At 45.9% G+C, this 277,306-nt stretch overlaps 5 protein-coding genes, 3 long non-coding RNA genes and 1 pseudogene across 30 annotated transcripts; 6 read left to right on the top strand and 3 right to left on the bottom strand.

The window, feature by feature from the left end:
* The first annotated feature begins 53,798 nt into the window (after window positions 1–53,798).
* On the top strand, window positions 53,799–58,913 carry LOC105468576 (uncharacterized). Its single transcript, XR_979530.2, has 3 exons — window positions 53,799–54,076; window positions 57,082–57,182; window positions 58,714–58,913. It is a non-coding gene; the product is annotated as an uncharacterized lncRNA (long non-coding RNA).
* Window positions 58,914–63,764: 4,851 nt separating this feature from the next.
* LOC105468579 (HEAT repeat containing 6) lies at window positions 63,765–102,163 on the top strand. 13 transcript variants are annotated; one of them, XR_011615648.1, is made up of 21 exons: window positions 63,765–64,003; window positions 66,488–66,595; window positions 68,778–68,918; window positions 69,513–69,628; window positions 70,792–70,906; window positions 72,600–72,701; window positions 73,550–73,687; window positions 75,664–75,962; window positions 76,709–76,886; window positions 83,318–83,524; window positions 83,904–84,003; window positions 86,028–86,383; window positions 87,192–87,314; window positions 87,688–87,774; window positions 92,431–92,565; window positions 93,708–93,830; window positions 95,274–95,398; window positions 96,251–96,347; window positions 97,437–97,641; window positions 98,061–98,188; window positions 98,340–99,740. XR_011615648.1 is itself a non-coding variant. In XM_071082771.1 (20 exons), the coding sequence occupies exons 1-20, from the start codon at window positions 63,785–63,787 to the stop codon at window positions 98,390–98,392; spliced, it is 3,024 nt and encodes a 1,007-aa protein (XP_070938872.1). In that variant the 5' UTR covers window positions 63,765–63,784; the 3' UTR covers window positions 98,393–99,740. The 13 variants fall into 13 exon arrangements, 8 of the variants coding, with proteins under 8 accessions (XP_070938872.1, XP_070938871.1, XP_070938873.1 ...); XR_011615649.1 differs by having other exon boundaries at window positions 99,602–99,731; XR_011615647.1 differs by lacking the exon at window positions 98,061–98,188 and having other exon boundaries at window positions 98,340–98,907; window positions 99,602–99,670.
* LOC139359572 (uncharacterized) lies at window positions 101,799–109,784 on the bottom strand. The gene is made up of 3 exons (XR_011615651.1): window positions 109,634–109,784; window positions 107,628–107,708; window positions 101,799–101,913 (listed from the first exon to the last, which is right to left on the bottom strand). It is a non-coding gene; the product is annotated as an uncharacterized lncRNA (long non-coding RNA).
* Window positions 109,785–133,526: 23,742 nt separating this feature from the next.
* LOC139359571 (uncharacterized) lies at window positions 133,527–135,447 on the top strand. The gene is made up of 3 exons (XR_011615645.1): window positions 133,527–133,715; window positions 135,136–135,208; window positions 135,371–135,447. It is a non-coding gene; the product is annotated as an uncharacterized lncRNA (long non-coding RNA).
* A 1,598-nt stretch (window positions 135,448–137,045) lies between these two features.
* LOC139359570 (TBC1 domain family member 3G-like) lies at window positions 137,046–144,690 on the top strand. Its single transcript, XM_071082765.1, has 11 exons — window positions 137,046–137,351; window positions 137,804–137,911; window positions 138,241–138,350; window positions 139,591–139,639; window positions 140,164–140,284; window positions 140,996–141,090; window positions 141,440–141,505; window positions 141,976–142,075; window positions 142,439–142,591; window positions 143,571–143,932; window positions 144,113–144,690. Exons 1-11 carry the CDS (start codon window positions 137,274–137,276, stop codon window positions 144,365–144,367), a joined length of 1,497 nt encoding a protein of 498 aa, XP_070938866.1. The 5' UTR covers window positions 137,046–137,273; the 3' UTR covers window positions 144,368–144,690.
* A 13,460-nt stretch (window positions 144,691–158,150) lies between these two features.
* LOC139359569 (14-3-3 protein epsilon-like) lies at window positions 158,151–249,649 on the top strand. 11 transcript variants are annotated; one of them, XR_011615639.1, is made up of 11 exons: window positions 158,151–158,254; window positions 158,535–158,609; window positions 189,484–189,538; window positions 214,354–214,553; window positions 218,846–218,924; window positions 224,834–224,941; window positions 226,070–226,148; window positions 231,334–231,441; window positions 231,844–231,965; window positions 247,688–247,797; window positions 249,029–249,649. XR_011615639.1 is itself a non-coding variant. In XM_071082761.1 (9 exons), exons 4-6 carry the CDS (start codon window positions 214,356–214,358, stop codon window positions 226,136–226,138), a joined length of 375 nt encoding a protein of 124 aa, XP_070938862.1. In that variant the 5' UTR covers window positions 158,153–158,254; window positions 158,535–158,609; window positions 189,484–189,538; window positions 214,354–214,355; the 3' UTR covers window positions 226,139–226,148; window positions 231,334–231,441; window positions 247,688–247,797; window positions 249,029–249,649. The 11 variants fall into 11 exon arrangements, 3 of the variants coding, with proteins under 3 accessions (XP_070938862.1, XP_070938864.1, XP_070938863.1); XR_011615638.1 differs by lacking the exon at window positions 231,844–231,965 and having other exon boundaries at window positions 158,152–158,254; window positions 158,535–158,625; XR_011615637.1 differs by lacking the exon at window positions 231,844–231,965 and having other exon boundaries at window positions 158,153–158,254.
* Window positions 197,527–203,502, bottom strand: LOC139359567 (TBC1 domain family member 3B-like). The gene is made up of 7 exons (XM_071082759.1): window positions 203,428–203,502; window positions 201,741–202,191; window positions 200,933–201,027; window positions 200,518–200,583; window positions 199,948–200,047; window positions 199,425–199,577; window positions 197,527–198,448 (listed from the first exon to the last, which is right to left on the bottom strand). Exons 3-7 carry the CDS (start codon window positions 200,942–200,944, stop codon window positions 198,033–198,035), a joined length of 747 nt encoding a protein of 248 aa, XP_070938860.1. The 5' UTR covers window positions 200,945–201,027; window positions 201,741–202,191; window positions 203,428–203,502; the 3' UTR covers window positions 197,527–198,032.
* Window positions 203,988–209,109, bottom strand: LOC139359568 (TBC1 domain family member 3B-like). Its single transcript, XM_071082760.1, has 5 exons — window positions 208,080–209,109; window positions 206,570–206,642; window positions 206,325–206,407; window positions 204,992–205,031; window positions 203,988–204,507 (listed from the first exon to the last, which is right to left on the bottom strand). The coding sequence occupies exons 2-5, from the start codon at window positions 206,639–206,641 to the stop codon at window positions 204,199–204,201; spliced, it is 504 nt and encodes a 167-aa protein (XP_070938861.1). The 5' UTR covers window position 206,642; window positions 208,080–209,109; the 3' UTR covers window positions 203,988–204,198.
* Window positions 249,650–253,325: 3,676 nt separating the features above from the next.
* LOC139359566 (TBC1 domain family member 3G-like) lies at window positions 253,326–263,988 on the top strand (annotated as a pseudogene).
* The last annotated feature ends 13,318 nt before the right edge of the window (window positions 263,989–277,306 follow it).

Here is a 277,306-nt window from a genome sequence, read left to right as displayed (position 1 = left end):
GAAAAGGAAAAATGGGCCTAGCCTCCCAGCCTACATCTTTCTCCTCTGTTGAATATTTCCTTGTGATTGTGTAAGTTAACACTTAATAAATCCCACATATATGTATATATATACATATATATGGGATATATATATATGGGATTTATATATATGTGGGATTTATATACTATATGTGGGATTTATTTATTTTTATTTATATCATATTTTTTATATATATCCTATTTTTTATATATATATATATCTCCTATTAGTTCTGTCCCTCTAAGAGAACCCTGACTAACACAGATTTTGGTACTGGGGTGGTTCTAGAGAAACAGAATATTAAGGATGGAGTTATTTCGATGGTTTTGGGGTTTCTAGAGTTGGCTGCTTAATATGGTTAGACCCCAAAATGCTAAGGACTCTACATCTCATAGTATGGAGAACACTGATAGTCCTTGGTGTGAACTGTTTAGAGAGTTAAGCAAGGTAAATGCATTTAACATGCTTGATTCACTTCTTGTGAGTGGCAGGGAGTTTAATGACTCTATACATAATACATTTGACCATATGTGGAGAACCAAGGAACACAATGAAGCTGGTTGGTTGCTCCTGAGTTCAATAGACAAAGTGATGAAAGAAAATGATGAACTCAGGGATTCTGTCTCCTGGCTTCAGAAGCGGATACTGAGCCTCAAATCTGCTAAGATTGCCCTGAGTGAGACCCTTATCTCCCATACAGAAAGAGCTGAGATTGTGAAAAAACAGGCACAAACTCTTATCGTGCAACTGGCTGACCTGCAACAAAAGGTGCATGTATAGCCTCACCAGGTGTCTACTGTTAAAGTGAGGGCATTGATTGGAAAATAATAGGACCCTGCAACTTGGAATGGGGAAATGTGGGAGGACCCAGATGAAGCTGGGGTCACTGAGTTTGTAAACTCTGATGAACCTCTTTTGCCAGAAGGAACAGCTTCCCCATCTCCAGTAGTGGCAACATCCCCTCCTCAACCCATGCTGCCATCAGCCTTTCCTCCTTTGTCTGAGGAGATAAACCCCGTGCTGCCTAAGGCAACAGGGATGGCCTCCCCTGAGGCAGTTGCCAGGCAAAATAATGTTGATTTTCCTCAGAAGCCACCCCAACACCCCTGTTTCCTGGTCCACTACATTGATGACAGTCTAGACCTATAACTAGACTAAAGTCTGGTCCGTTACATTGATGACAGTGCAGACCTGTAGCTAAAGTACTGGTGGGCCCCTGGAGGTAAGGTTGAGAGTGTGACCCATGAGGAGGTGCACGGCACTTCAAAAGAACTATTTGAGTTCTCTAATTTATAAAAACAGCAATCTGGAGAACAGGCATGGGAATTGATGTTACAGGTATGGGATAATGATGGAAGGAACATAGAGTTGGATCAGGCCGAATTTATTGATGTGGGCCCACTAAGTAGGGACTCTGCATTTAATGTTGCAGCTTGGGGAGTTACAAAAGATTCTGATAGTTTATTTGCTTGGTTAGCTGAAATATGGATTAAAAGATGGCCCACTGTGAGCGAGCTGGAAATGCCTGATCTCCCTTGGTTTAATGTACAGGAAGGGATCCAATGGCTTAAGGAGATTGGGATGGTGGAGTGGATTAGTCACTTTAGACCTACTCATCCCGATGGGGAGGGTCCAGAAGATATACCCTTGACCAATGCCTTGAGAAATAGATTTGTGAGTGCAGCACCAGCATCTTTGAAGAGCCCTGTGATTGCTCTTCTCTGTATGTCATATTTAGTGGTAGGAACTGCAGTCACTCAACTACAAAATTTAAAAACAATGGAAATAATTGGATCCCAAGGTAGCAGGGTCTAAGTGGCAGCAGTCAACCATCAAAGGCAAGGAGGGCAAAGCTACTGTAATGGACAGCAGAGGCAAAGTGGCAATCAGAATAATCTGGAATAATCTGACTCGTGTAGAGCTCTGGCATTGGCTAATTAATCACAGTGTTCCTAGAAGTGAAGTTGATAGGAAGCCTACTGCATTCCTACTGAAATTATACAGAGAACTTCCAGATCGAATGGACAAAAGACTAATTTGAATCGTAAAAACAGAGAATCACGACCCCTCAATTTCCAGGATTGAGCCTGTTTAGAGACCCAGAACCCCTTGAATGAAGGGGAGGCCAGGTCCCCTTGAGGAAGGACCCCACTACATTATTGACAATTTAGGCAGTGAATCTTTCTCCCACCCTTCCCCAAGGAGACCTCCAGCCTTTTACTAGGGTAACCATGCATTGGGGAAGGAGAAATGATCATAAATTTCAAGGACTTCTGGACACTGGCTCTGATTTGGCGTTGATTCCAGGGGACCCAAAATGTCACTGTGGCCCTCCAGTTAAAGTAGGGGCTTATGGAGGTCAGGTAATTAATGGAGTTTTAGCTCAGGTCCAACTTACAGTGGGCCCAGTGGGTCTCTGGACTCATGCTGTGGTCATTTTCCCAGTGACAGAATGCATAATTGGCATAGACATACTCAGCACCTGGCAGAACCTCTGCGTTGGCTCCCTGACTGGTAGGGTGAGGGCTAATATGGTGGGAAAGGCCAAATGGAAGCCATTAAAGCTGTCTCTACCTTGAAAAACAGTAAATCAAAACCAATATCACATCTCTGGAGGAATTGCAATTAGTGCCACCATCAAGGACTTGAAGGATGCAGGGATGGTGATTCCCACCACATCTCCATTTAAGCCTCCCATTTGGCCTGTGCAGATGACGGATCTTGGAGAATGACAGTGGATTATCGTAAGCTTAACCAAATGGTGACTCCAATTGTAGCTGGTTTCCAATGAAACCAGATGTGATTTCATTGCTTGAGCAAATTAACATGTCTCCTGGTGCCTGGTGTGCAGCTATTGACTTAGCAAATGCCTTTCTCTCCATTCCTGTCCACAAGGCCCACCAGAAGCAATTTGCCTTCAGCTGGCAAGGCCAGCAATATACCTTTACTGTCCCACCTCAGGGGTATATCAACTCTCTGGCTTTGTGTCATAATATTATTCAGAAAGACCTTGATCACTTTTGGCTTCTGAAAGATATCACACTGGTCCATTACAATGATGACATTATGATGATTGGATCCAGTGAGCAGAAGTAGCAAACACACTGGACTTATTGGTGAGACATTCGCATGCCAGAGGATGGGAAATAAATCTGACTAAAATTCAGGGTCATTCTACCTCAGAAAAATTTCTAGGGGTTCAGTGGTGTGGGGCCTGTCAAGATATTCTTTCTAAGGCAAAGGATAAGTTGCTGCATTTGGCTCCTCCTACAACCAAGAAAGAGGTACAATGCCTAGTGGGCCTATTTGGATTTTGGAGACAACACATTCCTCATTTCGGTGTGTTACTCTGGCCCATTTATTGACTGACCGGAAAGGCTGCCAGTTCTGAGTGGGATCCAGAACAGGAGAAGGCTCTGCAACAGGTACAGACTGCTGTGCAAGCTGCTATGCCACTTTGGCCATATGACACAGCAGATCCAATGGTGTCTGAGGTGTCAGTGGCAAATAGGGATGCTGTTTGGAGCCTTTAGCTGGCTTCCATAGGTGAATCACCGCAGAGGCCTCTAGGATTTTGGAGCAAGGCCCTGCCATCTTCTTCACATAACTACTCTCCTTTTGAGAGGCAGCTCTTGGCCTGTTACTGGGCTTTGATGGAAACTGAACGTTTGACTATGGGTCATCAAGTCACCATGCGACCTGAAGTGCCTATCATGAGCTGGGTGTTTTCTGACCCATCTAGCCATAAAGTTGGCCATGCACAGCAGCATTCCATCCTCAAATGGAAGTGGTATATATGTGATTGGACTTGAGCAGGTCCTGAAGGCCAAGTAAGTTACTCAAATGCTCATGGTCTCTACTCCTGCCACCCTGCCTTCTCTCCCCCAGCCTGCACCAATGGCCTCATGGGGAGTACCCTATAATCAATTGACAGAGGAAGAGAAGACTAAGGCCAGGTTCACAGATGGTTCTCCATGATACACAGGCACCACCCAAAAGCGGACAGCTGCAGCACTACAGCCTCTTTCTAGGGCATCCCTGAAGGACAGCAGTGAAGGGAAATGTTCCCAGTGAGCAGAATTTCGAGCAGTGCACCTGGTTGTGCACTTTGCATGAAAAGAGAAATGCACAAATGTGCAATTATATACTGATTCCTGGGTTGTAGCCAATGGCTTGGCTGGATGGTCAGGGACTTGGAAGAAGCATGATTGGGAAATTGGTGACAAATAAATTTGGGGAAGAAGTATGTAGATGAAACTTTTTGAGTGGTCAAAAACTGTGAAGATATTTGTATCCCATGTGAGTGCTCACCAACGGGTGACCTCAATGGAGGAGGAGTTTAATAATCAAGTGAGTAGGATGAGCCGTAATGTGGACACCCTCAGCCTCTTTCCCCAGCCTCCCCTGTCACTGCCCAATGGACCCATGAACAAAGTGGCCATGGTGGCAGGGATGGAGGTTATGCATGGGTTCAGCAAGATGGACTTCCACTCACCAAGACTGACCTGGCTATGGCCACTGCTGAGTGTCCAACTTGCCAGCAACAGAGACCAACACTGAGCCCTCGATATGGCACCATTCCTCGGGGTGATCAGCCAGCCACCTGGTGGCAGGTTGATTATATTGGACCTCTTCCATCATGGAAAGGGCAGAGGTTTGTCCTCACTGGAATAGACACTTACTCCTGATACAGGTTTGCCTATCCTGTATGCAATGCTTCTGCCAAGACTACCATCCATGGACTCATGGAACTGCCTTATCCACCAGCATGGCATTCTACACAGCATTGCCTCTGACCAGGGCACTCACTTTACAGCTAACAAAGTGTGGCAGTGGGCTCATGCTCATGGAATTCACTGGTCTTACCTTGTACCCCATCATCCTGAAGCAGCTGGACTGATAGAATGGTGGAATGGCATTTCGGAGTCACAATGCCAATGCCAACTAGTTCACAATACTTTGCAGGGTTGGGGCAAAGTTCTCCAGAAGGCCGTGTATGCTCTGAATCAGCCTCCAATATATGGTACTGTTTCTCCTATAGCCAGGATTCAAGGGTCCAGGAATCAAGGGGTGGAAGTGGAAGTGGCACCACTCACCATCAACCCTACTGATCCACTAGCAAAATTTTTGCTTCCTATTCCCACAACATTGTGTTCTGCTCGCCTAGAGGTCTTAGTTCCAGAGAGAGGAACGCTGCCGCCATGAGACACAATGACGATTCCATTAAACTGGAAGTTAAGATTGCCACAGGGACACTTTGGGCTCCTCCTACCTTTCAGTCAACAGGCTAAGAATGGAGTTACAGTGTTGGCTGGGGTGATTGACCCAGACTATCATAATGAAATCAGACTACTACTCCACAACAGAGGTAAGAAGGAGTATTCATGGAATACAGGAGATCCATTAGGGAGTCTCTTAGTATTACCATGCCCTGTGATTAACGTCAATGGGAAACTACAACAGCCCAATCCAGGCAGGACTGCAAATGATCCAGACCCTTCAGGAATGAAGGTTTGGGTCACTCCACCAGGAAAACAAACAAACAAACAAAACAACAACAGCAAAAACAAGACTTACTGAGGTGCTTGCTGAAAGCAAAGGGAATACAGAGTGGGGAGTAGAAGGCAGTCATCAATACCAGCTACGACCACATGACTAGCTGCAGAAACGAGGACTGTAACTGTCATGAGTATTTTCTCCTTCTTTTGTTAAAAACATGTTTGTGCATGTCTAGACTTGTACTAAGAAAATATCTTCATTTTCTTTTCTTTTTCTTTTCCTTTATTATGTGACATAAGATTTATTGGCTTCACATCAGCATTTAAGTATTGTTCACTTTATGTAATAGTATTTGGGTTGGGGATTGGTGTGTTTCTGGTTGTGCAAAGGATAATTGTATTATGTTACACGTAATTATGACCTCATTATTGTCTCTATTTGAAGATTATCTATGATCTTAGGAGATGTGTATGGGTTCAAGTTGACAAGGAGTGGACTTGTGATGGTTAATACTGAGTGTCAAATTGATTGGATTGAGGGATACAAAGTATTAATCCTGGGTGTGTCTGTGGGTATTGCCAAAAGAAATTAACATTTGGGTCAGCAGGCTGGGGAAGGCAGATCCACCCTTAATCTGGTGGGTACAATCTAATCAGCTTCCAGTGAATATAAAGCAGCCTGAAAAACGTGAAAAGGAGAGATGGGCCTAGCCTCCCAGCCTACATCTTTCTCCAGTGCTGGATGCTTCCTGCCTTCGAACATCAGACTCCAAGTTCTTCAGTTTGGGAACTCGGACTGGCCCTCCTTGCTCCTCAGCTTGCAGATGGCCTATTGTGGGACCCTGTGATCATGTAAGTTAATACTTAATAAATCCCCTTTACATCTGTCTATCTATGTATCTGTCTGTCTGTCTATCTGTCAATTATCTATCTATCCAATTAGTTCTGTCCCTCTAAGAGAACCCTGACTAATACAGTGGCCATGGAATAATGTCTGCACTACTTGACACTCACTTTTGGTTTTGTATATTGACTTCACAGCACTAAACAGGGAAAGACTCCATTTGTATGGGGACCAACTTTGTTGTATCATATCCAGTTCCCTTTCCTAGACGCAATGAATAATTGCTACTACTCTTTTATGAATGCATCTGGAGATTCCCCAGCCTTTTAGAAGTGTCAGAGAAGGGAACAGCAAATGCGATAATGGGGACTGCCCAAATGATCAGGGCCTTAGGCTTCCAGCCTTTATCCTGAAAGTACTTTAGTCCTCTCCTCCTACAGGCCTAGATTTACAAAGCTTTTGACAGCTGTGCTCTGGGACAAATTGAATTCTGACATAAAACACTTTCTTGAGATTTGAAAATGCTACCTTTTCTCCCCTTTATTCTGTTCCCTAAATAAGGGGTTGCTGGAAACATCCTTGATAAGTTTCGTAAAACTGCCTGCTTCATATGATGCTTATAAATTTCACAGTCAATGACTTTCTTGTGGAAAAAAAAAAAAAGTAACTATTTTCCTCCATAATTAAATTTAGCTTTTCAATCTCAATTTCTTTTGGTGGCAGAAATTTAATCTGACCAACAAGGTAAACAAAGTTTCTTGCTGGTTTTTTTTTCCAATTGAGAATCTTCCATTTCCCATCCTTCTTCCTCTTCTCTCCTTCAGTTCTTCCCAGGGCCCCTCTGCATTCTGGAGGGCTGGAGTGTGATTGAGCTGTCAGAGGATGCAGGATTCTCACTCATGATTGACCCTGACCCCTGATAGCCACTGATGAGGTGCATTTCAACCTTTCTGGTCACTGCCGGGTCACTTGTCCTGCCATGTCCTCCTGGGTCAGGGCTGTGACTCTGTGCTGTTTGTCCCACCCTAAGCTTCTCTGAGCTTACCAGGCCATGTCCTCCTGGGTCAGGGCTGTGACTGTGTCCCCTTTGTCTCACCCTAAGCTTCTCTGAGCCTACCAGGCCAGGGGCTTCCTGGAAAAACTGGTGGTGTTCGCGGGCACATCTCCCTCCTGCTCCCCTGCACCTACAGTCCTCCCTCTTCCTAGGCAGGATGGACGCCCTATTGGGGTCATTCTCAGATGTCCATCTTTCTGGCTCACATTTTTCACTTCGTTCTCTCACGAATGTCTATCTGATTTTCTCTCAATACACGGGAAACTAGCTTTTAAAAATTATCATTAATTTAAAAATGCATATATTACTAATGGTATCATCCCTATCCCCATTGTCTTTGGAGGTTTGACCTTAGGAGCACCTTCTCCCTCCCACACTCAAATCCTTTTCTCTCACAAAGTCCAGATCCTGAAATGCACTTTCAGAACTATTTTGTCTGAGTTTAAAAAAAAAAAAAAAGTACTGAGGAACTCAACTGACTTGTTTGTTTAAACTCTATCCACCCATCCCCCCACCCCCGTCGGCGATGATGATGATGATGATGATTGCTGGCAAAACAGGGGAGTGGGAGTGAAGGTTAGAAAGTCAGGGACAGGGGACACTTGTGCTGCCGGGGTGTTGTCTGGGCAATGATGCTGCCTGTGGTGAATTCACATTCACCTCTAGAATGGGTTTCTGGCTTTGCTGGAGAAAGGCTTTTATTGGGTGTTATTAGTAATAACGTTAAAGGTGGCTGGGAGGCGGGGGAACCTTCCCTTGTTAGGGAAGGTTTCATGATTTATGGCGTCTCCTTTCTGATCTTTCAAATCAAGAAACCCTCTCTGGAGAATAATAAGAGCTATGTTCTTTCTAATGTGATATGAAAGCCCTGAATATTTGCTATTGCTTTTACAGAAATTATTAATTTTCAATCTATGTCAGGGAGATTCTCAGTCCTGATTTTGAGATGATGGCATTGGGAAATAGGCATCACTGCATGAAGTTGCCACTCCTTATGCAGGCCTCCTTGGTGGCCTGTGTCATTGTCATGGGTTTCAACTATTTCAACTACTAGATTTCGACCAGCTCCCCCCCGCCCGCCCCCTGCCAGGTGTGGATCAGGAGCCAGAAAGCAGGGTCTGCAGGGTGGCCATGGACAGGGGCTCTGTGCAGCTGAAAAAGAATGAGCTTCAGGGAGGGCTGGAAAAGCAACGAGATCAGCTCAGCCAAATCCAGTCCAGCCACAGCTTTTAGCTGGAGAGCACTGACAAGCTGTCCCAGGATGAAAAGGGGGTTTTAGTGAAGAGCATCACTTGGGTGAGAGGCTCATAGGAGTCCTGCAAGACCAGCTAAAGGATACACAGGAATTACAGCAAGCTGCAGCAGGATGGCCTCCAGTTTCAGAAGGGCCGGACCAACTTGGAGAGCAATGCATCTGACCCAGTGCGTTGACTGAACGAAGGAGGCGAAGGAGCCATGTGAGGAGCCCACAGAAGAGGTCACCAAAAAGGGAAATGAAGCTGTAGCTTCCAGACACCTGAGTGGAAAAAAAGACCAGAGTCAGCAGCCCCAAGCCCTCAGAGAGCCTCAGCCTGGATGGCAGGATGCCACCTGAGGTGCCACCGGGGAAGGGAAACAGGCCCAGCAATAGTGAGTCCCAGACACCAGCCCCCATTTCTGAGGTGGCTTTAGATTTGAAGGGACAAAGTGAGAAAGAGAAAACCAATGAGATTCAGGTGGTCACTGAGGAGGAGCCTTGGAGGGGCAGCCTGGCCAGGAGCAGGTGATGGAAAACACACCGGTGGTGGGAGAGGCTTTGGGGAAGCTGCCGCACTGGGCCACACCCCACAGGTGCCGGCTGCCCTGCTGGTAAGCCAGGAAGCTCAGGAGACTGGAGGTGCTGAGCAGGACCAGCCTGTCCCCAATGGCAGGAGGAGGAAGCTGCTGGGGAAGGGAGAAAGCTGCAACCACTGGGAGGAGATGCTGCCTACAGCATGGATGGAAATGAGGCAGAATCGGAAGCAGAGGATCAGGCAGCCCTTACAGAGGATGATGAACACTTGCAGTTGTTAATGCCAGAGATCAGCAAAGAGACACCAAAAATCATGACCAGCTTTTCATGATCAGCCTTTCATACGGAATCACACACTCTGAATCTAAATAGAGTCACGTATTTCACATCAGGACTGAACACAGATCACTAGCAAATATTCAAGAGGGACTGAATACGCAAAACCAGGGATGGTACTAGGTAACATGTATGTACAGTGGAGTTGTAGTTTGTACTTTATTAGAAAAAATGGAACTGTCTTTAAGACAGTTTGTGGGGGGTGCTTTTGAAATGTCTAATAAGATGTCAAAATTGGTCAAAGTCTTTTGGCCGATAGGTATTTTGTGAGAAGATCAACACCAAAAATAGAACCCAAGCTCTCTTTCAAGTAAGGTGACAGTGGTGCTTGTTTATCCTGGAGTATAATTTTATGTGGAAAAACACAGCCTGTAGGAAGAGTCCCTCTTCCACTGTGAAGGAGAGGCTGGTTGCAGGTAGACAATGCTGTCTGGGTTCCCTCTGGACTTCTCCTCTTCTCCACACATGGGGCAGAGCGCTGTTCCCAGCCTGTTATTCCTGTTCTCACTGAATGACTGGCATGTGCACTGTGCACTCCCGACTCTGACAACCAATGGCCTAGAGCAGCAGTCCCCAGCTCCCGGGCCACAGACTGGTACTGGTTCGTGACCGGTTAGGAACAGAGCCACACAGCAGGAGGTGAATGGCGGGCCAGCGAGAAGCTTCATCTGTGTTTACAGCCTCTCCCCATCGCTGACATTACTGCCTGAGCTCCGCCTCCTGTCAGGTCAGCCGCAGCATTAGATTCCCATACAAGTGCAAACCCTATTGTGAACTGGGCATGTGAAGGATCTAAGTTGTGTGCTTCTTAAGAGAATCTAATGCCTGATGATCTGTGACTGTCTCCCATCACCCACAGATGGGACCATGTAGTTGCAGGAAAACAAGCTCAAGGCTCCCACTGATTCTACATTATGGTGAGTTGTGTGATTATTTCATTATATATTACAGTGTAACAATAATAGAAATAAAGTGCCCAATAAATTTAATGCACTTGAATCATCCTGACCCAATCCTCCACCCCTTAGTCTGTAGACAAATTGTCTTCCATGAACCCAGTCCCTAGTGCCAAAAAGGTTGGGACCACTGGCCTAGAGCACTGACTGTTTTTTTATTTTTATTTCAATAGCTTTTGGGATACCAGTGGTTTTCTGTTACATGGATGAATCACAGAGTGGCGAAATCTGAGATTTTAGTGCACCTGTCACCTGAGTAGTGTATCTTTTACCTGATGTGTAGCATTTTATCCCTAGCCCCCCTCTCAGCCTCGCTCTTCTGAATTTCTAAAGTCCATTATATCACTCTGTTTGCCTTTGCATACTCATAGCTTAGCTCCCACTTACAAGTGAGAACATACGGTTTTTGGCTTTCCTCTCCTGTGTTACTTCATTTAGAATAATGGCCTTCAGCTACACCCAACTTGCTACAAAAGACATTGTTTTGTTCTTTTTTATGGCTGAGTAGTATTCCATGGTGTATATATACCACATTTTGTTTACTCACTCATTAGTCAGCGGGCACTTATGTTGGTTCTACATGTTAGCAATTGTGAATTACAGAGCACTGTTAACACAGACATTATTAGCAACAGTTTTAAATAAGTCTAAATACAAAGCTGTTTGTGCAGAACTTTTTTAAAAGGCTACTTATATAATAACCCTTGTCATTTTTAGTGTACAAAACACTTAAGTGATTTGTAATTTGAACATTTCTGGTCTATACGTACTTTGCTTCCTATGTGGGTGCAAAGCAAAATCTTCTCTATTAAGTACATATTGCCAAGAGAAGCCATGAGTGGATTAGGCTTTTGACAAAAATGGGCCAAAAATGGGCACACCTGCCACAGAGCACAGTGAGGGAGGCACAGCATCCTGAAATGGATTTGTTGTGGAGCGATCTGTGCCTACTTTACTAATAGAGTAAAAGAAGGAAAGTTAATTGATGCTGATGATTTATACGGTATTACAAATCAGGAATATTTAGAAAGGCAAGAGCTATACAATAATTGTTTTTGTCATGGTTTACACATTTAGCTTGTGGTAAATGACTCACAAAACTGATTTAAAAGTCAAAGGTTGATGTTAAAGCATGGGCCAAGACTTCCTGACTAAAACACCAGAAGCAATTGCAACAGAAGCCAAAATTGACAAATGGGATCTAATTAAACTAATGAGCTTCTGAACAGCAAAAGAAGCTATCATCAGAGTGAACGAGCAACATGCAGAATGGGCGAAAGTTTTTGCAATCTATCTATCTGACAGTGGTCTAATATTCAGAATCTACAAAGAACTTAAACAAATTTACAAGAAAAAAAAAAAACAATCCCATCAAAATGCGGGCAAATATATGAACAGACACTTCTCAAAAGAAGACATTTATGTGGCCAACAAACATGAAAAAATGCTCATCATCACTGGTCATTACAGAAATGCAAATCAAAACCACAATGAGATACTATCTCATGCCAGTTAGAATGGCGATCATTAAAAAGTCAGGAAACAACAGATGCTGCCTCGGCTGTGGAGAAATAGGAATGCTTTTACACTGTTGGTGGGAGTGTCAATTAGTTCAACCGTTTGTGGAAAACAGTGTGGCAATTCCTCAAGAATCTGGTACCAGAAATACCATTTGACCCAGCAAGCCCATTACTGGGTATATACCCAAAGGATTATAAATCATTCTACTATAAAGACACATGCACATGTATGTTTATTGCAGCATTATTTACAATAACAAAGACTTGGAACCAACCCAAATGTCCATCAATGATAGACTGGATAAAGAAAATGTGGCACATATGCACCATGGAATACTACATACACAGTCCTGAAAAAGGATGAGTTCATGTCCTTTGCAGGGACATGGATGAAGCTGGAAATCATCATCTGCAGTAAACTAACACAGGAACAGAAAACCAAACACCGCATGTTCTCACTCATATGTGGGAGTTGAACAATGAGAACACATGGACACAGGGAGGGGAGTGTCACACACCGGGGCTTGTCAGAGGGTGGGAGGCAAGGGGAGGGAGAGCATTAGGACAAATACCTAATGCATGAAGGGCTTAAAACCTAGATGAGAGGTTGATAGGTGTAGCAAACCACCATGGAACGTGTATACCTGTGTAACAAACCTGCACATGTATCCCAGAACTTAAAGTAAAATTAAAAAAAAAAAAAGAAAATGACTATTTAATCATAGTTTCCAATGATAACAATGGCATTCGGTTTGACTTAGTTGGTTCATAAGATTTGCAGTAAACAGGCTCTTACTTGTGAGTGACTGGCGAGGTTGCAGTAATGACGTTCTTCCAGTGAGGCTCTCTACAGGAAAAGTGGAAGGATCCACACAGTTCGAGATGCAGGGGCCTCTCTGGGCTTCAGAGAGGAAATGAAGCCCAGAGAAGTTATGGAGCATCCAGCTGGTGAGCCGCGGCACCGGGACTCACAGCAGGCTGTGCCACCTCCCTGTGCCCTGCGACCACTGAGGGCAGGCCCTGTTTGCATGCATGCCAATTTCAGTGTTCTCTGTGTGTGATATCTTTTTACCCAGTCACTAAGATTTAATGTTTCCACTCAGAAAAGGCAACTGAAGAAGAGTGTATTAGTCAGGATTCTCTAGAGAGACAGAACTAACGGAATGGCTATATATATAAAGGGTAGTTTATTAAATATTAACTCACACGATCACGTGGTTCCACAATAGGCCATCTGCAGATTGAGGAGCAAGGAGAGCCAGTCTGAGTTCTGAAACTGAAGAACCTGGAGTCTGATGTTCGAGGGCAGGAAGCATCCAGCATGGGAGAAAGATGTAGGCTGGGAGGCTAGGCCAGTCTCTTTTTTCACATTTTCTGCCTGCTTATATTCTAGCCATGCTGGCAGCTGATTAGATTGCACTCACCCAGGTTAAGGGTGGGTCTGCCTTTCCCAGCCCACTGACTCAAATCTTAATCTCCTTTGGCAACACCCTCCCAGACACACCCAGGATCAATACTTTGTATCCTTCAATCCAATCAAGTTGACACTCAGTATTAACCATCACAGAGAGTGTGAATGCAGCTCTATAAAATTTTCTCTAAATCCTTTTCCAACCTCCCTTTGTGTCCCATTCTTGGGGATGACATGAATTCTGTCTTGTTTTCCAATTAATAATGTTTCTATTCATCTCATATTTAATTAGTGTACATGGAGTTACTGAGAAATAAAATACGCTGTTAATTCAACTTTAGAAAAAAAGGAAAGTGGGAGAGTAAGAGAAGGACCTTGTAGAAGCCTCAAAATATTACCTGCCACATGCTTTAAGTAACACAGAAATGCAAACAGCCCCTCTTGTGTTGAGGAGACTTCCTTGGACAGATCTTTGCCATCTGACTTTTTAAATGTCACTGTCTCTGACCCATCTAAGTCTCATGCTGGGTGACACTACATCTTGGTGCTCATCCTCAGTTTCTCATGAAACAGGACAAAGATGTAATCTGATCAAGGTCTGGGGCTGGTGCACGGTTAGGCGTTGGAAGGATTTGACAGGAATAGGAAGTGATTCTCTGCAACATAAAATTCCAGGAAAAATAGAATTCCAGCATATTCAGGAGTCTAAACACAGAAGCCATTTCATGCCTAAGGTCTCACAAGCCAGCCTGAAAAAAAGGAATAAAACTTTGATGGCTCCAGATATGAAGGACGAGGTGTGTGGACTGAGGACATCCAGGGATTCCCAATGTCCGCTCAGTCTTCTCTTAATTTTTATACCTGTGAGATGGCTGCTGTGGATACCTAGTCCGTACAAATGATAATCTGTTACGAGACCTTGCCAAATGCCCAAATTTGTGATTGTCACCAGAGCTCTAGAAATCTTTTAATGGGAACATTGTTTTGTTTTTCACAAAGAAATAGAGCTTTTATGAAGTCGATAGAGCGTCTGCTCATTCCCACATGCATGCACAGCATCTGGGAGCTTTACTCGAACCCCACCCTTGGAGATTCCACATCAGTGGGTCTGAGGTGGGCTTGAAGCATTTGCAAGCTGTGGACTTCCTTTGACCTTCACTTTCCTCATTTGTGACATGGGGATTGCAACAGAAAGGACCCCACAGGCTGGCGGGGCTTCAGGGAGATGATGGGTATAAAGGGCAAGCTGGGGACCTGACCTACAAGCACATGCCTAACAAACGTCAACTGTTGTCCTTATCATTCCCTCCTCAGCAATCCTGCAGCTGAGGGATTGAAATGCGCACGTCAGCAAAACTACTACTAAAAAAGCCTGGCCAACATAGTGAAACTCTGTCTCCACTAAAAATGGAAAAAAAAAAAAATTTAGCCAGGCGTGGTGGTACACACCTGTAATCCCAGCTACCCAGGAGGCTGAGGCAGGAGTATTGCTTGAACCTGGGAGGCAGAGGTTAGATGAGATCGTGCCACTGCACTCCATAGTGGGTGACAGAATGAGACTCTGTCTCAGAAAAAAAAAAAAAAAATGGATTTTTAGGAGCTAGACATTCGCCAACCTTATTCTTGGGTCCCACCCTAACCATATCCACCTCCACCAGGGAACATATGGTAGCCCCATATCTTATAGCCTGAATGGGGCCCTGTCACAGGGGAAAGAGAATGTTTGAATTTTTATGCCTCCACACCCGGCCCCATAGTATTTGTGTCCCTGCAAAACACGTTATCTCTGTTCTGGGGTTCTAACATCCCCCTTCATGGTCAGAGAGATACATGTTTGTCTCGAATCTGTGTCTTCAGAAGATCTCCTTCCCAGTACATTGCTGTGTGAGGGTTGTGTCTGCAGCCCCAACTGCCTGCCCAAGGAAAAGGTGAGTACAATTCAGTACCCATTCACTAGGGGCTCCTATTTAATCTCACAGCCCCTATATCCCAGGAAGCTGAATTAACCTGGAGGGAAGATCCTCCACCCACCTGGAATAGGTTGCAGGTGGATTTTACACAATGGGAATTGGGGCAGGTGGGGTTGGAACATGGCCCAAAGTGTTGGGGGATCATTCTCCTGTGACCTGACACAGGTTCTATGCTCCGTCTCACAGCCTGAGAGAGAGAAAACAAATTTTAGTCCACTTTAGCCCAGCTGCATTGTCATCAAAGGAGACTTCACTCAGCAACTTGATATTGGGAGGTGGGTGTCCTCTTCTTTTCCACCCTCCCCACCCCCAGCACAGAGCTACAGGCTGCCAGGCTATCCTCTCACAACTCTCAGGGTGATTGGCAAGTTTAGGCAGCAACTGCCAGTTAATAGCAGAAAGAGAAATTGGGAGGAGGGAAGTCAGGGGCCCAGTGTATGTAGGTGTGTGGGTGGGAGAAGGGTGCAAACGTGATAGGAGAAGGAGAAGAGAAGACTGGCATAAGGACTCAGGTCTGGCATTATTAAGACCTAGTGAGAACCTCGTATGCAGAGATGGAGGGTCTCAAGAGGGTCTTTCTCTTGGTGAGATGGTTCTCTGATCACTTGTCCACTCCATCAGTGAAGGACGGGTCCCCCACTCTAAATAGTATGAGATGGCTGATCACATGACACCTGACACTGAACAGATGAGATGAATAGCACATAGAATTAGTGTCACCTATACTCACAGCCTGAGGGAGGAGGATACTGCATGCCACGCAGTGACCCACAGGGGTTCCACCTGGGAGCAGGGTGAACCAGCAGAGGCTGTGGAAGGCAGGCTTTGTATTAGGATGGTGCAAGAGTAATTGTGGTTTTCGCCATTAAAAGTACTGTCAAAAATCGCAATTACTTTTGCACCAAGCTAATAGTAACAAGAGGGTGAGATGCCCCCTGACTCCCACAGGAAGATGTGATTAGCTTTTTTTGTGGGCTGGCAGGGACTTGAGACTCATAGGTTAAGAACTGGGTGGTGCAGCTGATCTGATAATAGAGGAAGTAGCCAGGTGGGGAGCCTCTCCTACTGGGTGGGGGGCACATCCAAAGAGCAGAACTCAGGGTCAGACCTTTGGACCCTGTGAGCACTTGAAAGCACTTCAAGGCATTTCTTGAAATTTTAGGCCTTAAATGCAAATGGACCAAATGCCTTTGCCCAGCCTTTTTCTGTGGGAATCATCTTTCCCTCGTTGTCAGGATCCCTTGGTTCATAGAAATCATAGGGCAACCAGCAGATTTTCATGCCTATATCTGCCCGTGGTACACACCGAAGGCTGATTTGCTTCTAAACAATACTCCATTCAACCAACGCTCGTGTGGCAGGGCATTCATGAGTGCAGGGAGAGTTCACACGTGAGGATCTGGTAGGTGGGTAGTAGTGGATGAGGTCACAATCTGGATGGAACTTGAACAGTATCCAATTTCATTCCTAAAACAACCTTTTGAAATAGGTGCCTTCCTGGACCTGCCAAAAGGAGCCTATGGTATTTGTGTTAACATGTGCCCAGGAGAGAAATCCTGTCCAGGGGAAAGAGATGCCAAAGCAATGGCTGTGGCCATGTGTGCACAGTTTGTTCCTGAAACAAGTCAAAGTCAACCCCTGAGATGCTCCCAGGGGAAAATGATGCTTTGGTCTTCCTTAGGATAACCACAGGGAAGCAGGAACTGTTTTGACTATTCCAGGACTTCTGGCCACCTTCTCTGAGCTCTTCTGTTTTCCTGGCTTCCCTGAACCATGCTTAGAAGCATGCTAAGAAGTTAAGAAGAGATAGCTTGATCCTGGACACAGCCCAGTTGTCAATACAGCTGTCCAACTTCCGTGGACTTTTGGGCTTATTTCAGCCTGACAACAGGGCGAGTGGTTGGGGAGGAGAGAAAGAAAAGGGACCAGCAATCACGGGGCAGCTGCTATGTGTTACGTGCCTAAAAAACAAGAAGAATATGAAAAGGTCACCATCCTCAAGTGCTTTCAGTCTAGTTAGGGAGACAGAGCCATGAAACAAATTAAAAATCATGTAACAAGGGAACAGAGATCTAAGGAAGCAGTGCAGAGCCAGCAACTTTACCAGGAAAAGTCTTCAGAGAGGAAATAATAATCTGAGCTAGGTCTTGACAAAGAGCAGGAGTTAACAGAGCGAAGAGGACAAGCCAAGCAGAGGAAGCAGCAGTCACATCGCCCTGGATGAGCCAAAGCCATAGAGATTTAGAGCAGGGGAGGATATGGCAAGAGACTCCCCACAGGGTAGTGGCAGGGAGAAATCTGCAAAAGAGGATCAAGACAGAGTCTAAAGCACCTTAAACACCCTACTTGGGTTCAAATGGGGCACTGTGGTAGATGTTTAAGCAGGGAATGGCTCATGATAAATTCTGTATTTTATGTCAACAGCAGTGATGACCGTGCAGGTGGAGGCACAGACCTTTATAAGAGCTGCCAGGTCACTTCTTCAGAAGATTCTTCACCCATTCCCAAGCCCTGGTTGTCCTTCATCCTCGGAACTACAAACCTGGAAGAAATAGCCTTATTTTAATTATTCAATTTCAGAAATGTCCACAGGAAAACTTTTATCCAGAAAATCTTGATCCTAAAAACTCTTATCGGCCGGGCGCGGTGGCTCACGCCTGTAATCCCAGCACTTTGGGAGGCCGAGGCGGGCGGATCACAAGGTCAGGAGATCCAGACCACGGTGAAACCCCGTCTCTACTAAAAATACAAAAAATTAGCTGGGCGCGGTGGCGGGCGCCTGTAGTCCCAGCTACTCGGGAGGCTGAGGCAGGAGAATGGCGTGAACCCAGGAGGCGGAGCTTGCAGTGAGCCGAGATCGTGCCACTGCACTCCATCCTGGGCGATAGAGCGAGACTCCGTCTCAAAACAAACAAACAAACAAACAAAAAAAAAAAAAAAAAAAAACTCTTATCCAGAATAAGCTGTTCTGGCATTATCCAATCTGAATCTTCATACTATGTAAGGGCTCTAAGGGGCCCTTTCTGGACTAGTGGCATTATAAATAGCATAAAAGTAGCATAAAAATAATAAGGCCCATGTATGTGGAGGCCTGAAAGCAATTCTGGGAATTCTAAGAACAGAGTCCCTCAAGTATCTTCCTACATCTTTAGTGGCATCTGGATATAACTGCTGTCTGTCTAAGGGTGAGTGGGGCTTACCCCCTGCTTAGCCTCCATGGGAGGCGGAAGATCGTATTAGTTTGTTTTCATGCTGCTAATAAAGACATATCTGAGACTGGGTAAATTATTTTAAAAAGGATTAATGGACTCAGTTTCACATGGCTGGGGAGGCCTCACAATTATGGTTTAAGGTGAAGGAGGAGCAAAGGCACATCTTACATGGTGGGAGGCAAGAGAGAATGAGAGCCGAGCAAAAGGGGTTTCCCCTTATAAACCCATCAGATCTCATGAGATGTATTCACTAACAGTATGGGGGAAACCCCCCACCATGACTCAGTTATCTCCACCGGATCCCTCCTACAACACGTGGGAATTATGGAAACTATAATTCAAGATGAGATTTGGGAGGGGACACAGCTAAACCATATCAAAGATGTAGGGTAGACTGAGGTAGATGTAGGTAGACTGAGAGAGCACCAAATGTGGGGATCAGAGCCGGGTCATAGGGAATGAATGAAGAAGTTGGCTGGGTGTGGTGGCTCATGTCTGTAATCCCAGCACTTTGGGAACCTGAAGCAGGCAGATCACTTGAGGTCAGGAGTTTGAGACAAGCCTGGCCAACATGGCAAAACCCAGTCTCTACTAAAAATACAAAAATTAGCCAGGCATGATGGTGTCTGCCTGTAGTCCCAGCTACTCAGCAGGAAGCTGAGGCAGGAGAATTGCTTGAACTCTGGGAGGTGTAGGTTGCAGCGAGCTGAGATCGTGCCACCGCACTTGAGCCTGGGTAACAGGCTGCCACCAGACCCAGCCTGAATACTGATTTTTATTAGTTTTCAGATAGTCGGGGAATCAGCAAACTACAGCCCACAGGCCAAATCCAGCCACCTCCTGGTTCGGCACATCCCATGAGCTAAACTGATCTTTGCATTTTAAAATGTTTAAAATACAAACAGACACATAGGCTAATAATATTTAGTGATATGTAAAACAATAATGGAATTCAAATTTTAGTGCTCATCAAGTTTCATTTGAACATAACTACACTCAGTAGTTTCCGTATTGTCCACGACTGCTTTCTAGATAAAATGTCAGAGTTAGGGAGTCACAACGATGACTGAATGGCCTGCAAAGCCTAAAGTGTCTACTCCTGCCCTTCACAGAAAAAGTTTACTGACCCCTAGTGTAGATCCAGAAAATGAAAAAAAGATATAATTTCAGAAAACTACAGTGTGTGATATCACACAAATGGATAAACAGATTTTCCATCTCCAGTAGCATTTTTAAATTTTCCCTTCCTCCCACAAAGAGATTTATAATTTAAAAATATAAAAAGTTACTCCAAAAACAAACAAAAAGTCAGCCAGAGATCAGAGATCAGAGATCAGAAGATCAGAGCCAGAGATCAGAAAACAGCCCAAATATGTATCCTGACTTTTTTTTTTTTTTTTTTTTTTTTTTAAGACAGAGTCTCGTTCTGTCACCATTCTGGAGTGCACTGGCATGATCTCAGCTCACTGAACCTCCACTTCCCAGGTTCAAGCAATTCTCCTGCCTCAGCCTCCCAAGTAGCTGGGACTACAGGCATGCACCACCACACCCGGCTAATTTTTGTATTTTTAGTAGAGATGGGGTTTCACCATGTTGACCAGGATGGTCTTGATCTCCTGATCTCGTGATCCGCACGCCTCGGCCTTCCAAAGTACTGGGATTACAGGCCCGGCCATATCATGACTTCAATTCAAATATGTATCATCCTAAATATACATTCCAAATGATCTTGACATTAACCCAAGCATTACATTGAAATATTATCAGAATATTCTCAGGACAAACACACATACAGAAAAATGTATATAATTATTGATCAGATGATAGAGAGAGAGAGAGAGAGAGAGAGAACTACAATATCTCTAGAAGAGAACCCAAGAAATTATAATAGCGGTTCTTCCTGGAGAGATAATCGGGTGGGAGGTATTGGAAGTCAGAATCAGGAGGAAAATTTCTTTTCTTTTTCTTTTTTTGTTTTTGAGACCAGGTGTCACTCTGGTTGCCCAGGCTGGAGTGTAGCGGCACAATCTCGGCTCACTGCTGCCTCCATCTCCCAGGCTCAGGTGATTCTCACGGCTTAGCCTCCTGGGTAGCTGGGACAATAGGTGCACACCCCCAAGCCCAGCTAATTTTTTGTATTTTTAGTAGAGATGGGGTTTCGCCATGTTGCCCAGGCTGGTCTTGAACTCCTGGACTCAAGCAATCTGCCCACATTGGCCTCCCAAAGTGCTGGGATTACAGGTGTGAGCCAATGCACCCAGTCAGAAAATTATTACTTTTCACTGTAAACTTTTATTTATGTTTAAATTCATATATTTTCATTTTCTAAAATCACAAATAGAATCTATAGAGGCCCAAATCCATTTACATCAGGAAGGACATTATCAGACAGATTGTGCATGCTACTTTTAAACCAGAGAGAATCGTTGCTGTATTCGTATTCCATGTTGTGCACAGATACAAAATGGCATGTAAAAATCAATTAAATCACAGAGATAACAATGTGCAACAGCCCCTTCTATACTGAGGATCAAGAGAAATCACAGGACCTTCAAAAATTAGACATCTCACAGAAATGGCCCCTTTGCTCTTGGAATGTAAGGCATGAGGGGTGGAAAGCAAGAGGGTGGTCTGAAGGTGGAGAGATCACATTCGTTTTATAAAACCCACATGGCTTATGCAACAATGGCTAGGAGGTCACCCCACATCCAGCCTCCCATCTCCCAGCCGTGGTCAAGGTTGAGGTGATACATTCCGCAAAGTCAACCCGCAAGATATGAACGCTCCCAACAGTTGTGCAAAAGGAAACAAAAGCCCTTACGTAAGAGGTGGCTGAACAAGACTGCAAATAACCAAAACTAATTATGGAATATGAATTTTGAAGTTTAAAGATGTCCTCCTATGAGTTAGTAACATGAATTGGGTGGGGAGAACCTTCCAGGAAGTCTGGGGTACTCATGTCAGAGACAGAGCCAGGAGAAATGGAGGAAGCGGCTTTCTACCTGTCTTCTCCAGCCAATATCTCACAGGACTTCTGAGCCCTGTGAGGAGAGAAGCAGTCTCCCCACTGTTGTCCAGAACATGATGTGACCGATGGGGTGAAGACTAATGCGAACCCAGCACCATCCTGTCACTTAGACTGTCAGCTTTGGGGCCACCTGGAGAGATTGTCCTGCTGCACAGGGCGGCATTCCCATGAGGACACTGGCAACGGTGAAGCGGGGGCAGTGATGGGTCTCTGGGCTCAAGTGGCTGTGCAGAGAGGCCATATGAGAAGGACTTGAGTGGGCTTGTTTGTGAGCACATAAATAAAACCTAAATAAATGGAGATTCATACCACAATGACAGACAGAAAGATTCAACAGTATTAAATATTCATTTTCCCCAAATTAATCTATAGATTCAATTTATCTCTATCAAAATTATAGCAATCTTCTTTTAAAGACTGAGACTTATTCTAAAATGTATATGGAAATGAAAATGTTCTAGACTAGCTAAAACAATCTTAAAAAGGAAGAACAGAGTTAGAGGATTCACATTATCTAATTTCAAGATCTACTGTAAAGCTACACTACTCAAGATACTGTGGTATTTTCATAAAGAGTGTAATGTTACTTCCCTTGTCCAGTGCCAAGTTCAAGGATGGATCTCTAATATCCTGATAAGGCAAGGCTTTCCAGTCTTTCCTGCTGTTTTCTGCAGCCTGGAACTATAACACTAGAATAAAAAGATCCACAACGGGTCTAGGTTACAGTTTGATTTCTGAAGATTTCAAGGGGAATGCTAGAGTGGCTGATTTCTAGAATATTTTTCCTGAATGAACTCTTGATGTATCTTTACACAGTCTGGGTCCTTCTTACTATTAAATGTGTGAGCTGTTCTTAAACATCAGCATCCTCCCAACCAGCACCCACTCATTGACAATACAGACACCACAGACACCTGGCTCTGGACTAGTGCAGGTGCTGTAGAGGGAAAACAATATTGCAGGAAACCACACCTTAAAGATGGAAATCTGGGAGAGGTTGTCTCTGCTGGTTGTGTTTAAAGGCAGTAACGACCACATTGCCAGTGGAAAGTAGGATCCCGGGAGTCCAGGTCACAGATTGGCAAGATAGATACTGCAATTATCACCTAGAGTTGCTTTGGATGAAATGCCTTTGGATGAAATATGAGTGGGTTTCTCATATTTAAACTAAGACATGAAGAGAGGAAAGTAGGGTCTTATAGATTGCAATGATTCTGACAAATATGAGTGCCTTGACTTCCCAGAGCTCCACTGACTCTCCCTACCAGCAGTCACAGCCCCAGCTCCCCTGAGGAAGTTGCCACCCCCTTGCCTGAAGTTTCTATAATAATTTCTACTGAATGTCTTAGAGAGTTATAGTCCATTGCCTCTCATTGCCTCCAGAATACTGGGAGTCCAAGAGTCATATTCCAGCTGCATTCCAAAGGTCAAGTCCAAAATTTGACCTGGGAGGAGATAAAATACATGTGAAAATACTGAAATATTTTTGCCAATTTATATCAGCACTAATCTAGGGAATATGTGTATGTTTTTGGCAATGGCTAACTAGGCATGGTGTTCTTAGGATGGAAGATATGGGCAACCTACTGAGGACTTTGTGGATGTATGTGAGAGAAGGAAAGACAGAGAGGAAGATGGAGATGAGGGGGAGGAGGGAGGGGTGACACAGAAAGAGAGAGAGAAAGTGAGAGAGCAAGAGAGTGCACACAACTTCTTGGTCTAGGGAACAGATACATGTTATGAACCACCATACTGGAAAGTAATGACTTCTCATCCCAAAACCCAAACTAACCAGTTTACAGACCAGAACCCCTTGAGTTAGGAGGAAGTCAGCTCCCCCTAAGAGAGGACCATGGGACACTGCCACAAGTGAGTGCTGTAAAGTTTCTTTTATAAAGGCCCTAATCCTGTTCATGAGGTCTCTGCCCTTAATTCCTAATCACCTCCCAAGGGGCCCAGCTCCCAACACCACTATCCTGGGGGTTAGGATTTCATCTTATGGATTTGGGAAGGACACAAACATTCAGCTCATAGTAACTTCAATCCTGGGAAATCACCGAGATTTCTGTTACCATCAAGTTCGTGCTTGCATCTGTTTAGCTGTGCAGAAAAGATAACATAGCTGGCCTGAGATTGCAGTCCTTAGAAAGGCCTGCTTGCAAAGTTGGTCCTTGGCTGACATCTGGGAACTGGAATGTTAAACAGCTCACTACACCGATACAAAATTTTCCCTAATTGACAAGAGTGCCTCACTGTGCCTAAACTTTTTGTGCAAATAGTATGCTTTATGCTGAATACATGTTTTATTTCTGGAAGTCTGGAATTTTGGCACATGCTAGGTAGAAGGAGTGCCTATATGACAGGCCTCCGGTAAAAATCTTCAACTCCTAGGCTCAGGCAAACTTTCCTGGTGAACAACATTTCACATGGGCTGTCACAACTCGATGCTGAAGAAATTAAGTTACTCCTGTGTGACTGTACTGGGAGAGGACTTTTGGAAACTTACACCTAGTTTCCTCCAGATTTTGCCCATACACCTTTCCCCTTTGTTGATTTTGTTTTGTATCCTTTCACTGTAACAAACCAGAACCATGAGTATGACTCTATACTGAGTCCTGTGAGTCCTCCTAGCAAAACTTTGAGCCGAAAAATGTCTTGGGAAGGGAACCTTTAACACAGTAGGTATTTCATCCTGCTGCCTGTCTGCAGACATTTGAGAGCAACAGTTTTCTAATGATTTTGCCTTAGTCCCTTGTAGTCTGAGTGGTAGTGCTTTTAACAATACAATTATTTTAAAAACCTCAAAGGTTTCCTATTAAACTGGTTCAGATCTCAGTGACCCAAAAGTCTACCATGATTCTTTTGTGAACAGGTCTCTCTCTTCTTTGAGAGTTGCAAGCATCTGTTGGACAAGAACCCTAAAATTTTTAGAAGCTATTTTGTCTAGCTCAAAGTATCTACTAAGCACCACCTTAAATCTTACAGAGCTCTTAATAGAGTGTCCCACAGCCATACCTTTTATTAAACCTACACTGCTGATATTATATACTACTTTGAGTTTCCTTTAATGGCTTGAGGGACTGCAGGTGAGAAATAATTTTGTTTTCCCACTTAGAAATCCCTAGCTTTTCTATAATCTATTTTCTGCTTGAAAATGGAGCCATCTTTCTCCAACTCATCTCTTTCTGTCTTAGTTCATTCTGGCTTTTATAACAAAATACCATAGCTTATAAATAACACGAATTTATTTTTCACTATTCTGGAGACTGGAAAGTCCAAAATCAGGGTGTCAGCGTGGCCAGGTTCTGGTGAGGGTCCTCCTCTGGGTTGCAGAATGCTGACTTGTTGCTGCGTCCTCACATGGTGGAATGAGTGAACTAGCTCCCTTGGGCCTATTTTATAAGGACACTAATTCCAATAGGGCTGCACTATTGTGATCTACTCACCTCCACGACCCCTCCATCATCTCCCAATACAATCATGTTGATGATTTGGTTTCAACATATGAATTTGGGGGGACACAAACATTCAATGGACATAGCATGTGGAATGACAGACAGTAGAGACTTGGAACAGTGGTGGAGGGTAGGAGAGGGTAGATGATGAGAAATTACTTAATGGGTACAATGTACGTTATTCAGGTACCCTAACTTCACCACGACACAACCTATGCATGTAACTAAATTCCACTTGTACCCCATACGTTCATACGAAAAAAGAATAAGGCCAACCCATGTCCTTCCATAGACTTCCTGGTGTTGTCTGCTCACTGCCAAGCCATCTGTGGCTGGAGTCCAGTGCATTTTCTCCAGATGCTCTCAAATATACAAGACCCTCCAAGGGTGACAATGGCATTGATTCTCATTCCTCCTCAGTCTACTTGTCACACTGTGTTCTGGGAAGAAATGGTGTGAGAGAAAATGACTACTGCTCTCTAATGGGGTTCAAAAGTACTGTGAGTCATTGCGCTAGAGAACACAGGCAGGTAACCATCAATTCGATCTCCCTTCTATCTGTCTCTAGCTTGGACACTCCATGGCAGACATTAGCTTTACTCAATTTATACAAATAACCGGGGGCTATCACACCAGTCCATCAGGTGGCTCTGCCAGGTACCTGTTCAGACCTGCGGAACTCAGAAGCAATTGGGAACAGACTCACCTTGAAGGAAAGAAGAACGTCTAAGCCCAGTAATGAGGCCTTGTTTGCTGGAGCAAAGGGACGGATCAGGCTTGGAAACTGTGGCCTGGATTCGTCCCCAGCTTCTTGGATTATGCTGAAATCACTGGGGCCAAGAGAAAAAGGGAGAAGCAAGCCAAAAATAAGTTTTCCCTAAAAATTGTGAGAATATGGAAGGCTCTGGAACTGAAACCACAATCTCAAGCTAAATCTCAGTCCAGCACCCAACAAGTTCCTGGCCACTGCTGCTTTCTGGCATGTGTTCCAAGATATACACAATTTGGGACCAGTGGTTGCCTATCTGAGACTCTAATTTATTCTAAATCAAGTTTATATCTGTATACATACATACAAATTTACCCGAGTTGCCCTGTAGACTTTGTCAAAAATACGTGTGCAAGATGTGGGGTATATGAGAACTCTCTGTACTATCTTTGTAACTTTTTGTAAATCTAAAACTATTCTGAATCAAACACTTATCAAATATGTGAGGGAGCAGGTATTTCCCACGGCCCCTCCTCAACTGTAATAACAAAGCCGTGCCATATGGGCCATGAGCATGGGCTTTGAAGTCACACATGAGTTCACATCTTGGCTCTGACATTTTTTGTCTTGGGTAGCATGGTCAAATTGAATATATATCCTAAGTTCAAATGTCTCACTTAGCAAATGGAAATAATAGTTTCTGCCTCTGGGGTTGTCTGTTAAATGGAGAAATACAAAGAAAGTTAAAGCTTATTAAGAGCCTATCAAGGCCGGGCACGGTGGCTCACGCCTGTAATCCCAGCACTTTGGGAGGCTGAGGCAGGTGGGTTACCTGAGGTCAGGCGTTCAAGACCAGCCTGGCCAACCCGGTGAAACCCCGTCTCTACTAAAAATACAAAAAATTAGCCAGGTGTGGTGGCAGGTGCCTGTAATCCCAGCAACTCAGAAGGCTAAGGCAGGAGAATCATTTGAATGCAGGAGGTGGAAGTTGCAGTGAGCTGAGATTGCACCATCACACTCCAGCCTAGGCAACAAGAGCAAAACTCCATAACAAGAAAGAAAGAAAGGGGGGGGGGGGGGGAGGGAGGGAGGGAGGGAGGGAGGAAGGAAGGAAAAGAAAAAAACAGAGTCTGACCAGCCTGTCAAAAGGTTAGTGCTCAAAAATTGGCATTAATAGTATCTGCACGCTACCTAGTCCATGAGCCTTTGTCCCCTCTAGCAGGAGGGCATGCCTCCTCTCATCCAAACGTGGCAAAGGAAGACGTGCAAAAGAACGCTCAGAACCAGAGACAAAATGGAGTTAATGATTGTCCTTATTACATATGTGGTCTTTCACTGAGTAATCTATTTTATTTGTGTAATCTCTCTCGCTCTCTTTCTCTCTCTCTCCCTACTCACTGTGTATTTTAAAAGGGTTTTAGGCCGGGTGCAGTGGCTCATTCCTGTAATCCCCCCACTTTGGGAAGCCCAGGTCAGGAGTTGGAGACCAGCCTAGCCAACATGGTGAAACTCTGTCTCTACTAAACTTACAAAAAATTAGCTGGAAATGGTGGTCGGCACCTGTAATCCCAGCTACTAGGGAGGCTGAGGCAGGAGAATCACTTGAACCCGGGAGGTGGAGGTTGCAGTGAGCCAAGATGGCGCCGCTGAACTCCAGCTCGGCAGAGAGTACAAGACTCTGTCTCACAGGAAAAAAAAAAGTGTTTTAATTTTGCTCTAATGGTTACCTGACACTAAGACCTTTAAGTACAACCCTTGCTCTCTCTTTTTTTGTATTATCATCTAAAGGTGTCTTGATATGAGTAATATTAATAACAAAACTAGCTAAGGCTAATTCTTTTCCTTCCACCATTCCCTGTCCCCTGCCAAGGCAGCTGATCTGAAGTAATATCCTTTCTTCCCCTTCTAATCATTCCAAGGTACTCATCAGATTTGCTCTGCTTTTCATATACTCTTTCCAGACCACCCCCACTTCTGCTTATTTTATTTTTAGAATGTAATGTTCTTTTTTAGGTTCCTTACAATTCATTTCCTACATTATCCATTATAAATCTAAAGACCTAGATTTTATATTTAATTAGTATGAGGGTAATTTTATATGAAACCTGTTATGGAAATCCCCTCTCGGTGCAAGATAATCTAGAAAATATCCATGTTTAAAAAGATCTCAACTCTGACGTGGAGCCATATTTGGAACATGGCTTTTTTATGCTTCACGTGATTCTGTTGAGTTTTGGTAGAATGTTCCAAGGTTTTTGAAATTTTAGTAATTCTTCTGTTGTTGCAATTTCCAATATTCTGAATCAGTTTAGTGAAATAACTTTAAGAGGCGAGATAATTATTGAAAAAAATCCTACAGTATGTGCAATTGCTTATTTACATTAACCTGTGCTATGAAAATTGTTCACGTCTTATTTTTTTTACATTTACATCCCTAAATAATTTGGCAATAAAAAATTAGGTTTCCCTGCCTCAACTTTCAATACATTATGTTTACATTTGTCAGAGGCCTTTTGTGATCAGATTGTCAAAGCATAGAGCTGTTGCATACACTCTCTTCTTAAACTATTATTTGGTCTTACTTCTACAGTAAATATATATGTAATGGCCTACCTGGTCCCCATTTTGATGTCTCGCCAGTTGCTTGGCTGACTGAAGCTCGATCTCTAGTGGATTCCTCAGGGAGTTCTCATGGGAACACTATTCCCTGTCATCTCCATCATACCTCATCACCTTCCTCAGATTTCCCCAGCACAGATGCAGAGAGCTTGTGGGTCTGGTGGGTGATGATGATGGACTTTGTCCCAGCCCATCCACTTGTATTTTGGAGTTTGAGGGGATATCTTCCTTCTAGTCTTACTGTCTTTGTGCTTTGTTTGACTTTTGCTAGTTTAATTGTTCTGTGTGTTTTGAATGGGGAGGTTTGGAAGATTCAAAAACTATATCAACACTACATAATTAAAAACACCTTCCCATAATTTGACTTTTTTTTTCTTCCTTTTTTTTTTTTTTTTTTTTTGAGATGGAGTCTTGCTCTGTCACCCAGGCTGGGGTGCAATGGCGTGATCTCAGCTCACTGCAACCTCCACCTCCCAGGTTCAAGTGATTCTCCTGCCTCAGCCTCCTGAGTAGCTAGGACTACGGGCACCTGTCACCACGCCCTGCTAATTTTTTGTATTTTTGGTAGAAACGGGGTTTCACTGTGGTAGCCCGGATAGTCTCGATCTCCTGACCTCATGATCTGTCTGCCTTGGCCTCTCAAAGTGCTGGGTTTACAGGCGTGATCCACTGCGCCTGGCCTATTTTTAACAACTTCTAACTCCCACCTTTGTGAATTGTTTATTCAATCCTTTTGCCCATTTTTCCATTAGGTTGTCTCTGTTGTCTTTATGGACTTGTCACAGATTCTGGATACAAGCAGTTTGTTGTACGTATGTGCTATAAACATTTTCATCCAATGGGGCTTCCCTTTTCACTCTCTTAATCATGTCATTCAGTGAAGAAAACTCCCCATTTGTAATGAGATCCAGTTTATTTACCTATCTTTATAATCAATGATGTTTCTGTAACATTTAAGAAATCAGACAGGCACAGTGGCTCACACCTGTAATCCCAGCACTTTGGGAGGCCGAGGTAGGTGGATCACCTGAGGTCAGGAGTTTGAGACCAGCTTGGCCAACATGATGAAACCCCATCTACTAAAAATACAAACATTAGCTGGCATGGTGGTGGGCACCTGTAATCCCAGCTACTTGGGAGGCTGAGGCAGGAGAATCACTTGAACCCAGGAGGCGGAGGTTGCAGTGAGCCGAGATCGTGCCATTGCACTCCAGCCTAGGTGTCGAGGGTGAAACTCTGTCTCAAAAGAAAAAAAAAAAAAAAAAAGAAGAAAAGAAATGCCTATCCTGAGATCATGAAACTATTTCTACACTATCTTCTAGAGGCTTTATTGTTTCTTCTTTCACGTTTAGGTCCATGATCCATTTGGAAGAGATTTCTGTGTGTGGTATCAGGTAGGAGTCAAGATCCCTCTTTGTTTATATGAATAAGCCAATTAAGCCAGCTACCTTTACTGACAAAAGCATTCTTTCCCTCTTTGAACTACAGGGCTCCTTTGTCATAAATTGTGAGATGGTGTGTTTTTGTTACATTGGTCTATTTGGTATCTTGCACTGCTTTTCCATGTACTGCCACATTATAATAAATCCTAATAAGTGGTAGCTTAAGTCCGTCAACTTTATTTAAGACTGTCTTGATTATTCTTGCCTTTTGGAATTTTCATATAAGTTTTAGAATCAGTTTATCAATTTTCATGAAAAATCCTTCTAAGATTTTGACTGAGATTGTATTAAATTTATTGTTGAATTTGGGGAAAACTGACAGCTTTATAATAATGAATCTTCTAATCCACAAACATGGTATATCTCTCCATTTATTAAGGCACCTACAAAATTTTCTTAGTAATATCAGTTTTCTGCACAAGATTTGTTAGAGTTATCTCTAGGTAATTGATGGTTTTGATGATACATTAAAAGGCATTTCTGGCCGGGCGCGGTGGCTCACTCCTGTAATCCCAGCACTTTGGGAGGCCGAGGTGGGCGGATCACAAGGTCAGGAGATCGAGACCACCGTGAAACCCCGTCCCTACTAAAAATACAAAAAATTTGGTGGGCGCAGTGGCTGGTGCCTGTAGTCCCAGCTACTTGGGAGGCTGAGGCAGGAGAATGGCGTGAACCCGGGAGGCAGAGCTCGCAGTGAGTGGAGATTGCTGTGCCACTGCACTCCAGCCTGGGCGACAGAGCGAGACTCTGTCTTAAAAAAAAAAAAAAAAAAAAAAAGCATTTGAAAATATTATTTTGATTTTGAATATGTAAGACTTAAAAGCTTTTAAATGAGTCTGTCCTCTGGTCAGGCATCTGTGTGCACCAATGCAGAAAAGACGGGGACTATAAGGAAGGAAAATGTTGCATCAGGAAGGGCTGCGGCCACATCTGTGTCCCTCAGCCACATCTGCGTCCCTCCGCCCCCTTTGTCCCCAAGTAGGTAAGTCCTGACTTTCCCCACCTGGCCTCTCCAGGACTGATTAAGGATTTGGTGTTATCTGGATTTTCACAGTAGTGTGGTCACCCAGAAATGCCCCCAACGGCCTGAGGGCTCCTTCTGCCCTCACCCTTCCTGAGGGAAGGGCTGATCCTAAGACCTGTTACCCCCACATTTTCAAGTATGAGAACCCTGAAAAGAAAAATCATTTCATATTTCCCAAGGAATAGATACTTATTGTAGCGAAGTCAGATGTATAGAACAAAGAGATGGTAAAACTTGCTCATAATCTCATCACCAGCAGATAAACATACTTACATGTTTTGTCATGTCCTTTCCTACTTTGATCCAAGGGGTGTGTGTGCAAAATAATCGAGACATCACACTCTACATAATTTTGAACCTCTTCTTTTTTTTTTTTCACTCAACAATATGCAGTAAACAGCTTTCCCTGTCAGTGGATGTATTTCTACAATTTCATTTCCCCCCCAAGGCTTCACATCATTCTCACCATGTGCATATACCACATTTTATTTACTAATTCTTGACCAATGGATATTTAGGCTGCAAAAGATTCCCTTAGAATGAAATCTTTCCATTCGGTTGGTTGTTTCCTCAGGAAATATTCTTTGAAGTGTTTCTGGTTGAAAAAGCAAGCATTTCTTTACATTTTAATTTTATTTAATTTTTAGGGATCCCCAAAAAATTAGGCATTCTTGTTCCCTAGGCTGGTCTCAAACTCCTGGGCTCAAGCTATCCTCCCACCTCAGCCTCCTAAGTAGCTGGGATTGCAGACACGTGCCACTGTGCCTGGCCAGCATGCATGCTTTTGAAACTCCAAAAATACATTGCCAAATTGCTGTTATGAGGTTACATTTTTGTATGCCAAAGAGTTTTGATCAACCTCCAAATACTGGATATGGCTTAATTTTTCACTATTTGACGGTAGGTATAATTTCATATGAGTTTCACTCATGTCACTCGTGTCCATGTGAAGAGACCACCAAACAGGCTTTGTGTGAACAACAAGGCTGTTTATTTCCTGAGTGAAGGCGGGCTAAGTCTGAAAAGAGAGTCAGCGAAGGGAGATAGGGGTGGGGCCGTTTTATAGGATTTGGGTAGGTAAAGGAAAATTACAGTCAAAGGGTGTTGTTCTCTGGAGGGCAGGGGTGGGGGTCACAAGATGCTCAGTTGGGGAGCTTTTGAGCCAGGATGAGCCAAGAAAAGGAATTTCACAAAGTAATGTCATTAGTTAAGGCAGAAACAGGCCATTTTCACTTCTTTTTTTTTTTAAATTTTATTATTATTATTATTATACTTTAAGTTCTTTTGTCATTCTTCAGTTACTTCAGGCCATGGATGTATATGTGCAGGTCACAGGGATATGATGGCTTAGCTTGGGCTCAGAGGCCTGACAATGAGTTTACAATTTTAAGTCATATACATTAAAAAAAAAAAAAACACCTCAGTTATGTTTGTGAAATATTTGCTTGTTTGGAGGAATGTTTCAACAATCTTTTGTAGTAAGTTGGAATCCCCCAGAGTAAGAAAAGGATGAATGAAACATGTAGTTGGCACCCTTTTTGTGTCAGACCTTTTCAAGTACATTATTTTTTTAATCTTGAGAGCTTTTTATGATCTGTGGATTTATAGCACCCATATTTTACAGAAAAGGAAACTGAGGAATCAACAAAATGTTTTTTTCTTTTGGTCACCTTACCATGATTCCTTTCTACTCTCTCCTTTAAGTCACTGGGATTATATCGCAATGGTGACCCCAGGAAGTCACTGTAGCTAAAGGTGTCCCCTCTCCTGCTGGGTACAGAAACAAAGCCTGGGATGGCGGCAGGCCCCTTGCCCCGTCTACTGGCAATCACTGTGCAGTGCATGACCTTCCCACCACTCTGCAGTACTGGCTAGAGCAAATGAGGTGGAAATACCTGTAAATTTCACATCTGCATTTGCTCTTCTTAACACCTTTCTGAAGTAAATATTATTATCCTTATTTCAAATGCATGGAAACTGGGTCTCTGAGAGATGAAATGTATCCCACATCAAGCAGTTGGTAAATGGCAAAGCTGATCTGTTTGCCGCCAAAGCCAGAACACTTCAGCACAGCGTGCTGCCTCCCGGAATGAAGTAATCATGAGGAGCTGCCGTCCACATCCTTCTGCATTTTCTTCCAAACCACTCAAACTATAAGATAACAGCAAAAGAAACACCCAGCACCTTTGCACAGAGCAGCCACAAATGCTTTCTGCTGTGGCAGCTGCTGACTCATGCACAGGACCGTTTCTTCCAGCTCAGACCCATGCGTTCCTGCTCTCTGCCGAGTCCAAACTGGAGCAAACAAATTCTGTCCCAATGGTGTTTTCCCATCTCTGGCTGGCTGGCTGGCATCCTCCACAACCACTCTCTGGCCTTCGAAGCAGCAGCCGGGTGAGACATGAGATCATGGGGGCTTCCGACTGGGCCAGCCATTCCTGGGGCCGCCATCACAGTCCCAGCCCCACCGAGACGGGCAGCAGCATTGTGAGGGGAGCTGAAGTCACATAGACTCGATTCAAACCCTGCACCCTCCTTTTCCTAGTTCTGTGGCTTTGTGCAAGTGAATCAAAGTCCCAGAGCCTCTTTCATCCTAAAATGGAGATAATAGCTTCTACTTGTAGGTTTGTTCTGAGATTTGAATGAGATTGTGCGATCACCCAGCTCTTAGTGCTTATTTAGTGAGTACACAGCAAGTGCTCAATAAATGGTCGTGTGAAGCTGGCACTAGGTATGGACCTTCTCCGAACCTCCCTCGGTCAGTAAGGAACATGAGCATTGTGTGGGGGTTAAGATCCTGAGGTCTGGAGTCAGACAGACATCCTTTGGATCTGGACTCTGCCACTTGCTAGCCTTGGGACCATCTTGTGACTTTGTGTCTCCTCTCTGTGGACCTCAAAACAAGTCTCTATTCAAAGCCCAGGGCCCTGCCTAATATTAAGGCTTTAGATACATACTTTCAAATTGTCTCATGAGGGCCCTTTTAAAACATCAGAAACATTAAATTACTCATAGGATAGCTAAATTTATAGTATGTCTACCTGCCTAATGGGTTCAGTAATGCCACTAAATAGGAGTTTGTGTCATTTACAGCAGTCTCTACTTATATTTGAAAAGAGTAACACATCACTTATTAATTTTACAGACAGTGTGTGGGTTACACATGGACTTGTGAATCTCATGCATTACCCCTGTTGTCCCCCAAATACCTATAGTCACTGTGGGAACAAACACCACCCTGAGGACCTGCTGCTTGCTAGGGATTTTCATGGAGATGATGGCATTTAAACCTACAACAGGGCCGGGCGCGGTGGCTCATGCCTGTAATCCCAGCATTTTGGGAGGCTAAGGTGAGCAAACCATTTGAGGCCAGGAGTTCGAGACCAGCCTGGCCAACACGATGAAACTCCATCTCTACCAAAAATACAAAAATTAGCTGGGTGTGGTGGTGTATGCCTGTAATCCCAGCTACCTGGGAGGCTGAGGAATGATAATCGCTTCAACTCAGGAGGCAGAGGTTGCAGTGAGCTGAGATCACACCACTGCACTCCAGCCTGGGCAAAAGAGTGAGACTCCATCTCAAAAAAAAAAAAAGAAAGAAGAAAAAGAGAAGAAAAGAAAACCTAAAACAACTCTGCAGAATAATTGATGTTGTCACCACTTTATATGCGTGGAAACAGGCTCCGAGAGGCTCAGTGATTTTCCCAGAGTTCTACAGATATTAAGGGTCAGAGCCAAGATCATGACGCTGATCTGTCTGTATAGCATGAGAGAAATATCCACTGCGGACTATATTTGAAAATATTCACAGATACTATGTTAATGCTATATAAAGTGTATTATAGCTAACCTTTTATAACATATTTTTTCATTTTAACAATAATTGTGAATAGATACTTCTATCAACCTATAAATCTACCTACTTTATCCTTATAAAGGACTATGTCATACTCCATTTAATGAATTTACTATAATCCATTTAATCAACATTCCTTTAGTGAACATTTTAATTGTTTGCAATTTTTTGCTCTTGCATATAATGCTGAAATGAACAGGATCATATGCAAGTGTTTTTGTACACTTCTAGAAGTGATTTGTTTACATTCCTAAGAGTGAGATGATAAAATTAATCATAAACATTTACTAACTGTTGCGGAAAGTCAGGGACCCCAAACGGAGGGACCGGCTGAAGCTACGGCAGAATAACATAAATTGTGACAATTTCATGGACATTTGCTAGTTCCCCAAATTAATACTTTTATAATTTCTTTTTTCTTTTTTTTTTTTTTTTTTGAGACGGCTCTGTTGCTCAGGCTGGAGTGCAGTGGCCAGATCTCACCTCACTGAAAGCTCTGCCTCCCGGGTTTACGCCATTCTCCTGCCTCAGCCTCCTGAGTAGCTGGGAGTACAGATGCCCGCCACCTCGCCCAGTTAGTTTTTTGTATTTTTTAGTAGAGACGGGGTTTCACCGTGTTAGCCAGGATCTCCTGACCTCGTGATCCACCTGTCTCGGCCTCCCAAAGTGCTGGGATTACAGGCTTGAGCCACCGCACCCAGCCACTTTTATAATTTCTTACACCTGTTTTTACTCTGAACATAAATTGTGAAGATTTCATGGACATTTACCACTTCCCCAATCAATACTCATATAATTTCCTATGCCAGTCTTTACTTTAATCTCTTAATCCCATCATCTTCGTAAGCTCAGGATGTATGTTGCCTCAGGATCATGTGATGATTGCATTATCTGTACAAATTGTTTGTAAAACATGTCTGTTTGAACAATATGAAATCTGGGCATCCCAAAAAAACAGTGATTTTCAGGGAACAAGGGAGATAATCATAAGGCCTGACTGCCTACGGGGCTGGGCAGAACAGAGTCATATTTCTCTTCTTGCAAAAGCAAGTAGGAGAAATATCACTGAATTATTTTTCTCAGCAAGGAACAGCCCTGGGAAAAGAATGCATTCCCAGGGGGAGGGTCTAAAATAGCCGCTCTGAGAGTATCTGTCTTCTGCAGTTGTAGATAAGGGATGAAATACGCCCTGGTCTCCTGCAGTGCCCCCAGGCTTGCTAGGATTAGGAAATTCCAGCCTGGCGAATTCTAGTCAGACCAGTTGTCTGCTCTTGAACCCTGTTTCCTGTTAAGATGTTCATCAATGACAATGCATGCACAGTGGGACATGAAACCTCATCAGCAATTCTAATTTTGCCCTGGCCTTGTGAACATGCTCTGCCCCCATTTGCCTTGTGATATTTTATTGTCTTTGAAGCATGTGATCTCTGTGACCCACACCCTATTCGTACACTCCCTCCCCTTTGAAAATTGCTAATAAAATTTGCTGATTTTGTGACTCGTGGGCATGATGGAACCTGCCGACATGTGATGTCACCCCCGGAGACCCAGCTGTAAAATGTCTTTCTTTTGTACTCTTTCTCTTTATTTCTCAGACTGGCCTACACTTAGGGAAAATAGAAAAGAACCTACGTTGAAATATTGGGGGCTGGTTCCCCTGATATTAACATATACTATCAAATCAGGCAGCATAATAAAAGATCATCAAATTTTTATTCATTCACTTAGCAAATACTTACATCATGCTTGTGCTGTGCTAGGTACTGTTCCTGGACCTTGAATCTTCATGACATCCTGAGGTGAGAACTTTAATGACTCTGTTTTATACATGAGAAGACTGTGGCTCAGAGAGGCAAAGTAACTTGGCAGAAGTTAGACAGTAAGGAGCTGGTTTGGAAACCAGCATCTGCAGCACCCAGACACTTGAGGACCACATTGTCCTTCCTGATTTATTAAGGCTTTATTCCCAGAATTACTCAAATCCTAAAAAATAAATCTTATTTGATGAGAGTATCAGATGAGATTTTAAGGGAGAAAATATCTCATTAACATTAACATTCTCCATTTTTAAACAAGGTTTTATTATTTTTCCAGCAAAAAGTTTATAATCATTTGTTTTATTTTTTTTAAAAAGGAAACAATAAGCCCAATATTTTAAGAAATGATTTCATTCACTTAACACTTTTGAGCTGAGTCTCTCCTCTTATCAGTTCTCTGTGAGCAGAAAAGAGGGAGGTTTAGGGGCTTAGGGGATTAGGAGTCATGTTGCTGGGAAGTGCAACAGAAACCTGTCAGGGTTCCTAGAACCTAGAAGAATTAGCCATAGTAAATCAGTCGGTGCATATCCTTACATAACTTTTATTTGAGTGTATGCAAACTAGTTACTATCTTACATTTTACATACATTTATAATCTCCCTTTTTTTACCTAATTATATTTTTTCCATGACCATGAATGTATTTTTATCACTTTTTTTTTTAGGTTTTAAGGCATTTCATTGCTAAGTTGCATCTCCTAGATTTGGGAAAGGGTCTAAAAAACACATATGTGGTGCCTTCTGTGTGCTCTGCCCAGTCACACATGTTATTCTATTTAACCTTCTGTTGAAGTAGGTATCTTCACCACTCTCTTTTGGAGAGTTGCTCCCAGCAGTCATGTGACTTGTCTAAGGCCATGTTGCTCCAGGTGGCTTGCAATCCAGGTTGGCTGAACTACATTTTGCTGTGCACTGTCCAAAAATAGGTTGAGTTTCCTGCCTCTGGAATTCTCTACATACAAGTGCCACCAGTTGTTTTCTTTGTGCACAGAAGAAAGTAAAACCCAGGAGCCACCATTAGTGATGGAAATGCATTGTCAGGAGAGGACAGAAGATGGGTAGAAGTTGACAGAGCTCTCATTTATCCCACATGGGCTTGTACCATATGCAAATGGTTTGACAAGTATCTGGTAACAGTGCGTTCAGCCACAAGAGGGAGAACAAATTGGAGCTGGAGATCCTTCTTCTCATGCCTCACTGTACTTTTGACTTCCTGAAAGAGGATTCAAGTGGCTTGTTTTGGCATCTTGCAGTACAGTGTATTTCCACTGGGCAGGGAGTCTCAGTCTCTCTTATGCTCAGGCTGGCCACAGCGGCTTTCCTGGATACAGCTTGGTCCTGGTTCAATCCTGGGGCGGGGGAGTAGGGTTGCCCACACCTTCCTAACAGAGCCAGCCTCCCAAGTAGTGCAGCTGAAGAGGGAAAATAGTCACTGGGGGCTGCAAGACTCATTGTCTGGAGCAATATCTGGGGGCTGGGGCACGTCCTCGGCCCACCATGGTGATGAAAAGTGCTCAAATCATCAATGAGTACAAATTCTACACCAAAATCCACACTTTCTACAATAGTCATGTGGGTTTCTCCTCCTAGCCTGGGGGCATTTCTCAGGGGCTCCTTCCTGTGTATGATTCTTCACCTCCAGGCAGCCCAGTTCCAGCACACTCAGGACAGGCATTGTCTGATTCTGCCTGATATGCACCAGGCTTAGGAAACTGACTCCTGTGAGCCACCCCTCCCTCTGGCTCTGGGTTCCAACCCTGGCTTCCTGGGGTGCTTGTGGCACGGGCTGGAGTTAATGGTCAGCCTGGGAGTTGGGACTTCCAAATTGTGTTAGCCTTTAACACATCAGTGTCAGTCAGGAACTCAGAAAAGATAAAGACCCCAGATTGCCAAAAGCCCCTTCTCTTGAAGGGATGAGTCAAAGGCTTTCTTCCTTTCCCACATCCCAGGCAGGATTCATCTCTACCCTATTCCCAGAATAAACAGAGTCCCATTAGGTTCTCATGCCTACAATTGTCTCCAGTTTGTACTAAAGAGTAGTTGGTTCCAGAGAGGGAAAACCATAGCCTCAGCTCTATAGAGGGTGAGAAATGTGTGTGTAAACAGTCTGCATTTGAATGCAGAAAGTCATGGCAGACTGGATGAAGACCACCATTATCTTAAATGAGACTTCTGTGAGAATTAGAAAAAGGCCCCCTTCCAGTAGACAGAGTCCCACAGGTAATCAGACAGCACCTTTATCCTATTTAGGAAAAGTGCCCCTTCCTCTAGGTGCAGGCATTGCCAGGGTGTGGCACTTCAGAAATGACACTGGAGATGGACGAGGGTCCCACTCATCCTGGCCATCAGACATAGTTGTTCAGTGCACAACCTGTAAAATCATCCATGTCAGCCCTGGTTAGAGTGGATGAGGTGAAAGTATGGGGCGATCTTACACTTGTGCTTTCATTTCCTGTTACATCTTAGTTATAATGTTATACTCATTGTGCAGACATGAAAATTAGGGCCCAGAAGGTGAAGTGATCTGTTAAAAAATAAATGGCAAGGCTGGTCTCTTCAACTGAAAAACCAGACCACTTTCCACCGTGCCATAATGCCTCCTTGCCTGAAGCACTTTTAAAGAGTCACCTTCTGCCCATGTCTGCATCCTTTAGTTTTCTCAAGGCACAAAATCTTTAAGAACCAAACACCCAGCATCTTTGCATATCTTGTGTTCTGGTGTGGCAGCTACTGACCACACCCTGAGTCAAGCTCTTGGCCAGGCTCCCACTTGGGCCCATTTCTGTCTGTCCAGACTCATCTTTTCCTGTTCTTTGCAAAGTCCAGCTAGAGCAAGCAAATTCTTCCCAATGGGTTTTTCCCATCTCTGGTTGGCTGGCTGGGCTTCCTCTACAAACCCCCTTCCTTTCCCCTAAGCAGGGCCTAGTGGCCCCGTCCTGTGAAGCTGGGCTCATGAGGGCATATGACCGGGGGCAGCTATTCCTGGTTGTCATTGTTGTGTTTCATGTGTGAACATGGCCAGCAATTTCACAGGAAACGTGAAATTGCAATTACTTTGGTCTTCATCCTGGAGGTCCACTGACAGGCCTCATGCAAACCTATGGTCCTGTTCATCTTAAAGTGTTTTGATTCATACTTTCGAATGGCCTCATGAGGACCTTTTATAATGTAAAAATGGTAGGCAGCCACAGGATATCCATTGACCCAGTGAGGCTGTTTTACTGGATATAAGAGGTTTGACCCAGCACTTTGGGAGGCTGAGACAGGTGGATCACTTGAGGCCAGGAGCTGGAGACCAGCTTGGCCAACATGGCGAAACCCCATCTCTATTAAAAATACAAAAAAAAAAAAAAAAATAGCTGGGCGTGGTGGCACATGGCTGTAATCCCAGCTACTTGGGAAGCTGAGGCACAGGAATCACTTGAACTGGGAGTCGGAGGGTGCAGTGAGCTGAGCAGAAATTGTGCCACTGCACTCCAGCCTGGGCAACAGAGTGAGACTCTGTCTCAGAAAAAGAAAAAAAAAAAACAACAAAGAGGTTTGAAAGAATAGTAGCATGTACTTATGTTTCAACAATATTTGATGTATATAAGGATTTACCAACCTCATGCATTAAGGGCTGTCCCCAAAAGACATGCACTTACTGTAGGAAAAAACATCAAGTTCTGAGCTCCTATTGTTTGCCAGGCATATTCTGAGATTATCATGTTTAAATCTCAGAGTTACCCTGCAGGTAGTCAGGGTATCACTGCCTGACAGATGAAGAAGCTGAGGCTTACAGCAGTTAAATGACTTACCCTAGGCCACATGGATAATGAGTGGGAGAGCCCAGGTCTGCCTGTGAGGTATAGTGAAATTAGCACAAATCCTCTACATAGGCACACTTGCACAAATTAACACATATTCTCTCACAGAAAGTATTTTATTGGGCATAACATTTTATATCTTTTACCATTTAACATTAGTTGTGGATCTTCCCATATCACATAAATATGCCTCATTTTTTTGGATTATATGATTACTAATGAGCGGACTTACTATAATTCATTGAACCAATACCACTTTTGTTGGTCATTTTATTTGCCTAATGTTTTTTCCTTTTGCACAGATAGATGTAATAAATATGATTTTATAGTAATATTTTTGTCTCCCTGTGAAAATGTTTACTATACAATAAACTCCTATTTATTGTAAAATAAGTAAAATAAGGTCAAAGATTATAAATACACTATTTTCATAAATAGTACCTAGTCAGCCACAAGTGTTTAAATCACTAATGGTTTCAGATTATTGTATGTAATGAGTAAACACTTTTATAGGGTGTACTTTTATAAACACATTTATTTGCCAGGTATTATTCTAAGTGCTTTACAAAATTAACTTTTTCAATTTTTAATATAACCCTGAGATATATATTATGATTATCCCCCTTCTACAGATAAGAACACTGAGAAGTTAATTAACTTGCCCCATATCTAGGAAATGACAAGGCGGTTGCACAGCCAGGCAGTCTGGCTCCTGAGTCCACGTTTTAGACAACATTGTACCTCCTGGTTCTTTTGAGGCGTTACTACTAGAACTACCCTAATACTCATAAGCAAACATTTCTTTTTTGGGGGGGATCAAATAAAATTTTAAACAGAAAAGTGTTTAACCAACTGTCAGGCTCATAAAGTTGTATATTATAAACTTTTTGCATGATGACCACATATAATTTATTAATGACATCATCTATTTTAAAAGACATATATAAAACCCAACCCTTAAGAAAGGACTTCTGTCACTGTTCTCCACAGGTCCCCTCCTCAGTCTTACACCTTCCCACCCCCCAAAACAAATCAGTCAACATATTTCTTTCATACTGTAATATAGGAAATAGCTACTTTTTAGACTTTTTATATTATTAACATTGATCATACAAATATGGAATAGAAGTTCCTTATGTTTTATCTGGATTTAAGGTGCTACATAACGGAATATATTTCTATCAAGTCATACACATTGGAGATAATGAAATGAATTGTGTTCTAGTTTAAACATTATGGGAATTTCAGAACCGCAGCATAAGAGATAATCCTGGGATGAAAACGAAGTCTCTCCTCTGGTCAGGCATCTATGTGCATCAGTGAAGAGAAGACGGGGGCTGTGGAAGGGAAAACAGTGAGTCAGGAAGGCCTGTGGCCACATCTGTTCCCCGATCCCTCAAGTAGTTAAGTCCTGACCTCCTCTACCCCAGTCTGTCCTGGGGAATGGCCAACACTGGCCTTTCACAACTGTGTGTTACTAGAAATGCAACAGAAACCCAGCTGAATCCCCTCCTCTGCCCTTCTCAATGGAAAGATCTGTCCCAGGACATTTGTTCCAACATTTTCAATTATGAGAAATCTGGGAAGACAAAGTCATTTTTACATTTTGAAAGAAATATGTATTTATTCACACTCATTATAGAAAGTCAGAATCTTCACAAAACCAAGATTTGTAAAACTCCATAACACCACCGTCAAAAGAGCCGCACTTAGCATGTGGGTCCACAGGCTTCCCTGCACCCTTTTCTGTTGGTGGATGCACAAAATGCACAATCACATTCTGTCTACATTTTATAATTTGCCTGTTTGTTGATTAACACTATATATTGAACAATTTTTAAGACCTGCAGCAGATGTTGACATTACTTCCAAACAATATATTTACAAATAAATGCACACACACACTGTCTGTTTTATATAACACGTCTTACTTTCTAATTCTCCACTCTTAAAGATTTAGGTTTTTCTAACTTTTTCTTAATATACTCACCAGGAGTCAGCAACTTTTTTCCATAAAAGCCCAAAGACTAGGCCGGGTGCAGTAACTCATACCTGTAATCCCAGCATTTTGGGAGGCCAAGGCAGGCAGATCAGGAGGTCAGGAGATTCAGACCATCCTGGCTAACATGGTGAAACCTTCTCTACTAAAAATACAAAAAATTAGCCGGGTGTAGTGATAGATGCCTGTAGTCCCACCTACTCGGGAGGCTGAGGCAGGAGAATGGCATGAGCCCAGGAAGCAGAGGTTGCAGTGAGCCGGGATCACACCACTGCACTCCAGCCTGGGTGACAGAGCAAGACTGCATCTAAAACAAACAAACAAACAAACAAACAAACAAAAAAAATGCCAAGGAGTAGATATTTTAAACTCTGCAGGCCATAGGATTCTGTTGCAACATTCAACTCTGCAGTTGCAGCGAAAGAAGCCATACACAATTTGTAAATGAATGGGCATGACTGTGTTCTGATAAACTTCACAAAAACAGGTGGTGGACTAGATGCAGCCTGCTCCTCTGGACATGGTCTGCCAGCCCCTGACATGTACCACCACAAAGGATGCTGTTAGAATGAAATCTCTTTACACATCTCTGATGATCTCCTTAGGACTAATTGCTAGACATGACATCATGGTAGCTGTGGGTCAAAGGATGTGCATGCTCTGGGATGTACATTGCCAAATTGCTCATCATGAGCCTTTCTCATGTCAAAATGTTTTGTGACCATCAGAAGGCTGGTTCTGCTTTTATTATCCATTGAATGAGGAATAGAAATGACATCGCATGTATACAGGATATTGAGTCATCATACAGATAATGCTTTGTGCACAAGTGTATTCTACATTCTTTCCCAATAAGTCTACATCTGCCAGAGTTGAAATAAAATAAAACAAAACAAATCTATTTAGCACCTTCTGTGTAGCAGGCCCATTCATGTATGTTATTGTATTTAATTCTCAGAATTCTTATGACTTAGGCATTTAAATTAAAAACAAAATTTGGTCGACAAGGATTGTATATATTTAATGCATACAACCTGATGATTTCATATATGTATATATTGTGTACTAATTACCACAAATTTATTACATCCATTACCACCTATGCTGTACATTAAATCTCCAGAATTGGTTCATCTTATAACTGAAAGTTTATACCCTTTGATTAATAGCTTCCCATTTTCCCCGCCTCCAGCCCTTGGCAACCACCATTCTACTATCTGTTTTTATGAGTTTGACTCTCTTAGATTCTACATATAAGTGAGATCATATAAAACTTGTCTTTCTGTGTCTGGCTTATTTCACTTAGCATAATGTCCTCCAGGTTTATCCATGACAGGAGTTTCTTCTTTTTAATGGCTAATAGTCCATGGTGTGTGTGTGTGTGTGTGTGTGTGTGTGTGTGTGTGTGTGTGTGTGTAATTTATCCATTCCATTCAATCTGTTGATGGACACTTAGGATGTTTCCATATCTTGGCTATTGTGAATAATGCTGCAACAAGCATGGGGAGCAGATCTCTCTTCAAGATTCTAATTCCATTCTGGGGAGTATACACCCTGAAGCGGGGTTGCTGAATCGTATGGTAGCTTTGTTTCTAATTTTTTGAGGAACTTCCATACTGCTTTCCATAAAGGTTATATCACTTAACATTCCAACCAACAGTGTACAAGGGTTCTCTTTTCTCCACACTTTCACCAACACTTGTTATCTCTTGTCGTTTTTTAGAATAGCCATCCTATCCTATGTGGCAATATCTCACTGTGGTTTTGATTTGCATTTCTCTGATGATTAGTGACGTTGAGCACATTTTCATATACTGGCCGGCCATTTGTATGTCTTCCTTGGGGGAAAAAAAAAGTCCATTCAGGTCCACTGCCTATTTTTAATTGGGTTATTTATGTATTTATTAATTTTTGCTACTGAGTGGTGCGAATTTCTTATATATTTTCAATTAACCCCTTATCAAATATATGGGTTGCAAATATTTTCTTCCATTCTATAGGTTGCCTTTTCATGTCATTGTTTCCTTTGCTATGTAAAACATTTTAAGTTTGATGTAGTCCCATTTATTTATTTTTGCTTTTGTTGCCTGTGCTTTGGTGTTATGGCAAAAAAAATTATTGCCAAGATCAATGTCAAGATTTTTTCCCTATGTTTCCTTCTAGGAGTTACGTGGTTTCAGATATTACATTTACATCTTTAATCCATTTTGAGCTATTTTTTTGTATATGATGTAAAACAAGTGTGCAATTTCATTCTTTTGCAGGCACTTTCCCCAACAGCATTCATTGAAGAGAGTTTCCTTTCTACATTGTGCATTCTTTTTTTTTAAGAGTAAAGTGAAAGCAAGTCTACTATGAAAGTAAAGGAATAAAAGAATCTGCATTGTGTATTCTTGATGACCTTGTCAAAGATTAGCTGACCATATATGCATGGGGTTATTTCTGGGTGAGCTTGGTAGTTTTATCTCCCTCTTTTTACAGATGAAAAGGCCAAGTCTCAGAGAGTTCACAGACCTGCCTAAGGTCACTCAGCTAGAGGTGGTACAACCAGTATCTGAATTGAGATCTGCCAAACTTCTGAGTTTACTCTCTTTTCCCCACACCAGAATTCCTCAATACTGCCTTACTGACATCGGGGGCCAGACAACTCTTTGTGACAGGGGCTGTCCTGTGCCTGGCAGGATGGATGTTTAGCAGCTTCTCTGGCCTCCACCCACTGGATGCCAGGGGAATGCAGAAGAGGCTCCTCATTCTCCCATTTCATCCTCAGGACAATATCTAACATAAATGTTACGTCTTTTATTTTATAAATAAAGAAAATGAGACTCAGAAAGGTTTAAGTGAGTTACATAAGAACACAATGACAGCAAGAGGTAGAACTAGAAACTGAACACAGGTGTCCACATGGGACAACAAAAAAGTTCAGGTTCCAGCTTCCTTTGAGTCTCTCATTCCAACAATTACCATCGTCTGGATATGAGCTGAAGTACAGGAAACCGGGGGCTGAACTCTCCTCCCATCAGGCCTAGGAGCCTCAGACCAGAACCCCAGCCCATGGTCTCCCAGTCATCAGGCCACTGGAGTGAGCTGGCATCCACACTAGCCTGGTTTCCCAAAGCTACAGGGATGCCAGTCTCGCTGCGGATGAACAAAATGAAGGCCATTTGCTTCTTCTGCAGGCTCTTAGGATTTAACACAGATTCGTTTTCTTGCTGTCTTCTCTCATAGCACAAAACAGGGTGGTCCACCCCCCTCCCAGTATCACAAGGCTTTGTTGTGTGTTCTCTTTAAATTTCTCTCACTCTTGCAGTGCACCCTACCCTCGTCTCCCTGGCAACCTTTCTGCTCTATCCCCTCAACACCTGGATCACAAGAACACTTGGGAAGCCCCTTAACAAGCTACATCCCAAATGATCATTCCCCTGTGTCCTCAGCCAGTGCCCAGGTCCAACTTGCTCTCCTGGGGTGACTTTCTTTCCTGCCCAGTATGGTTTCATTATCTGTAAACTGGGGATAATTAAAGTCTTGATTCTGATATTTGACTCTCAAAGCAGAAGTAGCAAGCTCAGCCAAGTCACGTAAACAAGAGGAGACCGTTCCTTCTGAACCGAAAGGGCACTGGTCACAAGGGCCACTCTTTTTTCTCTCAGGCCTCTCCAGCACACCCTTGGCCCAGCCAAAGAAGAGACTCAGGCTGTGCTTCTGTGCTGTCAGGATAACATAGGTACCTAGTCCATGACCCTGCGACTTTAACAGTTTCCTCCTGTGGCTCAGTTCTACAGCTCCAGTGACACAAGGTGGCTTTTGCTCAAAATAGCCTTTGATAGGTTAAGTTACTCCTCTGTCACTCTAAGTCTGTGTGGAACAGTTCTATGTAAGAGACATTTATTCCTCTGATCCCAAGGAAGGAAGGAAAAGGCAATGACATTAACCACGTGTTGGACTTCAGCCACTGGAAAACCCTGGTGTTGGCTGCTGCCAATGCAACCTGAGATAGTGTCGCAAACATCCAGTGATGCCAGGAGGCCCTGCATCATTCAGGGAGCAGGGAGTCGGGATAGTCATGCATACCTGTTCTTATTCAGCAGAGACACTTCCTCTTTATTTCTGGGTGAAAACCAGCACCATTTCCCTGGTGACAGGGGCCCCAGCTAGGAACCATATAGGGTAGGGGGCTACCCTATATGGTTTGAAATGTCATGCTGGAGTTTGAAATGTTCATGCTGGACTGCACCACCTTGTGGGTCCTCAAATGATTATGAGTTTCTGCCCTCAGGCTCATAAGGCCCCAGCAGAAGCAACCTGAGAGTGGACCTGAAATGGCATGGGTATGTGTGTCTGCTGGGGAATCCTAGAGAAGGTTTCTATTCAATATGAACCTTAGAGCCAAGTTAGCCTGACTCCAATCCCAGCACCGCAACTCACAAGCCTTGACTGTGAGCAAGTCACTTACATTCTTTGAGTTCCAGCTCCCTTGTTTCTCTAATGGGAATTGGACATCTCACTATAACCCTGCTTTTGTGCAACTGGCACACATGAGTTGCTTGCTAAATGTGAAAATCCCTCTTCTCCTTCTGTTTCCCTGCTGATCAACAGATGTGGCCAAAAGCTGACTTTAGCCAAAAGCTAAATTTTTGCAAAAATTTAATATAAATTTATATTAAATATAGAAATATAAACAAAAGGGCTAAATCTGCCTATGTTACAGGATCTTGGTTAATGTTAAGAGCTCAAATGACCTGAGTCAATTACGTAGTCTCTTTCTCTGCCAAGCCGATTAAACAGTCCCTAAAATAAAGGCTATGGGTCTTGGGTTCTCCCAAAACTTTGAGAAATAACCTCTATGCTGGTTTGTGTGAATTGCACCTCTCACCTGACAGTGGCTGTGGTGTCCCTGGAGTCTAAAAGCTACATGATGCTCCCTGGGAAGTGGCTGCTTTCTGACTGGTATGCTTGGATCTTTGCAATGGACACTCACTGGTGGCCCAGAAATCTTTACTTATTTCAGGCTGGTACAACTCCAAAAAAAAAAAAAAAAAAAGTGTCCAATCCACCATTTTTCCCCTCTTCTCCCTTTCTCAGTTTCATGCTGAAACCCCAAGACTCACAAATATTACCTTCTCCTATGCCAACAAAATGTACAATGATGCAACCCCAAAGTCTTCCAGCCCCAGAAGCCTATAGGAAGGAATGAAATTACATCTGAAATACAGCAAGGGCTGGCACTTCCTAAATGTAATATGATTATAGTACTCCACAACTATAACAATGCCATTTTCTCAGAAAAACTTTATAGTTGTTCCATGGTGGGCAAATTTATGTAAGCCTACCCCCAAAGTACAAGGAAGCTGAAAGACTGAAGAAAGAGGCTGACAAATCCTATCTCTTAAAAGGTAATGTTTAATAGGGACTTTACAAACAGAAGCCATGTCTGTGTCTCTGGTGGTGGAGAGATGAGATGGTGGATCCCTGCACCACTAACCCACAGACCCAGGGCTGATATACCACAGGGAAAGGGTATACATGATTCAGAAGTGATGTGTAGGACAAAGTATGATAACATCAAAGTTGTTTTGACCTAAGAGCAGAATTTACAGTAAGTATGTGCTCTTACACACAGAATAATTGACAAACTGGAAATCTTAATGGTCTTCCCAGAGCAGAGGTTAATCTGAAGGCAACATGGCAGATTAGCATCTAACATGGAGTTGCTTTGGCCTCCACATGGTGACTTCAGGAAATTAAGAATCCCCAAAAGTAGCCACTCTCTTTAGGAGTATAGAGGAGGGTGGCAGCAATGGTGGTAGTGATGGTGTTGGTAGAAGAAAGAGGTTAGGCTGACTTGTCAAAGTCAGCCATTCTAACTAATGAGAATCTGCACTGTCTTAATTAGCTGCTGCAACAAAAGTAAATTGTCCCAAAGCTCAGTGGCTTGAAATAACGATCATTCTCTGTTGTGGGAAATCAGGGACCCCGAACAGAGGGACCGGCTGGAGCTGCGGCAGAGGAACATAAATTTGAAGATTTCATGGACATTTATCAGTTCCCAAATAATACTTTTATAATTTCTTACGCCTGTCATACTTTAATCTCTTATTCCTGGTATCTTCGTAAGCTGAGGATGTATGTCACCTCAGGACCACTGTGATAATTGTGTTAACTGTACAAATTGATTGTGAAACATGTGTGTTTGAACAATATGAAATCAGTGCACCTTGAAAAAGAACAGAATAACAGCGATTTTTAGGGAACAAGTGAAGACAACCATAAAGTCTTACTGCCTGTGGGGTCGGGCAAAAAGAGCCATATTTTTCTTCTTGCAGGGAGCCTATAAACGGACGTGCAAGTAGGAAGGATATCACTAAATTCTTTTTCTAGCAAGGAATATTAATATTAATACTCTGGGAAAGGAATGCATTCCTGGGGGGAGGTCTATAAACAGCCACCCTGGGACTATCTGTCCTATGCGGTTGAGATAAGGACTGAAATACGCCCTGGTCTCCTGCAGTACCCTCAGGCTTACTAAGGTGGGGAAAAACCCGGCCCTGGTAAATTTGTGATCAGACCAGTTCTCGGCTCTCAAACCCTGTTTTCTCTTAAGATGTTCATCAAGACATTACGTGCACCGCTGAACATAAACCCTTGTCAGGAGTTCTTTTGCCCTTGTCCTGTTTCCTCAGAAGCATGTGATCTTTGTTCTGCTTTTTGCCCTTTAAAGCATGTGATCTTTGTGCCTACTCCCTGTTTATACACCCCCTCCCCTTTTGAAATTCTTAATAAAAACTTGCTGGTTTTGAGGGTCAGGTGAGCATCATGGTCCTACCGATATGTGATGTCACCCCTGGCAGCCCAGCAGTAACATTCCTCTCTTTGTACTCTTTATTTCTCAGCTGGCCGACACTTATGGAAAATAGAACCTACGTTGAAATACTGGGGGCGGGTTCCCCCAATAGTTTTCATGAATCTGTCAGTCAGCTACGGGATCAGAAGGGGGTCAGCTGATCTGCTGGTCAGCTAGTGGGTCAGAAACCCAAATCTTACTGGTTTAACTTGTTATCCCTTACTGGTTATCCCTTCCCGTGTGAAATCCAAAACCGGTGTACTTGAGCAGCAAGCAGCTTTCCTCCTCCAAGTGGTGATTCCGGGACCAGGCTCCTTCCATCTTGTAGTCTTCACTAGCTTCAACACATGGCTTCCAAGACAGCTTGCTTATGTGCTTCATGCCAGCAATAGGAAGGAGAGAGTGGAAGGCTGTGCATGGGGAGCAGGGGAGTTCGGGGGCTCACCCTGGAAGTGGGGTGCATCACTTCTGCTTATATTCCATTAGCTAGAACTCCATTGCTTGGCCGTAGCAAACCAATGGCAAAGAAAGCTAGGAAATGTAAGCTACTGTGTCCTCAGAAAGAAAAAATGAGTCTGCTAAACAGTCAGCCAGCCTCTGCCACTCATATAGAGGCTTGCCTCCCCAGCTGCGGCTAAAGTGAAAAAGATTGACCAGCTAGTTACCAAACTTAGTGATCAAGCACTCCATGGAGTCATCCTCGTAACATGAATGTTCTTCTGAACATTCAGAGCCTATGGAGCAGCAGGGCTGAATTTGGAGCAGCTTTTGCAATAGGAGAAAAAAAACACAAAACTTAGATACAAAAGATGGATCAACATTTCTGAGAACCTGTAATACAAGAAGACTTAAGTTTTCTTCAAGTTGGAAAGAAGAAAATGTTATCATAATCAAATGGGATTTTCCCTACATCTGAACATGCCAAGAGGCTTTTTACCCTAGGAAGTCTCTACTTGTTAACATTTCAGATACTGTGATTGAATGAGGAATTCCAGATAGTTCTGTGAGGATTGGGGGAAGAAGAAAAGAGGATGCCAGTCCTTGTTCCTAGGCCAAGACCTGAGCCCTGTAATATTAATATTTGGATCTAAAATCTGGTAAATGGGAGTGTGTAAAGAAGAGTCATAAACAGTGTCATGTGAAGGAGAGAGGCTGGGATTTGAAATCAGAAAAACTTGGGGAATTAAGTTGTGTAAACCTGGGCAAGCTACTCTCTCTTCCGGTGTGAAATGAAAACAACCTCTGACAATGTTTTTGATCTTTAAAAGTTGGGGGGTAAAATCTAGCACATAGAAGGAATTGGCCCAGTATATGCCAGTTCCTTTCTCCCTGCCCCGTTTGTCTCTGTCATTCAAAGTGGCTACCATTCTTTAGAAGTCTTAATTATTAGGCGGAAGAAGGTGTTTCCCTTGGCTTAGAAAGCTTGTTTGAAAATACTTAATGCTAAACACAGGTCTATAGAATCCAGAATTGTCAGCTTCCTATTGTGGCTTAAGCTTCCAAATACCTGTGTCATGAGCCAGGACGCACATGCTGGGAGGGAAGACGTAAATCTCAGCCCATCTCTGCCCATCTGTGTTGTCATCAAAGGAAACTTCCCCCAGCAACATGATGTTGGGGTTAACTTGTCCTCGGTCATGCAGCTACTAAGATGGAGTCAGGATCTGAGTCCAGGTGATCTGGCACCTGAGCTCAGATTCTTAGGCTTACCTGCTACACTATCTAGATCTGGTACAAGATGAAGAGGTGTAGGTGGAAGGATGCATACTTACTGTGGTGTCTAGCTATCTCTTGCAGGCCCCTCCCAGAAACCCAGGTCTTGGTCTCATGCTCTAGTTTCAGAGCATAAGGAGCAGTGGAACTGATATTTGGAAGAGCTGAGTACTCACAAGCCATTGCTGATAATGACCCTCTCATGTTGTAAAGGCTCTCACTGGGAGCAAAAGCCCTTTGGGTGGTGACAGTCCCCTGTAGATAATTGCTATGCTCTTTGTCACCTTGTGAGGAAATTATGTAAGACTGTGATTTTTTTGACCCTCCCCTGGCTAATCACTCTATAGGCAGAATTGGTCACATACGAAGCTTCCTGATTTCCATATGGAAATCATGAGCCCACACAGAGCTATGGAAGTGACAGTAATACTAGCTTCAGCCTTGGAGTCTCTTCATGGTTCAGTTTACAATATCCAGCAGAATAAAATAGGGACAGGTTCTGAATTTTATCTTGAGATATTTCCTTAATGAAATGATACAGTTTGCATGAGCTGTCTGTAGGTGCCCCGCTCTAGGGAATAGAAAGACATGCATCCCCTTTCACAGAAATCCACAAGAATAGTAGCTGCTAGTGTTGAGGGCTCTGCGCCAGGAGTATGTACGTGTACATATATGGTAATTTGGTCTGTCCAACATTGAAGTAGGAATTATACTCCCCACTTTACAGAAAAGAGAAGTGAGGCTCAGAAAGGGAAGTTAATTTTCCCAAGGTCAAACAGCGCAAGTAGTGGAGCCAGATGAAAACCAGACCTGTCACACTCCGGGGTCCTCACTCTCAGCCACTGTGCTATACTTGGATCAGGCTTCTTTTCACAAGCTCGAAACGGCTTTAGCAAACAGCCAGCAATAAGGGCAACATACTGTTCCTCAACTCACTGAAATCCAAAGTAACAGTTTTGGGATGGCACCTATTTTTAATCGGATTGAGCACTCAGAAGCCTCTAGAGCGAGTTGCTTTGCTCAAAGCAGTTATTCTACGCTAATGAAATCGTGATGATGAGTGCCACGCTCGATACAGCAGAATCCTCTGACCTCAAAAGCTCATTTATCTGTACCCAGAGATGAGTCCAAATTATTTTCTAAGAATTTGGATGTAGCCTGACAGTAATGTGTACTAGCTTAGACCACTGTCTTTGGAGTTTGATTGTGGTTCTGCATTTAACTATTATTTCGGGCTACTAAAACTCTCCGTGGCTTAGTCTCCTCAACTGTAACATGGCAATAATAATGCCTATCTGTATGGAAAGCCATGTGAGGTGTCTTCCTAATTACAACGGCTCTCTGAATTCTCCTCATCCTCCCAAAACACACATTATTGAGGGCAGTAAGTGCCCATGATTGAGCGCTGAGGACGAAAGATCAGCAAGACCCCATGCTAGCCATCAAGATACAGGAGAGAAATGTCAAATCATCATAATAATTAAATAAAATAGAGTCTGATAAGCCCTATGACAAGATAAGTACTAAGAGAATGTTACTCTCCTGGGGTGGAGGTTGAGGAAAGTTTTGGAGGTGACATTTAGGCTGGGTCTTGTTAGATAAGAAGGATTTGCAGAAAAGGTCAGTTGTTTGCCCAAAGGACCTCTAACTAGTAGCGTTTCAGGAACTGTGATACATGAAGTAGAACAGAGGGGGTCTCTCCCTGTAGCCTCAGAATTAGGAATCAGAAGTGAAACAGCAACTACTTTAGACTTACAAGTGAAGTCTAAAGTTGACTTCACTTTAGAAAGTGGCCCAGGGGGACTATCACAAGGTTGCAAACTTATCCCACTACCCTCTACCAGCCCAGGTATCCTCCTTGTCTCACATTATATATCTTTTGGGACACAGGACACATGGCCAAAGGTTATACATGTCTCCAGCTTCCTTGCCATTGGAGAGGGAAGAGGGCATATTTCTCCCTACCCGACACCACCCCCACTCCCTCCAAAAAAAAAAAACCACAAGGGTAGTGTGTTTAAGAAAATCATTCGTCTAGATTAGGAGTGCTACAAGGAGGGGGAAATGAAACCTCACTCCCCAGCAGGTTGGTTACTATGGTCCCACCCCCACTCCCACCCCAGAACTGCAGGATGAGAGATATCCTAGAAGAGTTTAATATGCATAACTTGAGTTTGGGTTCTCAGAAATGAAGCTGGATGAGAGGAAGCAGAGCTTTATCTCAAGAAAATTACATAGCTCCTATAGGCAAAGACCGTCACTGCCTAGGTGCCCAGAAGCAGAGAGAATCAGACCAAGGCAGTGGGAGACTGAGGTCACCTCTGTACCACCAGCAGGTGATAAGGAACATCCCTGCCTGTACTGTACTGCTTTTCCCTACCCTCATTTCCAGAGGTGCTAACCAGACCTGTCACACTCCGGGGTCCTCACTCTCAGCCACTGTGCTGTACTTGGATCAGGCCTGGAAGTTGGGGGTGGGTGGGTCGGGGGAAGAAGGGAAAGAGCAGACTGCACCCTTGCTACCTGGCACCTAGCTCTCAGACTGTAATTTCTCTTTGGGATGCTCTCATGCCGAGCCCATGTCTGGCCCATAGCAGACATTCAATACTTATGTTCAATACTTATGCCAGCCCTTTTCTCAGTCACTCACAGCTTTTTTGATTTAGGAATCTTTTTATTTAATTTTTTTTTTTTTTTTAAATTTTGTAGAGACAGGGTCTTGCTCTTGTAACCCAGGCTGGTCTTGAACTCCTGGGTTCAAGTGAACCTCCTGCCCCGGCCTCCCAAAGTGCTGGGATTACAGATGTGAGCCACTGCACCCGGCCTGGTGTAGTAGTCCTATCTGTCTGTCAGAGGAGGGTGTTACCTTGGCTCAGAGCCTTGCTTAGGTAACGTGGAAGGACCCAGGGTACACAAGGTAGGTGGCTGTTCTCCGGAAATGTCAGTTTCTGGGCAGGGCTTAGGTGTCTGCAGTCCCTAGTCCCACCCCTGGCCTTGCATTCCAGCTCAGCTGGTGGAAGGTATAAATTTCAGCTGCTCTCAGCCCTGCTGTGATTTCTAAAGCCTTCTAACAGCAACATGAAGTTGGCAGCCTTCCTCCTCCTTGTGATCCTCATCATCTTCAGCCTAGAGGTACAAGGGCTTCAGGCTGCAGTGAGACCATTGCGACTTTTGGGTAAGTCCAGGCAAAAAGTAGCCCAGTTCATTTTTCCTTGAATGAGGGGGCCAGAAAGTAGGACATCAGGGACCAGTGTGTGCTGGGAAGGAGAGGGGAAGAAAGGAGAGAGGAAAAGGTCTTAAAGGGCTACTGCAGGGACCCTCCAGTGCTACTCAGCTCCCCAGAGCAGAATCTCTTTTCTTCTACCTCCACTTTCCCCCACTCCTTTCCCTGGGTCACCGCTCCATTTGGACTCTCTGTACCTCCCCTCTTACCCCCTCATCAGCCACCCTCTGACTCCTGCCATCTCCCTCTCCATAAGCTTCTTCCTCTCTTGCTACGAATAAATTGGATCACCTAGAGAAAATATTTTCTTAATCATGTTAAACATTAATCATCTCAATCTCTTCTTTTCCTTTTACCAACATTCTCAAAGGAGTAATCTTAGTTCTCTGTCCTTACTTCCCAATAAGTCATTCCTTGACCCCTTGAAGATGGCCTACAGCCTCCAGCCCTGCCCCATCACTCTCCTGAAACTTCTCTTCCAGATTCTGTGGACAAATCTCATGACTCCTCAGTCGCCAAGTCTTTAACCTCTGTAGTGTCTGACACTGCTTGCTACCTCCTCAGTTCTCAAACTTTCTTTTCTCCTGCATTATCCTTCATGGTATTTTATTCTTCTCTCTAAACATTATTGGATTCAGTTATTACTTTCTTTTCTTCTTCGCTCTCCTTCCCTCAACATTAAACTGGTTGCCAAATACTGTCCATTCTCTGAAAGTGTCTCTTGCATATGTTCTTTCGTTCCCCTGCCATCTCCCATTGTCACGCAGTATTTCCAACCCCGATGACCTCATGTCTGGGCCATGCCAGGAGCTTCCTAACAGCTCTCCCTGCCCCTGTCTTTCTGCTGCAGTTTGCTTGCTTGTTGCATTCTGTTCCATTCTAGGCTCTCATACCAGAATAATCTTCCTAATTAAACATCAATCACATCCCTGTCTTGATCTATCAAATGAAATCCAAACTCCTAAGGCCCTCAAGATCTGCACCCCCCACGCCCCGTAACTTTATCGATACCCTACTTACTTTTCCTGCTTCATTTCCAGCTATTCCCTAACACTTACCCAGCCCTCCATTTGCCACTCCTCCTGTGTTCCTTGTATTTCAGGGTGAGGAGTGAAGTGGATGAGGTACCCAGGGTGCAAACATTAAACGGGTACTCACCGCCAGCATTGTGCAAGGGCCTCCTGGAATCGCATGCCCTAGGCACCTCACTTGCCTCACCCTAATCCTGGCCCTGCATTTCCCCTTGTGAATTGTTGTTAGTAATTCTTTTTTCTTCTCACAACACTCCACCCATGCCCCTCAGTTCTGACTTAAAAAGATACCTGCACTTCAAAACTCACCTTTTCTGATTAATCTAATTGGAAGTAATGTCATATTCTCTGAGCCTTTTTTTTTTTTTTTTTTTTTTGGCAGGATCTTGCTTTGCTTTGTTGCCCAGACCAGAGTGCAGTGGCACAATCATGGCTTACTGCAGCCTAAATCTCCTGGGCTCAAGTGATCCTCCTATCTCAGTCCCCCAAGTAGCTAGGACCACAGGCATGTGCCACTAAGCCCGGCTAATTAAAAAAAAAATCAAAAACTGTAGAGACTGGGTCTCAAACTTCTGTGCTCAAGCGATCCTCCCACTTCAGCCTCCCAAAGTGCAGGGATTACAGGCATGAGCAACCACGCCCAGCTGAGACTCTTCAATTCTTCAAATACACCACTCTTAGGACACTTGTTACATATTGCTTTGTTTTTAGTACTTTGAATATGTCTTATCCATATTGTTAGACTCTAAGCTGTTTGTCTTACATCTTTGTATTTGCTGAATAATTTCCTCTGTTTTATACATAGTAAGAAATCAACAGATATATACTTAATAAGTAGATATTATTGATTTAATAAGTCAAACTGCTGTGAGTGGTGAAGAGGGATCTTCAGCCTGCTCACCACAAATCAACAAAAGCTACGGGAAGCATGGGGGGATGGTATTGATTTTCTCTGAGGTCTACAACTACATTGAAGATATCCCACCAGGTCCCCTTCTTACACCCCTCAGATACTGCTAATCAGTCCTAGCACTCATTCTCTTTGAACCTGGACAAGGTGTCTGACCCTTCTCAAAACAGCATCAGACAGCCACCTCCATTGACTGAAGTTGACAATGGAGAATAAAACTCATTACCCCTGCTGACTCCAGGGGCCTCTTTTTACAGATGAGAAAAGTCCCAGAAAGATCCAGAGACATAATCAGGTAAAGAAATTCCTGCTAACAGCTGAGTAGCCAATCAAAGTACAGTACATATTCATCCAGAGTTCTGAGTATGTTTTCCTAGAAGCCTGTGCGATCCTAACCAACTCTTGGAACCTACTTCATTGGTCCTCAAAGAGCTTGATGTTCTGGGAACTTGGGAGCCTCCAATCAGGTCCGGAATGACTCCTTGAAATTTGGAGATATGTACTTATGTCAGGATGAGCTTCACCATGTGGGATAGCAGAAGGTGCTCAGACCGAGGAGCCAGGCAAATTTCAGTTGAATCTCACTTCTGTACCCACTGGCTAGCAAGTCACCTCTTTGAGCCCCAACTGCCACACCTGTAAAGTGGGCCTAGTAAGACTCACTGCATGGGGTGACCGCAAGGGACTCCCGATGACACGTGGTAAGTGTGAGTCTCTTCTTCTCCACTCTATTCCCTGCAGAGTGGGGAGTGAAGACGTTTAAGTGGGCTTCTTTGCACTTCCCCTCCACAAACACAATTATCCCCATCTCTAAAGTAGACCTTTTTTGAGATCATGTGAATGCATTGCCTTTAACTGGAATGTATAAGATGTTAATGATATTATTCTGCAAGTAATAAATCATATTGCATAATGAATGAAAAGAAAAATGTAGAACTGACTTCTTAATCAAGGACTGTTCTTGTCGCATCTGTCTCAAAAGTATGGTGGTTTTCAGCACATCTGTTCTTCCATAGGTACCTGCGTCGAGCTCTGCACAGGTGACTGGGACTGCAATCCCGGAGAGCACTGTGTCAGCAATGGGTGTGGTCATGAGTGTGTTGCAGAGTAAGGACAGGTAAAAACACCCGGCCCTCTCTGCTTTCCCAAACGTTGTTCAGTCTAGGTAGGTTGTGCACTTAGCCTCAGTGGGACTTTCCAGAAATGAGTAGGACAGAAACCTGTCTCCCTCTTCCCCCAACCTTCCCAAGAAAAAGATGCATCCATCACAAGATGGTGGTTTCCAGACCTTTAAAATAATTCCCTAACCCAGTATGTCCTGGAGCAAAATCAGACTATTTATTTAAGCAAAATGATAAAAATCACACATAATCCCCCACCTCAAAACAACGTCTGCTTAACACTTTGGTGCATATTTTAAACATACACAAATATATAATATTTATATAAAAATGAGATAATCTTGTGCCTTTTTTTTTTTGAGACGGAGTCTTGCTCTGTCACCCCAGGCTGGAGTGCAGTGGCATGATCTCAGCTCACTGCAAGCTCCGCCTCCTGAGTTCACGCCATTCTCCAGCCTCAGCCTCCTGAGTAGCTGGGACTACAGGCGCCAGCCACCGTGCCCGGCTAATATTTTTGTATTTTTAGTAGAGACGGGGTTTCACTGTGGTCTTGATCTCCTGACCTCATGATCCGCCCACCTCGGCCTCCTAAAGTGCTGGGATTACAGGCCTGAGCCACCGTGCCCAGCCTCAAACAACTTTAATGTCAATACTAATGCTTCTATCCCATCATCTTTGATAGAAGTTCATCATCTATGCTCAGATACTTAGCAACCTTTAGTAATACATGTTTAAGATATTTCTTATTTTGATATTATGAATAGGACTGTAACAAGTACTAAACTGTATACATATTTGTCCTTGGGACAAATTCTAAGATGTAAAATTGATGACTAAAGAGTATGTTCATTGGCCGGGTGCGGTGGCTCATGCCTGTAATCCCAGCACTTTGGGAGGCTGAGGCGGGAGGATCACGAGGTCAGGAGATGAGACCATCCTGGCTAACACGGTGAAAACCTGCCTCTACTAAAAATACGAAAAAATAAATAAATAAATTAGCCGGGCATGGTGGCGGGCACCTGTAGTCTCAGCTACTCAGGAGACTGAGGCCGGAGAATGGTGTGAACCCGGGAGGTGGAGCTTGCAGTGAGCCGAGATTGCACCACTGCACTCCATCCTAGAAAAGTATGTTCATTTTAACCCTGTGATGTACACTGCCATGTTGACTTATGAGAACCCCTTTTCTGTGAAAATGTCTCGGGGGCCTCACAGGATAATTTATTTGTTTTCAGTAGCCATTAGTTGAAAAATGCGTAATAAAAAGCTACCATAATTCAGTTTTGATTATAAACTAAGTTGCACTAAACACAAAAGAATCAGCACACACTTTAAATAAAAACCCTTTGTGTTCAGAATGTATTATTTGGCCAATCCACCTGCAATCCTTGGGGTGCTTAGGGCCTGGCTGGCTCTTTGCAGGTGTGATTGATTTCCCAAATCAGGAACTGTTGCCTCTTGATTGTATTCTGTGGACCCAGGTCCCCAAACCAGCAGGTCTGGGGCATAATTTTTTTGTCTTTTTCTCAGATGAAGAGTTATCTTAAGGATCATCTTTCTCTAAGATAAGCATCCCTTCTTGAGTTCCTATCTTCCAAGATGTGACTGTTTGGAGTACCTTGACTAAGAAGATGGATGAAAATGGCGAGCCTGTGGATAGGGACTACAGGGGATATGGGAGGCAGGGAAGAGGGGTTGTTTCTTTTAATAAATCATCACTGTTAAAAGCACTCATACTATTTGAGTTATTTGGTTAAAGGTGAGGAGGAGGGGGGAGAAGGACAGATGAAATTTGTTGCGTACTGACTATCAACAAGGACCATGTTAAATTCTCCCTAGACATTATCTAAGTATCCTTAACAATCTTTTGACTGCACTTCTTTTTTTTTTTTTTTTTTTTTGAGACGGAGTCTGGCTCTGCCGCCCAGGCTGGGGTGCAGTGGCCAGATCTCAGCTCACTGCAAGCTCCGCCTCCTGGGTTTACGCCATTCTCCTGCCTCAGCCTCCCGAGCAGCTGGAACTACAGGCGCCCGCCACCTTGCCCGGCTAGTTTTTTGTGTTTTTTAGCAGAAACGGGGTTTCACCATGTTAGCCAGGATGGTCTTGATCTCCTGATCTTGTGATCCGCCCGTCTCGGCCTCCCAAAGTGCTGGGATTACAGGACTGCACTTCTTATCATCACCATTTGAGGACACTGAGGTTTGGGGCAAAGTCATATAGCAAGTAAGTGTCAGGGCCTAAACTATAATCTCATGTCAAATGCCACATAAGGCCTATGCATTATAGTATGGTAGTCAGGAGCCCTGACTCTGAATTTCAAACCCAGGCCCACCACACAGCCATGTTGCCTTCAGTGAGAATCTTCGTCTTTCTGTGATTCAGTTTCTCATATATATAATAGTACCTCATAAAACTACAAAGATAAAAGAGGGTCATGTATAATACTGACACATAGAAAGCATTCAGTAAGTGTTAACTACAATGATTATTAACACAGTAGTACCCCTAATCCATGGGGGATATGTTCCAAGACCCCCAGTGAATGCACAAAACCATGGATAGTATCAAACTCTACATATACTGCCATGGATAGCATCGAACTCTATATACATGTGTTCTGTCCTATACATACATACTTATGATAGAGTATAATTTATAAATTAGGCATAGTAAGAGATTAACAACAACTAATAATAAAATAGAACAAATAAAACAATATGCCAACATCACTACTCTTATGCTTTGAAACCATTATTAAGCAAAATAAAGGTTACTTGAACACAAGCACTGGGACAGTGGATCTCATAATTGAGATGGTTATTAAGTGACTAACGGGTGGGTAGCATATAAGGCGTGGGTATGCTTGACTAAGGGATGATTCACATTCCAGAATGAAATGGGACGGCGCAAGATTTCATCACACTACTCAGAACAGCAGCAAGTTGAAATGTATGAATTATTTCTGGAATTTTCCATTTCGTATTTTTTTTTTTTTTTTTTGGACAGAGTTTTGCTTTGGTCACCCAGGCTGGAGTGCAATGGTGCGATCTCGGCTCACTGCAATCTCTGCCTCCCAGGTTCAAGTGATTCTCCTGCCTCAGCCTCCCAAGTAGCTGAGATTATAGGTGTGTGCCACCATGTCCGGCTAATTTTTGTATTTTTAGTAGAGATGGGGTTTCAACATGTTGGTCAGACTGGTGTCGAGCTCCTGACCTCCAATGATTAGCCAGTCTCGGACTCCCAAAGTGCTGGGATTACAGGCATGAGCTACTGCGCGCAGTGCATTTCATATTTTCATACTGTGATTGACCACGGGTAATTGAAAAGGCTGAAAGCAAAACTACCGATAAGGGGGGGACTACTATATAATCAAATAGATAGTCTGATGACCCTGAAACAGAACTCAAGGCCAATCCTCCTTCCTAGCCTCTCCTGGTTCAATGTGTAATCTGGATACTGAAATCAAGCTCCTCTCTTCTGGTTTTCCCCATTACAAAATGTGGGAGGTAAAAATCAATGTGTTTATAATTTCTTGTCTATGTTCTTCACAATCACAGCCAGCCTGGGCTGCAATCTGATTTCAACCAATTTGCTGCCTGTGCAGCTTTGACCAACCGTTTATACTCTTTGGCACCATTTTCTCAACTGTAAAAGGGAGAAATAATATCTACCTCATTTGATGCTAAGACTTATAAAACTTTATAGTTTACAAAGCATTTTCACAAAAATCCCACTTGATTTGCACATCAACCAATGGCAAATAGGGGACCCTGAATAAAAAGTTAGTGAGTTCATTCACATTCCAGGGGCTGTGCTAGCCCTGGGCTACAACAGCGAATGAGACAAACGGGATCTGTGCCTTCATGGAGTTAACATTCTAGAGGAAGCAACAGATGATAAAGTAAGCAAATAAACAAGATAACTGCAGGTTATGGTAAATTTTCTGAAGGAAATAATCAAAGATGTGAATTAGAGTGAAATGGGGGCATGCAAGCCTATGTGAGTTAGGATGACCCAGACTCTCATGAAGGGATAAAAATGAAGTCTTGAGAGGTTTCCAAACACGAAAGGAGTGAAATTCCACTGAGGTTCCAGATCATCCGATGACAATGTGCTTAGCACTGCTTAAAGCCCCTCAGTCACTGTAGGACTATGAAAATGTGGAGAATTGAGGAGGAGATAGGAGATTTTCTTGGAAGAAGGCTTTTGCCATGGTGTGTTTCCACAGTTTCAGTGTGGGAAATGGGAGCAGGAGTGCTATTGTATAAACTCAAGCCAATGCAGGGTGCCTTCCAAGACCTTCCTCAGAGCTTGAGATATGTTTCCTTTAGTTGGTAATCATTGCAGAGTAGGGATATCCATTTCCTTAAAGGAACCACACTAATTCACAAGGGTATTTTCTACCAGAACTCAACAGACCGGTATCAGTATACTGTATTTTACAATTCCTGGACCATTCCAACCTGAATAACACAATACGTAGGTCATCCATATTGCAACTTAAGGTCAACCACACCAAACCCAGATCCTTCCCACAGTCTCTTTGAACCACCTGCATTGTGAAAATGACCACTCACATCCTTCTAGCCCAATGTGTAAGACAGCTCTTTAGTACTACTTCACATATTCTTGGTCTTACATTCTTACTCTAGCCTTTGCTACAGCAAGTAGTTTATCACAGGCATCTACTAGCTTAGCATAGGTCTAACTGGTGAGAGCCTTGCCTCAGATATGCATCCTAGTTTCCTCACTGTTGCCTCAGGGCTTCTTTGACTATGCAACATAGGACTCCTGCAGGAACCAAGCACAGATACATGCTCAACATAGGAACACCAGTGAATTAATGCCTTGTGGGCAACTTTTGACAATAGAGTCCAAAAGCTGACAGATAAATGCTTCCCCTCTCTGTTCCTTCAGAAGAAGGGTTTTGAGAGCTTCACAAGGCTTCTCAGAAACTCCTGAGGACTGAACAATCAGTCACCCCTTGCAACGGCCATCTCAATAGCACATATTGGTATTAATTCTCCTTCCTTCCTTGTTCATTCCTGGATAAACCACTCACCCATCAACGTCGTCTGAGGCTCTGATTTCAGGGAACCCAGATTAAAATATCCAACGACTAGGTTTCAGCTCCTGATCTTCTCTGAACAAATGCTTGAATACATTTCTTTACACGAATACACACACATACATGCACATATACCATGCACATATGGACACAGACCAGGAATAAGAAATAATATACCAGCACAATGGAATCTAAATCCAAACAAAAAAATTAACATTTCTCTCCAAGCCCAAAGTCTTCAGAAAACTTACCTCTGCTAAAGTATACCCCCAGTTTTCATTCCTGAACAGAAATGTTTTATTCTCAGGATAAAATATACATTCAGGTGACTTCAAGGCTTTCCCTAAGGGCCAAGGGTGAGGTTTTGCTTTATATTTGCATAACTCAAAGGCCCTAGAGACGGTTTTCCCAATCTGCCCAACTGTGAAAGCCAAGCCTCCACTTCCTGGATGACTGAAAACTGATCACAGATTTTTAAATGGCCATTGTATTCTCCAGCTTCTCGACTTCAAAAAATCTTGGGGTGTCTCAACTCAACCCGGTCACCCTTGGGCAGATTATGTTTTACATGATTCAGTTGAACTCCAAAATTACTCTTCTAGTGGGGCGAGGTGCCTCATGATCTATGACAGGATTCACACTGGGAAAAGGGGAGAAAAAGGAACCAAGAGTGCAGCCAGCTGTCACTTAAGTAGGGAAAGCTGCCCTATATTCCACTGGCCAGATTGTAATCACATAGCCACAGCCAACTGCAAGGAATGCTGGGGAATGTAGCCTTTATTCCGGGTGGTTTTGTGCCTGGGGCAAGATTTTAGAAGAGTAGAAGGGTGTCTTAGAACTAGCAGTTTCTGCTACTGCCATCCATAGCATAACCTCTCCAACTCCAGCCCGAATCTGAAACTCTAGTACTTAATAGAGTACCTTCAGCCCTGTCCAGGAACAAATTCTGGGAGGGCAGACTTTCTGGAAGCACAAATTGAGAACTCACTTTTCAGTCAGGGCTCAAGAAGGAGTGGCCAGCGAAAAATCTCCAAGTCAATTCTTTCTGTAGCCAATTTCCTCTCTTTTCTCTCCTCTCTCTCTTTTTTGAGACGGAGTCTCGCTCTGTCGCCCAGGCTGGAGTGCAGAGGCGCGATATTGGCTCACTGCAAGCTCCGCCTCCCTCAGCCTCCCGAGCAGATGAGACTACAGGCGCCCGCCACCACGCCTGGCTAATTTTTTTTTTTTTTGTATTTTTAGTACAGACGAGGTTTCAACGTGTTAGCCAGGACGGTCTCCATCTCCTGAGCTCGTGATCCGCCCGCCTCGGCCTCCCAAAGTGCTGGGATTACAGGCGTGGGCCACCGCGCCCGGCCTCCAAGCCAATTTCTGACAAGCATTTGCAGGGTACTAGTCGGAGTCGTCCCGCAGTCACGGAAACCCCTGAGTCCCAGTCCGGTCCAAAAAAAGTACTTCCGGAAATAGCGCGCGGAGCGGGAGGATGCCCCGGAAGTATTTCCCTGGGACCTCCCCCCTCCCCCACACGTAGAAAAGATGGCTGCTGTGCAAGTTGCGGGCTCCTTGCCTTCCGAGCAGCCGCGGGAGGCACCGCGGGAAGCAATCCCTGAGCGAGGCAATGCGTTTCGCCGCTTGTCTGCCAGGCTCTGCGCCCTTCGCCCGGATGACAGCAGCTCCGCCCGCACCGAGATCCACCTGCTCTTCGATCAGCTCATCTCCGAGAACTACAGCGAGGGCAGTGGCGTGGCTCCGGAGGTAGGCGGCGCGCCCGGGAGAGAGCTGGTGCGGCGCCTGCTGGCCCCAGCCCCACCCCTCCGGGAACCCAGCTGGTGGCCTCCGGCTGCCTTTCCCTGCTGTTCCTACTCTCGCGCCTGATAATTTAGTTTCAGGCTGGCGTGCCCCCTCCTACCTTGGCACATTCTTAGTTCTCCATTTGGAAGACCCTGCAGTGCTTGGCACGCTCGACTCATTCAAAACCCAACTTGACGACTCCTGCTCTGATAATGCCTCGGGTTTCCTCTCTGATACCACCTTTCCATCTGTCCGCACCCTCCTTCACTTCCTCTCTATGCACCCAGAACACTTTGTTGACAAAATGCATTAGTACTGTTTATTGCGTACATGGTACACGGACCACGTGGGAATCTTACAACTTGAGTAGTATTAGGTCTTTTTTTGCTGATGAAAATACTGAAGCTCATAAAAATACAGTATACAAAACTTTGCCACAAAGCCCCTACGTTTTGTGTTCCTACATACTGGCTCCTCCCCTCTGCCGTCTTTTTGAGTAATCTTACACACATAAGGCCTTAAATTAATGAATTCTCTGAACTGTTGACACCATGGCCTTCTGGCCCTACGTAGGAAAGAGGGAAGTGGTGCAAGTTGCCTGCTTGCACAGGCATTTCAAACTAGACAGTTCCTAAAGATGAAATTCATCAGCTCCAAACTCACATTCCCGTCCCCAACCCATCCCACCTTCCAACACACATGCACCATCCACCAAGTCACACAAGACACAAACACTGTTTCTTCCCTCCTTCATCCCAGATCCTGTCCAATTCAGATATTTCAGAATGTGTCTCATATATATTTCTCAGTTCATCCCCTCCTGTCTGTTCCCATAGCGAGTGCCTTAGACCTCAGGCAAGGCGTCTTATGCCTGGACTGTTCCACTGGTCTCTTCTAACTGATCTCCTGCCTCCTGTCTAGCTCCTCTCCAAGCCAGTCATTCCTCTGATGCTAGAATGATCTTTTCTTTAGGAGGAAAAAAATTTGATCATAAAATTTAAAATCTGCTTTGGAAAAGTCTTCAATACGTATCGGTAAATGGTTGAAGCAAGTTGCAGAACAATTCATACAGACTGAGATCTGTATGAAGCTGGAGGAGGGATTTTAAAATATGTGTGTTTATGTATGCAAAGTAAAAGGTCTGAAAGAATTGACAACAGAATAATAGTGTATGTCATTAGGAAGCAGAGTGAGATTAAGGCAGTAGTCGGGGACTTTTGCTGTATTTGTATAATTTGATACTTTTGCAACAAAACTTCGTACCTTTCCCTTCTCTCCTGTTACTCCTTTTGTTCCTGTGTGCAGTCATTTAAAACTTGCTGTTCTTCAGGCACCTACTGGTGTTTCACACCTCCAGGTTTTTGCATACTCTGACCACTTTGCTTGCAGTGTTTTTTGATGCCCTATCTGGCAAATTTCTCCTCATCCTTCCAATCATTCCAGGTTCTGCTTTACAATCACCTCCACAAGGCCTCCCTAATTACTGTTTCTGGACAGAGTTTGTACTTTATTCTTTCAGCACTTTATTCACCTTATTTTTAATTATCTGTTGTGTTTCTTTCTGTCACTAGTTTATGAGCTCTTTGAGGTTCGGGAACATGTTTGTTTTTACCTTTGGAGCCCAAGGACCTAGCACACTATGGCACATTGTGGGTGCTCGGAACCTTGTCATTCTGTAAACATCGATGGATGAATGAAAAGTGTGACTTGCAAATAGGTCCCTCTTCTTTTTTTTTTTACGAATTCCCTAATTATGCATAAAATCCATAGAAGTGTTAGGTCTGATTTTTCCCAATGACATTGAAAATCTGGTTCACTTACCTTTTGGTATTTTTAACTTGCAGTTTGTGCTTTTATGCCCTAGAAGCCTTTCTTTGGTTGTTTAATTATATTGTCTCTACATATATAGAGAGTAGAGTCTTCAGCCTGACCAAAACCATGTTGATTCTTTTCCTTTTTTTTTTTCTTTTTTCTTTTAAGAGACAAGGTCTCACTCTGTCATCCAGACTAGAGTGCAGCAGCAAGATCATAGCTCACTGTGATCTTGAACTCCTGGGCTCAAGCTGTCCTCCCACCTCAGCCTCCCAAGAAGCTAGGACTACACACCACCATTTCCAGATAATTTTTTTTTTTAAAGTTTTTTCTGTAGAGATGGAGTCTCACTATGTTGCCCAAGCTGGTCTTGGACTCCTGGGCTCAAGCAGTCCTCCCGCTTTGACCTACCAAAGAACTGGGATTAGGTGTGAGCCACTGTGCCTGACTTTTTCCTTCTTTTTTAGCACATCGTATTTTTGTGCTGTCACTTCATTTTTTTCCTTCCTGCCTCACATTTTCTTTCCCCATTTGAATGTGAATATTTACTTTTGTTTTCCCATTTGGCTGTGTTTTGAGGATCTTCACTTGACTAATAAGTATTTTACTTCTTCTTTGTTTTCTTTTTTTTGGTAGGACGTCAGCGCTCTTCTTGTCCAGGCTTGCCGACTGGTACCTCTTAACCAGAATCATCTTGTCAGCAAAGTGTCCCAGCTTATCCACCATTTACTTAACAGATTACAGGTAATCATGTGTGTAACTCTAGAATTCAGATCATGAACTTTTGAGACTAAGCAGATACCTTTGAAATACTACATCTGTAGTAGGTATGATAGATTGTTTTTTGAGATGCTATAGGAAAAGCAAATGCCTTAATAAGAATACTTTTAAAGCAAATATAACTGATCCAAAAAAAAAATTATTCTGTAGAATTCTAGTAGTCTGTCTATTAGAAGTATGCCTTTCTGTTTGGTTCAGTTAACCAGTATAATTCAGGCCCCCCAACCTTATAATTTCTTTTTGTTTTTTGAAACAGAGTCTCACACTGTTGCCCAGGCTGGAGTGCAGTGGCGCTATCTTGGCTCACTGCAAGCTCCACCTCCTGGGTTCACGCCATTCTCCTGCCTCAGCCTCCTAAGTAGCTGGGACTACAGGTGCCCACCACCACACCTGGCTAATTTATAATTTCTTATGGAAGATATATTTGAACAAAATATATCTAAGAATAAATTGAAATAACCCCCTACCTCTTTCCCACCAATATTTTTCCCCTTTCCTGAAGCTACCATTTTTGTGGTCTACTTTTGATGCTTCTAAAATATAAGAAGTAGCTTGGGACCAAGGGGACAGAAGGATAAAAAGAGCCCAGTTATTTATTTAAGACTGTTACCACATGAGTATGTGCATATATTTAAGAGCACAAAATATATCAACTAGCATTATGTGAATTAGGATGCTTTTGGCTGCAAGAAGCAGAAAAGCCATCCCAGAGTCACTACACAACTTTTAAAAAAAATAAAAAGGAATCACTCCATGTCCCAAGTCCCAAGGGAGGCATCTGTAGCCCCTTAATAATAAGAGGCTCATCTTTCCCTTCACCATCCTCAGCATGTGGGTTACCCTCAGCTAGCATCTCTCACAGTGATAAGATGGCTATGCCAATTCTGGACATCCCCTGCCAAAGAAATGATTAATGTTCAGCAGAAGCTAAATAACTGTATTTTATATTGTGTCTCCTGTACTTAAGAGTAAGGAAATGTGTCCCATAAACTCTCTACTAGACTCCCCAGTATCTTGCTGGAGAGACTAATAGCTCCAGCCAGTAGTTTCAGCCTTCACTACACATTAGAATCACTTGGAGGAGGGCTTAAGCTCCCTCGATGCTTACAATGTGCAGCAACAATTAGCCTACATCAGGGTTTCTCAGCCTCAGCACTATTGATATTTTGGCCCATATATCATTGTTTTAGGGGCTGTCTTGCACATTGTGGAATGTTTAGCAGCATCCTTGGCCTCTGCCCACTAGACGCCAGTAGCAGCTCTCCAATTGTGGCAGTCAAAAATGTATATAGGCATTGCCAAATGTTTCTTGGGGGTTAAGGTTGCCCCAGGTTGCCCCACTCTCTTAAACTAATTAGCGTTTACCCTTAGGTCTCATGTGGGAGAGGTGGACTTCCAAATTAAATTAGTACTCTGCCAGCAGGGAAGGAAGAAATGAATGCTGGTCGGTAACCAACCAACTCTGTTGCATGGAGTAAGGCTGTTTTCAGTTTAGAATCGTTGAAACTAACATGGGGTAGCTCCTGTATGTTTACTATTCTCAGGTGTATCGTCTTTGTAACACTGGCAATTAGAGATGTTCCTGAACACCTGTGGCACCTATCACCCTTTACCAGCTTTCCAGCATTTGGTGACAGTCTCAACTGTCCATGAATTGACAGTTGGATTAGTCTGGTCTGTCCCAACAAGATGATCAGCTCCGTGACAGCAGGGATATGCCTTGTCTTCAGGGGGTATTCCCCAGGTCATGTTAGAGATGCAGTAGGTGTTTAGCAGTTATATTGGTTCACTGTGTATTCGTTGAGTGTATTATGTATAAGGCAGTTTAATTAAATTTCAGTGCATTGAAATACTCATATCTGTGTATTCACAGCTGCCAATGTCTGGTTAGTTCAAGGAAAAGTTACAAGGACTTTATCAAGTTCTACTTTACTAAAGAGGAAGAAGTGAGCAAGACCTTAGGGCGGGGAGAAGGCCCCTACGTTGATCAAACTTTCAGGCCCTTTAGAGGTGATCCTTTTGACACATAAATGACAGACACACACTCTGTCTTTTATACAGCTTGATTCAGGTGAGCATACATGTCCATAAAAGCATAATATCTTTTAAAATTTAGATCAGAATATATCTTTTCCTGTTGTGTTAGGTAATTGTGGATGAACAGCACTTGGATTTCCTGTTGGCGTATACTATTTCGGCTATTCATCAGTGTAGTTCCTGGACACACATGGAAATTCTTCAAGCCCTGGCAGCTCTGGTATACTGCAATGGCTCAAAATGTCAAAAGGTAGTTTAAAGTGCTTTATCCTTCCTTTGAAAGGCCAGGAGCACAGGCTCTGGTGCCAACACTGTGTTCAGGTTTCTATCTTGCTACTAATCTCTAGCAATTCTTACTTAACCACTCTGGGCCTTGTTTCCTCACGTATAAAATTGTTACTCTGAGGATGAAGTGAGACAATACTTGTCAAGTTCATGGCCCTCGGTAAATAGTAACCATTATTCTTAATATTATCATTACCCATCAGCCATTCGGCCACACTAAAGAGCATCAGCTGCTTCCTGGGCTGGGAGTAATGATCCTTATTGATGCTTTTTGGCATATCTTTGCATATCCATCTGAGACATTTATCTAACAGCTAGTCTTTTGGTGCTTAACTGCCATTTAGTTAAAAAAAAAAAAGAGAGAGAGAGAGAAAGAGAGAGAAAAAAGAAAGAGAAGGAAAGAAAAAGAAAGAAAAGGAAGGGAGGGAGGAAGGGAGGGAGGGAGGGGGAGGGAGAGGGGGAGGGAGGGAGGGAGGGAAGGAAGGAAGGAAATCTGTGTAAAACATAATATTTTCCTAGAAGCTTTTCTTTGACCTATGTTGACTCTTACTTGTCTTAGTACCTCCCAGAGCTACTAGGCAAGACCGGACTCTTAATGAAGTTGAGTGACTTGGCTCAGTCTGATCCTGAAGTCAGGAGAGCTGCAGTACATTGTATGGCAAACTTATGTCTCAGGTATGTGGCTCCAGTCAAGTTTCTCAACAATCATAAGATAGTTCCTCTGTTGGGCCTTTTGTAGGTAGTTCCCTCTGCCTGAAGCCGGGGCCGACTTAGACAAATAGCTAACCTTGCATTTCCCATGTACTTTACTAATAAAATCATCTTATGTTGTTTGTTAATTTTAATATTGCTTGTAAAGAAGGAAAAAATAGACTAGGACCATATTCCTAAAATGTGGTAATAGTGACATAATGTGCAGTATGTCAAAATTTTGTTTTCTATTGGTATAACTTCTAAGGATATTAAGTTTTGTTTTTTTTTTGTTTTTTTTTTTTTTTGAGACGGAGTCTGGCTCTGTCGCCCAGGCTGGAGTGCAGTGGCCGGATCTCAGCTCACTGCAAGCCCTGCCCCCCGGGTTCATGCCATTCTCCTGCCTCAGCCTCCCGAGTAGCTGGGAGCACAGGCGCCCGCCACCTCGCCAGGCTAATTTTTTTTTTTGTATTTTAGTAGAGACGGAGTTTCACCGTGTTAGCCAGGATGGTCTCGACTCGATCTCCTGACCTCGTGATCCGCCCGTCTCGGCCTCCCAAAGTGCTGGGATTACAGGCTTGAGCCACCGCGCCCGGCCGGATATTAAGTTTTTAGAAGGATATATTCATGCAAATTTCAGTGCTGGTGAGATGTATCTGTAAAGGGCAATTTCTTTTCTTTGAAGAAGACAGAAACAGTCCCAGCTGCTCCCCCTAGATTCTCACAGTAGGCAATTGGAAACGAGCAGCACAAATGTGAACTCGTCTCTGCATGGCACCATGCTGTCCAGTGAGTAGGAAGGCAGGCACAGATGTGTGATTCTAGCTTGACAGGACCTGTCTGGATTATTTCCCTCTTGGGACTGAACAGCAGAACTAAAACAAGATTTTTCTTTCTCCATACTTTTTCTGCCACAAAATTCTGTAACCTTTCCTTATGGAATCCACCCTTCCTCTTACTCATTCTAGCCCTGTGCCTGTCCCCCAGCAGTAACTAATTAACCAAAATAATAACTTTTCATAGCATAGTTGCATTCAAGGGTATATTCCAACTCTAATAGTCCATATTACTGCTATTTTTAATTAGTCTTTTGCAAGCCTCATTTCAAAAGAGACTGAGTTTGAGTTGTTTTCTCTATACGCATTTAGTGTGCCCGGACAGCCATATTTGGAGGAACCCTACCAAAATATCTGTTTCCAAGCTTTCCTGACTATTTTACAATCTCCAAAATCATCTGATATGGATGATATCACATTTTGCATGGTAAGTGGACTATCATTGCTCTAGTGAATGTCGTGGATATGTCTAGCAGCAGATTGGAAAAGTGTTACTAATGAGTTTAATTTGCACTATTAGCTTTGTCTAGAGCAATACACATATATGAAATGTTTGTAACCTAAAAAGACTAAAATCATACCGTTTCGGTTTAAATTATAAGAAGCTTTTTATTTGCTACATTTTACAATTCTAGCTTTTTAGAGGAAACTATTCTTTTTCCTTCTGAGTATAAAAGCAACAGTTGCAGGCTAGTGACTATCTTTAAGATGGAAGTGAAGAGAGATTTCGGCCGGGCGCGGTGGCTCAAGCCTGTAATCCCAGCACTTTGGGAGGCCGAGATGGGTGGATCACGAGGTCAGGAGATCGAGACCATCCTGGCTAACATGGTGAAACCCTGTCTCTACTAAAAATACAATAAATTAGCCAGGTATGGTGGCGGGCGCCTGTGGTCCCAGCTACTCGGGAGGCTGAGGCAGGAGAATGGCGTGAACCGGGAGGCGGTGCTTGCAGTGAGCTGAGATCCGGCCACTGCACTCCAGCCTGGGCGACAGAGTGGGACTCTGTCTCAAAAAAAAGAGAGAGATTTCAGCAAATATATCTGCAATATTTTATTTCTTTTTTAAAAATATGCAAATGACATTTGTTAACATCTTTTAGAGTAACACATTTCAAATGTTATGTATCTAAGATAAAGTTCCTTCTAGTCTCCTGCTCAGATATAGCCACTGAAGACAATTTGTGCTATGTGCTCTCAGTTTTTTTTAATACATGTAAATGAGCATATTTACAACTTTAAATGGGGTCATATTTAACATGCTCTTTTGTAACTTTCTTGTTTTGTTAAAACTTAATATCTCTGGGACATCTATTTGGTTCCTGTTAATATACCTCATACTTTCTAACTGCTATGGCTGGAAGACCTTGGACAAATTAGTTAACTTCTTGGAGCCTCCATGTTCCTCCCTGAAAAGGGACTGATATAACCACGTTGTGGGGTTCTTAAGAGAAGTAGATGAAATAAAGCATTCAAAGGATCTGCTGTTCTTGTTGTTGAGTTTTACATTTAGTAGAGGGTTAGCTTCTTTTATAATTATTATCATAATCATCATAACTGAAGTTTTTAAAATTTTCCCACTATTTCAAACAAGACTACAGTTCACATCATCCCAACGTAGGAAGTATTTCTTAAGGACAGAGTTCTAGAAATGAGATTACTGAGTCAATAAATCAATCTTGGTCAGAATTGCCCTCCAGAAACCAAGTTTTTATAATTTATCACCTGTTCCCACATACGTCCCCTTGCCTTTAAGAGGGCTGGGTTTGCCATGTTACAGAGCTTCCCCAATTCTGATCTGTGCTATCTCTCTTTTATCCCTTATCACAGTTTTCTTGCTAAACATCTTCTCTCTTTTTTCTTACTCACCATTTGTACGTATGGGTTTATAAACATGTACAATAAGACCACTTCATTATTCTTTTCTTCTAGAAAAGAATTCATGGTAGTTTATCAGGTCTCCTTGGATCTTCGTCTCTGCTCTGTGTATATATGTGTGTGTCTAAAGGTTTTTTTCATTATCCAGGGACTGTCTCTCTTCCTTCCTAAGTGGTGCTAGTAAGTTGATTCCTGGACAACCAGATTTTATTTTGCCTTCTAACTGGGTCTCCCTTTTCCCCCTAGTTACTGCAAAATGCATTAAAAGGTATACAGTCACTTCTAAATGGTGGGAGAATGAAACTAACGCAGACTGATGAACTTGGAGCACTTTTAGCTGTGCTAAAGGTAAGGCAAGTCTTCATATGATCTTTCCTGTTTCAACCCATGATACAAGGACCACTTTACATCCTGATTCTAAGGCTAACTTTGAGGTATTAAAAGTTCTTACATATATTTTGAGAAAGTAGACAAAAATGTTCATATTCAAAGACACTTAAGAACAGAAAATAATAAATCTCCATTTAATACATGCATCAACATTTTAAAATTATCTCTGAATCTTAGGAAGGGAATAGGTAGGGGGGGTATGACCTGTAGAAAATTTAATTATAGATTATGTTGTACCTGTTTGTACTTGCAAGAAGAGCCAGTGCTTCTCCTTGACTTTCTCCTCCAAGTAGTAGGCAGGCCAACTAAGACGTGTGTCAGTGGGCAGCTTCCGAGCGTGCCAGTCAGTTGGAAAGTCAGGCCAGCATCTCCGGGGACCCAGCTTCTTCAGCCAGCAAAATAAGAAGTAATTCTTTCCTTGGAGCATTCTCTTGCTCCCACATCAAAGAGAGAAACAGCTATAGGTAGAGATAGGTAAAAAAAAAAAAATGATGAATTGGTTTAAAAAAATTATAGACAGATAAAGTAGTTGGATAAATTTTATGAATAAATGAGGAAACTAAAAGCAGACCTGATTTGATCTGACCAAACCAGATCCAGCTGGAGGCCAGATAAAAGCTCTTCTTTAAGCCCTATGCCTTCAAGGTATCTATTTTCTGTCTCATTTATATTTCCTTAGTAGGCTTTTGAACATTAATCTGTGAGTGTTCTGATCCAGACATGGTAAATAGCTCTGTTTTATGATTAATGGTTTTTTTGGTTTTGTGTATGTGTGTGTGTGTGTGTCCTTGATTCATCATTATTAGAAGTTCATGTTTCACGGACTCCCCGGACTAAACATAGAGATGCCCACGGTGTTGTACCCAACTCCGCTTCCTCAGTATGATGGGCGAACACCTATCAAACCACAGCAATCAGAATCCAGTGCTTCTCGACCAACTTTGGTACATTTATGTTTATTTTGATTTAAGTTGTGGCTTATTTTTAATAGATTGCTATGTGTGTTTTCTGTGATTTGCATCACTACTACCCTAAAAACCTACCTTGAATTTTATTTCAGTTTAGGGTTGTTAGCATAGTAACTTTAAATTCATCTGATGCTCAAAGTACCAGTTAAGCATCTTATACTTCTTAGAGGTATAGTCAGTGTGACAGCTATAAAAATGAGCATCCACTTTATACCCCAAACCAAGCATTCTCATCCCCATGATGCTCAAGACCAGGAGTCAACAAATGTTTTCTAAACTTTCTCTACAAGGCTAGTAAATACTTTAGGTCTCTGTCATAACTGCCAACTCCATTGTAACAGAGCAAAAGCAGCCATAGACACTATGTAAATGAATGGGCATGACTGTTTCACTAAAACTTTATTTGCAGAAGCAGGCTGAGTGTTGGGCTGGATTTGGCTTTTGGGCTATAATTTGCCAGCCCCTCTCTAGATTGTTAGAAGCCCACCTACCAGTCAGCGTGCCATCTCCACACCTTACATTCACCTGATTTCCCAGCCTTTCCAGATAGCTGCCATCTGCCTCATGCTTAGGTTGGAGAACCTGGAGCATACAGATGTATGGCCAAGGATTCACTTCCAGAAATGTCATACCTGATCAAAATGCTTCTTATTAGAAATTATTTCACTCATTCACTCACTCAGCATTTACCCAACGTCTGCTGTATTCCAGACACTGTGCTAAGCACTAAGTATATAGACTGGCTGCTTTTAGGAGTTTGAGGGAGAAGGCAAAGATGGATAAATAGACAACTACAATGCAATATTATTGTTTCTCTCGTTAGAATATTCACAGAGTACTCTGGGAACACATGGAGGGCACCCAGTCTAAATGGAGGAGGAGGAGGAGGCTTTTTAAAGGTGTGGTAGCTAAACAGAGATTTCAGAGTGAGTAGCAGTACTGACAAGGAGGAATGAGTGTTTCATGCTGATAAAATGAAAGGCGCATAGACATAGAGAATGAAAGTATACATTGCCCATTTGTTAACTAGCAGGACTAGAGTTTCAGTGCGGCAGAGAAAGAGTGGAGCCATTGTGTAGCAGAGGCTGAATGATGAGATTCTTGTACAGGAGGCTGAGGAGTTTGGGTTTTTATCTCGTAGGCAATAGAGATTCATTAAATAATCTTGTATAGGGGAATGACGTAATCAGATTTGCGTCTTAGAAAAATCACTGTGGTAGCAAATAAAAAAGTATGGGTCTGGGGCCACAATAAGTAGTCCAAGATAGAAGTAATGGGAGCTTCCTTCCCCAAGGCCACAGACTTTGAGAACGTGGAGGAAGACCCAGATTCCAGATATACTTGGATATCAGAAAGAGAGTAACAGGGAGAAAGAAAGAAAGAAACTGGCTTCTACTTAGTATCTACTTCTACAGAGACCCAAGGCCCTGAAATGTGCATTGTATGTAATGGACTACCATCTCTTCTATGCAGGCATGTAGTGATACTAGCCATGTATCTTACTTGGAGAACTGATAAAATAGACACTCAAGTCATTTTCTATAGGCTTTAATGCTCTTGAGAAATTCCAATTGAGAAGGCTGAGTACTTTCCCAACACCTGTGCAAGGTAGGTGGTATTAGCCGCATACTTACAGATAAGCAAGGTCAAGCTCAAGAGAGGCTAAATGATTTGCCTCATGTCAGAGAGGTACAATTTAAACCCAGGCCACGTGTTTTACTGTGTCTCATGTATTTCATTCCTTCTTTCTAATAGTAGACAGTCAGCACTTAGCATCGTGCCTGTTGCCTAGGGTATTAAAGAAGTTCCACTTTTTTCTTTTCTCTTTTCTTCTTTCTTTAAACTACATGTTGGGGACATATTTAGTCACTTTAACATGAAGAAGTAATGATTCAGTGAAAAGCCATTCTGAAGTAGCTGTTATGTATGTCTTCGTTTGCTCCTAAAATCAGAATAAAAAGAAAAAATCCAAAGTTAAACCAAAGAAAATCCAGCAAGGAGAGGAGGAGGAAAAGGAATCCAGTGGTGAAATAGAGGCAGCCTCAGTCACTGGCACAGGCAGAGTGAACCTGCATGAAGGGAACACTTGGTCTCCCTCCTCCCTGGGTGTCCAGAGTTTGCCTTTAGATGGAAGTGGAGCTGCAGGAAAAGATGGAGTCTCCTCACCCTTCAGTTCTTCCAGTTGGAAAAGGGTCAGCAGTAGTGAGTCAGACTATTCTGATGCTGAAGGAGGCATGCAGAGTAAAATGAGGTAGTAGTATTTTGTTACATTTTTATATGTTGTATTCTAAGTTGCATGTAAGTTTATAACTTTCCTGAAAAACTTGACTGCTGCATGTGATTTAACTTGAAGAGCCTGATTTCTGGGGGCATGGTGTTATTCAGAACATGACTTGCTGTCTTGATCTGCCATTGCACATGTCATTCCTCTCCTTAGAATATTCTTTTTTGCCTTTTCATCTTGCGAACCACTACTCATCTTTGATATAGGCTCTGAAATCATATTCCCCGGGAAGCCTTTTCTGCCTTAGTGTTATTCGTGACATATTATGGTTATCTCCTTAACTGTCCCTCGCTGCCTGGCTTGTCAAGGCTGGGGCTTTGTTTATGTCTAGCAGCCTCAGCATGATGCCTGGCACATACACAGGTCATTCAGTAATACTTGTTGAATGGATGGATGGATACTCGGCAGTGTTTCGTGTCGAACACTAGTTTCCTGATATCAAAATGTTGTCCTCTTGTTCTCCAGTTGTGTTTTTTAATTGTCAGCCTTAATAACTTGTTATAGAAACAAATTGTCTTAACATGTTTTGATTGTACTTTGAAAGAAAAATTTTAATAACACATTGACATCTTTAGGAATTATTTAGAGTGTTTAATTTTTGTATGTATCTTTTGAATTAGTGGAAATAAATACCAAATACCGTTTCATGTTTGCATTTTGAAAAAAAAAATGATTTTTTAAATGGTTTTTTTTTTTTCTCTTGGGTATGAAAGGTCTTACCAAGCCAAAGTTCGCCAAGGAGCCTTAGTTTGTTTTCTTTCTACTATAAAATCGATAGAAAAAAAAGTTCTTTATGGCTACTGGTCGGCCTTTATTCCTGATACGCCTGAACTTGGCAGCCCACAATCAGTGTCCTTGATGACTCTTACGTTGAAAGACCCTTCTCCAAAGGTAAGAGAATTTAAACTCTAAGCTTTATAATAGGAAGAAAAAATGTACAGATCCTTATTGTTTTCTCTGCCTTATCCTATCTGATCTGAATATAGCTCTTAGTAACACTGACCCAAGTTCTGACTTGAGAACCACTGGACAGACAGGAAAATAGGAAGTGGGCTTTTGTGAATAATATGTTGAGGCTGATCATGTAGGATCACTTCTGCCCCAGGGCTTGCTTGAAGCCTGAGCACACTGAATTCTAACTTTGGTGTCTCCCTTGAACTGCACTGAAGCAGCTGTGCTTCTCTTCGTTTTGTGGAAATGTTGATTGCTGTGGTATTTATAATAAGAAAACATCAGAAATGGCTTAAACAACTCAGTAGAATATTATGGTACCTAATGGCTATGAAGGATGCATAAGGCTTAGAAAAATGCTCAAAATGTTCTGTGAAAACACAGGATATAGAATTAAATATACAGTAGGATCCCAAACATGTTTTTTTTCCTTATAACTTTTCCAGTTTTCAAATCATGTGTAATAAATATTTACATATGTTAATGAGAAAAACTTATTTTTAAAAAAGAAGAAGAAAATGATTGGCAAGCATGGATACCTATAGCAGGATATCTCACGGCTGATCAAATATTTGCCTCTGCTTAAATATGTTAATTCCTCTCCAGAATTTAGCCACTTAACCAAGTAAGGAAAATAGCCTGCTGTTTACAACAGTGAATATTAAAAAGTCATGCCGAATGGCATCTGGGTGTCCTCAGGTAACCAACTACCCACAAAGAGAGGAGTTTTAATTAGGCCAACAGCATATTGTTCCTTTTCTATTTTAAAGATTATTAAGGGGTCAGGGGTGGTAACCCACAATACGTTGGAATTCCATATGAGTCATCTCCTTGAGTAACTTACTATATAAGAACATTTCTGGATGACCCATCAGAAGCTTTTACAGGGTAAAGAAAAATAAGTTAGCTTCAATTTTATACCCCCGCAAAAAAATGACTTGTGGGGTATTTCAAATACTCCTTATCCTAGGAAATTAAACTGGCAGAAATTTTACAAATTAACTAAATCAATAGTGAATGAGAACCTGGGAGAAAAATGGAAAATGAGTGGTGGCAAATAAATCAGTAATGAAGCCATTAGAGTAATTGAAATAAAAGCTGCTAAAAATACTGAGAACATATATTTGAAGACACTCCAGCTAGGGGAGCTGCCAGCAGTGGCCAAGGAGATGGTGCTGTGGAGCAAGCAGCAGCCCAGCTTTATCACCTGTATCACAGCTGCCCAGCCCAAGGGGATGCGGGACGTGGGGGTTTGGAACATGAATACATAAAGGTTATGAGGTTGGCCGGGCGAGGTGGCTCAAGCCTGTAATCCCAGCACTTTGGGAGGCCGAGACGGGCGGATCACGAGGTCAGGAGATCGAGACCATCCTGGCTAACACAGTGAAACCCCGTCTCTACTAAAAATACAAAAACTTAGCCAGGCGAGGTGGCAGGCGCCTGTAGTCCCAGCTACTCGGGAGGCTGAGGCAGGAGAATGGCGTGAACCCGGGAGGCGGAGCTTGCAGTGAGCTGAGATCCGGCCACTGCACTCCAGCCTGGGTGACAGAGCGAGACTCCGTCTCAAAAAAAAAAAAAAAAAAGGTTATGAGGTCATAGCTGATGAAAATGAATTGGAATAATTTTCCTGACGTTTATATCTTCATATTTTTAAAAATGTTTACATTTCACTTAAAGTGCCATGAGAAATTTCACATATTGCAAAGTGGTCTTATCCATCTCCTTGATTTACATACCTTTTAGACTTGTTCTAGGTATTTAAGTTTGGTGAATGCAAGAAATGTGCTGAGGAAAAAAGATACAGAACTTCCTTCTGGAGATGTCATAGATCCAGTACAAAAAGCCACAAGGAACTCCTGGAGAAATAAAAAACAAAACAAAACAAAACAAAAAAACAGTCGTCCTACTTAAAGAGGATTTTAAAAGATGAAAGAAATTAAATTAGTTCAGTATAATTGCAAGTGAAATGATTGTACTTGAGAGATTTTTTAAATCAAGTGTTAACTTGGAAGGGTTTAAAAAAGTGTGGAGATTATTGTTTACAACAAAGCTTGGAACATACCTTTGCAGTCTGTCCATAGTGTAAGTAACTGTGCACCAAGACATATACTAGAAGGAAGTGTTGTGGTAGGTGATGTCATAGGACAGCCTTTTTTTTTTTTTGAGATGGAGTTTCGCCCTTGTTGCCCAGGCTGGAGTGCAATGGTGGGATCTCGGCTCAACGCAACCTCCACTTCCCGGGTTCAAGTGATTCTGTCTCAGCCTCCCGAGTAGCTGGGACTACAGGCATGCACCACCATGCCTGGCTAATTTTGTAGTTTTAGTAGTGACAGGATTTCTCCATGTTGATCAGGCTGGTCTGGAACTCCTGACCTCAGGTGATCTACCTGCCTCGGCCTCCCGAAGTGCTGGGATTATAGGCGTGAGCCACCGCACCCAGCCCAGTGGGACAGGCTTTTAAAATAAAGACTTCTAGAAAGTTATGTGCATTAAAATTAAAAATAACAGATCATGTAATTAGAATAGAACAGCATTCTGGATTGACCAGATTAAAAGAGCTGCCATGATTTCAGGCCAAGTGGTCATCTCAGGTATTCCTTGTGCATGTAGAGTTAGATGGCTGGAGTTCCTTTTAGCCAGGATTAAATAAGACAACAATAGTTTATCTTGTCATTGAAGTGCTTAGTGGTTAGTTTTGAGTTTATGGCAGGTCTGATATGACCCATGGCATACTCAGCTGAAAGTACAATTTTAACTGGTGTACTGAGAAATTTTCTAAAGACCGATGGACAGAAGGAAAGGTGATTAGACTCTTCCAGTCAGAATGCCAACAATAAACAGAGGCTACTTTTAGGAAATTGAAACATGATATGCTAGAATGGTTAACTGGGGAGAAGAAAACTTAGAAATGTCCATTAGGATTTGGCAGTGTTGTGGTACTTGGGAAATGATCACGTTTCCATGTTGGAAATGTGCTTCAGAGAGCACATCTTACATGCTTCCAAAAGGGACAGAGCAAATTATCAATAAAAAGAACAAGACTAATTTAATAATTTCTTTTATATGATTTCCTTAGGTGTTATAAAGGCATATTGTGGAGAATATCATCAAGACTTGTCTAAGAAACAAACTACAGGGCAAACCTTTATCTTCGTACCTTGAGAATTATCCCGATTTACAAATTTTAGGATGATGATTTATTGCTCTTTTAGATTACTATAAAAAGTGAAAACAAATCGAAATCAAGATAATAGATGGTATAACTAGAAAAGAGAATGAAAAGGTTGGAATTGTTAACTGTTATGGAATGGTAGATTTTCTCTCATATGGCCTGCCCAGAACAGGCAATCTTTGCTTAGTGTATTAGCAAAGAACAGGCAGTCTTTAATTAGTGTATCTGTATTCACGCTTCTGATAAAGGCATACCCGAGACTAGGAAGGAAAAGCAGTTTAATTGGACTTACAGGTTCACATGGCTGGGGACGCCTCAGAATCATGGCAGGAGGCAAAAGGCACTTCTTTACATGGCGGCAGCAAGAGAAAATGAGGGAGAAGCAAAAGTGGAAACCCCTGATAAACCCATCAGATCCTGTGAGACTATCACGAGAATAGCAGGGGAAAGACCAGCTCCTATGATTCAGTTACCTCCCACAAGTCCCTCCCACAACACGTGAGAATTCTGGGAGATACTATTCAAGTTGAGATTTGGGTGGGGACACAGCCAAACCATATCACTTAGATACCTCCCGATCCAGAGTCCCTGACACAATGCTGAAATGCCTTTACGTAAAAGACAACTGACTTTGGAAGTTAGATCCAATAAAATAACATGTGAACAGTCAGGTACCCTGTATGGAAACTTCAATGGTATCCACTCCCAGCAGGAACTTCTTTGTCACCCTTCCAGAAATATTCTGAGACCAAACACACATAAAGAGGAAAACAAATTAGGATTGACTAAGCTGCCTCAGCAAACATTTCTGCTACATTCTTAAGTAGCAAAAAAGGAAAAGTACTTTTCTGTTTTATTAGCTTTAGATAAGCCTTCATGACCAAGGAGATGAAACTATACACTAGTAAAACCAAGCACACTGACTTTTGTAAGACTGAAAAGCCTTTCATTCATCATTTAAAATATTCGGACAATAAAAACTTAACAAAATGAGCTCCCTGGAGAGCTACACCTATTATGATTTACTTGCACATTAGTAATTTCTGCTGAAAGTACTGATTAGAACTGGCAAACAAGATATTAAATATTGATATAAGAATAAATAAAGCAAAACTTATACTAGATTCAGTATCTTAAGTAACAATTATAACAACAAAGATATGAGAGTTTAAAGGAAATTAACTCAGAACTGTGAGAAGTACAATATGATATAGTATCAAATTTCTATGTAGATTTTATAACTTGGTGGAAAAAAATAACGAATTTCTATGACATTTGTTTGCATCTGTGATAGTCGTGATTTTCCCCTTAAGATGCCAAAATTGTGCTAAAATTTTTGACTTTTGGAATGTTAGTTCATTTCTTTCCATTCGATTTTTAATTTTATTCAGTTTGTGAGCTGTTGGAATTGTGAATTTTATTTGTCTTCTAAAGAAATGAAGGTTTAGCATAAGATCTATCTTGTTGAGTTCGGACCAGCCTCTAGTAGGGATTGGCCAACTGTGGCCTGTAGGGCAAATCTGGCCCACCACCTGTTTTTGTATGGCCTGTGAGCTAAGAACGGTTTTTACACTTTTAAATGGTTTTAAAATAAAACAATAATATCTCATGTGAAAATTATATGGAATTCAGATTTCATTGTCTGTAAATCAAGTCTTTTTGGAATACAACCACATTTACTCCTTTACATGTCTGTGCTACAATCATAGAGTTGGGTGGTTGTGACGGAAACTGACCTGCAGAGTCTAAAATATAAAATGTGTACCACTGGCTCTTTACAGAAAAGTTTGCCAGCCCCCGATCTGAGTCCTTTTTGGATCAGCTGACTTGTGTTCATGCTCTTGATGTCTCGTTTTTTCACACATATACACACAGTTTCCTAATACATTGTCAGTTTTCCACCTTAGGGGATTATGCTTCATTCTGAAGTCTGATGCTACTGTACTTCAAATTTCTTTTCAGAGCAATAAGTCTAGATTTCTACAATTCCAGTCTATAAAAGGCCTGCCTGGTGATTTATCATCTGGTTGTTTGGATATAATATAATTGAAGGCTTTTGGGAAAAGCTTTTTTGCTCCAAACTCAGATATGCTTCATATTGGGTAACTATCTAGGTTAGATTCTAGAATTGTAATGTTGATTCCCTGCTTTTAAATTTTTTGACTAAAAATGTTAATTGTCATTTTTGGATGAGCTGGCTAAAGAGAGTACAATATTATTCCGTATTAATAGTCCTTTGCTTATTACCTGTATCCTGTTTTTGTAAAGTTGGACTTTCTTTTCCTTTCTGATTTTTAATACTGCAAAATCGTCAGAGTACCAATTGAAAGTAATCTTTCAACCTTATTAAGAAAATCTTGGTGCCAGTGACACCTTTCCTGACAAATATAGCAGTCCATGACAAAGATGTACTTTTTGTCCTTTCCATTCATAAGATTGTACTTAATGGTATTCCTTTTTTGAATTGTCAAATACTGTCACTGCAGGCAGTGTTATTTCCTGTACCTGAGACTGTTTCTAAAAGTTGGATCACTAATGATGTCTGCCAAGTTGTATGTACACCAAGTTCCTAAAGTCCTATTTAAGTTAACATTGAACACATACGTAAGAGTGGAAGATGAGGCATAATGTTCTCAGGAACTTTGATAGGAAACAGACTCTAGGCACATGTATTTTTTCTACCCCGTGGGCTGTTTAGTTCTAACTTTTCAGTTGGCATTCTGCTTGAATAAAGCAGGCCTCTAATCCTTGTTCTCATGCTCAGGATTTCAGATTTTTATGCTATGGTGTAGCTTAGATTTACTTCTTACTATAAGAAATCTAACAGCAATGTGTTTCTAGAGTTTTTTTTAGCCAGGTATGGTGGCACACACCTGTAGTCCTAACTACTTGTGGGGCTGACGTGGGAGGATTGCTGGAGCCCAGGAGTTTGGGGCTGCAGTGGTTATGATTGCACCACTGCACTGCAGCCTAGGTGACAGAGCGAGACTGTGTCTCTAAAATAAAAATAAAATAAAGATTCTTTTCTTAGGTGTGGGATGCAAGTGGCCTAGTTTTTAGGAACTAACAGATAATCCCATTGCCTTTATTCTTCTAATTAAAATGATTGTAAATACTTTGAACATTAAGCATGTATAGGAAGAAGGGAATCTGACTCCTAATTTTCAGCTAATCAGTGTGAATCATCCCGAAATTTCAGACACGTGCCTGTGCTCTGCAAGTTTTATCTGCCATCTTGGAAGGCTCAAAGCAATTTCTTTCTGTTGCTGAAGATACCAGTGACCACAGAAGGGCTTTTACCCCCTTCTCTGTAATGATCGCTTCCAGCATTAGAGAGTTGCACAGATGTCTTTTGTTAGCTTTGGTGGCAGAGTCATCCTCACAGACCCTTACTCAGATAATTAAGGTAATGTACCAACTGCGGGTTCCAGAGGGGGCTTCTCTGTTTAAATTTTGTATACTGTTTTACATAGCCCAAAAGTAACTTGCCTTAAGAATATAACTAAGTAATAGTTTTATTAAAAATACCCTATTTGGAAGTCTGTACCTACTTGTGTGATCTTACCTATAATCTCTGTATCTCTGTATGTCCTAATAAATGATTTGCTAAAAATACTTCTTTATCTTTAGTTGTACCAATGAGAATACAAGTATTAGTTTAAAAAAAAAAAAAAAAGAACGAATTTTTAGTTGTGTGAAAACTTTTCTAATTAAACGCTGCAAAATTTATTTCTATGCTGTGGTTTAATCAAGCCTTTTGATGAACTACTTTTTGTGTTTTACAGTGCCTTGCAAATTTAGTATCAAATGCACCTTATAATCGTCTAAAACTCAGCCTGCTGACCAAAGTCTGGAACCAGATAAAGCCTTATATTCGCCACAAAGGTTGGTAGTGTCTTAAACCTGATGGCTTCTTTATATCAGATACAGACTATTAGTAAAAATACATAGATATAGATATATGTATATATTCAAAGCATTTTTACAACTCTTAAGAGATCTCTGCTTATTCTTCTCAACTTTTCAGGGGTATCAGCTGTTGCAAGAATTGACCCCTCAAGTCCCAGTGGAAGTGAGCTAGAGAATTAATTGTAAAGTGTAATGCCTGTTTAATGTTCAGGGCAGTGACCAGAGTATCCCTTTACAATTAAGACTGAGCCGGGTGCAAGCAGCCCCACTCAGGGGTGTGATAGTTTATATCCCTTAGGCATAAGTAGAGCATGGATGGATGGTTAGATAGACAGACAGACGGACAGATAGATACTATCTTCTTTTTGGAAAGAAAAACGAATACAAAATTTAACTTCTTTGACGTTATTTCCTGTAAGTTCAGATAAAATCCCAGAACTTCAAATCTTTACTAACTGCAGCCTTATTATTTCCTCCCACACATAATGTGTATGTGCTATAAACACTTGCCTTTCGTAGATTTGCTTTTCTTTTGTTTGCAAGCTTTCACATCACACCACATTCTGATGAGTTCAGTTTTTCAGACAGGATTGTAACAAGGAAGGAATAGTGGCTGTTTTCAGTGACATAGTGGGAAGAGCATGGGACCTGAAGTCAATCCAAGGGTCTGGAGCCCACTCCCATTTTTGCCACCTCATGGCCATGGCCCTCTCTGAACCCTAATTTCTTGCTAACAGCAAGAATTATAACTATGTCATAAGATTTTGATGAGGCTCAAATGAGATAAGAGGTGTAAACTAAGTCCAGTTCACTACTTACATTAATGTGTAAAAAAGGGACCCAGAAAGATAAGTCTTACCCTAAAGTTTCCCATCACATTCATGGCAGAAATAAGATGAAACCAACCCCTGCTCATTCCACCGTACCCGCTTTTCATTATCTGCATCTGCAGCTGAAGAGAGTGCACCATGTCTCAAAGGTTCCTTTCAAGTATCTGACTTTATCCTCAAGTCACTTTTTTTCATTAAAATGTTCAAACCCTGAAATTCTTAGGTGTGAGCCTAACAAAATATGTACAAGATCTATATGAAGAAAACTGTGAAACTCTGATGAAATAAATCAGATAACTAAATGAATGGACAGAGATTCCATGTTCATGGATAGGAAGGCTCAATATTGTAAAGATGTTACTTCTTCCCAGCTTGATCTATAGATTCATTGCAGTCTCAATCAAAATTCCAGCAGGTTACTTTGCAGATATCAACGAACTGATTCTGAAATGTATATGGATAGGCAAAAGATCCAGAATAGCCGACACAATATTGATAGAGAAGAACGAAACTGAGGGACTGACATTCCCTAACTTCAGAATCTACTATAAAACTACATTAATTAAGACAGTGTGATATTGGTCAAGGAAGAGACAAACAGATCAGTGGAACAGAATAGAGAGCCCAGAAATAGACCCACATAAATATAGTCAACTGATCTACAACAAAGGAGCAGATACTTTTCAACAAACGGTGCTGGAACAGCTGGACATCACATGCAAGAAAAAAAAAAAAAATGAGTCTAGGCATAGACCTTTTATTTAGCTTTTTAAAAATATTTCTTGTTAAAATCCGGGGTTCATTCAGTGTACATGCATTGCATTTAGTTATCATATCACTGTAGTCTTTTTAAATCTAGAGTCCCCCCACCCATCTTTTTTACATCAAACTGACTTAGGAAAGAATCCAGCCCAATTGTCTTATAGAATGTGAACTCTAAGCTCGTCACCAAAGATAACAAAATAAACCACATTCTCAATTTGTCAGATTGTTTCTTTATGGTGTTAACTTATTCTCCTGTCCCATATATTTCCAAACTGGAAATGAGGTCTAGAAGTTTGATTAGATTCAGGTTACACAAGGAACTATTCTTAATTGCCTGCAGGGATAACTACCATCTTTACGGTAGCTGTTCCCATGGTGATAAGTTCTTACTGCTTCCTTTGACAGATGTTAATGTTCGCGTGTCAAGTCTCACACTCTTGGGAGCTATAGTGTCCACCCACGCACCTTTACCTGAGGTCCAGCTACTTCTGCAACAGCCATGTTCTTCTGGACTCGGTAATAGCAATTCAGCAACCCCTCACCTCAGCCCTCCTGATTGGTGGAAGAAAGCCCCTGCAGGACCCTCTCTGGAAGAAACGTCAGTTAGCTCACCTAAGGGGTCTTCAGAGCCCTGCTGGCTCATTCGACTCTGCATTTCCATTGTCGTACTGCCCAAGGAGGATTCCTGTTCAGGTAGCGATGCTGGCTCTGCAGCAGGAAGTGCCTACGAACCATCCCCCATGCGACTGGAGGCCTTACAGGTAGGAGGTTTCATTTCCTCATGTCTGAAGTGGAAGTAACCATTCTTCCTTCAGAGTGCCCATGAGGAGCCAGCAGGTAAAACCAAGCCATATGTCAGCTGTGTTTGTGGGAGTCGTATTTTAGGTATGGGTGGTCTATTGTTTTTGTTGTTTTGTTTTGGGGAGGTGTTCCTTGGTTGCAAAATAGCAGATTCGTTCCTTTTTGTTCTTTGATTGCCAATTACTTTAGTCACTTCAGGTATTATATGACAGGTGGATGTAATAGATGGTAGAATAATTCTGAGTGAAATTGTACAGTTAATTTTCGATTTTTGCAACTTAAATGTTTAATTCTTTATAAGCTTCTCCTTGGTCTTGTACCTGCTTAGAGCAACAAAATAATTGTTCCTTCAAAGAAAGAAAACAATCCTAGATAAAAGAGCTTACTTTTTCTATACAAATATGATCTGAGACTAGGCCTGGTCCTGGGGTCTGCTGCTAAGTAACTGGACAACATGAAACATGTCCTTTAACCTTGTCAGGCTTAGTTTCTTTAGCTGTAAAATTCAGTTAATACCTAACTTAAAGAATAGTTCCAAGACTTAAATGAGATTACATTAATGAAAAGCAATCATATACTAAAGCACCATAAAACTATGATACAGTTAATTGATGTTAGTCATGAAATAAAGATGATAGTTCTTAATTTCATTTGACAGTTTTCAGCCCCTGTTAAACATAAGCGATTTCTGAAATATTATAACACTTTTCTGCATTTTGCAGCCTTGCACTCAGGTCTTAGAGGGTTAATTCCGTGCTCTCTCTGCAGGTATTGGCTCTTCTGGCAAGGGGCTACTTTTCAATGGCTCAGGCCTACTTGATGGAGCTTGGAGAGGTGATTTGCAAGTGCATGGGGGAAGCAGATCCATCCATTCAGCTTCATGGAGCAAAGGTAATGTTCATCAAAACCACAATGCTTTTTCCTTCTCGTCACTTTATATCCCTCCTTTTCTTCACTTTATATTCTTCTGCCACATGTCCTTCAATTCTGAGATTTCTTAAAGAGATTTCAGGTGAGGAAGACTATACATTCTTCTGTTTTCAGCTCTTACATGTAAACCCCAAGAATTGATTCGGTAACAAATGAATAAGATATAGCGGTTGATTTCAGTCCTTGAAAGAATACCTCTGTTAAGAGTGACTAAAAAAAGGAAGAAAAGTAGTTGCAAATTATGTTTCCCCTTGATTTGAGGTGATCTCCAAACTAAAGTGAAGTTGTTTGTTAGTCCTAATACTCTGCTTTGGTAATTCTTTTTTCTTGGCAGCTTCTGGAAGAACTGGGCACAGGCTTAATACAGCAGTATAAACCAGATTCTACTGTAGCACCTGAGCAGAGAGTGCCAGTCTTCTTGGTAAATACATGTCAATTCATAGTTTTCTTTTATTAGTGCTTCAGTTGCAATTTTATTTTGAAGCTCAGTGATAAGTGGAGTAGATGATATGGTGTCTTCCAGTGTCAAAAATTGTGTTTCATAATCCAGGAAAACATGAAACTAGTATAAATGGGTTTTATTTTACATTTCAGGTTATTTGCAATTTAGTATGTGGTAGGCTTGTGTATAACATATAACCAGCAATAGTAAAACTAGTATTTCTTTTGCATAAAACCTAGTCTGGTTACTCAGCCTGCCCAAGAGACAAAGAGCCAGGAATTTTGTATCCAAAGCCATGGGATCAAATTTAGGGAACATGCTTTTATTAGTCCATTTTATGTTTCTATAAAGGAATACCTGAGGCTGGGCAATTTATAAAGAAAAGACGTTTATCTGGCTCACAGTTCTGCAGGCTATACAAAAAGCATGATGCCAGCATCTACCTCTGATGGAGCCCCAGGAAGCTTTTAATCCTGGTGGAAGGCAAAGGGGGAGCAGGCATGTCATATGGCAAGAGAGTAAGCAAGAGGGAGATGTCAGGCTCTTTTAAACAACCAGCTGTCATAGAGTGAGAGCTCACTCATTACCACAAGGACAGCACCAAGCCATTCAAGAGGGATCCGCCCCCATGACCCAAACACTTCCTATTAGACCCACCTCCAGTGTTGGAGGTCACATTTCAGCATGAGGTTTCGAGGAGACACACATCCAAACCATATCATTCTGCCCCTGGCCCCCGCAAATCTCATGTTCCTCTCATTGCAAAATACAGACATCTCTTCCCAATCGTTCCCCAAAGTCTTAACTCTTTCCAGCATCAACTCAAAAGTCCAAAGTCTCAGCTGTGACTCAAGGCAAGTTCCTTCCACCTGTGAGCCTGTAAGATCCAAAACAAGTTATTGATTTTTAAGATACGGTGGTGTACAGGCATTGGGTAGACATTCCCCTTCCAACAGGGAGAAATCAGCCAAAAGAAAGGGGCAACGAGCCCCACACAAATCCGAAACTCAGCAGGACAGACACTAAACCTTAAAGCTCCAAAACAGTCCTTTGACTCCATGTCCCGCATCCAGTGCGCACTGGTGCAAGGGGTGGGCCTCCAAGTCTTCTGGCAGCCTTGCCCTTGTGGCTTTGCTGGGTGTAGGCAGTGTCCATTCCCAGAGTTCCACTAGGCAGTGCTCGGTTGGAGACTCTGTTTGGGGGCTCCAGCCCCATATCTCTCTTTGGCACTGCCCTAGTAGAAGCTCTCAATGGGGGCTCTGTCCCTGTGGCAGGCTTCTGCGTGGGCACCCAGGCTTAGGGAATCCTCTGAAATCTAGGTGGAAGCTCCCAAGCCTTCTTCACATTTGCATTCTGTGCATCTGCAGGCTTAACACCACATGGAAACCGCTAAGGCTTACAGCTTGTACCCACTAAGCAGAAAACCAAGCAGTATCTGGGGCCCTGTGAGCCAAGGCTGGGGATGCTGGGAGCAGTGTCTCAAGGCTGTGCAGAGCAGTGGGGCCCTCGGCCTGGCCCCCAAAACCACTTTCCTCCTAGACCTCTGGGTGTGTGATGGGAGGGGTTGCCTCAAAGATTTCTAAAATGCCCTCAAGGCTGTTTTCCCATAGTCTTGGCTATTAGCGCCTGGCTCCCTTTTAGTCATGCTAATCTGTCTAGCAAGTAGTTGCTCGGAGCTTGGATTCCTTCTCCAGTACAGGGCCAGGGTGCAAATTTTCCACATTTTTATGCTCTGCTAACCTTTTAATGGTAAGTTCCAACTCTTAAGTCATTCCTTTGCTCCTACATCCGACTATAGGTTGTGAGAAGCTGCCACATCACCTGGTGAATGATGCTTAGCATTTCTTTCACCAGATACCCTAAGTCATTACTCTTTAAGTTCAACCATATGCAAATCCCTAGGACACGGGCATAATGCAGCCAAGTTGTTTGCTAAGGTGTCACACAGGTGACCTTTCCTCCAGTTCTCCAAACTTTTTTATTTCTATCTGAGGCCTCCTCAGCCTGGCTTTCACTCTCCATATTTCTATCAGCGCTTTGGTCACAACCATTTAATCAGTCTCTGAGAAGTTCTAAACTTTCCTTTGTCTTCCTATCTTCTGAGCCTTCCAAACTCTTTCAACCTCTGCCCAGTACCAAGTTCCAAAAGTTGCTTCCACATTTTTAGGTATCTTTATACCAACACCCCATTCCTTGGTACCAATTTTCTGTATTAGTCTCTTTTCTGCTGTGTAAAGAAATACCTTAGACTGGACAATTTATTTTTCAAAGAGATTTGTCTGGCTCACAGTTCTGCAGGCTATACAAGAAGCATGGCGCCAGCATCTACTTCTGGTGAGGCCTCCAGAAGCTTCCAGTCACGGTGGAAGGCGAAAGGGGAGCAGGCATGTCACACGGCGAGAGAGGAGGCAAGAGAGATGCCAGGCTCTTTTAAACAATTAGCTCTCGTTTGAATATCAGAGTAAGAACTCGCTTATTACCACAAGGCTAGCACCAAGCAATTCAGTAGAGATCGGCCCACATCACCCAAAAACTTTCCTCTAGGCCCACCTCCAACATGGGAGGTCACATGTCAACATGAGATTTGGAGGGGACACACGTCCAAACCATATCAGCCACTTAATGGATATGTGGTTATAGGCATGGTTTCCTAGTTGTAAAAAGGAATAATAAACCATAACCCCTCAGTCACAAGGCTGTTGAAAAATCGAATGACATGTAAAGATGCTAACACATAGGAGCTGGTACCCGCGACCTCCCTGCCCCCCATCAGCCCCACCATGGTTCTACTAAATTCCTGTGATTTCAGGTTGTTTCTGCTACCCCCACACTGTGCCAGTTCCAAAGATGGAGGAAGGGCACGTGACCACACCAGAAAAGGCTTCTACTTAGTGCTAAAGCCAAATCAGCTCATTGCTGGTGGTCTTTGCTCCCTCTGCCCCTACATGCTGCCTATTCTTTTCTTCTTTTCCGTTCACAGTTTCTGCCATCCTGTCAATGAGTTAAAGATTCTAACCCTAGTCCCTGCCTTAGACTGCCACTAAAGCTTCCATGTAACATATGCAGGGAGGTGAGCTGAGCTTTGTTATCAGACAGAACTAGGTTTGAATTCAAACTTTTCCCTTTGCTAGATAAATGACTTTAGGCAAGCCTCTTTAACTGTTCACACTCAGGTATTGTTCATCTGTGGGGAAAAAAAAAGACATGTTTTCTATATTGCTTGTCTATTAGTGAGTAATAAATTAAACATTTAGCAGCTTAAAGCAATGTACGTTTATTTCCTCACAGTTTCTGTGGGTCAGGAATTAGCTTGACTGAGTGATTCTGGCTTAGTTCTCACATGAGGTTGGGATCAAGATGCCCCCAGGGTTGCAGTCAACTGATGGGTTGCAAGACTTGATGGGGATGGAGGATCTTCTTCCAGGGTGGCTCACCCATAGACCTAGCAAATTAGTGTTGGCTGCTGGCAGAACCTCAACTCATTTCCTCCCCAGAGGGCTGCTTGAGTATCCTCTTGACGTGGCAGCCAGCTTCCTTCACAGCAGGTGATCCAAGGGAAAGAAAGCAAGACAGCTGTGGTGCTTTATATGAGCTAGCTTTGGAGGTTTCATGCCATCATTTCCACAACATCCTATTGGTTACGCAGGTCAGCCTGTTCAGTATGGGAGGGGACTACACAAGGGTGTAAATATTAGTAGGTGAGTGTAATTGTGTGCCATCCTGGAGACTGGCAACCACTTTTTGTCCACATTCTTCTGGAGTGGGGTAGGGAGGGCCCAGACTGGGTTTCCAGGAGCTGAAGTAGGAGAAAGACAGAACTGGTGCGTGAAATACACAGCAAAACCCTGGACTAGGTCCATGGGACAGAAACAAAACATACCAAAATCACAGAGATTCGCAAATGAACATGAAATCACAGGATATGTATAAAGCATGGAAAGGAAACTGTTCACATGGCTACTTTAGAGGCTGTGAAGTGAGATAGTTCTTCAAAGTGCTGAAAACAGAACCTGCTGCCCAGTTTAAGTGTTCACTGTGTATCAGACCCTGCGCTAGAAACCTCACACAGAGTATTACATTTTATTATCACACAGACTCTGCAAAGTAGTTGAAAAAACCCCAGCCGAGTGTCAACTGATCTGGATTCTAGTTCACTCCTGCTGCTGATTAGCAGTTGTATTGTCTCTTTGTGCCTCAGTTTCCTTCTGTGAAAAAGCAGGGATAATGCTACAGACCCCATTTATTTGTGCCAAGGAGTAAAATGAGTTGATACCTGTAAAATACTTAGAGCAATGGCTTGCATGGGATGAGCTCTCTGAAGAACATGAGCTGTCGCTGCTGTTGCTGTTACTGTCATCACCCTCTTCAGCCTCCTCTTATTATCACTGTTGTTGCGTAACTTTATCAGACCACAGTCTCCTAATCAATAGGAGTTGAAAGGAAGGCTTAAACACTGCAATTGTTTTCTAAAGTCCTTTCCATCACTGTGGAAGAAGAGCCCATGAAAACATTTACAGAAAGCTGCTACGTTAAGGAAAAATGTTTCACTACTAAGGCCATTTCTGGTAGGCTTAGCTCCGAGTTGGTTCTCCTGCTATGTCTTGGGCTGCAGCTTTTCCTTTGCCTCTGTTCCAGGTGGTGATGTTCTGGACTATGATGCTGAATGGTCCTTTACCCAGAGCCCTGCAGAATTCGGAGCACCCAACTCTCCAGGCGAGCGCCTGTGATGCCCTGTCTTCCATCTTGCCAGAGGCCTTCAGCAGTCTGCCGGTAACGTCAGGGTGTTTTCTCACCCTTAAATCATGGCTGGAGCACCAGAGCTAGAATTTGATGCTGTTGCATTTTGAACCAGTATTCAGCATCATCTCTGATGAAAAGGTGCTAATTCTACCTGAGTTGGGGATGAGAGCACTGAGGAACAGCAAATAGGAAAACTTGAAGCCTTAATATATCAGGAAAGCTGTTTCCCCCTTGCGTTAGAATGTAGGTGGTAGAGGCAAGGGTAGCAGAAGCTTGGAAAGCAGAGAGATTTCAGGAAGATTTCGTATCCAAACTTTGAAAGGCCTGAGTTAAAGCCCAGCTCTTCGACTTGCTAGCTCTTTGACTCTTAGCCTCTCTAAAACGTGATATTATCATCAATAAGATGGCAGTCATGTGAAAAATAACAAAGTATGTGAAAACACAGATTCGTTGTCCAACACATATAGTATTTGTCTTAGTCTGTTTGAGCTGCTGTCATAAAATACCATAAATTGGGTGTCTTCTAAACAACAGAAATGTATTTCTCATAGTTCTGGAGGCTGGAATTAAGATCAAGTCACTGACAGACAGATTTGGTGCCTCAAGGAGGGCTCACTCTCTGGCTCACAGGTGGCACCATGTGAGCCGTGTCCTCATGTGATGGAAGGGGCAAGGCAGCTCTCTGGCGCCTCAGTCATAAGGGCACTCATCTCTTTCATGAGGGCTCTGTTCCCATGACCTGATCTCCTCCCCAAAGCCCCACCTCCTGATACCATCACCCTGGGAGTGAAGATTTCAACATAGGAATTTTGAGGGAGCATAAACATTCAGACTACTGCTATTCAGAATAGCGGTATGCAGACTGCTCTTTTTCTTTAGTCCTCAGTGACATTTGCATCCATTCTTATTTATATAAATGAGCTTCTATAAAGAAGGCAACTTTAATAAAGGTTAAATGTGATGAGATGCTGTGTGTGTCTTGCACAAAGTGGGTGCTCAGATAATCATGGAATCTGCATTGAACCTGCTCTTTACCAGGGTAACCTCAAGGTCGCACTGGTATTCAACTCTTGAATATGGTCTCAGACACAGATATTTCACATCTTTTATGGAAGCCTTTGGCTCGTAGTTATTTCATTCTCATTTTTCCCTTGTCAACCTTCTCATTGCAGAATGACAGGCAGATCCTGTGCATCACAGTGCTGCTCGGACTGAATGACAGCAAGAATCGCTTAGTGAAAGCTGCAACCTCACGGGCCCTGGGAGTCTATGTGCTTTTTCCCTGTCTCAGACAGGTCAGAGTGAGCCTATTTAGCTCTTCTGTGCCCCTTTATTGTCCATGACACCCCTATTTTGTGGATATAGAGCTCCTGCATTGGACAGTAAAGGAAACTAAATTGCTTTGTAATCTGATTTCCTTAATTGCTACTAAAATACAGTCATGGGCCAGGCATGGTGGCTCATGCCTGTAATCCCAGCACTTTGGGAGGCCAAGGCAGGTGGATTGCTTGAGCTCATGAGTTTGCCCAGCCTGGGCAACTTGGCGAAACCCCGTCTCTACAAAAAATAAAAAAATTAGCCAGGTATGGTGGTATGCGCCTGTAGTCCCAGCTACTTGGGAGGCTGAGATGGGAGGCTTACTTGAGCCTGGGAGGTGAAGGTTGTAGTGAGCAGAGATCACACCACTGCACTCCAGCCTGGGTGGCAGAGCCAGACACACACACACACACAGATACACACTCTCTATATATAGTTATACATAAATATAGTTGTATATATGTAACTACAGGCATTACCATACATAGATCATATATATAAATGAACTGAGGCATTACCATATATAAATATGGTATTTATTTTTAATTTTTAATTGCTTAGCACACTGCCTGGGACCTTAGGCGCCCAATAAATGCTTAAATTAATGAATGATATAATAAAAATGAAATGGGACATTACCAGGTGGTAGTCATCATTTAGAAAGCTGAGATAGTTTTTACTCAAAAGGACATAATGTCCTCTTTCTTTTTTTTTTTTTTTTTTTTTTTTGAGACGGAGTCTCACGCTGTTGCCCAGGCTGGAGTGCAGTGGCGCGATCTCGGCTCACTGCAAGCTCCGCCTCTGGGTTCACGCCATTCTCCTGCCTCAGCCTCCTGAGTAGCTAGGACTACAGGCGCCCGCCACCGCGCCCGGCTAATTTTTTGTATTTTTAGTAGAGACGGGGTTTCACTGTGGTCTCGATCTCCTGACCTTGTGATCCGCCCGCCTCGGCCTCCCAAAGTGCTGGGATTACAGGCTTGAGCCACCGCGCCCGGCCGTGTCCTCTTTCACTCTTACTTGTGACATTTATCTCACTGAGAGGTGTGTAGGATGTGTTTTGGAAATAAATGCATTTCTTTTTCAGAACATTATTTCCTGAAATGGAAATCAGCCAAGCACAGAGTTCACAGATAACTGTCCCAGGCCAGGTTATATATTCGATGTTCATAAGGGCAAAATCCATAGGCTTCTCGGGTGTCCATGGCACATACCAAAATCATAGGAGTTTCCCCTGGGATTTTTTTGAGTGTCCAAATTGTAAAATATAAGAAGAACAGTAAATTGATTGAGTAGATGAATTTTTATTTCCAAGTAGAAATTTGCGTGAAGGCTTATAGCTGTATCTGAAAATACGTTTGAGAATTTCAAAGGTAGCAACTTGACCTGCTGAAGTAATGGCAGTGTTTTGTTTTGTCTTATAGGATGTCATATTTGTTGCAGACACAGCAAATGCAATATTGATGTCACTTGAAGACAAGTCTCTGAATGTTCGAGCCAAAGCAGCCTGGTCCCTGGGCAACCTGACAGACACGCTGATTGTCAACATGTAGGTGACTCACCTTGCTTTCTCCAGCGGACTTCTGAGACTGAGGGCCCAAGAGAATGTCCTCGATCCCTACCATGAAAGAATCAACAGTAGTTCCCGCTTATTATCCCGCTTCCTGCTTTGTTTTTTTCTGATATTCTTTCAGAAAATAAAATAAGCTGTTCTTAATATATATTAGGACTATATTAAGACATATATGTATTAAAAATACTGTATACCAATATAAGTAATATGTCCACATTATAGAAAACATAAAAGCAAAACCTTAGTAATGGTTACTGTACTTTTAAAATGCATTTTTAAAAATTTCTTAAAGTGGTATATTCACAGGCTAAAAAAAAGCCAAACAGTACAAAGCATCATTCGGTGTGCAGCCTGTCTTCTACCCTGACACCTTAGTTCCCTCCCCAGAGGTAGCTGGTTGTTCATGTGCAAGTGTCCTGCTTTTCGTCACTGCACCATATAAGCGACATGTAACGTGTGTAAGCATTCTCTTTTATTATTGCCTTGTTAGAAACCCTTATTTATGATTACATAATTATCACTGTGTGATGATTAACCATTTTTCTATTTCTGAACATTTGTTTTAGGCTTTAAGCTTGTAGGTTTTTATATTCAGTGAATATTTTTGTGCATGAAATCTGCATTTTGAGATTTTTTTTTGGAGACATTCCTAGGTGGGGAACTATTGGGTCAAAATATATATACTGTAAGTTTCTTGATACAATCTAAGCATTTCTGTTAAACTGTTTTCCTAAACTGTTATGCTTATACTAAGTGAATATATTTCTATATGTATATATTTAAGTGTATTTACCTTTTAACATGTGTTGCCTGCTTTGGTTGGAACAGGGAAACACCAGACCCAAGTTTCCAGGAAGAGTTCTCTGGTCTCCTGCTCTTGAAAATGTTGCGATCAGCTATAGAAGCATCCAAGGATAAAGACAAGGTAGACTCACAACAAAACCCAGTATCTCCCAAACAGATCCTTAATGTATTCTAGCTGCAGTGTGGTAGTTTAGTGTGGCTTGATGCTCCTCAGACTATCCCACCAAATGTACTCCTGTTCAAAGGAGACTGAGCGTGTGCTCAGGATGTAAACGGCCCATTCCACACATGTATGGTTTCTTTACTGTCTCCTGCCTCCCGAAAAATATCAGTGCCCATTGTAATACTACATGACATATTCAGGTTCCTTTTAAATTAACTTTTTTTTATTTCCCCCCCCAAAAAAATTTTAAGTAGAATTGACAAGTCAGAAAAATGAGTAGCTCTTGGCTTTGAATATTACCTGTTAAACTAATAAGTTTAAAAAGCACAGGTCTGGGCTTTAGGTCAGACATACATGGATTCACGCCCTGGCTTGCCCTTTAGTAGCTGGGTGACTTTGGTATATTATGTAACTTCTCTGAAGGTCAGCTCCTCACCTGTAACATGGAAGTTATATACCTCACCGGATATGAAGATGCCTTATGTTAAAGCACCGAGCACAGTACCTGACCCATACCATGTGCTCACTTTAATACTACTTCTGAAAATCTGGTAATCACCCAGGAAGCCCTGCCTCAGAGTAATTCAATCAGAAATTCTGAGGTTAGGGCCTGCAAATTGGTTTGAAACAAAAGGAAAAACCTCCCCAAATGATTCTGGTAGACTGCAGAGGTTGAGACTCTAGTCTAGTAGAAGAGTATTGGACTGGAATTATGGAACCTAGCTTCTCTTCATCATCTTGCTGTCAGCCAGCCTTGTCCCTTGTCCCCGGTCTGTATACTCCATCTCAGTAAAACAAGGAAGATGGACCTCTCTGAGGTCCTCTCTAGCACTAAATAAAATAAATAAATAAATAATCAGAGAGAGGAGTTTTGTAGAACCTCACCTTTCTGATGGCTCAGGATGTTAACCAGGGCAGACCTTGTGAGTTCCAAGGACTTGCTTTAAGAAGTTGAAGACCTCCTGGGTTTTTTAAAAGCTGAAATTAGACTTTTGAAAACATGTCTTTGGCAAAACAGATTTCTAAAGCATTTACATTTTTTTCTAGGTAAAGAGCAATGCAGTCCGGGCCCTTGGAAATTTGCTTCATTTTCTGCAACCCTCTCATATAGAAAAACCCACATTTGCAGAAATAATTGAGGAGTCTATCCAGGCCCTAATTTCTACTGTTCTAACAGAAGCTGCCATGAAAGTCCGATGGAATGCTTGTTATGCAATGGGAAATGTATTTAAAAATCCTGCCCTTCCATTAGGTAAGAAAGTTTCCCTTCACTCCCTGGTGGAAAGCCTCTTGGACAATACACACCAATCTACATTGTTGTTAAAGATGTTTGTCACATGTCATTTATCACAGTATGAGGAAAAAATGGAGATATACTGAAAACAAGTTTAGGAGAACATTGAAATACATCATTACCTATACAATGAGATTTATAATGGAATATTTTGTTGCCATATAAAATTATTGTAAGTAATTTTACAATATTACTTACAATAATTTTATAATCTGGAAAAATACTTCTGATGTTAAACAAATGAAAGCAGGTATTAAATCATTTCTACAGAATGACCTCAATCGATGGGTAGAAAAAAGACTGAAAGGAAATTGGACCAATTATTAACAGTGATTGCCTCTGGTTGAGTAGGATTTTTTCTGTTTTCATTTTCTCAGTTGTCTACAATAAGCATATATTGTTTTAATGGTCAAGAAAAAAGGAAGGAAACAAAACTGGAATGAGAGGGGATATAAACTGGAAATCCCCTGTGAGCTGTGTACAGAAGTGGATGCCATTAATAAATGTAAGGAGGGCATCTAAGTAGCGGCATGCCATGCACCTTGATATGTCATTCAGGACCAGTAGCTGCTTAGGTGTGTGGATCGGAGCCTCCAAACCTCGCTCACTTTGAATGCCAGTGTTCACTTTATTGCGTCTCTCTCTCTCTCTCTCAGAAGATTTGAGACCTAAGGATGTGTTCCTGGAGAGGAGCTCATGCATCAAGTGAGGGAAGTCTGGCTCTGTTCCCCTTTATTGCCCAGAGCGTCCAGGCCGACCAGTCAGCTGGGAGCAGGTGGAGAAGTAGCCTCCTGGCTTCTTCCACTGAGAAGTCACCTAAGGGTGACCTTTGGGGTTGGAGCTCATTGAGGTGGATGTCCGCCTTCTGGAGAGCCAAGAAGTCCTTGAAACAAGGGCACCTCAGTGGTGGTTGGCTCCTACCTGCCTTCCAGTATGGCCCTTGCCCTCAGCCTACTAGAGAGAGAAGTTGACCTGCATGACTTAGAGGGAAAGGGAAGTTCCAAAGAGGCAGGAAGTTTGAGAACTAGAAAGTATCCAGTAGCAGAGCTATCAAGAGCCACATAAGAAAAGGGAGCCAGAAACTGATAAAGAACTCTGACGGGTCAGATTGTGAGTGTCTTGTAGGTCTAGCAGTGGCCCATTGTCAATGGCAGTGGCATCCACCAAATGGAAAGGGCCTGCCTGCCTGTCTTCGGAGGCAACAGAGGAGCCGGGAGGGGCTGGGTGAGTTAAGAGAAGCTGCATTCTACTCTGTCACCCATCTTGAGGAGTAAGGACACCCCAAAATGGAGTGGGTAGCAGTAGCTCTGGTAAGGAGGAAAGCAGGCTGATTTCCTAGGGCCTACAGGTATAGAGAAAGAATAGAAATCTGGGCATCTTATTCTTGAAACTGTACATTTTCTTTTTCTTTGCAATAAAATGCATGACTTGCTATGGCCAGAACAGTGTCTGGATGCTGTTGCAAGTGAGGAAATAATTCTTTTTGCCAGCATGAACAGCACTGCCACATGCAGTGTGTGCTTTGCACACAGCTCAGAAGGGCCCAACTGAGAGGACAGGTGGGGTTGCAATTCAGTCCACGCTCTGCCCACGAAGCCATACCCCATGGGACAGAATCCTCCCAGAGAAGAAGCCTTTTTCTGAGTCACCAAAGGCCCTATATCTGGTAGCAGAGGCTCTAAGCATGTCACAGGCTGAGGTAGGGAAAGAGGGAGGTTTGGGGATTGGCACCTGGCCACTTACCTAGGATCCTACAGTCAGTCACCACCGTTGTCTTACAGGATGATTGTGAGAATGAAGTGAACACATAAAATGAGTGTTTTGGGGACTAGTGTTTATGCTGCCTTCCGCCCCTCTCTCTCTCACCCCACCTAGTTCTAAGCCTGCATTTGTTTTAGTGACTGTGGATTCTTTCTAGGGACAGCCCCATGGACCTCCCAGGCCTACAGTGCCCTGACATCGGTCGTGACATCATGCAAGAACTTTAAAGTGCGCATCAGATCTGCCGCTGCCCTTTCCGTCCCGGGGAAGAGAGAGCAGTATGGGTCTGTTGAACAGTATGCTCGGATCTGGAATGCATTGGTCACCGCCTTACAGAAGAGCGAAGACACCATAGACTTTTTGGAATTCAAGTACTGTGCCAGCCTACGGACCCAAATCTGCGAGGCACTGATTCACCTCTTGAGCTTGGCCAGTGCCTCGGACCTCCCTTGTATCAAAGAAATCCTTGAACTGAATGGGAATATGGTCCAGTCCTATATCGTACAGTTTTTAAAATCTGGAGCAGAGGGAGATGACACTGGAGCACCTCACAGTCCACAGGAAACAGACCAGATGGTCAGAATGGCCCTTAAGCACATGGGCAGCATCCAGGCACCAGCTGGAGACACAGCCAGAAGGACCATCATGGGCTTTTTAGAAGAGATCCTGGCCATTTGTTTTGAGTCATCTGGATCACAAGGGGCACTCCCAGGGTTAACGAATCAGTGAGGATCCCACCATACTTTCTAGGTGTCGAAGGTGGCAATAGGAAGACCTGAGCTTGAGCGTAAGATCTGTGGGATTTCATCTTAGGGGTAGAAACAATCCATTCACTATTTAGAATGACTTAGCAGCAATTTAAATTTTTACAGAGGGCTCAACCACCTTTGGAGTGGCTCCATGGCACTGGCCATGGTCAGGGTGGTTGGAACGTCTGACCTGTGCATCCAGGAGCCGAGGAGTCAGGTTATAATATGGGCTAAGCAGACAGAGGCTTCGAGGGCATTTAGTCTCAGAAAAAAGTAGAAGGATTTAGGAATTAGAATTTTATATATTGTATCTGTAGTTTTGTAATAAACTAATGAAGAATTATGTGTCCACAATCTCCTGTTGTTACCAAGTTGTATTTCTGGCAAGCTGCAAGCAGAGCTGCAGTGCAGCCGGTTGGTACTGGCACAGCTGCACAGGATGCAAGGAGACTGACAGTTCCTCACAGTGGATGAGGAGCTGCTGCTCTGAGCTGCTGGAGTGCCCGTGCTCCCCCGACCGCCTTCCCTGCCGCACCTCCCCACAACCCAATAACCAGAGTTAACTCCCAGCAAGCAGGGCCCTCTAACCTAGGCCACAACATCGACCTCTACCTCAATTTCCTGATGCCCTTTAGGAGAATGTGATCCCACACACGAAATTTATAGTTTTGCCATCTTTTAATTTGTGCCTTTAAGAAAAGATCATTTGATTAGTTGGTTACAAAGAGGGGTTTCCAATTATATTTTGATAATGCCCCAAAAGTTATGAAAGTAATTTCTACTGAATATGTATAGTTAAATTTTGCATTTCTCTATTGAGCACCGACAATTTATTGGAATTGATTTCAATTAGAAATTTAGGGATATATAAGAACCAATTAAAGCCCACACTTAACGTGATGTGGGATAATTAAGAAGATACAAAAAATGGGTTTTGGTGATATTTAATCACGGTTATTTAGCTTAACATACACGTGTAAAGGCATGTGTCTTCTGTTTTTCTCCTTTGCCTTTTAGCTGCACTTTTCCTGCCTCTGACATGTTGGCAGCTCAGAAACTGCTCTCTGGGCAGTGACTGGGGAACAGGGTATTCAAGTTCACTAAAGGCTCAATTTTCCATTGATAAGAGTATCAGTGTCCACAGACTTAAGACTGCAAGCACAGCAAAGACACCCATAATGAATGGTCCTTTAAACTGCTTTTCTTTAGAGACGATTCTGAACATAAAGTGTTATAGAGGGCCCGGGAAACTAAGCTGAGCCCACTTGACCCTGTGACGCATCTTGGAACTTCCTTCTCTTGAATACATTCTTAGTAGTAGCTTCTTGGCTTTTCAAAAAAGGAAAAATATGGCATATGTAGCTTATTACTGTGGTTCTTTTGAGTTTTCTCAGGTGAGTTTTGTGATAAAATATTTGCGAAGTGGCCTCATGGTTTCATTTGATGATTCACTCTTGTCCTTTCCTTATCTTGAATAAAATCCCATTCATTTTCTTTTTAAAACTTTAGCTTCTGTAAAGGTTTCCAGATCCTGATGTGGATGTTCATGTTCATGTGCACAAAAAGAACCAAGGCATAACACCTCTGGAAATTTCAGAGGGCAGTGGTACCTGCTGTGTCCCGACAGTACGCTGATTGTCTTCTCTGCAGCGCTGTGAGTGGACGCACACCCGAGGACAGACGCTCCTCAGATGCCTGGGCACGCGCCTCCATAGAGCTGCTGTGGGGAAAGGAAGCCACAGACAATAAAGACACCTGAAGCTGGTGAAAATCAGCAGACAGCCCCACTGATGCAGATTTCTAATGCAGAATACCAGATTCTAAATTATCTTTTGACACTTAAAACTTGGGAGGAAGAGTCATCCAGGCACAGATGGCTAGGGCCCTTGTCCACTAGACTACAGCATTAAGAGACATTGCTTATCTTACTCTTTGAACCTTTTCTGTGACCAGTAAAACAAACAAACAAACAAACAAAAAAAACACATTAATTCCTACCCCCTTCCAGAACTCAAGAAAAGCACCTCTTCTGAGGTAGGGTGCTGTGGCTCATATCTGTAATCCCAGTAGGCCAAGGTGGGAGGATCACTTGAACCCTAGGAATTCTAGACCAACCCGGGCAATATAGCGAAATCCTGTGTTTGCTCTCTTTTCTCCCCACTTTTCAGCCCCTAGGCAATCTCACTGCGGCAGTGGCAGCCAGGCAGGTGCCTAGAGCTTCAAGGGAAGGAAACTCGTCTCTGCCAGGGGAAGAATGGTCCCAACAGCAAGGGAGCCATGCCCATGGCTTTTTTTTCTCTACACATCCTTCCATGCTTGGCCGTGAGGCAGACAGTCACAGAAACTAGCACAGAGCAGTACAGTTAAAACCCTGACTTTCTAGCCAGAGGACCCAAAAGAGGGACCCCTGAGACTGGAAAGTGTTGAGATTCCAGAAAGGAGGGAAGGCAGGAAGGTAATACCCTCAAGTTGTGTATGAACTTCTGGGTTTCACGCCCCGGCTTTACATGTGTGGATCTGACCAAAGGCTTTGAGAACTGAACCGTGGGACAAACCACTGCCCAGTCTCGTACCAGCCACTGGGTGGCGCGCACACGGGGCGGATCTGAACAGCGCGGAAAAAGGCTCTGAAGCTTTATTGACATTGAACCACAACACGCAGGAGGCAGGTAAGAACTTGTGAACCGAACCTAACCAGGATGATTGTCTGCTAAAGCAAAAACATAAGCTTCCAACATGGCCCAGAGTCTTATAACACAAAACTCAAATGTTCAAGATACCGTCCATAATTACTTGACATGCAGAAAACAGAGAACCTCAATTTCCTGAAGACACTCCTGGTACTCAAGGGATCTTCCCACCTCAGCCTCCCGAGTAGCTGGGATTACAGGCGCGCGCCACCACACCCAGCTAATTTTGTATTTTTAGTAGAGATGGGATTTCTCCATGTTGGTCAAGCTGGTTTCTACATTTCACGTGAAGCACTAAATATATAATCCTAAATAGACTCTAAAAACCTACGTGTTTTGTAATCCCTAAAGCAACTACATTTTCAACTTACACAAAAAGATATTATTAAAAAAATCTGAATTAAAATAGAATTCAAAAAAACTCAAATAATCCAAAGGAAGGCAGGAAAAGTCAAAACAGGAATGAAAAACACAGGGAAAAATAGAAAATAAATAGAAAACAAACAATAAAATAGTAAACATAAATCCAAACATACCAACGATTATATTAAATTTAAAAAGTTGAAATATGCTAATAAAAAGACAGATTGTTGAATGTAAAAAACTAATGAACAAAAAACCCAACACTCAACTGTATGTGTCTAAGAAGCTCATTTTAAGTAAATAGTATAGATTAAAAATGAAAGGACAAAAAAAGAAAGATATACAAATACTAATCAAAAGAAATCTGGAGTAGTTATACACCATCAGACAAAACAGACCAGAGCAAGGAAATTTGCCAAGGATAGAGAGGGACATTACACAATGATAACAGGGTCAATTTTCTTTTTTTTTTTTTTTTTTTTTTTTTTGAGACGGAGTCTCGCTGTGTCTCCCAGACTGGAGTGCAGTGGCGTGATCTCGGCTCACTGCAAGCTCCGCCTCCCGGGTTCACGCCATTCTCCCGCCTCAGCCTCCCGAGTAGCTGAGACTACAGGCGCCCGCCACCACGCCCGGCTAGTTTTTTGTATTTTTTTTAGTAGAGACGGGGTTTCACCATGTTAGCCAGGATAGTCTCGATCTCCTGACCTCGTGATCCACCCGCCTCGGCCTCCCAAAGTGCTGGGATTACAGGCTTGAGCCACCGCGCCTGGCCCACAGGGTCAATTTTCAAAGAAAACATTAACAAGCCTAAGTATCTATGTACCTAACAACAGAGCTTCAAAATCCATGAGGGAAAACCTGACAGAACTGAAAAGAGAAATGGCAAATGAGCAATTATAGTTGGAGACCCCAACCTGCCTTTCTCAGTAATCCCTAGAACAAATAGATCACATTCTGGATCGTAAAACAAATTTTTTTTTTTTTCCTTTTTAGACAGGGTCTTGCTCTGCTGCCCAGGCTAGAGTGCATTAATGCAATCTCAGCTCACTGCAGCCCAACTTCTCAGGCGCAAATGGTCCTCCCACCTCAGCCTCCCAAGTAGCTGGGACCACAGGCTTGTGCCACCACACCTGGGTAATTTTTGTATTTTTGGTAGAGATGGGATTTCGCCATGTTGCCCAGGCTGGTCTCGAACTCCTGACCTCAAATGATCCACCCGCCTTGGCCTCCCAAAAGTGCCGGGATTACAAGCATGAGCCACCACTCCAAGCCCATAAAACAAATCTTAACAAATTTAAAAGAACTGAAATAATACAAAGCAAGGTCTCTGACCATAATAGAATTAAACCAGAGATAGACAACTGACAAAAATCTCTAAATACTTGGAGATTAAATAATATACTTCTAAGTAATCCATGGGTCAAAGGAGATCGTCTCAAAGGAAATGAGAATATTAGAAAATACTTTAAACTGAACAAAAACGAAAACACAATACATCCAAATGTGTAGATGCAGCTAAAGAAGAGCTTAGATGGAAATGTATAGCATTCGATGCTTATTTTAGAAAAGGAGGAAGGCTCAAATCAACGATCTAAACCTCAGCTTTAATAAACTAAAGAAAAAAAGGGCAAAATGAATCTAAAACAAGCAGAAGGAAGGAAATGTTGGTAAGTTAAAGAAGCCACTCTCAAAAGGTTACATATTTATGGATACACGACATTATGGAAAAGGCAAAGCTACAGGGACAAAAAACAAATCGGTTGGTGGCCAGGGATTGGGGTGAGGCAAGCATGCCACGACAGGGAAGCATGAAGCAGTTTTGTGGGGATGATCAAACTGTTCGGAATCCTGATTGGGGTGCGGCTACAACACTCATAGAACAGTATACCCCCAAACAGCCTTTTTATTAAAATAATACTCTCTCTCACCGTTCGGAATCCTGATTGGGGTGGGGTTACAACACTCATAGAGCGGTATACTCCCAAACAGTCTTTTTATTAAAATAATAATCTCTGTCTCGCTCTCTCTCGCTCTGTCTCTCTCTCTCTCTCTCACACACAATCTCTTTCTCACCATGCAGATGTGTCTGTTCACCACTGCCAACAGTATGCCAGGTAATAATAAGACTAAGTATGTTTTTTGCTTGAATTAAAGCCATTCATTCAAAATGAATCACTGGTGCCCGAAAGATGGGGTCTAACTTCTGTTTAATTATAATGGGAATAAGTAGCATTTATTGACTGCTTTTTAAGTTGCCAAGTACTACAAAAGATTCAGATACATTATTAAAATGCATTTATAACTCTTAGATCATTCTGATCTTTATAATGGTATATTTTGTAGCCATTTTTATTTCTGGAAATTTCAAGTCTTTTTGGTTCTTTTTGATTCTTTTGGCAAACTGATCTTAAAAGTACAAGATTCCAAGTTGCACAGGTAAATAACAGCAATGTAGGGGGATGACCACCAGATGGAGACAGAGAACACAAAGTTACTCAGACGCAAGGTTTTTGCCAGAGCTCAGGCACACCTGGATATGAGGTTGCTCCCATCGGGTCGCTGGTTCTCAAACCTGGCTGCTCATTAAAATCATTTGGGGACATTTACACTACTGATGAACAGCCCCCTTCACCCCACCCCTGAGTTTTGTGGTCTGGAGTATGGTCTCGCCACTGAGAGTTTTAAAGGCTGCACAAGTGATTCTAGTTGCAGCCAAGTTTGAGAACCACTACTTTCAAACATGCAACAGCAGAGGGCCTCGAGCTGGTGTGTTTCAGAATCATCTGGGGAATTTGTGAAAAACAGAGACTCAGGCTGTTGTAGCCTTCATTCTTTTGAGAACCAGTGTATTCCAAAATGATGACATACTAAACTTACAGTAGTTAAAAAAATAATCAGTACTGAATCTGATACAACACCAGCTGTGGTGGCTCACACCTGTAATCCCAGCACTTTGGGAGGCCAAGGTGGGAGGATTGCTTGAATCCAGGAGGAGTTCAAGACCAGCCTGATAAACACAGCAAGATCCCATCTCTACAAAAGAAAAATTAAAAAATTAGCTGGGCATGGTGGCACACACCCGTAGTCCCAGCTACTTGGAAGGCTGACATGGGAGGATAGCTTGAGTCCAAGAAGCCAAGGCCACAGTGAGCTGAGATTGTGCCACTGCACCAAGCGTGGGTGACAGAGTGAGACCCTGTCTCAATAAACAGATAAATCAGATACAGTCTCATACTAGATTCTTTTCCAAACTGGGCCAGTGGGTTTCCTCTCCAGAGAAGTGCAGGCCACACATGCTGGCAGGTGCTGGAAGAGTTCCTGAAGCCGGGTTTGGTTGTTCCATTTTGGGATGTTAAGCAAAAGGCCACTCAGCCCAGTAGATTCCCAGCCTTCATGTAATCTACTCCCCAAATTTGTTTTTACTCTCTTTTATCAAAGTGTTTAAATTATTTTATTTTAATTTTTAATCTTTTTCTTTTTTTTTTTTTTTTTTTGGTAGAAATAGGGGACTCGCTATGTTGCCCAGGCTTGTCTCAAACTCCTGGCCTCAAGCCATCCTCCTGCTTTAGCCTCCCAAATTGCTGGGATGACAGCTGTGAGGCACTATGCCCAGAATAAATTATTTTAGTATTACAGCCATTATAGATTAGGTTTCTAAATAACATTTGTTTTTCCATATCATAAAAGTAATCAATCTTCATTGTGAAACATTTGGAAAACACAAGACACATATGTAAGAAAAAATTACCTATTCTCTTACCACCTGGAGATTTTGATATTTTTCATTTTGATATGTTTCATTACAGATTTTTTCATGATATGTGTACATGTATGTATGGGTATATACTCTTAAATGTGTGCTTACACCTGCTCCAAATGTGTGTGTGTGCACGTGTGCACAATCCAATATACATCGTGGGGAATCTACAAAGTTGTGGTCATGGTGTGGAGCCAGCCCCACAGGCCTCCCCAGAGACAAGGCCCTGGACTGCCCCCAAGTCCTCCTGAAAAGGACATCTATGGTGGTGGTAGGGCCACGAATGGCAACCACCTGGAGGCCCCGAGTACTCAGCGTGAACCAGGAAGTGGAGGGGAAGGGGAAGGGCGGAGTGAGAACCAGGAGGAATGCTTGCTCTTTTTTCCAAGCACAAGGGACCCTTTTCTTCATTGCAACTGACCTGATGCTTATGCCGGGAAGGAGGAGGGGCACACTCCGTCCTCCGGGTCCCTCAGGAGGAGAGAGGGAGCAAAGTGGGAGACTAGGGTCTGAGGTCTGAACCTGAGCCTGCACCAGCATCAGTTCCTGTGGGTGGGGGTTGGGGAGGGAGCAGGCAGCCGAGGGCCCTCACCCACTGCAGGGTCTTGTGGGTCATGTCTTCACCTGTGATCCTATAGGAAATGAGGGTTTTGTTCCACGCGGGGTTCACAGTGTTACGGAGAGTTTTGTTCTGAGCTTATTTGCCTGGAGAAAGGAAAAAATAATCTTATTAGCATCAAAGGGTGTGGTAGACAGAACAATGCCCCCAGAGATGGCCATGTCCTCATCTCCAAAGCTGTGGATATGTTATTGATATGCCAAGGGGAACTGAGCCTGCAGATGGAGTTAGGGTTGTTAATTAGCTGACTTTAAAATAGGGAGATTATCCTAGACTGTCTGAGTGGCCCAATGTGGTCACATGCTTCTTAAAAGCAGAAGAAAGAACAGAGAAGAGAGAGCGAGATGTCACCAAGGAAGAAGGTCAGGGAGATGCAACCGGGACGGCTGTGAAGATGGAGGAAGGGGCCACCAGCCAAGGAGGGCAGGCGACCTCTAGAAGCTGGAAAGAGCCAGGAAATGGGTGGAATCCCCAGGCTCCAGAAGGAATGCAGCCCTGCCAACACCTTGACATGAGCCCAGGGAGACCGCTGTTGGACTTCTAACCTGCAGAGCTGTGAGATAGTAAGTGTGCTGCTCTAAGCCTCTAAGTTTGTGCTCATTTGCTGCAGTGGCCATAGGAGACTCATCCAAGGAGGATCCCAGCTCCAGCCCCGATGCCCTGGGGTGGGTTCTGCAGGACGCCTGGTGTGGAAATGAAGTCTCCTTCCGAGGGCATGCCCTGTCTCTGCGGACTGTCCCCTTTGCCTGGAACCCATCCTGTCCTTGGGCATGCTCGTGCAGTGACCTCTCTGAGCTGGAACATTGCCACAACTCCTTCTCCTGTGCCAGTGACTCTGAGCTCCGTGTCTGACTCAGTCTGATGCCCGCCACCCCGGCCCAGGCTTGGAGGTCAGGCAACCCGGGGTTCCAATTCCAGCTCTGTGGCAGCGTCAGGTTCCCCACCGTGGAAAGGACACAGAAATCCCTCTCTCGCACAGCTTTCAGGAGCTTGCCTGTAAGGAGACTGCTCTTTATAAAACACTGGGGAGAGTCCCGGGGACTTCCTACAACAGGCCCTGCCAGCTCCAGTCCCACGAGTTAGGGGTCACTGAGCCCCCACGTTGGGCACACTTCTCTGGTTACACTCGCTCTTGGCTCTCACATCCCTGAGCTCCACTTGCAGTGTAAGGACATCGAGGCCTGGTGTGAGGAGCCATTTCTTCCCCAGGAGTAGGTGGTGGGGCACTGCCGTGTTTCCTACAGCCCTGCTTTCCCCAGAGAAGACGCAATGTTCCCGTCTGGGGTGGTCCTCCTGGACTGCGGTGGGCCCCAGGCATGCACATTTAGGTCCCCAAGTCAACTCAGACTCTGCCCTATGAAATTAAAAATAAAACAACACTGAAGTGTAGGATGCACAGAAGGAAGTAAGTCTAAGAAGTTCTGATTTTTCATGGCTCAAGATCACCTTGATGCTTTTATTTAATAGCATTTTTTTTCTCTCCTCTCCTAGATGCATGTGTTGTGCTGGTGCCTTAACTGCATTTGTGGTTGGCCTTTTGGCCCATCTCTCGTGGGAATGAGGATTCTGTGGTCAAATACATTGGGCAGATGCTGCCTACTTCATCCCCTTTACTGAGAGTCAAGGAACAGCCCATCAGCACATTAAAGGCTCTGGTTAAGTCCTACAGTAAAGAAACTGGTTTAATAATGTTTTCCAATGTGATCTGACCACAGTTCTTTGTTGGCACATCATAGCAACCTCCAGCTGAGAATGCTTCTTATAAAAAACCAGCCTGGAAATTCTCCAGGGCTTTCTCCAGATCAGCAGGTAGGTTATGCTGGAAGGCATCCCAGGTGTGGGACAGACCGGCTGCTCTGCATGGAGGTAAATGGCTGAGGTCTCATCGGCTTGCTTGGGCTCTGAGGAGGAGTGGCATCTGTGGGCCTCCCTGGGTGCCCCCAGCCCAGTCGAGGCCCCATCGCCATGAGTGGTCACAGCTGGTGGGCAAGCCAGGGTGAAACTCCCTCACCTTCCTCCTGGCTCCTGGCCGCAGGTGCAGCTTGACACAGGGGTCTGACAGCCCATTGTGGTCCATGGGCTTCAGGTCCTGAGTAAAGAACAGCAAAGGGTGTGAACGGGAAATCAAGGAGACGGAGCTGCCAGGGCCTGCAGGTGCCTGGGCCAGCAGATGCCTTTGTCCCCTGGATCTCCTGGCTGGGTCCATTTATGGCCTCTTTCACAGAAGCCCCTGGCCCCACACCTCCAGACAGAAGGAGTGAGGGCGGCCCAATGCCCGTGCAATCTCCCCTCCCCCAAACATCCTGGCCCAGGGCAGGTGTCATGGGGCCTCTGTCAGGACAGACTTTCTCTCCTCATCATCCTGAAAGCCCGGTGACTGGCATTCCTCTGAGACTCCCTCCCCACCCCGCTTTGTCAGGCCCTTCCCTGGTCCTGACTCCCCTCCCCCATCTTCCCAGCAGGGCCTCCTGAGAGGCCATGTCCCTCACTGGCCCTAAATCCACGGAACCCCAGGACACCATCCGAGACCAGGCACCATTGCTGGCCATATTTGTCACAACTCCCAGTCAGTTCACAGAGGTCACATAAGCTGACTGGCCACAGAGGGCTCGTCCACAAGACGGCACCCCTCACTCACTCTGCCTTCGCTTCCTTTAGAAAACCCAGCCAAGCGTGTACAGCCAGGGACACACATATGGGCTCTTGTCAGCTCTCGCTCACCTCAGCAGGCTCTTGTTTCTGAAAATTGCATTTTTTTTTCTTCTGAGCTGGAGCACAGGGCTGTAGGCAGGCAGCTGTGGCATCTGTGGGGCACAGCCGGTAACCCCAGAACATTATCCAAAGATGCACCGAAAGGCTTCCACCCAGCCAGGTCGGGGAGGCAGCGTGGCAGCTCACACCAGGCTCATCTCCAAGGGGAGGCTGTCTTCCTCCCAGGCCGACCCCACCTTGGTTTGGCAGAGCTCCGGGGCATCGGGGGGCTTCCAACCACCTAACTACTCTGCCACTGGCAAAGGGCAGAAGTTTGGGGGTCGGCTGGCTTGCTTTCTGGGCTCAGCCCCTGTATTCACTAGCTATGAAGTGGATGAGTACTTTTCACCCTAAGCCTCAGCTTTATCATCATCTGCGCCTGAACTGGGCGCAGTGGCTCACACCTGTAATCCCAGCCCAGGAGCCCAGGAGTTCAAGACCAGCCTGGGCAACATAGTGAGACACCATCTCTACAAAAAATTTAAAAGTTAGCTGGCTGTCGTGGCACATGCCTGTGGTCCCAGCTACTAGGGAGGCTGAGGCAGCATTGCTTGAACCTGGGAGGCAGAGGCTACAGTGAACCATGATTATGCCACTGCACTCCAGTCTGGACAACAGACTGAAACCGTTTCCCAAAATTTAAAAGACAAAAAAGGGTAAGCATGTAGTAGTCCCATCTTCCCAGGGCTGGAGTGAGAAAGAGGGAGACGATATGGACACAGGGCCTGGCAGGCAGAGCGTTTCCTCCCCTTCCCTGCACGCCAGGCCCCTGCAAGATGCCAGAGAAGTGGCTGAGGTCAGGTGGGCGTATGTGAGCTGTGCCCTGCACTGTGGGACTACATCGTGGACAGGGCCTGGCTCAGTGGCCCCATGTGCGCCCACGGTGACATGGCTGCTCTTCCAAACCCAACTCCCTCACCCTGGCCTCTTGCCTTTCCCACCACGTGCCTGGAGTGCAGAGTTCTGGGAATCTGGTGGCCCACCCTGTGCAGGGGGTGCTTGACCACTGTGTCTTATTCTTACAATTCGTATACATTTGTTTGTTGTAGCTCAGAATGTTTTCACTGGGTCCTGACACATTTCACTTGCATACCTCTGGGCCACCAGAAGTTTTGGCATGTCTGTCTAGTGGCTCTGGTTGTCCCACCTCTGCACCCCAAGAGGCCCCTGGGGGCTAGGCTGGGGGCGCTGCCACACTGGGACAGGAGTGATGCCTGCTCTGTCCTTCAGATCCCTGGACTGTGATGGGCCCTCTGTGCCGCCTCTCCACGCCTTCACCCGGCAGGTCCCTGAGCACCCTGAACAGCCACACATTTGGCCAGAAGCAAAAGGACCAGTGGGCACTTCCTGAGGCCGTGTCACTGTGCTGCCGCCAGCTTCTGTGCCCAAACAAGTGGCTTCCTTGGCCCTGAGCCGGGGCTCCCACCAGTGCCTCCAGTCAGCCCTCTGTGGGGCTGCCCTCCCACGGAGTGTGACCTCTGTCCACAGAAGGGGGAGGGCAGGAGGCTGATTCCAGGTCAGGGAGCTGTTGGGGGGCTCCTGGGTAGACCCTCCCCAGCTGGTGAGTTGGCAAGAGACAGAAACTGATCCCATGGTTTAGGGGCGGTTCCGACGGGAGGGACAGGTGGAGTAAGCCATGAGAGGAGGCCCTGGCTGGTGCTGGCACTGAGGGGAGAGATGTGGGATCTGGCTTTGAGAGGAGAGCCTCTCCCCGAAACCCCAGCCCTGCCCCTCCCTGGGCCTCTCAGATGCTGTTGCTGGCGATGTGTTTGGGAGAGGAAATTTTGATTCTCAAGTATCATTCAGCCTGAAAAAGGAACTTTTGACACGCGCTGTAATATGGATGAAGCCTGAAGACATTCTGCTGAATGAAAGAAGGTAGACACAAAAGGACAGATACTGGTGATTGCACTTATACGAGGTGCCTAGAATAGTCACATCTACAGAGAAGGAAGCAGAATGGCGGTTGCCAGGGACCGGGGAGGAGGAATGGGGAGCTGTTGTTTAATGGGTCCAGTTTCAATTTTGCAGGGTGAAGAGGGTTCTGGAGATGGCTTGCACACAGTGTGAAGGTAGAAGGTACTGAGCACAACTGAACTGTACGCTAAAAATGGGTGGGTGGGTGGGTGGGGAGTGAAGGCGTAAAAAATGGTTGAAATGGGAAATTTATATTTGTGTATTTTAGCACAATTAAAAAAACCAAGAGTCTCCCAGGACTGGCAGCGCTCATTGAATGCTCACAACAGCCACATGGGGCAGGGACAATCAACCTTATTTACAGATGAGCAAACTGAGACTGGCCCTTAGAAGAGTGGACAAGCTAGGGTGCACCCCGGGGACCTCCAGCTTCCCCCAGGCCCTCCAGAGGCCTGTGACAGTCCTGCTCAGCTCACCCACCCTGGGCCCCTCCCCACACCCCAACCCCAGCTCCCCACACCCCAGGACCCCAGCTCTTCCGGGAAATGCACCACATCCCCTTCCCTGCAAAGCTGGATTTACACAGAGAAAGAACTGGGGACTGGGGGAGCCACCATGGCTCAGGGCCTCCCATCCCCACTTCCAATGCCTGGGGGATATACCTCTAAGTGGACCCCTAAGCAGACCCCGGATCCTGGAGAGATGGGGAGGTCTGCGCTCCGGGGGGCACTGGTAATCCAATCCCCACCTTCAGCTTCCGGTGGCACATTTGATGCTAAGGAAACTCCAGCCCGGCAGCCTGCAGGCCCTGGTGAGTGCCCAGGCCAGGCGCAGACACACCTGCTGCGCGGGGGAGGGGCCCTGGAGAATCCTGAGCAGGACTCTCACCAGGCAAGGTCCACATCCCTGGCAAGGCTGTGATTTGAGGCTGGTTTTCTGAGTGATACGGCTGAGGCCACAGCTGGGCTGGGCTGGTGGGATTGGGGAGAGGTCTCCCATCCCAGCCCCACCCCACAAATTGATTCCTCGGTGGACTGCGACCTCTTCCGGCCTCGGTTTCCCAGCCAGTCCCTGCCGCGCCTGACAGGCACCCTCGGGGGCGGGAAAAGGTGCCAGAGCGCCTGCTGACCTTGCCTTGGCCCAGGGACTCCGGCGCTTGCCTGCTCCATGGGGCTCGGGGCTCGGTCCGGGAGGAGGGGCGTCCTTTCTGCCCCGGGAGAACGCCGCGCGGGGTCCATGGTCACCAGAGGAGTAACCGCCAAGGTTTTTCCAAAGGACTAGCAGCCAGACGGTCCTCGTATTTCTTAGGCCCGCGCGCCACCCAGGAGGTCGAACCGGCCCCAGCCCTGGGCCCCCTCCCCAGCCCGCCCCAGCCCCGACCCTCTGCTGCGGGGCCTTCCCGGAGCGGCCGGCCAGCGGGGAGCGACCACGCTCCCGGCTGCAACGCGTCTCCCCGGGGACGCAACTCCGCCCTTCCCGGGAACAAAAGCGGCTGCCAGCGCCTGAGCTCCCAAAGGGCTGGCGGGCAGGGAGCCCAGCCCCTGCAATGGGACACCCGCAGCGGGTGCCCCCAAACTTCCACCTCTCCTGTCCGTTCGGGGGAGGGGTCGGAGCCGTTGGGCAGGGCGTGGAGAGAGCACAGAGCCTTTAGGGGTCTGTGGCCCCGCGGTGGGGATTATGCCAAGGGAAAACGCGACGACGCGACGGGGAGGGACCGAGGGCACCCCGAAGCCAGGGACAGCAAAGCAGGAGCCAGTGGAGGGGCGCGAAGTCGGCGAGTTGGAAACCTACTGCAGTCGTCCACTCGTAGCCTTCGGCGTCCAGCTCGTCCTCTGGCGGCTTGGAGGGCTGCTGCGCAGTGCTGGATCCTTAGGCTCCGAAGAGATGGTCCCCATCCTCGCCGTCGTCGCGGGCGACTTCGGAGGTGGCCAGGCACGCGGGGGCGTCATGGGGCAGGTCCCGCGGGAAGTAGCCAGAGATTTGGGTCCGGGGTACATGTCGATGGCCACATGCTCCTGGAGGCAGATGGTCGCCTTTTCCCCGCGCCGCGGAGGGAGGTCATACAGGCAGCGCTGCACCGCCTGGGCACGGCATGGCCCGGAGGGACCCCGGCCCAGGGGCGGCTCAGCAGGCCCCGCGGGGCACGGCGGGGCCTCTGCGACCGCCAGCGCCAATGTGCGCCAGAGGCTGGCAGGCAGGGGGCCGGCCCAGCAACCACCCGCTGTAACCAAGCAGGGTGAGCTGCTGGTGTCACCCAGCAGCAACCACGCAGGATGAGTGTGCGGGCTGCGCGGGCAGCACAGGGCAGAGAGAGCTGGGTGGGCCACACTCACTCGCAGTCACACTGGAGGGCACGCCTGTCTGGGACCCCACGCGCGCACACCCTCAGGACAAGCGGGGAGCCAGCAGGACAGGGACCCGCAGAACGCACACTCACACGTTCCTCCAGGTGCCAGCACATGCTGGGCTCCGTTCACTCTCACGGGACACACGCAGGTGTGCAAGGACAATGCAAGTGCTCACACAAGTGTGCAGGCACGTAGTGGAAGCGTCCACTCGCTCACACCTGTAGGACACATACACACACACACACACACAAACACACATACAGAATTGGTTGAGGATGCTGTAACCCAGTACACCCCCTAATGCACACACACTCACACACACACGTGATCAAGGGCACCCAGGGCAGAATCTTGCATACCCCCAAGCACCCCTAACGACGCACAAACATGCACCCACAGAAGTAATCAGGGGACCCTGGGCACAACTCCCTCTCTCCTTCCCCATCTACCAGGACATGGAGTCACACTCCTAGGCATGTGTGAACAGGCTGCCTACACACGGGCAGGACATGTACACGCTCAACTGTGCAAGGACGCAGCGGGCACAGTCTGTGCACACGTATTCTCAGGTCACATAAACACAGCACTCTGTAACCTCCAGTCAGTCCCTCACTTGGTCAGTGAGTGGTCTGAAGCACCCACTGGGACAGGGTGACTGAGAACCAGGCCAGGGCCTGGTCAGGAGGGGTTTAGGGCAGGGTCTGGGAAGTGAGTGATGTAATGAGGTGGGGCGCTGCCACCCCCGCCCCCAACCACCCGCTCCAGGCCTCCCACATAATCAGGTCACTAAACAAATCTTAGAGGGCCCAGCCCTGGCTGTTGCCTGGCTTTCCAGGAATAGAACTCGGTTGGGAATGGATGCTGCTCAGACAGCTCTGTCCCCAGAAAGCCCTGGGCATGGATGGTATCCTGTTTACCCTCTGGTTTCCACTGACATATTTATCTACCAACATTCTGTCCAAGTCTCCTCTTCTGAGCCCTCACCAGAATCACCCTTAATGAAGAGTCACAGGAAGAAGACGGCCACCCACGCATCAGGAGACAGGCCTGGAACAGAGCCTTCCTGCATAGCCTCAGAGGGACCCACCCTGCTGACACCTTGATCTTGGACTCATGGCCTCTAGGACTGTGAGACAGTAACATTCTGTGGTTGAGGGTGCCCAGTCTGTGGTCCTGTAAAACAGCCCTAGGAAACTAACGCAGCCTGTTAGCCCACAGATGGTGAAGTGCTGGAACGCGCAACGGAGCTCCAGGCTTACTGTCTATAGCTTCCAAAGTGCACTATGGGACCCTTGGGTGGGTGTAGGTGTACAAGGTAATTTTGGGTGATGCAGGGTGAATAATTTCAATTGACATAATAATGTATTTATCTTGCTGGGTAAATCGGGTCCCCACCTGTTGGGAACCAGGCTGCACAGCAGGAGGTGAGCAGCCAGCCAGCGAGCAAAACCTCATCTGTAGAAACAGCTGCTTCCCATCCTGCGCATTACCGCATGAGCTCTGCCTCTCCTGTCAGATGAGCGGTTTCTCATAGGAGCGTGAACCCTACTGTGAGCTGTGCAAGCCAGGGATCTAGACTACGTGCTCCTTATGAGAACCTAATGCCTGATGATCTGTGGCTGTCTCCCATCATCCCCAGATGGGACCATGCAGTTACTGGAAAACAAGCTCAGGGCTCCCACTGATTCTATATTATGGTGAGTTGTGTAATTATTTCATTATATATTACAGTGAAATAATAATAGAAATGAAGCACACAATAATTGTAATGGGCTTGAATCATCATCTCCGCATCATCCCTTCTCCTCCTTGCAGGTCTGTGGAATAGTTGTCTTCAAGAAAACTAGTCTCAGGTAGCAAAGAGGTTGGGAACCACTGGTGTAAATGCTTCAAGGAATAGTTAAGCAACTTAAGTTTTACATGCTACCAAAAAAATACAGATTTAAATGATAATAAAACTGGGTGCAAATGAAAACACTCTCTTGTTGTGGTCCAGGGAACGTTAAGCATTCTGTCAGAGACTTGCAGCTTGGAGCTGCAGCTGTCCTCTGACATCCTGTCCACTGTAAACCCCTGCAACACACAAACACACACGCACACACATGCACACACACATGCACATACATAGATGTGCATATACCTGCACACACACATGCATGCACACACACAGTCACACACACATGCTGTGCTTCATGCCCTCACTAGGGTGGCCTGGGAGGGAATGCATGTTTTTTTTGTTTTTTTTTGAGATGGAGTTCCACTCGTCGTGGAACTAGGCTGGAGTTCAATGGCGCAATCTCAGCTCTCTGCAACCTCCACCTTCGGGGTTCAAGCAATTCTCCTGCCTCAGCCACCTGAGTAGCTGGGATTACAGGCATGCGCCACCATACCCAGCTAATTTTCTATTTTTAGTGGACATGGGGTTTCTCCATGTTGGTCAGGCTGGTCTTGAGCTCCCGATCTCAGGTGATCCGCCCAACTTGGCCTTCTAAAGTGCTGGGATTACAGGCCTGAGCCACCGCTCCTAGCCAGGAATGCATGCTTTTAGGAGAAAGGAAGACAACTCAGGCCTCTTGTTCGCCCGGTGTTTGCACAAGTGCCTTCTCCACAGACCATGCTTTAGTCTCTTTCTTAGTTCGCCTTACTGAAAGAGAGAAGCAGAGCCCCAGCATGTCCCCGGCTGCTTAGGGCCCAAGCCAAGTGCACAAGCATCCTGGGGAGCTTAGTGAGTTGAAGGCACTGCAATTCCTCCCCAAAAGAGGCATCAGGTTTTGGTGGATCCTTGAGCCAAGGAAGGCAATAGACAAGACATCAGGGTTCACCAGAAGACACAACAAAATTGCAGTGAGGAAGGGCTGCAGTCAAAGGTTTTATGCTCCACGAGAAGGGGTTCTCAGGGCTCTAAGCAGCAGGCAGAAGATTTATTGCATGTGTGGTTAGGTGACGGTGACCTACAGTTTTCACTGGGAACTGGCATCAAGAGTAACTCGACCTCCTACTCATGCACGTTTCTCTCTGTCTCTTTGCATTTTGTGTTTCTCTCCCCATCTCTCTCGCTCCTTATCCTCTCAGCCTCCTCTGTCTCTCTCGCCATCTCTCTTCCTCTCTCTCACTCCCTTCTCCCAATCTTTCTTTCTCTCTCCTTCTTTTCCACTTCTCTCTCCGTCCTCATCTCGCTGCGTGCCACTGTTCATGCTCCTGGGAATCCACGTGGATGGGTGGACATGGGACTCCTAGGCTAATTTTCACGGCACAAGTACAGGGCTGCAGGACCTCGGTCCCCCACCTCCCAGCACCCTCAAAATGAGAGGTGTGGGGTGTGCCCGTGCTCTCCTGGGCAGGCGCCTCACACTTCAGGAAGCAAAGTGCAGGACAAAGCTGGTACAAGTGACATCCCTGTGTGGCTGCCAGCTTCCAGCTTGGGATCTGCTGAGGCCAGAGGACACCTGCCCAGGACAGACCCTGCACTAGGGTGGGGGTAGGGGTGGGTTTTGGGGTGGGAATGGGGATGGGAGCAGCCACTGCAAACCAGTCCCTGGCTGGCTTCCTGCCCTGCACCTTGTCATGCAAGGCCTCCCCTCCCACCCTTACCCCTGCCTCTCACCACCTCCACCCCTAGGCTGTCCAGATCCAGGCTCCAGAAGTCTCCGAGGATCCAAGAACTAAGGGCAACCACTGGGCTCCTCAGCCCCGAGTCCATGAGTCACCCCTCTGCAGGCTGACAAACCTTGGCTGTCACTTATCCTCCACCCCAAACCAGCCACAGCCCCATCGCCCCACCAGCATTACCATCTCCTCCTAACCACAGCCCTGAGAGCTCTACTTCCTGGTAAACTTCCCCCTTCCCACCCCGGTCCAGGCAAGCCCAGAGGCCAGCGCCCTCCACCCACCCTTCCTGGGGGCCACTCTACTGTCTGCTTGCCCAGATGTCTTCACCTGGCTTTCCCAAGCTAGAACAGATGACAGGGATGAGCCCCCAGCCTCTGCCGGGAAGATTTGCCAAAATGTTCTCCATTTAGAAACGGGCAGTGACGGGGCCTAGGGAGGACCCCAGGGTTGTCACTCAAGCAGCAAGAAGGGCAAGGAGCCCAGTTTCCTGCTCTTACCCTTGGAGGACTTGGCTGGGGCTTCACAAGGCCCTACAGGGGCAGCAGGGGGGCAAATCCACCCTTCTCTGGAAGAAGTAGCCACGATCCCCAGGAAGCAGCAGATGGGGGCGCACTGGCAGAGCCCTCACATGCTGCAGTGCATGGCCAGCAGGTCTGTACTCAGCCTTAGCCCTGGGGAGTCGCAAAATAGACTGAGACCCTTATAGGTTTGGCTCTTGAGTCCCCACCCCAAAACTGATGTAGAATTGTAATCCTCCTGTGTCAAGGGAGGAACCTGGTGGGAGGGGATTGGATCTGGGAACCGTTTTCCCTGTGCTGCTCCCCTGAGAGTGAGGGAGTCCTCAGGAGAGCTGATGGTTTCAAAGTGTGGCACTTCCTCGTTCTCCACTCACTCCCTCCTGCCACCTTGTGATGAAGGTGCCTGCTTCCCCTTCGCCTTCCGCCATGATTGTAAGTTCCCTAAACTGCGAGTCAATTAAGCCTGTTTCCTTTACAAATTACCCTATCTCAGGTGTTTCTTTATAGCAGTGTGAAAACAAACCAATACAGACCCCTTCCCTGAGGTGCCTTCTCCTTAGGTAACCAGCTGCCCCCATGCTCCTCTGCTCCCTGGTCTTTCTGGTCCCCTCATGAGGCCCAAGTGATCCACATGGCCAGCCCCAGCCCCATCCTACTGCAGGCCTGTGTGGCTACTGGAGAGCCCATGCTCATTTCCTCACCCCGAGGGGGCCTGATATGCTTTCTGGATCCCGGAGGAAACTGACCCCCTATTCTCATGCTGGTACAACTTCTTCCAAGACCTCAAAACTGGACAATGTGAACTGGTCTTTTTTCTTGTCTCCTCTTGCTAGGACTGTCATTGGGACAAGCATAGATGGGCGTGGGAGTAGAGGACAATGGATGAATGGATGGATGGACAGTAGTCCAGGGAGGATATCCCTGTGTGTCCTGAACTGGGCCCTTCCTCCACTGAGCAGCCTTCCTGAGTGAGTTTATACAATCGTCCCTTGGTATCCATGGAGGATTAGTTCTAGGGTCCCGGGGAGGCCAAAATCCATGGATGCTCAAGTCTCTGACATAACATGGCCTAGTATTTACATACAAGCTATGCACATCCTCCCGTAGACATTAAACCATCTCTAGATTATTCATGATATGTAATACAATGCAGATGCTACATAAACGGTTGTGATACTGTATTCTTTAGGGAATGATGACAAGAACAAAGTCTGCACATGTTCAGTAGAGACATAACCATCCAATTTATTTTCTGAATATTTTCCATCTGCTGTTGCTGAATCCACAGATGCAGAGCTCCCGGATACGAGGGCCAAGTGTGCCTTGAGAGTAGGGTGGGTGAGGTTGCTAATGAGTACAGGGGAGCAGGTGTCAATCAAGAGGGCCCTGCACTGGGGCATCTGGACGCCCTGTCTCAGGACCTGAGACTCCGTTTGCATGGCACAGGCCTACTTAGCCCAGGCTGGTCTAGACTTCACTTGCATCTAGAAGTCTGAGACCAGCCTGGGAAATATAGGTGGACCCTGTCTCTAGTGAAAAGTCGAAGAAATTAACCAGGCATGGTGGCGTGTGCCTATAGTCCCACCTAGTCAGGAGGCTGAGGCATGAGGATTGCTGGAGCCCATGAGTTCCAGGAAGCAGTGATCCATGACTGCACCACTGCACTCCAGCCTAGGTGACAGAGTGAGGCTTTATCTCTTAAAAAACTTAAGAAATTTAACATAGGTACGATCCAATAAACTAAATAATAATGCAAACTATTATCTAAGGTTATTAAGGCTGGAATTATCCCATTTTTGCCCAACTTCTTGTACCTGTCCCAAGATCCCACCTCGGACTCACCCTCTGCCTTCAGCTCATGTCTCCTCAGCTTCCTGCAGATGGTCCAGCAAACACACACCTGGGCTGAATGGTAGAGCTGATTGCTCGTACACAAGGGGAGACCTGTGGGCAGGGGTTTTCAAACTTATACAGCAAATGAGTTTTCCATGGTGTTCTGGAAAGCGCCCTTAGAGAAACACTTTGACAGTGAATCCAGGCCTCAGTATCCATCAGCTGCTCTAGTGAATTTTGTGGAAGCTCAGTGAACACCTGCTCTGCAGGGTGCATGTGAAAGAGGTGAGGATGAGTAAGCTGAAGATAAAGAAGACAGGACACAGGGGCCCTGTCTAAGCTCTATCCCCTGCCTTCAGCACTGACGGATCAAATCCAACTCTTAGGGAATGGTGGCCACCTGCTGGGCCAGCCCCAGGTTCTCAGGATCTGAGAGTGAGTGACGCAGAGCCAGGCCTTGCCCTTGGGGAGGTCTCCAGCATACACCTCCCTCTACCCTCCCAGCGCCCTGCTGGCGTCAATGTCATTGTTAATGCACAGAGGAGGAACCTGACTGTTAGACAGGCTCATGTGTTTTCCAGGGTTGCATGGCTTCTGGGGGACGAATGTGACCCTGAGGACAGGGCACAGGCCAGTGTAATGCCAGGTCGGAATGAGGTGTGATCTGTGCCACGTAGAGGCCTAGGCCAAGGTGGGAGTGACTGATGGGAGTCGCTGAAAACACTCTTGGGTACTCACCTGCTGGCTCCCAGGAGTCCGGAACTGCCAGGAGGGTGGTGGCTGGTCCCCCATCCTCAGCTGGGTGGGCCTGGATAGAATAACAAGGCGAGGGCACATTTCCCCGGCCATTCCCTCCAGGCGCCGCTGTGATCTGCTCATTCCAATTTTGTGGAAATATTTCCACACACACACAATTGCAAGTAGCAGTGGACGTGGTGAGAGGCGTTTGGACATGGGATAGGCAGTATTTTGGAGGCAGAGCCTCCAGGACTCGCCGACGGGTTAGCTGCGGGGCTTGAGCAGGGAAGGAGAATGGAGGATGATGTGTTCAAATCGGTCCATTCACTTCCGCTGTGCCACGCCTGTGCTGGGCACTGGGAGAGACAGATGAGCACAGGAGTCCCGGCCAGGGGGAGGTTTGGGAGGAAGCCCAGAGTGTCTACTGGGAGCTGAGGGCTTGTGTCCACCTCAGCGCCATCCAGGTTCTCTGCGTGGACAAGTATAAGCTGAGTTGCCTGGAGTAGGATCAGCTGCTGTTGGTGGTGACCAGCATGTTCAGGAATAGAGACTGCTCTGGCAACGGAGAGGTGGGTGGCCTGAGGTCTGGATGGTCTAGGGGGTTTTAGGGTGCAGGAGGACCCAGGAAAGGGTCTGGGGGATGCAGGACATCCTACGGACAGCGTTTGGGAGTCAGTGCTCAGGTCACTCGGGGTCACTCAGGTCATTTGCTGGCCTCTGTCATATTTATTGCCATGTGAGAGTGCCACCTTTCCTATGACATATTTTATATATTTCTGTGAATGGCCTACCTGTTTATATTTACAATTTCGTGTTTAAAGGAAACTTTTATCACTCTCACAAATGGAGAGCCAACAAATCATAAATTCAATGAAAACAAAATGAAGTCAGTGAATTTTAGCTAGATACTATTCCCTGACCAAGCAAGGCCTGCTGGAGATGGTACAACCAGGGTTTGAATTGAGATCTGCCAAGCTTCTGAGTTTATTCTCTTTCCCCCATGCCAGGGCTCCTCAACACTGCATTACTGACATCAGAGGCCAGACAGTTCTTTGTGACGGGGGCTGTCCTGCACCTGGCAGGATGTTTAGCAGCTTCTCTGGCCTCCACCCAGTGGAAGCCAGGGGAATGCAGAAGAGGCTCCTCATTCTCCCATTTCATCCTCAGGACAATATCCAGACTCGAACTTTTCACATCTTCTCCCAGTGTATCATTTGCTCTCTTTGCTTCCTGCTTCCCTTTCCTGGCTAGCCCAAGTCCCACAGTGTAACTCATGGACTTCTTTCTTCACCTCTTTCAACTTTCTCACTTCCTCATTCTCTGGGACACAAAACTTGTCTACTGGTCATCAAAATTCTTTCACCCAACCTATTTCAGATTGGGTGGTAACATCCAATGGTAACATCAATCCCAGCTTACAAATTTATTTCTAGAGATAGGGTCTCACATTTTTACCCACTACTGGGCTCAACGCATTTCCTGCCTCCATCTCCCTAAGTGCTGGGATAACAGCCATAAGCTACCATGCCTGGCCCCAACTCATAACTTTCTATGTGACCTCAGGTATGTTACTTAAACACTCAGAACCCTGGTTTCTGCATTCATAGGTTGGGATAATACCTACCCCTCCCAGTGCCATTTTAAAGATTTCACATAATACCTTACACAAATACACATAATACAAATAGTTTCCCACTCAGGACAGTGCCCAGTAGAGCTGGTGGGTCAGTAACTGTGGTTCCCCCACCTTGCCCTCTCCCTACCAAGCTCCCTTTCCACCTGCCCTGTAATTCCCTTCCGTGTTCTCTTTCCGTATAACATGCCTGGCTCTTCCACTAGAATCAGCTTCTCAACAGCAGCGCTATTGACAGTTTGGGCAGAATCATCCTTCGTTGTGGGGACTGTCCTGTGCATAGTAGAATGGTCACAGCATCCTAGTCTCCACCCCACTCGATGTCAGTAGCACCCTCCAAGCTGTGACAGTCAAAAGTAACTCTCAACATTGTCAAATGTCCTCTGAAGGACAAAATCACCTCTAATTTAGAACTGCTGCACTAGAATGATGGCTACCAAAGTTTTTGGAGCAAAATCTACAATAAGAACCCTTTTCTATATGTATATACACACACGGTATGTGAAAAACTTCATTAAATCATTCTTCCCCTCACATGTCCCACTCTGATAGGTTCTGTTCTGTTTAAAAACAATGAGTAGGTCCACCATGGTGGCTCACGCCTACAATCCCAGCACTTTGGGCAGTCGATGGAGGCTGATCACGAGGTCAGGAGATTGAGACCCATCTGGCTAACACATTGAAACCCTGTCTGCACTAAAAAAAAAAAAAAAAAAAAAAAAAAAAAAAAAAAATTAGCCGGGCGTAGTGATGGGAGCTTGTAGTCCCAGCTACTAGAGAGGCTAAGGCAGGAGAATAGCAAGACTCCGTCTCAAAAACAACCAATCAACCAAAAATACCAAAAAAAAAAAAAGAGGCAGGACGCGGTGGCTCACGCCTGTAATCCCAACACTTTTGGAGGGCGAGATGGGCAGCTCACGAGGTCAGGAGATTGAGACCATACTGGCTAACACGGTGAAACCCCGTCTCTACTAAAAATAGAAAAAAAATTAGCCGGCCGTGGAGGCAGGTGCCTGTAGTCCCAGCTACTCCGGAGGCTGAGGCAGGAGAATGGTGTGAACCTGGGAGGTGGAGGTTGTAGTGAGCCGAGGTCTTGCCACTGTACTCCAGCCTGGGCAACAGAGCGAGACTCCATCTCAAAAAAAAAAAAAAAAACAAAAAAGAAGCAAACTGGGTATGTGCCGTTAGAGGTGGTGTACGTTTTCAGCATTATAAATGAATAGAGATGAATGGCAAGAGTTTCTTTGGTCCATAGATTTGTGGTATCTTAACTAGTTTTGGATCTCTTCCACTAAAGGGATTGCCTGTAGAACGTTGTTAGGAATGTAAGCACTGAAAGCAAACTGCCTGGGTTTGAATTTTGTTCTGTCCCTTGCACCCTGACTGGCTTCAAATCCTAGCTCTACTTATTAAGTTCTTTTAAGGTGATGATCTTTGAGCAAATGTCTTAGCTCCTGTTTTCCCAAGTCAATGGACACAATAGTTGCTACCTTGCGAAGGATTCATGTAATTGACCAGCGTTTACCCAGTAGCATCAGTGTTCAGTTTTAGTCATTGGTGATTCTGTATTTGGACTGTGAGGGGGTGTTGGGGTGGGGGGTTGTGTGTGTGTGTGTGTTTAGCACACAATTACATGCGGAAAGGAAAAATACTTTTGGTAACCGAGAGGCAGCTTTTCTCTGTTTTTATGTCAAAAGGGAAGAAGGGAGTTGGGAGAGGGAAAGGAATTCTGTTCAATACTAAGCTCCCTTCCTCAAAATCAGAGGCATATAGAATGTGTAATAATTTACAGAATTTCTAGAGTTCAACAATCTGATTTTTTTAATTTCATTTTTAATTTTTTCAGGTTGAGACTGAGGTAAAGTTAATCTGAGGCGACGTTCTGGATGTACTGAACAGACACCTCATTCTAGCAGCTACCACTGGCAAGTCCAAGGTTTTCTATTATGAAATGTAGGTTCTACACTAACAATTAACAAGTGTACTTCAATAATTTTAAAAAGTCTCAGGAATAATTGACTTTGTTTCTTTTTTTTTCTGAGACATTTCATATATTTTCCTTCTTAAATATAACCAAAAATCGCACCGAAATTAAGTGGGGAGCCTCTAAATATCAACAAAATTATCACTTGATAGACTAGAATTAAACAAGCAGGTAGTTCCAAGAAATGGCACAAGAGTATTAATCATAAAATAAAATTTCTACATGAAACATTCAGCCAGCACTGTGCAATGTGTGGCCGTTTGGGGGAGGGGAATGAGATAGGTCCCATGAAAGCAAAAGAATATAAGTAAAGCAAAAGCTAATGCAGTTTTATAATAGCCTGACCATCTTTTTATTCCAACATCAACTATCCTTCTAACATTAAACAATTATTTTTAAATAAAAGTTGGAAACCTACATAGAAGAAAGTCATGATTCTAAAAAGGCCAAGTTTTAATCTTACATTTTCCTTTCTACTATAGAACCTACATTTCACAATAGAAAACCTTGCTGCTGGAATGAGGTGTCTGGCCAGTGCATCCAAAACGTCACCACAGATTAACTTTAGCTGTCTCAACCTGAAAAAATAAAAATAAATCGTAAAAAATCAGAGTGTTTCAGTCTAGAAATTCTGTGAATTATTACATATTCTATGTACCTCTGGTTTTGTGGAAGAGAGCTTAGTATTCAAGAGAATTCCTATCCCTCTCCAAACTCCCTTCTTCTCTTTTGACACAAAAGCAGAGAAAAGCTGCCTCTGGGTTATCAAAAGTATCTTTTCTTTTCTGCCTGCAATTAAGTGCTACAGGCACACACCACCTCCCACCCCAGCACCACCTCACAATCCAACTGCAGAATCACCAATGACTAAAACTAAACACTGATGCTACTTGGTAAATGCTGGTCAATTACATGAATCCTTCACAAGGTAGCAACTATTGTGTCCATTGACTTGGGAAAACAGGAGCTCAACATTTGCTCAAAGATCATCCCCTTAAAAGAACTTAATAAGCAGAGCTAGGATTTGAACTCAGGCAGGGTGCAAGGGACAGAATAAAATTCAAACCCAGGCAGTTTGCCTTCAGTACTTACATTCCTAACAACGTTCAACAGGCAATCCCTTTAGTGGAAGAGATCCAAAACTAGTCTACCAAAAATCTATGGACCAAAAAAACTATTGCCACTAATCTCTATTCATTTATAATGCTGAAAATGTACAGCACCTCTAAACGCATATAGCCAGCTTGCTTCGTATTTTTTTTCCCCTTTTTTTTTTTTTTTTTTTTTGAGACTGAGTCTCACTTTGTCCCTCAGGCTGGAGTCAAGTGGTATGAACTCAGCTCACTGCAAGCTCTGCCTCCCGGGTTCATGCCATTCTCCTGCCTCAGCCTCCTGAGTAGCTGGGACTACAGGCACCCACCACCATGCCTGGCTAATTTTTTTTTTTCTATTTTTAGTAGAGACAGGGTTTCACCATGTTAGCCAGGATGGTCTCAATCTCCTGTCCCCGTGATCCACCAGCTTCGGCCTCCCAAAGTGGTGGGATTATAGCTGTGAGTCACTGTGCCCGGCCGCTTGCTTCCTATTTTCTATGAACTCATGACACTACTGTTGGACCTTTCTAGGTTCCTCTCATGCTCCTGGAACGTCCTTTCCACTGTAAAACATTTGCTCACCCTTTCTTCCATAATTGCATCCTTATCTTAGCTAAGCAAAACTATTTTCTGAATCAACTATCTCCCTGATGGCTTTTCAAATAGAGACTGCTGTAGGAGACAAAAGGTTTCCATGTTCTCCTAGCTCTTCACATACTCAGTGACTCCTCTCCTGTTACTCGAAACCCTTCCTACTTACAAGCTGATATTCTACATTCTATTTCTCAGTTTCTGTCATCAGTAGATCTCTAGGCCCCTCTCCCTCATTCAGCCAACCTATCCAATACCTGAGATCACACCAAGGTGTGGTGTGGCCACGTTCCAGTCAACAGAGTTCTTTGCTTTCTACTCCAAGACTTGCACTTGTCCATATCCCTAACTGTGCTGCTCCATACTAGAAGTCTACATTGTAATGCTCCACTCTTGGCCCAAGGCTTCGTCTTTTAGTTACTTTTCTCTTCTTATATCTATTTAGGGACTCATCAAGACATCTACACTCTTTCTCTCTTGCTTTCTATTCCTTCCTTCCTTCCTTCCTTCCTTCCATCCTTCCTTCCTTCCTTTCCTTCCTTCCCTTCCTTCCTTCCTTCCTTTCCTTCCCTCCTTCTTTCTTCCTTCTTTCTGTCCTTCCTTCCTTCCTTCCTTCCTTCCTTCCTTCCTTCCTTCTTTCTTTCTTTTGCATGTATCTCATCTAAGACATCCAGACTGGAACTTTTCACATCTTCTCCAAATGTATCAGTTGCCCTCTTTGCTTCCTGCTCCCTTTCGTAGCTAGCCCAAGTCCCACAGTGTAGCTCATGGACTTCTTTCTTCACCTCTTTCAGCTTTCTCACTTCCTCATTCCTCTGGGACACAAAACTTGTCTATTGGTCCTCAAAATTATTTGACCCAACATATTTCATGGTAGTGGTAACATCAATACCAGCTTACAACTTTATTTTTAGGGACAGGATCTCACTTTTTTTTTTTTTTTTTTTTTTTTTTTTTTTTTGAGACGGAGTCTCACTCTGTCGCCCGGGCTGGAGTACAGTGGCCGGATCTCAGCTCACTGCAAGCTCGGCCTCCCGGGTTTACGTCATTCTCCTGCCTCAGCCTCCCGAGTAGCTGGGACTACAGGCGCCCGCCACCTCGCCCTGCTAGTTTTTTGTATTTTTTTAGTAGAGACGGGGTTTCACTGTGTTAGCCAGGATGGTCTCGATCTCCTGGCCTCGGGATCCACCCGTCTCGGCCTCCCAAAGTGCTGGGATTACAGGCTTGAGCCACCGCGCCCGGCCAGGATCTCACTTTTTTGCCCACTACTGCAGCTTCCAGGAGAAAAAGATATTCACCTTTGCCCTGAAATATTCTGTAGCCTAATCCATGTGAGCAAAAGACAAAAATCTGCCAAGATATAAAATGTGTACTATATATACAGTCATCTGAGCACTAGGCTGGTGACCTCAAACGCCAATCCTTATGGCCAAATTACTGAGAGACGTAAACCTGAGAGCTAAGCCAGACACTCGAAACAAACAAGCCTCCCTTTTCAGAGACATTTTCTAAAACCATAAAAATAAAAGGCAAAAATGAGGACATATTCAGGTAACAACATCCTCCTTCCCCCAGATAATTTCTGTTGTATAAAACCCAAGGATTAAAAACTACGACATTGGATTTAAAAATAAACCTGAGTCTTTCAATAAAAAGAAGAATGGAACAAAGTTAACCCAAACCACTCATCATTTTTCTTGAAAATACAATAGTTCCCTTTTATCTGAGAGGGATCCATTCTGAGACCCCCGAGTAGATACGCTGAAACCATGGATAATACCAAACCTGATATATACTGTTTTGTTCTATACATACCTACTCATGGTAAAGTTTAATTTATAAACCAGGCACAGTAAAAGATTAATACCAGAACAACTGTAACATACACTAATAGAAGTTGTATGAACGTAATCTCTTTTTCTCTCAAAATATCTTATTGTACTGTATCACTGGTAACTAAAACTGCGGATAAGGGGGGACTATTGTACAACAGTCTCACCATTTCCCAGTATTTCCGAATCATTTTTAGCTTGTCTTCTCCTCCTTTGTTTGCTTCTTTCTGTTCAAGGCTGCTGATTCTTCTCCAGGAGGCTCTTCTAGCTCCAATCACATTCTTATATGTAACAGAGAGGAGGTTTCTTTCTTCAGCTATCAGCTCCACATATAACCCTGCTACTTTCTTCATTGACTCCACCATTTCTATAAGGGAAAAGCAAAATCTGTACACCTGCAGAATTAGCACCACATGGAAGCTGCCAAAGGGTTTTCTGCCTGTGTCCCCTGGAGGGGGGACATCACTTCCCCACGGACAGGAGCCCATTAAGCAACACTTGGAGCAGTCAAGGAGTGCCACACCAGAATGTGGGGACCAGTGACGTCAGGGAGTGCTCGGCAGCAAGTTCCAAGGTCCTCAGGGTGCCCCAGGGCCTTCCTTGGAAACCGTACTGCTGTCAGTGCCCTGGCACCATGGGCCCGTGATGAGAGTGCAGCCTGAGCGATCTACAAACTGCCTTCAGGGTCTCTCTTCCATTGTCCTGGTGAAGAGCACAGCCCTGATCCATGCAGGCCTCCTGACCCACACCCTCGTGTTCTCTCCCAAACACACTTTCTTATCTGTTCAATATGGACAGGCTGAGAAGGCTAGAACCTTCCCAAATTTTTAAGTTCTGCTTCCCTTTTGATTATAAGTTCTGTCTCTAAATCATTCTTCTTTTCTTTCATTTTCCTAGAAACATTCAAGAGATTGAAGCTGCTCCTTGAATACTTTGCTTAGATATTTCTTCTGCCAAATTTCAGGTTCATCACTCGCAAGCTCTGCCTTCCAGAAAACACTGGGAGCACAATGCAGCCAAGTTCTTTGTCACTTTATGACAAGCATCACCTTTCCTCCAGTTTCCAATAACGTGTTCTTCATTGCCATCTGAAACTTCATCTGAATGATTTTTCCCATCCATATTTTTATTTTTTTAAGAGACTGAGTCTTCCTACGTTGGCCAGGTTGGTCTTGAAGTCTCATCCTCAAGTGGTCCTCCTGTCTTGGCCTCCCAAAGTGCTAAGATTCCAGGCATGAGACACCAGGCCCAAACCCCTCCATAGGCTACCGACATTCTGTCCGGCTCTCCTCTTCTGAGCCCTCACCAGAGTCACCCTTAACCAAGAGTCACAGGGAGAAGACGGCCACGCACACGCCAAGAGACAGGCCTGGAACAGAGCCTTCCTGCACCGCTTCAGAGGGACCCACCCTGCTGACACCTTGATGGTGGACTCATGGCCTCCAGGATTGGGAGACAGTAACATTCTGTTGTTGAGGGTGCCCAGTCTGTGGTCCTGTAAAGCAGCCCTAGGAAACTAACACAGCCTGTTAGCCCACAGATAGTGGAGAGACGGAATGAAATAATAATAGAAATATATGTGAAATAATAATAGAAATAAAGCACACAATAAATGTAATGGGCTTGAATCATCTCCGCATCATCGCTTCCCCTTCTCCCGGGTCCATGGAAGAGTTGTCTTCAAGAAACCTGGTCTCTGGTGCCAAAAAGTTTGGGGACCACTGGTGTAAATGTTTCTGAAAATAGTTAAGCAACATAAGGTTTACCTGCTACAAATAATGCAGATTTAAATGCTAATAAAAATGGGTGCAAATGAAACACTCTTTCTGTGGTCCAGGGACTCTTAACCATTCTATCAGAAAGACATGCAGCTTGGAACTGCAGCTGCCTTCCCACATCCTGTCCACTGTAAAGCCCTGAAACACACACACACGCACACACACATGCACACACACACACACATGCACACACATACCCTGTGCTTCATGCCCTCACCAGGGTGTCCTGGGAGGGAATGTGTGTTTTTAGGAGAAATGAAGACAACTCAGGCCCCTCATTTTCCTGGTGATTGCACAAGTGCCTTCTCTGCAGACCATGCTTCAGTGCCTTTCTTGGTTCTCCCTCTTACTGAAAGAGAGAAGCAGAGACCCCTACCCCTGTCACCCACCACCTCCACCCCTAGGCTGCCCCAGAACCAGGTTCCAGAAGTCTCCCAGGATCCAGGAACTAAGGGCAACCACTGGGTTCCACAGTCCATGGGTCAGGTGCCTCTCTGCGAGCTGACAAACCTTGGCTCTCATGCCCCACACCAAGCCAGCCACACCGCCGTCCCCCCACCAGCATTATTACTGCCTCCTGATGTTAGCCCTGACAACCCTACTTGCTGATAATCTTGCCCCTCACACGCTGGTCCAGGCAAGCCCAAAGGCCAGCACCCTCCACCCACCCTTCCTGGGGGCCACTCTACTTTCTGCTTGCCCAGATGTCTTCACCTGGCTTTACCAAGCTAGAACAAATAACAGGGATGAGCCCCCGGCCTCTACCGGGAAGATTTGCCAAAATACTCTCCATTTAGAAGGAGGAACAGTGATGGGGACTACGAATGACCCCAGGATGGTCACCCAAGCAACAAGAAGGGCAAGGAGCCCAGTTTCCTGCCCTTACCCTGGGAGGATGTGGCCAGGGCACCACAAGGCCCTGGAGAGGGGTGGGTAGGAGAGCAGATCCAACCTCTTCTTGAGGAAGCAGCCACCATCCCAGGAAGCAGCAGATGGGGGCGCACAGGCAGAGCCCCCGGTGCTGTAGAGCAGGGCCAGCAGATCTGTACTCAGCCTCAGCCACGGGGAGCTGCAAGACAGGCTGAGACCCTGACAGGTTTGGATCTGTGTCCCCACCCAAAACTCATCCCTCCTGTGTCAAGGGAGGAACCTGGTGGGAGGGGATTGGATCCGGGGACAGTTTCCCCCGTGCTGCTCCCCTGAGAGTGAGGGAGTCCTCAGGAGAGCTGATGGTTTCAAAGTGTGGCACTTCCTCGTTCTCCACTCACTCCCTCCTGCCGCCTTGTGAAGAAGGTGTCGCTTCCCCTTCGCCTTCTGCCATAATTGTAAGTTCCCTAAACTGTGAGTCAATTAAACCTCTTTCCTTTAAAAACTACTCAGTCTCAAGTATTTTTTTTTTTTTAACAGAGTTTCAATCTTGTCACCGAGGCTGGAGTGCAATGGCACCATCTAGGCTCACTGCAACCTCTGCCTTCCAGGTTCAAGGGATTCTCCTGCCTCAGCCTCCCGAAGTAAGTGGGATTACAGGCGCCCGCCAGCCACCACGCCCAGCTAGCTTTTTTTGTATTTTTAGTTGAGACGGGGTTTCACCATGTTGGCCAGGCTGGTCTTGAACTCCTGACCTCAGGTGATCCAGCCCTCGGCCTCCCAAAGAACTGAGATTACAGGTGTGAACCACCACACCTGGCCTCAAGCATTTCTTTACAGCAGTGTGAAAACAAACTAAAGCCCCTTCCCTGAGGTGCCTTCTGCTTAGGCAACCAGCTGCCCCATGCTCCTCCTCTGCCCCCTGGTCTTTCTGTTCCCCTCATGAGGGCCAAGTGATAAAGAGGGCCAGCCCCAGCCCCATCCTACTGCAGTCCATGTGGCTGCTGGAGAGGCTGCGCTCCTTTCCTCACCCCAAGGGGCCCTGATATGCTCTTTGGATCCTGGAGGAAACTGACCCCCTATTCTCACACTGGTGCAACTTCTTCCAAGACCTCAAAGCTGGACAACATGAGCCAGTCTTTTTTAATGTCTCCACTTGCTAGGGCTGTGACAGGGACAGTCCTAGAGGGTGGTGCCAATGGATGAATGGATGGATGGATGGATGGACAGTAGCCCAGGGATGATGTCCCTGTCTGTACTGAACTGGGCCCTTCCTCCAATGAGCAGCCTTCCTGTGTGAGTTTATACAATTGTCCCTTGGTATCCATGGAGGATTAGTTCTAGGGTCCCATGGATGCCAAAATCAATGGATGCTCAAGTCCCTGATATAACATGGCCTAGTATTTACATAAAAGCTATGCACATCATCCAATAGACATAGACCATTACTAGATTATTTATGATATGTAATACAATGCAGATGCTACATAAATGGTTGGGATACTGTATTCTTTAGGGAATGATGACAAGAACAAAGTCTGCACATGTTCAGTAGAGACATAACCATCCAATTTATTTTCTGAATATTTTCCATCTGCTGTTGCTGAACCCACAGATGCAGAGCTCCCAGATATGAGGGCCAAGTGTGCTTTGAGAATAGGGTGGGTGAGGTTGCTAATGAGTACAGGGGAGCAGGTGTCGATCAGAGGTCCCTGCATTGGGGCATCTGGACGCCCTATCTCCGGACTTGAGACTCCGTTTGAATGGCACAGGCAGACTCAGCCCCGGTCAAAGTTCACCCCTTGAAGCTTCATTTTATCCCAAACTCTTTCTGGACCCTTGAATTTGGCATCCCCTAGGCCCTGGCAAGAAGGACAGATGAACCAGATTTTAGATAACGTGTCTGGAATAGAGTGAGGCCCTACTGTGTGCCTGGCACTTTCCCCATAGGATCCTCTAGCTAGAACATTCAAGGGTCATGGAGAGAAATACCCAGTTAAAATATCAGAAATTTTAAAAAAGATACCATTAGAGACACGAAAAAAACATTAAGTAATAGTATTAGCATTTGTATTCTGAGATTCAACAGCACTCGTCACTTCCCTCCACCCTTATGTGTATCCCAGACCACCCTGGGTGAGGAGGGCTGAGGTTAGGGAACACCTGTGGATGCTCTGATACTGGTCCTCGGCCTTGGGGGTGACAGTGAGGAGGAACTGGGTGCACACATGAGTGGAGCAGCCAGGCCTGGCCAGAGAAGGCACACACACGTGCACAGATGTGTTTACCCATGTACAGGTGTGCACGCAGCACACAAACACATTGCAGGCAGGCATGTGGCCGCCTCAGGCAGCGGAGGACCCCATCTCTGGGCCCTGCTGACCCGGGCAAGGCCCCACTGTGATGCGTGCCATGACCTCACAATGTCACTGGTGCTTAGCACCAATCCGCTCTCAGGCCTGCCTCTGTGTTCTACGGCAGTTACACGTGCACAGTGGTATCAGCTACACACGCACAGTGGTATCTGGGAACAGTTTTGTGGTCTCAAAGGTTTTCTACCTGAGAGGCATAACGCAGGCCAACTGATTCATCAGAATCAGGTGAGTGTGACCTGCTCTCTTCCCTCCAGGCTGACTTGGGGACAGTGGCTATGCTGTGGGTGGTGTTGGCCTCTGGGCAGCTACCGAGGAGGGTCATCCCTGAGCACTCACCGGTCGCCCGTTCTACACTGCCAGTGTAGACAATTGGCTCTTTCGTCCTCATGGTGGCTTCATAGAGTGAGTGCCCTTCCCTAGTGTACCCATTCGACAGGTGAGACGTCTGGGGTCAGAGAGGCGGTAACCGGCCTGGGAATCCAGACAGGACCGTGGGTTTTGCTCTCAGCCCTGCCGTGCACTGTGCTGGAATTCAGGCCTGAACCCTGTGACCTCCCTGCCCTAGATCCCAAGTCTTCCCAGGTTTCCCATCCCGATGGGGCAGAGCCTGGCCCTGGCAGAGCAACTGGGATAGATCCACTGTAGGTGGGGGGGATAGGAGGGTCCTCAGAACACCTCTGTGCCCCAAGCTGGGTCCTGATGGTGGGCCTCACTGAACACACATGGTCCCTTGTCCTGGGGAACCTTCTGCCCTTGGGTAACTGTGGAAAATGAAGGAGCCCTGGAGGGCTGGCTGGGGGGAGACCATCTTCCCTTCTGTTCAAAGGGGTCCAGGCACTGGGGTTCTCTCCACGTATTTCTTGCTCTGTCTGGTCCTCTCGAGGCCTCACCCTCCTTCTGCCCCAAGTGTTCCCAGGAGGGACGGTCCATCCAGGTGTTCTCCAGGACCAAGGACCCACTGTCCTTCCTCAGTGACCCGGGAAAATGAAGCCCCCTCCTGTAGGGACAGCTCAGAATGGTGGAGTCCACAGTCCCTCCCCGAGTGAGGGTTTCCCCTAGCACAATAGATCATTTTCATCCCCCAAACCGAACACCCTCCTGCTCAACTGGCATTATTCCTAAAGTGGCTTCACTGTTCAAACTGAAGGGCCACGGGAGCCAAAGTGATGAGTGGAGAAGAACAGAGCATCAGGAGAGATCTTGTTCCCTGTAGGAAACTGGACATCTCTGTGGTCCCTGAGCATCCCAGGAGGCCGATTGTACAGAGACCTCTGGTCGCTGACCTCAGTCTCCCTCCACATCCCTGGAATAGCCCATCATGGGCCTTTCACCCTTGGCAGTTGGACACTATTCAACCTGCTGGGGCAGGTGTGTCCCCATTTCATGGCAATTGGGGATGACGGGATTCTCTGTCCAGGTCCCACTGTCCTCAAGTCCTTGGGATGATGCCGACCCCTGCTTGGGACTGGAGACTCCAGACACTCATGCAGGTGTGGGACACTAGGTCTGGCACTTTTTTACCTGGGGAAGGTGATGGAATCGGGGTTACATGGCCAGCCAGCATCTGGGAGCCTGGCGGGAACGGTTCAGGTGTTCTCTGGAACTCTCAAGTACAATGTAACTTTTAGATGATTTTGTCTCACAGGATGGTAATCATAGAGGATGCAGATAGTTTGCGGGCACAGGAGCGAGAGAATATCATCATGAACTATGAGAAGGTACAGGTCGGTCTGCTCCTTGGAGGGAGGCCTCTTCCAGTGCGCCCTGGTCAAAGGGTCCTGGGCTCCCTAGGAGCACAGGGTGGGCACAGGTGGCTACTACCCCCAGGCCCTTGCACCCTTTGCCTTGGACCCCTCACCAAGCCTCCCTCTGGGTTGCAGGGACACCGAGCTGCGCTGCCAGACGACATGGGGCCTGAGCCTGTTGGAATCTACAACAACATTGATCGCTTTGGGATTGTGCAGTGAGTCCTCTGTGCTCCCCTCACCCCTGAAGCACCTGTCTCAGCTCAGGGATGGGTTTGCTTTCAGAAAGGCCTTTCTGAGGCAGGACTGTCTCGCCGGGTCAGGCCAACCTCCTTTCCAGGGTCAGAACTCCTCCCTGGCTCCCCTGCAGGTCCAGCCCCAGGTTGCTGTTAGGCCAGAGGTGCGGGGCCCATCTAGGGTGGGAATGGAGACTGGGCTAGGTCAGGCCCCTGGACTCTCAGCAGTTCTGTCCCCAAGTCAGCACAAGAGGAGCGGGGCAGCCTGAGGGTCTGGCCATGTCTACTTGGAAACAACCCCAGTGAAATCCAAGGGTTCTGGCTACAGGGTGAGGGGATGCCTGGCCTCGCCTCAGGGCTGTTGTCCAGCAGGTCTCTGAGGGCCCACCTGCCCCTGTCCTCCCTCATTTCCCTAGAGCTACAGCCCTCACTGTCCCCTTGGAAAAGGGGGAAAGGCATGGGAACAATGGGAGCGGTGGCCCTAGGAGAATGGAGGAGAAGATGGGCAGGGACCTGTTATGGGCATCTCACCGTGAGGCCAGGGAGGCAGCCGGGCTTGTGGCTAAAGACCCTGGGTCTGGTGCTGGGAAATGACCTGGGGCCATGTAAAAGGAGCCCAGCCAGGAGTCCATCTCTTAGGGATCACAGGATGGAGAGACAGAGGATCCCGGGGGAGGTAGGGTGGGAGGGAGCTGATGAGCGATGCCACTTCTGAAACGCAGGGTGTGTGGGTCAGGTGCAGGGAGAGGCAGGTGGATGCGGGGAGTCAGAACCTTGGGGCTGTCAGGCCTTGGGGCTGTCAAGTGGGATGGGACCCTGGTACACCAGGAGTATAACACCAGGTCTCATGGCAGGCTCCCTTGACCCTGGTGGGGTGATGTGGTCACTCCCTGAGGGACTCCTGTGAGGGCCCTGTCGCCCACCCTGGGTGGCCCCCATCCCGTCTCAGGCCTGACCTTTCCCAGCTCCAGCAGAAAGCACCACCTCTAGTCCAGGACGGGCAGCCCCATTGTGCAGCCTGACCGCCCCCCACGCCAGGGGCCCCAGTAACCAGGCCCAGGCTGGCCCTGCACTCTTTCTTCTCCCAGGTCCTGCCCCTCCTGGGAGTCAGCCCCACAGGAAGGCCCTTGTCCTCCCTTCCCTGTGTCTTTTCCTGGACTGAGCCCTGAGCCGGTTAGGGACAGAGTCTGTCCTTTCTGGAGGTTGGGTCCCAGTCTGGGGGAGCTCCAGGCCCTGTGCAGGTCCTCAGTTCTGCCTGGGTTGTCTTACAGTGAGACAGAGCTGCCTCCTGCCACTGCTCGGGAGGCGAAGGTAAGAGCCTGATGCGTGGGGAGGGGGCTGGACCAGGGATGTGGGGACTAGGCGGGTGGTCGGTGAGGCAGAGGAGGCAGCTGGCCTGGGCGGTGACGGGTGAGGACAACATGATGTCCCTGGGAGGAGAAGCACTCCCTGCTGGATCTGACCCCAGGTTGCTGTAACTTTGGCAGCTTGATAAGATTCCAAAGTGAGAACCACAGTTGTGGCTTGGGGGTGGCTGCCCGCCTGTGTCAGGACCCCACCTAGAGGCTGGGACCTGACCTAAGACTGTTGTGTCTGTGGCCTGAGGATGGCACGTCCCGGGGTCCCAAAGCCAGCCCACTGGTGCTCATTTGCTCAAAGGCTCTCAGCCCTTAGGGTCTGCCCTTCCCTGGTTCCCTTCAGCTGGGTCCACCAGGGCTCCAGAGCCAAAGACCCAGCATCCACGGGCGGCTCTGGGAAGCCTGGCAGCTCCCCTAACGCCAACATTCCTCATTTGACAGCAAATGCGGCGGGAGATAACACGAAAGAGCAAGTGGATGGAAATGCTGCGACAATGGGAGACATATAAGAACAGTAAAAAGGTAATGTGTGGAGCGAGAGGCCCCCGGAACCACTTTCTGCAGAGACAGGGGACAGGCACCCATGGCTGTGGCCTGGCACCGTCAGCCTCTCAGAGGGCGGGTGGCACACTGTCCTCACCCAGAGGACTGCGGGCCTGGTCGGTGGTTTGCCTGCCTATTTGTGCAAGCGTCACCTTGCTGGGAGGGAATCTGAATCTAGGGCTGGAAACACCCAGAGCTCAAGGCTAGGGATGCCCTTGTGACCTAAAGGAAGGAAAAGGTTCAGATCAGAGTCCCGACTCTGAGTGTCCATCCACTTTTTCAATCCTGAAAAGGGAGACCCTGTCCCAGCTTAATGTCACCTCTAACGAGGAGTCATGGGGCCAAAACCAACCATTTCCAGAATCCTCGGGCTCTGGTCCTCACTGGGGTCGCCCCGTGGCCTGTGACACCAGGTTGTTTTGTGCCCACAGCTGATAGATCGAGTATATAAGGGCATTCCCATGAACTTCAGGGGCCAAGTGTGGTCAGTCCTGCTGAACATACAGGAAGTCAAGTGGAAAAACCCCAGAACATACAAGGTACGCTCAGCCAGAGCACAACAAACAGGACAGGCCGTGTCATGGGCCCAGGTCTCCAGCTGGAGGGAGCATCAAGCCCAGGCTGGCGGGTGGGTGGGATGGTCAGATGCACATCCCGGGCACGGACGGTGACATAGTCACCACAGACAAACTCGGCTCCGGTGACCCTCCCCGGCTTCAGTAACAAGCCAAAAAGCAGCTTTGTGCAGAAGGAAACCTTCCTGCTTTCCTTCCTTCCCGGAGTGCTGACTGTGGGCCGACTGCCATTTGGGACAGGGAGTCTTCCATCTGTTCTGAGGCTGCTTCCTCCTGTTGCCCCTGCCCTACAGGTCATGAAGGAGAAGGGCAAGAGGTCATCTGAACACATCCACCAGATCGACCTGGACGTGAGCGAGACACTAAGGACTCACATCTTCTTCAGGGATCGATACGGAGCCAAGTAAGCCTATGGGAACCACAGGGTCTCAGCAGACATGGAGTGAACGAAAGGGATGGGGGCTTCCCCGGAGAAGAGGCCAGGGTCACCTAGGATGGATGACAGAGCTGCCAAGACCTCCCCTGACCCAGGGAGCAGCTGGCACCATGAACTGAGCACCCAGTGCCAAGCCCTGGGCCAGACTGGAGCCTGTGGGGCCAGAAACGAGGAGGACCCTGAGGAGACAGAAGTCAGCAAACAAAATCATGCACAATGGTGAAAGGTGCTCTCCCTGACCCACGGGGACCCATGGTAGGACCCATGGGAGGGTGGCAGGATTGAAGGCCCATAAGCCTCTCCAGGCAACACTGACAGCACCAAATGCTGGGGCAATTAGGGGTCCTGGAAACTGTCATCCTTGTCTGCTGGGAACATGACATGGCACAGCCACTTTGGCAGCCAGTTGGGCAGTGACTCACAAAGCTCAATGGACTTGAACCACGTGTCCCCAAAGTATCACAAATATTGAACCCAATGATTTGAAAACTGATGTCCACATGAAACCTGCATGCCACGTCCACTGCTTGATTCCTCGTCACTCACACAAGGAGCCTTCGGGGACAGTCTTCAACATGGGAACGGGGAGAGCAAGGCTGGTCCTCCCTTCAAACGGAAGACCCAGTGAGAAAAGAGAACGAGCCAGTGATGCCCGCACAAACGTGGGTGGATCCTAGATGCATTTTGCTAAGAGAAAGAGGCCAGACCCAAAAAGCTACCACATAGGATTCCCATTCCTGGGCCATTCTGGAAAAGGCCAAACCATAGGGACTGACAAGCAGTCTGGGTGGCCGGGGGCTGAGGGATCAGGGAGAGGCCGGGTGCATAGGGGCCACCCTGGAGACTTGGAAGATGAAGGAGTTGCTTCAGGAGGGGCTGGAGCAGTAGCCAGGATACTGCCCATTGGTTTAGAACCACGGAGGAACTGTACATCCAAAGACTGAGCTGGCGTGTGTGCAAATTGAAAAAAAAAAATTATTCAGAGTGAAAAGGATCAGACAAGTCACTGTACAACTGGGCTATCTGCATGTCACAGATGTGGATTTTCCTGAAACATTTCCTCAAAGTCAAAGACCCTGAAGAGCTCACTGCTTATCTGGTGAATCATCTGAACCTGAAATGGGATTTGTTGTTAGGCTTTGTAGACAAACTGAAACTAACGGCATCTGCACAAAACAAACAAAAGCCTCCTTTCTCTGTTTCCTAGGCAGCGGGAACTATTCTACATCCTCCTGGCATATTCGGAGTATAACCCGGTGAGTATTCCCAGCAGTGACGTTCCCGGGCAGTATTTCCCTGTTCACAGGAGTGGGTGTCTGGTGGGGTGCCATCACTTCTTTTAAAGTTAGTATTTGTGAGCCACCAGGATATAGGAGGTAGAACTCCAGATCACTGCTGGCATAAACCTCCAAGCAAGGGGGTGGCCTCAAGGGGTCAAGCTGAGACACAAAGGAGTCGGGTCCTGGACTCCTGGTGTCACCTGGGCCTGACCACCACTTCTCAGAACTAGAAATGACGCCCTCCTCCTGGGGCTTCACCCAAGCCCAGGAGCTTGGCAGGGTCACACGCAGGACGGTGCCATCAGGAGACATTTTGGACAAAGTGCTGAAGTGCCTGATGGACTTGGCTCTTGTCATGAAATGAATTTGCACCCCGAGGAAGCCTCTTCTTCAGAGGAAGCCTCCCCAGTCACCTCTCCCGTCTCCAATGACATGAGTCCTCTCAAGAGACCTCAGTCCTCCCAGGTGATGTCCTTTCACGGTGACTCTGGCTTTTGCAGGAGGTGGGCTACTGCAGGGACCTGAGCCACATCGCGGCCTTGTTTCTCCTTTATCTGCCTGAGGAGGATGCATTCTGGGCACTGGTGCAGCTGCTGGCCAGGGAGAGGCACTCCCTGCAAGGTAGGTGGACAGCTGCCCATGGGACCTCATACAGCCAGACCCAGGGATGGCCACCCTGGCCAGGTGATCTCGGCTTTCAGCCAAGACACCTTCCTTGTGTAGGCAGCTCCTTGGGAGTCTTCAGGGTGTCTTTGCTGAGGGTCCCACAGCAGTCTGTGGCTGACCCCCAAAGCCCAAGTCAGACACCTTTCATCCCCATCAGCGGAGGGCATCTCATCCTCCCCGTGGCCACCCTCTGTGTCCTGCTGCCACGCCCTCTGGCTCTGATTCTGTGTAGCTGACTCTCCCCCACCCAGAGTCCTCCTGCCCTCCAGCTGCCCAGGCTCGTGCTGCCCTTGGTGCCCACAAATGGGCCGACCAAGCCCAGGTGGCAGCATCTCCCCATCCCGTGTCCCCTGGCCCGACCCCACTTCCAGGAGACGACCAGGAAGCCCAGCACCCACGCTGTTCTGGCCGCCATGTGGTGGCCTTAAGTCAGGCTTGCCCTTTTTGCACCCTGGTCCAGGAGGCCTCTAGGGAAACCTGCAGCCAGACTCCAGGGGATGTTCTTGCCCCACCTCCACAGGGTAAAGGCTGCATGGTGAGGTCACCAGATGGGAGGGTGGGAGGCCTTGCGGTTTGGGGGCCTCTCCAGCTGCCCAGCTCTTCCAGCTGATGGCTCCACATCTTGGGGAAAGGGTCTGACTTCATGATGGGCTGGGGGTTTCTCAGGATTCCACAGCCCAAATGGCGGGACAGTCCAGGGGCTCCAAGACCATCAGGAGCATGTGGTCCCCACGTCACAGCCCAAGACCATGTGGCGTCTGGTGAGTTTATGGCGTCTGGTGAGCAAGCTTGGGCTCTTCTCCAGAGGCCCTGCATCCCGTGGCGCTGGTGACTGGCTGAGTCCCAGCCACTGGCTGACCTGGGATGTCGGGTTCTCCATGGGCCGGGAGTTGGTCTATAGGACAGAGGCACAGGGATGGGGGCCCAGCTCCCGCAGAGCAGGGCAAAGGGCAGTGTGTGCACCGGGAGTGTGGGAAGGGGACGGTGTTGGGGGGAGCCCTGGACACCGCCCATTGTTCTGCACTAGGGGAAGGGTCTTCAGAGGCCCTGGAAGAGGGAGGATTTTAGGGCAGCCCAGGGGGCCCTGAGCACCTCTGTTCCTCCCGTCAGGACAAGGAAGGTCTTTGCGCGCAGAGTTCCTCGTTAGGCTGGCTTCTCCAGATGTTGAATGACGGGGTAAGAAGGCACAGGGAGACCCTGGCTCAGGGATCCTCCTTGCCCTGCAGTGCCCTGCTTCCCCAGCCCGGGGGTCTGGCTCACCCACAGCCCACAGGAGGCTCTGCCCACAGGGGGGCCCTCACAGGACACCCAAACAAAACCCTCTGCCCAAGAGGGGTCATCCCAGGGCAATGACTGGGGCTCAAGACCAGCCTTATAGGCAGACTGGGCCAAGACCTGACTTGGGAGGGATCAGGGAAGCCTCAAGCCCTGGGCAAGCCCCTCTCTCCAGGAGCCACACCCCCACTCCAATGAGTGCCCCCCATGAGGAGCTGCAAGACCTTGTCTGACCCAGCGCCCTGGAGGACTCAGGAAACCCTCATGAAGAAGATCACTGACTCTGGGGACAGAAGCCCCAGTGGGCTCAGTTCGAGCCACCAGCCCCAGCCTGGAAGGGCTACAGTCCCCCACACCTGCTATCCCCACAGATCTCTCTTGGGCTCATCCTGCGCCTATGGGACGTGTATTTGCTGGAAGGAGAACAGGTGTTGATGCCGATGACAAGCATTGCCTTTAAAGTTCAGAGGAGTAAGTCTACATGTGCCCAGTGGGGCCTGGGGAGCCCTGGAGTCAGGCCCCGACTTACCCAAGGGCAACTTCCTCACACTGTCCTCATGATCCTCTGTTCTGGCCCAGAGGGAGGTCTGGGTGGGCTGGGCAGGGCCCAGTGACACCGAGCCCGTCCCCCACATGACCCAGATGAAAGTCAGGAGTGTTGTGAGCACTTCCCTACCCACTTCCCCAGGCCACAGTCTCCTGTGCACATCTGAACCCCTGGGGTGGCCACAAAAGATTCCCGCATCGCCTAGTGGGAGACTGAAGTGGCCATGGGGTATCAGCTGTGCCCCCTCCCAGGGAACTCTCCTGGCCTGATGTCCACCCTGTCCCTAGAGCGCCTCATGAAGACATCCAGGTGTGGCCTGTGGGCACGGTTTCGGAACCAGTTCTTCCATACCTGGGAGTTGGATGATGACTCTGTGCTCAAGCATCTTAGGGCCTCTATGAAGAAACTAACAAGGAAGCAAGGGGACCTGTCACCCCCAGGTGGGCTCCAGTGCCATGTCCCCTCCCATGTCACCCTCTGGGGCAGTTAATAATGGGAGAGTCCCCGAGACCCAAAACCCTACTACCTGGGCCTTCCTCTTCACCTTTTCTTCCTCCTCTTCCTCCTGGACTCTAAGAAAGTACAGGAGGCCCACCGGTCCTCAGGACAGGCGCTCAGTGCGTGTGTACTGGATGTGTTGTGCCGACAGGAGGAGGATGTGGGCAAGACCCTCCAACAAGCCCCCTCCCACATTCCACAGTGTCTCTGTCTCCCCATCACAAGGCTGTCAAGGGCACTAAAGAAGCCAGACCCATTTGTGGATAACCCCAGGCCTCCCTGCAAGCACCCACAGCCTCAGACAGCAGCAGAGGCCCCTCACTGCTGCACGCTCCTCCAAGGTTGCCAGGACAACCAGCCTTGAGCCAGGGAGACAAGGGAATCGGGTGTCCCTGACCCCAGAGCATTCAGGGAGAGGGCACAGGCTGCACCCCAGGCGAGAGCCAGAGCCCAGAATTCAGGCAGATGTGGGAACGGTCAGTCCTGGCATGGACTGGGCAGCCCAGGAAGGCAGAGGGTGACCCACCTCCAGGTCCCGTCACCCACTGTGGAGATGGGTCCCCATGTGAGGTGACAAGGGGCTGTGTGGCATCCAAGTTCCCTCCCACCTGAGTTCTCACTGGGGGCTGTATCCCTGGTCCAACAGCCCTGGGACGAGGGTGTGTGGTAGGAATCCCCCAGCCAGTCCGAACCCTGGGGGCAGTCCTAAGAGCTACCTGTCATGCCCTGACAGCTTCCCCATGCCAGGTGGCACACACCCCTCCCTCTGGGATCAGCAGACTACAGGTGTGTCCTCAGTGTCAGGCCCCGGGGGCCCCACACAGACCCCGAGGACTCCAGAGACCCAGGCAGGTGGGGCCCAGTCTGGAAAGGCCTGCATGGGCTCATTAGAGATGCTGACCATGTCTGTTTTCCTTTCAGCCAAACCCAAGCAAGGGTCCTCAACACCCAGGCCTGTGCTGGCTTCACATGGCAGGATGACCCTCCGCAAGGGGGACAGACAGGCCCCTCCAGGCCCACCAGCCCGGTTCCAGCGGCCCATTTGGCTAGTTTCCCCACCATGGGCACCTCGTTATTCCACATCCTGTCCTGGTGGGGCTGTCCGGGAAGACACCTACCCTGTGGGCACTTGGGGTGTGCCCAGCCCAGCCCCGGCTCAGGAAAGATCTCAGGGTTCCTGGAGATTCCTGGAGTGGAACTCGATGCCCCGGCTCCCAACGGACCTGGATGTAGGGGGCCCTTGGTTCCCCCATTATGATTTCGAACAGAGCTGTTGGGTGCGTGTCCCTTCTGAATGTGTCCTGGACAGCCCCGGGACTGTGGGACAGGGCCAGTTCGAGAAGCCCACGGGGACCCTGACACCAGGCCCTGCCCAGGCCCATCAGGACTGAGGGAGGCCAGGAGATGTCCCACTACAACAGGGCACCCTGTCTACGGACAAGAGACTTGCACCCAATTTCTAGAATGGCACCGTACCCCAGGAGGACCAGCTGGCCACCTGCTGGCAGGCGGAACACCCTGCGGAGGGGGTGAGATTGATTTTCACTGCACTGAGCCACAGTGTGGACATGGACTTCCAGCCCTGCAGTGCACCCAGCACTGATTCCAACCAGGACACCCCCGTCGCAGCTAGGGACGAGCAGCAGTGCACTCCCACCTCAGGGCCTTGCCTCTGCCGCCTCTACTTGGAAAATTCTCTGTTCCCTCCAGGCTTCTAGAAGCATCTAGGGCAGGGCTCATGGCTGGATAACTTCCTGAGGCTTAACAACCCAAGCAAACTTCACGTCCTCATTTTATTTTTTGTTAAACTTATGAAAATTGATTAAGAAAGTGTGCAGCTCGAAAGACCTTCACAGATGGAACACACCAGCCCCCAGATCACAAAGCCAACCATGCCCAGCCCCTCCCAGCACCCCCAGCCGTGTGACCAGCTTTCTGAATTCCCACAACACCGTGTGCCTGCCTTTGTGTTTTCAACTCATGAATGATTAACCCCCTTCATGTTTTAAAATAAATGTTTTCTGTTGAAATTATTTTAGCTATAAAAGATTGAAAAGGCGGCCGGGCGTGGTGGCTCACGCCTGTAATCCCAGCACTTTGGGAGGCCGAGGTGGGCGGATCACAAGGTCAGGAGATCGAGACCATGGTGAAACCCCGTCTCTACTAAAAATAGAAAAAATTAGCCGGGCGCAGGGGCGGGCGCCTGTAGTCCCAGCTACTCGGGAGGCTGAGGCAGGAGAATGGCGTGAACCCGGGAGGCGGAGCTTGCAGTGAGCCGAGATCGCGCCACTGCACTCCAGCCTGGGCGACAGAGCGAGACTCCGTCTCAAAAAAAAAAAAAAAAAAAAAAAAAAACATTGAAAAGGCACTACATTGGCCTCCTATACCTTCCATCCAGCTGCCCCTAATAATGACGTTTTGCAGTACCATGGCACATAACAAATTTAGACTGGGTGTGATGGCTCACACCTGTAATCCCAGCAATTTGAGAGGTGGAGGCAGGACGTTCAGGTTCACTTGAGTCTAGAAGTCTGGGACCAGCCTAGGAAACACAGGTGGACCCTGTCTCTAGAGAAAAGTCAAAGAAATTAGCCAGTCATGGTGGCGTGTGCCTATGGTCCCACCTAGTCAGGAGGCTGAGGCAGAACTGCTGGAGCCCATGAGTTCCAGAACACAGTGAGCCATGACTGCACCACTGCACTGCAGCCTGGGTGACCGGGTGAGACTTCCCCTCTTAAAAAAAATTAGTAATTTAACGTGGGTACAATCCTATTAACTAAATAATAATGTGAACTATTATCTAAGATTATTAAGGCTGGAATCATCTCATTTTTGCCTAACTTCTCATACCTGTCCAAAGATCCCACTTCAGACTCACCCTCTGCCTTCAGCTCATGTCTCCTCAGCTTCCCCCAGATGGTTCAGCAAACATACACCTGGGCTGAATGGTAGAGCTGATTGCTCGTACACAAGGGGAGACCTGTGGGCAGGGGTTTTCAAACTTATACAGCAAATGAGTTTTCCATGGTGTTCTGGAGAGCACCCTTTGAGAAACACTTTGACAGTGAATCCAGGCTCCAGTATCCATCAGCTGCTCTAGTGAATTTTGTGGAAGCTCAGTGAACACCTGCTCTGCAGGGTGCATGGGAAAGGGGTGAGGCTGAGTAAGCTGCTGATAAAGAAGACAGGACACAGGGGGTCTGTGGAAGCTCCATCCCCTGTCTTCAGCACTGACGGATCAAATCCAACTCTTAGGGAATGGTGGCCACCTGCTGGGCCAGTTCCAGGTTCTGAGGATCTGAGAGTGAGTGACGCAGAGCCAGGCTTTGCCCTTGGGGAACTCTCCAGCATACACCTCCCTCTATCCTCCCAGCGCCCTGCAAAGCTGGCGTCAATGTCATTGTTAATGCACAGAGGAGGAACCTGACTGTTAGGTTGATGGGTTTTCCAGGGTTGCACGGCTTCTGGGAGACAGGTGTGACCCTGAGGACAGGGCACAGAGCAGTGTAATGCAGGTCGGAATGAGCTGTGATCTGTGCCATGTAGAGGCCTAGGCCAAGGTGGGAGTGACTGATGACCAGGTCAGCCAGGTCACTGAAAACACTCTTGGGTCCTCACCTGCCGGCTCCCAGGACTGCCAGGAGAGTAGTGGCAGGTCCCCCATCCTCAGCTGGGTGTGCCCGGATAGAACAGCAAGGCGATGGCACATTTCCCCGGGCATTCCCTCCAGGCGCCGCTGTGACCTGCTCATTCCAATCTTGTGGGAATATTTCCACACACAATTGCAAGTAGCAGTGGACGTGGTGAGAGGCGTTTGGACATGGGATAGGCAGTATTTTGGAGGCAGAGCCTCCAGGACTCGCCGACGGGTTAGCTGCGGGGCTTGAGCGGGGAAGGAGAATCGAGGATGATGTGTTCAAATCGGTGCATTCACTTCCGCTGTGCCACGCCTGTGCTGGGCACTGGGAGAGACAGATGAGCACAGGAGTCCCGGCCGGGGGGAGGTGTGGGAGGAAGCCCAGAGTGTCTACTGGGAGCTGAGGGCTTGTGTCCACCTCAGCGCCATCCAGGTTCTCTGTATGGACAAGTATAGGCTGAGCTGCCTGGAGGAGGAGCAGCTGCTGTTGGTGGTGACCAGCACGTTCCGGAATGGAGACTGCTCTGGCAACGGAGAGGTGGGTGGCCTGAGGTCTGGATGGTCTAGAGGGTTTTAGGGTGCAGGAGGACCCAGGAAAGGGTCTGGGGGATGCAGGACATCCTACGGACGGCATTTGGGAGTCAGTGCTCAGGTCACTCCGGGTCACTCAGGTCATTTGCCGGCTTCTGTCATAATTATTGCCATATGAGAGTGCCACCTCTCCTATGACATATTTTATGTATTTCTGTGAATGGCCTACTTATTCGTATTTACAAATTCATGTTTAAAGGAAACTTCTATCACTCTCACAAATGGAAAGCCAGCAGAATATAAATTCAATGAACACAAAATGGAGTCAATGAATTTTAGCTAGATACTATTCCCTGACCAAGGCCTGCTGGAGGTGGTACAACCAGGGTTTGAATTGAGATCTGCCAAGCTTTTGAGTTTCTTCTCTTTCCCCCACGCCAGGGCTCCTGAGTACTGCATTACTGACATCAGGGGCCAGACAGTTCTTTGTGATGGGGCTGTCCTGCGCCTGGCAGGATGTTTAGCAGCTTCTCTGGCCTCCACCCACTGGAAGCCAGGGGAATGCAGAAGGGCTCCTCCTTCTCCCATTTAGTCCTCAGGACAATATAGGACATAAATGTTGTGTCTTTTATTTTATAAATGAACAAAATGAGACTCAGAAAGGTTTAAGTGAGTTACCTGAGAACACACCGACAGCAAGAGGTAGAACTAGAAAGTGAACACAGGTGTCCACATGGGGCAACAACAAAGTTCAGGTTCCAGCTTCCTTTGAGTCTCTCATTCCAACAATTACCATCGTCTGGATATGAGCTGAAGTACAGGAAACCAGGGGCTGAGTTCTCCTCCCATCAGGCCTAGGAGCCCCAGACCAGAACCCCAGCCCATGGTCTCCCAGTCATCAGGCCACTGGAGTGAGCTGGCATCCACACTAGCCTGGTTTCCCAAAGCTACAGGGATGCCAGTCTCACTGCGGATGAACAAAATGAAGGGCATTTGCTTCTCCTGCAGGCTGTCAGGATTGAACACAGATTCCTTTTCTTGCTCTCTTCTCCCGCAGCACAAACCAGAGTGGTCCACCCCCCTCCCAGTGTCCCAAGGCTTTGTTGCGAGTTCTCTTTAATTTCTCCCAGTCTCGCAGCGCACCCCACCCTCATCTCCGTGGCAACCTTTCTGCTCTATCCTCTCAACAGCTGGATCACAAGAACTCTTGGAAAGCCCCTTAACAAGCTACATCCCAAATTGTCATTCCCCCGTGTCCTCAGCCAGTGCCCAGGCCTAACTTGCTCTCCTGGGGTGACTTACTTTCCTGCCCAATATGGTTTCATCATCTGTAAATTGGGGATAATGAAAGTCTTAATCCTGATATTTGACTCTCAAAGCAGAAGTAGCAAGCTCAGCCAAGTCACTTAAACAAGAGGAGACGTTCCTTCTGAACCGAAAGGGCACTGGTCACAAGGGCCACTCCTTCTTCTCTCAGGCCTCTCCAGCACACCCTTGGCACAGCCAAAGAAGAGACTCAGGCTGTGCTTCTGTGCTGTCAGGATAACATAGGTACCTAGTCCTCAACCCTGCGACTTTAACAGTTTCCATCTGTGGCTCAGTTCTACAGCTTCAGTGACACAAGGTGGCTTTTGCTCAAAATAACCTTTGATAAGTTAAGTTACTCCTCTGCCACTGTAAGTCTGTGTGGAACAGTTCTAAGTAAGAGATGTTTATTCCTCTGATCCCGAGGAAGGGAGGAAAAGGCAATGACATTAACTATGTGTTGGACTTTAGCCTCTGGAAAACCCTGGTATTGGCTGCTGCCAGTGCAACCTGGGATAGCTTCACAAACATCAAGCGATGCCAGGAGGCCCTGCTTCATTCAGGGAGCAGGGAGTCGGGACAGGCATGCATATCCGTTCTTATTCAGCAGAGACACTTCCTCTTTATCTATTTCTGGGTGAGAACCAGCACCATTTCCCTGGTGACAGGGGCCCCAGCTAGGAACCCTACAGGGTAGGATGCTACCCTACCCTAGACATCCAGCAGGGAAAATGCCATTTTGCAGATGCAGCAGTGGTTAGAGTTTGAAATGTTCGTGCTGGACTACAACACCACGTGGGTTCTCAACTGTTTATGAGTTTCTGCGCTCAGGCACGTAAGGCCCCAGCAGAAGCAACCTGAGAGTGGACCTGAAACGGCATGGCTATGTGTGTCTGCTGGGGAATCATAGAGAAGGTTTCTGCTCAATATGGACCTCAGGGCCAATTTAGCCTGGCCCCAATCCCAGCACCGCCACTCACCAGGCTTGACTGTCAGCAAATCACTTTGTTCTCTGAGTTCCAGCTCCCTTGTTTCTCTAATGGGAATTGGATATCTCACTATAACCCTGCTTTTGTGCAACTGGCACACATGAGTCGCTTGCGAAGTGTGAAAATCCCTCTTCTCCTTCTGTTTCCCTGTTGATCAACAGATGTGGCCAAAAGCTGACTTTAGCCAAAAGTTAAATTTTTGCAAAAATTTAATATAAATTTATATTAAATATAGAAATAGGAACAAAAGGGCTAAATCTGCCTATGTTACAGGATCTTAGCTGATGCGAAGAGCTCCAAAGACCTAGGTCAATTACATAGTCTCTTTCTCTGCCAAGCCGATTAAACAGTCCCTAAAATAAAGGCTATGGGTCTTGGGTTCTCCCAGAACTTTGAGAAATGAAGAGGGGGCCTCTGTGCTGGGTTGTGTGAATTGCACCTCTCACCTGACAGTGGCTTGTGGTGTCCCTGGAGTCTAAAAGCTACATGATGCTCCCTGGGAAGTGGCTGCTTTCTGACTGGTATGCTTGGATCTGTGCCATGGACACTCACTGGTGGCCCAGAAATCTGTACTTATTTGAGGCTGATCCAACTTTAAAAACTAATGTGTCCGCTGTACCACTGTTCTCCTCTTCACTGACCTTTCCTTTCTCAGTTTCATGCTGAAACCCCAAGAATCACAAATATTACCTTTCTACAAAATGCACCATGATGTCACCCCAAAGTCTTCCGGCCTCACCAGCCTATAGGAAGGAATGAAATTACATCTGAAAGACAGCATGAACCGCCACTCCCTGAATGTAATATGATTGTAGTATTCCACAACTATAACACCGCCATTCTTTCAGAAAAAATTCATAGTTGTTCCATGGCGGGCAAATCTATGCAAACCTACCCCCAAAATACAATGAATCTGAGCAGCGGAAGAAAGCGGCTGACAAATCCTACCTCTTAGAAAGTGGCTGGGCGTGGTGGCTCATGCCTGTAATCCCAGCACTTTGGGAGGCCGAGGTGGGCAGATCACCTGAGCTTGGGAGTTCGAGACCAGCCTGACCGACATGGAGTAATCCCATCTCTACTAAAAATACAAAAAATTAGCACATACCTGTGGTCCCAGCTACTCGGGAGGCTAAGGCAGGAGAATCGTTTGAACCCGGGAAGCGGAGGTTGCAGTGAGCTGAGATCGCACCATTGCACGCCAGCTTGGGCAACAAGAGAAAAACTCCGTCTGAAAAAAACAAAACAAAATAAACAACAAAAACATAAAGTAATATTTAATAGGAACTTACAAACAGGAGCCATGTCAGTGTCTGGTGGTGGAGAGATGAGATGGTAGATCCCCGCACCGTTACCCTGCAGACCCAGGGCTGATATCCCACAGGGAGAGAGTATACATTATTCAGAAGTGATGTGTAGGACAATTAAAGTATGATAACAGCAAAGCTGTTTTGACCTAAGGGCAGGATTTACAGTAAGTATGTGATCTTACACACGGAATACTAGAGAAACTGGAAATCTTAATGGTCTTCCCAGAGCAGAGGTTAATCTGAAGTCAACGTGGCAGATTAGCATCCAACGTGGAGTTGCTTTGGCCTCCACACAGCGACTTCAAGAAATTAAGAATCCCCAAAAGTAGCCACTGTCTTTAGGAGTACAGTGGAGGGCGGCGGCAGTGGTGGTCATGGTGGTGTTGGTAGAAGAAAGAGGTTAGACTGACTTGTCAAAGTGATGCAACTAATGAGAATTTGCAATGTCTTAATCAGTTGCTGCAACAAAAGTCAATTGTCCCAGAGCTCAGTGACTTGAAATAACAATCGTTCCCATGAATCTGTCAGTCAGCTAGAGGATCAGAAGGGGGTCAGCTGATCTGTCAGTCAGCTAGGGGGTCAGAAATCCAAGTCTTACTGGTTTAACTGGTTATTCTTTACTGGTTATTCCTCCCTGTGTGAAATCCAAAACTGGTGTATGTGAACAGCAAGCAGCTTTCCTCCAAGTGGTGATTCCGGGACCAGGCTCCTTCCATCTTGTACTCTTCACCAGCTTCAACGCGTGGCTTCCAAGACAGCTTGCTTATGTGCTTCATGCCAGCAATAGGAAGGAGAGAGTGGAAGGCTGTGCATGGGCAGCAGGGGAGTTCGGGGGCTCACCCTGGAAGTGGGGTGCATCACTTCTGCTTATATTCCATTAGCTAGAACTCAATTGCATGGCCGTAGCAAACCAACGGCAAAGAAAGCTAGGAAATGTAAGCTACTGTGTCCTCAGAAAGAAGAAATGAGTCTGATAAACAGCCAGCCAGCCTCTGCCACTCATATAGAGGCTTGCCTCCCCAGTTGTGGCTAAAGTGAAAAAGACTGACCAGTTGTTTATCAAACTTAGCGGTCAAGCAATCCATGGAGTCATCCTCGTAACGAGAATGTTCTTCTGAACATTCAGAGCCTGCGGAGCAGCACAGCTGGTATTTGGAGCAGCTTTTGCAAAAGGAGAAATAAAAACTTAGATATAAAAGATAGATCCATGTTTCTGAGAACCTATAATACAAGAAGACTTAAGTATTTTTCAAGTTGGAAGGAGGAGGTAAAATGTGATTATAATCAAATACGGGATTCTCCCTACATCTGAACAGCCAGGAGGCTTTTTAACCTAGGAAGTCTCTACTTGTTAACATTTCAGATAGTGTGATTGAATGAGGAATTCTAGATAGTTCTGTGAAGATTGGGAGAAGAAGAAAACAGGATGCCAGTCCTTGTTCCTAGGCCAAGACCTGAGCCCTGTACAATTTTTTTTTTTTTTTTTTTAATGGAGTCTCACTCTGTCGCCCAGGCTGGAATGCAATGGCAGGATCTAGGGTCACTGAAAGGGCCGCCTCCCAGGTTCACGCCATTCTCCTGCCTCAGCCTCCCGAGTAGCTAAGACTACAGGCGCCTACCACAACGCCCGGTTAATTTTTTGTATTTTTTAATAGAGATGGGGTTTCACTGTGTTAGCCACGATGGTCTCGATCTCCTGACCTTGTGATCCGCCCACCTCGGGCTTCCAAAGTGCTACGATTACAGGCATGAGCCACCGCGTCCAGCCGAGCCCTGTAATATTAATATTTACATCTAAAATCAGGTAAACGGCAGTGTGTAAGGAAAAGTAATAAATAGTGTCATGTGAAGGAGAGAAGTTGGGATTTGAAATCGAAAGTTGGGGAACTAAGTTGTGTAAACCTGGGCAAACTATTGTCTCTTCATGTGTGAAATTAAGACAACTTCTGATAATGTTTTTGATCTTTAAAGGGGGTGAAGATAGGAGATGTGGGGGAGGGGGATAAAATCTGGCACAGAGACGTATCCAGTATATGCCAGTTGCTTTCTCCCTGTCCCGTTTCTCTGTTATTCAAGGTGGCCACCATCTTTAGTTGTCTTTATTATTAGGCGGAAGAAGCTGTTTCCCTTGGCTTAGAAAGCTTGTTTGAAAATACTTAATGCTAAACACAGGTCTGTAGAATCCAGAAAGGTCAGCTTCCTACTGGGACTTAAGCTTCCAAATACCTGTGTCATGAGCCAGGACGCACATGCTGGGAGGGAAGATGTAAATCTCAGCCCATCTCTGCCCATCTGTGTTGTTATCAGAGGAAACTTCCCCTAGCAACTTGATGCTGGGGTTAAATAACGTGTCCTCGGTCACGCAGCTGCTAAGTTGGAGTCAGGATCTGAGTCCAGGTGATCTGGTCCTGAGCTCAGATTCTTAGGCTGACTCGCTACACTCTCTAGGTCTGGTACAAGCTGAAGAGGTGTAGGTGGAAGGACGCATGCTTATTGTGGGGTCCAGCTGTCTCCTGCAGGCCCTTCCCAGCAACCCAGGTCTTGGTCTCATGCTCTAGTTTCGGAGCATGGGGAGCAGCGGAGCTGATATTTGGAAGAGCTGGGTACTCACAAGCCATCGCTGATAATGACCCTCTTGTGTTGTAAAGGCTTTCACTGGCAGCAGGAGCCCTTTGGGTGGCGACTGTCCTCTGTAGACAATCGTGATGCTCTTTGTCACCTTGTGAGGAAATTATTTAAGAGAGTGATTTTATTGCCCCTCCCCTGGCTAATGACTCTTGAGGCAGAATTGGTCACATACGAAGCTTCCTGATCTCCATACGGGAATCATGAGCCCACATAGAGCTATGGAAGTGACAGTAATACTAGCTTCGGCCTTGGAGTCTCTTCATGGTTCAGTTTACAATATCCAGCTGAATAAAATAGGGACAGGTTCTGAGTTTTCTTTATCTGGAAATATTTCCTTAATGAAATGATACAGTTTGCATGAGCTGTCTGTAGGTGCCCTGCTCTAGGGAATAGAAAGACACGCATCCCCTTTCACAGAAATTCACAAGAATAGTAGCTGCCAGTGTTGAGGGCTCTGTGCCAGGGGTATGTATGTGTACATATATTATAATTTAGTCTGTCCAACATTGAAGTAGGAATTATACTCCCCACTTTACAGAAAAGAGAAGTGAGGCTCAGAAAGGGAAGTTAATTTTCCCAAGGTCACACAGCGCAAGTAGTGGAGCCAGATGCAAACCAGACCTGTCACACTCCGGGGTCCTCACTCTCAGCCACTGTGCTGTACTTGGATCAGGCTTCTTTTCACAAGCTCGAAACGGCTTTGGCATACAGCCAGCAATAAAGGCCACATGCTGTTCCTCAACTCACTGAAATCCAAAGTAACAGTTTTGGGTGGATGGCACCTATTTTTAATCTGAGCACTCAGAAGCCTCTAGAGTGAGTTGCTTTGCTCAAAGCAGTTATTCTACGCTAATGAAATCGTGATGATGAGTGCCACACTCAATACAGCAGAATTCTCTGACCTCAAAACGGTCATTTATCTGTACCCAGAGATGAGTCCAAATTATTTTCTCAGAATTTGGATGTAGCCTGACAGTCATGTGGACTAGTTTAGACCACTGTCTTTGGAGTTTGATTGTGGTTCTGCATTTAACTATTACTTCAGGCTACTAAAACTCTCCGTGGCTTAGTCTCCTCAACTGTAACATGGCAATAATAATGTCCATCTGTATGGAAGCCATGTGAGTGTCTTCCTAATTACAATGGCTCTCTGAATTCTCCTCATCCTCCCAAAACACACATTACTGAGGACAATAAGTGCCCATGATTGAGCGCTGAGGATGAAAGATCAGTAAGACCCCATGCTAGCCATCAAGATACAGGAGAGAAATGTAAAATCATCACAATAATTAATTACAATAGAGTCTGATAAGTCCTATGACAAGATAAGTACCAAGAGAATGTTACTCTCCTGGGGTGGAGGTTGAGGAAAGTTTTGGAGGTGACATTTAGGCTGGGTCTTGTTAGATAAGAAGGATTTGCAGAAAAGGTCAGTTGTTTGCCCAAAGGACCTCTAACTAGTAGCGTTTCAGGAACTGTGATACATGAAGTAGAACAGAGGGGGTGTCTCCCTGTAGACCCAGAATTAGGAACCAGAAGTGAAACATCAAGTACTCTACTTTCTGAAGTGAAGTCAACTTTATCTCAGAGATGGCAATAGCCATCTCTGTCCTTCCTGCTGAGAGGGCGGGCCACCAAAGCTGATGTGAAAGCAGCTGTGGAAAGGCCGGGCGTGGTGGCTCAAGCCTGTAATCCCAGCACTTTGGGAGGCCGAGGTGGGCGGATCACAAGGTCAGGAGATCGAGACCACAGTGAAACCCCGTCTCTACTAAAAATACAAAAAATTAGCCGGGTGCGGTGGCGGGCGCCTGTAGTCCCAGCTACTCAGGAGGCTGAGGCAGGAGAATGGCGGGAACCCGGGAGGCGGAGCTTGCAGTGAGCCGAGATCGCGCCACTGCACTCCAGCCTGGGCAACAGCGTGAGACTCCGTCTCAAAAAAAAAAAAAAAAAAAAGAAAGCAGCTGTGGAAACAGTCCCAGTCCATAGGCTTGGCTCCCTGGCCTTAGTTTACCCAGTGATAATGACGCCGCCAGTATATCCCCCTCAATCCAGTGGCCATAGTCAGAAAGTGGGTTCAGCTGTGCGCAGTGGCTCACACCTGTAATCCCAGCAGTTTAAGAGGCCAAGGCGGGTGGATCACCTGGGTCAGGAGCTCGAGAACAGCTTGGCTAACATGGTGAAACTCTGTCTCTACTAAAATTACAAAACAAATTAGTTGGGCATGGTGGCACACGCCTGTAATCTCAGTCACTCGGGAGGCTGAGGCACAGGATTACAGCCACTGACATGCCCAGCTAAGTTTTGTATTTTCAGTAGAGATGGGGTTTCGCCATGTTGGCCAGGCTGGTCTTGAACTCCTGACCTCAAGTGACCACGCACCTCGGCCTCCCAAAGTGCTGGGATTATAGGCCTGGGCCACTGCATCCGGCCATCTCTGCATATTTAAAAAGTAATTAATATCCTTAATATCTTTTAAAAATACAATGGTACAAAAATAAGGGAAAACGTTTAAAGATTATTTTGTTCTTTACAATTCTCTTGCTCTTTTTTGATTTGTTTAGGAATCAAATTTTTGGGGAGAGTCTAAAATGATGAAATTGGAAAATAAGCTCTATTAGGTGCACTATTAAGTAGAAAGAGCCTCTCAAGTTTTCTCCTAGGCTATTTGAAGTTATTTTATTTGGGAATTTTTTCTTCCTAATTCTACCTCATAAGACAAAGTACTAGGAGATACAAAAGATAGTGATGTAATGGCACTGTTTCCCTAGCACTGAATTATTTTCATTTGAAAGAATTTGGTCACTTTTCAGAAAAGTAATGATAAAGTTATTTTTACCTTTGGTTAATTTGATTTCTTAAATAGCACTTTCCTTGACAGAAATTTACAGTGTAAAGACAATACGTAACTGGTTCAGTCAGATGAAAATTCAATAATTAGCTTATGTTGAAACTAGATGTTGATTTACTACAGGATTATACACGTGGATTCCATAAAACCAAAGCAAACTTTATGGCAATACGGGAAAGGCAGAATCTCATGGGATCAGTATAAAAAGATATTGAGTAAGTTGCCTTTTATATTATTTTGTAGAATATTTATTCAAATTTGGCTTTAGGATATGTTCACGGTTAATTGCAAATTGAGTGGCAGAACCATGGTGGAGATTTCACCGTTTCCAAGTCCCATTTCACTGTCTTTAAACATCGCTGCTACAGCGTCATCCTAATCTACTTTTCCGTTTTTATCTCATGCTGCCTCTTATTTTACCATTGGCTGCTGCCAACCTTGACTTTCCTGTCTTAATTCAAAGTGCAGCTTAGATGGTATCTTCGCGGTATTTTGATCTCTTACCACCCACCCTAAGAATTACAACATTATTTTTATGATCCTCTGCAGATGTGCTAAAGAAAATAAAATTGTTAAAATTATAGCATTATCAGTTACTGAAGTTCTCCATGTTTGTCTTCCGGTTTATCCACTATCTCTGCCCCCTCCCTTGTCCCAACAATTGTATATTACATTTGTATGTATTACAACAATAATACATAGAAACTCATAGCCTTAATGTTACATTATTTAAGGACTCCCAATGTTTTTATGCTGATCTCAATCTATCATTTTAAATATTTTTTAAGGTGAAGTCATTTCGCCTCTCCTTTAATGATCTATTCTAGCATTTGATATACAATTTGGGAAATTTTTTCACAACTGAACACTACTGACAATGTTAAGTCCCGTGGGCATCTCATTGAAGATGAAGACTTTCCAATCTGGAGCCATCGAATGATACCTGTCATCGTGTCACTGGTGAGAGATTATGTGATAAGTTTCATAAACTGTGATATACACGATTATCAACTATACATTATGTGTACTCTCAGAAACACTTTCCTAGAGATCCTTTATTTTGTTGTGACAGTTTCAACAGTAAGACAGTTGTCCGATTTCTAGTCCTTCAGGACATGTAAGCCTTTTGTTTAATTTCCGTTCAGTGCATTTACATACACATTTTGAGGAATACACTGAGAACCTGTGTACGGGATGCCTTTAATGTACAGACACCGAGCACCCCTCACACACAATGTGTGGGAATCACTAGAATGCAACCCACTGTAATCACTTGGTTTTTGAAAAATGGGCAGAAAAGATATATTCATCCATTCCTTCAACTAGCTCCTGAGGACCAACTCTGAGTTAGTCACAGTAGCAGGTAGAAATGTAAAGACCAACGTGGCCCTGCGGGAGTTTATAATCCAGGTGCTGTTGGAAAGTAAGGCAGGTACTCAAGTTAGTATAATCCAAGGCAGAATATGATTAGTGAGATGTGATATAGTAATGATACCTGACATTGTGTGTGTGTGTGTGTGGGTGTGTGGGTGTGTGGGTGGGTGGGTGGGTGGGTGTGTATAGTAACTTACACAGTATTTTTTCATGTATTTTTTTTTTTTGGCTCCATAATGATCTTTCGGTTAAGATAGAAATAATCAGTCTCATTTTACAAATGTAGACATTGACACACTTGTCTAAGGTGAAGCCCCTATGAAAGGATGGAGTATAGATTTAAATCCAAGTCATCAGTCTCCCAAGTCCAGTGTGTTCTTGGTTATATCATTCTGCCTTCCTCGGTGGTGTTTTCTCCTGTGCTTTTCACAGTAGCCCTGCGTCTCAGCCAGTATTTCCATTTTAACAGCATGACTCTCTTTGGTCTTACTGTAGTATTTGTACAGTTAACTTGAATTTTAAAAATTTGGAGCCAGGCATGGTGGTTCACACCTGTAATCCTAGTACTCTGGGAGGCCGAGGCGAGCGGATTGCTTGATCTCAGGAGTTCGAGACCAGACTGGGGAACATGGCAAAACCCCATCTCTACCCAAAATACAAAAATTAGCTGGGCATGGTGGCGTGCTCCTGTACTCCCAGCTACTTGCGGGCCTGAGGCAGGAGGATCACTTGAACCTGGGAGGTTGAGAAGGCTGCAGTGAGCTGAGACTGTGCCACTGCACTCCAGCCTAAGTGACAAAGAGATCCTGTCTCAAAAAAAAAAAAATTGTTGGTTTCCTAAGGTTTCCGTTGGTGGACCGCATGTATTACTGTTATGGAAAACATTCCATTTCAACGGCTTTCCCTCCCCATGCGCTACATACTAAATCAGTGCTACGGTTTACTTCCGCTTGGAGAAAATGAAGATAGCAGAGAAGGAAAGTAAGGTAAAAGTAAGATATTTTGTTTGTTTGTTTCTGAATGTTGAGTTATTTTTGTGAAAAACATAGTAAACTGTTAGGCCTAAAATAGAGAGGCGTTAATACTTATCTGTTTATACTAGATATCATTTTTGGGGGTGAAAGGGAAAGGATGACGCACTTTGTTGTTCATTCAAAACTATGAAGAGACTCCATGCATCTACTTTCAATATCACTGGGGTCACTCAGTTCCTCAGATTTTGTATCCTCTGCCAAAAATGTTTATAAATGTTCTCTTTTGTCCCAGGTCATATAAAAGTGGGTCTGGAGTAAACAACAGACGAACTGAGCTATTTTTGAAAGAACATGACCACCTTCAAAAGTAGGTATTATTGAATGTACGTGCATGATGCGATTTTCCGTGTTTATTGATTCATTGCCTTATGTAACAAACATTTTATGATGTTTATTATAGTAAGTGCTTTATCCATGCTAATTCATTCTATTCTCCTAATGACTCTTTTCCATAGAAAAGGAATTGTAACTCTTCCGACCATAATGAGAAAAGATCCAGTGCTAATCACTTAATTGTTACCTTAACATGTTTTTTTATTGCCTTAATGTGCTCTTTTCCTTAGCAAGTCTTGCTCTAAAGCTTTTGTCCAATACTACAGGTTATTAGTTAAAAAATCATGCTGATAATGAATTATGTTTGAATGGCCTGTTACCTCTTTTTTTTTTTTTTTTTTTTTTTTGAGACAGAGTCTGGCTCTGTTGCCCAGGCTGGAGTGCAGTGGCCTGATCTCAGCTCACTGCAAGCCCCGCCTCCCGAGTTCACGCCATTCTCCTGCCTCAGCCTCCCGAGTAGCTGGAAGTACCGGTGCCCGCCACCTCGCCCGGCTAATTTTTTTTCTATTTTAGTAGAAACGGGATTTCACCATGTTAGCCAGGATGGTCTCGATCTCCTGAACTCATGATCCGCCCGTCTCGGCCTCCCATAGTGCTGGGATTACAGGCTTGAGCCACCGCGCCCGGCCGGCCTGTTACCTCTTATATATGAAGAAGCCATATAAAGAGACATTAGGTCATATATCAAATTCTAAAAAGGTTTTATTTTTCAAGATTTCAGAAGAAAGTACTTAAATACTTGGATGAAGTAGATATAGTTTTAAAAATAAGCCACCATAGTCTGTTTCTTTAGTTTTCTACTTTTTTCTGAAATGTACAGGTTTCTTTGCTCTTGACTTTGTGTTTTGTTGTAGAAACTAAGGATCAGAAAATTACTTATCTCTGCGGACTTAGCCTATAAGCACTTGAGCAGCTTGTATCCGTGAGAGTTAAGTGTGAGGAATTATGTTGATATTTGCTACTGAATGTCATAAATTAGTCATGTCTTATGGGCTTAACATACCATTCAATTTACTTTTCTTTAATAGTCACCACTTTAAATATAAGCTGTTGAAATCAAAATACAGAAGGATCCAGAGCTTTTTAGAAGCCTGGGTGCTCCTAGTGTTGGAACTAGTTTTCTGAATCTGTTGGGCATTATTGGTTCGCAGAAGGGGCAGTCTCTTCTAGAGCATGTTTAGTTTGTGGTATTCATAGCTTTGGTAGTTCTCTTTGTATTTGACAAAGACCACTGTGAAAAGAATTTTGCGTTGCATCCAAAATTATATTAATCTATTCTTGGGGAACACAGTAATTTAGGGGATAGAATATTCAATAGCATAAAATACAGATTAGGTTGCATCAGTATCTCTATATTTATTGCTTCAAAAGACACAGTTAGAAATGCAGTAGTTGACTTTGACAAGAATGATTCGATGCTGAGAAGAGTCTACCAGTTATTATACACACAAATATTATTTATTTCATGACTTCAGAACACGTCCCATATTAAAACTTCTGTATGAATTTTGCAGAAAGTTTTGCCTTTGCTTTAATTATTCAAAGTAAATCCTTGAGGAGTTGAATATCATTCATTTTACAGGAGAATGAAGCAATTCAAGTATACACATCTTTAATAATTTGTTTAGGCTATAAACATGCTGAGAAGACAGAAATCAAAAGGTATTTTTCTATATTAGATCAAAGTATAAAGTCTCAGACAATTTTACATACAATATTCTTTATATATATTATATACTTTATATACATTTCTTTCAACATTCTTGTGAAGAAGTTTGTGTGTGCCAAACCTATACAGTGAGAAACTGAGATAGGATGAAACTGAATGGAAGGAGAGCTTCGATATATATATACTTCCAATATATACACTTTACATATGTTATATACTTTATATACATTTCTTTCAACATTCTTGTGAAGAAGTTTGTGTGTGCCAAACCTATACAGTGAGAAACTGAGATAGGATGAAACTGAATGGAATGAGAGCTTCAATATATATATACTTCCAATATATACACTTTACATATGTTATATACTTTATATACATTTCTTTCAACATTCTTGTGAAGAAGTTTGTGTGTGCCAAATCTATACAGAGAGAAACTGAGATAGGATGAAACTGAATGGAATGAGAGCGTCTGATGAATTAGAGGAGTTGTTGATTGTGAAAACCAGGGCTTAGTCATTGTTCTCAATATTGAGTACATGAGCCTCCAAATAAATTTTTTTCTTTTTCCTTTTTTTTTTTTTTTTTTTTTTTGCAGACAGTCTTGCTCTGTTGCCCAGGTTGGAGTGCAGTGGTGCGATATAGGCTCACTGCAACCTCCACCTCCCAGGTTCAAGCAATTCTCCTGCCTCAGCCTCCCAAGTAGCTGGGACTACAGGCGCCTGCCACCATACCCAGCTAATTTTTGGATTTTTGGTAGAGATGGGGTTTCACCATATTGTCAAGGCTGGTCTTAAACTGCTGACCTTGTGATCCACCCACCTCAGCATCCCAAAGTGATGGGATTACAGGCGTGAGCCACCAGCCCAGCCTCCAAATACTTTTTGTAGTCAATTTTTTTGAAATTAAAAATACTTGCTAGGTAGCAAGATAATATTAAAATTATTAGTAAAATATGGCTACAAAGTAATGTGAGAAACTAGTTTTTCAATGTTACTGTATTTCATTTGCTAAGTGCTTTGAGGAAGAAGTGGGAAGATTTTTTTGAAATAACAAAAGCTCTAAATGTGCTTTTGTCGTAGTGCTCATTTTAAAAAGCATAGATAGTTCAACAACACAAAAAGAAAAATTGAAATCACACATTACTACAAATTCTCTAACATCATTTTTTTTTTTTTTTTTTTTTTTTTGAGACGAAGTCTCGCTGTGTCGCCCAGGCTGGAGTGCAGTGGCCAGATCTCAGCTCACTGCAAGCTCCGCCTCCCGGGTTTACGCCATTCTCCTGCCTCAGCCTCCGGAGTAGCTGGGACTACAAGCGCCCGCCACGTCGCCCGGCTAGTTTTTTGTATTTTTTTTAGTAGAGATGGGGTTTCACTGTGTTAGCCAGGATGGTCTCGATCTCCTGACCTCGTGATCCGCCCATCTCGGCCTCCCAAAGTGCTGGGATTACAGGCTTGAGCCACCGCGACCGGCCTCTCTGACATCTTTTACTCTTCAGTAGATTGCAAGCCTTTTCCCGGGTAATCTGATTTTTGTTGTTGTTGTTGTTAAACATATGGTGTGGCCGGGCGCGGTGGCTCATGCCTGTAATCCCAGCACTTTGGGAGGCCAAGGGGGAAGATCATGAAGTCAAGAAATCCAGACCGGCCGGGCGCAGTGGCTGACACCTGTAATCCCAGCACTTTGGGAGGCCGAGACGGGCAGATCACGAGGTCAGGAGATCGAGACCATCCTGGCTAACACGGTGAAACCCCGTCTCTACTAAAAAATACAAAAAACTAGCCGGGCGAGGTGGCGGGCGCCTGTAGTCCCAGCTACTGGGAAGGCTGAGACAGGAGAATGGGGTAAACCTGGGAGGCGGAGGTTACAGTGAGCTGAGATCCGGCCACTGCACTCCAGCCTGGGTGATAGAGCGAGACCCTGTCTCAAAAAATATAAATGTGTATATATGTATATGCATATATATATATGTATACACATATATATGGTGCATATATTGCATAATACAGAGAAACTATAAATTATGTCACCACTTCCCTAATGCTGGCCTTTTGTATTATTTTCTGTTTTTATTATTATACACAGAAAGCCTTTGTGTGTATCCATCATTATTTTGATAAGTTCCTAAATTAGAATTGCAGGATTAAAAAACACACTCATTCGCAGTTTTTTCTATAATATTGCCAAATTTCCAAGTTTGATATTTTGCGGTAGGATCAGACTGTTTATGGCAAGAACTATGTTTAAGCTTATGCTTCTTCATAAATCTTTCATGATAATGTAAATTTTTACTTGTTCCAAAAGTACATATTTTCGCTTGGAAAAAGAGTAGATCAATTATTGTAAATGAATGCCAGACTTTCACACACACACACACACACACACACACACACACACACACACACAGAGAGAGAGAGAGAGGGAGAGAGAGAGAGAGAGATAATTAACTTTGTAATGAATTGTTTTTACCAGTTCTCCTTAATACTCTTTTTATCTGAAAATGGATGTTTGTAGGTTTTAGCAGTTTGTGTTATGGAAGACAGAAATTTCTTTTCCTACAAGGTGAATAAGATAACTTTCATTTTTGGCTTGCTTTCCCTGAGTCTCAGTCAGAAGAAAATACTGACTTTGAATTAGTGTCAAGCTTGTAGCTATTTGTTTTCCACGGGACTGTTGATACATTTTTAGAAAGTTTTTGGTTGCTGTTTCGGTTAATTTCTCTTCCTTTCTACAATTGTTGTCTTTCAGTACTCCCTGATGTTTTTCGTCTTGAAGAAGTAGCTAGTTAATTTTAAAGTTCTTCTCACCCCAAGAACTTCTGCCTTTATAATTGTTTCTCTCTTCATTTTTATTTTATACAAGATATGTGGCTGATTATATTGTTTCTGTCTGTACAGATGGAGAGTTAAGGAATAAAGAGGACAGACTAGATTACCTCAAACACTGAAATGCTATGATTTGTCCCAAGTCATACATGCATTATCTGATGAGACATAATATGCTTTTTCTCTGAGAAGCATTTTATCATTTTGAGTAAAATAGGTCTTCTGAATTTACCTTAATGAAGTTGACAACTTTCAGAGTTTTTCAGTGGTGAAGAGAAACTAGAATAAGGAGATAACCGACACAAACAGAAAAAGCCTCGTCTCTTCTGGATTCCTTTAATGCCAGTGGTCATCACCAGCTGTAGATCAGCCACCCTTTACCCGGGCTGGGACCTCCACCTTCTCATCTACAGGTGTATCACCTCAGAAATCTTCTGCATCTCACTGTCACCCAACACATTTTCTCCTTCCAGGCCTCTGCAGTCTCACGAGTTTGTCTGTATTTTTCTTCTTATAACCTACCCTGCTACCCTAGCCCGCCTGGATCTCACAGGAGATTAACTGAAATCCTCCCAACATTGGGCCTTTCCTGTGCCCATCTTCCTGCTGTACCCTGGTAAAATGCCAGCCCAATCCAGTCTGTTGTTCTACTCCTGTATCTGAGGGCTAAAGAAAAAGCAACTAGTCATACAGATGAACCCTGTTTTAAAGTAACTACTAAATCTTTTCAAACTCATCTAAGTGCTCAGCCTTGCCTAATGCCTTTTCCTTGCCCAACCCTGTTTAGTTCTCTCATTCTCTTCAACATCTTTACCCAATCTCCTTCCCCCTCTTGACCTTCCTGTCTCTTCACCTGATACTGAGGTTCTTAGCTCCTACATCATTGAGAATGTTAAGGTTTTGCTCTCTTCCATAAATTGACCTATAGGAGTATCCTTCACCCCTTTCCTATGGTTTTTAGGGTATGGAATATTTGTCCTGAGAGGGCCAATACATCCATTGGACGCTTGTCTCTATCCCCATTTGCTACGTAAGTATTTGACTTCAGCCATCCGGTACGCTGGCTGTGTCTCTGGTTTACACCTGCTGTCTCTGTGTCAGCACTCACTTCCGCTTTAGCCCATTGACTTCTTCCCTCACAACACTGCTGAACTTGTCAATAGGCACATCGGTGATCTCCTGCATGCCAAGTCTCACGGACATTTTTCTTTGTGTTGTTTGGCTGCTGCTCTGCCTGACTTGATATTATAATCTCCTTTCCTGAAACCCTAGGCTACTGTAGCACAACACTTTACTGGTTCTCCACTTACCTTCCTTACTTCTCTTTCATTTTTTTTTCCAGATCCCTCCAGATGTGGCCTAGGAATCCTTTCAAACACAGTGCTCCAGGCAGAAATTAGTTGGAGTTAGTTCACAAGATGCAATTTATTTGCCATCCACCCTTGCATTTCAGCTCCATGATTTGTCCTTGACATGCCTGTCTATAAAAACACTTTCTCCTTCCCAGAGATGGCAGCTAACAAGACCTAGCAAAGAGAAATGGGAATTTTCATTCACAGTTTCATAGGGAAAGCAATTGATAAGATTATTTTACTGCTAAGGATAATAAAATGAATGAGAGAGTTGAAGAAAGAGGCACAAATTCTGAAACTGTCTAGAACCATCTAAGAGGTAAAGCTGAGGCGTTTTATCCATACTTGTAGGCTGTGATTTTTTTTTTTTTTTTTTTTTTTTTTTTTGAGATGGAGTCTCGCTTTGTCGCCCAGGCTGGAGTGCAGTGGCAAGATCTCGGCTCACTGCAAGCTCCGCCTCCCGGGTTCCCACCATTCTCCTGCCTCAGCCTCCCGAGTAGCTGGGACTACAGGCGCCCGCCACCACGCCCGGCTAATTTTTTGTATTTTTAGTAGAGACGGGGTTTCACTGGGTTAGCCAGGATGGTCTCGATCTCCTGACCTCGTGATCCGCCTGTCTCGCCCTCCCAAAGTGCTGGGATTACAGGCTTGAGCCACCGTGCCCGGCCTGTGATTGTTTCATAGAAGTACTCTCTGATTTATGGGCATGTCATTGATCACAACTAGAATTACAGATTGGGTACATTAAGCACATCAGCGTAAAAATCCTTGACATTTTGGCCGGGCGCGGTGGCTCACGCCTGTAATCCCAGCACTTGGGGATGCCAAGGCGGGTGGATCACGAGGTCAGGAGTTCGAGATCAGCCTGACCAACATGGTGAAACCCCGTCTCTATTAAAAATACAAAAATTAGCCGGGTTTGGTGGCACGTGCCTGCAATCCCAGCTACTCGGGAAGCTGAGGTAGGAGAATGGCTTGAACCCGGGAGGCAGAGGTTGCAGTGAGCCAAGATCTGGCTGTTGCACTCTAGCCTGGCGACAGAGGGAGTCTCCGTCTTAAAAAAAAAAAAAAAAAAAAAAAGCCTTGACATTTAAAAAATACCTCTGGCAGGGTTTCAGTGTAGTCATAATATTTAAAATATTACCATGATTTTTCAGTTTCTTACACATAATTTTGTTTAGTCACATGAGTGATAAGAACATATAGACTTCTTGCTGGGGCATTGGCTCATGCCTGTAATGCCTGTAATCCCCTCTACTCAGGAGGCTGAGTCGGGAGGATTGCTTGAGGTCAGGACTTTGAGACTAGCCTGGACAATATAGCAAGACTCTGTCTCCTACAAAATACATAGCCATAAATAGATTTCTTGGTTTGTAGGGTTAACTTTTAATATTTTCCTCCCATTAATTGGCCCCCCCCCTTTTTTTTTTTTTTTTTTTTGAGATGGAGTCTCGCTCTGTCACCCAGGCTGGAGTGCAGTGGCATGACCTCGGCTCACTGCAACCTTTGCCTCTCGGGTTCAAGTGATTCTCCTGACTCAGCCTCCTGAGTAGCTGGGACTACAGGCATGTGTCACCATGCTGACTAATTTTTCGTATTTTTTTAGTAGAGTTGGGGTTTCATCATGTTAGTCAGGATGGTCTCGATCTCTTGACCTCGTGATCTGCCCGCCTCGGCCTTCCTAAGTGCTGGGATCACAGGCCTGAGCCACCGCGCTCGGTCTAATTTGCCACTTTTATCTGACTAAGATACCTTAACTTTTTCCTTGGATTGGTGATATAGTGAAATGATTAGGGCAGGGTTTTGAAGCCAGAGAGATTTGGGTTCCTACCCTGCTGTGGGCTGTAGATTTTGGGGGCAGTGGACTTAAATTCTCTGACTTTCCAGTTACTTTTATTTATTTTGTTTTTACTTTTTGAGATGGAGTCTCCCTCTGCCATTCGGGCTGGAGTGCAGCCGCGGGATCTCGGCTCCCTGCAAGCTCCGCCCCTCGGGTTCAAGCCATTCTCCTGCCTCAGGCTCCTGAGTAGCTGGGACTACAGGCGCCCGCCACCATGCCTGGCTAATTCATTTTTGTATTTTTAGTAGAGACGGGGTTTCACCGTGTTAGCCAGGGTGATCTTGATCTCCTGACCTCGCGATCCGCCCGCCTCAGCCTCCCAAAGTGCTGGGATTACAGGCCTGAGCCACCGCCCCCGGCATCCAGTGACTTTTAAGTGGGTAAAATAACCCTTACTTTGTAGAATGTTGCAAAGATTAGAAAGGATGTATGTAAAATGTTTACCTATTCCAGTGCTTGGTATGTAGTAGACGAATTCTAAAATTACACTGAGCCATTTTGCCCACTGTGGCTTTAGAATAGAAAAGTATACTCATACATTAGAATTGTGCACCTAGAGCTAAGTGACTCCAGCCCTGGGGAACCCTTCAATGCCAAAATGGCATGTAGGACTAGATAGACGAATGTCACCTGTCCCTGTCTATTAAAACTCGCTGTATTGGGCCGAGGACATCGCTTGGCGGATGAGTAAGCCTCACCCATCTGGACAGCAGCATTTATACTTCAACGTTACTTTTATCTTCATATTTGCTGCTTGTTGTTATTTATGTGGTAACTAGCATGAATGATTCACATACACACATACATATTCTCTGTCTTGTTGTGAAATATTACACCAAGGAGAAAACACCATTGTGCAGTTAGTGACAGTAAAGTAGCCCCAGACACAGTGCTCTTCGGTGGAAACATGGGACGTTTACAGAAGAAGCTCTGTGTCATAGTGATAGCCGTAAACTTTGGAATATGCAAAGATCTTGAAGTGTATCTCTCACCTATACCAGGGATTTTGGTACAGTACAGAATTGCATTTTGAGCTTATGAGAACTGGTAGCATTGGATTATTTCACTTTATGTCTATCACTCCGTTCATGGGGTATTTTCAGATTTCATGTCAAGGCTCCATTTGGCTCAGATGGTACAATTGTCTGCCATGTTGAAATAGGTGGCAATGCAAATTAATATTACCCTGAAACAAGACTTTATTTTTTTTATTTTCAAAATTTTTAAAAATTATAGTTTAAGTTCTGAGATACATGTGCAGAACATGCAGGTTTGTTACACAGATATACATGTGCCATGGTGGTTTGCTGTACCTATCAACCTGCCATCTAGGTTTTAAGCCCTTCATGCATTAAGTATTTGTCCTAATGCTATCTCTCCCCTTGCCTGCCGTCCCCTGACAGGCCCTGGTATGTGATGTTTCCCTCCCTGTGTCCATGTGTTCTCATTGTTCAACTCCCACTCATGAGTGAGAACATGCGGTGTTTGGTTTTCTGTTCCTGTGTTAGTTTGCCGAGATGATGGTTTACAGCATTATCCATGTCCCTGAAAATGACATGAACTCATTCGTTTTTATGGCTGCCTAGTATTCCATGGGGTACATGTGCCATGTTTTCTTTATCCAGTCTATCCTTGATGGGCATTTGGGTTGGTTCCAAGTCTTTGCTGTTGTAAATAGTGCTGCAGTAAACATATGTGTACATGTGTCTTTAGAGTAGAATGATTTACAATCCTTTGGGTATATACCCAGTAATCGGATTGCTGGGTCTAATGGTATTTCTGGTTCTAAAAGTCTTAAAATATCCTCTAAAGCAGATTTCAAAATACAACATCCATGAGTCCACAAGAGACCTGCTCACAGACGGCATCTGTAATTTACAGGAAGATGACGCTGACACTGGCTTAACCATGCACTTAGCACACCACAGTTACAATGAAAATCCAATTTTGTGCCAAAAGTGGGAAATAAATGGAGGTGTAAGTGTTTGCTTTAGGAGACTTTGATCCATGTAAATAGAAAATGGTTTTATTACATGTAAAATAAGATTTAAAGTGGTCACTGTGAGGAATCGCCATACTGTCTTCCACAATGATTGAACTAATTTACACTCCCACCAACGGTGTAAAAGCATGCCTGTATCTCCACATCCTTTCCAGCATCTGTTGTTTCCTGACTTTTTAATGATCGCCATTTTAACTGGCATGAGATGGAATATCATTGTGGTTTTGATTTGCATTTCTCTAATGAGCAGTGATGATGAGCTTTATTTCATATGTTTGTTGACCGCATAAATATCTTCTTTTGAGAAGTGTCTGTTCATATCTTTCACCCTCTTTTTGATGGGGTTTTCTTTCTTGTAAATTTGTTTAAATTCCTTGAGGATTCTGGATATTAAATCTTTGTCAGATGGATAGATTGCAAACATTTTCTCCCATTCTGTAGGTTGCCTGTTCACTCTGATGATAGTTTTTTTGCTGTGCAGAAGCCCTTTAGTTTAAGTGTTTATTTTAATATTTGTGTAATAATGTCCAGTTTTATCAAGCAGAATGATCTACATAGGAGCTTTTATGCAGAACTCATTGTTCTTCACTTAGAACTTGTTAGTCCCATAGTGAAGTCAAATCCATCTTCAGTTGCTACGTGCCTTTGTTACACAGTTAAACTTGAGTTGGAGATGCTCTGCCATAGGGAGGAATTTTCACCCCCCAGATGCGTTTGTGTAATATAATGTATTTTTCCCCTTTCCCCTGTGGAAACTTTGTGGAGGATTATTTCAGTGTTAACCCTGATGGATAGTTTAGTAATCGAACAAGTGTCTGTTACTCCTTTATTCATTGATTTATCAAGCACTTTTAAAGTATGAAATGAGATAATGTGTGTGAAAAACTTTGTAAGCTTTACACATTTAAGATTTTTTTCTCCAGTGCATAGCATGATGCCTGACATATTTTAATTGCTCTTTATACCCTTGAATGAACTGGTGAAGGGCCAAGAGTTATGAGAGTATAATACTAGAGTGGAGACGGATTCGTTCTGCTGAATGGACAGGTGGGATGCAGAGGCTTCCAAGAATATCACTTTTGAACCGGACTTCGAAATATAAGCTGTTTATTTTAAGAATCAAGAAAAGAGATTCTGGGGGGGCAGCTGTCAGTCGTTAAAGTGCCTTGATTAAGATGAACCACATATCTACAGGCTTATACAGTTTACAGGACGCTTTGTTTACAGTATCTCTTTTGAGCCTTATGACAGGTGCATGAGGTGAGTTCATACAACCAAGAGAAGCCTTGACCAGAACCTGGGTTCTAGGGTGTAAGAGACAGCATCTGGCCAGTTTATTCTCTTCAGTTTCACGGATGCTATGATTGCTAATATTATTGTATTTCCATTTCTGAAAGCATGGTTTTCTGAGTTACAAGTATATGAAAGACAAATGTATACATGTAATAAAATGTATAGTTTTCTTTTTCTTTTTCTTTTTCTTTTCTTTTCTTTTTTTTTTTTTTTGAGAGAGAGTCTCGCTCAGTCCCAGGCTAGAGTGCAGTGGTGCGATCTTGGCACACTGCAAACTCTGCCTCTGAGGTTCAAGCTATTTTCCTGCCTCAGCCTCCCAAGGAGCTGGGATTGCAGGTGTGCACCACCATGCCTGCCTAATTTTTGTATTTTTAGTAGAGAGGGGGTTTCACCATGTTGGCCAGGCTGGCTTCGAACTGCTGACCTCATGATCTGCCTGCCTCGACCTCCAAAAGTGATGGGATTTTAGACCTGAGCCACCGCACCCATAGTTTTCTTTTTATTTCTGTGTAGCAGGTTAGCTTGTATTGATACATGAGGAGGTTTTTTTCAGAGGTTTCAAAAACAAGCTAGAAAATGCTTCCATAATATTTCATAGATTCTTTATGATTCAAGCAGTTTTTCAGGATTTTCAGTCCATTTAAAGCATTTCTCTAACGAACACTAAAAATTATGAGCTCTACATTCTCTTGTAAGCTTTCTTTTTCTGTTATAGTTGAGCAACTTTGTTGACATTTTTACTTTTATTTTTATTTTTTATTATTTTTTTGAGACAGCGTCTCCCTCTGTCACCCAGGCTGGAGTGCAGTGGTGCGATCTCAGCTCACTGCAAGCTCCACCTCCCGGGTTCACGCCATTCTCCTGCCTCAGCCTCCCAAGTAGCCGGGACTACAGGCGCCTGCCGCCACGCCTGGATAGTTTTTTTGTAGTTTTAGTAGAGGGTGTTTCACCGTGTTAGCCAGGATGGTCTCGATCACCTGACCTCATGATCCACCTGCCTCAACCTCCAAAAGTGCTGGGATTACAGGTGTGACCCACCATGCCTGGCCCAGTTGTAGCTCTTATGTTTAGATCTTCGATCCATTTTGAGTCAATTTTTGTGTGTGGTGTAAAGTAAGTGTCCACCTACATTCTTTTGCATGTAGATAATCCAGTTTTCCCAGCATTATTTGTTGAAAAGACTCTTTCCCACGGAATGATCCTGGCACTTTGTTGCAAATCACTTCCCCATATAAGGGAGAGTTTATTTCTGAACTCTCTATTCTCTTTCAGTGCTCTGTTTTTATGCCAGTACAACACTGTTTTTTATTTTATTTATTTCTCTTTTTGAGGTGAAGTTTCACTCTTGTTGCCCAGGCTGGAGTGTAGTGGCCTGATCTTTGCTCACTGCAACCTCTGCCTCCTGGGTTCAAGCGCTTCTCCTTCCTCAGACTCCCGAGTAGCTAAGATTACAGGCATGCACCACCACGCCTGGCTAATTTTTGTAGTTTTAGCAGAGACAAGATTTCTCCATGTTGGTTAGGCTGGTCTGAAACTCCCGACCTCAGGTGATCCACCCACCTCGGCCTCCCAAAGTGCTGGGATTACAGGCATGAGCCACCACAGCTGGCAACACTATTTTGATTACTGTAGCTTTGTAGGAAGTTTTGAAATCAGGAAGTGTGATGTCTTCAAATTTATTCTTCCTTTTCAAGATTGTTTTGACTATTTGAGGTCCCTTGAGATTCTATGTGAGTTTTGGAATGTATTTTTTTTTTATTTCTGCAAAAAAGCTTTCTTGGGATTTTGACAGGGATTTGATTAAATGCGTAGATTGCTTTGGAGTAGGAACTTCTTAGCGACACTGAGGTGTTGCAGTCCAAGAACATGAAATGTCTTTCCATTTATTATGTTGTCTTCAGTTTATTTCAGAAAAGTTTTCTGATTTTTCTGTGTAGAAGTCCTGCATCGTCTTCATTGCTGACTTATATATACTTGTTTTGTTTGTTTTTTCTTTCTTTTTTCTTTTTTTTTGAGGTGGAGTTTCGCTCTTGTTGCCCAGACTGGAGTGCAATGGCAGAATCTTGGCGCACTGCAACCTCCGCCTCCTGGGTTCAAACAGTTCTCCCACCTCAGCCTCCCAAGTAATTGGGACCACACATGTGCACCATCACACCTGGCTAATTTTTTATTATTTGTAGGGACGAGGTCTTGTTATGTTGCCCAGCCTGGTCTCGAACTCCTGGGCTCAAGAGACCCTCCTGTGATGGCCTCTCAAAGCTCTGGCATTATAGGCGTGAGCCACCATGCTTGGCTTTAGGTTAGTTTTTAAAATCCAGTTTGTCAATCTGTCTTTTTTTTTGAGACGGAGTATCGCTCTGTCACCCAGGGTGGAGTGCAGTGGTATGACCTTGGCTCACTACAACCTCCACCTAGTGGGTTCAAATGATTCTCCTGCCTCAGCCTCCGGAGTAGCTATTACAAGTGCCTACCACTACGCCTGGCTAAATTTTTTTTTTTTTTTTTTTTTTTTTGTATTTTTACTAGAGACGGGTTTTCACCATGTTGGCCAGGTTGGTCTCGAACACCAAACCTCAAGTGATCTGCTCTCCTCGGCCTCCCAAAGTGCTGGGATTACGGTCGTGAGCCACTGCACCTGGCCAGTTTTTGTCTTTTATTTGCTGTATTTAGGTATTTGGGGCATTTACATAGTTACAGATGTTGTCAGAGTCCCATTTATTTGGGGGGGACGTGGGGGGACAAAGTCTTACTCTTGCCCAGGCCGGAGTGTAGTGGCTCAGTCTTGGCCTACTACAACCTCTGCCTCCCGGGTTCAAGCAGTTCTTGTGCTTCAGTCTCCCAAGTAACTGGGATTACAGGCATGTGCCACCATGCCCAGCTAATTTTTGTATTTTTAGCTAGAATTACAGGCCTCAGCCACCATGCCTCTTTTAAGTTTTTGTTTTTTGATTGCTCTTTTTCCTGCTTTCTTTTGGGTTACTTGAACATTTTTGGAATTCCATTTTTCTTGTATTTTTTTTTCGACCCCAATTCACTATGCCAAAACCATTTTTCTTTATTGTGTTTTATATCTGTTTATTTTAGTTCGTTGATATTGTTTGGATATTTGTTCCATTGAATTATTTTTTCTTCTTTTTTGAGACAAAGTTTTGCTCTTGTTGCCCAGGCTGAAGTGCAGTGGCACGATCTCGGCTCATCGCAAACTCCGCCTCCCAGGTTCAAGCGATTCTCCTGCCTCAGCCTCCTAAGTAGCTGGGATTACAGGCATGTGCCACCACACCGGCTAATTTTAGTAGAGATGGAGTTTGTCCATGTTGGTCAGGCTGCTCTCGAACTCCCGACCTAAGGTAATCCACCCACCTCAGCCTCCCAAAGTGATGGGATTACAGGCATGAGCCACCGTGTCCGGCATTATTTAGGGGAGGCCAAGATGGGTTAGTCACCTGGGGTCAGGGTTTGAAATCAGCCTGGCCAACATGGCAAAAGCCCGTCTCTACTAAAAACACAAACATTAGCCAGGCGAGATAGCGGCACCTGTAATCCCAGCTACTCAGGAGACTGTGGCAGGAAAATCGCTTGAATTTGGGAGGTGAGCTGAGATCATGCCAGTGCGCTCCCGCTTAGGCAACAGAACAAGACTCCATCTCCAAAAACAAACAAAAAACAACCACAAACAAACAAAAAAAGTTTTTTTCAGTTAATTCTGATTCTTATTTCTAATATCTGTGAGATATTAGAAATAAGATATATCGATGTTTGCATTTGTTTATTGCCTTTTTCCATTCAATTTGAAATCTTCCCAATTCTTGGTGTCTTTTTGGTATCACAAATAACTTTTGATTGAAACCTGCACATTTTTGTGTTGTCATGAGACTATGCAGCTTAAACAACTGTTTTAACTCTTACACTGATCTAACAGGGGTAGAGTGTTGGTGCCACCTTGTTAAGCCGCGTAGGGGATGAAGTTCAGGTTCTCTACCTTGTCTATGTTGACGTTTGAGGTAAACTCCCTTTTAGTTCCTTTTTTTTTTTTTGAGACGGAGTCTCCCTCTGTCACCCAGCCTGGAGTACAGTGACCCGATCTCGGCTCACTGCAAGCTCCGCCTCCTGGGTTCACGCCATTCTCCTGCCTTAGCCTCCCGAGTAGCGGGGACTACAGGCGCCCGCCACCTCGCCCAGCTAATTTTTTTGTTTTTTTCTTAGAGATGGGGTTTCACCGTGTTAGCCAGGATGGTCTCGATCTCCTGACCTCGTGATCCGCCCGCCTCGGCCTCCCAAGTGCTGGGATTACAGGCGCAAGCCACCGCGCCCGGCCTCCCTTTTAGTTCTTTGTAGAGGTGGAAGTCGTGGCTCCCCACCTGCCTGATCTCCGTGGTGGATGTGGCCTCATTTGTTACTGTGTGTGGGTGAAAGTTCTGACTCTCTCCTAGGTCTTCTCTGCTACCGCTCCAGTGGGAACAGGGAGGGATGCCCTATTACTGGCAGATGGTGGTGAAGGCCAGGCTTCCCCACGTTTCTCCACTGACACGGTGGGGAGAGGATGCTCATTAACTAGCATTTGGAATGAAAGTTCCAGTGCCCTGCTTAATTTGCTCTGACACCACCTGTGGGAATCTTGGATTGTTTTCATGACAGTCTCATGAGGGTGGATATCTAGGTTCCCCGTGTGATCATTGCTGGTATGGGTGGGGCTAGGTTTTCTGTGGTGTTATGCTGGATTAGAGCAGTTCTTCTTCAAAAGTTTTCTTTCTGGTGAACATACCACTTTACTGGTAATTTGGTCCGGAGAGAGAAGGTTTTCGTTGGGGCTCCTTTTTTTTTTTTTTTTTTTTTTTGGAAACAATCTCTTTCACCCAGACTGGAGTGCAGCGGCGCGATCTCTGCTCACTGCAACCTCCGCCTCCCGAGTTCAAGCGGTTCTCGTGCCTCAGCCTCCGGGGTAGCTGGGATTACAGGCGCCGGCCAACACGCCTGGCTAAATTTTATTTTTAGTGGAGACGGGATTTTGCCATGTTGGCCAGGTTGGTCTCCAACTCCTGACCTCAGGTGATCCACCCGCCTCGACCTCCCGAAGTGCTGGGAGTATAGGCTATGCTGGGAGTATAGCCACCGCGCCCGGCCCTGTTGGGGATTGTTTTGGTCTGTGCCCATCGGTGTTCCTGATGTACTCACTTCTTGCATTCCAGGAGTAGGATACATTAGTCAAGAAGAATACCCAGGGAATTTACTGCTATACTGTGCCTTGTGTCTTGTGATCCTGAACTAATTTGCCTTCTCTCCACCTTTCAGAGAACATTCGTTTCATTTATAATATTCACTTTTTAAATTTGTACTTAGTGGGAGGAATAGGGAAAAGTATGTCCGTTCCATCCTCCCAGAAGTGTAAGTCTAACCTTTGATTTCATTGAGTGTGCCCTATTTTTCTGTTTCTGTTTCATTGACTTCTGCTCGATCTTTCTTTTGCTCTTCTAGTTTCTTAAGGAAAAGATGAAGTCACTGATTTGTTTCTTTTCTAATATAGTCGTGTAATTGTATAAATTTCTCTCTCAATTACTGCTTTAACTGTCTTAAAAATACTTGATATTTTTGTCTTTTTTTTTTTACCCGTTGGTTATTTTATTTAATTAATTAATTTATTTATTTTATATTTTGAGACAGATTATGGCTCTGTCGCTCAGGCTGGAGTGCAGCGGCTGCGATGTTGGCTCACTGCAAACGCCACCTCCTGGGTTCAAGCAATTCTCTGCCTCAGCCTCCTGAGTAGCTACGGTTACAGGTGCCTGCTACCATGCCCGGCTAACTTTCGTATTTTTAGTAGAGACGGAGTTTCCCCATCTTGGCCACACTGGTCTTGAACTCCTGACCTTGTGATCCACCTGCCTCGATCTCCCAAAGTGATGGAATTACAGGCGTGAACCACCGCTCCCGGTCCCCATTGGTTTTTTTTTTTTTTTTTTTTTTTTTTTTTTTTTTTTTTTTTGAGACGGAGTCTCGCTATGTCGCCCAGGGTGGAGTGCAGTGGCCGGATCTCAGCTCACTGCAAGCTCCGCCTCCCGGGTTTTTACGCCATTCTCCTGCCTCAGCCTCCCTAGTAGCCGGGACTACAGGCGCCCACCACCTCGCCCGGCTAGATTTTTGTATTTTTTAGCAGAGACGGGGTTTCACCGTGTTAGCCAGGATGGTCTCGAACTCCTGACCTCGTGATCCGCCCGTCTCGGCCTCCCAAAGTGCTGGGATTACAGGCTTGAGCCACCGTGCCCGGCCCGCATTGGTTATTTTAAAAGTATGTTTTGATTCCAAATATCGGGATTGTGTATTGATTTTTTTTTTCTGTCACTGATTGCTAAATTAATAACACAGTGGTAAGAAAAAAACTCGTGATAAGACCTGAAACCTTTTAAATTTACCAAGAGTTGTTTTTCTGGTTCTAATATAGTATATCTTGGTAAGTGTTCCAAATGCACTTGAACAGAATTTTTATTCTGGTAGTTTGTGCAGAGTATTCTATAGTTAGGTCAGTTTGCTTAATGATGTTATTCAAGCTTCTGTATCCTTACTCATTCTCTGTCTACTGGTTCTGTTATTATGATTATCATTCCTTTGTTTTGAACATGATGTCGCTCTGTCACCTAGGCTGGAGTGCAGTGACATGCACAATCATAGCTCACTGAGCCTCCACCCCCTGGGCTCAAGTGATCCTCCCACCTCAGCCTCCCCAGTAGCTGGGTCTACAGGCGTATGCTACCACACCTAGCAAAAAAAATTTTTTTTTTTTTTGAGATGGAATCTCGCTCTGTCGCCCAGGCTGGAGTGCAATGGCGCGATCTCTGCTCACTGCAACCTCCGCCTCCTGGGTTCAAGCGATTCTCCTACCTCAGCCTCCCGAGTAGCTAGGATTACTGTTGTACGCCACCACGCCCAGCTAATTTTTGTATTTTTAGTAGAGACGGGGTTTCACCATTTTGGCCATGCTGGACTCAAATTCTTGACCTCAGGTGATCCGCCTGCCTCAGGCTCCCAAAGTGCTGGGACTACAGGTGTGAGCCAACACGCCCGGCCCACCCACTTAGTTTTTTAAAATCTTTTTGTAGAGACAGGGTCTCCCTGTGTTGCTCAGGTGGGTCTTGAACTCCTGTGCTCAAGCAATCCTGTCTCGGGCTCCCAAAGTTCAGGGATAACAGGTGTGAATCGCCACGCCTGACCTGGTTCTATCACATAGAGAGGTTTGCTGAAATTTTACAATGTAATTGTAGACTCTGGCCGGGAGCGGTGGGTCAAGCCTGTAATCCCAGCACTGTGGGAGGCGGAGACGGGTGGATCACAAGGTCAGGAGATGAAGTCCATCCTGGCTAACACGGTGAAACCCTGTCTCTACTAAAAAATACAAAAAACTAGCCGGGCGAGGTGGCGGGCGCCTGTAGTCCCAGCTACTCGGGAGGCTGAGGCAGGAGAATGGCGTAAACCCGGGAGGCAGAGCTTGCAGTGAGCTGAGATCCGGCCACTGCAATCCAGCCTGGGCGACACAGCGAGACTCCGTCTCAAAAAAAAAAATAAATAAATAAATAAAAATAAATTGTAGATTCTTTCATTTCTTCTTACAGTTCATACTTTCATTTTTGCTTTATTTATTTTGAAGCTCTGTTATTAATAGGTAAATAAATGTTTAGGATTTGCATGTGTTCTTGATGAATTAAACCCTTAATGTTTATAAAATGATGCTCTTTTTTCCTCATAAAATTTTTATTTTTGTCTACTTTACATGATAGTATTATAACGATTTCAACTTTCTTTTGATTTTTTAGTGTGTAATAAGATCTTTTTCTTTGGCTGCATTAGAATTTTAATTTCTGATTTTAGTCATTTTGGTCGTGGTTTACCTTATTTTTTGGAGATACACTTTTACTCTATCGCCTGGGCTGGAGTGCAGGGTCACAATCATGGCTCACTATGGCCTCAACCTCCTCCTGCCTTAGCTGGAAGGACCACAAGTGTGTGCCACTACCCGTGGCTAATTTTTGTGTGTGTGGTTTTTGTTTTGTTTTGTTTTGTTTTTTGAGACGGAGTTTCCCTCTTGTTGCCCAGGCTGGAGTGCAGTGGCACAATCTCGGCTCACTGCAGTCTCCGTCTCCGTGGTTCAAGCAATTCTCCTGCCTCAGTTTCCCAAGTAGCTGGGATTACTGGCATGCACCACGATGCCTATCTATATTTGTATTTTTAGTAGAGACAGGGTTTGTCCATGTTGGTCAGGCTGGTCTCGAACTCCTGACCTCAGGTGACCTGCTGGCCTCGGCCTCCCAAAGTGCTGGGATTACAGGTGTGAGCCACAGGGCCAGGCCATGTTTCGTGTGTGTGTGTGTGTGTTTTGTTTTGTTTTGTTTTGTTTTGTTTTTTTAAGAGACGGTGTTCTGCAGTGTTGCCCACACTGGTCTCAAACTCCTGGCCTGAAGAGATTTTCCCATCTCGGCCTCCCAGAGTGCTGGGATTACAGGCGTGAGCCACTGCACTCAGCCACTTTTCTTCATGTTTCTAATGACTGATAGTTGATTAATAGAGCGCTGTGTTATATATGCCTATGATTTCCATCAAACGTGAAAGTTTTTGGCCATGATTTCTAAAGTTTTTTTTTCTATATTATCTCCTGTTTTGTGGCTCTGGTTACAAGTATGTTTGGCCTCTTGAAGTTATTTCAATTATCACATATTACATTTTTTAGTGTTTTTTTTATTCTGTTTCATTTAGGTTAGTAAGTTTGGTTTCACGTGTTGTAAATTTCAAAGTGTATTTTTCATCTTAGACTTTGTAATTTTTCATCTTTAGAAGTTCAAATTTTAAAAATATTTCATATTTTTACTTGTTTGTTCTAACCTTCTGATCACATGAAATAGCATCATAATTGTTTTAAAGGACTTGTGTACTAATTCTATTTTCTGTTTCATTTCAAAATTGGTTTGTTTTTTTGTTTCATTGTGGGGTGTAATTTCCTGCTTCTATGTAAGTCTTATAAATTTTGATTGACTTTTTAACCAGTGGGAATTTTACCTTGTTTTCTCATTTCTCTAGTTTTGCTTGCCTTTTAAAAATATTTGTGGACTTTGTTCTGTAGTAGTATTCAGTTGCTTGAAAACAGTTTCTTTCTGTTGGGTCTTTTATGTTTTCTTTGACTGGACCAGGGCTGTGTTTAGGGTTAATTTTTTCCTCCTTCTGAAGACTTTTATTTCCTAGTACTCCGATGTCATATCTCCAATGTGATATAAATTACATCACATCATTTCCTTTTGGATTTTGAGTACGGGTACCATTCATATTCTTATGTCAGTTCTGGATGCTATTACCTCTAATTCTTTTGGTGATTTCTCACCTTGCCCTTGGATGTCTCCTTTACATTGCAAGTGCTGATTTGTCATTCAACCAAAAGTTCTAGGGTGAGCCTTTGTAGATCTCTTCATTTCTCTCTGTCTCTCTCTCCAGCTGTCTACTCAGTGCTGGTCTCCCTTGTGAGCTCTAGGCACCTTGGTCTCCTTGGACTTCCAGCTTCATTTCCTCAACTTGGGGAGACCACATGCTCTGCCTGGGTTCCTCCTCCCTGTTCCACGACCTGGAAACTCTCGAGGCAGTAAGCTGGGCACGCCTGCAGCCCGTTTGTTTTTGTCTTCCAGGGATCACTGTCTTTTGTTACTTGTCCAGTATCTTCAGTGTTGTTGTTTCATTCATTTTATTAGATTTTTATTATTTCATGCAAGGAGGCTAAATCTGGTCCCCTTATTCATGCCGTCTTGACCGGAAGTAGTATCATTGTGGTTTCAATCTACCTTTTCATGAGAACTGGTGATATTGAGCACATTTTAGCTTGTGTGTTGACGATTTGTGTGCTCTCATTGGTGATGAGTTTGTTCATTTAGCCTTTAGTGTTCTTTGTTTTCTTTTTTTCATCTGTTTGAGTTGCAGAAGGTGTTTTCTATGTCCTAAATACTCATCCTTTGTTAGATAAATGTTTTGTAAATACTTTCCTCAAGTCTATGTGGTTTACCTATTTATTTTAACTGTACCTTTTGATGAGCAGAAATACTTATATCTGATAAATTTAATTTATCAATGTTTTCTTTTGTAGTTATTGCTTACTGTGAGCTAAGACACTTTTGCCTAACCTCGAAGTCATGAAGGTAGTTTCCTTGATTTCCTCTAAAGGTTTTGCTTTTGCTAATTTGTATTAGGTCTGTGATGCATCTGCAGTTATTTTTGTAGGTTTGAGTTTTTTGCATATGACTGTCCAGTTGTTTTTCACCATTGGTTGAAAAGAGTCTCCTTTTCTCGCTGGGTTGCTTTGGGAACATCCTGTGGCTGCATAAGTGGGATCTATTTCAGAAATCTTCCTTCTGCTCCAAAAATCTGTTTGTCTAGCTCAGTTAGAGTATTCTGATTATTTTGTAACTTTATATTGTCTTGAAGTCAGAATTGCAAGTCCTTAAACCTTTTTCTTCTTTTTCAAAGTTCTGCATATTCTACGTCCTTCACATTTCCGTATCAATTTTAATAATCTCTTTTCTCTCTTCTCCAAAAAAGGCTGATGGGATCATGATTGTAATTGTCTTGAATCTGCTGATCAGTTTAAGGAGAACTGACATCTTGACAGCCATTGAGTCTTAATCATTAGTATAGTATATCTCTCCATTTATTAGGTCTTTTTTGTTTTGCCTGAGCAGTTGTTTGTTGCTTTTAGCCTTTGGTCTGTTTTTAAAATTACTTATTTTTTTTCCTTTTGTTGAGACGGAGTCTCACTCTGTCGCCTAAATGGAGTGCAGTGGCACAGTCTTGGCTCACTCCATCTCCTGGGTTCAAATAATTCTCCTGCCTCAGCCTCCCAAGCAGCTGGGATTACAGGCATGTACCGCTAAGCCCAGCTAATTTTTATAATTTCAGTAGAGATGGGATTTCACCGTGTTGGCTAGGCTGGTCAACTCCTGACCTCAAATGATCTACCTGCTTCAGCCTCCCAAAGTGCTGGGATTACAGGCATGAGTCACCACGCCTGGCCTAAAATTATTTTTATTTTTAAGTATTTGGTCCTTTTTTGATGCTATTTGTATTTTAAAATATTAAATACATTTTTCAGCAATTATAAAGTATTATAACATTTTCTAATTTTTGGTTGGAAATTGAATTTTTGTATATTAACCTGTTTCTTACAACCTTACTTAAGTCCTATTAATTCTACTAGTTTTTTAGGTAGATTTCTTAGATTTTCTAATAGATGATTGTCATAAAACAGTTTTCTCTCTTTTTTCCCGTTGTAATTCCTTTTCTTCTCTTCCCTTAGAGAATGGACTTAATCTTGTTTTCATTCTTCAAGGATAGCATTCAGTGTTACACCGTTAATTATAAGTCAGCTGTAGGGGTTTTATTGATGAACTTTATCAGATTGTTTTCAAATATAGGTTTTATTACTATTTAGATATGACAAGGCCAACAGAAGCCACTGTGACTCCTATTGAAAAGATAGTTATAGTCACAGACCCCAAGAGGAATAGTCATGCCATGCCATGGAGAATACAAAGTTGAGTAAGGTCTAGCCCTCGCTTCTTGAGGGTTTATGTCATGAATGCATATTGAGTTTTCTCAAAAGCTTTTTCTGTATCTATTGAGATAATGCTATATATTTAAAGATATTAATGCAAATTTCATTGTTTTATTTTCAAATGTTATATACTAAATGCCATTTGGTGTCATGGTGTATTATTATTATTATTATTATTATTATTATTGGAGATGGGTACAGTGGTGCAATCTCTGCTCACTATAATCTCCGCCTCTTGGGTTCAAGTGATTCTCCTGCCTCAGCCTCCCAAGTAGCTGGGATTACAGGCACATGCCACCATGCTCAGTTAGTTTTCTTTTTTGGAGACAGGGTTTCACCATGTTGGCCAGGCAGGTCTCCTGACCTCAAATGATCCTCCCTCCTTGGCCTCCGAAAGTGCTGGGATTACTTTCGTAATCCATGTGGGCCTCCGCAACTGGCCTATTCTTCTTATATATTGTTGGATTTAAATTGCTAATAGTAAATACGTCCAATGAATTTTTTTTATTTTTAGTAGAGATGGGGTTTTACCATGTTGCCTAGGCTGTTCTTGAACTCCTAACCTCAAGTGATCCACCCGCCTCAGCCTCCCAAAGTGCTGGGATTACAAGTGAGAGCCACTGCAGCGGCCAGACTTTTATAAAAGTTTTATGGTTATAAGTGGTTATATAAAATATCTTTGTACATATATTTTCGTGTCTTGAAGATAAAGTATATAAATGTTAAAAGACACAAAGGTAATTTTTAAATGCTGTATCTTATATTATTTGCTTTGGCTCTCTAGAAGTTTTTCTCAATTCTTATTGCTTAATTGCTGTCCAAAAGAATAGGATTATGGTGTCATCGAAATTATATAAAAATGAATGTTGAGTTTTTTTTTTTTTTTTTTTGACAGAGTCTGTCTTTGTCACCCAGGCTAGAGTGCAGTGGCGTGAGATCTCGCCTCACTGCAGCCTCCACCTCTCAGGTTGAAGTGATTCTCGTGGCTCAGCCTCCTGAGTAGCTGGGATTACAGGTGCCTGCCACCACGCCTGGCTAAATTTTTTTTTTTTTTTTTGAGATGGAGTCTTGCACTGTCACCAGGCTGGAGTGCAGTAGTGTAATCTCAGCTCACTACAACCTCCGCCTCCTAGGTTCAAGTGATTCTCCTGCCTCAGCCTCCTAGTAGCTGGGACTACAGGCATGCACCACCATACCCAGCTAATTTTTGTATTTTTTATAGAGATGGGGTTTCACCATGTTGGCCAGGATGGTCTCGATCTCTTGACCTTGTGATCTACCTGCCTTGGCCTCCCAAACTGCTGGGATTATAGGTATGAGCCACTGTGCCCAGCCTAGGTTTTGTATTTTCAGTAGTGATGGGGTTTCGCCATGTTCGCCAGGCTTGTTTTGAACTTCTGACCTTACGTCGCCCGCTTGCCTTGGCCTCCCAGAATGCTGGAATTACAGGCATGAGCCATCGAATCTGGCCTATTTTTGAAAATTAAAATTTTTCTTTCTTTTTTCTTTCTTTGTTATAGCAGCGATGGGATGTTTGTAGTTTTGTTCCTTTTATCCCTTCATCATGTAGTTTTTGAGTTACTGTGCCTAGAGACTGTGCCTGATGTTAGGGGCAGCTACAGCCATAAAATGGAGCTTATAATCTAGCAGAGGAGTTAACTTAATTGCATAAATAGTTAATTGTAATTGTAATATATCCCAAGAAGGAAGCATAGGTAAATCATCATATGGCACCTGACCTCATCTAGAGATTCAGAGACATTGTCTTTGATGAAGTGACTTTAAGCAAGGACCAGAGGGATGCACAGAAGTTATCCAGCTGCAAAAGAGGGTACAGGGAATAATAATATTCCGTTTAGAGTAAAAACAACCCGTTAAAAGCCTTTGAAGTGGGAATGAGCTCTGTAGAATTTATAGAATTGAAAGAAGAAAAAGCCAGTGTTGCCCATAAAGTGAAATGTTGGAAGGAGGGAAGGTTGTGGAGGTAAGAAAGGGTTATATGATATGGGGAAACTATTGAAGTGGTTTTCTTGTTTTGTTTTCTTTTTGTTTTTGTTTTTGAGACAGTGTCTCACTCTGTTGCCAGGCTGGAGTGCAGTGGTGTAATCTCGGCTCAGGCAACGTCCTCCACCTGGGTTCACGCCATCCTCCTGCCACAGCCTCCCGAGTAGCTGGGACTACAGGTGCACACCACCACACCCAGATGATTTTTGTATTTTTAGTAGAGATGGGTTTTCACCATGTTGGCCACGATGGTCTCGATCTCTTGACCTCGTGATCTGCCCGCCTCAGCCTCCAAAAATGCTGGGACTACAGGTTTGAGCCACGGTGCCTGGCCTATTGAAGTGTTTTTAAGTGGGCAGTGGTGCATTTGGATTTCCATTTCTGAAGTTCATTTTCTTGTGAAAATTTCATTCTGCAGATTGGTGATAGTTGGTTAAGAGTGAATATTAAGAGACTACAGTCATTTTCCATTATCTGTGGTTTTTCTTTCCTTGATTTTAGTTCCCCATGATCAACACCTCTGAAAATAGGTGAGTAGAGTACAGTGAGGTAGAATCATGTGTTGTGTCATGCATGAAGGAGGTATTTTCTTAGAAATACCTCATTAGGTGTTTCTGTCATTGCACAATCATCTTAGAATGTTCTTAAACAAAGCTATATTGTATAGCCTACTACACACCTAGGCTACAAGGTATAGCCTATTTCTCCTAGGCTGCAAACTTGTATGCTTCATTACTGAATCCTGCAAGCAACTTAACATAATGGTAAGTATTTGTGTTTTTAAACATAGAAAAGGGACAGCTAAAATAATGGTATGAAAGAAAAAAAAAACGCACTTGTATAGGACTTTACCATGAATGAAGCTTGCAGGACTAGAAGTTGCTCTGGGTGAGTGAGTTAGTAAGTGGTGAGTGAATGTGAAAGCCTGGGACATTATTGTACATTACTGATAGGGTTTGGCTGTGTATCCCCACCCAAATCTCATCTGGAATTGTAATCCCAATGTGTTGAAGGAGGGAGGTGACTGGATAATGGGGGCAGTTTCCCCCATCCTGTTCTCGTGACAGTGAATGAATTCTCTTGAGATCTGATGGTTTTGAAAGTGGCAGTGTTTTCCTACGTACAGATTCTCTTTCTCTTGCTTGCTGCCATGTAAGACATGCTTGCTTCCCCTCCCACCATGATTGAAAGTTTCCTGAGGCCTTCCTTCTCAGCCATGTGGAACTGTGAGTCAATTAAACCTCTTATCTTTATAAATTGCCCAGTCTTGGGTAGTTCTTTATAGCAGTGAGAGAACGGACTGCTACAACTACCATAGACTTTATAAACATTGTGCACTTAATGTACACTACATTTAGTTTAAAATTTGCTCTGTCATGTTACTATGGCTATTACATCACTATGTCACTAGGCAATAGGAATTGTTCAGTTCCATTTAATCTCATGGGACCACCACTGTGTGTATGGTTGTTGTTATGCAGACTGTATTTTGAGAGAGACCACATTCACGTAACTTTTTCATAGTAAATTGTTATGATTTTTTTTTTTAATTTTTAAATTTTTTTGAGGTGGAGTCTCTGTCGCCCAGACTGGAGAACAGTGGCACGATCTCAGCTCACTGCAACCTCCCGGGTTCAATTGATTTTTTGTGCCTTAGCCTCCTGCTTAGGTGGGACTGCAGGTGTGCACCACCACACTCAGCTAATTTTTTTGTCTTTTTAGTAGAAATGGAGTTTCACCATGTTGGCCAGGCTTGTCTCGATCTCCTGACCTGAGGTGATCTGTCCCCCTTGGCCTCCCAAAGTCCTGGGATTATAGGCGTGAGCCACTACAGCTGGCCTGTTCTATTTTATTATTGTTGTTAATCTGTTACTGTGCCTAATTTCTAAATTAAACTTTTTTATAGGTATGTATGTATAGCAAAAAACAGAGTCAAGTGCTCAGTACCATTTGTCATTTCAGATATCCACTGGGGTTCTTAGAACGTTTCTCCCATGGATAACTGGGCAACTGCTGCATTTAGGAGGTGACTGAAGTGGTCCTGATGAAAGGCGATGCTGGCTTTAAGTAGGGTAATAGTGGAGATGGAGGGAGATAGGCAGATCTCACCAGTATTGAGGAAGAGGAAGGGCACAATATAGTTATGGATTAAAAGTGAGGTTAGGGCCGGACGTGGTGGCTCACACCTGTAATCCCAGCACTTTGGGAGGCCAAGGCGGGCGGATCACAAGATCAGGAGATCGAGACCATCCTGGCTAACACGGTGAAACCCTGTCTCTACTAAAAATGCAAAAAATTAGCCGGGCATGGTGGCGGGTGCCTGTAGTCCCAGCTACTCGGGAGGCTGAGGCAGGAGAATGGTGTGAACCCGGGAGGCGGAGCTTGCAGTAAGCCAAGATTTAAGCCAAGATCGTGCCACTGTACTCCAGCCTGGGTGATAGAGCAAGACTCCATCTCAAAAAAAAAAAAAAAAAAAGGTTAGGGAGTAAGGTTTGAAGTGGTCAAAGATTATGTATACTAGGTGTGTTGCATGAGCCATGTGTCATTGAAAATATCATTACCAATATATGGAAAGAGCAGGAAGAGCAGGTTTTGTCATAAATTGTAGAGCGTTTCAAGTGTCTATGTAGGCTGCGTGCAGTGGCTCACACTTGTAATCCTAGCACTTTAGGAGGCTGAGGTCGGTGGATCACTTGAGGCCAGGAGTTTGAGACCAACCTGGGCAACATGACGAAACCCCATCTCTACTAAAAATAGAAAAAGTTAGATGGAAGTGGTGGCACACACCTGTAATCCCAGCTCCTTGGGAGGCTGAGGCAGGAGAATTGCTTGAACCCTGGAGGTGGAGGTTGCAGTGAGCCGAGATCGAGCCACTGCACTCCAGCCTGGGCAACAGAGCGAGACTCTGTCTCAAAATAAAATAAAATAAAGTGTTTAAGTAGCATATAGAGTTTTATACCTGAACCTGAGGACCGATACAAATCGATAAAATTTGGGATTCTCTGTTTTATTTTTATAATTTAGTTAGTAATGGAAATTTGGACAATGAATAAGATTGCCTAGTATTTCACGTGAAATAAGATGACATCTTAGGCCAGAGACTTGAAGAACTTCACCATTTAAAGGTTTGATAGGGTGATCAGAAAGGTGCTGCCAAAGAGGTAATAGGAAAATCAGGAGAGTGAAATACTGAAAGGCAAGAAATATAGTGGTATTAGTCTGTTTTGTGTTGGTATAAAGGAATACCTGAAACTGGGTAGATTATTAATATAAAGAAAAGAGATTTATTTGGTTCACAGTTCTGTCGGCTGTACAAGCATAACACCAACACCGTTGGGCTGAGGAAACTTTTACTCATGGGGGAGTGGGAATGGGGACAAGGAGTGTCACGTGGTGAGAGAAGGGAGCAAGATGGCAGGCTCTTTTTACCAATCAGATCTCACGTGAACTAACACCAGCAAGAAACTCACTCATTACCACAAGGAAAACACCAAGACATTCATGAGGGATCTGCCCCCATTACCCAAACACCTTTTGCTAGACTCCACCTTCAACATTGGGAGTATATTTTTACACGAGATTTGGAGGCACAAATATCCAAACTTTATCAATACGCTCTGTAATTTCTTTTTCTTTCTTTTTTTTTTTTTTTTTTTTTTTTGAGAAGTTTAGCTCTTGTTGCCCAGGCTGGAGTGCAGTGGCGCGATCTGGGCTCACTGCAACCTCTGCCTTCCAGTTTCAAGTGATTCTCCTGCCTCAGCCTCCCAAGAAGCTGGGACTAGAGGCACGTGCCACCACACCCAGCTAATTTTTTGTATTTTTAGTAGAGACGGGGTTTCACCATGTTGGCCAGGATGGTCTCGATCTCTTGACCTTGTGATCTGCTTGCCTCGACCTCTCAAAGTACTGGAATTCCAGCCATGAGCCACTGCACCTTACCAATAGACTCTATTTCTTAAAAAAATTATTTTTTGTAGAGATGAGGTCTCACTTTGTTGCTTAGGCTGATCTTGAACTCCTGACCTTAAGTGGTCCTTCCATTTTGGCCTCCCAAAGTGCTGTGATTATATGTGTGAGGCACTGCACCCGCCCTCAGTAGGCTTTTATGGCTTATGCCTTCTGTCCTTTTAAAACTGTTTCAACTTAATTTTCTACTCTAATTGTTTGTTGTAGTTCATATATGTATGTAAGTGTATATATATATGTAGGGTGTGCAAATATAGTGTGTATATATATGTAGTATCTGTGTGTATGTGTGTATATATAGTGTGTGTGTGTGTGTGTATATATACATTTTTTGTTTATTTCGAGATAGGGTCCACTCTCTTATCCAGGCTGGAGTGCAGTGGTGCAATCATGGCTCACTGGAGCCTTGACCTTCTGGGCTCAATTGATCTGCCCGCCTCAGCCTGCTGAGCAGCTGGGACTACAGGTGCGCCACCACCACATCCAACTAATTTTTTTTTTTTTTTTTTTTTTTTTGTAGAGGTGGGATTTTACCATATTGCCCAGGCTGGTCTCGAACCCCTGGGCTCAAGCGATCTGCCTACCTCAGCCTCCCGAGTGTTGGGATTACAGATGTGATCCGCTGTGCCCGGCCTATATTACTATGTCGTATGCTGCAGAACCTCTTTTGGAAACAAACTGGGATATAAAAAATACTCAAGTGCGACTTTCAGGAACTTATTCTTCATAGTAAGACAATGCCATTGAAACTTACTGTGTTTCATAAGAAGCGGAAGTACTGGCTCTACATTTATTTTTGCTTTTCCATTCTGAGGATGGGAGGGAGAGGGATCTAAAATAAATTTTGAGTACCATTGCGTTTGAACAATAATAGCTGATTAGCCTAATTCCTTTCAGAAGGGAAATCAGCATGCATGAGATCATTTCTTGCCATGTAAATTAAAATTCTAAATTCGTGAGTTTGGCTCTTTAAGAGAAACCAGACCTACTTGACTGCAGTCGTCCTAGATGGCCATAAGACAGGAAGTAAAGGGCCAGGCGCCGTGACTCACACCTGTAATCCCAGCACTCTGGGAGGCTGAGGCGGGCGGATCACAAGGTCAGGAGAAGGAGACCATCCTGGCTAACACGGTGAAACCCCGTCTCTACTAAAAATACAAAAGACTTAGCCGGGCGTGGTGGCGGGCACCTGTAGTCCCAGCTACTCGGGCGGCTGAGGCAGGAGAATGAACCCGGGAGGCGGAGCTTGCAGTGAGCCGAGATCGCCCCACTGTGCTCCAGCCTGGGCAACAGAGCGAGACTCCGTCACAAAAAAAAAAAAGAAAAGGACAGGAAGTAAACAGGTAACAGGCAGATGTTAAAAGCTTTGCTTCATTCTTGTGTCGAGAGGACCTTTTTTATTTTTTCTCCCTCTCCCTAGGTAAATAATCCCAGCATCCTTGTGTTTTCATTAATGTGAGATTTTAAAAATTGTGGCAGGAGTTTTTTGTTTTGTTTTGTTTCTTTTAGGTGGAGTTTCGCTCTTGTTGCCCAGACTGGAGTGCAATGGCACGATTTGGGTTCACTGCAACCTCTGCCTTCCGGGTTCAAGCAATTCTCCTGCCTCAGCCTCCCCAGTAGCTGGGATTACAGGCATGCTCCGCCACTCCTGGCTAATTTTTTATTTTTAGTAGAGACGGGGTTTCTTCATGTTGGTCAGGCTGGTCTCAAACTCCCGACCTCAGGTAATCCACCCGCCTCGGCCTCCCAGAGCTCTGGGATTGCAGGCATGAGCCACTGAGCCTGGCCTGTGGCAGGAGTTTAAAAGTTAAAATGTACTTTATTTATTTGTTTATTTTATTTTTTTGAGATGGAGTCTCACTCTGTTGCCCAATCTCAACTCACTGCAAGCTCCACCTCCCAGGTTGTTGCCCTTCTCCTGCCTCAGCCTCCCGAGTAGCTGGGACTACAGTCGCCCGCCACCATGCCCGGCTAATTTTTTTATTATTTTAGTAGAGATGGGGTTTCACCATGTTAGCCAGGATGGTCTCGATCTCCTGACCTCGGGATCCATCTGCCTCGGCCTCCCAAAGTGCTGGGATTACAGGCGTAAGCCACTGCGCCCTGCCTAAAATGTACTTTAAAAAAATTGCTTGTCCTCTGAAGAAGATCACATGTCGTCGGGAACAACTGTTTGTGAAGAAAGTTCTGAAATATTCTTGGGGGGCAGCTAGTACAAATGCTGCTCTCCCATTTTCAGGAGTTTTGAAGTTGTAGGGAAGATACTACGTTTTTGATCGTCTGAAATGTTTCTTCATTACCTGTTTCTTTTTTTTTTCTTTTTCATAGAGATATGAACTGTGTCCCCATCAGGATGGAGCCTAAAAAAGAATAGATAATGGGGGTAAGTGCAGAGATTTCTTGAAAAAATTTTTATTGAAAACTGGGCCGGTGGAGTATCTTCAAATACCTGGCAGTTTATTTTATTTCATCAAATTAAACAGCGTTTTCTACTCATGTTTAACAGTAGTGGCTATAATTTATGAATCCTTATTGTATTGACTCACAATTTTTCTACTTTGTGTACAAACAAGCATTGGATATTTTATGCAGAATGATCTATTAAATACATACTTCCAATTAAAATTCTTATTTTTTTGTCTGGGCGAGGTAGCTCACACCTGTAATCCTAGCACTTTGGAAGGCTGAGGGAGGCGGATCACCTGAGGTCAGGAGTTCGAATCCAGCCTGGCCAACATAGTGAAACCTGGTTTCTACTAAAAATAGAAAAATTAGCCGGGTGTGATGGTGCGTGCCTGTAGTCCCAGCTACTTGGGAGGCTGAGGCAGGAGAGTCGCTTGAAGTCGGGGAGTGGAGGTTGCAGTGAGCCAAGATTGCACCATTGCCCGTTAGCCTGCTGTCTCAAAAAAAAAAAAAAAAAAAAAAAGTCTATTTTTGAAAATGGATATAGCTTCTTGTGTTAGGAATTTTTTTTTGAAAAATGAGCCACATTTTGTTGTTGTTAGACCTAAAATCTGTTGTTTTAGATTCTTTTTTCTCTTTTGTACATCTCTAGACAGATGATGTTCCTAGTGAATATTAATTTTATTTAACTCTGAGGATCTTTGTTGCTTGAATATAAGGAAATGTTGACTTTTAGGCGGGGTGTGCTGCCCGACATCTGTAATCCCAGCTCTTTGAGAGGCCAAGGTAGGAGGCTCACTGGAGCATAGGAGTATGAGACCAGCCTGGGCAACATAGGGAGACCTTGGTCTCCGCAAAAGTAAATATAAAAAATAAAAATAAAAAGACTTAGTTACACATGGTGGCAAGCGCCTGTAGTTCCAGCTACTTGGGAAGCTGAGTCAGGAGGATGACTTGAGCCTGGGAGGTCGAGGCTGCAGTGAGCCATGGTCATACCACTGTACTTCAGTCCCTGGGACTGGTGAGAGTGACACTCTGTTTCAAGAAAACAAACAAAAAAAGAACGAAAGAAAGAAAGAAATGCTGACTTCTGTATCACGTTTTGGTGTGCTTTCCTATGGACTCTTGTGTATTCCTCATTTTCTTCTCCACTTTTAGTTATCTTTGTCAGATAAATCATATTTTTGTACAACTCAGTACTATTCTGAAATGTGTACATGTGAATTTATTAGACCCTGGCATATGTGATGAGGCAGCTAAAAAAAGGAGAGGTTTAGCTATTATTACTATACTCTTCTCCAGTTTGGGTAGCCACCTCTAAAGTAGTTTTGCCATTGACTAGAGTAATGGTGTGAGTAGATAAAAGGGAAAAATACAATGATTTTGGCTAGCTATATATATTTTATGGTTTAATTTTCAGACTATGTTATAGAGTCAGATTGTACAAAATTTGAAAATATATTCAAAATCCTTCCTGTTACTCCTCTTCCTCATCTGCCCAGTTTATCAATAGCATTCCTGCTACCATGTAATTATTACTTTCTTGCATGTCTTTCTAGGTTTCTTTTGCATATTCAAATGTGAATAGACAAATGTTTACTCCCTCCATCTTTATACAAATGGGTTAATATTATATACTCTTCTGCATCTTAACTTGTTTCACTGAACAATTTACCTTGTTTTGTTTTGTTTTGTTTTTGGAGATTTTTCTTTTCTTTTTTCTTGAATTTTCTTTTTTTATTTGAAGCTTCGCTCATTCGCCCAGGCTGGAATGCAGTAGTGCAGTCTCAGCTCACTGCAACCACCACCTTCTGGGCTCAAGCGATTCTCCTGCCTCAGCCTCCCAAGTTGCTGGGATTACAGGTATGCGCCACCACGCCCAGCCAATTTTTATATTTGTAGTAGAGATGGGGTTTCATGATGTTGGCCAGGCTGGTGTTGAACTCCTGACCTCAAATGATCCTACTGCCTCGGCCTTCCAAAGTACTGAGATTACAGGCGTCAGCCTCCGCACCCGGCATGAACAATTTATCCTGTTATCAGTATAGAGCTTTCTTTTCCTTGTTAACCATGTTATCTAATTGATCAGTTGTTGATGCACTTTCTGATCTTCTACTTTGATGACTAACTCTTGTATATGTTTCATTTGCTTGTATACAAGCATATCTATAGGATTATTAATTTCCATAGGTGGAAACATTGGGTCAAAGGAGTGTTGCAATTAATTTTGATAGATAGTGCCAAATTATTCTCCCTATAGTTTTACGAATATGTTTTCCCAGTTTTACCAATATATGAATAAAAAAGCTGTTCTTCATACCTTTGGTAATCTAACAACAGGTAAAAGTTTGTATATCCAACAGTAGTTTTGCATTTCTGTTAGTATTAGTGAAGTTGACATTTTTTAATAGTTTGAAGAGCAATTTGTTCTTTTCTGTGGTCTGCTTTTTGACTTGGTTGTTGTTGGTTTTTTTTTTTTTTTTTTTTTTTTTTTTTTTTTTTTTTTTTTTTTTTGAGACAGGTTCTCCCTCTGTCACGTAGGCTGGAGTGTAGTGGCTTGATCTTGGCTCACTGCAGCCTCTGCCTCCCCCGTTCAAGGGACTCCCCTGTCTCACTCACCCGAATAGCTGGGATTATAGGCGCAGGCCACCATGCCCGGCTGATTTTTTTATTTTTAGTAGAGACGGGATCCACCCACCTCAGCCTCCCAAAGTGGTGGGACTGCAGGTGTGAGCACCGTGCCCAGCCACAGTTGTTGATTTTTTTAGTGTGATTTATTGGAGCTTTCATAAGGAGCCCCTCATATATTATTATGCTGTTTTCATATGAGTTGGACTAATTTTTGCCCATCTGGCTAGTCTTTATTTATATTGTGCTTTTGAAAAAAACTTTTTTTTTTTTTTTTTACTATGCATGGGTTTTTTACTTCATTTTGTTCAATTTATTAATCTTTCACGGTGTCTGTATTTTGAGTTATTGGTTAGAAAGGCCTTCACTATTCCAAACTTCTGTTTTGTTTTGTTTTTAAATGACAGGTTTTCATTCTGTTGTTCGGGCTGGAGTGCAAGTAGCAGGATCCTAGCTCACTGTAGCTTTGTAGTCCCGGGCTCAAGTGATCTTCCTGCCTCAGCTTTGAGAGTGTTGGGATGACAGGAATGAGCCACTGCACCTGGTGTAAACCTTCCATCTTATTACATGTTTTGCATTTGTCTTTCCTATTCTGGTTTGTTTCACTCATTCCATTCTACCCTCTCTATTAGCTTAAAAAAAAGTTAATGTTACTATATACTTTTTTCCTCCTTCTGAATCCTCTGAAACTCTTAGGATACTGTAAATTCACTTGTCCATCTCCTGACATGTATTTTATTTTTGTCATGTACTTTCATTCTCTGTTTCTTTAAGAATTATAGTGGTTTTGTCAGGTGTTTGTTGAGGATTATGCTTGTCACTTAAAATGAAACAGTTTGTGTAAATTTGATGTCATTTTTCTTTGAATTCTATATAGAACTTCGTGAGAAACTGAAACTTTTCTGGGAAAATTTCTGATAAATTTGTTTTCTGGCAAAATTATAGGGACATTCCTTTTTCTCTCCTTTCTCTTTTCTGTCTTCCCTCCCTCCCTTCCTCTCTTTCTCTCTTTCTTTTTTTTTTTTTTTTAGCAGTGTATCACTTTGTTGCCCAGTGAGCCAAGATCAATATGCCAGAGTGCAGTGATGCAGTCATAGCTCACTGCAGCTTGAAACGCCTGGTTCAAATGCTCCTCCTGCCTCAGCCTCCTGAACAGGTGGGACCACAGGCACACCATGCCTGGATAATATTTTTTCTTTTTCTATTTTTTGTAGAGACAAGCGGTCTCGCTTTGTTGCCGAGGCTGGTCTTGAACATCTGGGCTCAAGCTATCCTCCTGTCTTATCCTCCCAAAGTATTATAGGGATTATAGGCCTGAGCCCTTGGGCCCAGCCTATTTTTATATACTTAAGTCAATTTTGGTGCGCTCTATTTTTCCAAGACTACTTTGTACAAGTTGCTGAAACTGTTGGACTAACATTGCCAATAGTATTTATTTATTTATTTATTTATTTATTTATTTATTTTTGAGATGGAGTCTTGCTCTGTCACCCAAGCTGGAGTGCAGTGGCACAATCTCGGCTCACTGCAGACTCCACCTCACAGGTTCAAGTGATTCTCTGCCTCAGCCTCCCAAGTAGCTGGGATTACAGGCAGGCACCACCACGCCTAGCTAATTTTTTTATTTTTAGTAGAGAGAGGATCTTGCCATGTTGGCCAGTCTGGTCTTGAACTCCTGTCCTCGGGTGAACCACCCGCCTTGGCCTCCCAGAGTGCTGGGATTACAGCCGCACACCACTGCACACGGCCGCCAATAGTATTTTATTATTATTTTGTTAATTTTGCTGGCATTGGTGGTTGTTACCCCATTGTTATTCCTGATGTTGGTGAATTTTTTTTTAACTTAATTTTTTTTTTTTTTGGAGATGGAGCCTTGCTCTTGTTACCCAGGCTGGAGTGCAGTGGCAGGATGTCGGCTCACTGCAACCTCCGCCTCCCTGGTTCAAGTGATTCTCCTGCCTCAGCCTCCTGAGTAACTGGGATTACAGGTGCACACCACCACACATAGCTAATTTTTTGTATTTTTAGTAGAGACGGGGTTTCACCATGTTGGCCAAGCTGGTCATGAACTCTGGACCTCACGTGATCCACCCGCCTCGGCCTCCCAAAGTGCTGAGATTACAGGCGTGAGCCACCACACCCGGCCAGATGTTGGTGATTTGTGTTCTGGATTTTTCTGTTTTAATTTTAATTTTTATTTTTTTGACCAGTCCAAATAGAATTGCTCAGTTTTGTTGACCTTTTTAAAGAAAGTTTTGGGCTTGTTAATTTTTTATGCCATCTCCCTGTTTTCTATTTTGTTAAACTTCTGCTCTTTATTATTTCCTTCCTACTACTTACTATGTGTTATATTTTCCTCTTCTTTTCTAACTTATAAAGGTGGAAACTTAAGTCTTTTCTTTTAGATATTCTTTTCTAATGAAAATATATATGCTGGAAGTTCCTCTCTGTTGCTTTTATTGAATCCCACAAGTTGTGTTTTTTTGTTTTTGTTTTTGCCACTGTTGTTGTTGTTTTGAGACAGGGTCTCAATTTGTCACCCAGGCGGGAGGGCAGTGGTGTGATCTCGGCTCACTGAAGCCCCAACCTCCTGGGTTCGAGCGATCCTGCTCTCTTAGCCCCTCAGGTAGCTGGGACTACGGGTGCACGCCACCGTATCTGGCTAATGTTTTGTATTTCTCGTAGAGTCAGGGTTGCACCATGTTGCCCAGGCTGGTCTCAAGCTCCTGAACTCAAGCCATTAACAGGCGTCAGCCACCACTGCCCCAGCCTACATCTCAAGTTTTGATAAATTTCATATTTGTTGCCATTCCGTTCAAGTCATTTTCCACTTTCCCTTGTGCCTTTCTCTTCACTATCTTGGTCTGTCTTGGACAGAAGTAGAAGTCTTCTGCTGTTTGTTCTTAACATTGATTTTCCCTCTTACTTCTCTTCTGTTTTTTTGTGATTAGTTTTTAGTGCTGTATTTTAATCAGTTTAACAATGCAGCAGTTAGTATTGCATTTAAATTTAATTAATTACATTAAATTGCCTTAAATTGCCTTTTGGCCATATCTCTTCCTATATAGATAAGTATTTATATTTATATAGTGGTTGCTGTAGGGATTGTAATTTTCTTATCAGTAAATTGAGTCTACTGAGTGTGTCCCTTTTTTGTTTTTTTTTCTTTTTGAGACAGAGTCTTGCTGTGTTGCCCAGGCTGGACTGCAGTGGCAGTATCTTGGCTCACTGCAAGCTCCACCTCCCAGGTTCAAGCAGTCCTCCTGCCTCAGCCTCCTGCGTGGCTGGGACTACAGGCACACACCACTGCACTCAGCTAATTTTTGTATTTTTAGTGGAGACATGGTTTCGCTGTATTGGCCAGGCTGCTCTGAAACTCCTGACCTCAAGTGATCTGCCTGCCTTGGCTATCCAAAGTGTTGGGATCACAGGCGTGAGCCGCCGCACCCGGCCTGTGTGTACCACTGAACACGAAATGTAGAATGAAACCGTAGAGACTTATTTCACCTGTTGCGTTTCCAGTCTTTGTTATAGTTTTATCAGAAAGCTACACACATTCACAAACCAACCAGTGTTTTAATCTTTAATGTAAATGGTCATTTGCGTTGTAAATGAGTGGGAAGGCATTAACGTTTTATATGTTCATTATATATTCAGTGTGCCTACGTGTTTATCGCTCTTCATGTTTTTCTTCAGTCCTGAGCTTCCTTCTGGAATCATTTTCCTATTACCCAAGGAAAATTGTTTGGTGTTCCCTTTAATGGAAATCTTTTAAAAAATGTTTTCTATCTTTATTTAGTTATCTACTTTTTCATTTGATAACTTCCCTTTTGTTTTTAAAATTTTCATTTCTTTCCCTTAGTTTTCTGTAGTTTTATTAATGTCCCTTGGTGTATATCTTTCTTTACTTTGATTTATAGTGGTTCTTCAGTCAGTGGCTTTGGGTTTTCTGTTCTGGAAAATTTTTAGGTATTATCAATATATAAAAGAATATTAATATTGATAGTGAATCTTGGTATACATTTAGTGAATAAAATTAATCTGTAGGAAACTCTTTATATTTTTAACACCTTTAGTTAGTTGGATTTTGGCCCCAATTATACATTTTGTGATGACGACTTTGTTTCTCATATTCTGCTGAATTCCTATCACCCATTTATTTATTTTCATTTTTATTTACTGGGAAACAGTAAAATTGAAGTAAGGCTGTTTTGTAACTCGCTTAAAAACCTTCAGAAAAATATATTTCAATACAACTTTGGGAATTCTTTAGATTTGGTCACTGTTTGCTGTCACACAGGATCCTGGTGTTGGTACCATTTGATTGGGTGTTACATATTTGTATCCATGTTCCTTTGAAGGGTCAGTATGTCTGATGTCCTGAGTGTCTATTTCTCATTCTGTTTAATGGTAGATATTCATACACTGAAGCTTTAAGGCTTATTTTTCTTTTAGTTTCTAATTTTAAATTATGATCTTTCCCTTGTTGAATGGGGCTATTTCTTTTTAAAATAAATACTACAAGGGTCCCCTGTCTTACAAAATGAGCAGCTTAGGCCTCTAATACTCTGGTCCTTGTATATGAATTACTTAAGAGTGTGTATCTGTATATCCTTTGATGCTGAATGCTTTGATTTATTTTAATGACTAGCAAAAATTTTGAGATTATAAAGTTGAACATTTTTCTTCCTAGGTGTAATAAGCATATTGAAATGTTCATTTTCTAAATGAGAGATGATGTGTATAAAATTTTAAAAATGGACTTTGAAGAGTGTGCAAATAGAATTTTCTTATTGCTAATTATAGACATGATGTTATCCCATTTGGTAGTTGAGAAAAAATGTCTAACAATTTAATAAGATTGTATAATCTTTACATTTGCATGGAATTTGAATTTTTATAGTGATTTTTATCTAGTTTACACCAGTTAGATGTGGCACCACCAACTTTTAAACACCTCAAATAACTCTCATCTTCATACTTAATTATGCAATGGTACAAGTGTTTTAAACAGAAATGTGAGATGCTCTTTAGTAATGCTTTGAAAAGTGCATGAGTCTAATACTGACATTTCCTTTCATGTTTTTATTTTTTTCTTTGTGTGCTCTATCAAATATAATGTGCAGGAATTTTTTCTTATTGAACTGCAGAGATAAATTTTTAGAAAACTGTATACCTTAATACTGATGGTATAAAAGTCTTCTTGCTTTCCCTAGTGGCATAAAGTAACACTTCAAATATTTACCTTTCTATTCTTCACTGGTACAATCATGGCTCACTGCTTCCTGGAAGTCATGGGCTGCAGCAGTCCTCCTGCCTCAACTTGCTCACTAGGTGGGACCATAGACACATGCCACCAGGCCTGGCTAATTTCTTTGACTTTTCTCTAGAGACAGGGTTCACCTGTGTTTCCCAGCCTGGTCTCAGACTTCTAGACTCAAGTGAACCTGAACCTCCCGCTTTGACCTCTCAAATTGCTGAGATTACACGTATTAGTCACCACATCCGGCCTAAATTTCTTATGTGCCATGGTACTGCAAAACGCCATAATTAGGGGCAGCTGGATGGAAGGTGTAGGCGGACACTGTAGTGCCTTTTCAATATTTCTGTATATCTAAAATAATTTAAACAGAAAACATTTATTTTAAAACATGAAGGGGGTTATCCTTCCATAAGGGTAGAGTACAAAGGCAGGCTCATGGTGTTGTTGGAATTCAGAATGCTGGTGGCAGGACTGGGGGTGCTGGGAGGGGCTGGACATGGGTGACTTTGTGATCTGGGGACTAGTGTGTTCCATCCGTGAATGTCTTTCGAGGTGCACACTTTCTTAATAAATTTTCATAAGTTTAACAAAAAATAAAATGAGAATGTGAAGCTGGCTCGGGTTGTTCAGAAGGGACGCGGACCCAGCAGCTCTGTTCGAAATCATAATGGGGGAACCAAGGGCCCCCTATATCCAAGTCCGTCGGGAGCCGGGGCATCGAGTTCCACTCCAGGAATCTCCAGGAACCCTGAGGTCTTCCCTGAGCCGGGGCCGGGCTGGGCACACCCTGAGTGTCCACAGGGTAGGTGTCTTCCCAGACAGCTCCACCAGGACAGGATGTGGAAGAACGAGGTGCCCACGGTGGGGAAACTAACCAAATGGGCCGCTGGAACCGGGCTGGTGGGCCTGGAGGGGCCTGCCTGTCCCCCTTGCAGAGGGTCGTCCTGCCACTTGAAGCCAGCACAGGCCTAGGTGCCGAGAACCCTTGCTCCAGTTTGGCTGAAAGGAAAACAGTCGTGGTCAGTGTCTCCACTGAGCCCATGCAGGCCTTTCCCGGCCAGCCCCACCTGCCTAGGTCTCTGGAGTCCTCAGGGTCTCTGTGTGGCCCCGTGGTCTGACAATGAGGACACGCCTGTAGTCTGCTGATCCCAGGGGAGAGGTGTGTGCCACCTGGCATGGGGAAGCTGTGGGGGGATGGCAGGTGGCTCCTGGGACTGCCCCCAGGGTCCAGACTGGCTGGGGGCTTCCTACCACACACCCTCGTCCCAGGACTATTGGGCCAGGGATACAGCCCCCAGTGAGAACTCAGGTGGGAAGGGACTTGGATGTCACCCATCCCTTTGCCACCTCACATGGGGACCCATCTCCACAGTGGGTGATTGGACCCGGACATGGGTCACCCTCTGCCCTCCTGGGCTGCCCAGTCCATGCCAGGACTGACCGTTCCCACATCTGGCTGAATTCTTGGCTCTAGCTCTCACCCGGGGTCCCGCTTGTGTCCTCTCCCTCAGTGCTCTGGGGTCAGGGACACCCGATTCCCTTGTCTCCCTGGCTCAAGGCTGGTTGTCCTGGCAACCTTGGAGGAGCGTGCAGCAGTGAGGGGCCTCTGCTGCTGTCTGAGACTGTGGGTGCTTGCAGGGAGGGGTGGGATTTCCCACAAATGGGTCTGGCTCATCTAGTGCCCTAGAGGGTTCTGTGATGGGGCGACAGAGACACTGTGGAATGTGGGAGGGGGCTTGTTGGAGGGTCTTGCCCACATCCTCCTCCTGTGTGCACAACACATCCAGTACACACACACTGAGCGCCTGCCCTGAGGACCGGTGGGCCTCCTGTACTTTCTTAGAGTCCAGGAGGAAGAGGAGGAGGAAAAGGTGAAGAGGAAGGCCCAGGTAGTAGGGTTGCGGGCCTCAGGCACTCCCCCACTATTGACTGCCCCAGAGGGTGACATGGGAGGGGACATGGCACTGGAGCCCACCTGGGGGTGGCAGGTCCCCTTGCTTCCTTGTTAGTTTCTTCATAGAGGCCCTAAGATGCTTGAGCACAGAGTCATCATCCAACTCCCAGGTATAGAAGAACTGGTTCCGAAACCGTGCCCACAGGCCACACCTGGATGTCTTCGTGAGGCGCTCTAGGGACAGGGTGGACATCAGGCCAGGAGAGTTCCCTGGGAGGGGGCACAGCTGATACCCTGTGACCACTTCAGTCTCCCACTGGGCCGTGCCAGAACCTTCTGTGGCCACCCCAGGGGTCCAGATGTGCACAGGAGACTGTGGCTGGGGGACAACCTGGGCAGGGAAGTGCTCAGGACACTCCTGACTTTCATCTGGGCCATGTGGGGGACGGGCTCGGTGTCACTGTGCCTTGCCCAGCCCACCTGGTCAGACCTCCCTCTGGGCCAGAACAGAGGATCATGAGGACAGTGTGAGGAAGCTGCCCTCGGGTAAATCGGGGTCTGACCCCAGGGCTCCCCACGCCCCACTGGGCACACGGAGACTTACTCCTCTGAACTTTAAAGGCAATGCTTGTCATCGGCATCAACACCTGTTCTCCTTCCAGCAAATACACGTCCCACAGGCGCAGGATGAGCCCAAGAGAGATCTGTGGGGATAGCAGGTGTGGGAGACTGTAGCCCTTCCAGGCTGGGGCTGGTGGCTGGAGCTGAGCCCACTGGGGCTTTAGTCCCCAGAGTCAGTGATCTTCCCCATGAGGGTTTCCTGAGCCCTCCAGGATGCTGAGTCAGACAAGGTCTTGCAGCTCCTCATGGGGGGCACTCATTGGAGTGGGAGTGTGGCTCCTGGAGAGAGGGGCTTGCCCAGGGCTTGAGGCTTCCCTGATCCCTGCCAAGTTGGGTCCTGGCCCAGTCTGCCTGTAAGGCGGGGTCTGAGTCCCAGTTATTGCCCTGGGATGACCCCCCTTGGGCAGAGGGTTTTGTTTGGGTGTCCTGTGGGGACCCTCCTGTGGGCAGAGCCTCCTGTGGGCTGTGGGTGAGCCAGACCCCCGGGCTGGGGAAGCAGGGCACTGCAGGGCAAGGAGGGTCCCTGAGTCAGGGTCTCCCTATGCCTTCTTACCCCGTCATTCAACATCTGGAGAAGCCAGCCTAACGAGGAACCCTGCGCGCAAAGACCTTCCTTGTCCTGATGGGAGGAACAGAGATGCTCAGTGCCCCCTGGGCTGCCCTAAAAACTTCCCTCTTCCAGGGCCTCTGAAGACCCTTCCCCTAGTGCAGAACACTGGGCGGTGTCCAGGGCTCCCCCCAACACCGGCCCCTTCCCACACTCCCGGTGCACACACTGCCCTTTGCCCTGCTCTGCGGGAGCTGGGCCCCCATCCCTGTGCCTCTGTCCTATAGACCAACTCCCGGCCCATGGAGAACCCGACATCCCAGGTCAGCCAGTGGCTGGGACTCAGCCAGTCACCAGCGCCACGGGATGCAGGGCCTCTGCAGAAGAGCCCAAGCTTGCTCACCAGACGCCATACACTCACCAGACGCCACATGGTCTTGGGTTGTGACGCGGGGACCACATGCTCCTGATGGTCTTGGAGCCCCTGGACTGTCCCGCCATTTGGGCTGTGGAATCCTGAGAATACCCCCAGCCCAACAAGGAATCAGAGCCTTTCCCCAAAATGTGGAGCCATCAGCTGGAAGAGCTGGGCAGCTGGAGAGGCCCCCAAACCGCAAGGCCTTTCACCCTCCCATCTGGTGACCCCACCATGCAGCCTTTGCCCTGGGGAGGTGGGGCAGGAACATCCCCTGGAGTCTGGCTGCAGGTGTCCCTAGAGGCCTCCTGGACCAGGGTGCAAAAAGGGCAAGTCTGACTTGAGGCCACCACATGGCGGCCAGAACAGGGCGGGTTCTGGGTTTCCTGGTCGTCTCCTGGAAGTGGGGTCGGGCCAGGGGACACAGGATGGGGAGATGCTGCCACCTGGGCTTGGTCGGCCCATTCGTGGGCACCAAGGGCAGCAGGAGCCTGGGCAGCTGGAGGGCAGGAGGACTCTCAGTGAGGGGAGAGTGAGCTGCACAGAATCAGAGCCAGAGGGCGTGGCAGCAGGACACAGAGGGTGGCCACGGGGAGGATGAGATGCCCTCCGCTGATGGGGATGAAAGGCGTCTGACTTGGGCTTTGGGGGTCAGCCGCGGACTCCTGTGGGACCCTCAGCAGAGACACCCTGAAGACTCCCAAGGAGCTGGCTACACAAGGAAGGTGCCTTGGCTGAAAGCCGAGATCACCTGGCCAGGGTGGCCGTCTCTGGGTCTGGCTGCATGAGGTCCCTTGGGCAGCTGTCCACCTACCCTGCAGGGAGTGCCTCTCACTGGCCAGCAGCTGCACCAGTGCCCAGAATGCATCCTCCTCAGGCAGATACAGGAGAAACAAGGCCGCGATGGGGCTCAGGTCCCTGCAGTAGCCCACCTCCTGCAAGAGCCAGAGTCACCGTGAAAGGACATCACCTGGGAGGACTGAGGTCACCTGGGAGGACTCATGGCATTGGAGAGGGCAGAGGTGACTGGGGAGGCTTCCTCTGAAGAAGAGGCTTCCTCAGGGTGCAAATTCATTTCATGACAAGAGCCAAGTCCATCAGGCACTTCAGCACCTTGTCCATACTAACCTTAAAAGAAGCGATGGCACCCCACCAGACACCCACTCCTGTGAATAGGGAAATACTGCCCGGGAACGTCACTGCCGGGAATACTCACCGGGTTATACTCCGAATATGCCAGGAGGATGTAGAATAGTTCCCGCTGCCTAGGAGACAGAGAAAGGAGGCTTTTGTTTGTTTTGTGCAGATGCCGTTGGTTTCACTTTGTCCACAAAGCCTAACAACGAATCCCATTTCAGGTTCAGATGATTCACCAGATAAGCAGTGAGCTTCTCAGGGCCTTTGAAGAAATATTTCAGTAAAATCCACATCTGTGACATGCAGATAGCCCAGTCGTACAGTGGCTTGCCTGATCCTTTTCACTCTGAATGATTTTCTTTATTTTTTTTTCAGTTTGCACACACACCAGTTCAGTCTTTGGATGTACAGTTCCTCCACGGTTGTAAACCAATGGGCAGAGTCTCCCAGCCACCGCTCCAGCCCCTCCTGGAGTGACTCCTTCATCTTCCAAGTCTCCAGGGTGGCCCCTATGCACCCAGCCTCTCCCCAGTCTGTCAACCCTTGGCCACCCAGACTACTTCTCAGTCCCTATGATTTGGTCTTTTCCAGAATGACCCAGGAAGGGGAATCCTACGTGGTAGCTTCTTGGGGCTGGCTCCTTTCCCTCAGCAAAATGCATCTAGGATCCACCCACATTCATCCGGCCATCACTGGCTCGATCCCTTTTCTCACTGGGTCTTCCGTTTGGAGGGAGGACCGGTCTTGCTCTCCCCATTCCCGTGTTGAAGGCCATCCCCGACGTCTCCGTGTATGAGTGACAATGAATTAATCAGTGAACATCTTATGTGGATGTCAGTTTTCAAATCAGTGGGTTCAATATCTGAGACACTTTGGGGACACGTGGTTGAAGTCCATTGAGCTTTGTGAGTCACTGCCCAACTGGCTGCCAAAGTGGCTGTGCCGTGTCACGTTCCCAGCAGACAAGGATGACAGTTTCCAGGACCCCTTATTGCCCCAGCATTTGGTGATGTCAGTGTTACCTCGGGAGGCTCTAGGGCCCTCTGTCCTGCCACCCTCCCGTGAGTCCTACCGTGGGTCCCCGTGGGTCCGGGAGAGCACCTTTCACCATTGTGCATGATTTTGTTTGCTGCCTTCTGTCTCCTCAGGATCCTCCTGGGTTCTGGCCCCACGTGTTCCAGTCTGGCCCAGGGCTTGGAACCAGGGAGGTGCTTGTTTCATGGTGCCAGCTGTTCCCTGGGCCAGGAGAGCTCTTGGCAGCTCTGTCATCCCTCCTAGGTGACCCTGGCTTCTGCTCTGGGGAATCTCCCATCCCTTTCGTTCACTCCATGTCTGCTGTGATCCTGTGGCTCCCATAGGCTTACTTGGCTCCGTATCGATCCCTGAAGAAGATGTGAGTCCTTAGTGTCTTGCTTATGTCCAAGTTGATCTGGTGGATGTGTTCAGATGACCTCTTGCCCTTCTCCTTCATGACCTGTAGGGCAGGGCCAAAAGGAGGAAGCAGCCTCAGAACAGATGGAAGACTCCCTGCCCCAAATGGCAGTCGGCCCACAGTCAGCACTCCGGGAAGGAAGGAAAGCAGGAAGGTTTCCTTCTGCACAAAGCTGCTTTTTGGCTTGTTACTGAAGCCGGGGAGGGTCACCAGAGCTGAGTTTGTCTGTGGTGACTATGTCACCGTCCGTGCCCAGGATGTGCATCTGACCATCCCACCCACCCCCCAGGCTGGGCTTGATGCTCCCTCCAGCTGGAGACCTGGGCCCCTGACACGGCCTGTCCTGTTTGTTGTGCTCTGCCTGAGCGTACCTTGTATGTTCTGGGGTTTTTCCACTTGACTTCCTGTATGTTCAGCAGGACTGACCACACTTGGCCCCGGATGTTCATGGGAATGCCCTTATATACTCGATCTATCAGCTGTGGGCAGAAAACAACCTGGTGTCACAGGCCACGGAGCGACCCCAGTGAGGACCAGAGCCCGAGGATTCTGGAAATGGTTGGTTTTGACGCTGTGATTCCTCGTTAGAGGTGACATTAAGCTGGGACACAGTCTCCCTTCCCAGGATTGAAAAAGTGGATGGACACTCAGAGTCGGGACTCTGATCTGAACATTTTCCTTCCTTTGGGTCACCAGGACATCTCTAGCCTTGAGCTCTGGGTAGTACCAGCCCTAGATTCAGATTCCCTCCCAGCAAGGTGACGCTTGCACGAATAGGCAGGCAAACCACCGACCAGGCCTGCAGTCCTCTGGGTGAGGACAGTGTGCCACCCGCCCTCTGAGAGGCTGACGGTGCCAGGCCACAGCCATGGGTGCCTGTCCCCTGTCTCTGCAGAAAGTGGTTCCGGGGGCCTCTCCCTCCACACATTACTTTTTTACTGTTCTTGTATGTCTCCCATTGTCGCAGCATTTCCATCCACTTGCTCTTTCGTGTTATCTCCCGCCGCATTTGCTGTCAAATGAGGAATGTTGGTGTTAGGGGAGCTGCCAGGCTTCCCAGAGCCGCCTGTGGATGCTGGATCTTGGGCTCTGGAGCCCTGGTGGACCCAGCTGGAGGGAACCAGGGAAGGGCAGACCCTAAGGTTTGAGAGCCTTTGAGCAAATGAGCACCAGTGGGCTGGCTTTGGGACCCCGGGACGTGCGGTCCTCAGGCCACAGACACACCAGTCGTAGGTCATGTCCCAGCCTCTGGGTGGGGTCCTGATACAGGCGGCAGCCACCCCCAAGCCACAACTGTGGTTCTCACTTTGGAATTTTATCAAACTGCCCAAGTTACAGCAACTTGGGGTCAGATCCAGCAGGGACTGCTGCCCCTCCCTGTGATAGCGTGTTGCCCTCACCCACCACTGCCCTGGCCAGCGGCCTCCTCTGCCTCACCGACCACCCTCCCAGTCCCCACGCCCCTGGACCAGCCCCCCCATGCATCAGGCTCTTACCTTCTCCTCCCGAGCAGTGGCAGGAGGCAGCTCTGTCTCACTGTAAGACAACCCAGGCAGAACTGAGGACCTGCACAGGGCCTGGAGCTGCCCTAGACTGGGAGCCAACCCCCCAGAAAGGACAGGCTCTGTCCGTATCCAGCTCAGGGCTCAGCCCAGGAGAAGACACAGGGAAGGGAGGACAAGGGCCTTCCTGTGGGGCTGACTCCCAGGAGGGGCAGGACCTGGGAGAAGAAGGAGTGTGGGGCCAGCCTGGGTGGGGTTACTGGGGCCCCCGGCGTGGGGGGCGGTCAGGCTGCATAATGGGGCTGCTTGTCCTGGACTGGAGGTGGTGCTTTCTGCTGGAGCTGAGAAAGGTCAGGCCTGAGACGGGATGGGGGCCGCCCAGGGTGGGCGACAGGGCCCTCACAGGAGTCCCTCAGGGAGTGACCACATCACCCCACCAGGGTCAAGGGAGCCTGCCGTGAGACCTGCCCGGTGTACTCCTGGTGTACCAGGGGCCCATCCCACTTGACAGCCCCAAGGCCCTTGCAAGTTCTGACCTCCCAGCATCCACCTGCCTCTCCCTGCACCTGACCCACACACCCTGCGTTTCAGAAGTGGCACCGCTCATCAGCTCCCTCCCACCCTACCTCCCCCAGGATCCTCTGTCTCTGCATCCTATGATCCCTAAGGGATGGACTCCTGTCTGGGCTCCTCTTACCTGGACCCAGATCCCTTCCCCAGCACCAGACCCAGGGTCTTTAGCCACAAGCCCTGCCACCTCCCTGACCTTAATATGAGATGCCCAGAACAGGGCCCTGCCCGTCTTCTCCCCTGTTCCTCTAGGGCCACAGCCCCCACTGTCTCCATGCCTTTCCATCTTCCTGATGGGGGCAGTGAGGGCTGCAGCTCTAGGGAAATGAGGGAGGACAGGGGCAGGTGGACCCTCAGAGACCCACTGGACAACAGCCGTAAGGCTAAGCCAGGCGTCCCCTCACCCTGTGGCCACAACACATGGATCTCACTGAGGTTGTCTCCAAGTAGAGAGGGCCAGACCCTCAGGCTGCCCCGCTCCTCTTGTGCTGACTTGTGGACAGAACTGCTGAGAGTCCAGGGGCCTGACCTAGCCCAGTCTCCATTCCCACCCGCTCCCTAGATGGGCCCCGCACCTCTGGCCTAACAGCAACCTGGGGCTGGACCTGCAGGGGAGCCAGGGAGGAGTTCTGACCCTGGAAAGGAGGTTGGCCTGACCCGGCGAGACAGTCCTGCCTCAGAAAGGCCTTTCTGAAAGCAAACCCATCCCTGAGCTGAGACAGGTGCTTTAGGGGTAAGGGGAGCACAGAGGACTCACTGCACAATCCCGAAGCGATCAATGCTGCTGTAGATTCCAACAGGCTCAGGCCCCATGTCCTCTGGCAGCTCAGCTCGGTGTCCCTGTAACCCAGAGGGAGCCTTGGTGAGGGGTCCAAGGTAAAGAGTGCACGGGCCTGGAGGTAGTGGCCACCCGTGCCCACCCTGTGCTCCTAGGGAGCCCAGGACCCTTTGACCAGGGTGCACTGGAAGAGGCCTCCCTCCAAGAAGCAGACCAACCTGTACCTTCTCATAGTTCATAATGATGTTCTCTCGCTCCTGTGCCCACAAACTATCTGCATCCTCTGCGATTTCCATCCTGTGAGCCAAAAATCATCTAAAAGTTACATTGTACCCGAGAGCCTCAGAGAAAACCTGAACCGCTCCCATCGGGCTCCCAGATGCTGGCTGGCTGCGTAACCTCCATTCCACCACCGTCCCCAGGTAAAAAGGGGCCAGACCCATTGTCTCACAACTGCACGAGTCTCTGGAGTGTCAAGCCCCAAGCAGGGGTGGGCATCATCCCAAGGACTTAAGGACAGTGGGACCTGGAGAGAGAGTCTCGTCATCCCAAAATGCCATGAAATGGGGACACATCCGCCCCAGCAGGTTGAATGGTGTCCACCTGCCAAGGGCGAAGGGCCCATGATGGGCTATTCCAGGGATGTGGAGGGAGACTGAGGTCAGTGACCAGAGGTCTCTGTACAATCGGCCTCCTGGGATGCTCAGGGACCACAGAGATGCCCAGTTTTCTACAGGGATCAAGATCTCTCCTGACTGCTCTGTTCTTCTCCGCTCATCACTTTGGCTCCCGTGGCCCTTCAGTCTGAACAGAGAAGCCACTTTAGGAATAATGCCAGTTGAGCAGGAGGGTGTTCGGTTTGGGGGATGAAAATGATCTATTGTGCTAGTGGAAACCCTCACTCGGGGAGGGACTGGACTCCACCATTCTGAGCTGTCCCTACAGAAGGGGCTTCATTTTCCTGGGTCACTGAGGAAGGACCGTGGGTCCTTGGTCCTGGAGAACACCTGGATGGACAATTCCTCCTGGGAACACTCGGGGCAAAAGGAGGGCGAGGCCTCGAGAGGACCAGACAGAGCAAGAAATACTTGGAGGGAACCCCAGTGCCTGGACCCCTTTGAACAGAAGGGAAGATGGTCTCCCCCCAGCCAGCCCTCCAGGGGGCCTTCATTTTCCACAAGTGCCCAAGGACAGAAGGTTCCCCCGGACAAGGGACCATGTGTGTTCAGTGAGGCCCACAGCCACCATCAGGACCCAGCTTAGAGCACAGAGGTGTTCTGAGGACCCTCCTATCCACCACACCTACAGTGGATCCATCCCAGTGACTCTGCCAGGACCAGGCTCTGCCCCGTCGGGATGGGAAAACTGGGAAGACTTGGGATCTAGGGCAGGGAGGTCACAGGGTTCAGGCCTGAATTTCAGCACAGTACACAGCAAGGGTGAGAGCAAAACCCAGGGTCCTGTCTGGATTCTCAGGCCGGTTACCGCCTCTCTGACCCCGGACGTCTCACATGTCGAATGGGTACACTAGGGAATGGCACTCACTCTATGAAGCCACCATGAGGACGAAAGAGCCAAGCGTCTACACGAGCAGTGTAGAACGGGCGACCGGTGAGTGCTCAGGGATGACCCTCCTCGGTAGCTGCCCAGAGGCCAACACCATAGCCACTGTCCCCAAGTCAGCATAGCCACTGTTTCCGTCAGCCTGGAGGGAAGAGAGCAGGACACACTCACCTGATTCTGACGAATCAGCTGACCTGCGTTATGCCTCTCAGGTAGAAAACCTTTGAGTCCACAAAAGTGTTCACAGATACCACTGTGCGTGTGTAGCTGATACCACTGTGCGTGGGTAACTGCCGTAGAACACAGAGGCAGGCCTGAGAGCGGATTGGTGCTAAGCACCAGTGACATTCTGAGGTCATGGCACGCATCACAATGGGGACTTGCCCGGGTCAGCAGGGCCCAGAGTCAGGGTCCTCCACTGCCTGAGGCGGCTACATGCCTGCCTGCAATGTGTTTGCACACGTGCGTGCACACGTGTATGTGGGTAAACAGTTCTGTGCACACATGTGTTGCTTCTCTGGCCAGGCCTGGCTTCCCCACTCATGTGTGCCCCCAAATTCCTCATCACTGTCAATCCCGAGACCCAGGACCAGCATCAGAGCATCCATGGGTTTTCCCTGACCTCAGCCCTCCCCGCCCAGGGTGGTCTGGGACACACATAGGGGTGGAGGAAATTGACTGCTGCTGTTGAATTTCAGAATACAAATGCTTATACTATTATCTTTTTATTTATTATCTTTTTATTGTCTTTTTAGTGTCTCTAATGGTATCTGTTTTTTCATTTCTGATATTTTATCTGGGTATTTCTCTCCATGACCCTTGGATATTCTAGCTAGAGGATCCTGTGGGGAAAGTGCTGGGCACACAGTAGGGCCTCACTCTATTCTAGATATGTTATCTCAAATCTGGTTCATCAGTCCTTCCACCCAGGGCCTAGAGGGGATGCCAAATTCCAGGCTCCAGAAAGAGCTTGGGATAAAATGAACCTTCAAGGGGAGGGCTATGACCTGGGCTGAGTCTGCTGTGCCTTCCAAATGGAGTCTCAAGTCCTGAGACACGGTGTCCAGATGTCCCAATGCAGGGCCCTCCTGATCGACACCTGTTCCCCTGTACTCATTCACAAACTCTCCCACCCTACTCTCAAAGCACACTTGGCCCTCGTATCTGGGAGCTCTGCATCTGTGGATTCAGCAACAGCAGACAGAAAATACTCAGAAAATAAATTGCATGGTTATGTCTCTACTGAACATGTGCAGACTTTGTTCTTGTCATCATTCCCTAAAGAATACAGTATCCCAACCATTTATGTAGCATCTGCATTGCATTACGTGTCATAAATAATCTAGTAATGGTCTAAGGTCTATGGGAGGATGTGCATAGCTTATATGTAAATACTAGGCCATGTTATATCAGAGATTTGAGCATCCATGGATTTTGGCATCCCCGGGACCCTAGAACTCATCCTTCATGGATACCAAGGGATGACTGTATAAACTCACTCAGGAAGGCTTCTTATTGGAGGAAGGACCTAGTTCAGTACAGACAGGGACATCGTCCCTGGACTACTGTCCATTCGTTCATCCATTTATCCATTGGCACCACTCTCTAGGACTGTCCCAGTGACAACCCTAGCAAGTGAAGACATTAAAAAAGACTGACTCACGTTATCCTGCTTTGAGGTCTTGGAAGAAGTTGCACCAGTGTGAAAATAGGGGGTCAGTTTCCTCCTGGATCCAAAGAGCATATCAGGCCCCCTCGGGGTGAGGAAAGGAGCGCGGCCTCTCCAGCAGCCACACCAGTGTGCAGTAGGATGGGGCTGGGGCTGGCCATGTGGATCACCTGGGCCTCATGAGGGCAAAAGAAAGACCAGGGAGTAGAACAGGAGCATGGGGCAGCTGGATGCCTAAGGAGAAAGCACCTCAGGGAAGGGGTATTAGTTTGTTTTCACACTGCTGTAAAGAAATACTCGAGGCTGAGTAGTTTACAAAGCAAAGAGTTTTAATTGACTCGCAGTTCAGGGAACTTACAATCATGGCGGAAGGCGAAGGGGAACAGGCATCTTCCTCACAAGGCGGCAGGAAGGAGTGAGTGCAGAACGAGGAAGTGCCACACTTTGAAACCATCAGCTCTCCTGAGAAATCCCTCACTCTCAGGGGAGCAGCACGGGGGGAAACTGTCCCCAGATCCAATCCCCTCCCACCAGGTTCTTCCCTTGACACAGGAGCGATGGATTTGGGACACAGATCCAAACCTATCAGGGTCTCAGCCTGTCTTGCAGCTCCCCGGGGCTGAGGCTGAGTACAGATCTGCTGGGCCTGCCCTGCAGCACCGGGGGCTCTGCCTGTGCACCCCCATCTGCTGCTTCCTGGGGTGGTGGCTGCTTCCTCAAGAAGAGGTTGGATCTGCTCTCCTACCCACCCCTCTCCAGGACCTTGTGGTGCCCTGGCTACGTCCTCCCAGGGTAAGGGCAGGAAACTGGGCTCCTTGCCCTTCTTGCTGCTTGGGTGACCATCCTGGGGTCTTTCTTAGGCCCCATCACTCTTCCTGCTTCTAAATAGAGAGTACTTTGGCAAATCTTCCTGGCAGAGGCCAGAGGCTCATCCCTGTTATTTGTTGTAGCTTGGTAAAGCCAGGTGAAGACATCTGGACAAGCAGATAGTAGAGTGGCCCCCAGGAAGGGTGGGGCGAGGGTGCTGGCCTTTGGGCTTGCCTGAACCAGGCTGGGAAGGGGCAAGGTTACTAGGAAGCAGGGCTGTCAGGACTAAAATCAGGAGGCGGGAATAATGCTGGTGGAGGATGGGGGTGTGTCGTGGCTTGGGGTGGGGCATGAGAGCCAAGGTTTGTCAGCACACAGAGGGGTGGCTGACTCATGGACCAGAGGCTGTGGAACCCAGTGGTTGCCCTTAGTTCCTGGATCCTGGGAGACCTCTGGAGCCTGGGTCTGGGGCAGCCTAGGGGTGGAGGTGGTGGGAGACAGGGGTAGGGGTGGGACAGGCCTGCATGGAAGGGTGAAGGGTAGGAAACCAGCCAGGGGCCAGTTTGCATTGGCGGCTCCATCCCTACCCCCAACCCCAAGCCCACCCCTACCCCCACCCTGCTGCAGAGACCGGCCTGGGCTGGTGTCCTCTGCTTTGGCCTCAGCAGATGGCACGATGGAAGCTGGCAGCCCCATGGGTGTGCCACTCAAGCCAGCTGTGACTTGCAGTTTCTGCTTCCTGGAGTGTGGGGCGCCCACCCAGGAGAGCACGGGCACACCCCACACCCCTCATTTTGAGGATGCTGGGAGGTGGGGGACCAAGGGCCTGCAGCCCTGTGCTTGCGCTGTGACGGGTAGCCTAGGAGTCCTGTGTCCACCCATCCACATGGGGCCCCAGGAGCCTGAACAGTGGCAGGCAGAGAGATGAGGAGGGAGAGAGAAGTGCAAAAGAAGGAGAGAGAAAGAGAGATGGGAAGAAGGGAGTGAGAGAGAGAGAGGAAGAGAGATAGGGAGAGAGACAGAGGAGGTTGAGAGGAAAAGGAACAAGAGAGATAGGGAGAGAGACACAAAAGGCAAAGAGAGAGACAGGGAGAGACGAGCATGAGTAGGGGGTCAGGTCACTGTTGATCTCAGTTCCCAGTGAAAACTGGAGCTCGCCGTCACCTCACTGCGCATGCAATGAAGTCTTCTGCCTGCTGCTTATAGCCCGAGAACCCCTTCTCCGGGAGAGTGAAATCTTTGACCCTGGCCCTTTCTCACTGGAGTTTGCTTGTGTCTTCTGATGAACTGTGATGTCTCACCTATTGCCTTCCTGGGCTGAAGGATCCAGGAAAAGCCGACACCTCTTTTAGGGAGGCTGTGCAGTGCCTTCATCTCACGAGGCTCCCCAGGAAGCTTGCGAACTTGGCTTGAGCCCTAAGCAGCCGAGTATGTGCCGGGCCTCTGCTTCTGTCTTTCAGTAAGAGGGAGAACCAAGAAAGACACTGAAGCATGGTCTGCAGAGAAGGCACTTGTGCAAACACCAGGAGAGTGAGGGGCCTGAGTTGTCTTCATTTCTCCTAAAAACACGCATTCCCTCCCTGGCCACCCTAGTGAGGGCATGAAGCACAGCGTGCGTGTGTGTCTGTGTGTGTGTGTGTCTGTGTGTGTATGTGCGTGCGTGTGCATGCAGGTATATGCATGTGTATGTATGTATGTTCGTGTGTGTGTGTGCAGGTATGTACATGTGAATATACTTATGTATGTGCATCTGTGTGTGTGCGTGCATGTGTGTGCCTGTGTGTGTGTGTGTGTGTGTGCAGGTATGTACATGTGAATGTACTTATGTATGTACATCTGTGTGTGTGTGCGTGTGTGTTTGCAGGTATGTACATTTGAATGTATTTATGTATGTGCATCTGTGTGCATGTGTGTGTGGGGGGGCACGTGTGTGTGTGTTGCAGGGCTTTACAGTGGACAGGATGTGGGAGGACAGCTACAGCTCCAAGCAGCAAGTCTTTCTGATAGAATGGTTAAGATTCCCTGGACCACAGAAAGAATGTTTTCATTTGCACCGATTTTTATTAGTATTTAAACCTGTATTTTTTGTAGCATGTAAAGCTTAAGTTGCTTAACTATTCTTGCAAACATTTAAATCATTGGTCCCGAAACTTTTTGGCACCAGAGACCAGTTATCTTGAAGACAACTCTTCCACGGACCTGGGAGAAGGGGAAGGGATAATGCGGAGGTGATTCAAGCCCATTACATTTATTGTGTGCCTTATTTCTATTATTATTTCACTGTAATATATAATGAAATAATTACACGACTCACCATAATATAGAATCAGTGGGAGCCCCGAGCTTGTTTTCCTTTAACTACATGGTCCCATCTGGGGGTGATGGGAGACGATCACAGATCATCAGGCATTAGGTTCTCATAAGGACCATGCAGTCTAGATCCCTGGCATGAGCAGTTCACAGTAGGGTTCATGCTCCTATGAGAATATAACGGCACTGATCATCTCACATGAGGCAGAGCTCATGGGGTAATGCGAGGGATGGGAAGCAGCTGTTTCTACAGATGAAGCTTTGATCACTGGCTGACTGCTCACCTCCTGCTGTGTAGCCTGGTTCCTAATAGGTCAGGACCCCTGATTTACCCAGCAAGATACACACGTTTTTATGTCAATTGAAATTATTCATCCTGCACCACCCAAAATTATCTTGCATACCTACACCCACCTGAGAGTCCCATAGTGCACTTTGGAAGCTGTAGATAGTCAGCCTGGAGCTCCGTTGCACATTCCATCCCTTCACCATCTGTGGGCTAACAGGCTGTGTTAGTTTCCTAGGGCTGTTTTACAGGACCACAGACCAGGCACTCTCAACAACAGAATCTTATTGTCTCACAGTCCTGGAGGCCATGAGTCCGAGATCAACCAGGATGGGTCCCTCAGAGGCGGTGCAGGAAGGCTCTGTTCCAGGCCTGTCTCTTGGCATGTGGGTGGTCATCTTCTCCCTGTGACTCTTGGTTAAGGGTGACTCTGGCCAGGGCTCAGAAGAGGAGAGCTGGAGAGAATGTCTGTAGCATATGGAGGGGTTCGTGCGTAGTGTCTCATGCCTGGAATCTTAGCACTTTGGGAGGCCAAGATGGGAGGATCGCTTGAGGATGAGGCTTTAAGACCAACCTGGCCAACATAGGGAGTCTCACTCTCTTAAAAAAATAAAAATATGAAAGGGAAAAGTCATTCAGATGAAGTCTCAGATGGCAATGAAGAACATGTTATTGAAAACTGGAGGAAAGGTGACGCTTGTCATAAAGTGACAAAGAACTTGGTTGCATTGTGCTCCTAGTGTTTTCTGGAAGGCAGAGCTTGTGAACGGTGAACCTGAAATTTGGCAGAAGAAACATCTAAGCAAACTATTGAAGGAGTACCTTCATTCTCTTGAATATTTCTAGGAAAATGAAAGAAAAGAAGAATGATTTAGAGACAGAACTTATAATCAAAAGGGAAGCAGAACTTAAACATTTGGAAAATTTTTAGCTTTCTCAGTCTGTCCATATTGAACAGATAAGAAAGTGTGTTTGGGAGAGAACACGAGGGTGTGGGTCAGGAGGCCTGCATGGATCAGGGCTGTGCTCTTCACCAGGACAATGGAAGAGAGACCCTGAAGGCAGTTTGTAGATCCCTCAGGCTGCACTCTCATCACAGGCCATGGTGCCAGGGCACTGACGGCAGTACGATTTCCAAGGAAGGCCCTGGGGCGCCCTGACGACCTTGGGACTTGCTGCCGAGCACTCCCTGACATCACTGGCCCCCACATTCTGGTGTGGCACTCCTTGACTGCTCCAAGTGTTGCTTAATGGGCTCCTATTCAAGGGGAGACATGATGTCACCCCTGCAGACGACACAGGCAGAAAACCCTTAGGCAGCATCCATGTGGTGCTAATTCTGCAGGTGTACTGATTTTGCTTTTCCCTTATAGAAATGATGGAGTCAATGAAGAAAGTAGCAGGGATGGATGTGAAGCTGACAGCTGAAGAAAGAAACCTCCTCTCTGTTACATGTAAGAATGTGATTGGAGCTAGAAGAGCCTCCTGGAGAAGAATCAGCAGCCTTGAACAGAAAGAAGGAAACAAGGGAAGAGAAGACAAGCTAAAAATGATTCAGAAATACCGGCAAATGGTGAGACTGTTGTACAATAGTCCCCCCTTATCCGCAGTTTTAGTTACCAGTGGTACAGCACAATAAGATATTTTGAGAGAAAAAGAGACTACGTTCATATAACTTCTATTAGAGTATGTTATAATTGTTCTGGTATTCATCTTTCACTGTGCCTAATTTATAAATTAAACTTTACCATGAGTATGTATGTATAGAACAGAATATAGTATATATAAGGTTTGCTATTATCCATGGTTTCAGCATATTTACTCGGGGTCTCAGAATGGATCCCTCTCAGGTAAAAGGGAATTATTGTATTTTCAAGAAAAATGATGAGTGTTTTTGGTTAAATTTGTCTCATTCTTTTTTTATTGAAAGACTCAAGTTTCTTTAATCCAAAGTCATAGTTTTTAATCTTTGGGTTTTATGCAACAGAAATTATCTGGGGGAAGGAGGTTGTTGTTTCCTGAATATGTCCTAATTTTTGCCTTTTATTTTTATGGTTCTAGAAAATGTCTCTGAAAAGGGAGGCTTGTTTGAGTGTCTGGCTTAGTTCTCAGGCTTATGTCTGTTAGTAATTTGGCCATAGTCGTTGGCATTTGAGGTCACAGTCTAGTACTCAGATGAATGTATATATAGTACACATTTTACATCTTGGTAGATTTTTGTCTTTTGCTCACGTGGATTAGGCTATAGAATATTTCAGGGCAGAGATTAGTAACTTTTTCTCCTGAAAGCTGCAGTAGTGGGCAAAAAAGTGAGACCCTGTCTCTAAAAGTAAAGTTGTAAGCTGGGATTGATGTTACCATTACCATGAAATATGTTGGGTGAAAGAATTTCAATGACCAATAGACAAGTTTTGTGTCCCAGTGGAATGAGGAAGTGAGAAAGTTGAAAAAGCTGAAGAAAGAAGTCCATGAGTTACACTGTGGGACTTGGGCTAGCTAGGAAAGGGAAGCAGGAAGCAAAGACAGCAACTGATACATTGGGAGAAGATGTGAAAAGTTCGTGTCTGCATGTGTTACATGAGATACATGCATAAAGAAGGAAGGAAGGAAGGAAGGAAGCAAAGAAAAGGAAAAGATAAAGAAAAAGGAAGGAAGGGAGAGAGGAAGAAAAAGAAAGAGAGAAAGAAAGAAAAAAGCAAAAAAGAAAGAAAGAGTGTAGATGTCTCGATCAGTTCCTAAATAGAAACAACAAGAGAAAAGGAATTAAAAGAGGAAGCCATGGCCAAGAGTGGAGCATTACAATATAAGACTTCTAGTATGGAGCGGCACAGTTAGGGGTATGGACAAGTGCAAGTCTTGGAGTAGAAAGCAAAGAACTCTGTTGACGGGAACGTGGCCACACCATACTTTGGTGTGATCTCAGGTATAGGATAGTTTGCCTGTAGATAGTCAATGAATGTGGGAGAAGGGCCTAGAGATCTATTGATGACAGAAATGGAGAAATGGAATGTAGAATATCGGCTTTTGAGGAAGAAGGGTTTGGAGAAACAGGAGAGCAGTCATTGAGTATGTGAGGAGCTAGGAGAACATGGAAACCTTTCGTCTCCTACAGCAGTCTCTATTTGAAAAGCTATCAGGGAGATAGTTGATTCAGAAAACAGTTTTGCTTAGCTAAGATAAGGATGCAATTACGGAAAAAAGACTGAGAGAATGTTTTACAGAAATGAGGTTCCAGGGACATGAGAGGAACCTAGAAAGGTTCAACAGTGGTGCCATGAGTTCACAGAAAATAGAAAGCAAGTGGCCGGGGCATGGTGGCTCAAGCCTATAATCCCAGGACTTTGGGAGGCTGAGGCGGGTGGATCACAGGGACAGGAGATCGAGACAATCCTGGCTAACATGGTGAAACCCTGTCTCTACTAAAAATACAAAACAGAACAAAACAAAAAAAACAACGAAAAAAAAGCCGGGCATGCTGGTGGGCGCCTGTAGTCCTGGGTCCAGAATTGGTGGGTTCTTGGTCTTGCTGACTTCAAGAACGAAGCCGCAGACCCTCGCAGTGAGTGTTACGGTTCTTAAAGATGGTGTGTCTGGAGTTTGTGCCTTCCGATGTTTGGACGTGTTCGGAGTTTCTTCCTTCCGGTGGGTTCGTGGTCTCGCTGGCTTCAGGAGTGAAGCTAAGCTGCAGACCTTCGTGGACTGTTACAGCTCTTAAGGTGGCACATCTGGAGTTGTTCATTCCTCCTGGTGGGTTTGTGGTCTCGCTGGCCTCAGGAGTGAAGCTGCAGACCTTCAAGGTGAGTGTTACAGCTCACAGTGGACCCAGAATGAGCAGCAGCAAGATTTATTATAAAGAGCAAAATACAAAGCTCCCACACTGCGAAACAGCACCCAAGAGGATTGCCACTGCTGGCGCTGGCAGCCTGCGTTTATTCCTGTATCTGGCCCCACCCACATCCTGCTGATTGGTCTATTTTACAGAGAGCTGATGGACCATTTTGACAGAGTGCTGATTGGTGCGTTTATAATCCTTTAGCTAGACACACAGTGCTAGACAGAAGTGTTCTCCAGTACCGATTGGTGTATTTACAAACCTTGAGCTAGACAGAGTACTGATCAGTGTATTTACAAACCCTGAGCTAGACTCAGAGTGCTAAGAGTGCTAGACAGAAAAGTTCTCCAAGTCCCCACTAGGTTAGCTAGATACAGAGTACTGATTGGTGTATTTACAAGCCTTGAGCTAGACACAGAGTGCTAAGAGTGCTAGACACAAAAGTTCTCCAAGTCCCCACTAGGTTAGCTAGATACAGAGTACTGATTGGTGTATTTACAAACCTTGAGCTAGACACGGAGTACTGATTGGTGCATTTACAATCCCTCAGCTAGACATAAAGGTTCTCCATGTCCCCACCAGACTCAGGAGCCCAGCTGGCTTCACCTAGTGGATCCCTCACTGGGGCTGCAAGCAGAGCGGCCTGCCAGTCCCGCGGTGCACCTGCACTCCTCAGTCCTTGGGCGGTCCATGGGACCAAGCGGCGCGGCGCAGCGGGCAGCGCTCCTCTGGGAGGCTCGGGTAGCGCAGAAGCCCACGGAGGGGTGCAGGGAGGCTCGGGAATGGCAGGATGCAGGTCCCGAGCCCCCGCCCTTCGGGAGGCAGCTGAGGCCCGGAGAGAATTCAAGGGCAGCGCCGGCGGTCCGGCACTGCGGGGACATGGCGCACCCTCTGCAGCTGTTGGCCCAGGTACTAAGCCCCTCACTACCCGGTGCTGAGTGCGGGCACCGCCGAACCCACGCCCACAGGGAACTCGCGCTGGCCCGCGAGTGCCGGGCGCAGCCCCGGTTCCCGCCCGCGCCTGTCCCTCCACACCTCCCGGCAAGCAGAGGGAGCCGGCTCTGGCCTCGACCAGCCCAGAGTGGCTCCCACAGTGCAGTGGCAGGCTGAAGGGCTTCTCAAGCGCCACCAGAGTGGACGCCGAGGCCCAGGAGGCGCAGAGAGCGAGGGCTGCTAGCAGGTTGTCACCTCTCAGTCCCAGCTACTCGGGAGGCTGAGGCAGGAGAATGGCGTGAACCCTGGAGGTGGAGGTTGCAGTGAGCTGAGATTGCGCCATTGCACTCCAGCCTGAGGGACAAAGTGAGGCTCTGTCTCAAAAAAAAAAAAAAAAAAAAGAAAAAAAAAGAAAAAAGATAGGAAGCACGCTAAGAATGTGCGTTTAGAGGTGTTGTACATTTCAGCATTATAAATGAATTGAGATGAGTAGCAATAGTTTTTTTGGTCCATAGATTTTTGGTATCTTAACTAGTTTTGGATCTCTTCCACTAAAGAGATTGCCTGTGGAACCTTGTTAGGAATGTAAGTACTGAAGGCAAACTGCTTGGGTTTGAATTTTGTTCTGTCCCTTGCACCCTGCCTGGGTTCAAATCCTAGCTCTGCTTAGTAAGTTCTTTTAAGGGGGTGATCTTCGAGCAAATGTCTTAGCTCCTGTTTTCCCAAGTAAATGGACAGAGTAGTTGCTACCTTGTGAAAGATTCACGTAATTGACCAGCATTTACCAAGTAGCATCGGTGTTTAGTTTTAGTCATTGGTGATTGTGTAGTTGGACTGTGAGGCGGTGCTGGGGTGGGGGGTGGTGTGTGTGTGTAGCACGTAATTGCATGCGGAAAGGAAAAGATACTTTTGATGACCGAGAGGCAGCTTTTCTCTGCTTTTGTATCAAAAGGGAAGAAGGGAGTTTGGAGAGGGAAAGGAATTCTGTTCAATACTAAGCTCTCTTCCTCAAAATCAGAGGTACATAGAATGTGTAATAATTTACAGAATTTCTAGACTTGAGCAATCTGATTTTTTAAAATTTATTTTTATTTTTTCAGGTCGAGGCTGAGCTGGAGTTAATCTGTGGCGACATGCTGGAGGTACTAGACATACACCTCATTCCAGCAGCTACCACTGGTAAGTCCAAGGTTTTCTATTATGAAATGTAGGTTCTATACTAGAAAGGAAAATGTAAGATTCAAAGTTGGCCTTTTTAGAATCATGACTTTCTTTTATGTAGGTTTCCAATTTTTATTTAAAAATAATTGTTTAATGTTAGAAGGATAGTTGATGTTGGAATAAAAAGATGGTCAGGCTATTATAAAAATGCATTAGCTTTTGCTTTAGTTATTTATATTCTTTTGCTTTCATGGAACCTATCTCATTTCCCTCCCCCAAACGGCCACACATTGCACAGTCCTGGCTGAATGTTTCGTGTAGAAATTTTATGTTATGATTCATACACTTGTGGCATTTCTTGGAACCACTTGCTTGTTTAATTCTAGTCTATGGAGTGATAATTTTGTTGATACTTGGAAGCTCCTCAGTTAATTTCTGTGGGATTTTTGGTTATATTTAATAAGGAAAATAATAGGAAATATCTAAGAAAAAAAGAAACAAAGCCAATTATTCTTGAGAGTGTTTAAAATTATTGAAGTACACTTGTTAGTTCTTAGTATAGAACCTACATTTCATAATAGAAAACCTTGGACTTGCCAGAGTGGTAGCTGCTGGAATGAGGTGTTTGTCCAGTGCATCCAGAACGTCGCCACAGATTAACTGTAGCTCAGTCTAAACCTAAAAAAATAAAAATAAATTTTAAAAAATCAAATTGTTGAAGTCAAGAAATTCTGCAAATTATTACACATTCTATGTACCTCTGATTTTGAGGAAGAGAGCTTAGTATTGAACAAAATTCCTATGCCTTTCCAAAACTCCCTTCTTCCCTTTTGACACAAAAGCAGAGAAAAGTGACCTCTCCCTTATCAAAAGTATCTTTTCCTTTCTTAAGTGCTACACACACACACCACCCCCCACCCCAACCCTCTCACAGTCCAAATACAGAATCACCAATGACTGAAACTGAAGGCTGATGCTACTTGGTAAACACTGGTCAATTACATGAATCCTTCCACAAGGTAGCAACTATTGTGTCCATTGACTTGGGAAAACAGGAGCTAAGACATTTGCTCAAAGATCATCACCTTAAAAGAACTTACTAAGCAGAGCTAGGATTTGAACCCAGGCAGGGTGCAAGGGATAGAACAAAATTCAAACCCAAGCAGTTTGCCTTCAGTGCTTCCATTCCTAACAAGGTTCCACAGGCAATCTCTTCAGTGGAAGAGATCTAAAACTAGTTAAGATACCAAAAATCTATGGACCAAAGTAACTATCGCCACTCATTTCTATTCATTCATAATGCTGGAAATGTACACACCACTTCTAAAGGCATATACCCAGTTTGTTGCTTTTTTTTTTTTTTTTTTTTTTTTTTTTTTTTTTTTGAGAGGGAGTCTCACTCTATTGCCCAGGCTGGAGTGCAGTGGCAGGACCTCGGCTCACTGCAAGCTCCACCTCCCGGGTTCACGCCATTCTCCTGCCTCAGCCTCCAGAACAGCTGGGACCACAGGCACCCGCCACCATGCCCTGCTCATTTTTTGTTTTTTTAGTAGAGATGGGGTTTCAACGTGTTAGCCAGAATCATCTCGATATCCTGACCTCGTGATCTCGGCCTCCCAAAGTGATGGGATTACAGGCGTGAGCCACCACGGCCTGCCTTTTTGTTTTGCTTTTGTTTTTGTTTTGTTTCGTTTCCCCAATTTTTTTTTCTTTTGTTTTTTGTTTTTTTGAGACGGAGTCTTGCACTGTTGCCCAGGCTGGAGTGCACCATCCCCGCTCACTGCAAGCTCCGCCTCCCGGGTTGAGGCTATTATCTTGCCTCAGCCTCTATAGTAGTTGGGACTACAGGCACCTGCCACCACGTCCGGCTAATTTTTTTTTTTTTTTTGTATTTTTAGTACAGACAGGGTTTCTCTTCACCTCGTGATCCGCCCGCCTCGACTGCCAAAACTACTGGAATTACAGGCATGTGCCACCACACCTTGCCAATAGACTCTATTTTTTTAATTTTTTTTATTTTTATTTTTATTTTTATTTTTATTTTTATTTTTTCTTTTTGTTGAGACAGAGTCTCGCTTTGTCGCCCAGACTGGAGTGCAGTGGCCGGATCTCAGCTCACTGCAAGCTCCGCCTCCCGGGTTCACGCCATTCTCCTGCCTCAGCCTCCCTAGTAGCTGGGACTACAGACGCCCGCCACCTCGTCCAGCTAGGTTTTTGTATTTTTTAGTAGAGACGGGGTTTCACCGTGTTAGCCAGGATGGTCTCGATCTCCTGACCTTGTGATCCGCCCGTCTCGGCCTCCCAAAGTGCTGGGATTACAGGCTTGAGCCACCGCGCCCGGCCCTATTTTTTTAAAAAAATTATTTTTTGTAGAGATGAGGTCACACTTCGTTGCTTAGGTTGGTCTTGAACTCCTGACTTTAAGTGGTCCTTCCATTTTGGCCTCCCAAAGTGCTGTGATTTTATGTGTGAGGCACTGCACCCGGCCTCAGTAGGCTTTTATGGCTTATGCCTTCTGTCCTTTTAAAACTATTTCAACTTAATTTTCTACTCTAATTGTTTGTTGTAGTTTATATATATATGTAAGTGTATATATATTTGTAGGGTGTGTAAATATAGTGTGTGCATATATATATAGTATCTGTGTGTATATGTGTGTGTGTGTGTCTGTGTGTGTATATATATAGGTATATATATATATATATATATATATATACACACACACACACACACATTTTTTGTTTTTTCGAGATAGGGTCCATTCTGTCACCAAGGCTGGAGTGCAGTGGTGCAATCATATCTCACTGCAGCCTTGACCTTCTGGGCTCAATTGATCTGCCCGCCTCAGCCTGCTGAACAGCTGGGACAACAGGTGTACCACCACCATATCCAACTAATTTTTTTTTTTTTTTTTGTAGAGGTGGGATTTTGCCATATTGCCCAGGCTGGTCTTGAACCCCTGGGCTCAAGCGATCTGCCTACCTCAGCCTCCCAAAGTGTTAATATTACAGGTGTGATCCGCTGTGCCCGGCCTATATTACTATGTCGTATGCTGCAGAACCTCTTTTGGAAACAAACTGGGATTTAAATAATACTCAAGTGTGACTTTCAGGAACTTATTCTTCACAGTAAGACAATGCCATTGAAAGTTACTGTGTTTCATAAGAAGGGGTAGTACTGGCTCGACATTTATTTTTGCTTTTACATTCTGAGGATGGGAGGGAGAGGGATCTAAAATAAATTTTGAGTACCATTGCATTTGAACAATAATAGCTGATTAGCCTAATTCCTTTCAGAAGGGAAATCAGCATGCATGACATCATTTCTTGCCACTTAAATTAAACTTCTAAATTCGTGAGTTTGGCTCTTTAAGAGAAACCAGACCTACTTGACTGCAGTCATCCTAGCTGGCCATAAGACAGGAAGTAAAGGGCCAGGCGCAGTGGCTCACGCCTGTAATCCCAGCACTCTGGGAGGCTGAGGCGGGCGAATCACAAGGTCAGAAAAACGAGACCATCCTGGCTAACAGGGTGAAACCCCGTCTCTACTAAAACTCCAAAAGATTTAGCCGGGCATGGTGGCAGGCACCTGTAATCCCAGCTACTCAGGAGACTGAGGCAGGAGAATGAACCCAGGAGGCGGAGCTTGCAGTGAGCCGAGATCGCCCCACTGTGCTCCAGCCTGGGCAACAGAGCGAGACTCCATCTCAAAAAAAAAAAAAAAGGACAGGAAGTAAACAGGCAACAGGCAGATGTTAAAAGCTTTGCTTCATTTTTGTGTTGAGAGGACCTTTTTGATTTTTTTCTCCCTCTCCCCAGGTAAATAATCCCAGCATCCTTGTGTTGTCATTCACGTAAGATTTAAAAACTTGCGGCAGGAGATTTTGTTTTGTTTTGTTTCTTTTAGATGGAGTTTCGTTCTTGTTGCCCAGACTGGAGTGCAATGACACGATCTTGGTTCACCGCAACCTCTGCCTCCCGGGTTCAAGCAGTTCTCCTGCCTCAGCCTCCTCAGTAGCTGGAATTACAGGCATGCGCTGCTACTCCTGGCTAATTTTTTACTTTTAGTAGAGACGGGGTTTCTCCATGTTGGTCAGGCTGGTCTCAAACTCCTGACCTCAGGTAATCCACCCGCCTCGGCCTCCCAGAGTTCTGGGATTACAGGCATGAGCCACCACGCCTGGCCTGTGGCAGGAGTTTAAAAGTTAAAATGTACTTTATTTCTTTGTTTATTTTATTTTATTTTTTTTGAGATGGAGTCTGGCTCTGTTGCCCAATCTCAACTCACTGCAAGCTCCGCCTCCTGGGTTGTTGCCGTTCTCCCGCCTCAGCCTCCCGAGGAGCTGGGACTACAGTTGCCCGCCACCATGCCCAGATAATTTTTTGTATTATTTTAGTAGAGACGGGGTTTCACCATGTTAGCCAGGAGGGTCTTGATCTCCTGACCTCGTTATCCGCCTGCCTTGGCCTCCCAAAGTGCTGGGATTACAGGTATGAGCCACTGTGTCCGGCCACAAGTATCTATTTCTTTTTTTTTTTTTTTTTTTTTTGAGACGGAGTCTCGCTCTGCCGCCCAGGCTGGAGTGCAGTGGCCGGATCTCAGCTCACTGCAAGCTCCGCCTCCCGGGTTCACGCCATTCTCCTGCCTCAGCCTCCGGAGTAGCTGGGACTACAGGCGCCCGCCACCGCGCCCGGCTAGTTTTTTTTTGTATTTTTTAGTAGAGACGGGGTTTCACCGTGTTAGCCAGGATGGTCTCGATCTCCTGACCTCGTGATCCGCCCATCTCGGCCTCCCAAAGTGCTGGGATTACAGGCTTGAGCCACCGCGCCGGCCACAAGTATCTATTTCTACCAATCACGGTTCAGTTCTCTGAGAAAGATTTCACAGTAACATGTAACATGGAACAGAAAGGTGCAGAATGTAGTCACTTTTTTGTGACTATTGCCGTTGGAAAAACTTTTTTTTTTGAAGATGGACTTTCGCTCCTCTCGCCCAGGCTGGAGTGCAGAGGTGTAATCTCAGCTCACTGCAACCTCTGCCTCCCAGGTTCAAGCGATTCTCCTGCCTTAGCCTCCCATTTAGCTGGGACTACAGGTATGTGCCACCACACCGGGGTATTGTTTTGTATTTTTAGTAGAGTTGGGCTTTCACGGTGTTGGCCAGGCTGGTCTTGAACTCCTGACCTCAGGTGATCTGCCCACCTTGGCCTTCTAAAGTGCTGGTATTACAGTTGTGAGCCATTGTGCCTGCCCAGAAAAACTTTATTTTGACATAATTTCATACTTAAACAGTTTCAAGGGTAGTATAAAGAATTCCTATGCTAGGCTCAGTGGCTCATGCCTATAATCTCAGCACTTTGGGAGACCAAGGTGGGTGGATCATGAGGTCAGGAGTTTGAGACCAGTCTGGCCAACATAGTGAAACCCCGTCTCTACTAAAAATAGAAAAATTAGCCGAGCATGGTGGTGTGCTCCTGTAATCCCAGCTACTCAGGAGTCCTTATTTTATAAATGGAGAAACTAAAGCATAAAATCACATAGCTCACTTATTATCACACAATAAGTTAATGGTGGAAACACAGGCTTCCTTCTAGGACACTGCTACTTCCTCTGTCCTGTTGCTTAAAAACTGCACTTCTGCCAGGCACAGTGGTGCGTGCCTGTAGCCCAAGCTACTCAGGAGGCTGAGGCGGGAGGATCATTGGAGCCAAGGATTATTAATAGAATCTAGCCTTGACAACATAGCGAGACCCTGTCTCTAAAACAAAATAAAGGTCTTTAGCAGTTAGCCTATTTCACAGCATACATTTCTGATCCCCATGCATAACTAATTCAGGAAATAGATAATATTGTTATTTAAAATTTGTTTCTTATATGCTAATATTTTTCACTCCCTGCTAATATTTTTCACTTGTCTTCTACTCTTAGCCCCCATTCACTGGGGAGAATGGAAAGAAAACAACTGACAACATCCTCAAATGTAAACTCAATTTGCCTCCCTACCTCACACAAGAAGCCAGAGATCTGCTTAAAAAGGTAAGGTTCTTAAATGGTCACCAACACTATAAGATTCAATGACTAGGATTTAACTAGATAGAATTTAATGTATATTTTGAATAATACATATTGAACAAAAAAAGTCTTCGGTTTTTGAAGGCGAAGTACAGATTTATCTAACGACTTTCTTTTCATATTGGTTTTTATAATTCTTTTTTTTTTTTTTTTTTTTTGTGATAGAGTCTCGCTCTGTCACCCAGGCTGGAGTACAGTGGCACGATCTTGGCTCACTGCAACCTCAGCCCCCCAGGTTCAAGCGATTCTCCTGCCTCAGCCTCTGGAGTAGCCGGGATTACAGGCGCCCGCCAGCACACCTGGGTAATTTTTGTATTTTTAATAGAGACAGGGTTCCACCATGTTGGTCAGGCTGGTCTGGAATTCCTGACCACAGGTGATCCAGCTGCCTTGGCCTCCCAAAGTGCTGGGATTACAGACCCTTAAACAATTACTCAGTAGTAATTAGTAAACTCTATTTTCTTTTCTTTCTGAGATGGAGTCTTGCCCTGTCATCCAGGCTGGAGTGCAATGGCATGATCTTGGCTCACTGCAACCTCCGCCTCCCAGGTTCCAGTGATTGTCCTGCCTCAGTCTCCCTAGTAACTGGGATTACAGGTGTGCACCACCATGCCGGGCTAATTTTTGTATTTTTAGTAGAGAAGGGGTTTCACCATGTTGGCCAGGCTGGTCTCGAACTCCCAGCCTCAGGTGAACCACCTGCCTCAGCCTCCCAAAATGCTGGGATTACAGGCATGAGCCACCGTGCCCGGCCAGTAAACTATATTTTGTCAAGGCAAAGTAGACAAGCAAAGTCTAAAAAGGAAAAAAATCAGTTTGACTAAGGTTCTTTATCCAGGCTTTTTTTCCTCTATCAAGCTGCTTCTCATCTGGGAGCTGGGCCTGGGGACCCTGGAGAAGTTCAAGTAGGGATTGGCATGTTTGGTGTTTTGTGGGGAAGATAGTGCTAGTTTTATGTATTTCTCAGGGTTATATGTAGTTGCTTTTAAGTTTAGCTTATTTTGTGACTTGTAACTTCAAAAAGGTGATTAATTTCTCAATCCAGCAAAGTCTATTCCCCTCAACTTTTCTTTCTGCTTTTTTCTCCCCTAGGCTCATCCATTCTTTAGACACATTAACTGGGAAGAACTTCTGGCTGGAAAGGTGGAGCCCCTCCTTTAAACCTCTGTTGGTAAGTATACATGAAAGCATATAATTGGGTGCAAGGGCTCATACCTGTAATCCCAAAACTTTAAAGGGCTGAGGTGGGAGGATTGTTTGAAGCCAGGAGTTCAAGACCAGCATGGGCAACATAACAAGACTTCATCTCTACAAAACATTTAAAAGTTAGCTGGGCCGGGCGCGGTGGCTAACGCCTGTAATCCCAGCACTTTGGGAGGCCGAGGCGGGCGGATCACGAGGTCAGGAGATCAAGACCGTCCTGGCAAACACTGTGAAACCCAGTCTCTATTAAAAATACAAAAAATTAGCCAAGCGTGGTGGCGGGCGCCTGTAGTCCCAGCTACTCGGGAGACTGAGGCAGGAGAATGGCGCGAACCCGCGAGGCGGAGCTTGCAGTGAGCGGAGATCACGCCACTGCACTCCAGCCTGGGCGACAAAGCGAGACTCCGTCTCAAAAAAAAAAAAGTTAGCTGGGTGTGGTGGCATGTGCCTGTGAGTCCCAGCTACTTGAGAGGCTGAGGCAGGAGGATCGCTTGAGACTTTTTTGGAATAAGAAAAATCGCAGCCGGGCGCGGTGGCTCACGCCTGTAATCCTGGCACTTTGGGAGGCCCAGGCGGGCGGATCACGAGGTCAGGAGATCGAGACCATCCTGGCTAACACGGTGAAACCCCGAATCTACTAAAAATACAAAAAATTAGCCGGGTGTGGTGGCGGGCGTCTGTAGTCCCAGCTACTCAGGAGACTGAGGCAGGAGAATGGCATGAACCCGGGAGGCAGAGCTTGCAGTGAGCGGAGATGGGGCCACTGCACTCCAGCCTGGGCGACAGAGTGAGACTCCATCTCAAAAGAAAAAAAAAAGAAAGAAAAAGAAAAAATCTCAGAGCAGACAGAAACATTATTTTCATTAGCAGTTCAGAGATCTCTGGTTTATCCTCTCTTCAGCATCTTTGTTTTTATTTTTTATTTATTTTATTTTATTTTGAGACGGGGTCTCACTCTGTCACCCAGGAACCCAGCATGGAGTGCAGTAGCACGATCACAGTTCAACGCAGCCTTGACCTCCCCAGAATCAGGTGATTCTCTCACCTTAGCTTCCGGAATAGCTGCGACTACAGACACGTGTCACCATGCCTGGCTAATTTTTTGCAGAAACAGGCTTTCACCATGTCACCCAGGCTGGTCTCGAACTCCTGGACTCAAGTGATCCACCCACCTCAGCCTGTCAAAGTGCTGAGATTACAGGTGTGAGCTTCTGCACCCAGCCAAGCATCTTTTATTTTTGTACTGTTTTTTAAAGAACTAAAGCCAGTGGCAGTTGACTGTATGAGCTATTTTTAAATCAGTTTCCAAAGACAATTAAGTATTTCAGGTAGTTGGGACTTTTCTTTTTTTGGTTTATTTTATTTTGCTTAATTTAACCATTTAAAATATGATTTTCTGGGAATTCTTTCTTCAAACTATAGAATATATGTGCATTCGTTTGCTAGGCTTGCTGCAACAAAGTACCACAAACCGGGTGGCTGAGACAACAGAAATTCATTATCTCATAGATCTGGAGACTAGAAGTTCTTTTTTTTTTTTTTTTGAGACGGAGTCTCGCTGTGTCGCCCAGGCTGGAGTGCAGTGGCCGGATCTCAGCTCACTGCAAGCTCCGCCTCCCGGGTTTACGCCATTCTCCTGCCTCAGCCTCCCGAGTAGCCGGGACTACAGGCGCCCGCCACCTCGCCCGGCTAGTTTTTTGTATTTTTTAGTAGAGACGGGGTTTCACCGTGTTAGCCAGGATGGTCTCGAACTCCTGACCTCGTGATCCGCCCGTCTCGGCCGCCCAAAGTGCTGGGATTACAGGCTTGAGCCACCGCGCCCGGCCAAGACTAGAAGTTCTACATCACGTTGTTAGAGTTGGTTTCTTTGACGACTGTGAGGAACTGTATGTTCCTTGCCTCTCCCCTGGCTTCTGGTGGTTTGCTGGTAATCTCTGTGATTCTTTGGCCTGTAGGTGCATCACCCGGATCTCTGTCTTCATGTTCACATGGTGTTCTACCTGTGTGCGTATCTGTGGCCAAATTTCCCCTTTTTGTAAGGATACCAGGCATACTGGATTAGGGTTCCTCTCTACTCCATTAGGACCTCATCTTCACTAATTATGTCTGCAATAACCTTTTCCAAATAAGGTCACATTCTGAGGAGCTAGAGGTTAGAATTTCAACATACGAAATTTTTTGGGGAGTGGGTAAGGCACACGCTTCACCCCATAGCAATATGTTTATGAGTAAATGAGTTAGTATGTTAGTTATTGTCTTTCTCCCACCTCAGAATCTGAGAAAATACAGTTTCTTTTTCCATTCCTTGGGATGTAGGTGGAGAAGGAGGAGGAGGATGATGGTGATTATTTTTTGGTCATGGAGCATAATGTGACCCACTTTAAAAAGCAACAGACAATTGTAAGGAGGAGAACTGTCATACACCTACCGCCCAGCTTAAAAAATGATTAGGTCATCTTGTTTAAACATAACTGCCATCCCAGCATCACACCTCAGAAGTTGACAGTTTGCCTGTTTTTTTTTTTTTTTTTTTTTTTTCTTTTTTTGAGATAGGATCTTTCTCTGTTGCCCAGGCTGGAGTGCGGTGGCATGATCATGGCTCATGGCAGCCTCAACCTCCCAGGCTCAAGGGATCCTCCCGTATAGCTGGGACCACAGGGGTGTATCACCACACCCAGCTAGTTTTTTGAATTTTTCTAGAGATGAGGTTTCCCTGTGTTGCCCCACCTAATTTTGTTGTTGTTGTTCCATTCTTTTTTTTTCTCGTCCTGTTTGTAAGGATTTAATCAAGGTCTGTATATAACTTGGTTTCTATGTCTCTTAAGTCTTTTGTCATTTACAGATTCCCCTTGTGATTTACTGACGAAACCGGGTCATTTGTCCTGTAGAATTCTCAAATTTTGATTTTGCTGATATTATCCCCATAGTTTCACTGACCATGTTCATCTGTTCCCTGAATTTCCAAAAACTGGTAGTTAAATTTAGGTGGTTGATCTGATTCAGATTAAACTCTCAGTATTGCATGCTTTGATCAGGAGGCATAATGTGTAGTTGTATGTGTGTGTGTGTGTGTGTGTGTGTGTGTGTGTGTGTGTGTTTGTGATGTTAGTGGTCACTGATCATTGCCTGTGTCAGCATTTCACCTCCAGGGTAATTTGGCAATGTCCGGAGACACACTGATTGTCACAGCGTGGGGGAGGGAACGCCACAGGTACCTTCAGGGGTAAGAGTCGGCGCAGCACAGCCCCCTACAGCAAAGTATTAATAGGCCTAAAAAGTCAGTAGCACTGAGGTTGAGAAACTCTGGCCTACTTTTATAATTTCATCAGGTGTTTATGAAATGGTCTTATTCGAACTGTTATTTCTTCTTTCCTTGTTAGCTGGAATTCTTTCATAAAGTCTTTGATCAGTTAGTTACTCAAGGTATACTTCATACAGGAAAGACAGGATGTATGTTTGATTCTTTCCTAGTTTTCAAAATAATTAGTTCCCTAGCATCTCCCAAAATTGACCAATGAACTTTGTGTGTGTGATTTTTTTTTAAATTTATTATGAACTTACACGTTTTAACGTATTTGTGTTTCATTTCATTGCATTTGTTTTTATTTTATTTTTATTTATTCATTTGTTGTTTTGAGGCAGGGTCTTACTCTGTCACCCAAGCCGTAGTGCAGTGGTGTAATCTCTGCCCACTGCAGCCTTGATTCCCGGCCTCAGCAATCCTCCCACCTCAGCCTCTTAGTAGCGGGGACCACAGGTACACCACCATGCCCAGCTAATTTTTGTGTTTCTGGGAGAGACGGGGCTTTGCCATGTTCACCAGGCTGGTCTTCAACTCCTGGGCTCAAAAGCAGTCCGCCTGCCTCTGCCTCCCAAAGTGCTGTGATGATGGGTGTGAGCCCCCGCACTGGCAGTTGTCTTTATTGATGCTCAGTTTTTCCCTTCGTTGAATGCTGGCTGCAGTGAACGCTGGGTGCGTCTTCATGTTGGTTTCTGAGTCCTTTTGACATGAGCACATGGGCCGGTGTTGTACCAGAGAGCAGAATAAGGAAACTGGTGTTCTGTGCTTATCTCGTGCATTTCCCCACACCTGGAATCAGCCGCTCCTCCAGGGAGTGCGGTTCACAGTCTGGGCTCTGGGAGAATTATAAGGTCAGTGTGGTCCCCTTTTAGTATGAAGTCAGATATTCTAAATTATTATTTACTTCCTACATTCGGCCCAGGAGTCTAACCAGATAGTTTGGGAAAGAGAGAAGGAATTAAAGAAATCAATCTCATGGTTAGCACTGAAGTGATAACTACACTTTCACAGGGAAATATAACTTATAACCCACGCAGAATAGAGAATTAGTTTTGCTCCTTTAGATTTCTAAAGGAATGAGATAATCTGTGGGAAGAAACTTTAACTGGAGCATCTTACCAGTTAAACACATGAATTAAAAAATTCATGTTTTAACTCTGCTTCAGTAGTTTTTCAGGTTTATTACAAACCTGCAGTAGCCAACTGAACTAATTATCTCTACACAGGGATTTAGCCAGTGGACTAGGCACACTGAAGCTTTGTGAGAGGGGAAATTGGTATTCACATTTTTTCCAGCTTGTTTTGAGTTCCATATATTCACTTTTTTTTTTTAATTGAGACAGACTCTCACACTGTCGCCTGGGCTGGTGTGCAGTGGCACAATCTGTGCTTGCTGCAACCTCTGCCTCTCAGGTTCAGGCAATTCTCCTGCCTCAGCCTGCCGAGTAGGTAGAATTACAGACGCCCACCACCATTTTGTATTTTTAGTAGAGATGGGGTTTCGCTATATAGGCCAGGCTGGTCTCGAACTCCTGACCTTGTGATCTGCCCGCCTCAGCCTCCCAGAGTGCTGGGATTACAGGCATGAGCCACCATGTCCAGTTGATATATTCACATTTTTAATAGGAATAACTGTATACTAAAATCTTTGAGTGCATGTTTAAGATTTGAAGATGTAGTTTGACTCAGTACTTTCCACCTGCATTTTTTTCTTCATTCTATGCCTGCTAAGACTATTCTAATACTTCATTGTAGTTAACCCCTGCGAAAAGAGCTCCCAGAGCTTACGGTGCATTTGATTGATGTCATATGGACTATTTATCATTTTCTAAATTATTTTGTTTGTATAAAGCAATCTGAAGAGGATGTAAGTCAGTTTGATTCCGAGTCTACACATCAGACACCTGTCGACAGCCCAGATGACTCAACTCTCAGTGAAAGTGCCAATCAGGTCTTTCCGGTAAGTGAAAGAATTTCCACGTAGTCATGGGAAATTTTAAGTATGAGGATGGGCTCTTGGATAAGAAAATTCAGTTTGCCTGCTTTGCAGTTCATGTAGGTATCCTGGCCCACTATTTTTTTTTTTTTTTAAATAAGCCATGCTTTCGTAACTCATTGATACCTACAGAATTGATTTTCATAAGGCAACATTTTATTTTAGCAATTAGAGTGGAAGGTACAATTTTTGGAGAGTATGATTCCCTTTTTAGGTTGGGCCACAGACTTAAAATGGTGTTTGGCTTAGCATCTCAACCAAAAATTAGTCATAGCAGTGGGGGAGAAAAACCTCACTAACTGCATGTATTTTATTCCTGAAACAGCTGTAGATTTTTGATAGTTCTTTTTTTTTTTTTTGAGACAGGGTCTCACCTGTAGACCAGGCTGGGTGTAGGGTGTAGTGGTGTGATCACAGTTCTCTGCAGCCTTGACCTCCCAGGCTCAAGTGACCCACCCATTTCAGCCTCGTGAGTACCTGGATTACAGGTGTGTGCCACATCCAGCTAAGTTTTTATTATTTTGTAGAGACAGAGTCTCACTATTTTACTCCTGGACTCAAGCTATCTTCCCACCTTGGCTTCCCAAAGTGCCAAAATTATAGGGATGAGCCATCATTCCTGGCCCTAGTTTTGGTACTCTTAACATAAGTAGGGGATTTTTTTTTTTTTTCATACGCAGTCTCGCTCTGTCACCAGGCTGGAGTGCAGTGGCATGATCTCAGCCTACTGCAACCTCCGCCTCCTGGGTTCAAGTGATTCTCCTGCCTCAGCCTCCTGAGTAGCTGGGACTACAGGCACGCGCCACCACGCCTAGTTAATTTTTGTATTTTTAGTAGAGGCGGGGGTTTCCCCGTGTTGGCCAGGATGGTCTCCATATCTTGACCTCGTGATCCTTCCACCTTGGCCTCCCAAAGTGCTGGGATTACAGGCATAAGCCACCACACCCAGCCTATAGATTATTGTCTTTTAAGACTCTAGGTTTGGGGCAATTGGTTTCATAACAAGATTAACTGATAGCCTAACTGACCAAGTATATGGGGCAGGTAAGAGGAATAGTCTAAGACAAACCTTCATTTCTCAGCATGGATAGATGGATCAATCAACATTGGGAAGCTCTATTAGAATAAGTAAATTGATGGCATTACCAGAGGAGTAGGGAATTTTTTTGAAAGACCAAGTTTAGACAGATATCAATAATTTGGGCTTGGAAATACTGAGTCTTAGGAGTTGCTGGGAAACATACAGGTGAAGATATCCAGTTGGCAACTTGATATAAGGATCTGGAGATAGAAGATTTGATGTAAAAGCTGTGGCTTTGAATAACATTGCTCATTTATGCGTTTTCAGAACCTTTTGTTGTAGATTCTTTGTAGACAGTGTTGTCTACAAATAGAAACAGCTTCTTCCTTTCTGATGCCTAAGCCTTTTATTTCTTGCTTTGTTATATTAACTGTAACTGCCGATATGATGTTATTAATAAATTAAATGGGAATGGCGACAGTAGACATCTGTGCCGTGCTCCTGATTTTAAGGGGAATATATTCCACCTTTTACCATTAAGTATGTCAGCTCATTTGTTTGTTTCCTTTTTTTTTTTTTTTTTTTTTTTTTGGGAGACAGAGTCTGACTCTGTCGTCCGGGCTGGAGTGCAGTGGTGCCATCTCAGCTCACTGCAACCTTTGCAACCTTCATCCCCAGGGTTCTAGCAATTCTCCCGTCTCAGCCTCCCAAGTAGCTGGGATTACAGGCAGCTGCCACTACGCCCTGCTAATTTTTTTTTATTTTTAGTAGAGATGGGTTTCTCCATGTTGGCCAGGCTGGTCTCGAACTCCTGACCTCAGGTGATCCACCCACCTTGGCCTCTCAAAGTGCTGGGATTACAGGCATGAGCCACTGTGCCTGGGCTGTTTGTTTCTCTTTTTTTTGAGATGAAGTCTCACTCTGTCGCCCAGGCTAGAGTGCACTGGTGTGATCTTGGCTCACTGCAATTTCCACATCCCACTTTCAAGCGATTCTCCTGCCTCAGCCTCCCCAGTAGCTTGGATTACAGGTGTCTGCAAGCACACCTGGCTAATTTTGTATTTTTAGTGGAGATGGGGTTTCACCATGTTGGCCAGTCTGGTCTTGAACTCCTGAGCTCAGGCGATCCACCCACCTTGGCCTCCCAAATTACAGGCATGAGCCACCATACCTGGCCTGGACAATTTCTCTTGATCCAGCTTCACTAACTCTTTGCTCTATTGGTAATCTTTATCCTATTATTGATACCTTCTAGTGAAATTTTTTATTTCGGATATATTTTTTCAGTTTACATTCTGTTTACATTGAGTTTACATTACAGTTTATATTCTGTTCAGTTCTTTTTCATAGATTTTTCTTCTGTTGAGAACTTATATCTTAACGTTTACTTCAAGCATGCTCACTTTTACTTATAGAGCATGATGATAATAGCTGTCTTAAAGTCTGGTAATTCCATCGTCTTGGCATTGGTGCCTGTTGATTATCTTTTTCGCTTGAGAATGGTCACTTTTCCACGACTCTGTGTGTGTTGAATAATACCAGTTTGTATGCTGAACAGTTGGAATATTCCTTTGTGACTCTCTGGTTCTATTAAAATCCTCCAGAGAACGCTGATTTTAGTTGTTGTTTTCAGCATTCGGTCATCCTGCTTGGATTCAGACTGCAAGGTCTGTCTCGCCTTCTTTTCTCCCTGTGGATTCCAATGTCACGACAGTTTTCAAAGCCTGTCCTGTGCTGCTGTAGATCATCCTGCATCGATCTGTGTCCTTTGGGGGTTAGACTTGGACTTGTAAGCCTTATGTCGTTGTTCGGTTTTCGAGGCTTTTGCTGTGCTGCTTTGGGGTATTCTGTGTCTATGCACCTCAGGAATGAGCCCTGGACAGATGCTTGTTTGTGCACAGAAGTAGGAGAACTCTCTTCTAGGTCTCCTCTCTGGGATTCTTCTCAACTTCCTGCCTGTCCTAGAGCCAGAATGATGGGACTTCTCAAGGAGGGTTAGTTGCCCATGCCACTGCCACAGCAAGAGAGAGAGGGAAAAAATGGACATTTCTCCCTTCCGGCTCTGAGACCCAGGGACTCATTTTCTGAGTTCCTTGATCTACACAGACAGGGCTTGTCTGGGAGTTTTAGCTGTCCACACCGCACTGCCACAGCTCACTGCGTGCGTATCCTCAGATCACACACACACACGCACACACACGCACACACGGAAGTTCACTCCCATGTGGGCCCCTTTCTCCAAGTATGACTCTGCATTTCTTTTTTTTTTTTTTTTTTTTTTTGAGACGGAGTCTTGCTCTGTCGCCCAGGCTGGAGCGCAGTGGCCGGATCTCAGCTCACTGCAAGCTCCATCTCCCGGGTTCACACCATTCTCCTGCCTCAGCCTCCCGAGTAGCTGGGACTACAGGCGCCGGCACCTCGCCCAGCTAGTTTTTTTTTTTTTTTGTAGTTTTTAGTAGAGACGGGGTTTCACCGGGTTAGCCAGGATGGTCTCGATCTCCTGACCTCGTGATCCGCCCGCCTCGGCCTCCCAAAGTGCTGGGATTACAGGCGTGAGCCACCGCACCCGGCCGACTCTGCATTTCTTTACTCTTCAGAGTGCACAGGTAGTTGCTTTTCGTATTTATTCCAGAGTGTTTAGTTATAACCAGCAATACAAATAAGCTATAGTGGACTACTCCATCTTGATTGGCACTGGTGTCTTAAAACAGTTATACTTCTTTTTCTTTTTTTTGAGACAGGGTCTCACTCTTTTTTTTTTTTTTTTTTTTTTTTTTTGAGACGGAGTCTCGCTCTGTCGCCCAGGCTGGAGTGCAGTGGCCGCATCTCAGCTCACTGCAAGCTCCGCCTCCCGGGTTCCCGCCATTCTCCTGGCTCAGCCTGCCGAGTAGGTGGGACTACAGGTGCCTGCCACCTCGCCCGGCTAGTTTTTTGTATTTTTTTTAGTGGAGACGGGGTTTCACCATATTAGCCAGGATGGTCTCGATCTCCTGACCTCGTGATCCGCCCGTCTCGGCCTCCCAAAGTGCTGGGATTACAGGCTTGAGCCACCGTGCCCGGCCCAGGGTCTCACTCTTTTGCCCAGGTTGCAATGCAGTGGCATTGTCACTGCAGCCTCAATCTCCCAGGCTCAAGTGATCCTCTAGCTTCAGCCCCCTGAGTAGCTGAGACTACAGGTGCACACTACTGCATCCACTAATTTAGTTTTAGTCTATTTTTTTTTCTTTTTGAGATGGAGTTTTGCTCTTGTTGCCCAGGTTAGAGTGCAATGCTGCCATCTTGGCTCACTGCAACCTCTGCCTCCTGGGTTCAAGCAATTCTCCTGCCTCAGCCTCCTGAGTAGATGGGATTACAGGCCCCCACCACCATGCCTGGCTAACTTTTTGTATTTTTAGTATAGACAGGGTTTCACCATGTTGGCCATGTTGGTCTCAAACTCCTGACCTCAAGTGATCCCCCAGCCTCAGCCTCTCAAAGTGCTGGGATTACAGGCGTGAGCCACCGTGCCTGGCCCACTAATTTATTTTTTATAGAGATGGGGTCTTGCTTTGTTGCCCAGGCTGCTCTTGAACTCCTGGTCTCAAGCTATCCTCTCATCTTGGCCTCCCAAAATGTTAGGATTACAGGTGTGAGCCAGCACATCCAGCTTATTTCTTAAATGAGTTATTAAATGTATGTCTCTTTTGCTATACTAAATGTCAGTAGGGACAATTTTGATTTTGTTTATTTTATTTTGTTGTATTGTATTGCATTGTATTGTATTGTATGACGGTGTCTCACTCTGTCGCCTCGGCTGGAGTGCAGTGGTGTGATCTCAGCTCACTGCAATCTCCGCCTCCTTGATTCAAGTGATTCTCCTGCCTCAGCCTCCCGAGTAGCTAGGATTACAGGTGTGTGCCACCAAGCCCAGCTAATTTTTGTATTTTTAGTAGAGACGAGGTTTCTCCGTGTTGGCCAGGCTGGTCTCAAACTCCTGGCCTCAAGTGATCTGCCTGCCTTGGCCTCCCAAAGTGCTGGGATTATAGGTGTGAGCCATTACACCCAGCCTATTTTATTTTATTTTTTAAACTCATTTATTTTATTTTGTTTTGTTTTGTTTTATTATTTTATTTTATTTTTTTGGGACAGAGTCTTGCTCTGTCGCCCAGGCTGGAATGCAATGGTGCGATCTCAGCTCACTGCAACCTCCACCTCCTGGGTTCAAGCAATTCTCCCACCTCAGCCTTCCTAGTGGCTGGGATTACAGGCACCTACCATCATGCCCTGCAAATTTTTGTATTTTTGTAGAGACGGCGTTTCACTATGTTGGCCAGGCTGGTCTTGAACTCCTGAGCTCAGGTGATCCTCCTGCCTCAGCCTCCCAAAATGCTGGGATTAGAGGCCTGAGCCACCAAGCTCGGCTTTACTTTTATTTTTATGTTTTTGAGACAGAGTCTCACTTTGTCACCCAGGCTGGAGTGCAGTGGTGTGATTTTGGCTCACTGTAACCTCTGCCTCCTGGGCTCAGGAGATTCTCCTGTCTCAGCTTCCCAAGTAGCTGGGATTACGGGCATGCACCACCACTCCTGGCTAAATTTTGTATTTTTAGTAGAGATGGGCTTTTGCTAGGTTGGTCAGGCTGGTCTCAACTCCTAACGTCACGTGATGTGCCCACCTCAGTCTCCCAAAGTGCTAGGATTACAGGCATGAGCCACTGCGCCCGGCCTGGCTTTGTTTATTACTGTGTCTAATGCCTAATACAGTTCTTGGCATCTACTAAGCGGCCAATAAATATTTATGAAATAAATGAATGAATGGACACTTTTCAAACCTCATCCTGCTTGACATTTTTGCAGCATTCTACACTATAGGTTGTTCCCACCTCCTGGAATCTTTCTTCCCTAAACTTTCATATTCTACTGATTTCCCCAGTTCTGTAGACTTTCCTTACAGGCAAGCTGCTGCTTCTTTATGAATCTTACAGCTTCAGATATTGCTGTGAAAATGGCGACACCTACATAGTCACTCACATAGGCACAAGTACAAACTTAGAGAATAATAAATGCTCAGTCACCATTTCCTCATCCGAGAAGAGAGTGGATATGTCATCCCTCAGTATCTCTAGGGAATTGGTTCCAGGACCCCATGTGGACACCAAAATCCACAGATGCTCAGGTCCCTTATATACAATGATGCAGTATTTGCATATAATCTATACATATCCATATGCTTTAAATCAGATTATTTAAAATACTTAATACAATGCAATTGCTATATAAATAGTAATTATACTATTATTACTTAGGGAATAATAAGGAAAAAAGTCTATACATGTTTAATTCAGACACACCCATCCTTTATTTCCCCCCCAGTTTTTTTTTTGAGGTGGATTTTCACTCTTGTCATGCAGAGTGTGACCGGGTTCAAGGGATTCTCTTGCCTTAGCCTCCCAAGTAGCTGCGATTACAGGTGTGTGCCACCATGCCTGGCTGATTTTTATATTTTTAGTAGAGATGGGGTTTCACCATATTGGCCAGGCTGGTCTCCAACTCCTGACAAATGATCCGCTCACCTCGGCCTCCCACAGTGAGCCACCATGCCCGGCCTGCCCCTACATATTTTCAGTCTTTGGTCGGCTGAATCCATGGATACAGAAACCACAGAGGTGGAACACATGAATACAAAGGGCTATTTGTGGCCAGGTGTGGTGGGCTCACACCTGTAATTCCAACACTTTGGGAGGCCACGGTGGGAGGATCAGTTGAGCTCAGGAGTTTGAGAATAGTCTGGGCAACATGGTAAAAGCCCATCTCTACTAAAAATACAAAAATTAGCCAGGCATGGTGGCGCACACCTGTGGTCCCAGCTACTCAGGAGGCTGAGACATGAGAATCACTTGAATCCAGGAGGTAGAGGTTGCAGTGAGCCAAGATTGCATCACTGCACTCCAGCCTGAGCAACAGAGTGAGCCCCTGTCTCAAACAAAATAAAACACCAACAGTCTGAGCACAGGGGCTCACACCTATAATCCCAACACTTTGGGAGGGCAAGGCAGGCAGACCACTTGAGCCTAGGAGTTTGAGACCAGCCTGGCCGACATGTTGAAACCCCATCTCTACTAAAAAAAAAAAACAAAACCGAAATTATCCAGGTATGGTGGCAGGCGCCTGTAATCCCAGTTACACAGGAGGCTGAGGCAGGAGAATTGCTTGAATCAGGGAGGTGGAGGTTGCAGTGAGCCGAGGCTGTGCCACTGCACTCCAACCTGGGTGACAGAGCAAGACTCTGTCTCAAAATAAACAAACAAACAAAAACAAAAACAAGCCAAAACACCAATGGGCTCTTTGCTAACTGCATGGTGGCTCTCCTTTGTTGTTCGCCTGTTGCCTATTGTTATTGAATCCAAAGTCTTCTAGGTCCTCTTTTTACCTGCTTCTTAGCTAATCATTATATTCCTATACAAATTCTTGTTAAGATAAAAATGTTCATAAGTTAAAAACTTGTCTCTTACGCAAATATAAACAGAAAATAAGTCAGGTCCAGTGCGATGACTCACGTCTGTAATCCCAGCACTTTGGGAGCCCAAGGCCAGAGGATCTGTTGAGTTCAGGAGTTTGAGACCACCCTGGCCAACACGGTTAAACTCCCATCTCTACTAAAAATACAAAAATTAGCCGGGCATGGTGGTGCACACCTGTAATCCCAGCTACTTGGAAAGCTGAAGTAGGAGGATCACTTGAACCGGGGAGGCGGAGGTTGCAGTGACATAAGATCACACCACTACACTTCAACCTGGGCGACAGAGTGAGACTCCCTCTCAAAAAAAGAAAAAGAGAAAAAGAAAGAAAATCCGATTACTATGCACACACCTAAATAATCAGATAACTCCCAGAGTCTAAACAACATCCTGCATTCTGTGGAAAAGACTTAGTCATCTCTTCTGCTCATTTCCACATTTTGGATATTATATTTTAATATTATTTTAAACTTTTATTGTTATTATTATTATTGTTTTGAGACAGGGTCTCACTCTGTTGCCCAGGCTGCAGTGCAGTGGCATATCATGGCTCACTGCAGACTCAAACTGCAGGGCTCAAGTGATCCTCCCACCTCAGCCTCCCAAGTAGCTGGGACCACAGGCGTGCACCACCACGCCTGGCTAACGTTTTGATTTTTGTAGCTCAAGGTCTCCCTGTATTGCCCAGGCTGGTGTCAAACTCCTGGGCTCATGTGATCCTCCTGCCTCGGCCTCCCAAAGTTCTAGGACTGCAGGTGGGAACCACAGCACCTGGCCAGTTTTCGTAATATTCTTCACCCAGATAGGAAAATTTTACTTTCTCTTTTTCTTTGTATGGGTCTCTCTTTCCTCAGAGAATGTTTCTTCCTCTCTTCCTGCCCAGATGTGTACTTTATTTTCTTTACATCTGGCCCCAGCTTCCTTCCTTTTAACACAAATTTCTGTTTCTCTCCTCTTTTATCCTTACATGAAACAGCTGATGGCCCAGGTATTCATTCCTGAAACATTCCAGGAGTAACTTGGAGTGTTAATTTTTCTTTTCTTTTCTTTTCTTCTTTTCTTTTCTTTTCTTTTGTTTTCTTTTGAGATGGAGTCTCGCTCTGTCACCCAGATTGGAGTGCAGTGGCGTGATCTCGGCTCACTGCAACTTCTGCCTCCTGGGTTCAAGGAATTCTCCTGCCTCAGCATCCCCAGTAGCTAGGATTATAGGCATGTGCCCCCACACCTAGCTAATTTTTCTATTTTTAGTAGAGATGGGATTTCACCCTGTTGGCCAGGCTGGCTGGTCTCAAACTCCTGAACTTGTGATCTGCCTGCTTTGGCCTCCCAAAGTGCTGGAATTACAGGCATGAGCCCCGCGCCCAGCCACGCCTGAGTTTTTAAAAAGATCCGGGTGTTTATCTGGGATGTCAGCCCCTGTTTCCTTTTACTGTTTTTAATGTGACTGCTAAAAATTTTAAACTACACATATGGCTCACGTTATATTTCCATTGGACCTTGCTGCTCTGAACTAACAGATGAGGACCATAACTCTGGCTTTAAAAATTATGTAATATGGCCCGGCACAAGCCTGTAAACCCAGGAATTTAGGGGAACTTGGCCGGGCACGGTGGCTCATGCCTGTAATCCCAGTACTTTGGAAGGCCGAGGCAGGCAGATCACTAGAGGTCAGGAGTTTGAAACCAGCCTGGCCAACATAGTGAAACCCCGTCTCTACTAAAAATGCAAGACAATTATCCGGGCCTGGTGGTGGATGCCTGTAATCCCAGCTACTTGGGAGGCTGAGGCAGGAGAATCACTTGAACCCGGCGGGTGGAGGTTGCAGTGAGCCAAGATCACACCCCTTCACTCCAGCCTGGGCAAAAGAACAAGACTCCATCTCAAAAAAAAAAAAGAAAAGAAAAGAAAAAGGAATGCATTGGCCAGATTAATGGCTAATAATAGCTTCACACCTAAAGCCATGTTAATCTGCTCTAACAAAAATACCATCGGTTGAAACTGGAAGGTGGAGGTTGCAGTGAGCCAAGATCGCACCACTGCACTCCAATCTGGGTAACAAGAGCAAAACTCTATCTAAAAAAAAAAAAAAAATTAGCCAGACATGGTGGCACACACCTGTAGTCCCAGCTACTCGGGAGGCTGAGGTGGATCACTTGAGCTTGGGAAGCAGAAGTTGCAGTGAGCTGAGATGGTGCTGCTGTACTCCAGCCTGGACAACAGAGCAAGACTGTCTCAAAGAAACAAGAAAACCAAACCAAACCAAAACAACAACAACAAACCTCCTAGCAGCAGGGAACTGGAATGGGAAACTGATGGGAGAGAATAGACTGGAGAGGAATTTGAGAGTTTCAAAGGCAATAGTAATTATGTTAACATAAGGACTTGAGAATTGGATGGCTGTTTCTTCTGGCTCTTGCTGCATTGGAGAAAGACATGAAAGGCTGAGGGTGATTAAGAAAGACATGAAAGCCTGTAAGTTGAAGTGTGAAAACCAGAGGCCCTCCTTGGCAGCATATAAAGAGACTCATCGCCTGCAACGGGAGAGCAGAAAAGGCTGAGGAACAGGACCAGGCCTTCATTATAAGAGCAGCAAAGTTCCAAAGAAGGCTGTGTTCTCTATCACGTTCAGGTCCAGTATACACCAAAGGAGCTGCAGGACCCCGATCACAGATTCCAGCAGGCGTCAGGAAAGTACATCTGGCACTGTATCTTGAGGGTGGTGGATCAAGGAGCACTGAATAAATTTGGATAACAGAGTTTATCAGTGTGGGACCAATAGCCCATGATACAAAATGTAACAACTATTGAAGATCCCAGGAGATGGTGCTATTAAGCTGCTCGGTTGCCTCCCAAAGTTTGGGAAAAGCAACCATCCATTGTAAGTGAAGTAGAAACGCTAGAACTGTCATGGACCATGGTGGAGGAAGGGATCAAAAGGTTGAGTGCGGTGGGCACATTAGAGTGGATATTCTGCATAATGCCAGCCTACCATGACATGGGAGGGTCTAGAGGGTACTCTATTTACAAAGTAATAAGGAATGCGCTGACTGAGGGGCACTGGCATTGTTGGGAAACTCACTGAGGCTGTTACATATGGGTCAGTGTTCATGGTAGCAAATGCTGCCACAGAACGGGCAGGATCCTGTCAGGGACTAGCATTTAACCCTCAGATGCAAGCTGGGCACACTTAGCACAATGAGTGACACCAGGGAGGATCAGATTCAAGGAGAGCTATGGAGAAAATTAATAAGAATATGAATTTTTGGCTGGGCATGGTGGCTCACGCCTGTAATCTCAGCACTCTGGGAGACCGAAGTGGGCAGATCATGAGGTCAGGAGATCGAGACCATCCAGGCCAACATGGTGAAACCCTGTCTCTACTAAAAATACAGAAATGAGCTGGGTGTGGTGGCGCATGCTTGTAATCCAGCTACTCAAGAGGCTACGGTAGGAGAATCACTTGAACCTGGGAGGCAGAGGCTGCAGTGAGTCGAGATTGCGTCACTGCAGTCCATCCTGGCAACAGAGTGAGAATCCATCTCAAAAAAAAAAAAATTAATTAATTTAATTGTAGCATTTAACAAAAATGCCATCTCACATCAGTGGGGAAAAGATGTACTATTCAATAAAAGAATAAATCCAGTGATGGAATCAGGTGATGGTGGAGCAATTGGAACGCCATCAGGATGTAAACTGGAGCCATGGTTCGTATCACACTCCCAAATCACTCCAATGAATCAAACAGAAAAAGTGAAACAATAAAAGTGCCAGACGGAAACAAAAAAGAACATTATGTTCCCATGGTAAGATCGATGGAGCAGCCAAAAAGCCAATTGTTCAATCTGCACAACCAGAAGAAATCAAAGATGGGTGATGAGGAGTTTGAGGGTAGTCATCCCAATAACCCAGAACCCAGAGCCTGACTGAAGGAGAGAGTCGGTTTCCAGGAAGAAGTGCCACAGCAAATGTATATGATCGTGATTCCCCCAGTCCTTCTCCAAAGAAACCAATGGCCATCTCCTCAGGAAAGGGTAATTCCCAGCCTTTTTGAGGGCTATTGGATATAAGGCCTGAGTTCACACTGATGCCTGGAGACCCAAAGCTTCATTGTGGTCTCCCTGTTAAAGTGGGAGTATATTGGGGCTAGGTAATAAATGGAGCCTTTGACCCAGGTCTAGTTCTCAGGGAGTCCAAAGACCCACCTGATTTTCTGTCTCCAGATGTATAATGCAATGTAATATGACATGGAAATACTTGGGCGTTGGAAGAACCACCTGTGCTCCCCATCATTGCTGTCAGGGACTAGGATTTTGCTCTCCTTAAAAGCCATTAGCATGTTACTGTTTCATGTTTGCTGGTTGAATACTACACTCTTGCGTCAGAGAGAAAGGACTTTATCAGACCACAGCAAGCAGTATCAGGGTCATGTCTGCATCCATTCACCTTGCCCCCAGTTCCCACAGAGGCGATGCAGAAGATCCAGATTGATGCCTATACATAAAGTGGGTTGTGTTACAGGGGAAAAATCACTGAGTTTAGGGAATCCACCATTTTTTTTTCCTTCAACTTTTGTTTTAAGTTCCAGGGTACATGCGCAGGATGTGCAGGTTTGTTACAAAGGGAAACGCGTGCCATGGTGGTTTGCTGCCCAGATCAACCTATCACCTGGGTATGAAACCCACCATCCATTAGTTGTTTTTCCTGATACTCTCCCTCCCCAAAACCTCTCCAACAGGCCCCAGTGTGTGTAGTTCCCCACCATGTTTCCTGTGTTCTCATTCTTCAACTCCCACTTAGAAATGAGAGCATGCTATGTTTGGTTTTCTGTTCCCGTGTTAGTTTTCTGAGGACAACGGTTTCCAGCTCCATCCATGTCCCTGCAAAGGACATGATTGCATTCCTTTTTATGGGAATCCACTGTTTCTTTTCCTTTCCCCTCCCTCCCTCCCTCACTTCCTTCTCTGTCTCTCTCTCTCTCTCTCTTTCTCTCTCTCTCTGTTTCTCTCTCTCTCTCTCTCTTTCTTTTCTTTCTTTCTTTTGAGACAGAGTCTCACTCTGTCACCCAGGCTGGAGTGCAGTGGCTCAATCTCAGCTCACTGCAACCTCTGCCTCCCTGGTTCAAGTGATTCTCCTGCCTCAGCCTCCTGAGTAGCTGGGATTACAGACACCCACCACCACACCCAGCTAATTTTTGTATTTTCGGTAGAGATGGGGTTTCACCATGTTGGTCAGGCTGGTCTCAAATTGCTAACCTCATGATCCGCCTGCCTCGGCCTCCCAAAGTGCTGAGATCACAGGCATGAGGCACCGTGCCTGGCCAGAAATCTACTATTTTTATAAGCAGTATGCAAGTCTACTCTTTGTCCTGGAAGGAGATGTTAGCTCATCTCTCAAGGTTCATTGCTGTGTGTACAACCCTGAGAAATCTCCTATGTAGAGAGAAACAAGGTCTTGTCTTCCCAGCATATTAGTAAGAATGTGCAGGGATACTCAGAATCCAGGGTAGATGGCTTCTCCCAATAATTTCTTCTTTAGACTGTAAAATTACGGCCATCATAGTGGAGAAGGCCAAGTAGAAACCTCTGAAACTACTCCCTCCTCCTCCATCCAAGAGAGTAAATAAAAGACAGTATGACACTCCACGGAACACAGCAGAGATTAAAGTCCCTTTGAAGACTTCATGAATGCAGGAGTAATGTTTTCCCCACTTAATTCTGACCTTAACCAGAAGCAATGGTCCGTTGTAAGTTAAGTAGAAATGGTAGAAATGCAGGAACTTCAGTTCCTGAAGGATGTGGCAAACTCATCCAAGGAATAGCCCCAGTTGTGCTTGCTGGGTTACAAATGGTATTTTTGTTACAGCAGATTAACATGGCTTTAGGTGTGTGCTATTGTTAGCCATTAATCTGGCCAATGCATTTTTTTTTTTTTTTTTTTTGAGATGGAGTCTTGCTCTTTTGCCCAGACTGGAGTGAAGGGATGTGATCTTGGCTCACTGCAACCTCTACCCCCCAGGTTCAAGTGATTCTCCTGCCTCAGCCTCCTGAGTAGGTGGGATTATAGGTGCCTGCTACCATGCCTGGTCAATTTCTGTATTTTTACTAGAGACAGGGTGTTGCAGGAAGTCAAAGACCCCGAACAGAGGGACCTGCTGAAGCCGTGACAGTAGGACATAAATTGTGATGATTTCATGGACGTTTATCACTTTCCCAATCAATACTCTTATAATGTCCTATGCCTGTCTTAATCTCTTAATCCCATCATCTTCATAAGCTGAGGATGTACGTCACTTCAGGACCCTGTGACGATTGTGTTAACTGCACAAATTGTTCATAAAGCACGTGTGTTTGAACAATATGAAATCTGGGCCCCTTGCAAAAAGAACAGGGAACAAGGGAGATAACCATTAGGTCGGACTGCCTGGGAGCCAGGCGGAACAGAGCCATATTTCTGTTATTACCGAAAACGGGTAAGAGAAATATTGCTGAATTCTTTTCCCAGTAAGGAATATTAATAATTAGCAGCCCTGGGAAAAGAATGCATTCCCAGGGCGGGTCTCTAAAATGGCCACCCTAGGAGTGTCTGCCTTATGCAGCTGTAGATAGGATGAAACACGCCCTAGTCTCCTGCAGCGCCCCCAGGCTTGCTAGGATTAGGAAATTCCAGCCTGGTGAATTCTAGTCACACCGGTTCTCTGCTCTTGAACCCTGTTAAGATGTTTATCAATGACAATGCGTGCACAGCGGGATATGGAAGTTCATTAGTGATTCTAGTTTTACCTTCACCTTGTGATCTTGCCCTAACCTTCTGCCTTGTGATCTTTTGTTGCCCTTGAAGCGTGTGATCTCTGTGACCCACACCCTATTCATACACTCCCTCCCCTTTGAAAATTGCTAATAAAAACTTGATGGTTTTACAGTTCAGGGGGCAACACAGAACCTGCCGATATGTGATGTCTCCCCAGGACAGCCAGCTTTAAAATTTCTCTCTTTTGTACTCTTTCCCTTTATTTCTCAGACCAGCTGGCACTTAGGGAAAATAGAAAGGAACTTACGTTGAAATATTGGAGGCTGGTTTCCCCTGATAATGGGGTTTTGTCATGTTGGCCAGGTTGGTCTTGAACTCCTGACCTCAGGCGATCGACCCACCTCAGTCTCCCAAAATGCTAGGATTACAGGCATGAGCCACCGCACCTGGCTGCATTCTTATCCATTCCTAACTGGAAGAAGTTTACATTCATGTGGGATGCACAACAGTACAGATTTCCAGTCCTGCCCTGGGGTTGTGTTAACTCTCTTGCATTCTGTAAAAATACATTCTGAAAGGACCTTGACCATCTGAACACCCCGGAATATGACACTGGCCCACTATATCAATGACACGATGTTATTTGGACCAGATGAGCAAGAAATACAAATACTTGTTGGAGGCCTGGGTAAGACATGTGTTCCAGAGGCTTCTACAAAGATTCAGGGGCCTGCCACACTAGTGAAGTTTTAGTGGCTTCAAACATAGTGGGGATGTCTCCTTCCAAAGTAAAGGTCAAATTATTCCATCTTGCACTTCCCACCACTAAGAAGCAAGCATAATGCCTACCAGGCCTCCTTGGGCTCTGGTGGCAGCATATTCCCTACTTAGGAACACTGCTTTAAACCTTACCAAGTGACAAGGAACTCTACCAGCATTGTGTGAGGCCTAGGACAGGAAAGGGCTACATAGTGGTTTCCGGTTACAGGAGAAGCAGTCCTGCTTCTTGGACTATGCGACCCATTCTATCGTATGGTTTTAGAGGTGAGATCAGCCTGGCCAACATAGAAAAACCTTGTCTGTACTGAAAATACAAAAATTAGCCGGGTGTGGTGGCACACACCTGTAATCTTAGCTACTTGGGAGACTGAGACAGAATGGTTTGAACCCTGGAGGCGGAGGTTGCAGTGAGCTGAGATGGTGCCACTGCACTCCAGCCTGGGCAACAGAGCGAGACTCCATCTCAAAACAAAAAAAAAAAAGGAAGCAAACTGGGTATGTGCCTTTAGAGGTGGTGTGTACGTTTTCAGCATTATAAATGAAGAGAGATGAATGGCAAAAGTTTCTTTGGTCCATAGATTTGTGGTATCTTACCTAGTTTTGGATCTCTTCCACTAAAGGGATTGCCTGTTGCACGTTGTTAGGAATCTAAGCACTGAAGGCAAATTGCATGGGTTTGAATTTTGTTCTGTCCCTTGCACCCTGCCTGGGTTCAAATCCTAGCTGGTAGTAAGTTCTTTTAAGGGGATGATCTTTGATAAAATGTCTTAGCTTCTGTTTTCCCAAGTAAATGGACGCAATAGTTCCTACCTTGTGAAGGATTCATGTAATTGACCAGCATTTACCAAGTAGCATCAGTGTTCAGTTTTAGTCATTGGTGATTCTGTATTTTGACTGTGTGGGGGTGTTGGGGTGGGGGGTGGTGTGTGTGTGTGTGTTTAGCACATAATTGCATGCAGAAAGGAAAAATACTTTTGGTAACCTAGAGGCAGCTTTTCTCTGCTTTTGTGTCAAAAGGGAAGAAGGGAGTTGGGAGAGGGAAAGGAATTCTGTTCAATACTAAGCTCCCTTCCTCAAAATCAGAGGTAGATAGAATGTGTAATAATTCACAGAATTTCTAAACCTCAATTATCTGATTTTTTAAATTTTATTTTTTATGTTTTCAGGTTGAGACTGAGGTAAAGTTAATCTGAGGCGACGTTCTGGATGTACTGAACAGCAGACACCTCATTCCAGCAGCTACCACTGGCAAGTCCAAGGTTTTCTATTATGAGATGTAGGTTCTACACTAACAATTAACAAGTGTACTTCAATAATTTTAGAAACTCTCAGGAATAATTGACTTTGTTTCTTTTTTATTTCTGAGACATTTCATATTATTTTCCTTATTAAATATAACAAATCCCACTGAAATTAAGTGAGAAGCCTCTAAATATCGACAAAATTATCACTTGATAGACTAGAATTAAACAAGCAGGTGGTTCCAAGAAATGGCACAAGTGTATTAATCGTAAAATAAACTTTCTACATGAAACATTCAGCCAGCACTGTGCAATGTGTGGCCGTTTGGGGGAGGGGAATGAGATAGGTCCCAAGAAATCAAAAGAATATAAGTAAAGCAAAAGCTAATGCATTTTTATAACAGCCTGACCATCTTTTTTATTCCAACATCAACTATCCTTCTAACATTAAACAATTATTTTTTAATAAAAGTTGGAAACCTACATAGAAGAAGGTCATGATTCTAAAAAGGCCAACTTTTAATCTTACATTTTCCTTTCTACTATAGAACCTACATTTCACAATAGAAAACCTTGCTGCTGGAATGAGGTGTCTGGCCAGTGCATCCAAAACGTCGCCACAGATTAACTTTAGCTGCCTCAACCTGAAAACATAAAAAATAAATTGTAAAAAATCAGAGTGTTTCAGTCTAGAAATTCTGTGAATTATTACACATTCTACCTCTGGTTTTGTGGAAGAGAGCTTAGTATTCAAGAGAATTCCTATCCCTGTCCAAACTCCCTTCTTCTCTTTTGACAGAAAAGCAGAGAAAAGCTGCCTCTGGGTTATCAAAAGTATCTTTTCTTTTCTGCCTGCAATTAAGTGCTACAGGCACACACCACCTCCCACCCCAGCACCCCTCACACTCCAACTACAGAATCACCAATGACTAAAACTAAACACTGATGGTACTTGGTAAATGCTGGTCAATTACATGAATCCTTCACAAGGTAGCAACTATTGTGTCCATTGACTTGGGAAAACAGGAGCTCAACATTTGCTCAAAGATCATCCCCTTAAAAGAACTTAATAAGCAGAGCTAGGATTAGAACTCAGGCAGCCTGAGAAGGCTAAAAATTTCCCAGAGTTTTAAGTTCTGCTTCCCTTTTGATTATAAGTTCTGTCTCTAAATCATTCCTCTTTTCTTTCATTTTCCTAGAAACATTCAAGAGAATGAAGGTACTCCTTCAATACTTTGCTTAGATATTTCTTCTGCCAAATTTCAGGTTCATTGCTCACAAGCTCAGCCTTCCAGAAAACACTAGGAGCACAATGCAGCCAAGTTCTTTGTCACTTTATGACAAGCATCACCTTTCCTCCAGTTTCCAATAACGTGTTCTTCATTGCCATCTGAGACTTCATCTGAATGATTTTTCCCTTCCATATTTTTATTTTTTTAAGAGACTAAGTCTCCCTATGTTGGCCAGGTTGGTCGTGAAGTCTCATCTTCAACCGATCCTCCTGTCTTGGCCTCCCAAAGTGCTAAGATTCCAGGCATGAGACACCAGGCTCGACCCCCTCCATAGGCTACCGACATTCTGTCCGGCTCTCCTCTTCTGAAACCTCACCAGAGTCACCCTTAACCAAGAGTCAGAGGGAGAAGACGGCCACCCACACAGCAAGAGACAGGCCTGGAACAGAGCCTTCCTGCACCGCCTCAGAGGGACCCACCCTGCTGACACCTTGATGGTGGACTCATGGCCTCCAGGATTGGGAGACAGTAACATTCTGTTGTTGAGGGTGCCCAGTCTGTGGTCCTGTAAGGCAGCCCTAGGAAACTAGCGCAGCCTGTTAGCCCACAGATGGTGGAGAGATGGAATGAAATAATAATAGAAATAAAGCACACAATAAATGTAATGGGCTTGAATCATCTCCGCATCATTCCTTCCCCTTCTCCCGGGCCCATGGAAGAGTTGTCTTCAAGAAACCTGGTCTCTGGTGCCAAAAAGTTTGGGGAACGCTGGTGTAAATGGTTCTAAAAATAGTTAAACAACGTCAGGTTTACCTGCTACAAATAATGCAGATTTAAATGCTAATAAAAATGGGTGCAAATGAAAACACTCTTTCTGTGGTCCAGGGAATCTTTACCATTCTATCAGAAGGACTTGCAGCTTGGAGCTGCAGCTGCCTTCCCACATCCTGTCCACTGTAAAGCCCTGCAACACACACACATGCACACACGCACACACACACATGCACACACGCACACACATGCACACACACACACATGCACACACGCACACACAGATACACGCACACAGATACACATACATAAATACATTCACATGCACAAACCTGTGCACACACATGCACATACATACATACACATGCATATACCTACACACACACACAGACACACACACACCCTGTGCTTCATGCCCTCACTAGAGTGGCCAGGGAGGGAATGCGTGTTTTTAGGAGAAATGAAGACAACTCAGGCCCCTCATTCTCCTGGTGATTGCACAAGTGCCTTCTCTGCAGACCATGCTTCAGTGCCTTTCTTGGTTCTCCCTCTTACTGAAAGAGAGAAGTAGAGACCCCTACCCCATCAGCCACCACCTCCACCCCTAGGCTGCCCCAGGCCCAGGTTCCAGAAGTCTCCCAGGATCCAGGAACTAAGGGCAACCACTGGGTTCCACAGCCGCTAGTCCAGGGGTCAGGCGTCTCTCTGCGAGCTGACAAACCTTGGCTCTCATGCCCCACACCAAGCCAGCCACACCGCCGTCCCCCCACCAGCATTATTACTGCCTCCTGATGTTAGCCCTGACAACCCTACTTGCTGATAATCTTGCCCCTCACATGCTGGTTCAGGCAAGCCCAAAGGCCAGCACCCTCCATCCACCCTTCCTGGGGGCCACTCTACTTTCTGCTTGCCCAGATGTGTTCACCTGGCTTTACCAAGCTAGAACAAATAACAGGGATGAGCCCCCGGCCTCTACCAGGAAGATTTGCCAAAATGCTCTCCGTTTAGAAGGAGGAGCAGTGATGGGGCCTACGAATGACCCCAGGATTGTCACCCAAGCAACAAGAAGGGCAAGGAGCCCAGTTTCCTGCCCTTACCCTGGGAGGACGTGGCCAGGGCACCACAAGGCCCTGGAGAGGCGTGGGTAGGAGAGCAGATCCAACCTCTTCTTGAGGAAGCAACCACCACCCCAGGAAGCAGCAGATGGGGGCGCACACGCAGAGCCCCCGGTGCTGTAGAGCAGGCCCAGCAGATCTGTACTCAGCCTCAGCCCCGGGGAGCTGCAAGACAGGCTGAGACCCGGATAGGTTTGGATCTGTGTCCCCACCCAAAACTCATCCCTCCTGTGTCAAGGGAGGAACCTGGTGGGAGGGGATTGGATCTGGAGACAGTTTCCCCCGTGCTGCTCCCCTGAGAGTGAGGGAGTCCTCAGGAGAGCTGATGGTTTCAAAGTGTGGCACTTCCTCGTTCTCCACTCACTCCCTCCTGCCGCCTTGTGAAGAAGGTGTCGCTTCCCCTTCGCCTTCTGCCATAATTGTAAGTTCCCTAAACTGTGAGTCAATTAAACCTCTTTCCTTTAAAAACTACTCAGTCTCAAGTATTTTTTTTTTTTTTTTAACAGAGTTTGAATCTGGTCACCGAGGCTAGAGTGCAATGGCACCATCTAGGCTCACTGCAACCTCTGCCTTCCAGGTTCAAGGGATTCGCCTGCCTCAGCCTCCCGAAGTAGGTGGGATTACAGGCGCCCGCCACCACGCCCAGCTAGCTTTTTTTGTATTTTTAGTTGAGACGGAGTTTCACCATGTTGGCCAGGCTGGTCTTGAACTCCTGACCTCAGGTGATCCACCTCTCGGCCTCCCAAAGTACTGAGATTACAGGTGTGAACCACCATGCCCGGCCTCAAGTATTTCTTTACAGCAGTGTAAATACAAACTAAAACCCCTTCCCTGAGGTGCCTTCTGCTTAGGCAACCAGCTGCCCCATGCTCCTCCTCTGCCCCCTGGTCTTTCTGTTCCCCTCATGAGGGCCAAGTGATAAACAGGGCCAGCCCCAGCCCCATCCTACTGCAGCCCATGTGGCTGCTGGAGAGGCCGCGCTCCTTTCCTCACCCCAATGGGCCCTGATATGCTCTTTGGATCCTGGAGGAAACTGACCCCTTATTCTCACAGTGGTGCCACTTCTTCCAAGACCTCAAACCTGGACAACGTGAGCCGGTCTTTTTAATTGTCTCCACTTCCTAGGGCTGTCACTCGGACAGCACTAGAGGGTGGTGCCAATGGATGAATGGATGGATGGATGGATGGATGGACAGTAGTCCAGGGATGATGTCCCTGTCTGTACTGAACTGGGCCCTTCCTCCAATGAGCAGCCTTCCTGAGCGAGTTTATACAATTGTCCCTTGGTATCCATGGAGGATTAGTTTTAGGGTCCCGGGAATGCCAAAATTCATGGATGCTCAAGTCCCTGATATAACATGGCCTAGTATTTACATAAAAGCTATGCACATCCTCCAATAGACATAGACCATTACTAGATTATTTATGATATGTAATACAATGCAGATGCTACATAAATGGTTGTGATACTGTATTCTTTAGGGAATGATGACAAGAACAAAGTCTGCACATGTTCAGTAGAGACATAATCATCCAATTTATTTTCTGAATATTTTCCATCTGCTGTTGCTGAACCCACAGATGCAGAGCTCCCGGATATGAGGGCCAAGTGTGCTTTGAGAGTAGGATGGGTGAGGTTGCTAATGAGTACAGGGGAGCAGGTGTCGATCAGAGGTCCCTGCATTGGGGCATCTGGACGCCCTATCTCCGGACTTGAGACTCTGTTTGAATGACACAGGCAGACTCAGCCCCGGTAAAAGTTCACCCCTTGAAGCTTCATTTTATCCCAAACTCTTTCTGGACCCTGGAATTTGGCATCCCCTAGGCCCTGGCAGGAAGGACAGATGAACCAGATTTTAGATAACGTGTCTGGAATAGAGTGAGGCCCTACTGTGTGCCTGGCACATTCCCCATAGGATCCTCTAGCTAGGACATTCAAGGGTCATGGAGAGAAATACCCAGTTAAAATATCAGAAATTAAAAAAAAGATACCATTAGAGACACGAAAAAACCATTAAGTAATAGTATTAGCATTTGTGTTCTGAGATTCAACAGCACTGGTCACTTCCCTCCACCCGTATGTGTATCCCAGACCACCCTGGGCGAGGAGGGCTGAGGTTAGGGAACACCCGTGGATGCTCTGATACTGGTCCTCGGCCTTGGGGGTGACAGTGATGAGGAACTGGGTGCACACATGAGTGGGGCAGCCAGGCCTGTCCAGAGAAGGCACACACACGTGCACAGATGTGTTTACCCATGTACAGATGTGCATGCACGCACACAAACACATTGCAGGCAGGCATGTGGCCGCCTCAGGCAGCGGAGGACCCCATCTCTGGGCCCTGCTGACCCGGCCAAGGCCCCACTGTGATGCGTGCCATGACCTCACAATGTCACTGGTGCTTAGCACCAATCCGCTCTTAGGCCTGCCTCTGTGTTCTACGGCAGTTACACGTGCACAGTGGTATCAGCTACACACGCATAGTGGTATCTGGGAACAGTTTTGTGGTCTCAAAGGTTTTCTACCTGAGAGGCATAACGCAGGCCAACTGATTCATCAGAATCAGGTGAGTGTGACCTGCTCTCTTCCCTCCAGGCTGACTTGGGGACAGTGGCTATGCTGTGGGTGGTGTTGGCCTCTGGGCAGCTACTGAGGAGGGTCATCCCTGAGCACTCACCGGGCGCCCGTTCTACACTGCCAGTGTAGGCAATTGGCTCTTTCGTCCTCATGGTGGCTTCATAGAGTGAGTGCCATTCCCTAGTGTAGCCATTCGACAGGTGAGACGTCTGGGGTCAGAGAGGCGGTAACCGGCCTGGGAATCCAGACAGGACCGTGGGTTTTGCTCTCAGCCCTGCCGTGCGCTGTGCTGGAATTCAGGCCTGAACCCTGTGACTTCCCTGCCCTAGATCCCAAGTCTTCCCAGGTTTCCCATCCCGATGGGGCAGAGCCTGGCCCTGGCAGAGCCACTGGGATAGATCCACTGTGGGTGGGGGAATAGGAGGGTCCTCAGAACACCTCTGTGCCCTAAACTGGGTCCTGATGGTGGCTGTGGGCCTCACTGAACACACATGGTCCCTTGTCCTGGGGAACCTTCTGCCTTGGGTAACTGTGGAAAATGAAGGAGCCCTGGAGGGCTGGCTGGGGGGAGACCATCTTCCCTTCTGTTCAAAGGGGTCCAGGCACTGGGGTTCTCTCCACGTATTTCTTGCTCTGTCTGGTCCTCTCGAGGCCTCGCCCTCCTTTTTCCCCAAGTGTTCCCAGGAGGGACGGTCCATCCAGGTGTTCTCCAGGACCAAGGACCCACTGTCCTTCCTCAATGACATGGGAAAATGATGCCCCCTCCTGTAGGGACAGCTCAGAATGGTGGAGTCCAGTCCCTCCCCGAGTGAGGGTTTCCCCTAGCACAATAGATCATTTTCATCCCCCAAACCGAACACCCTCCTGCTCAACTGGCATTATTCCTAAAGTGGCTTCTCTGTTCAGACTGAAGGGCCACGGGAGCCAATGTGATGAGTGGAGAAGAACAGAGCAGTCAGGAGAGATCTTGTTCCCTGTAGAAAACTGGGCATCTCTGTGGTCCCTGAGCATCCCAGGAGGCCGATTGTACAGCGACCTCTGGTCGCTGACCTCAGTCTCCCTCCACATCCCTGGAATAGCCCATCATGGGCCCTTCACCCTTGGCAGGTGGACACTATTCAACCTGCTGGGACAGGTGTGTCCCTATTTCATGGCAATTGGGGATGACGGGATTCTCTGTCCAGGTCCCACTGTCCTCAAGTCCTTGGGATGATGCCCACCCTGCTTGGGACTGGAGACTCCAGACACTCATGCAGGTGCGGGACACTAGGTCTGGCACCTTTTTACCTGGGGAAGGTGGTGGAATCGGGGTTACATGGCCAGCCAGCATCTGGGAGCCTGGCGGGAACGGTTCAGGTATTCTCTGGAACTCTCAAGTACAATGTAACTTTTAGATGATTTTGTCTCACAGGATGGTAATCATAGAGGATGCAGATAGTTTGCGGGCACAGGAGCGAGAGAATATCATCATGAACTATGAGAAGGTACAGGTCGGTCTGCTCCTTGGAGGGAGGCCTCTTCCAGTGCGCCCTGGTCAAAGGGTCCTGGGCTCCCTAGGAGCACAGAGTGGGCACAGGTGGCTACTACCCCCAGGCCCTTGCACCCTTTGCCTTGGACCCCTCACCAAGCCTCCCTCTGGGTTGCAGGGACACCGAGCTGGGCTGCCAGATGACATGGGGCCTGAGCCTGTTGGAATCTACAACAACATTGATCGCTTTGGGATTGTGCAGTGAGTCGTCTGTGCTCCCCTCACCCCTGAAGCACCTGTCTCAGCTCAGGGATGGGTTTGCTTTTAGAAAGGCCTTTCCGAGGCAGGACTGTCTCGCCGGGTCAGGCCAACCTGCTTTCCAGGGTCAGAACTCCTCCCTGGCTCCCCTGCAGGTCCAGCCCCAGGTTGCTGTTAGGCCAGAGGTGCGGGGCCCATCTAGGGAGCGGGTGGGAATGGAGACTGGGCTAGGTCAGGCCCCTGGACTCTCAGCAGTTCTGTCCCCAAGTCAGCACAAGAGAAGCGGGGCAACCTGAGGGTCTGGCCATGTCTGCTTGGAAACAACCCCAGTGAAATCCAAGGGTTCTGGCTACAGTGTGAGGGGACGCCTGGCCTCGCCTCAGGGCTGTTGTCCAGCAGGTCTCTGAGGGCCCACCGGCCCCTGTCCTCCCTCATTTCCCTAGAGCTCAGCCCTCACTGTCCCCATGGAGAAGGGGGAACGGCATGAGAACAATGGGATCGGTGGCCCTAGGAGAATGGAGGAGAAGATGGGCAGGGACCTGTTATGGGCATCTCACCGTGAGGCCAGGGAGGCAGCCGGGCTTGTGGCTACAGACCCTGGGTCTGGTGCTGGGAAAGGAGCTGGGGCCACGTAAGAGGAACCCAGCCAGGAGTCCATCCCTTAGGGATCATAGGATGGAGACACAGAGGATGCCGGGGGAGGTAGGGTGAGAGGGAGCTGATGAGCTGTGCCACTTCTGAAACGCAGGGTGTGTGGGTCAGGTGCAGGGAGAGGCAGGTGGAAGCTGGGAGTCAGAACCTGCAAGGGCCTTGGGGCTGTCAAGTGGGATGGGCCCCTGGTACACCAGGAGTACACCGGGCAGGTCTCAGGGCAGGCTCCCTTGACCCTGGTGGGGTGATGTGGTCACTCCCTGAGGGACTCCTGTGAGGGCCCTGTCGCCCACCCTGGGCGGCCCCCATCCCATCTCAGGCCTGACCTTGCTCAGCTCCAGCAGAAAGCACCACCTCCAGTCCAGGACAAGCAGCCCCATTGTGCGGCCTGACCGCCCCCCACGCCAGGGGCCCCAGTTACTCTGGCCAGGCTGGACCCACACTCCTTCTTCTCCTAGCTCCTGCCCCTCCTGGGAGTCAACCCCACAGGAAGCCCCTTGTCCTCCCTTCCCTGTGTCTTTTCCTGGACTGAGCCCTGAGCTAGATAGGGACAGAGCCTGTCCTTTCTGGGGGTTGGCTCCCAGTCTAGGGCAGCTCCAGGCCCTGTGCAGGTCGTCAGTTCTGCCTGGGTTTTCTTACAGTGAGACAGAGCTGCCTCCTGCCACTGCTCGGGAGGCTAAGGTAAGAGCCTGATGCATGGGGAGGGGGCTGGACCAGGGATGTGGGGACTGGGCGGGTGGTTGTTGAGGCAGAGGAGGCAGCTGGCCTGGGCGGTGGCAGGTGAGGACAACACGATGTCCCTGGGAGGGGCTGCACTCCCTGCTGGACCTGACCCCAGGTTGCTGTAACTTTGGCAGCTTGATAAGATTCCAAAGTGAGAACCACAGTTGTGGCTTGGGGATGGCTGCCTGCCTGTGTCAGGACCCCACCTAGAGGCTGGGACCTGACCTAAGACTGCTGTGTCTGTGGCCTGAGGATGGCATGTCCTGGGGTCCCAAAGCCAGCCCACTGGTGCTCATTTGCTCAAAGGCTCTCAGCCCTTAGGGTCTGCCCTTCCCTGACTCCCTCCAGCTGGGTCCACCAGGGCTCCAGAGCCCAAGACCCAGCATCCACGGGCGGCTCAGGGAAGCCTGGCAGCTTCCCTAACTCCAACATTCCTCATTTGACAGCAAATGCGGCGGGAGATAACACGAAAGAGCAAGTGGATGGAAATGCTGCGACAATGGGAGACATATAAGAACAGTAAAAAGGTAATGTGTGGAGGGAGAGGCCCCCAGAACCACTTTCTGCAGAGACAGGGGACAGGCACCCCTGGCTATGGCCTGGCGCCATCGGCCTCTCAGAGGGCGGGTGGCACACTGTCCTCACCCAGAGGACTGCAGGCCTGGTCGGTGGTTTGCCTGCCTATTTGTGCAAGCGTCACCTTGCTGGGAGGGAATCTGAATCTAGGACTGGAAACACCCAGAGCTCAAGGCTAGGGATGCCCTGGTGACCTAAAGGAAGGAAAAGGTTCAGATCAGAGTCCCGACTCTGAGTGCCCATCCACTCTTTCAATCCTGGGAAGGGAGACTGTGTCCCAGCTTAATGTCACCTCTAATGAGGAGTCATGGGGCCAAAACCAACCATTTCCAGAATCCTCGGGCTCTGCTCCTCACTGGGGTCGCCCCGTGGCCTGTGACACCAGGTTGTTTTCTGCCCACAGCTGATAAATCGAGTATATAAGGGCATTCCCATGAACTTCAGGGGCCAAGTGTGGTCGGTCCTGCTGAACATACAGGAAGTCAAGTGGAAAAACCCCAGAACATACAAGGTACGCTCAGCCAGAGCACAACAAACAGGACAGGCCGTGTCAGGAGCCCAGGTCTCCAGCTGGAGGGAGCATTAAGCCCAGCCTGGGGGGTGGGTGGGATGGTCAGATGCACATCCTGGGCACGGACGGTGACATAGTCACCACAGACAAACTCGGCTCTGGTGACCCTCTCCAGCTTCAGTAACAAGCCAAAAAGCAGCTTTGTGCACAAGGAAACCTTCCTGCTTCCCTTCCTTCCCGGAGTGCTGACTGTGGGCCGACTGCCATTTGGGGCAGGGAGTCTTCCATCTGTTCTGAGGCTGCTTCCTCCTGTTGGCCCTGCCCTACAGGTCATGAAGGAGAAGGGCAAGAGGTCATCTAAACACATCCACCAGATCGATGTGGACGTGAGCAGGACATTAAGGACTCACATCTTCTTCAGGGATCGCTACGGAGCCAAGTAAGCCTATGGGAACCATAGGGTCTCAGCAGAGATGGAGTGAACGAAAGGGATGGGGGCTTCCCTGGAGAAAAGGCCAGGGTCACCTAGGAGGGATGACAGAGCTGCCAAGACCTCCCCTGACCCAGGGAGCAGCTGGCACCATGAACTGAGCACCTGGTTCCAAGCCCTGGGCCAGACTGGAGCATGTGGGGCGAGAAACGAGGAGGACCCTGTGGAGACAGAAGTCAGCAAACAAAATCATGCACAATGGTGAAAGGTGCTCTCCCTGACCAACAGGGACCCATGGTAGGACCCACGGGAGGGTGGCAGGATGGAGGGCCCATGAGCCTCTCCAGGCAACACTGACAGCACCAAATGCTGGGGCAACTAGGGGTCCTGGAAACTGTCATCCTTGTCTGCTGGGAACATGACATGGCACAGCCACTTTGGCAGCCAGTTTGGCAGCGACTCACAAAGCTCAATGGACTTGAACCACGTGTCCCCAAAGTATCACAAATATTGAACCCACTGATTTGAAAACTGATGTCCACATGAAACCTGCATGCCACGTCCACGCTTGATTCCTCGTCACTCACACAAGGAGCCTTCGGGGACAGTCTTCAACATGGGAATGGGGAGAGCAAGGCTGGTTCTCTCTCCAAACGGAAGACTCAGTGAGAAAAGGGAAGGAGCCAGTGATGCCCGCACGAACGTGGGTGGATCCTAGATGCATTTTGCTGAGGGAAAGAAGCCAGACCCAATAAGCTATCACGTAGGATTCCCATTCCTGGGCCATTCTGGAAAAGGCCAAACCATAGGGACTGACAAGCAGTCTGGGTGGCCGGGGGCTGAGGGATCAGGGAGAGGCCGGGTGCATAGGGGCCACCCTGGGGACTTGGAAGATGAAGGAGTTGCTTCAGGAGGGGCTGGAGCAGTAGCCAGGATACTGCCCATTGGTTTAGAACCACGGAGGAACTGTACATCCAAAGACTGAGCTGGCATGGGTGCAAATTGAAAAAAAAAAAATTATTCAGAGTGAAAAGGATGAGACAAGTCACTGTACAACTGGCTATCTGCATGTCACAGATGTGGATTTTCCTGAAACATTCCTCAAAGTCAAAGACCCTGAAGAGCTCACTGCTTATCTGGTGAATCATCTGAACCTGAAATGGGATTTGTTGTTAGGCTTTGTGGACAAACTGAAACTAACGGCATCTGCACAAAACAAACAAAAGCCACCTTTCTCTGTTTCCTAGGCAGCGGGAACTATTCTACATCCTCCTGGCATATTGGGAGTATAACCCGGTGAGTATTCCCAGCAGTGATGTTTCCAGGCAGTATTTCCCTGTTCACAGGAGTGGGTGTCTGGTGGGGTGCTCTCGCTTCTTTTAAAGTTAGTATTTGTGAGCCACCAGGATATAGGAGGTAGAACTCCAGCTCACTGCTGGCATAAACCTCCAAGCAAGGGGATGGTCTCAAGGAGTCAAGCTGAGACACAAAGGAGTCGGGGCCTGGACTCCTGGTGTCACCTGGGTCTGACCACCACTTCAAAGAACAAGAAATGATGCCCTCCTCCTGGGGCTGCCCCAAAGCCCAGGAGCTTGGCAGGGTCACACGCAGGACGGTGCCATCAGGAGACATTTTGGACAAAGTGCCGAAGTGCCTGATGGACTTGGCTCTTGTCATGAAATGAATTTGCACCCTGAGGAAGCCTGTTCTTCAGAGGAAGCCTCTCCAGTCACCTCTCCCGTCTCCAATGACATGAGCCCTCCCAAGAGACCTCAGTCCTCCCAGGTGATGTCCTTTCACGGTGACTCTGGCTCTTGCAGGAGGTGGGCTACTGCAGGGACCTGAGCCACATCGCGGCCTTGTTTCTCCTTTATCTGCCTGAGGAGGATGCATTCTGGGCACTGGTGCAGCTGCTGGCCAGTGAGAGGCACTCCCTGCAAGGTAGGTGGACAGCTGCCCATGGGACCTCATACAGCCAGACCCAGGGACGGCCACCCTGGCCAGGTGATCTCAGCTTTCAGCCAAGACACCTTCCTTGTGTAGCCAGCTCCTTGGGAGTCTTCAGGGTGTCTTTGCTGAGGGTCCCACAGCACTCTGCGGCTGACCCCCAAAGCCCAAGTCAGACGCCTTTCATCCCCATCAGCGGAGGGCATCTCATCCTCCCCGTGGCCACCCTCTGTGTCCTGCTGCCATGCCCTCTGGCTCTGATTCTGTGCAGCTGACTCTCCACCCCCCAAAGTCCTCCTGCCCTCCAGCTGCCCAGGCTCGTGCTGCCCTTGGTGCCCACAAATGGGCCGACCAAGCCCAGGTGGCAGCATCTCCCCATCCTGTGTCCCCTGGCCTGACCCCACTTCCAGGAGACGACCAGGAAGCCCAGCACCCGCCCTGTTCTGGCCGCCATGTGGTGGCCTTAAGTCAGGCTTGCCCTTTTTGCACCCTGGTCCAGGAGGCCTCTAGGGAAACCTGCAGCCAGACTCCAGGGGATGTTCCTGCCCCACGTCCCCAGGGCAAATGCTGCATGGTGAGGTCACCAGATGGGAGGGTGAAAGGCCTTGCGGTTTGGGGGCCTCTCCAGCTGCCCAGCTCTTCCAGCTGATGACTCCACATCTTGGGGAAAGGGTCTGATTTCATGATGGGCTGGGGGTTTCTCAGGATTCCACAGCCCAAATGGCGGGACAGTCCAGGGGCTCCAAGACCATCAGGAGCATGTGGTCCCCGCGTCACAACCCAAGACCATGTGGCGTCTGGTGAGTTTATGGCGTCTGGTGAGCAAGCTTGGGCTCTTCTCCAGAGGCCCTGCATCCCGTGGCGCTGGTGACTGGCTGAGTCCCAGCCACTGGCTGACCTGGGATGTCGGGTTCTCCATGGGCCGGGAGTTGGTCTATAGGACAGAGGCACAGGGATGGGGGCCCAGCTCCCGCAGAGCAGGGCAAAGGGCAGTGTGTCCACCGGGAGTGTGGGAAGGGGCCGGTGTTGTGGGGAGCCCTGGACATGGCCCATTGTTCTGCACTAAGGGAAGGGTCCTCAGAGGCCCTGGAAGAGGGAGGTTTTTAGGGCAGCCCAGGGGGCCCTGAGCACCTCTGTTCCTCCCGTCAGGACAAGGAAGGTCTTTTCACGCAGAGTTCCTCGTTAGGCTGGCTTCTCCAGATGTTGAATGACGGGGTAAGAAGGCATAGGGAGACCCTGGCTCAGGGACCCTCCTTGCCCTGCAGTGCCCTGCTTCCCCAGCCCGGGGCTCTGGCTCACCCACAGCCCACAGGAGGCTCCGCCCACAGGGGGGCCCTCACAGGACACCCAAGCAAAACCCTCTGCCCAAGAGGGGTCATCCCAGGGCAATGACTGGCGCTCAGGACCAGCCTTACAGGCAGACTGGGCCAAGACCTGACTTGGGAGGGATCAGGGAAGCCTCAAACCCTGGGCAAGCCCCTCTCTCCAGGAGCCACACCCCCACTCCAATGAGTGCCCCCCATGAGGAGCTGCAAGACCTTGTCTGACCCAGCGCCCTGGAGGGCTGAGGAAACCCTCATGGGGAAGGTCACTGACTCTGGGGACTGAAGCCCCAGTGGGCTCAGCTCGAGCTACCAGCCCCAGCCTGGAAGGGCTACAGTCTCCCACACCTGCTATCCCCACAGATCTCTCTTGGGCTCATCCTGCGCCTGTGGGACGTGTATTTGCTGGAAGGAGAACAGGTGTTGATGCTGATGACAAGCATTGCCTTTAAAGTTCGGAGGAGTAAGTCTACATGTGCCCAGTGGGGCCTGGGGAGCCCTGAGGTCAGACCCCGACGTACCCGAGGGCAAATTCCTCACACTGTCCTCATGATCCTCTGTTCTGGCCCAGAGGGAGGTCTGGCCAGGTGGGCTGGGCAGGGCACAGTGACACCGAGCCCGTCCCCCACATGGCCCAGATGAAAGTCAGGAGTGTTGTGAGCACTTCCCTACCCACTTCCCCCGGCCACAGTCTCCTGTGCACATCTGAGCCCCTGGGGTGGCCACAAAAGATTCCAGCATCCCCTAGTGGGAGACTGAAGTGGCCATGGGGTATCAGCTGTGCCCTCTCCCAGGGAAATCTCCTGGCCTGATGTCCACCCTGTCCCTAGAGCGCCTCACGAAGACGTCCAGGTGTGGCCTGTGGGCACGGTTTCGGAACCAGTTCTTCCATACCTGGGAGTTGGATGATGACTCTGTGCTCAAGCATCTTAGGGCCTCTATGAAGAAACTAACAAGGAAGCAAGGGGACCTGCCACCCCCAGGTGGGCTCCAGTGCCATGTCCCCTCCCATGTCACCCTCTGGGGCCGTCAATAGTGGGGGAGTGCCCAAGACCCGCAACCCTACTACCTGGGCCTTCCTCTTCACCTTTTCTTCCTCCTCTTCCTCCTGGACTCTAAGAAAGCACAGGAGGCCCGCCGGTCCTCAGGGCATGTGCTCAGTGCGTGTGTACTGGATGTGTTGTGCCGGCAGGAGGAGGATGTGGGCATGACCGTCCAACAAGCCCCCTCCCACATTCCACAGTGTCTCTGTCTCCCCATCACAAGGCTGTCAAGGGCACTAAAGAAGCCAGACCCATTTGTGGATAACCCCAGGCCTCCCTGCAAGCACCCACAGCCTCAGACAGCAGCAGAGGCCCCTCACTGCTGCACGCTCCTCCAAGGTTGCCAGGACAACCAGCCTTGAGCCAGGGAGACAAGGGAATCGGGTGTCCCAGACCCCAGAGCATTCAGGGAGAGGGCACAGGCAGGACCCCAGGCGAGAGCCAGAGCCCAGAATTTAGGCAGATGTAGGAACGGTCAGTCCTGGCATGGACTGGGCAGCCCAGGAAGGCAGAGGGTGACCCACCTCCAGGTCCCATCACCCACTGTGGAGATGGGCCCCCATGTGAGGTGACAAGGGGCTGGGTGACATCCAAGTTCCCTCCCACCTGAGTTCTCACTGGGGGCTGTATCCTTGGTCCAACAGCCCTGGGACAAGGGTGTGTGGTAGGAATCGCCCAGCCAGTCCGAACCCTGGGGGCAGTCCTAGGAGCTACCTGTCATGCCCTGACAGCTTCCCCATGCCAGGTGGCACACACCCCTCCCTCGGGGATCAGCAGACTACAGGCGTGTCCTCAGTGTCAGGCCCCGGGGGCCCCACAGAGACCCCGAGGACTCCAGAGACCCAGGCAGGTGGGGCCCAGCCGGGAAAGGCCTGCATGGGCTCATTAGAGACGCTGACCATGTCTGTTTTCCTTTCAGACAAACCTGAGCAAGTGTCCTCAACACCCAGGCCTGTGCTGGCTTCACATGGCAGGATGATCCTCTGCAAGGGGGACAGACAGGCCCCTCCAGGCCCACCAGCCCGGTTCCAGCGGCCCATTTGGCTAGTTTCCCCACCATGGGCACCTCGTTATTCCACATCCTGTCCTGGTGGGGCTGTCCGGGAAGACACCTACCCTGTGGGCACTTGGGGTGTGCCCAGCCCAGCCCCGGCTCAGAGAAGACCTCAGGGTTCCTGGAGATTCCTGGAGTGGAACTCGATGCCCCGGCTCCCGACAGACCTGGATGTAGGGGGCCCTTGGTTCCCCCATTATGATTTCGAACAGAGCTGTTGGGTGCGTGTCCCTTCTGAATGTGTCCTGGACAGCCCCGGGACTGTGGGACAGGGCCAGCTCGAGAAGCCCACGGGGACCCTGACACCAGGCCCTGCCCAGGCCCATCAGGACTGAGGGAGGCAAGGAGATAAACCACTACAACAGGGCACCCCATCTGCGGACAAGAGACTTGCACCCAATTTCTAGAATGGTACCGTATCCCAGGAAGACCAGCTGGCCACCTGCTGGCAGGCGGAACACCCTGCGGAGGGGGTGAGATTGATTTTCACTGCACTGAGCCACAGTGTGGACATGGACTTCCAGCCCTGCAGTGCATCCAGCACTGATTCCAACCAGGAAACCCCCATCGCAGCTAGGGACGAGCAGCAGTGCACTCCCACCTCAGGGCCTTGCCTCTGCCGCCTCTACTTGGAAAATTCTCTGTTCCCTCCAGGCTTCTAGAAGCATCTAGGGCAGGGCTCATGGCTGGATAACTTCCTGAGGCTTAACAACCCAAGCAAACTTCACGTCCTCATTTTATTTTTTGTTAAACTTATGAAAATTGATTAAGAAAGTGTGCAGCTCCAAAGACCTTCACAGATGGAACACACCAGCCCCTAGATCACAAAGCCAACCATGCCCAGCCCCTCCCAGCACCCCCAGCCGTGTGACCAGCTTTCTGAATTCCCACAACAACGTGTGCCTGCCTTTGTGTTTTCAACTCATAGATGATTAACCCCCTTCATGTTTTAAAATAAATGTTTTCTGTTGAAATTATTTTAGCTATAAAAGATTGAAAAGGCACTACAGTGGCCTCCTATACTTTCCATCCAGCTGCCCCTAATAATGACGTTTTGCAGTACCATGGCACATAGCAAATTTAGACTGGGTGTGATGGCTCACACCTGTAATCCCAGCAATTTGAGAGGTGGAGGCAGGACGTTCAGGTTCACTTGAGTCTAGAAGTCTGGGACCAGCCTGGGAAACACAGGTGGACCCTGTCTCTAGAGAAAAGTCAAAGAAATTAGCCAGTCATGGTGGCGTATGCCTATAGTCCCACCTAGTCAGGAGGCTGAGGCAGAACTGCTGGAGCCCATGAGTTCCAGAACGCAGTGAGCCATGACTGCACCACTGCACTCCAGCCTGGGTGACCGAGTGAGACTTTCCCTCTTAAAAAAAATTAGTAATTTGGCCGGGCGCGGTGGCTCAAGCCTGTAATCCCAGCACTTTGGGAGGCCGAGGCGGGTGGATCACGAGGTCAGGAGATCGAGACTATCCTGGCTAACATGGTGAAACCCCGTCTCTACTAAAAATACAAAAAACTAGCCAGGCGTGGTGGCGGGCGCCTGTAGTCTCAGTTACTTGGGAGGCTGAGGCGGGAGAATGGCGTGAACCCGGGAGGCGGAGCTTGCAGTGAGCCGAGATCACGCCACTGCACTCCAGCCTGGGAGACACAGCGAGACTCCGTCTCAAAAAAAAAAAGAAAAAAATTAGTAATTTAACGTGGGTACAATCCTATTAACTAAATAATAATGTGAACTATTATCTAAGGTTATTAAAGCTGGAATCATCTAATTTTTGCCTAACTTCTCATACCTGTCCAAAGATCCCACTTCAGACTCACCCTCTGCCTTCAGCTCATGTCTCCTCAGCTTCCTCCAGATGGTTCAGCAAACACACACCTGGGCTGAATGGTAGAGCTGATTGCTGGTACACAAGGGGAGACCTGTGGGCAGGGGTTTTCAAACTTATACAGCAAATGAGTTTTCCATGGTGTTCTGGAAAGCGCCCTTTGACAAACACTTTGACAGTGAATCCAGGCCTCAGTATCCATCAGCTGCTCTAGTGAATTTTGTGGAAGCTCAGTGAACACCTGCTCTGCAGGGTGCATGTGAAAGGGGTGAGGATGAGTAAGTTGCAGATAAAGAAGACAGGACACAGGGGGTCTGTCGAAGCTCTATCCTCTGCCTTCAGCACTGACGGATCAAATCCAACTCTTAGGGAATGGTGGCCACCTGCTGGGCCAGCTCCAGGCTCTGAGGATCTGAGAGTGAGTGACGCAGAGCCAGGCTTTGCCCTTGGGGAACTCTCCAGCATACACCTCCCTCTACCCTCCCAGCACCCTGCAAAGCTGGCGTCAATGTCATTGTTAATGCACAGAGGAGGAACCTGACTGTTAGGTTGATGGGTTTTCCAGGGTTGCATGGCTTCTGGGAGACAGATGTGACCCTGAGGACAGAGCACAGAGCAGTGTAATGCCAGGTCGGAATGAGCTGTGATCTGTGCATGTAGAGGCCTAGGCCAAGGTGGGAGTGACTGATGACCAGGTCAGCCAGGTCACTGAAAACTCTTGGGTCCTCACCTGCTGGCTCCCAGGAGTCCGGAACTGCCAGGAGAGTGGTGGCAGGTCCCCCATCCTCAGCTGGGTGTGCCCGGATAGAACAGCAAGGCGATGGCACATTTCCCCGGCCATTCCCTCCAGGCGCCGCTGTGACCTACTCATTCCAATCTTGTGGGAATATTTCCACACACAATTGCAAGTAGCAGTGGACATGGTGAGAGGCGTTTGGACATGGGATAGGCAGTATTTTGGAGGCAGAGCCTCCAGGACTCGCCGACGGGTTAGCTGCGGGGCTTGAGCGGGGAAGGAGAATCGAGGATGATGTGTTCAAATCGGTGCATTCACTTCCGCTGTGCCACGCCTGTGCTGGGCACTGGGAGAGACAGATGAGCACAGGAGCCCCGGCCGGGGGGAGGTGTGGGAGGAAGCCCAGGGTGTCTACTGGGAGCTGAGGGCTTGTGTCCACCTCAGCGCCATCCAGGTTCTCTGTATGGACAAGTATAGGCTGAGCTGCCTGGAGGAGGAGCAGCTGCTGTTGGTGGTGACCAGCACGTTCCGGAATGGAGACTGCTCTGGCAACGGAGAGGTGGGTGGCCTGAGGTCTGGATAGTCTAGAGGGTTTTAGGGTTCAGGAGGACCCAGGAAAGGGTCTGGAGGATGCAGGACATCCTACGGACGGCATTTGGGAGTCAGTGCTCAGGTCACTCCGGGTCACTCAGGTCATTTGCCGGCCTCTGTCATAATTATTGCCATATGAGAGTGCTACCTCTCCTATGACATATTTTATGTATTTCTGTGAATGGCCTACTTGTTCGTATTTACAAATTCATGTTTAAAGGAAACTTCTATCACTCTCACAAATGGAAAGCCAGCAGAATATAAATTCAATGAAAACAAAATGGAGTCAATGAATTTTAGCTAGATACTATTCCCTGACCAAGGCCTGCTGGAGGTGGTACAACCAGGGTTTGAATTGAGATCTGCCAAGCTTTTGAGTTTCTTCTCTTCCCCCCATGCCAGGGCTCCTGAGTACTGCATTACTGACATCAGGGGCCAGACAGTTCTTGGTGATGGGGCTGTCCTGGACCTGGCAGGATGTTTAGCAGCTTCTCTGGCCTCCACCCACTGGAAGCCAGGGGAATGCAGAAGGGGCTCCTCCTTCTCCCATTTAGTCCTCAGGACAATATAGGACACAAATGTTGTGTCTTTTATTTTATAAATGAATAAAATGAGACTCAGAAAGGTTTAAGTGAGTTACCTGAGAACACACCGACAGCAAGAGGTAGAACTAGAAAGTGAACACAGGTGTCCACATGGGGCAACAACAAATTTCAGTTTCCAGCTTCCTTTGAGTCTCTCATTCCAACAATTACCATCGTCTGGATACGAGCTGAAGTACAGGAAACCTGGGGCTGAACTCTCCTCCCATCAGGTCTAGGAGCCTCAGACCAGAACCCCAGCCCACGGTCTCCCAGTCATCAGGCCACTGGAGTGAGCTGGCATCCACACTAGCCTGGTTTCCCAAAGCTACAAGGATGCCAGTCTCGCTGCGGATGAACAAAATGAAGGGCATTTGCTTCTCCTGCAGGCTGTCGGGATTGAACACAGATTCCTTTTCTTGCTCTCTTCTCCCGCAGCATAAACCAGAGTGGTCCACCCCCCTCCCGGTGTCCCAAGGCTTTGTTGCGAGTTGTCTTTAATTTCTCCCAGTCTCCCAGTGCATCCCACCCTCATCTCCGTGGCAACCTTTCTGCTCTATCCTCTCAACAGCTGGATCACAAGAACTCTTGGGAAGCCCCTTAACAAGCTACATCCCAAATTCTCATTCCCCCGTGTCCTCAGCCAGTGCCCAGGCCTAACTTGCTCTCCTGGGGTGACTTACTTTCCTGCCCAATATGGTTTCATCATCTGTAAATTGGGGATAATAAAAGTCTTGATCCTGATATTTGACTCTCAAAGCAGAAGTAGCAAGCTCAGCCAAGTCACTTAAACAAGAGGAGACGTTCCTTCTGAACCGAAAGGGCACTGGTCACAAGGGCCACTCCTTCTTCTCTCAGGCCTCTCCAGCACACCCTTGGCTCAGCCAAAGAAGAGACTCAGGCTGTGCTTCTGTGCTGTCAGGATAACATAGGTACCTAGTCCTCGACCCTGCGACTTTAACAGTTTCCTTCTGTGGCTCAGTTCTACAGCTTCAGTGACACAAGGTGGCTTTTGCTCAAAATAACCTTTGATAAGTTAAGTTACTCCTCTGCCACTCTAAGTCTGTGTGGAACAGTTCTAAGTAAGAGATGTTTATTCCTCTGATCCCGAGGAAGGGAAGAAAAGGCAATGACATTAACCGTGTGTTGGACTTCAGCCTCTGGAAAACCCTGGTATTGGCTGCTGCCAGTGCAACCTGGGATAGCGTCATAAACATCAAGCGATGCCAGGAGGCCCTGCTTCATTCAGGGAGCAGGGAGTCGGGACGGGCAGGCATATCCGTTCTTATTCAGCAGAGACACTTCCTCTTTATCTATTTCTGGGTGAGAACCAGCACCATTTCCGTGGTGACAGGGGCCCCAGCTAGGAACCATACAGGGTAGGATGCTACCCTACCCTAGACATCCAGCAGGGAAAATGCCATTTTGCAGATGCAGGAGTGGTTAGACTTTGAAATGTTCATGCTGGACTACAACACCACGTGGGTTCTCAACTGTTTATGAGTTTCTGCGCTCAGGCACATAAGGCCCCAGCAGAAGCAACCTGAGAGTGGACCTGAAACGGCATGGCTATGTGTGTCTGCTGCGGAATCATAGAGAAGGTTTCTGTTCAATATGGACCTCAGGGCCAATTTAGCCTGGCCCCAATCCCAGCACTGCCACTCACCAGCCTTGACTGTCAGCAAATCACTTTGTTCTCTGAGTTCCAGCTCCCTTGTTTCTCTAATGGGAATTGGATATCTCACTATAACCCTGCTTTTGTGCAACTGGCACACATGAGTCGCTTGCGAAGTGTGAAAATCCCTCTTCTCCTTCTGTTTCCCTGCTGATCAACAGATGTGGCCGAAAGCTGACTTTAGCCAAAAGTTAAATTTTTGCAAAAATTTAATATAAATTTATATTAAATATAGAAATAGGAACAAAAGGGCTAAATCTGCCTGTGTTACAGGATCTTAGCTGATGCGAAGAGCTCAAAAGACCTGGGTCAATTACATAATCTCTTTCTCTGCCAAGCCTATTAAACAGTCCCTAAAATAAAGGCTATGGGTCTTGGGTTCTCCCAGAACTTTGAGAAATGAAGAGGGGGCCTCTGTGCTGGGTTGTGTGAATTGCACCTCTCACCTGACAGTGGCTTGTGGTGTCCCTGGAGTCTAAAAGCTACATGATGCTCCCTGGGAAGTGGCTGCTTTCTGACTGGTATGCTTGGATCTGTGCCATGGACACTCACTGGTGGCCCAGAAATCTGTACTTATTTGAGGCTGATCCAACTTTAAAAACTAATGTGTCCGCTGTACCACTGTTCTCCTCTTCACTGAGCTTTCCTTTCTCAGTTTCATGCTGAAACCCCAAGAATCACAAATATTACCTTTCTACAAAATGCACCATGATGTCACCCCAAAGTCTTCCGGCCTCACCAGCCTATAGGAAGGAATGAAATTACATCTGAAATACAGCATGAACTGCCACTCCCTGAATGTAATATGACTGTAGTATTCCACAACTATAACACCGCCATTCTTTCAGAAAAAATTCATAGTTGTTCCATGGCGGGCAAATCTATGCAAACCTACCCCCAAAATACAATGAATCTGAGCAGCGGAAGAAAGCGGCTGACAAATCCTACCTCTTAGAAAGTGGCTGGGCGTGGTGGCTCATGCCTGTAATCCCAGCACTTTGGGAGGCCGAGGTGGGCAGATCACCTGAGCTTGGGAGTTCGAGACCAGCCTGACCGACATGGAGAAATCCCGTCTCTACTAAAAATACAAAAAATTAGCACATACCTGTGGTCCCAGCTACTCGGGAGGCTAAGGCAGGAGAATCGTTTGAACCCGGGAAGCGGAGGTTGCAGTGAGCCGAGATCGCACCATTGCACGCCAGCTTGGGCAACAAGAGAAAAACTCCGTCTGAAAAAAACAAAACAAAATAAACAAACAACAAAAACATAAAGTAATATTTAATAGGAACTTACAAACAGAAGCCACGTCAGTGTCTGGTGGTGGAGAGATGAGATGGTAGATCCCCGCACCGTTACCCTGCAGACCCAGGGCTGATATCCCACAGGGAGAGAGTATACATGATTCAGAAGTGATGTGTAGGACAATTAAAGTATGAGAACAGCAAAGCTGTTTTGACCTAAGGGCAGGATTTACAGTAAGTATGTGATCTTACACACGGAATACTAGACAAACTGGAAATCTTAATGGTCTTCCCAGAGCAGAGGTTAATCTGAAGTCAACGTGGCAGATTAGCATCCAACGTGGAGTTGCTTTGGCCTCCACACAGCGACTTCAAGAAATTAAGAATCCCCAAAAGTAGCCACTATCTTTAGGAGTACAGTGGAGGGCGGCGGCAGTGGTGGTCGTGGTGGTGTTGGTAGAAGAAAGAGGTTAGACTCACTTGTCAAAGTGATGCAACTAATGAGAATTTGCAATGTCTTAATCAGTTGCTGCAACAAAAGTCAATTGTCCCAGAGCTCAGTGACTTGAAATAACAGTCGTTCCCATGAATCTGTCAGTCAGCTAGAGGATCAGAAGGGGGTCAGCTGATCTGTCAGTCAGCTAAGGGGTCAGAAATCCAAGTCTTACTGGTTTAACTGGTTATTCTTTACTGGTTATGCCTCCCTGTGTGACATCCAAAACTGGTGTATGTGAACAGCAAGCAGCTTTCCTCCAAGTGGTGATTCCGGGACCAGGCTCCTTCCATCGTGTACTCTTCACCAGCTTCAACACGTGGCTTCCAAGACAGCTTGCTTATGTGCTTCATGCCAGCAATAGGAAGGAGAGCGTGGAAGGCTGTGCATGGGCAGCAGGGGAGTTCGGGGGCTCACCCTGGAAGTGGGGTGCATCACTTCTGCTTATATTCCATTAGCTAGAACTCAATTGCATGGCCGTAGCAAACCAACGGCAAAGAAAGCTAGGAAATGTAAGCTACTGTGTCCTCAGAAAGAAGAAATGAGTCTGCTAAACAGCCAGCCAGCCTCTGCCACTCATATAGAGGCTTGCCTCCCCAGCTGTGGCTAAAGTGAAAAAGACTGACCAGTTGTTTATCAAACTTAGCGGTCAAGCAATCCATGGAGTCATCCTCGTAACGAGAATGTTCTTCTGAACATTCAGAGCCTGCGGAGCAGCACAGCTGGTATTTGGAGCAGCTTTTGCAAAAGGAGAAATAAAAACTTAGATATAAAAGATGGATCAACGTTTCTGAGAACCTATAATACAAGAAGACTTAAGTTTTTTTCAAGTTGGAAAGAGGAGGTAAAATGTGATTATAATCAAATACGGGATTCTCCTACATCTGAACAGCCAGGAGGCTTTTTTTTTTTTTTTTTTTTTTTTTTTTTTTTGAGACCGAGTCTCACGCTGTTGCCCAGGCTGGAGTGCAGTGGCGCGATGTCGGCTCACTGCAAGCTCCGCCTCCCGGGTTCCCGCCATTCTCCTGCCTCAGCCTCCTGAGTAGCTGGGACTACAGGCGCCCGCCACCGCGCCTGGCTAATTTTTTGTATTTTTAGTAGAGACGGGGTTTCACTGTGGTCTCGATCTCCTGACCTTGTGATCCGCCCGCCTCGGCCTCCCAAAGTGCTGGGATTACAGGCTTGAGCCACTGCGCCCGGCCGCCAGGAGGCTTTTTAACCTAGGAAGTCTCTACTTGTTAACATTTCAGATACTGTGATTGAATGAGGAATTCTAGATAGTTCTGTGAAGATTGGGAGAAGAAGAAAACAGGATGCCAGTCCTTGTTCCTAGGCCAAGACCTGAGCCCTGTACAATTTTTTTTTTTTTTTTTTTTTTTTGATATGGAGTCTCACTCTGTCGCCCAGGCTGGAGTGCAATGGCAGGATCTAGGCTCGCTGAAAGCGCCGCCTCCCAGGTTCACGCCATTCTCCTGCCTCAGCCTCCCGAGTAGCTAAGACTACAGGCGCCCACCACCACGCCTGGTTAATTTTTTGTATTTTTTAATAGAGACAGGGTTTCACTGTGTTAGCTACGATGGTCTCGATCTCCTGACCTTGTGATCCACTCGCCTCGGGCTCCCAAAGTGCTAGGATTACAGGCGTGAGCCACCGCGTCCATCCAAGCCCTGTAATATTAATATTTGCATCTAAAATCAGGTAAACGGCAGTGTGTAAGGAAAAGTAATAAACAGTGTCATGTGAAGGAGAGAAGTTGGGATTTGAAATCGAAAGAATTGGGGAACTAAGTTGTGTAAACCTGGGCAAACTATTGTCTCTTCATGTGTGAAATGAAGACAACCTCTGATAATGTTTTTGATCTTTAAAGGGGGTGGAGATAGGAGATGTGGGGGAGGGGGATAAAATCTGGCATAGAGACGTGTCCAGTATATGCCAGTTCCTTTCTCCCTGTCCCGTTTCTCTGTCATTCAATGTGGCCACCATCTTTAGTTGTCTTTATTATTAGGCAGAAGAAGCTATTTCCCTTGGCTTAGAAAGCTTGTTTGAAAATACTTAATGCTAAACACGTGTCTATAGAATCCAGAAAGGTCAGCTTCCTATTGGGACTTAAGCTTCCAAATACCTGTGTCATGAGCCAGGACGCACATGCTGGGAGGGAAGATGTAAATCTCAGCCCATCTCTGCCCATCTGTGTTGTCATCAGAGGAAACTTCCCCTAGCAACATGATGCTGGGGTTAAATAACGTGTCCTCGGTCACGCAGCTGCTAAGTTGGAGTCAGGATCTGAGTCCAGGTGATCTGGTCCTGAGCTCAGATTCTTAGGCTGACTCGCTACACTCTCTAGGTCTGGTACAAGCTGAAGAGGTGTAGGTGGAAGGACGCATGCTTATTGTGGGGTCCAGCTGTCTCCTGCAGGCCCCTCACAGCAACCCAGGCCTTGGTCTCATGCTCTAGTTTTGGAGCATGGGGAGCAGCGGAGCTGATATTTGGAAGAGCTGGGTACTCACAAGCCATTGCTGATAATGACCCTCTTATGTTGTAAAGGCTCTCACTGGGAGCAGGAGCTCTTTGGGTGTCGACTGTCCGCTCTAGACAATCGTGATGCTCTTTGTCACCTTGTGAGGAACTTATTTAAGAGAGTGATTTTATTGCCCCTCCCCTGGCTAATGACTCTTGAGGCAGAATTGGTCACATACGAAGCTTCCTGATCTCCATACGGGAATCACGAGCCCACATAGAGCTATGGAAGTGACAGTAATACTAGCTTCAGCCTTGGAGTCTCTTCATGGTTCAGTTTACAATATCCAGCAGAATAAAATAGGGACAGGTTCTGAGTTTTCTTTATCTGGAAATATTTCCTTAATGAAATGATACACTTTGCATGAGCTGTCTGTAGGTGCCCCGCTCTAGGGAATAGAAAGACACGCATCCCCTTTCACAGAAATCCACAAGAATAGTAGCTGCCAGTGTTGAGGGCTCTGTGCCAGGAGTATGTACGTGTACATAGATTGTAATTTGGTCTGTCCAACACTGAAGTAGGAATTATACTCCCCACTTTACAGAAAAGAGAAGTGAGGCTCAGAAAGGGAAGTTAATTTTCCCAGGGTCACACAGCGCAAGTAGTGGAGCCAGATGCAAACCAGACCTGTCACACTCCGGGGTCCTCACTCTCAGCCACTGTGCTATACTTGGATCAGGCTTCTTTTCACAAGCTCGAAATGGCTTTAGCAAACAGCCAGCAATAAAGGCCACATGCTGTTCCTCAACTCACTGAAATCCAAAGTAACAGTTTTGGGTGGATGGCACCTATTTTTAATCGGATTGAGCACTCAGAAGCCTCTAGAGTGAGTTGCTTTGCTCAAAGCAGTTATCCTATGCTAATGAAATCGTGATGATGAGTGCCACACTCGATACAGCAGAATTCTCTGACCTCAAAAGCTCATTTATCTGTACCCAGAGATGAGTCCAAATTATTTTCTAAGAATTTGGATGTAGCCTGACAGTCATGTGGACTAGTTTAGACCACTGTCTTTGGAGTTTGATTGTGGTTCTGCATTTAACTATTATTTCGGGTTACTAAAACTCTCCGTGGCTTAGTCTTCTCAACTGTAACATGGCAATAATAATGTCCATCTGTCCTGGAAGCCATGTGAGGTGTCTTCCTAATTACAACGGCTCTCTGAATTCTCCTCATCCTCCCAAAACACACATTACTGAGGACAATAAGTGCCCATGATTGAGCGCTGAGGACGAAAGATCAGTAAGACCCAATGCTAGCCATCAAGATACAGCAGAGAAATGTAAAATCATCACAATAATTAATTACAATAGAGTCTGATAAGCCCTATGACAAGATAAGTATCAAGAGAATGTTACTCTCCTGGGGTGGAGGTTGAGGAAAGTTTTGGAGGTGACATTTAGGCTGGGTCTTGTTAGATAAGAAGGATTTGCAGAAAAGGTCAGTTGTTTGCCCAAAGGACCTCTAACTAGTAGCGTTTCAGGAACTGTGATACATGAAGTAGAACAGAGGGGGTGTCTCCCTGTAGACCCAGAATTAGGAATCAGAAGTGAAACATCAAGTACTCTACTTTCTAAAGTGAAGTCAACTTTATCTCAGATATGGCAATAGCCATCTCTGTCCTTCCTGCTGAGAGGGCAGGACACCAAAGCTTACGTGAAAGCAGCTGTGAAAACAGTCTCACTCCATAGGCTTGGCTCCCTGGCCTTAGTTTACCCAGTGATAATGACACCGCCAGTATATCCCCCTCAATGCAGTGGCCATAGTCAGAAAGTGGGTTCAGCTGTGCGCAGTGGCTCACACCTGTAATCCCAGCAGTTTAAGAGGCCAAGGCGGGTGGATCACCTGAGGTCAGGAGCTCGAGAACAGCTTGGCTAACATGGTGAAACTCTGTCTCTACTAAAATTACAAAGCAAATTAGTTGGGCATGGTGGCACACGCCTGTAATCTCAGTCACTCGGGAGGCTGAGGGACAGGATTACAGCCACTGACATGCCCGGCTAAGTTTTGTATTTTCAGTAGACATGGGGTTTCGCCATGTTGGCCAGGCTGGTCTTGAACTCCTGACCTCAAGTGACCACGCACCTCGGCCTCCCAAAGTGCTGGGATTATAGGCCTGGGCCACTGCATCCGGCCATCTCTGCATATTTAAAAAGTAATTAATATCCTTAATATCTTTTAAAAATACAATGGTACAAAAATAAGGGAAAACATTCAAAGATTATTTTGTTCTTTACAATTCTCTTGCTCTTTTTTGATTAGTTTAGGAATCAAATTTTTAGGGAGAGTCCAAAATGATGAAATTGGAAAATAAGCTCTATTAGGTGCACTATTAAGTAGAAAGAGCCTCTCAAGTTTTCTCCTAGGCTATTTGAAGTTATTTTATTTGGGAATTTTTTCTTCCTAATTCTACCTCATAAGACAAAGTACTAGGAGATACAAAAGATAGTGATGTAATGGCACTGTTTCCCTAGCACTGAATTATTTTCATTTGAAAGAAGTTGGTCAGTTTTCAGAAAAGTAATGATAAAGTTATTTTTACCTTTGGTTAATTTGATTTCTTAAATAGCACTTTCCTTGACAGAAATTTACAGTGTAAAGACAATACGTAACTGGTTCAGTCAGATGAAAATTCAATAATTAGCTTATGTTGAAACTAGATGTTGATTTACTACAGGATTATACACGTGGATTCCATAAAACCAAAGCAAACTTTATGGCAATACGGGAAAGGCAGAATCTCATGGGATCAGTATAAAAAGATATTGAGTAAGTTGCCTTTTATATTATTTTGTAGAATATTTATTCAAATTTGGCTTTAGGATATGTTCACGGTTAATTGCAAATTCAGTGGCAGAACCATGGTGGAGATTTCACAGTTTCCAAGTCCCATTTCACTGTCTTTGAACATTGCTGCTACAGCGTCATCCTAATCTACTTTTCCGTTTTTATCTCATGCTTCCTCTTATTTTACCATTGGCTGCTGCCAACCTTGACTTTCCTGTCTTAATTCAAAGTGCAGCTTAGATGGTATCTTCACGGTATTTTGATCTCTTACCACCCACCCTAAGAATTACAACATTATTTTTATGATCCTCTGCAGATGTGCTAAAGAAAATAAAATTGTTAAAATTATAGCATTATCAGTTACTGAAGTTCTCCATGTTTGTCTTCCTGTTTATCCACTATCTCTGCCCCCTCCCTTGTCCCAACAATTGTATATTACATTTGTATGTATTACAACAATAATACATAGAAACTCATAGCCTTAATGTTACATTATTTAAGGACTCCCAATGTTTTTATGCTGATCTCAATCTATCATTTTAAATATTTTTTAAGGTGAAGTCATTTCGCCTCTCCTTTAATGATCTATTCTAGCATTTGATATACAATTTGGGAAATTTTTTCACAACTGAACACGACTGACAATGTTAAGTCCCGTGGGCATCTCATTGAAGCTGAAGACTTTCCAATCTGGAGCCATCGAATGATACCTGTCATCGTGTCACTGGTGAGAGATTATGTGATAAGTTTCATAAACTGTGATATACACGATTATCAACTATACATTATGTGTACTCTCAGAAACACTTTCCTAGAGATCCTTTATTTTGTTGTGACAGTTTCAACAGTAAGACAGTTGTCCGATTTCTAGTCCTTCAGGACATGTAAGCCTTTTGTTTAATTTCCGTTCAGAGTATTTACATACACATTTTGAGGAATACACTGAAAACCTGTGTACGGGATGCCTTTAATGTACAGACACCGAGCACCCCTCAGGCAATGTGTGGGGATCACTAGAATGCAACCCATTGTAATCACTTGGTTTTTGAAAAATGGGCAGAAAAGATATATTCATCCATTCCTTCAACTAGCTCCTGAGGACCAACTCTGAGTTAGTCACAGTAGCAGGTAGAAATGTAAAGACCAACGTGGCCCTGCAGGAGTTTATAATCCAGGTGCTGGAGGAAAGTAAGGCAGGTACTCAAGTTAGTATAATCCAAGGCAGAATATGATTAGTGAAATGTGATATAGTAATGATACCTGACATTGTTTGTGTGTGTGTGTGGGTGGGTGGGTGGGTGGGTGTGTATAGTAACTTACACAGTATTTTTTCATGTTTTTTTTTTTTTTGGCTCCATAATGATCTTTCGGTTAAGATAGAAATAATCAGTCTCATTTTACAAATGTAGAC

This window comes from Macaca nemestrina, chromosome 17, assembly GCF_043159975.1.
Source record: "Macaca nemestrina isolate mMacNem1 chromosome 17, mMacNem.hap1, whole genome shotgun sequence".
NCBI classification, from domain to species: Eukaryota; Metazoa; Chordata; class Mammalia; order Primates; family Cercopithecidae; genus Macaca; species Macaca nemestrina.
This window is presented reverse-complemented; position numbering and strand designations above follow the sequence as displayed.

What these genes read in the sequence shown, in the direction of transcription:
- LOC105468579 (XM_071082766.1), top strand. Translation starts at nt 63,785, where the DNA reads ATGGCTGCTGTGCAAGTTGCGGGCTCCTTGCCTTCCGAGCAGCCGCGG. An exon ending in CCCTTACTCAGATAATTAAG is followed by an intron (nt 83,525 to 83,903) that starts GTAATGTACCAA and finishes TGTGTTTTACAG; the next exon opens with TGCCTTGCAAATTTAGTATC. An exon ending in AAATCCTGCCCTTCCATTAG is followed by an intron (nt 97,642 to 99,601) that starts GTAAGAAAGTTT and finishes GATTCTTTCTAG; the next exon opens with GGACAGCCCCATGGACCTCC.
- LOC139359570 (XM_071082765.1), top strand. Translation starts at nt 137,274, where the DNA reads ATGCGGCGGGAGATAACACGAAAGAGCAAGTGGATGGAAATGCTGCGA. An exon ending in AGGGATCGATACGGAGCCAA is followed by an intron (nt 138,351 to 139,590) that starts GTAAGCCTATGG and finishes TCTGTTTCCTAG; the next exon opens with GCAGCGGGAACTATTCTACA. An exon ending in GGAGAGGCACTCCCTGCAAG is followed by an intron (nt 140,285 to 140,995) that starts GTAGGTGGACAG and finishes GGGGTTTCTCAG; the next exon opens with GATTCCACAGCCCAAATGGC.
- LOC139359567 (XM_071082759.1), bottom strand. An exon ending in TCCAGATGTTGAATGACGGG is followed by an intron (nt 200,048 to 200,517) that starts GTAAGAAGGCAT and finishes CTATCCCCACAG; the next exon opens with ATCTCTCTTGGGCTCATCCT. An exon ending in AGGGGACCTGCCACCCCCAG is followed by an intron (nt 198,449 to 199,424) that starts GTGGGCTCCAGT and finishes TTTTCCTTTCAG; the next exon opens with CCAAACTGGAGCAAGGGTTC.
- LOC139359568 (XM_071082760.1), bottom strand. Translation starts at nt 206,641, where the DNA reads ATGGAAATCGCAGAGGATGCAGATAGTTTGTGGGCACAGGAGCGAGAG. An exon ending in TCATTATGAACTATGAGAAG is followed by an intron (nt 206,408 to 206,569) that starts GTACAGGTTGGT and finishes TCTGGGTTACAG; the next exon opens with GGACACCGAGCTGAGCTGCC. An exon ending in CCACTGCTCGGGAGGAGAAG is followed by an intron (nt 204,508 to 204,991) that starts GTAAGAGCCTGA and finishes CTCATTTGACAG; the next exon opens with CAAATGCGGCGGGAGATAAC.
- LOC139359569 (XM_071082761.1), top strand. Translation starts at nt 214,356, where the DNA reads ATGATGGAGTCAATGAAGAAAGTAGCAGGGATGGATGTGAAGCTGACA. An exon ending in TTCAGAAATACCGGCAAATG is followed by an intron (nt 214,554 to 224,833) that starts GTGAGACTGTTG and finishes TTCTACTCTTAG; the next exon opens with CCCCCATTCACTGGGGAGAA. An exon ending in CCAGAGATCTGCTTAAAAAG is followed by an intron (nt 224,942 to 226,069) that starts GTAAGGTTCTTA and finishes TTTCTCCCCTAG; the next exon opens with GCTCATCCATTCTTTAGACA.